The 260,596-nt window shown below is 38.5% G+C and overlaps 16 protein-coding genes, 1 long non-coding RNA gene and 1 pseudogene across 26 annotated transcripts; 11 read left to right on the forward strand and 7 right to left on the reverse strand.

Moving 5' to 3' along the window:
- Positions 1 to 18,820: 18,820 nt before the first annotated feature.
- On the forward strand, positions 18,821 to 25,825 carry dmac2 (distal membrane arm assembly component 2). The gene is made up of 6 exons (XM_058418218.1): positions 18,821 to 18,925; positions 19,248 to 19,432; positions 20,318 to 20,398; positions 21,476 to 21,615; positions 23,140 to 23,302; positions 24,220 to 25,825. The coding sequence occupies exons 1-6, from the start codon at positions 18,908 to 18,910 to the stop codon at positions 24,383 to 24,385; spliced, it is 753 nt and encodes a 250-aa protein (XP_058274201.1). The 5' UTR covers positions 18,821 to 18,907; the 3' UTR covers positions 24,386 to 25,825.
- sirt2 (sirtuin 2 (silent mating type information regulation 2, homolog) 2 (S. cerevisiae)) lies at positions 25,822 to 40,668 on the forward strand. 2 transcript variants are annotated; one of them, XM_058418215.1, is made up of 16 exons: positions 25,822 to 25,987; positions 26,144 to 26,190; positions 31,257 to 31,308; positions 31,444 to 31,554; positions 31,685 to 31,726; positions 31,832 to 31,938; positions 32,482 to 32,538; positions 32,655 to 32,723; positions 32,809 to 32,938; positions 33,064 to 33,123; positions 34,940 to 34,995; positions 35,073 to 35,149; positions 36,963 to 37,014; positions 37,119 to 37,186; positions 38,486 to 38,552; positions 39,160 to 40,667. In XM_058418215.1, the coding sequence occupies exons 1-16, from the start codon at positions 25,972 to 25,974 to the stop codon at positions 39,298 to 39,300; spliced, it is 1,152 nt and encodes a 383-aa protein (XP_058274198.1). In that variant the 5' UTR covers positions 25,822 to 25,971; the 3' UTR covers positions 39,301 to 40,667. The 2 variants fall into 2 exon arrangements, with proteins under 2 accessions (XP_058274198.1, XP_058274199.1); XM_058418216.1 differs by having other exon boundaries at positions 25,833 to 25,959; positions 39,160 to 40,668.
- A 5,137-nt stretch (positions 40,669 to 45,805) lies between these two features.
- Positions 45,806 to 65,212, forward strand: rinl (Ras and Rab interactor-like). 2 transcript variants are annotated; one of them, XM_058419048.1, is made up of 12 exons: positions 45,806 to 46,096; positions 48,442 to 48,601; positions 51,778 to 51,937; positions 54,835 to 54,943; positions 58,113 to 58,185; positions 58,442 to 58,530; positions 59,118 to 59,209; positions 59,372 to 59,594; positions 60,957 to 61,574; positions 62,227 to 62,544; positions 63,170 to 63,301; positions 64,537 to 65,212. In XM_058419048.1, the coding sequence occupies exons 2-12, from the start codon at positions 48,561 to 48,563 to the stop codon at positions 64,872 to 64,874; spliced, it is 2,193 nt and encodes a 730-aa protein (XP_058275031.1). In that variant the 5' UTR covers positions 45,806 to 46,096; positions 48,442 to 48,560; the 3' UTR covers positions 64,875 to 65,212. The 2 variants fall into 2 exon arrangements, with proteins under 2 accessions (XP_058275031.1, XP_058275032.1); XM_058419049.1 differs by having other exon boundaries at positions 45,808 to 46,096; positions 60,960 to 61,574; positions 64,537 to 65,211.
- A 5,112-nt stretch (positions 65,213 to 70,324) lies between these two features.
- Positions 70,325 to 81,886, reverse strand: meis3 (myeloid ecotropic viral integration site 3). Its single transcript, XM_058372762.1, has 13 exons — positions 81,453 to 81,886; positions 80,906 to 80,999; positions 77,505 to 77,644; positions 77,228 to 77,402; positions 77,076 to 77,126; positions 76,376 to 76,426; positions 76,101 to 76,250; positions 75,876 to 75,984; positions 75,033 to 75,175; positions 74,278 to 74,354; positions 73,590 to 73,648; positions 73,407 to 73,493; positions 70,325 to 72,553 (listed from the first exon to the last, which is right to left on the reverse strand). Exons 2-13 carry the CDS (start codon positions 80,915 to 80,917, stop codon positions 72,363 to 72,365), a joined length of 1,245 nt encoding a protein of 414 aa, XP_058228745.1. The 5' UTR covers positions 80,918 to 80,999; positions 81,453 to 81,886; the 3' UTR covers positions 70,325 to 72,362.
- A 12,135-nt stretch (positions 81,887 to 94,021) lies between these two features.
- Positions 94,022 to 103,797, reverse strand: LOC131371122 (thymus-specific serine protease). The gene is made up of 12 exons (XM_058418906.1): positions 103,737 to 103,797; positions 102,341 to 102,498; positions 102,167 to 102,266; positions 101,077 to 101,206; positions 100,846 to 100,969; positions 99,648 to 99,725; positions 99,461 to 99,508; positions 99,035 to 99,304; positions 97,379 to 97,514; positions 96,165 to 96,344; positions 94,568 to 94,719; positions 94,022 to 94,314 (listed from the first exon to the last, which is right to left on the reverse strand). Exons 1-12 carry the CDS (start codon positions 103,795 to 103,797, stop codon positions 94,255 to 94,257), a joined length of 1,497 nt encoding a protein of 498 aa, XP_058274889.1. The 3' UTR covers positions 94,022 to 94,254.
- Positions 103,798 to 104,892: 1,095 nt separating this feature from the next.
- On the reverse strand, positions 104,893 to 112,009 carry ech1 (enoyl CoA hydratase 1, peroxisomal). Its single transcript, XM_058418290.1, has 10 exons — positions 111,806 to 112,009; positions 110,576 to 110,744; positions 109,874 to 109,962; positions 108,500 to 108,624; positions 107,493 to 107,541; positions 107,233 to 107,297; positions 106,640 to 106,710; positions 106,478 to 106,549; positions 105,718 to 105,868; positions 104,893 to 105,400 (listed from the first exon to the last, which is right to left on the reverse strand). Exons 1-10 carry the CDS (start codon positions 111,837 to 111,839, stop codon positions 105,296 to 105,298), a joined length of 930 nt encoding a protein of 309 aa, XP_058274273.1. The 5' UTR covers positions 111,840 to 112,009; the 3' UTR covers positions 104,893 to 105,295.
- A 1,793-nt stretch (positions 112,010 to 113,802) lies between these two features.
- Positions 113,803 to 124,758, reverse strand: hnrnpl2 (heterogeneous nuclear ribonucleoprotein L2). Of its 3 annotated transcripts, XM_058418287.1 has the most exons (14): positions 124,601 to 124,758; positions 122,177 to 122,295; positions 120,694 to 120,931; positions 120,471 to 120,558; positions 119,992 to 120,086; positions 119,123 to 119,195; positions 116,682 to 116,714; positions 116,203 to 116,271; positions 115,768 to 116,021; positions 115,557 to 115,678; positions 114,980 to 115,181; positions 114,824 to 114,881; positions 114,421 to 114,528; positions 113,803 to 114,301 (listed from the first exon to the last, which is right to left on the reverse strand). In XM_058418287.1, the coding sequence occupies exons 1-14, from the start codon at positions 124,685 to 124,687 to the stop codon at positions 114,243 to 114,245; spliced, it is 1,605 nt and encodes a 534-aa protein (XP_058274270.1). In that variant the 5' UTR covers positions 124,688 to 124,758; the 3' UTR covers positions 113,803 to 114,242. The 3 variants fall into 3 exon arrangements, with proteins under 3 accessions (XP_058274270.1, XP_058274271.1, XP_058274272.1); XM_058418288.1 differs by lacking the exon at positions 116,203 to 116,271; XM_058418289.1 differs by lacking the exons at positions 116,203 to 116,271; positions 116,682 to 116,714.
- A 519-nt stretch (positions 124,759 to 125,277) lies between these two features.
- On the reverse strand, positions 125,278 to 132,703 carry LOC131370980 (serine/arginine-rich splicing factor 7-like). Of its 6 annotated transcripts, XR_009207485.1 has the most exons (9): positions 132,532 to 132,703; positions 130,238 to 130,479; positions 129,939 to 130,115; positions 129,713 to 129,787; positions 129,158 to 129,196; positions 128,996 to 129,040; positions 128,818 to 128,904; positions 127,629 to 128,025; positions 125,515 to 125,653 (listed from the first exon to the last, which is right to left on the reverse strand). XR_009207485.1 is itself a non-coding variant. In XM_058418654.1 (8 exons), the coding sequence occupies exons 2-8, from the start codon at positions 130,465 to 130,467 to the stop codon at positions 125,581 to 125,583; spliced, it is 726 nt and encodes a 241-aa protein (XP_058274637.1). In that variant the 5' UTR covers positions 130,468 to 130,482; positions 132,532 to 132,703; the 3' UTR covers positions 125,278 to 125,580. The 6 variants fall into 6 exon arrangements, 5 of the variants coding, with proteins under 5 accessions (XP_058274637.1, XP_058274636.1, XP_058274639.1 ...); XM_058418654.1 differs by lacking the exon at positions 127,629 to 128,025 and having other exon boundaries at positions 125,278 to 125,653; positions 130,238 to 130,482; XM_058418653.1 differs by lacking the exon at positions 127,629 to 128,025 and having other exon boundaries at positions 125,278 to 125,653; positions 132,532 to 132,699.
- Positions 132,704 to 135,273: 2,570 nt separating this feature from the next.
- chchd2 (coiled-coil-helix-coiled-coil-helix domain containing 2) lies at positions 135,274 to 138,235 on the forward strand. Its single transcript, XM_058417896.1, has 4 exons — positions 135,274 to 135,475; positions 136,114 to 136,363; positions 136,795 to 136,966; positions 137,944 to 138,235. Exons 1-4 carry the CDS (start codon positions 135,429 to 135,431, stop codon positions 137,952 to 137,954), a joined length of 480 nt encoding a protein of 159 aa, XP_058273879.1. The 5' UTR covers positions 135,274 to 135,428; the 3' UTR covers positions 137,955 to 138,235.
- A 1,416-nt stretch (positions 138,236 to 139,651) lies between these two features.
- On the forward strand, positions 139,652 to 149,258 carry phkg1a (phosphorylase kinase, gamma 1a (muscle)). The gene is made up of 10 exons (XM_058418674.1): positions 139,652 to 139,818; positions 141,153 to 141,277; positions 141,951 to 142,129; positions 143,607 to 143,661; positions 143,774 to 143,839; positions 144,187 to 144,350; positions 144,916 to 145,006; positions 145,230 to 145,383; positions 146,060 to 146,185; positions 147,455 to 149,258. The coding sequence occupies exons 2-10, from the start codon at positions 141,195 to 141,197 to the stop codon at positions 147,719 to 147,721; spliced, it is 1,185 nt and encodes a 394-aa protein (XP_058274657.1). The 5' UTR covers positions 139,652 to 139,818; positions 141,153 to 141,194; the 3' UTR covers positions 147,722 to 149,258.
- Positions 149,259 to 149,408: 150 nt separating this feature from the next.
- On the forward strand, positions 149,409 to 162,213 carry psph (phosphoserine phosphatase). Its single transcript, XM_058418676.1, has 6 exons — positions 149,409 to 149,556; positions 149,978 to 150,131; positions 152,741 to 152,875; positions 153,006 to 153,151; positions 154,384 to 154,532; positions 161,763 to 162,213. Exons 2-6 carry the CDS (start codon positions 149,992 to 149,994, stop codon positions 161,871 to 161,873), a joined length of 681 nt encoding a protein of 226 aa, XP_058274659.1. The 5' UTR covers positions 149,409 to 149,556; positions 149,978 to 149,991; the 3' UTR covers positions 161,874 to 162,213.
- Positions 162,214 to 162,323: 110 nt separating this feature from the next.
- Positions 162,324 to 169,874, reverse strand: nipsnap2 (nipsnap homolog 2). The gene is made up of 10 exons (XM_058418675.1): positions 169,721 to 169,874; positions 168,146 to 168,285; positions 167,566 to 167,611; positions 167,067 to 167,161; positions 166,056 to 166,126; positions 165,700 to 165,840; positions 163,877 to 163,908; positions 163,573 to 163,667; positions 163,409 to 163,492; positions 162,324 to 163,288 (listed from the first exon to the last, which is right to left on the reverse strand). The coding sequence occupies exons 1-10, from the start codon at positions 169,810 to 169,812 to the stop codon at positions 163,224 to 163,226; spliced, it is 861 nt and encodes a 286-aa protein (XP_058274658.1). The 5' UTR covers positions 169,813 to 169,874; the 3' UTR covers positions 162,324 to 163,223.
- Positions 169,875 to 171,663: 1,789 nt separating this feature from the next.
- LOC131371066 (succinate receptor 1-like) lies at positions 171,664 to 174,363 on the forward strand. The gene is made up of 2 exons (XM_058418815.1): positions 171,664 to 171,773; positions 172,719 to 174,363. Exons 1-2 carry the CDS (start codon positions 171,771 to 171,773, stop codon positions 173,652 to 173,654), a joined length of 939 nt encoding a protein of 312 aa, XP_058274798.1. The 5' UTR covers positions 171,664 to 171,770; the 3' UTR covers positions 173,655 to 174,363.
- A 9,440-nt stretch (positions 174,364 to 183,803) lies between these two features.
- Positions 183,804 to 184,727, forward strand: LOC131341994 (succinate receptor 1-like). The gene has a single exon (XM_058372702.1). The coding sequence runs from the start codon at positions 183,849 to 183,851 to the stop codon at positions 184,725 to 184,727; it is 879 nt and encodes a 292-aa protein (XP_058228685.1). The 5' UTR covers positions 183,804 to 183,848.
- Positions 184,728 to 191,995: 7,268 nt separating this feature from the next.
- Positions 191,996 to 192,857, forward strand: LOC131341995 (succinate receptor 1-like; annotated as a pseudogene).
- An 11,150-nt stretch (positions 192,858 to 204,007) lies between these two features.
- On the forward strand, positions 204,008 to 208,905 carry LOC131371072 (succinate receptor 1-like). Its single transcript, XM_058418822.1, has 2 exons — positions 204,008 to 204,393; positions 206,810 to 208,905. Exons 1-2 carry the CDS (start codon positions 204,391 to 204,393, stop codon positions 207,740 to 207,742), a joined length of 936 nt encoding a protein of 311 aa, XP_058274805.1. The 5' UTR covers positions 204,008 to 204,390; the 3' UTR covers positions 207,743 to 208,905.
- Positions 208,906 to 212,027: 3,122 nt separating this feature from the next.
- LOC131371205 (uncharacterized) lies at positions 212,028 to 213,512 on the reverse strand. The gene is made up of 3 exons (XR_009207514.1): positions 213,053 to 213,512; positions 212,574 to 212,619; positions 212,028 to 212,444 (listed from the first exon to the last, which is right to left on the reverse strand). It is a non-coding gene; the product is annotated as an uncharacterized LOC131371205 (long non-coding RNA).
- A 3,582-nt stretch (positions 213,513 to 217,094) lies between these two features.
- Positions 217,095 to 218,001, forward strand: LOC131341996 (succinate receptor 1-like). The gene has a single exon (XM_058372703.1). It carries the CDS (start codon positions 217,123 to 217,125, stop codon positions 217,999 to 218,001), a length of 879 nt encoding a protein of 292 aa, XP_058228686.1. The 5' UTR covers positions 217,095 to 217,122.
- Positions 218,002 to 260,596: the final 42,595 nt, after the last annotated feature.

Here is a 260,596-nt window from a genome sequence, read left to right on the forward strand (position 1 = left end):
TATATATATATATATATAAATATATATATACACTATATTGCCAAAAGTATTCGCTCTCCTGCCTTTACTCGCATATGAACTTAAGTGACATCCCATTCCTAATCCATAGGGTTCAAAATGACGTCGGTCCACCCTTTGCAGCTATAACAGCTTCAACTCTTCTGGGAAGGCTGTCCACAAGGTTTAGGAGTGTGTTTATGGGAATTTTTGACCATTCTTCCAGAAGCGCATTTGTGAGGTCACACACTGATGTTGGACGAGAAGGCCTGGCTCTCAGTCTCCGCTCTAATTCATCCCAAAGGTGTTCTATCGGGTTGAGGTCAGGACTCTGTGCAGGCCAGTCAAGTTCATCCACACCAGACTCTGTCATCCATGTCTTTATGGACCTTGCTTTGTGCGCTGGTGCACAGTCATGTTGGAAGAGGAAGGGGCCAGCTCCAAACTGTTCCCACAAAATTGGGAGCATGGAATTGTCCAAAATGTCTTGGTATGCTGAAGCATTCAGAGTTCCTTTCACTGGAACTAAGGGGTCAAGCCCAGCTCCTGAAAAACAACCCCACACCATAATCCCCCCTCCACCAAACTTTACACTTGGCACAATGCAGTCAGACAAGTACCGTTCTCCTGGCAACCGCCAAACCCAGACTCGTCCATCAGATTGCCAGATGGAGAAGCGCGATTCGTCACTCCAGAGAACGCGTCTCCACTGCTCTAGAGTCCAGTGGCAGCGTGCTTTACACCACTGCATCCGACGCTTTGCATTGCACTTGGTGATGTATGGCTTGGATGCAGCTGCTCGGCCATGGAAACCCATTCCATGAAGCTCTCTGCGCACTGTTCTTGAGCTAATCTGAAGGCCACATGAAGTTTGGAGGTCTGTAGCGATTGACTCTGCAGAAAGTTGGCGACCTCTTCGCACTATGCGCCTCAGCATCCGCTGACCCCGCTCCGTCAGTTTACGTGGCCTACCACTTCGTGGCTGAGTTGCTGTCATTCCCAAACACTTCCACGTTCTTATAATACAGCTGACAGTTGACTGTGGAATATTTAGGAGCGAGGAAATTTCACGACTGGATTTGTTGCACAGGTGGCATCCTATCACAGTTCCACGCTGGAATTCACTGAGCTCCTGAGAGCGACCCATTCTTTCACAAATGTTTGTAAAAACAGTCTGCATGCCTAGGTGCTTGATTTTATACACCTGTGGCCATGGAAGTGATTGGAACACCTGATTCTGATTATTTGGATGGGTGAGCGAATACTTTTGGCAATATAGTGTATATATATATATATATATATATATATATATATATATATATATATATATATATATATATATATATATATATATACATATACATGACACCTCTGACAAAAGAAAATGGAAAGAAACAAAGGATAGCTATTTAAACATATGACTTCTCCAATGCACATTATATGCTTATATGTGTGTGTGTGTGTGAGAGAGAGAGAGAGAGGCAAAGACCTTGCATCAGTGCTAGAGTGTGCTGAGGAGTTTATGTGTGTGATGGGTGTTTCCATGGCAATGTGTGTTCATGATAATGATTCATTTGAATATGGATTATAATTATGGAACAGAATATAATATCAACATCAGGGTGGTATTTTCACATACCGGCGTGTCCCTGTGAGCGGATTCTATTCCGCTTACACCACAGCACTATTCCAATAAACTGCAATTTCTTTCAATTAAAGAAGAATACAAGTGATTAGTATATTTGCCTCTGACCTTCAGAGTTAGGGATATTTGTATGTTCTCTTTGTACTCTGGTTTCCTTTCCCAGTCCAAAGAGATGTTTTTTTGTATGGTGTGAGTGTGTGTGTGTGTGTGTGTGTGTGTGTGTGATGGTGCCCTGTGATGGGTTGGCACCTCACGGAGTCCCCTGAGGTAAGCTCAAGTTTCCAGTTTACTTCTTGTCTCAGAAGAACACAGCTTGTCATGTTAAAGTGCAAACTGCTGACTTTTTCGTAGTGGAAAATGCTCAATTCAAGCATTCAGCGATTTAATCTCTGTAAATTACCATCATGAAATCATCAGTAGTTATCAGAAATCCGTAATCTAATGATCTACTGCTTATCCAGTAGTCAACAACCAATCAGTGGATAATCTCTTCATTTATTCATGGAAAATATCCCAACTTGGTCCCCAAGTCATGTTCTTTACAGTGAATGCAAGGTTTCATTCATAGATTTGTATATAGAATGAATCAATTGTATACAAACATCATTGTACGGATTAGGTTGCATACCTGGCAACCCTGAGCTCGGAAATGAAATATCCGTTTGTCCCTCCTGTAATCATCTGGTGTTATCAGAATGATGAATGGTGTGTGTGTGTGTGTGTGTGTGTATGCTTCACACACACACACGTGCCTCTTCCCATTTCCATCTCTAACCCCGTCCCCCCCGTCCCCCAGTCACATGATTGTAGCACAGAGTTAGGATTGAAGGCTTGTTGCCAGGGCGATAAGCCAGGCAGTAATATGTGAAAGCGCTGCAGGGATTAGTGTGTAGACAGATGGCCAGAGAAACGCGTCACTTCCTGAGAGCAGGGCAGGATCACGGGCCTCGTCCCTAATATGACCGTGATCACTACTGTCACCACCTGCAGTTCTGTACACGCCACCTCACGTTCATCAGTCCCCTTATAACAATGTAACTCATTAGCTCTCAGCTCTTCCCACTGATTCTATTACCACGTTAGGATTTGCAGCCGATATGTTCAGGGACTAACACTATCCCGTCCTGTGTGCGAGTCTTGAATGATATCTATTACCAAGACATAATTTTAATTACACCACAGTGCTGTTGAAGTCTCCATTCTGATTAATCAATCTACAAAGAGTAAGATTATACAGTTCTCCCATCCTGACCCCTGTGCACCGCTGAAAGTGGCAACAATGCACACGTTAGCATTAGAACTCGACCACAGAGCAATGGAAGAAGGTGGTCTGATGAATCACATTTTCTTTTAAATCACGTGGATGGCCAGGTGCATGTGCATCGCTTACCTGGGGAACACATGGCACCAGGAAGCAGCACCTACTACCACCTACCTAAGCATTGTTGCAGACCATGTACACCATTTCATGGAAACGGTATTCCCTGATGTCTGTGGCCTCTTTCAGCAGGATAATGCGCCATGCCACATGGTTCAGGAATGGTTTGATGAGCACAACAACGAATCTGAGGTGTTGGCTTGGCCTCCAAATTCCCCAGATCTCAATCCAATTGAGCAACTGTGGGACAAAAAAAAGTCTGGTCCATGGAGGCCCCACCTCGCAACTTACAGGACTTAAAGGATCTGCTGCTTTGGAACAGCTTGGTGCCAGATACCACAGCACACCTTCGGGGATCTAGTGCGGTCCATGCCTCGACGGGTCAGGGCTTTTTCGGGAGGAAAACGGGGACCAACACAATTAGCCAGGTGGTCATAATGTTATAGTGCATAGTGCGAAGAGGTCGCCAACTTTCTGCAGAGTCAATCGCTACAGACCTCCAAACTTCATGTGGCCTTCAGATTAGCTCAAGAACAGTGCGCAGAGAGCTTCATGGAATGGGTTTCCATGGCCGAGCAGCTGCATCCAAGCCATACATCACCAAGTGCTATCGGTGTATAGTCGTATAAGAGAATTTTTTCAATTGATCCTTAAACAGTTCAGTCCTTGAGATACATTATGTCTCAAGATTAAGATGCTGTCTGCTCTGTACATAAAAAAATTTAATAAAATCCACAGAGTATAATAGATTGATGCTATGAATGAAAGAATGAATGAATAAAATAATAAAGTAATTTCATGTTTTTAAAGTGTATTTACAGCCTAAAACATACATTTTAGCACGCAAACTGTGATCAGATGAAACTGTCAACAATGGGCATTGTCTCAAAGCAGCTTTACAGAAGGAGTGAGACATAGAATAAAAATGATAAAGTTCATAATTAAGTTACTGTTTATCCCTAATGATCAAGCCTGGGGCGCTGGTGGCAAGGAAAAACACCCTGTGATGATATGAGGAAGAAACCTTGAGAGGAACCAGGCTCAGAAGCGAACCTCAGCCTCATGTGGATGACACTGGACAGTAAATAAAGTAAATGTCCTTTTTCCAACAGTTTAAAGTCAAGTGGAATTGTGCAACCAAGATGCACAAGAAAAATGCTTTAACATCTGACATCTATGGAGATATGTTTCTGTTTTGCTCAAACTCCATGCCACGTCTTGTATCTCTTTATTCTGAACAGTTTTTATGTCTGTACTTTCATCTGAGGTCTGAATATAGATGAGTGAAATCTCAGTATTAAAGTGTGTGTGACTCAGCTCAGCCCATAGTGTAGTTTCTACACCATGCTATGTAGTGAGTATGAAGGTATTTAGGATTTCGCCTAACTGTGTGTTAAAGGCTAGAAATAATAACAAAAAAATGTTTCCTATTGTGAATGCAGTAGAAAGTTTAATAAGGTGATACTTAAGAATTACTTTCTGTTCCATATAAGAAAACATTAATGTTCAGGTTTGGGATGAAATTATGACCTTGCCCTCATCAATACTTATATTTCAAGTAAGAAAAATTCACAGAATTTTTTCCCCAAACGTATTTTATAAATTCCTCCATCAGAGAAACATCTCCTTGATTAGTGCTGCTGCTGCTTCAGCCTGCATTTCCTCTGCCTCGTCTTTTATCTTCAGGACTTTACCCTACACCGCTAACTAATCCATCACTGAGACAGAGAGATAAACAGAGAACGAGAAAGAAAGATGGAGAGAACGATGAAAAGAGACAGAGAGTCAAAGAACCCTGAGAAAGAAGAAGCCAGGAATGAATTCGATTATATAAAAAAAAAAGATGGATGAATAATAGCAGTGGAGCGAGAAAGAGTGATAGAGAGACTGGAGAGAATGGAGATAACAACTTTAGTAGTAGTAGCTGTATTGAGCTGATTGAGACTAAAGGAAGGAGCAGAACGTCAGTATTCACCAATCAGCCACCAGCCAGCCGTGATAATGACGCCCTCCATTCCTCACGCCGGGCGTTTGGCAGCACTCGGGCGGCACGGCACCACATACAGCAGCGTTTGGCTGGCTCTCACGGCGCGCACTAGCATCCACACACACGGCGGCATGCTTGGAGCAGGGCCACAGCTCATTCACACACGTCCCTGTCCTCCTCAAGCCTCGACAGAAATAATCCTGCCAATTAGACACGAAACACAAGATCTCCTAAAGGGAGACCTTTACACACACACACACACACACATAAGGGTGCATTATGTAACACTTCCAGTCGCAGCATGTACTTTAAGTAGGACCGGAGTCTAAGCCATAGAACTCCATGTTAGAGACCTAAATAACCAATGACGTCATTCTATCCATAGTAACGTGAAGACGTTTGCCCCCATTCTAGTGCTCCCTTTGAGCACTGTTCAGAACGATTGTTTGCCTCGGCACATAATTCGTACGAGTGTAAAAGTTGATTTTATTTGAACAATCAAAGATTGGAAATCACCTCGTCTCGATTTCTGCAGCAGATGGTAGGGTCAGGATTTGGCACCACCTGAATGAACCCATGGACCTGACCTCCCTTGTGGAGTGGAGGATGTTTCCTAAGGGCTCTTAATACCAGTCAGGCATCATTTGAAGTATCGCAGTTTGGGTAGATGACCACATGCTTCCACAAATGATCTTATAATTGCTATTCGCTTCATTTCCCAAAGCACGAATCATCTCAAACTGGCTCAGTGAACATGACAATGAGGTCAGTGTGTCTTATTGTCCTTCCCAGTCACTGTTTCTGAATCCAGTAGATCACTTCCAGTAAACGGATGATTCACAGCATGAAAGTGCTGCTGACAAATCTGCAGCTTTTCTGTCATGGACCAGAATCACCTGTTTACACACACACACACACACAGAATCAATCCTTCTCTCTCTCTCTCTCTCTCTCTCTCACACACACACACACACACACACACAGAGTCAATCCTCCTCTCTCTCTCTCTCTCTCTCTCTCTCTCTCTCTCACACACACACACACGCACACATACACACAGAGTCAATCCTCCTCTCTCTCTCTCTCTCTCTCTCTCTCTCTCTCTCTCACACACACATACACACACGCACACATACACACAGAGTCAATCCTCCTCTCTCTCTCTCTCTCTCTCTCTCTCTCTCTCACACACACACACACACACACAGAATCAATCCTTCTCTCTCTCTCTCTCTCTCTCTCTCTCACACACACACACACACACGCACACACACACAGAGTCAATCCTCCTCTCTCTCTCTCTCTCTCTCTCTCTCTCTCTCTCTCTCTCACACACACACACACACACGCACACATACACACAGAGTCAAACCTCCTCTCTCTCTCTCTCTCTCTCTCTCTCTCACACACACACACACAGAATCAATCCTTCTCTCTCTCTCTCTCTCTCTCTCTCTCTCACACACACACACACACACACACACACAGAGAGAGTCAATCCTTTTGAGATTCACTCTCTCTCTCTCTCTCTCTCTCTCTCTCTCTCACACACACACACACACACACACACACAGAGAGTCAATCCTTTTGAGATTCACTCTCTCTCTCTCTCTCTCTCTCTCTCTCTCTCTCTCTCTCTCTCTCTCTCTCTCTCTCACATACACACACACACACACACAGAGAGAGTCAATCCTTTTGAGATTCACTCTCTCTCTCTCTCTCTCTCTCTCTCTCTCTCTCTCTCTCACATACACACACACACACACACACACACAGAGAGTCAATCCTTTTGAGATTCACTCTCTCTCTCTCTCTCTCTCTCTCTCTCTCTCCCTCTCTCTCTCTCTCTCTCACATACACACACACACACACACACAGAGAGAGTCAATCCTTTTGAGATTCACTCTCTCTCTCTCTCTCTCTCTCTCTCTCACATACACACACACACACACAGAGTGTCAATCCTTTTGAGATTCACTCTCTCTCTCTCTCTCTCTCTCTCTCTCTCTCTCTCTCCCTCTCTCTCTCTCTCTCTCTCTCTCACACACACACACACATTCTCTCTCTCACACGTGTCTTTTCTTGCAAAGTACATGCTCAGCTTACTTGTGTTTTCTGACATTAGTCTCTCACAGACATCCTGATTTTACACTATTTTGTTTGCCAAGCCCAGTTTGTCCAGTTTTGCTGACCGAAGCCGATCATTCGACTGTAGGTTTGCTGAGTGTTTTGGGTTATTACCTAGGGCTTTAATTAAAGCTGCTCTTTCCTGCATTTGCACCAGTCTCAGCCCACTCCCAGTGTCTGGTTTTTTGTCAGGTGTAAAATACACTTTACCTACTTAATTACAAGTTACTTGTGACCACTACACCTTTATTTCTTAGCTGTCTTACAAAATAAAATACATTTCAGTACTACATTCAAGTAAAATGTTCGTTCCTTAATAACCTGCAATATTTTTGATCAAACTGTGGCTTCTGTTTCTGTTTTTTTTTTGTACTACAAGGATTTAACATATTGTCCATCTAACATCCGTTTTAAATGAATAAATCACCAAAAAAAGAATCTCCCTTGTGTTCTAAAAATATATGACTGCCCTCTAAAATCCAAGCATTGTCCATCTCATTTTTTTTTTGTTAGAATACTCAAAAAGATTGCATTATATTAAGAGAAAATTCCTACCTTTGATTTTTGTTACATATTTTAACGTAAAATGCCTTTTAAAAAAATCGGTGAAATCCATGTACCACTACAGTCTGTGACTGATCTGCGGGTGTAACGGTGTGTAAAATTCTGAGATTTATTTTCTCGGAGATGTATTGTGAGCGGTATCATCAGTCACTTCCTTGGTTCGATGATTAGTCTGGTAATCAGTTTGGGAGTAAACAGTTTTTTAACAGTTTTTCTGTTTCAGTATATGGCAAAATGTCCAAATTATCCTTCTTGCTCATCACAAATGCGGCGGATGGAAATACATTATATTATAATGTGACAAACTGCAAGATTTGGACCCAAATGGATTTAGTAGAACACTGTGGATTGTAGACACAAAACATAAAGACTTTCCAGCCAATAACTTCATAGAAATGCGCCCCCCCCCAAAAAAAAAGGTTATTAACCCCCCACAAATGTTAGTTGAAAAGAGTTATGATCGTATAGAGTGACATCAAACCCATTTCTGCTCTCTGAGCTTCCCCAAGTGCTTGTTCATAAGCATCTAAAATTTGAAGGCTTTATCTTCAACCACTAAAATTCAGTGTATGGTTATCTAACAGAAGGAAACACATCTCACACTGAAAGCCAACAAAATCCTGATTCGTTTTATATCAGACTTGCGGCCATAAAATAACTCAGTAAACTCAATAAACACCAGTGTACTGGTAAAAGGCTTAATCCATTCCTCATTCAGTTCTGAACCTTTATTTGTATGCAAAAGTCAAAATATCTGAAAGTGTCCTTATTTTACTGTGGAATAAAGGGTTATGTTTCACCTTACTGCAAGTCAGCATTCACTTTTTCTACAATGCTCACAGCCCAAGCTTAGACCACATCAAACACACACTATATTGCCAAAAGTATTCGCTCACCCATCCAATTAATCAGAATCAGGTGTTCCAATCACTTCCATGGCCACAGGTGTATAAAATCAAGCACCTAGGCATGCAGACTGTTTTTACAAACATTTGTGAAAGAATGGGTCGCTCTCAGGAGCTCAGTGAATTCCAGCGTGGAACTGTGATAGGATGCCACCTGTGCAACAAATCCAGTCGTGAAATTTCCTCGCTCCTAAATATTCCACAGTCAACTGTCAGCTGTATTATAAGAACGTGGAAGTGTTTGGGAACGACAGCAACTCAGCCACGAAGTGGTAGGCCACGTAAACTGACGGAGCGGGGTCAGCGGATGCTGAGGCGCATAGTGCGAAGAGGTCGCCAACTTTCTGCAGAGTCAATCGCTACAGACCTCCAAACTTCATGTGGCCTTCAGATTAGCTCAAGAACAGTGCGCAGAGAGCTTCATGGAATGGGTTTCCATGGCCGAGCAGCTGCATCCAAGCCATACATCACCAAGTGCAATGCAAAGCGTCGGATGCAGTGGTGTAAAGCACGCCGCCACTGGACTCTAGAGCAGTGGAGATGCGTTCTCTGGAGTGACGAATCGCGCTTCTCCATCTGGCAATCTGATGGACGAGTCTGGGTTTGGCGGTTGCCAGGAGAACGGTACTTGTCTGACTGCATTGTGCCAAGTGTAAAGTTTGGTGGAGGGGGGATTATGGTGTGGGGTTGTTTTTCAGGAGCTGGGCTTGGCCCCTTAGTTCCAGTGAAAGGAACTCTGAATGCTTCAGCATACCAAGACATTTTGGACAATTCCATGCTCCCAACTTTGTGGGAACAGTTTGGAGCTGGCCCCTTCCTCTTCCAACATGACTGTGCACCAGCGCACAAAGCAAGGTCCATAAAGACATGGATGACAGAGTCTGGTGTGGATGAACTTGACTGGCCTGCACAGAGTCCTGACCTCAACCCGATAGAACACCTTTGGGATGAATTAGAGCGGAGACTGAGAGCCAGGCCTTCTCGTCCAACATCAGTGTGTGACCTCACAAATGCGCTTCTGGAAGAATGGTCAAAAATTCCCATAAACACACTCCTAAACCTTGTGGACAGCCTTCCCAGAAGAGTTGAAGCTGTTATAGCTGCAAAGGGTGGACCGACTTCATTTTGAACCCTATGGATTAGGAATGGGATGTCACTTAAGTTCATATGCGAGTCAAGGCAGGTGAGCGAATACTTTTGGCAATATAGTGTATCTCACGATTGTGGAAAAAATCTGTTATTGATATATCATTTGTCGCTTTCCCGTGAACATTACTGTCCATCACAGCTCTCTTTCACTGACAGAGCCAACGCTATTATTAGCTGATTCACAATCATTTGTGAACGAACCCATAGCACATGAAGTGGACCTAATGGAAGATTTCTTTATCGAGGATGAGTCAGGAGAAGTAGGCAGTGAAGTGCAGTGAGCGTGATGTGATAATTAGTCTAAAGGTGTTGTTTTTTTTCTTTCTTCAGCATGTCCTAGAAATAGAAAAAGAAGTAGCACTTAAGACTGAAGGACTTTCAGACTGGTTACTGGGATTCAAATGCAACTCCAAATAAAACAAATTCCATTTACATTCCAGCACAAAGACAGAGATGAGTCGAGGAAGAAATCAAGTCTAGTGTTTTGAAACGTTTGCTCATGTAAAGTTAATGCTTTTATATACACTACATTGACAAGTTTTGGGACACCCCTCCAAATCATTGAACTCAGGTGTTTTGTTTCAGGGGTTGGGCTCGGCCCCTTAGTTCCAGTGAAAGGAACTCTTAATGCTTCAGCTTCATTCCAAGACATTTTGGACAATTTCATGCCACCAACTTTGTGGGAACAGTTTGGGGATGACCCCTTCCTGTTCCAACATGACTGTACACCAGTGCACAAAGCAAGGTCCATAAAGAGTCCTGACCTCAACCTGATAGAACACCTTTGGGATGAATTAGAGCGGAGACTTCGAGTCAGGCCTTCTTGTCCAACATCAGTGCCTGACCTCACAAATGCACTTCTAGAGGAATGGTCAAAATTTCCCATGAACACACTCCTAAACCTTGTGGAAAGCCTTCCTAGAAGAGTTGGAGCTGTTATAGCTGCAAAGGGCGGACCAACTCCATATTACCTTCATGTGCATGTAAAAGCAGATGTCCCAAAACTTTTGGCAATATAGTGTATATCGAGCAACAAACACAAATTTTATTCATTTGTCATTTTAATTCAAGACGATCTGCTTATTATTACATGCTTTCATACTGCTATGTTGTTTTGTTTAGGCTACACGGATTTGGTTTTGGGCCATTTAACAGCCTTCCCCTAGTGAACCCTTCATCATTCACTAAATATCTGGACCGCATGACAGATTTTTCCCAACTTGGAAGTGGCCACTGTTAGAGGCAAGAATACTTTGGCTTAGAGCTTGTAATTCTTCATACGTTACTTAATGAAGATGTAATTAAAATGAAAAAATCCTGGTCTTTGGCAGATGGTCCCTTAAAAGGCATTAAAACTAGGGCAGAGCTTCTAACAATACTCAGCACTCAAAATCCTAAAACTTTTTGGACATGGTTTCTAACACGAGTAAAAAAAGGATCTAGAATAATGTCTAGATGTTGCACAGTCATGAGGGAGCACACACACTGCCCCATTTAGCTTCCGTAGAGTTATTATTGGGCCTACTGTTCAAAAATAGGAACTGCAACAAGCTCTAATGGAGCAGCAGACAGAACAATTAATGTGGTTGCCAGATTGGGCTAGTTTGAATACATTCTACAGAAAGCAAGATGTTGAATAATCAGAATGATATGTGAAAAAATTGCAGCCATAAATTGCATATTGAGATTGAGTGAAGGAAAGGGGGATTATGGGATGGATAGCCTAATTAAGAACTGTGTGTGCACCATAATGATCTTCTTTTCAAGTCATATATATAGCTGATGCAGTACATACTGAAATGGAACAACGTTCTTCCAGGACTATGGTGCTACTTCAAAAAAAAAAATCCATGAAAATACTGTGGAAATTTCTTTTTTCATAAAAATACTGTGAAAAAAAGAAGAAAGATATGTCTCCTTCTTTGTCAGTGCCTCAGGCTTTACCCTGCTCCATTATTTCACACTACAGATGCGTTAATATATTTTTTCCGTCTTTCCATATCATCTTTCACACTGTCAAGAAGCAGACATTCAGACGCAAAGCAAAGTGCAAAGCAAATTCTCTTCAACACGATCAAGGCGAAAGGTCAGGCCGATCAGCAAACAGGCATAAACTAGACCAGACGATCTCAGTAAACATTAAACGGAATAAGGTCAAAACATTAAATCAAGACAGGTAGAGAAAATAAAGCTTGGATGCATCATGGACACTCTGCTGGAGACTCCACAAAGTAACACTTAACCCTTAGTCTTGTACATAAACTGTGTCTACACATTCATATAATTCAAGTTGCGCATATATTTTTTTAAACACACTCCTATGCTAAAACCCCTAGAGGTAGAAAAGTGTAATCACAGATAAACTGATTACAAGCACCTCCCGTGGCACTCATCGTCAATCAAATCGGTGTAACTGACAGTAATTGCTGAGTGTTGACACAGACCACTGGTTCCTAACCGTAAAAGGAATTACCATCGTCCTGTTCACGCTGGCAACCCTGCACGGATTATAGAGTAGTACGGGGAATTGCCAGGTTTAATAAATCGGCCATCCATCCATGTGTGTATAGTTTTAAAGCACAGCTGTTAAAGAACAGTTAATGCACTGTTACATCAGGCTTTCCAATGAATTCGCATCATTTCTTGCCACATCTTATGCTATAGGTTTACATTTGATAATAAAACCGTCTGTCATTCATAGCCGTCATACTGTTCTACCACCATATACTTGTACAGTAAATTCAATTTTAATGAAATTCTTGGTATTCTTAATTTTATTCTTATTGATAAAACATTTCACTACGTCGTGTCCTACTCTATATTGTGTATGTGGTATGTTCAATTCACTTCAGTTTTATTTGTATAGAGCTTTTGACAATGGACATTTTCCCAAAGCATCTTTACAGAAATCTAAAAATTCAGAATAAAATATGAAATTAAATTAATATTCACCCATAATGAGCAAGTCTGAGGAACAAGGAAAAACTCCCTGAGACGATATGAGGAAGAAACATGTGGTAGATGTTTAATAAGGTGATACTTAGGGGTTTACTACTGTTACTGTTACTACTCCTTGAGACATAACCTCGAGAGGAACCAGATTCAAACGAGAACTTCATCCTCATTTGAGTGACACCAGAGAGGGAGATTATAATACTGTCCATTTTTACAACTGTCTATAGTCAAGTGTAACCTGGAACGTTTGAGCAACATCATTTCTGAATTAATTATAGATTTAAACACTAACTCCTTCCTGCCGAAGTGTTCAATCTATAATGAATTAGAAATTATTACAAATTATTGTAATCATTTATTGATAACATGCTTTTCCATCAGCTATATTTCAATTCACTAAACCTTTTTGTCCCCAAAATTCCTCGGAATGGATGGAAACGTAACTATTGTGATGTTATTTTGCGACTAAGATTCACCAGCCGGCACCATAGGGGTTTTTATTTCAAATGCAACAGAATAAAACAAGAATTAAAAACCCAAGAATAAAATGAATGTCATGGGAAATCAGATATAAAGGCAAAACACTGGGCCAAAGTAAAATGTCAGAACTATATTAAATGTATAAAATGTATATATATATATATATATACATATATATACATACATATATATATATATATATATATATATATATATATACATATATATACATATATATATATATATATATATATATATATATATGTCCATCGTCTTTTACATGGTAATACAGCAGTATTGGATTCCTGCCCATTGGAAGCTTTTATTTAATGCACATGAAATCTCATTTACATAAAACATGCTAATGCTGTCTTGCAATAAACTGTAACGATACACAACAGGCACAGCTGTTCTTTCTGAATGAAACCCATATGCACATGTTATATACACATTATATACATCATCTGTATAAAATCTTTAATGAACAAGAAATGCCTCCGTCCCAAACAGGGTTTTATTTCTACGAACGTTTCAGATGCATAGAAGAAATTACAGTCAAGCATAAAAGTTTGTTGCTTTAAGAGTCGAATGAAATGAACATATGCATGTAATCCAAGAAGCTAAATACAACTAAAAGACAAATATTTTAAAATACTCCATGTCTGTGACTTGATCTACCACAGAACAAAACCAGATTAGAAGACACTATTATCGTTTTCATTCTCTGTTCCTGTAATATCATGCAGTCTGTGTCAACTTGATATCTTCTTTTCTGATCTGCCAAAGCATTTTGCATTTCTTTGTTTCCATAGGGACGTCGGTCTGGTTTTCAGCTGGAGGTCAGGCACACTTGGTTGGATATGAATCAAGAAATTAATTGTACTTTGGGTGCAGATGGTACCTGTACCCTGGAGGATTTTGATTACTTCAGCTGGAGTTAAATTAAGCTTTTCCTCTTTTTTCCCCCCTTCTTGTGTCCGGTCATTTTGTTCCGCCGCCATGCACTTGAACAATTTTTGATATTGTTTCAATTAAATAATCTTATTACTTCATAGTATTTTTGGACAGACACAAAGACCGATGCTAGAAATGCATATTGTGGAAAGATGCACTGCAAGAAACCTTGGTTTGTGGGTTCAGGACATAAAGTGAATAAATCCAACCTGTTCAGTGTCTTTTTAGTTTTTATTCTTATACATGCATTCACAGAAAAGGCTTACAATGAACAATGAACACACAGTGTGCACTGTGAATGTAATAGTACGGCATTTACTTTGTGTGAGACATTATATAAGGATCTCCTCATGCTGTTGCTCCTGTATCTGTGCAACTAGAGATTGGACAAGATCTGGGCAAGAGAATTGGTCTCCAAGTCCTTGTGTCACCTTTCTAGATCCTGACACCCAGGTTTTGGTGACAGTGTGACAAAAATCACAACGGACACAACTCGAGAACATGGTGAAAACATCCACAGTACAGGAGACATCGAAAAAGAAACTCAGGAAAACTGAGGCTTGGATGCTTTTCAGTGACTTCACTGACAGGAGAGAGAGAGAGAGAGAGAGAGAGAGAGAGCGTAATCCGTCTTCAACAAACAAAAGTCTTCAACAGATTTGCCATCTTAATTGGCCATTCCACCTCACTAAAATAAGTGAACTCTGGCAACCTAGCATTTATTCACCATTTAGGCCCATTTCAATTCGCTATATTTCCTTGCCAATCTCTACAAAAGTGTCCATATCAATTCTAGTATACCTTCAGAGGTATAATTCCTGATATACACAAAAATGCCTTTAACATCTGTCGTAAAGATAGAGACAATTTTTATACCCCACCAAAAACCATACACATAGCCACAGATCTCACTACCCCGAGCTTCTCAAGTGCACTCCATACAAAGGCCCACACGACACAACACTAACAGCCGTCTGCATGTTTTATTTAATCATTACTATCTAATCTAACCTACTTCCTTATGTCCCTCCCTACACTATCCTCCATTACTCTTCTCAGTCTCCAGTCCCTATTTGTACATGTGCATCTCTGTCTCCTCATAGGGTCAAATCTTATCAGCCCTGTCTGCATACTATGTATGACAATGATAACTTCTCCCAAGTAACAATAATCTACTGACACGCTATGAAATGCAATGAATCACTTCATACCTTAAAAGAAAAAAACAAAACACATAACCTCTGTAACTTGATCTGCTGTTTTCTAGACAAGTAAGAAGATTACAGTTAAAAGTTCAGGATAGACCTGACACATCACGCAGACTTTATCACACTCTTACAATACAATAATTACAGATCCGGATGGTTTTTATGTTATAATCAATACACCACTGGCAAGAATACAATAAAACCAGCCTACAGTAGTCTACATACTCTATATGGACAAAGGTTTGTGTGGACACCTGACCATCACAGACATATTTGGGCTTTTATAAACAAAATATCACTACAAAATACACTCGAACTGGAGCAGACAGCAAAAGACCCTGACCTCAAACCCACTAAACACCAATGGGATAAATTGGCGCACCTGACATCAGTCCCTAACTTCTCTAATGATCCGTGGCTGAAGGGCCACATGAAAATCCCCAGAACTACAAAACAGAACTTTCTGGAAGACACATTGGAAGTCCCATTACATCTGACATAAATCTAGCACAGCATTCCACAATAAGAACATTAAAAGAAAACATTGCTGAAACATGGTTGTGGTAGTGTAATAGTGTGGGGATGCTTTACTTGCCATAACTGACCAATAATTCTGAGCAAGTCCACCTCTGAATGGCCAGAAAGAAACAAGGTTTTGAGTGGTCTTGACAAGGGACTGATATGAACCCCACTGACATGCTGTGGCGGTTATAATATCTTTGACACAATGCAAAGAAGCAATGAAGAGTGGGCCAAAATTCCTCCTGAGTGAATTAAAGACTGGTATCCAGTTAGCAGTAGCATTTGTTGGTAGCACAACCTGTTATTAAGCTTAGGGGGAAATTTACATATAGCTGAAATAGGCAGTAATTTATATTCGTGTGGGAAATATTAGACAGTAAGCTACAAATTCTTGTAGCCAATGAGAAATGGGTAGATGTGAAAACCTGAGTGAATTGTTTCATGGGCCAAATCATTAAGGCCAAACCACTTGGTCAGAGAATCTCCAAAATGGCAAAGCTTGTGTAGTGAGTACTTAGCACCAATGGCCTGAGGAGGAATAAACCATTAACTGGTGCAAGGGTTTTGGATGCTTTGGACATCTTGGGGCAACAAAGCCTTCATATCTTATCTGGTCTGAACTACAAGAAGGACGACTGTGGCACAAGAAACTATAACTTGTTCAGAGTGCTGGTGCTAACTCCTGTCTATCACTGAAAGCACTTACAATGGACTCAAAATCAACAGAACTGGACTTTGGAGCAATTAAAGAATGGAAAGGTACTGGAGGGGGATCAATGAAAGTCTTTGATGGTGCATGAGTAAATAATAGAGATCTGATAAATGATTTTAAATGATTATTAAAAAATTCCAACATGGATATAATACTACAGAAATCGGTAGAGGTATTTTATGCAAAAAAAAATAAAATAAAGAGAAGCTTTTCATGTGAGGATGACAGGCGCCCTCTATGAAGTGGAAAACAGCACTGGGGTCTGATGCCCTAAAGGCACCATGTGAACGATCCATCTGGCATGGCTGGCTCTCTCGTTCCGAAACCTGATGATTTCCATGTTCTTTAAAGCAGCTAAGGAAATGCTGGTATTAGTAATGCTCCACAAAACAGAAGTGTTAGCATTTAAACTGGTATAAACATCTGTCAAGTTTATTTGCGGCATTTAAGACATTTTCACTTATTTTTAGTTCACATCAAGCATTTCTGCTTGCGCTGCATTACCACCCTAGCCGAGCGGCAGTAGTACATCTGGAATCAAACCTTACTGTACAAGACGCTCTCAAAAGCTCTTTCAGACTGACAAAAATGATCACTCCTCCGTTTTCACTCTAACACACATCCCAGAAATAACAAAAAGCAAATAAACAGAAGTGAAAGACAGACATAGAGGCAGAGACAGAAAGAAGACAAGCGGCTGTGATCGTTGCATCAGATTGCATCAGTTTGTCCTTGCATCAGATCTCTGGTTAGAAAAATACCAAATAAATACAGTGTACACTTTACACTTAATGATGAGGGTGGTGCTGAGATTTTTGGAATAAGGAGCCCTGAAAAGCTGACTTCATACTTCCAAAGCCAACAGACCAAACATACACAAATATATATTTATATATCAAATATACACACCCAAAGATAACGAATGTGTATTAGATAACGTGTATACATATAGTATGTATTAATGAGGCTCACTACTCGTTGTTATTTTTCTTTTTCTATCAAATTATTTAATATTTAGGAAGATTAATGCTAACTGTACAAACTCTTTACTACTAAACATAAAAGACTTAGTATTAGTATTAAAAATCTAAGCCATATATGAATTATATATCTATATATAATGTTACATTTATTACCATAATGCATTCGTTTGGTTTTATCCATCATGTTAACACCAGAATAAAACCTAAAAATGTATCTTCTATGGACTATACCATCTTACAGATTACACAAACGTGCACAATCACAGGCTCACAATATATAAGGACTGTCAGTACACACTCCTCTTGTGAAGTATACACTCCGTGTTTCTCACTGGTTGTTCCCGAGGCCTGAGAATTGTCTTCCTGATCAAACTCCTCCACCTGTGATTTACTGATACCCCCCACCCCCGATTAAGGTCAGAGCTAAACTCTGCAGGAAAGTGGATCTCGTGGGCGAGATTTGAGGATCCCTGCTATATACTATACAAATCTCTAAAACCATACTGGAGACCTAAACCTCATTCTTCATAAAGATATTGACTAAACCGGTGGTTTGATGATTATTTCACTTGAAGTCTATAGAGAGATACTTTGTGGTCCGATACAAACAACTTCTTCCCAATCAGTGTGAAATCACGGGTGTTTAATATTCTTAAATATTGTTTAATTTTTGAGAATTGTTGAGAACAAAATGGTGAATTGATTTGTTTTATGACTTTGATCTGTCATTTGATAACAACTGTGATACTACACACACACACACACACACACACACACACACCAATTTAAGATCCATTCCAGTCCAGAGTACAGTATATTTACCTGGATATGAACCACCATGCACTCTACAGAGGAGGATTGTTTTTGTTTATCTCATCAAGCCATGTGAATAGGACAGGTGGTTGTTTTCTTTCTGCCTGAGCTATAACACATCGCTCTCACCGAGTACACACAAATACACACATGAGTAACACTTCAACTGGGACATGATATGCTATCTTACTATGACACTTTAACGATGCCCCACCATTTACAATGATATTGGTACTGACTGTCACTTGGGATAGCTATCTATCTCTCTATCTCTCTCTATCTATAGTCCTACATGGTCCCTTATGATTAGACACAAAAGATTTCTCATTGCATTATGTGTTTTACATGAAGGGTGCCAATACATCTACACTACAAAAATGCATTTCTCAATATATTCTTAATATTACTTTGAGTTTGTAATTTTATTCCACTTTATGTTTGCGCCCTCTGCTGTTTAGTTTCATAAACATACAGAAATTAAAAACATCGTTTGGCCTTCTGTGCTCGCCGTAGCAGTAGATTTTCAACATGGCGGCCTCCATGTTGGTGAGTAAAACCTTCATGTTGACATGTTTTCTAGGACTGCGTGTCATTTCAGTCCACATATTTGCGTATTTTTTTTTGTAAAATTAAGCATTTGGTTTTATTGGCTGAGTTATTGACAATTTATTCATTAGAAATTAATTGGATTGAACGCCTCTCGCGCTTTGGAGTGCATTAAAATGAATACACATGGATAGTACAGTTAGGATGGTTGTTCGATCTAAGATACACACGTGTAATGAATTTTGTATGCAATGAAATAATATTGATTCAGTGAGCTTTCTGATCTTCTTTTCTCTTTCTTTTCCCCCTCTCTTCTTATTAGATTCAGGTGAGGAGGCATTGCGCCCTGGTGCCAAGTCTCATTGTGGCTAGAAGGCATTATGCTTCTAGTCCTCCATCTCTGTTCAGCAAGTTCCTCCTTCAGTTAAATCACCGCTTTGTTGAGGTGGAATATCTCATAAGATTGAGCAGCTGGTTCAGAAATCGGGATATGCGGCGTAAAAATTTGTGAGTTCTAATGTTTAGTCAGTTTTCATCCAAAGCAACATAATAAGTGAGTCACAATTATAATCCAGGCAACAGAGGAAGAGTGCTTCTTGTGTATTTAATAGTGCTTCCTTGTTTCCCTTTCTCACTTCTTAATTGTTCCTTCAGAGGAAGCACAGAAAGGGTGTAATGATGCCTCCCATAACTCGATTGATTCATTAATTAATACACGGTAGGAATTTTATCCTTGGTGGATCTTCCCAGGAACTCTGTGCCTGAGGCAGGAATTCATCCTCGGATGAAATGCCAGAACATCATGCACTCACATTCGTATTAACTTACTTTCATCCTAGGATTTTAGTCATATACATTATTTATCTAATTAAGTTCATTAAACCTAGCTTTGTGGTTCTTATTATTGTAGCATTTATCATTTACACGTAGTATTTATGCTGCAGGCTTCACAGCATCGCACACCAACTTATCTTTCAGTCAAAAGCCCCCTTTATCATTGCTACTTGAAACTTCTAGGCTGAAGAACGTAGTATGGGAGGCTGCAGCAATTTTTGGAGTAGTCTTAAGTTTCCACAATGTGATAAGGCACAATCACACACATTTACAGTCCTGCAATGGAGTGTAAAGAGTGTGTGAGGCACTGACACATTTATACACACTCTCACGAAAGATGCTGTGGGCGGTTTGGTACCGTATGCAGGTTTTTGAGTTCCTAGTCTTTGAATACAAAACATTTTGCTCTTTTGTCTTCTCTGTTTTCTATATCTCTATACTGAGATAAAAAACAAAATAATGATAAATGAATAATAACCTCAGTGTGTAAATGTTTGCGAGAGTTCAAAGTACTTTTGAATAGACCGTGAGACATTATAGACTGTGCGTCTTATGCAGGTTCTACGAGTCCGCACAGAAGAAATACGGCGCAAATGTGGCAGCAGCGTACTCCATTCTGAAGCTGGGAGGAGGCTTCAGGTACAGTACTTCTCTTTTACAGAAAATCCCAGAACAAAAGTAAAATATCACATAAAACATACACTGGATCATACACTTACCGTTATCTAATAGGGCCGATCATGTCCCAGCAGCACAATGCATAAAATCAGTCGGATTCAGGTCAAGATCATATTCGTTAAAAGTCTGATTTCTGTGACTTTGATTGTAGCATGAATGTTGGTACCAGAAGGGCTGAGTTGAGTATTTCAGATAGTGCTGCTAATCTCCTGGGAATTTCACCCACAGCAGTCTCTAAAGTTTACACAGAATGGTGTGGGTGGAAACACATTGTTGAGAATATATATGTGGTAGCTTAGTGGCTAAGGCATTGAGACTACTTATCGGAAGGTTGTGAGTTAAAATCCCAGGTCCACAAAGCTGCCACTGCTGGCTCCCTGAGCAAGGGCCTTAACCCTCAATTGCTCAGGTGTATAAATTAGATAAAATGTGAGTTGCTCCGGATAAGGACGTCTACCATATGCCCGAAATGTAGAGGTCAGGTTGGTTAAAGGCAAAGACCAGGTGATTTTTTTTTTTTCCCTAATCATCTCAGATCTGTCTAGTTTGGGTGAATCTGTTCCCAGGGTAGTCTTAAATTCCTCTTCTTGCCTAACAGAAGTGGAACCTGATAGTCGAAACTTATCTGCTACTTAAAGTTTTTGAGGTTTTGAGATGCTTTTCTGCTCACCACAGATGCAAAGAGTGATTATATAAGTGACTATAGACTTCCTGTCATATATAATATATAAGGACTTTCAGTACACACTCCTCTTGTGAAGTATACACTCCGTGTTTCTCACTGGTTGTTCCTGAGGCCTGAGAATTGTCTTCCTGATCAAACTCCTCCACCTGTGATTTACTGATACCCCCCACCCCCCGATTAAGGTTAGAGCTAAATTCTGCAGGAAAGTGGATCTTGTGCCCCCCCCCCCCCACACACACACACCATTCTGTGTAAACTCTAGAGAATTATCTCCTTTAAGTCCCAGAAGTTTTGCAAAGCACTGTGCTTGCAAACAGAGAGTAGTGTTAACAGGAAAGGCTTTTTGTTCACAGGTTTGCCGGACAGACCGAGTGGTTTCGCGTCAATTCGAAGGGGAAGTTTAGCTTTGACTTTGTAAACACACCAGGTGCAACTATAGAGGAGATTGACTTGAGCAGGACGCTGATAAACCACGATGGACTGCACAACGTCGGTAATCTTCTCTCCTTACACTCGCACACGGAGTAGATTAGCAAATGAAATGAAGTGGCATTAGGTGTACATTGGAAAAATAAATAGACAAACGTTACAGTTCATGATGAAGTTCACTGGTATGAATAAAGATGAATCATTAGAAGAGGTCCCAAAAAAACAGCATAATAGTATAGGTAGACTGTTTAGGGTGTTGGACCACTTGCCATGCAAATACAGGACACACTACTCTTTCAGGTGAAGCAGCATTCACATAAAAACACACACATATATATATATATATATATATTTATATATATATATATATATATATATATATATATATATATATATATATATATATATATATATATATATTATTACGCATTGCTCACACAGGAATGTTTACTTGGCGCAGATCTGAAAAGAATTAAAATTAGCCGTGCTGTAAACTTCAGGGTTTTTTCCTCCCTGACTATTGGCCCCTTGACAGGTGGATGAAGTTAATTTCATTCTAACCCTTTTTTTTAATGCAATAAAAGAGTTTACTCGGAATCGGTGTATGTACATAGTAGTGCAGTAAATATACAGATCATATCTTATGTGTGTAATTTATGACTTATATATGCTAGCAAAACAGCCCTCCTTCTTCCTGCATTTGGTGAAATTTGAGAGCTTCCTGTGTCGGAAATCTAAATCTGATACAAGTTTCAGCCCAGTTTGAAACATGACTCTGCAACATTTGTTCTGTTTAAAGAAGTTTCACTACCATGTGTACAAATGTCTTATCGCTATTTGCACTATACTGTTGTGGTATATTATTTGTTGCAGCAGTAGGTACCGCAGTCAATGATGTAGCCTATAGGCCATGGGTGTATGTGTTGGTTATCAGGAGTGCTTTGCATTATTATGAATTCTTATAAATAGGGATTGTTTCAACAGCTAATTCGAGAGACTTTACATCGCCATAGATGTACTTTGTTTTAACAAAGAAAAATGATTGCTCTGGTTAAACCTTCCGTGAAGAAATTTCTATTTTTAGAAGGGGGCTGCTGTGTTAGTTCTTTGGAACCGCAAGAGGTAATGACTTCAAGGCGAATTTCTCAGTAACTTATTTTGCCCTTAGTATTAATAGGAATTTTATTTGACTCATGCAACATTTATATGCCATATAAACTACAAATGGATTTGAAAAAGTTTTTAAAATATAACTTTTTTTAATAAATAAAAAAATTAATTATTGATTATTAGCGGTAATTATTATTATTATCGACAATTCCTAAAAATTCTTTAAAAATTATTGTGGAAATTATAAGAGGAATATGCTGTTGAAGGGAAATAATCAATGACCTGTGCAGATATGTATATTTATTAAATAAATCCCGTTCTGCCTCTTTTTTTTTTTTTTTTAAATTAACATAACTTTTTGCAATAACATAAATAGCATTTCTGTTGCCATGGTCAGGCTTAAGTGCTTTGTCTCAGCTGACACCATTTCCATGACCTTTTGAACTATAACTCTTTCGCAATATGTTTCTCTCCACAGCGAGTCAGCGAAACCTGCGCTCCCTCTCGGTGCAGGGCTGTCCGGAGGTCGATGACTGGTTTCTTGCTCGCCTGCATATTTTCCGTGAGACCCTTCAGGAGTTAAACATTTCCCACTGCCCTCGTATTACTGTGGGAGGTTTAGCTGCACTGCAACACCTCAGGTATATCAGTTTGGTGTAAATTTGCTAAACAAAATGGTGTTGGGAGTATTACAATTCAACATACTAGTAGCATTGAAGTAGCGTTTAATGTTATCGAAGTTGACTGAAAGTTAATACTGCATGTAGAGAATCATTATAGAGTCCTCTTGAACTTTCCTACATTGTGTTCTTAAAACCTGTAACTGAAATGTACTTAGGAGTGTATGTAGTACATCTGCATGTTCCACAAAGCTGGACTTTATGGAATAGTGCTGAGAAGAAAGACTTATTGTGAGAGGGGAAAAAGGCAAGTGAAACGGTTGACAGAGTGCATAATGGTCTGATGAGACCATATTTGAAATTTTTTTGACTTTAAAACAAAGTGCTATGTCTACTTTAAAGCATGGTGGTGGTAGTATCATGCTGTGGGAATGGCTTTTCATCTGTGGGGACTGAGGAACCGGTCAAGTTTGATGGTGTAATGAATGGAGCTACTTTATATACAGGGCAATCTCAGAAGGAAGTCTGTTCCAGTCTACAAGAGAATTATAACTATAGCTGAGGTTTACATTCTAACAGGACAGTCACCCTGAAAATAGCATCAAAGATACACCAAGAATGTGTAAGAACGGCCCAATCGAATCCCAGACCTCTGAGACTTGAAAATTGCTGTTTAGCAGCAATCTTCATCTAGTCTTTCAGAGCTTGAGTTTACAAACAGGAATGGGTAAAAATATCAGGATCCAGATGTGCAAAGCTGATAGACATTTCCCAGAAGAACTGAGCTATAATTGCAGCCAAAAGGTGACTGTGTGAAGTACAAGCCCGGGGGTAAATAGTTATGCAATCAACAAATGTCTGCTTTTTTTTTTAGGTTTAATTAACCTTTTTGTGTGTGTGTGTGTATATATATATATCTTTTCTCTTTCTGCTTCCAGGAAGCTGCAGCAGCTGGATATATCTTCACTCCCACAGCTGCAGAGTCCAGGCCTGGTGCGCATCCTCATTGAGGAGATGTTGCCTCATTGTAAGGTCATCGGTGCCGAATATGATCAGGGACTCGAGCCCACAGATGCAGACTCTCTGAGAAATGCTCAGACGTAACAGGACTGACGACCGATGATGTTTAGCGATCTGATGGCAGCAAGCTTAATGACGCTTAAGTAGTTCAAGTGAGTGAGGAATACACCGACCAGGCATAACATTATGACCACCTGCCGAATATTGTGTTGGTCCCACTTTCGCTGCCAAAACAGCCCTGACACGTCACACAGACGTGTATTCTGAGACCTTTCTATAAGAACCATAATTAACCATATCATTAATTTCTTCAGCAATTTGAGCAACAGTAGCTCGTCTGTTGGATCGGATCACACGGACCAGCCTTGACTGTCCATGACCCTGTCGCTGGTTCACCACTGTTCCTTCCTTGGACCACTTTTGATAGTTACTGACCACTGCAGACTGGAAACACTCCACAAGAGCTGCAGTTTTGGAGATGCTCTGATCTTGTCCTCTAGCCATCACACTTTGGCCCTTGTCAAACTCGCTCAAATCTTTATTTCCTGCTTCTAACACATCAACTTTGAGGACAAAATGTTCACTTGCTGCCTAATATATCCCACCCACTAACAGGTGCCTTGATGAGGTGATCACTTATAATGTTATTCAGTTCACCCGTCAGTGCTCATAATGTTATGCCTGATCGGTGTATTTGTGCAGGAAATGCTTATACACGGAAAAAAAAAGATTATATGTAAGTCTTTAGTTAACGGACCCAAGACGTGAGTGTACCTTTTAAACTTATCGTTGTATTTCGGCCTGGTTTGTATGTTGTACGGTCAATTTTCCTGACTTTTTCCACAACTGTAACCAGCTAGAAAGTGTCAAAGCACATATGAAGAGAAACTGCTAACACTGTACATTTTAGAAATGCTCAAAGACATTTGCTTCAGTTAAATAAAGTAATAAGAAAGCTGGAAAATAATCTACAAGCTGGAAAAAAATCCATCAAAGACTGTGTTACGGTAGCTGGAACCTGTATTTTTTTCCATGTAAAGTTGAATGTAAATGTTGTGTTCGACTGTCAAGAAATAATAATTTATATAAAGTGCTTCGGATTGTACTTTATCTGTTCAACACGTGTTCAGGGGATAAGTCTGTTAAGAGAGTGGTCAATCCAATAAGCCTTATTACAGAGGTGTGGGAATGTAAGGGGATCTCCATAAGGGAGTCCAAGACGAAAACAGCCTTTTGGGAGAGGTATATTCTTTTCAACCAAGCCATTTCACCTACTTTACATTGTGTAAGTTACAGAGTTTACCAAATGCAACAGCTGAATGAAATGTTAACATTTCATAAGTAGCCTATGTGGATTTTACTCTGCATTACCATACTGAACCTCAAGGGTACTGTTTTTCTTATACCACTAAGTTGAGATTCTGTATTTGCTTCTAAAATTAATGGTTGCTTAAGTGTCTAAATCTTCTGGTCTGTAAACCTGATTTTTTTGATCGTGACGGGGAAATAAACCAATTTTATTTATTTCATTATTTTTTTAACGAGGTTTCTGTTTCCAGTCGGACCACTTTTCTCGACGCACAACAACAAGCACTTCTCCCTTTAAACGAATAGCTGGGGTTTTAAACACTTTGTTCAAATATACGATTTATTTACAGGTAAACGGATAGATGTCTGACTCCCAAGGTAATAGTCTAATTAAGCTGCAGCTCCGTGACATTTAATAAGCGTGTCACTTAAACTAACCTATTTCCTATGCTTGATTACCGAGACAGTTTAGAAGCTAGCCAGCTAACAAGTTAGCACCGGATCTTTGTAATGTTGCTTTGTTTTGTTTTATAGAACATACTAAAACAGCTGAGGAGGAGCCTGATACACCTGAACACGAGGTAACATCTTATTAACCACAAACATTTGGTCTTAGTGCGTTGGCACTTAATTTTTTAGGATGAGCCCGGAAATTTCGATTAAACACGAGTGCGCATGCGCAGAGCCTTGAACTTTAATGTCCTGCTTAACACCTTAAGTAATTTGCTTTGGGGAGCAAGGGTGCAACCAGGGGTGGCTGGTATAATGAGATAGCAGGGATTCTGTCTTCAGGCAGATTATTGTGGAATTAAGCTGCACCTGAGCTTCACAACTGATGTATGTAAAGAAAAACAAAAAACAGAATGGTATGAGAAAACATGACTGGGGCTGATTTCTTTGTAGCCTGCACTATAGACTGCCAAATGCAGCTGTAAGTGGCAGTCATGTCCGGTGATTTGCACAAAATGAAACAATCACTTGGCTTAATATTTTTCAAAGCATATTGCCGACACATGACATTGTGAAGGTGTATGCGAAATAGTTAGTTAGATAGATAGATAGATAGATAGATATACTTTATTGATCCTATGAAAGAAATTCTTGAAAAGGAGCATACAAACAGGAAAAACTTGTATATGGACCATGATGATTGTTTTCTAAAACAAAGAAAATAATAATAATAAAAGACAGAAAGACGTGATGTACATGCATGAGACCACCAACTTCTCTCTCTCTCTCTCTCTCTCTCTCTCTCTCTCTCTCTCTCTCTCTCTCTCTCTATATATATATATATATATATATATATATATATATATATATATATATATATATATAACAAACAGAAGACAGAATTGTAGGTTTGGTGGGGGTTTTTTTCCATTTAAAGAAAAGGTTACAACTTTGTTGTAGCTATATTTCTTTAACATATTTAGTATTTTGAGGAAAGACAGTCTGCCTCTAGGTGTGTGTTGGTGTATAATTCCACCGATAAGACAATGAAATTGTGCTTATCTTTAACAGTTTCACTGTCAAGTGACATACACTTACCAGGAATAACATTATGACCACCTGCCTAATATTGTGTTGTTTCCCCTTTTGCTGCCAAAACAGCCCTGACCCGTCATGCACTGTGTATTCTGACACCTTTCTATCAGAACCAGCATTAACCTCTTCAGCAGTTTGAGCAACAGTAGCTCGTCTGTTGGATCGGATCACACGGGCCAGCCTTCACTCCCCATGTGCATCAGTGAGCCTTGACCGCCCATGACCCTGTCGCCGGTTCACCACTGTTCCTTCCTTGGACCACTTTTAATAGATACTGACCACTGCAGACCGGGAACACCCCACAAGAGCTGCAGTCGTCTAGCCATCACAATCCGGCCCTTGTCAAATTCGCTCAAATCCTTACGCTTGTCCATTTTTCCTGCTTCTAACACATCAACTTTGAGGACAAAATGTTCATTGTTGTCTAATATATCCCACCCACTAACAGGTGCCATGATGAAGTGAATAACACTAATTATTTCCTCATCTGTCAGTGGTCATAATGTTATTGCTGACTGGTGTATTCAAGATTCAAAAAACTTCCCAGGGGGAAATTCCCTTGCCATGTTACAGTTGCTGTAACAAAAATATAAGAGAGAAGAAAGAAATATATACTCCGTTATATGAACCGTAAAATGGAATAAATAAATTACAAATAATAATGTAGAGCTGTAATATTGCATGCAATGATTGTAAATTGGTGATAATTTTAATAAGTGATAATAGTAAAGTTGTATTGTACATGATAGATGATGGTGAAATTGTAATGTGCATGAAAGACCCAAAATTACTATAATATTGATTATTGCACATGAAAATGTCCCAACACTTAAAGAGAGGAATTGTACAGTTTAATTGCCACGGGGATGAAAAATCTCCTAAAGTGCTCAGTAGTGATCAGTCTCTGGCTGAATTTGCTCTTCTGATCAACCAGCACACTGTGTAGTGGATGAGAAGGGTTGTCCAGGATTGAATGGAGTTTTGACAGCATCCTTCTCTCAACAACAACGTGAACTGGGTCCAGCTCCATGCCAAGTACAGAGCCAGCCCTCCTGATTAGTTTGTCCAGTTTATTTCTCTCTGCCACTTTCATGTTCCTTCCCCAACAGACTGCTGCATAGAAAATGACACTAGACACCATGCAGTATGGTGTTGAAGGACCTGAGCCTCCTCAGAAAGTACAACCTGCTCTGACCTTTCTTGTAGAGTGCTGTTGAATTTAGTGTCCAGTCCAGTTTGTTGTCAGTATGGACTCCCAGGTACACTACCAGTCAAAAGTTTGGACACACCTTCTAATTCAATGTTTTTTGTTTAGGGATTTATTTTCTACATTCTAGAACAATACTGGAGATTTCAAAACTATGAAATAACACACATGGACTTCAGTAATCCATATGTAATGACAACAAAAAAACAGTCAGTTGTTATTTTAAGACACGAAGGTCAGGTGTTCTGGAATAGTTCTTTGCAAGAACAGTATTGTCAAGTGCATTTTGCAAAACCCATCAAGCACCATGATGAAACTGGTTCACATGAAGACCATCCCAGGAAAGCAAGACCAAAACTGACCTCTGCTGCAGAGGAGAAGTTCATTTAGAGTGACCAGCCTCAGAAATCACCAATTAACAGCACCTCAGATTAGAGCCGTTATGAAGGCTTTACAGAGCATCAGTAGCAGACATATCTCAATATCAACTGTTCAAAGGACATTATTGTGTATTTCGGCCGCCTTCAGCATTGTTTTACACTGTAGAAAGAAATAAACATCATGAAAGACCGTGGAATTAGAAAGTGTGTCCAAACTTTTGACTGGTAGTGTATATGTAGGTGTATATTTTAGCCTTCCCTTTTATATTATGTCTCATGTAGTACTGCTTGAAATTTTTACCTAAAAAAAACCCTAGCTAAACTGCAGACATGCTTACTGTACCGGATCTGACCTTTTAATATCTTAACAGTCTACTGGCATAACCTGACAACATGCACTTACAGTATTTGTCATCAACAGTCAAGAAAATTCGCTCAAAAAGCTACTCTGATTAACCACAACAGTCGCATCTAAACCCAGCTCCATATATGCTATATTCAACGCAAATACAACTTACTTGAAATAAACCAATGCGCTGTTTTTAATATCCGTTTATTTGAAGCATCTGCCATGCAAGTTGAGTTTTTGCTGTAGAAGTAATAATAATGTATTAGACCAAGTGCAGTAATATAAACCTGTGTTTATGTGACCATCAGAAGCTCTCGTATATCACGCACAGTATCACATTTTGTTATGAAGGCATTAATCAAAAACAGTACGATTGACCTTCATGCAATAGCTAGCTATATAAAATTCTCACACACAGACCTGTGAGAAAATATCTTCCGATGCACAGTTTAAATAGACCACAGTCATGTGTTCTGTGATGTGGTTCGCGCCTGTTACTAGCTAGGTTAAACTGTTTAGTAAAACCAAAACTTGTGATGTGTGACGTTTTTTTCCAGACCTTTCCTCAAGACTTTAAGACTTTAAAAGTGAAACTATTAAATACAAGACTAAGCTGGAGCTCTTGTCATGACTGTAAGTCAGGGTATAAAAGTTTTAAGGTAGAATTATGAACTAAAAACTTTTGGCTCAGATCAAAATTTATACCATTGCAGATTTTGACCCCTAGGCTTCTTTAACTGTCCTATTGTATTCTTGCATCGTATTGTTACTCAACCATCTTTCTTGTTAGTTCACCTTATAGGTTAGGGACAAGAACTCATCTATTCCATATAAAGTGTGTAAACCAGGGCCTTCATAATGGCAGATATTTTTGGTTTGCTTGTTTTGACATATCGGTCCACATAATATCTGGTCAGTGGTGGTTTTATTGTGGTTTCCAACCGATTCCAGTTACATTCATTAAGTGGATGATTGTATACCTTCTACACCTGTTATTTGGGCAGTTTTCCGATCATTCGGCAGCGGCCCAATGCACAGAATCATACAGATACTGATCAAAAGTATCAGGTAATGTTCCTGTCAAATATTAAAATAGGGTAATTGTGATGTCTGTGATTTTAACCGTTGCATAGATAGAAAAGATCAGAGCAGTTCTTTGGGTGGAAACATTGTTGATGAGAGAGGTCAGAGGAGAATGGACAGACTGGTTTGAGGTTCAAAAGCTATGATAACTTACATACATATACACTATATTGGCAAAAGTTTTGGGATACTCCTCCAAATCATTGAGTTCAGGTGTTGTTGTTCAAGGGCCTTGGGCTTGGCCCCTTAGTTCCAGTGAAAGGAACTCTTAATGTTTCAGCATACCAAGACATTTTGGACTTGACTGGCCTGCACAGAGTCCTGACCTCAACCTGATGGAACATCTTTGGGATGAATTAGAACGGAGACAGTACCTGACCTCACAAATGCGCTATTTGAGGAATCGTCAAAAATTCCCATAAACACACTCCTAAACCTTGTGGAAAGCCTTCCCAGAAGAGTTGAAGCTGTTACAGCTGCAAAGGGCAGGCCAACTCCATATTAAATTCATGTGCATGTAAAGGCAGACGTCCCAGTTTTGGTCTGGCTCACAGTCTCCGCTCTAATTCATCCCAAAGGTGTTCTATCGAGTTGAGGTCAGGACTCTGTGCAGGCCAGTCAAGTTCCTCCACACCAAACTCACTCATCCATGTCTTTATGGACTTTGCTTTGTGCGCAGTCATGTTGGAACAGGAAGTGGTCATCCCCAAACTGTCAAATCTAGGGGGCCAAGTTCAACCCCTGAAAAATAACACCTGAACTCAATGATTTGGAAGGTGTCCCAAAACTTTTGGCAATGTAGTGCAAGTAGAATGTATAGGAGATCTATGTATGCTGTAACAGTACAATTTCCTTTCACTATAAGTAAGGTAGAGGAATAAATCCCCTCAGCCTCACTCCAAAATCTAATGGAAAGCCTTCATGGAAGAGTGGAGGTTGTTATAACAGCACAGGGAAACTGAGTGAGAGTGTTGTGTATTTTTAAGCATGCGGAGGTTGACTGTCTAACAAATATGAACATTTTTTTGCAGCCCATATTTGTTTTACATTATTATTTCTTTAAATGCTTTTCTGATGTTCTAGGTCGAGTCTGACGACAGCAGTGAGGAGGGAGACGCTTCTGGAGACACTGAAAGTAAATAGCAGTTTTTTCCTTGTTCAGTACGTCAGTAACTGTAGTATAGACTATTACATTACACTACTATGTTCGGCTTCATACATCAACGATGGAAATTAAGTTTTAACTTCATTATTATTATTTTTTTTGAAGTGGATTTCTTGCGCAGTCTCTTCTCTCGGACACTTGGCCTGAGCCCCGGAGAGAAAGTGCTTGATGAACTGAGCCTTGACGGAGTTGCTCGTTATATACTGAGTGGTAAATGTAAGTATAAATGTTACATCGAGATCTGTAATCTTTTTCAGGGGTTTTCGCTCTCACATAATGTAGATAAATGCTGTAACTGTTTAGCAACTTGTTCAACTGCAGTATATTGTCTTATTGTGTTCTTTAGGCAAGAATATTATCTGTATGGTGGGTGCGGGAATATCAACCTGTAAGTGCACTGCTATTATTATTTATTTCTTGGCATAATCTAATGACTAGAAACAAATCAGCATATTATTAACATCTCTCTCTCTCTCTCTCTCTTTTGATGCAGCGGCCGGCATCCCTGACTTCCGCTCTCCCGGAACTGGCCTCTATTCCAATCTGCAGAAGTACAACCTTCCGTACCCAGAGGCCATCTTCCAGATCGACTACTTCAAGGTCTGTGTCTCTATTTGTCATTTATTTGGTGTAAATGGTGTTAACTAAATCTCTGTGACTTGTTCTTTGGAGGTGAGACCTTAGGTGCACCTTAGGCAAAATGTTTCCAGCTATTTTTAGCTGTATAATCATCAGCTGAGTTTTGGTGTTGCAGACAAAAATTGTAAGATCAAGCTGAGATTAAAGATATAGAGACCAGAGACAACTGTTGACAGTTCTGGCAGTGTTAGATATGTTTTTTTATTTTTAGAATGCTGCCAAGACGCCAATGGGACGACAGTATGATATAATTACAAATTCAGTAGTGGAAATGGACAATAAACTTATCTCACTACCCCAAGGCCACTTTTATGCAGTCTGTTATTAAAGAATCTTTAATGTATAATCTACGTATAAAGAGAAATAGACAGGATTTTATTGGGAACCTGTACAGTGTGACAAGAAATGATCTGAAAATACAAACCAGGCTTTAGTTTACATTTTGTAGATTAACACTAAGTGATGTGACTAGATGTTAAACAACATACCATCATGTCCCATCAGAAACATCCAGAACCTTTCTTTGCTTTGGCCAGAGAGCTGTATCCAGGACAGTTCAAGGTAGGAATTCCATAATTCCCCAAAATATCAGATATATGCTGAAGTGGAAGAGAGTCTTTTTCTCAGCATTGTGCTTGTCTTAACTTCTAACACTGTCTCCGATTTGTCTTATCTAGCCCACCGTGTGTCATTACTTCATGAGGATGCTAAAGGATAGAGGCCTTCTCAAACGCTGCTATTCACAGGTCAGGTCAGGTCAGGTTCGTGTGTGTTTGTGTATTGTCACATTAATGGTCAGTTTTAGACAATCCAGGTTTCTGTATCTCTTAGAACATTGATACGTTAGAGAGAGTGGCAGGACTGGAAGGAGAGGACCTGATCGAAGCCCATGGAACCTTTCACACGTCACACTGTGTGAGTTTTCTCTGCCGGAAGGAGTACAGCATGGAGTGGATGAAAGGTGAGGTACACTTTCTCACATACACCTGAGGCTTCAGTCCATTGCTTGTTTCAGGGCAGATCAGAAGTGATTCATGTGAGGTGATTTGAATGCTTTTGATTTTTATTCATATATCCAATTGATAGACAAGATCTTCGCTGAAGACATTCCTAAGTGTGAAGCCTGCAACAGTCTGGTCAAACCTGGTGAGTTCAGAATAATGATCATTTCAATTATGATAACTAAATTGAACATTTGCATTATTTTTATTCATATAATTTATCAGTTGTAGAAGTTTTGTAGGTATTATACTAAAGAGGGATTATTTGGAAAACATTTTAACACATGACTCACAAAAACAATACATGTCCACATTTTCTTTGTCTAGACCTTTCTTAAGCCGACATGTTCACAAAATATACAATACATACACAACGATCAGGCATAACATTATGACCGTGCCTTATATGACAGGTGCCTTGAATAACACTGATGATCTCCTCATCATGGCACCTGTTAGTGGGTGGGATATATTAGGCAGCAAGTGAACATTTTGTCCTCAAAGTTGATGTGTTAGAAGCAGGAAAAATGGACAAGCGTAAGGATTTGAGCGAGTTTGATGAAGGGCCAACTTGTGTTGTCTAGACCACTGGATCAGAGCATCTCCAAAACTGCAGCTCTTGTGGGGTGTTCCCGGTCTGCAGTGGTCAGTATCTAGCAAAAGTGGTCCAAGGAAGGAACAGTGGTGAACCGGCGACAGGGTCATGGACGACCAAGGCTCATTGATGGGGATCGAAGGCTGGCCCGTGTGATCCGATCCAACAGACGAGCTACTGTTGCTCAAACTGCTGAAGAAGTTAATGCTGGTTCTGATAGAAAAGTGTCAGAATACACAGTGCATGACGGGTCAGGGCTGTTTTGGCAGCAAAAAGGGGACCAACACAATATTAGGCAGGTGGTCATAATGTTATGCCTGGTCATATGTATTAAAATATATCTAAACATGTTCTCTTGCTAAATAAATAAGAAGTAGGACCTTTTTTTTAAACTGTATTTACGATTAATACATACGGTTAAGGAGTTTGCTCATATACTACCATATAAACCAGCTGCTACTACTAACAATAATAAAAGCAATAAAAGGATTTATGTAGCACTTTCCAAATCACATTTAAAGCAAAACACATGACAATGGCTATAACAATAACAGTAGAGATGACAGATTAACAACAAGCTGGTAAAGAGTGGAGAGTGTTGATGAAGAGAAGTCTGCAGGTCCTTGTGGAGCAGGCATTAATCTTACTTTTATAGTGCATTTTACAATGCATATGATCTAAAAGCAACACGACAGATGTCAGTGGCTTAACGCCCGGCGTTAACCCCAAGCCGAAGGCAGACGAGGCATAGAAAACTCCTTAAAATGACCATAAGGGGGAAGAATCCTTATAAGGGAAACTCGACTCAGCATGAGGTAGGTGATCATCCTCCTCCAGCTGGTGCTGTGAATCATGTCAGAGAATTAAAGTTTATATGATGAGCGATAACGAAACTCTCATGTTGGTTATAAGTGGAATCAGCATAGTGTCGAGTATGAGGAGATGACATGGTGGGGAAGGAGAAGGGGGGAAAAGCATGTGGGCTGTCTCATATTTTCAGAAATGATGCCCTCCTATACAATCAATTAGCAGCTATTTAAAAACATTCATTAAAGCTTTCTGCTGCAAGTGAGGTTAATTGTAATTGTAATGTAAGCTGTGCATGAGTTACCATTTAAGGAAAAGAGGGTGAAGCTCAACAGCTGTGATCCAGCTGTTTCAGAGCAGGGTTCATTTCCACGCTGGAAGAAATGTAAACTAATGCCAGAAACAAAGAAATTACACGAGAATTTGGTCTGAGACGGTCTTCCTGAGATATCCGTGTATAATTATTACAAGTCCATAAAACATTAAGCACTAAGTTGTGAAACTTTCTTCGTGTGTGTTTCAATAATCAGCATGTAAATCACCTACATTTAATCATCAGATATCGTGTTCTTTGGTGAGAATCTGCCAGCTCGATTCTTCAGCTCAATGAAAAAGGTGAGCAAGCAGTTTCATTTCTACTGAACAGCATCGCTCATTCTGCTGTTCCACTCACATGTTCTCTGTGTGTACAGGATTTTCCTCAGTGCGATCTTCTTATCATCATGGGCACGTCTCTGCAGGTTCAACCTTTTGCGTCTCTCGTCAGCAGGTGAGAAAATGTAAAAGTCATTACAGATATACTGCAATGTTTCTAGGTTTTTATGATGGAAAGTATTTCTGCACGCTAAATCCTGTCTACTTCACTAAGTACTGTGTACTTCAATATCTCAAATAACATTTGCCGGACTATGCGGTCAGCACAGCATAAACATAAATTTCAGTGGACACTTTTAGTCAACATATTGTAGTTTCCTCCTAAAGTATTGGAACAGTAAGGCCATAAAAAGTGTTTATAAATGAGCTCGTTCTCATAGGAAAGAATATGTTACCAACCTTTTTGGGTACAATAAAGCTTGGATATCATAAAACAAAGCACAAGAAACTGTACGGTGATTCCATTATAAGGAAGCCATTTGTGTCTATTACATTTGCTTGCACAATATGTATAGTTGCCTCCAAAAGTATTGGAATGGCGAGGCACATTCTTTTTTCTTTTTTTCTCTCCTTTTTTTTTTGGGTGGGGCTATACACTATAAATTTGGGTTTGACATTAAACGATCAATATGAGATGATAGATCAGAGTTTCAGATTTCATTTAATAATATTTACATCTACATGTGTGAACATAGAACATGACACCTTTTGTTTAATTGCACACATTTTCTAATGATCAAAACAACTAGAACAGTGACTGACAGGTATTTCTTGTTGCCCAGGTATGCCCTGTTAGATCGATTGTTTAAACGATGAGTAAGACCAAACGTTTACTTTTGGTTCGAGTCCAGGGTTTGCCCTGTGAAGACTGCATTAGTTGCGAAAAAGGCTAAACCGACATGAATGAGCAGGGAGCTGTATATGGTGGAGAAAAGAGAGCCATTTTAAAGCTGAGAAAAGATGGACAATCAGTCAGAGCCACTGCACAAGCATTGGACAAAGCCATTACGGCAATTTGGAATGTCCTGAAATAGAAAGAAACCACAGGTGTACTAACAATCAGACATCAAACAGGAACCAAAGCAGCTCATGGCAGAAACCTTGTGAGAACTGTAAAGACAAACCCTAAAACAAGTGACATCACCAACAACCTCCACATGGCAGGGTGAAGATATCACAGTCCACCATCTGAGAACGACTTCAAAAGCAGCAGAAATGTAGAGGCCATACCACAAGATGCAAACCATTCATCAGCAGTAAGAATCAGAAGACCAGTCTCTCAAAGAAATACAGAGATGAGCCAGAAAAGCCTTGGAACTAAGATCAACCTCTACCAAAGTGATGGAAAGGCCCGACTGTGGAGAAAGAAAGGATCTGCTCATGATCCAAAATCCAAAAGCTCGTCGTTTAAGCAGGGTGGAGGTAATGCTAGCATGGCTGTTTCTAGGACAGATTCACTAACCTTTATTATTGATGGTAGCAGCAGAATGAATTCAGAAGTCTACAGAAACATTCGGTCTGCCAATTTACAGAGAAATGCATCCAGTCTGATTAGATTAGATTAGATTCAACTTTGTAATTGGGAGGAACTTCATCATGCAGCAAGACAATGAGCCAAATCACACTGACGAGACAACTAAAATGGCAGGTTTTAGATTGGCCAGTCACAGTCAGTCACCAGACCTTGACTCATTTGAGCATGTATTTCACCTCTGCAGAAGTGGGAGAATGAAGAATAATTAACTTTTGCTCACCTAATAACTGGGTGGCCTGCCACCAAAGGTGCAACTCTAACACATTTAGTAAGCTAGATGTGAGTGTGTATATACTGGTACCGAGTCCACGTGGTATTAAAAGCCAAGACCACTGATTAATCCTTCGTATATTCTTCATTAATCTGACTCTTCATTAATCTGCTCTCTCAACAGAGTTCCCAACAGCTGTCCTCGACTCCTCATCAACATGGAGAAGACAGGACAGGTACTGATAATTTGTGTGCCTATAAAGTCTCATACTCGTTCCATTTGAAACATTTCCCACTGACTATTGCGAATCATGTTTTAATCGCCGTTCATCTCTGACAGTCGGATTTCGCACTGGGCTTGCTGGGATTCGGAGGAGGAATGGATTTCGATTCGGATAAAGCCTACAGGTTAGTGCTGATTGCTGTCCAGTGGATGTTTTTAAAAATAAATCAAGTTCAACTTGTGATCTATTCTAATGAGGTTCTTGTTGCTCTTGTGGCCACAGTAACCTGAATGACTATGTGACTTTTTTTGCACTCAGTCATATGGCTGTCACTCACCCGTGCTCATTGAGCTGTTACGCAATACAGTTTTCAGATCAGTTTGTTGTCAGCGTATGTATATAAAGACTGGGTTTCCACCATACACTTATATTGCCAAAAGTTTTGGGACACCCCTCCAAATCATTGAATTCAGGGGTTGGGCTTTAAATTAGAGCGGAGACTGCAAGCCAGAGTAATATGAGAAGATCTGGCTCACAGTCTCTGCTTTAATTCATCCCAAAGGTGTTCTATCAGGTTGAGGTCAGGACTCTGTGAAGTTCCTCCACACCAAACTCTCTCATCCATGTCTTTATGGACCTTGCTTTGTGCACTGGTGTACAGTCATGTTGGACCAGGAAGGGGTCATCCTCAAACTGTGCCCACAAAGTTGGGAGCAGGAAATTGTCCAAAATGTCTTGGTATGAAGCTGAAGCACTAAGAGTTCCTTTCAATGGAAATTAGGGGCCGAGCCCAACCCCTGAAAAACAACACCTGAATTCAGTTATTTGCAGGGGTGTCCCAAAACTTTTGGCACGATAGTTTATTTCTTTTAAATTTTGTTAAATTTTTAAAACTTTAAAATTTGTGTGGATTAAAATGTTTAAAAAATGAAATGTAACCTCTTTCAGAATTAATTTACATATTTGGACACTTTATTTTCCCCTCGTTCATCTTCAATGACTGTCAAGATTGTAGTGGGACCGGAGTCTAGTCCAGGAAAACTTGCTGCGTGAGAATGCATACTTAATGAAACACCAATCCAGCGTTGCTTTTATTATTTAAAAGTATTTGATTGGCTTATGAACAACAGTTGTTCCAAAGCAAACATGGAGTCTATAAGCTAACCCCCAGACATAAGTGGAAGACTGCTTGCTTGAATGAATAAGTGGGCAAAATCCTACTACTGAAGAATAACTAAAGAACATTTCCTGCCAGGAGTGAGGCCATATGTATTACCTTAATGCCATTGCCAACGCTCGTGCTTAGCTCCTTGAATATCTTTTCATAATTTTGCTAATTGCAAACCACCCATTTACTTTTATTGATCTAGTCAGAGGTTGCTTTAAAGTCAGCAAAAAATCATGCAAACAGAGTGAACTCAGAAAGATCAGGTTGTCTTTAAAGATGATGATTATTTTAACCGCTGTTTCATGTTGATCACAGGGATGTTGCACATTTGAGTACGTGTGATGACGGTTGCTTGGCTCTAGCAGAGCTGCTGGGATGGAAGGTACAATGTCACACACAAGCATGTCGACTAATAACTTTATTCATCTGCAGTATACAAAAACCAGCCATGTCATCTAATCAGCCAATCATGTGGCGCATAAAATCATGCAGATACAGATCAAGTGTTTTAGTTAATGTTTACATTTAAATGGAAGGGAAAATGTCACTTTGACCATGGAGTCAGAAACTATGTCCCAAATGATGTACTACACACTATGTGCTTGGACGATGCCCTATTTACTCTACCGTCTAGTGTAGAAGGGTAGTATCGTCTCAAATGGAACGCTAACTATTTTTACTAACCAAAAATATAAGGCTTTTTTTTTTCAGCTACCCAGTTTGGTTGAGCTTGTACCCAAGTGGTTTGGCAACCACTGTAGTCTCGGCTTCCTGTAAATGGCAGAAAGGAGCAGCTCAAAAGTGCAACATATTATGGGACGCTAAGATGCTTTGATGCTCACTATGACTGCCGTAGCCTTCCTGACCCGCATCAGCATGATATTATACACCACAGATTCAATAACTGTACAAATGCTCAAGTGTTCCGAGTATAAATAAGCCACATTTTGATCATTCTGTTCCTTTTATTCCACCTTCTTTCATTTCAGGGTGATCTCGAGGAGCTGGTGAAGCGTGAGCATGCTCTCATTGACAGCAAAGATGCGAAAAAGAAAGGCGCGCAGACGAATCAGAGCTCTGCGGCCTCGGAGAAAGGCGTCAAAAACACAGACACTGAGAATGCAAAGTAATCACTCTGAGTGGGAAGTTAAACGCCGGTCCATTTACGATAGTTTCTCAAAGACTCTCTGTACCTCGTCTTTCTGTCTCTGAAATTTTTTGTCATACTAGATATACACCAATCAGGCATAACATTATGAGCACTGCCAGGTGAAGTGAATAACACTGATGATCTCCTCATCATGGCACCTGTTAGTGGGTGGGATATATTAGGCAGCAAGTGAACATTTTGTCCTCAAAGTTGAAGCAGGAAAAATGGACAAGGGTAAGGATTTGAGCGAGTTTGACAAGAGCCACATTGTGATGGCTAGACCACTGGATCAGAGCATCTCCAAAACTGCAACTGCAGCTCCGGGTGTTCCGGTCTGCTTTGGTCAAAGTATCCTTTAAGTCCTGTAAGTTGAGAGGTGGGGCACATGGAGACCCCACCTCGCAACTTACAGGACTTAAAGGATCTGCTGCTATCATCTTGGTGCCAGATACCACAGCACACCTTCAGGCCTCCATGCCTCGATGGGTCAGGACTGTTTTGGCAGCACAAGGGGAAATAGCAGGTGGTCATAATGTTATGCCTGATCGGTGTACAACGGGCTTAAAACTTCACTCCTCCATGGATATTTATATCATGGCAAATTAAGAACACTAGAGGCCCAGAGCAGCAATATTCATCACGTAAGCTATTAATCGTACTGTACGCACTGAGGCGAGACAGACGCAGGTGACAGAGAAGCCGACATGACCGGTTCACCATAATCCTGACTTGCATAAGGCTTTTAACAACCATATGTCTTTTTTTTTTTCTTTTTTTTTTTTTTTAAATTAAGGATTAGTTATGCATAACCTTCTGTGATGGAAATGGTATTATATTTACAGAAGGTTGTTTACTTCGGTATCTTGACAGATGAGCTGCATGTTTTATTTGCAGAAGGTGCCAGAGGGATTTATTAATGCTTATGGAAATCTGTATACAGCCCTTACTAAGGCAAAAAGCTGTAACTGATTGATTATAGAGTGGGGAAAAAAATCATTAAATAAGTTCACTCGATGTCCTGCCAAATAAATAGTAGCTGGATGATATGATAGAGCCGGTTTAATGGTAATCTGATCAAGTTGACGGATTTCTTTTGCCTTAGTAGGGCATTGTATTAGAATCTGATATGTTTAACTTAATTTGCTTTTTCTTTTCTTTTTTCTTTCATTCTTTCTTTTTAATAATGTTTTTTTTTTTTTTTTTTGGAAATGTTGGTGTGTTTCCTCTCTGTGCCATGATTATGCAAGCAAATTTTCAGCTTATTTAACAAAAAATAGTGCTGTCATGTTTCATGAATCATTTGTTGGAGAACCAGCAAGAAATGGAAATAAACACTGCATAAATGATTGAATGGAGTTTTGTCCTTAAAAGAGATTTGCCTTTATTGTTGAGTTCTCACTTCTGATTGGTTAAAAGGTGATGATGACGACAGTAGTTCTGGCTGGATGGCATGTTACAGGTTTATATCATTTTATTTTAACCAATCATTTGTGTGGTGAATGCTTAGCATCCAGGATTTGAACAGCAATGTAATAATAATGTAATTGATATTTTTCTGTGAGATGTTTTGTTTAGGGCAGCATGGTTAGAACTGTTGCCTCACAGTAAGAAGGTCCTGGGTTCGAATCCCGGGTTCGAACAGGCAGGCCTTTGTGTGGCGTTTGCATGTTCGTGGGTTTACTCTGGGTACTCCGGTTTCATCCCACAATCCAAAAACATGTACATTAGGTTGATTGGTAATTCTAAATTGCCCATAGGAGTGTGGTTGTCTGTCTATATGTGGCCCTGTGATGGACTGGTGACCTGTCCAGGGTGTACCCCTGCCTTTTGCCCTGTGTGTGCTGGGATAGGCTCCAGCAGACCCCCGTGACCCTAATTAGGAATAAAGCCGGTATGGATGGATGTTTTGTTTAGTATTTATTTTAAAGGAGTCTCCAGGGTCAGTACTTTGTAACACGAAATATAAAATCCATCCAGGACTGATATTAGACTCATTAGACACAATCACGGAGAAAAGGATGGTAGCAAAAGTCATGAACATTCTTTTTTTTATGGCACACTTACTGGACACATGAGCATCATCTTTTTCTCATGAAGCTAATACTAAGAAAACCTCATAAAGATAATAACCTTCCATCAAGAAGACTTACCTTATTATCTTTGTTGTTTTTTTTCTTAAGACAAACACTAACAAGTCTAACATTTGTGTCTAACATTGACCACGCCCAAATTATGATGGCTGGACAGCTGCATCACAAAACGTCCAAAACAGCAGGACTTTGGGTGTGTTCATGGTATGCTGTGGTTAGTACCTACCAAAAGTGATCCATGGAAGGACAACCAGTGAACCGGTGACCAGTTCATGATCCCCCAGTGCTCAACGATACGCATGTGGAGTGAAGGCTACCACCCTGCATCACTAAACAGTTCAGGAATAGTTCAAGATGTTGACTGTGGGACATGCTGGAAAAAATTAGAGGCCCCACCTCAAAACTTACAGAGCTACTAGTAACATGACTACACCTTCAGAAGCGTCAATGCCTCAATCTGTTTTGGTGGCACAAGGTGGAGCTATACAATATCAGACAGGTGGTTTTAATATTATGTCTGACCGGTGTACAGACCGGCCTTCAGTTTAAACCCCATCAAGTTTTATTCCTTTAACAAATCCTTTTTTTTTTTTTTAGAATAGACACTGACCTACAGAAAGGTCATTAATAAACAGATCATGGCTGGCAGAGGTAAAGAAAAACTTTGACATGCTATGAGCAAGACCTAAGTAGGTCAACTCACCACTAGTATAGTAATTCAGTGTTTTCTAATGGTGTTGGGGATGATTTACTTGGTTTGTAACTGTAGTATAATATATTGTCTGTTATTAGACTCATGTTTGCTGTAAGTAGCCTCTTTCTTAAAAGCATTAAGGTTGATTGTGAAATAAGCCGTCGGCTATTAAGAAAACTGTTATGGTTGTTACCTAACTAGCTTTCAGGAGGAGCCAGTAGCCAGTTCAGTTAATTGCAAAACAGGATGCTTAGCTTATCATGATTTTACGTAGAAAAAGAGCTAACGGCTTCAGCCAGTGATGCAATGACGATTTCTTCAGGTACAACGTGTTTTAGGATTGTCTGAACTCTTGATATCATATTTCCTCAGACAGGAAAGCTAAAGTGTAACTCTGCTTATCTATTCATTACATTCAGCAAAAAAATAGTGAAACAAAGACCATTTTCAGCTGCAATCAACAGGTTAATCTACTCTTAGCATAGCTAGCTAATGTTAGCCTTGCAGCTCAGGAAGCTAGGTAAGCTGTGAATCATCATTACATTTTATTTATATTTCGTTTCTTCTTTTTAAATAAATAATGAAAGTGTTATGATAGCAATATTTCAAATCAGCTAAAGATTGTTATGAACTTAAATGCAGAAGTACTTTGTGTATTTTGAGGACGTTTTTTAAATGGGTTTAGCTAGCATTAGCTAACTACATATATACAAACTGATAAGAGATTATATGTATGCTTGAAGGATTGGTTGATGACAACAATAAATGTTTAGGGTTTAAACATTTTTTAACAAATATGCAATTGATAATAGTTATGTGATATCAGATAAATGCCATTATAAGGCATAAAATTTCTAATGTCAGTCTTCCCAGCTTTCCTAAAAAATAAAGTTTGGGCAGCTGAGGCTGTTCTCTCAGTCGTTTTCTATACTGTGTTCTCCTGGGCAGGCAGCATCATTATACAAGACACCAAGCACCTCTCAGAAATCTGATTAACTCCATCACAGGGCTGATATGAGACTCATTAGAAACAATCACATAGAAAAGAACGGTAGCAGAAGTTGTGAACAGTTCTGCACATCCTCTCCATGGCACTCTTTCTGGGCAGTGGTGACAGCTCTCTGACCAGAAGGTTGTGGATTGAAGCCCCAGCATCAGGACCAGCAACACCAAGCTGCCATTGTTGGGCCCTTGAGCACGGCCCTTAACCCTTCATCATGGTTGACCCTGTGCTCTGACCCCCACTTGCAAACAAGCTCAAAACTTCACTGTGCTATATGTGTATATGTGGCAAATAAGGGCTTCTTCTTTTTTATTTATATATTCAAGCTATCACTGTTGGGGGGCAATTCTATCAGCTCAAACATCTCAAAGCATCTTAGTATGAAGAACAACTGAACTCATACACACACACACAGTACATAGACATACAATGCAGACATGGATAACCACCACTCAGCTATAATGAATGAATAAATGAATGAATGATTTTTTATTATTATTACTCTGATGCTGTCCTTCACTCAGACTCTGTCTCTGGATATCCTTCTACTGTAGGTACATTAGCTTCCATAATATGGTAATAATTTAAAGTATTGAGTAAGGGCAATATTTTAATATTTTAATGACTAAACACTTTTTCTGCCTTGGTAGAAGTGTACAAATGTAAGATGAGAATTTCAAGCCCCAACACTACCAAGCTGCCACAGTTGAGCCCTTGAGCTGCCCCAACTTCCAAAAAGCTGGGATATGCAAAGAAAAGAATTTTAGTGTGCTGTAATGCATATGTGACAAAAATAAAGGCTTCATCATCATCATCACTGTATATTAATGCTTATGCATTCTTTTTTTTATCAAGATTGTATGTATTTAGTTCACATCAGGAACATGTATCATGGTCCAATGAACTATATGCAAATAGATGCCTTGTAAAAAAGAAAAAGAGGAAAATAAAAATGAAAATGAAGGCAGTGAAGCATAGTAGGTTTTTTTTTTTTTTTTTTTTTTTTACCTATCTAGCTATATCACAGAAATGTTTGACCAGCTATGAATAGTGTTGTCCTTTGCACCATTGAGCCTGGCAGTGGTGCTTCCAGCAAGATAATGTCTTTGAAATAAGATAGCCGGAGTGGATGGCTTGCTCCATAACTTCAAAATAGTCTTTTTGGCAGCAGTACCTGCTGCTCATAAGGTCCTTTTGTTGATGAGCATTCAGCTGGAGAGTGGAATCATCCAACAGGAGAAGTTGAGGATCTTGTGGTATATCCAAACATTAGAAATCCAATACGTACATATTTCCAAAAATGAACCACCAATGGGCATTCCCAAATCATGTGTAAGTAGGATCCTACTGTGAATTTATTAAATAAATAAGAATCAGATCTAACCTTCATCTTATACAGCACACTAGGAGGGATATAGGCCCTATTAATATATTTACAATCTGATTCTTAGATGCAGTAAAACCTCTGGACCATACCACATCTCAGTCAGGTTGAGTGAGCCCTTCCCTATCCCAGGAGTGGTTAGCTGGAATGGAAGTGTACTTCAATGAAAGGATTGAATCATAAATCTAAGAAAACTAAACCACTTAAGGGAGTGTTAGAGTCTTACCACTCCCACAGGGGGTTTGGGGGCATGCATTCTTTATATAGATAACAATAAGCCTGAAACTTGGGTTTCTGCACCTTATTACATGACACTGATTGTTAAAGTCTTTTGCTGCTATAGCACCCACAATTCCCTTTGGGGACTGATGAAATCTCTCTCACTCTCTCTCTCTCTCTCTCTCTCTCTCTCTCACTCTCTCTCTCTCACTTACTGTAAGAAACCACAAAGTGGAAAGCCCTCTAAAGTCTTTTCCAGTCACAAACTTTAAAGATACAGCCTTACCTCTGAGAGTTACAACAGAAAACATCCCAGTCATTCGAAAGAAAATTCACCATATGAATATTTGTATATATATAATATATATAATATATTAGTTGTTCTTTTAAAATTTGTTACTATACAGAAACGATAACATTATATTCCTTCCTATCTATCTATCTATCTATCTATCTATCTATCTATCTATCTATCTATCTATCTATCTATCTATCTATCTATCTATCTATCTATCTATCTAGAAACAAGTGCATTAAGATCTGTGAACCTTGCAACAGGAACTATTGTCAAAGATACTGGTAAAGAAGACGAATCAACTCCTAAAGCTGTGCTCCGGATCAGGAACCCAGAGCCTTAACCACTGAGCAACCACTGCCACTTTCTGACCAATAGGAACAGAGAATTCAACTGCACTCTGTGTAAATGTAAAATATACTGTAAAACCTAGCTGGATGCACTTGTACTGTGAGATATAATAAATGTTTATTTGTGATCTGGGATCAGCAACTGCTTCAGATTCGGAACAGTCTGGCCGCTTCAAAATATGGCTCTCATAGAAATCATATTAGAAATCACACTAGAGCTGATTTGAATATTTACTTAAGGTTTTGATTGAAACCGAAACGATACAACTGACCAGTCAAACATTGAGAAGCGTCACCTGAAGCCGAGCAGCAGTTGCTCCAGGGTACAGCGTGTTTCATCATTGACTGAGTGTAAAAATGCATGTGGGGTGTGTGTGTGTGTGTCTGAGAGGGTGTCAGAGAGACTGAGAGGTTTACCACAGTCTTCAAAAGAAGGAGGGAAAGGAAGCATACGCAAAAAAAAAAAAGAAGACACAGGGTTAAAAGCAAGATAGAAAGATAGACAGAAACAAAGTGTTGTGAAATGTCGCAACAGCAGAAGTGATAAACTTATAGGGTCCAGCCGTAGAAACACCTGAGTCTTGTGACATAGTCTGAAACTTTTTTATTTTACAATGTAGTGGCGGAGCACAGTTTCACAACAGGACAGAAACCGAGATGAGCTGTGCAATGAGGAGGTTCAGGCGTGACACTCTCTAAACTACGAGGCCTAGAGGAACCAGCGGACGAGTCAATTAATGAGTGAGTTTCGTTTTGTGATCCATCATCATTCTTGTTTTCTTTTTTAGTTTGAGCTATGCTAGATTTAAACTGGTTGCTGGATTTCATCCTCTGCTCAAAGCATTCTGGAGCACATGAGATCAGTGATGAACTGTTATTATTACCGTTTAAGTCAAATCAACATCTCTGCTTTAAGTGAACAAGTGTCCAGTACAAAGAAGCTGGGGAATGGACATTACTTAAACATTTCTAAGCACTATCGCTCCACTGCGATAGAGTTCTTTGGTGAGATAACGCCATGCCATGACATGCCACGCCACACCACTAGAGAGGCGTCAGCTGTTCGTGCTGTATAAACTTTGCGGGTGGTTAATATCTAAGATGATTAGGATTTCGATTCAGCAAATCGATGTGTATTGACTGATCTAAAACGCAGTAAGACACATTTCCATAGCAGACATCTTTGCATTTGTGCAGCTTGCTTACGTTATCAAGGCGGCTCCATCTACCAGTCTGAATTTCTCGGTTTTTTTTGGGAGATTTCTAGTGTGAATTAACTTCAGCATAGCAGGAAATAGAATGAAACCTAGGATAAGAACAGATAAAGTAGAAAAGGATGCAACCTTTGGTGTCAGAGTGTTGCTTCATTTCCTATTTTGTCTAAATCATTTGGTAACAATGTCATTTTCTACTGATAAAGAGGTAGTACACAGTCGCACTGTAGACAGACACAAAAAAAATAACCAAAAAGACTTGTTAGCATCACTAATGATAAAGTAAGGTAAAGTAATTTTCTATTAGGTATATTAGATGAACTAACAAGAAAGTGCAAAGAAAGCAATAATTCTGGGCTCTTCTGCGTTCCTCTACAGAATCCTAAACTTCTCAAGTGTTGTTACATTTATAACTTCATCCAGAATTAATCCTAATGCTTTCAACAGTTAATCATTTTGAATAGCAATTCAGCTGATAGACGGAATTGGAAACTTTGACACGCAACACTTTACATACATAAAGTCGATATACAGTATATAACTTCAATATACATAGCTGGGATGGAGGACCGAAAAAGTCCTGAGTCCTGAAAATATAAGATAACGCGTCAAAATGATCTGTCATCGCATTCGTATTTGGGTCTTCTCTAAACTGAGAGCCACAATTTTTAAAGCACACAGCTGTAGAAAATGCCTCTGTATGATGTAGCGTTAGAATTTACCTTCAATCGAATGAGCATGTCGATATCACTGCACACGAGAGCTCCTCGTCCGACATCAGAGCCTGACCGCTCTAATGCATTGCTCTTATTGCTGGATGGGCAAATCCCCACATCCACACTCTAGGTAAAAGCCTTACTGGAGGAGTGGATTATATAACAGGAAAGTGGGGACTTAATCTGGAAGGGATCACATAGGGGTGTGATGATCAGGCGTCTAAATATTTTTGACCAGAGAGTGTATCTGACCAAAAATGTGTACAAAGTCAAAAGCGCATTAGTTGAAATTACGTTACTATTTAATTATTACTTATTACTTTATTACTATTACTTTGCCTGTAAAAATTGTTCAATTTCTGTAGGCACCAGCGTACCTAACACTACATAGTTTGCTGATGAATTCATCCGAAGTAAAGCGTCACAAAAATTTTCAACATATCTATAAGCTAGACTTTGACTTAGCCTTATGGTCTTATGCTAGGTACTGGACTTGGATGTTAGTCTAACCTGGCATTAGCAAAAACAAACCGTTAATCAATAGGCTTTTTGACATGGCAAATTAAATAGCCCATAGTGTTAGTAAGAGTTCTTTTACTCAAGCATATTGAATCGTTTTACCTCAGGCTATACACTGTAGTGTGATTAAATAGATACAACTTTAATTACGTTGTGTAGCATGAGAAGGTCATCGCAGATAAATGACAAACTGGAACTATTTTCGCTAGGTTTTTTTTTTTGGAAGTGGATTGTATGCTAAACTGGAATGACCGAATGTTGATTTAATTCAATTCATTGGGTAGATGAGAGAAGACAAGATCTTTGAAAGTTTAAATGAAAATTAACATGACATTTTATTTCTTAAAAAACAAACAAATATTAGTGAATACACAAGTGAAGTTTAAACTCAACTCGGTATTTTTCCACTCTTCGATACATAGTAATACAAAGTAATACCCATACGTTGCAATTTCCAGAAAATCAAGATGATTCATCTAAACATCCTTCCTTAGCTAATCATGTGCTTCAGGTATGGAAAGACTGAGGCACTGTTTGCTGATGTAGGACTTGTCATGTCGTGTTTTGTCTGGAAACTTTGTGTGCATGATATGTGAGTTTGGTTTCTATGCTTTTTTATTTTGTCTCTAATCATCAGAGGGAAGCGAATGCTTCCTCTACTGATGAAACGCCACAGGTGGAGCTGCATTAGTGCACAGAAAGGGGCTTGGTAAGACTTCCTGACACATTCATGGCTTCACCCAATGATCAGATACAATGAAGAGACTGGATGATGAGCCCACAAAGAGTGGGAAGAGGTGAGAAACATGATATTTGCATTGTTTTGTGGAAATAGCACTGATCCACCTACAATGGGAATTTACGGGCAATTACATTTATAGAAAGTTTAATTCATTCTGCTTTATTTGTAGAGCGCCTGTTCATAGACATAGTCAGAAAGGTGTTTTGGAGAAATTTGGGTGTAGAGTTATATTTTGATCCAGAATGAACAATCCAGTGGTGAGGAATAACTCCCTGAGAGGGCATGAGGAACAAACACAGAGAGGAAACATATGTAAAAGGAAATTCATCCAGTTCTGGGGGACACCTGATAATAGTGGAACTATAAATATAAAATTACACGTCTACAATGATATACTGTATAGTCAAACAGTAATATATATATATATATATATATATATATATATATATATATATATGTTGAACGTTTGTTGAGACTTTATGAATCTTACAGCAGCAGTTCTTAGATACAAATCCATAGTAATTATCCATTGGATCATCCACTAAAGAAAGAATTAAATTTAGGCAATAACTTTAGAGAGATGCTGTGTATATTGATTTACTGTATAAAAATATGAAATAATAGAAAGACCTCCCAAAATATTAGTATCTCATAAGTTGTAGTAAGATTACAGGGTGAAGAGGTAAAGAAGGTACAGGAGTTTAAGTACTTGGGGTCAACAGTCTGGTGTAAGGGAGAGTGTGGGAAAGAGGTAAAGAAGCGAGTGCAGGCAGGTTGGAATGTGTGGAGAAAGGTGTCGGGAGTTCTGTGTGATAGAAAAATATCGGCAAGAATCAAGGGAAAGGTGTACAAGACAGTGGTGAGACCGGCCATGCTGTATGGTTTAGAGACAGTGTCACTGAGGAAGAGACAGGAGTCAGAGCTGAAGATGTTGAGGTTCTCTTTGGGAGTGACACGGTTGGACAGGATTAGGAACGAGTACATCAGAGGGACAGCTCATGATGGACATTTGGGGGACAGAGTTAGGGAGGCCAGACATGTCCAGAGGAGGGAGAGTGAGTATATTGGTAGGAGAATGTTGGACATGGAGCTGCCATGTTTGTGATATTTATACAATTATGCTGATTAAATAAAAAATTAGGATAGTGAAAGTTATTTTGAAGTTAACAGTGGAACCTCTTGTTCTATTCTCTTCATTTTGATCATGCGGATCCCAGTTCATTAATAGTTTTGCTGTGTTAAGCAAGTCTGCTCTCAGATGTTCCTCTTTGCAAACTGGTTTGTTCATGTTTGGCATGCGTTGTCACGACTGGTCAGCTCATAGCTGGTTCCAAGCTAGAGGTCATTTCAAATCACAGAATGACCACTATTGCACCCATAACCCACCAAACCACAACTGCTCAGCTTGCACTGTGGTCTCAGATTTAAAAAACAAAATAAAAATGTAATTATTTTTTTGCTTTATGCTATTAGGACTGATCTGGCACCACTATGTTCTGTTCACTAAACATGGCTATACCTTCCTCCCATTCTAAAATACTAAAATTTGTTGAGTTCATATGCTTACATCAGTTCCATGTGACATTAACACAATTCGTTTTCGTATATATCTAACATTTCAGTTCAATTTATTTGTTTAGCGCTTTTAACATTGACATTGACATTGTCTTGAAGCAGCTTTACAGAAGTACAGAAACATAGAAAAGAAAATTTAAGTTACTATTTTATACCTAATGAACAAGCCTGAGGCGACGGTCGTGAGGAAAAACTCCCTGGGATGATATGAGTAAGAAACCTTGAGAGGAACCAGGCTCAGAAGAGAACCAGACCCTGTTTGGTTGACATTGGACAGTAAATGATGTCAGTGTAAATAATCAAAGTCAAAAGTCAAAGTCAAAGAAGCTTTATTGTCACTTCAACCATATATAGCTGATGCAGTACACAGTGAAGTGAAACAACGTTCCTCCTAGACCAGAGGTGCTACACAGAACACAGACAAAGTACAGTGAAGCAGACAAACATAGAGCTAAACACAGAGATAAAAAAAATGAAACTATAATTTAATAATTAAATTAAACTAAAAAAAATTAAACTATACTTAAGATGCATTCTTTAAGAACTAGACATACAACAGAAGTGCACAGGAAGACAAGACAAGACAGTGCAGACAAACAACATATAGGCCCACTGTCCTTTCTGCAACAGAGCTCTTGAGTAACAAGTAGTACTAACACGATCTGATCACGTATTTTCAAAGCCCTAAATAAAATGTTTTAAATGCCGAAATTTAATATTATAGATATAGTTCCAATCAGTGCCAATACCCTCAATGTAATTAATTTACATTAATAATAAGTGATCATGCTCAATCTACATCATTCAATCTAGTAATCAGCAACTTTCTGAAATTTTGATTTTATTGAGAAATGTTATATTTTGATATAAACTATACGTAAATCTGACCAACTGAATTTTCTTCAGTGCAGATATTCAGTCCTTAACTGATCAATTAATTCATTAATAAGATCGGAACTAATCTGCAGTTTTTTAAAACAGTTATTTTTATCACAATTGGAACCGGTGTCACCCAGCAGAGGATACCGTTTTTACCTCATATTGTCTCAGCAAGTTTTTCCTTGCCATCTATAGGCTTCTGGACTATATATATATATATATATTATTATTTTTTTTTCATTTCAGTATTAGTAATCCTGTAAAGCTGCTTTGCTTTTGTCCACTGTTAAAAGTGTTATAGAAATAAAAATGAATTGAATTGAATGAAATTCTCAGAAGGGGAACAGATTTGCGACAGATATTCAAAACACATTTAATCAACACGTTTGCTTAAAGAATTAAAAGAAAGACAGTAGGCCATTGACTTGTGTTGTGTACCGGAAAAGATCACTAGGGCTAGCTAGTAATAGACCCATGCATAGACACTAATACAAATTTTTGTGTAATTGTTAGCACTGGCCTGCTGGACCATATCATTTTTAAAGCAAAAATAATTTGGGAATCCTTAAAGTAAAAAACGCTGGAAAAATTTGGCTGCAAAACATAACCCAATACATTTTTCATATTGGAAAAACATTTAAACAGATATATATGGGTTAACCGTGCACTGTTAATAAAGTCTCTCATCACATGTTTTGAATATTTATATCTGTTTAACTGCAATCATTTCCCACGCTTTATTTTTACATTTCTATAAATGTCAATCATTTCCTGCAGGACAAGCTTTTCTGACAACCTCACCAATGGTGACTCGGTGACTCAGAGAAACCCTGTGGCTTTACTGCAGAGGTTACGTCTGTGTCAGGAGGCTTGGAACCCAGGAAGCCCGTGGGACAGAGATGGAGCCCACGCTGCTCTGTGGGGGAGGCTACCAGGGGTAACGTCTCAGTTACCATATTTATACTCTTTTTTTGTGTGGTTCTGACCTGTCTGAGGTGTTTGTCTCGTATGTGCAGTTCTAAGCACTTTTTAGTTTCGTTGGTTTCTGTAGTCTCCTGCAGTAGTTTCCCAGTTACAGTATTTCCTCTTTTCATAAGTTCCCACTCATGCTCTTAGTTTCTGGTTTGGTCCTTGGTCTGTCTGCTTGGATGATGATAATGTAAATAAAGGCAGTGCTGATGATTACGTATTGCTTTCTATGATACTTCTGAAAAGGTGGTAAAATCGTGACTTCATTTCCTCAGATTAGCTTTTGTTCTTATAAAACCCTTTATAAGATCCTACATTATTCCGTTCGTATTGAGCAATAGAGATTGTATCTTAAGATATGAGAAGATATTACACGTAACTCACTGTTTGAAAACGAATTTCTTACACCTCCAGTCAGTGGCACTGGTGTGTGGTTTCCCGGTTGAATTCAAGTAACTTCAGAAACTACAGTTTCTGTTTAATACTGTTATTGCGTGCCGTTTCCCTAAAGTGACACTCATATATACTTCCGTGTACTCATTCATAACTCCGTATTCATACATCGTTATAACTCTGCATATAATTTAGGTAACTGACAGTTAATTGTAAGTATGTTAGTCACTAGATCTTGTGCTCTTGAATATTTGCTGTACGTTAAAGTTGAAAATTATGTTTAGAATACTTTAGAACAAATAAAATGATTAAATAGAGAAACGTTTGTGGTCGCCTGACCATCCCATTCCAGATTTATTCCCCTTTGCTGTTCCATTCTTCTGGGATTTCCACTACATTGTGGGATTTTTGTTGATTCGGCTACAAGAGCATTAATGAGGTCAGGCAGTGATGTCAGGTGAGGAGGTCTGGGGTGCATTCGCTGTTCTAGTTCATCCCAAAGGTGTTCAGTGGGGTTAAGGTCAGGGATCTGTGTAGGAATCTCAAGTTCTTTTACTCTAACGTGGTAAAACCGTGTCTTCATGGAGCACGATTTGTGCACATCGTCATGCTAGAACAATTTTGGGCCTCTCAGTTCCAGTAAGGCTAAATTGTAACGCTACAGCGTACAGTACATCCTGTATGATAATTTGCACAAGGTAAATTAGTTTCTGTTAATACTTTAAAGTGGTTTTTATAAACAGTCGTTTCCTCCCGAGCCTCTTTTCTTTTCCTCTCTCTCTCTCTCTCTCTCTCTCTCTCACTCTCTCTCTTAAAGTTAATAAAATTAGAGAGTTAAGAATAAGTCACGCTGCTGAGAAACCGCAAAACTCATAGCCTTCCATGCTGAAGAATTTTCTGTGTCAGACAGCTTAAAGTTAAAGTTGTTTGTCTGATGGAGACAGTTTCCGAAAATTGCTTAAATAAAAAAAAAAATAAAATAAAAATAAAAATCTCCTCACAGTAAATTTCATCATATTGACAAGTCCACGATTTTTCAAGCACCGAACCAGCCCTGTGGAAGCTGTTACTACAGAAACAGTGAAATATTAAAGAATATCACATTAATCTTTTCTTTTTTAACAGTACACTGGCTATGTAGAAATTGTGGCAAATGAAATAAATGTACTTATGGGCCATTTTCAATCAGTAGAAACAAATGAATATGAAAACTATTGAAAATGAAAACTAATGACCGTTTCATTAGTTGTTGTACTATTTTACGTGCTATAAATATTTTTAACTCGGAGGAAACTGTTTGCAATAAAGGTGCTAAAAGATAGCAGTCGTTTGTGCTTAGGGGGCTGGCGGTGTGCTATTTACATTGTTCCTTTTCTTTCTGCTTCCCTTTGAATCGCAAAATAATTGCAGAAGTAGTGAGAGCTAAGCATTATTCAGGACAAGCGTAGCAATCATCGGGTGGTAAGGACCTACAGCTTCCATTTCCTAATTTCATTTTTGAATTGGTGTGAATAATTGTGATGGATTTAAAAACACGAACTGCTTTTGGAAATGTTATTTTCTCACTTTAAGAGGAGAGCAGAGAGAGTTTCTATATCTTTCTTTAAAAGGTAAGCTGGGTTTAAGCAGCCCAAACAGATATGTAGGATTATGTAGAATTGCTCAAAGTTTTTTCCTCCTGGATCATCCTTTGTTCAAAATGAAATTTGCAAGTCTGTGTGATGGTCAAAAGGTGGTCTTCATTTCCCATAACGAGACACGCGCATGCACTCCAGGAAGGGAAGACTAAACAACAGCAGATTAGCGTCTTTAGAGTCTTTATAAGGTCCTGCGTGTTGTAGAATTTATGTTAAATAACAGACACTGAACCTATGAGAAATTGTCAGACACAACTCCCTTTTTGAAAATGAATTTCTTTCACCTCCTGTGTGAGTGCAGTCAGAGGCAGTGGTGTGTGGTTTTCCGTTTGAATTCAAGTAACTTCTACAGCGTTGCTCTCTCTTTCTCTCTCTCTCTCTCTCTCTCTCTCTCTCTCTGTGTGTCAGTGGGACTTTTTTGGCTTTGCTTTTCGTGCCGTTCTTTACGGTGCATCAACTTCCTTTTTGTGTGAGGCAAATCTACGCACCTATGTATAGACTGTACCTTCTTGCATACCTCTATGTGCGTGCGTGTGTGTGTGTGTGTGTGTGTGTGTATTTTTAGACACTTTTGCATCCAGACATAGATAGGCCTACAACTTCAGAAGCATGTTTTTAAGAAGAGCATAGAATCAACTCAGATATTTAATAACATCAAACATCAATTCATATGCATTTTGTAACTTTATAACAAATCGATAAGTAATTATTCCATCCTATATTTATGCAAATATACTGTAGTACTTTCCAAAATACTGAAACCCCAGATGTGTCGTTAGGGCAGATCATTAAATAGCGTACATCTTTAGTGACCCGGACATTTTACTCCATACAGAGTTTCCTGGTGGTGACTGATTCTTCTTCTCAGAATAAACTCCTGTGTGTGTCGGTCGATGACCAAAATAAAAAAGTACAAGACTTTCCCATCATACAAACCGGCTCAGGTAAGTAAAACACACACGAGCATTATTCATTCCATTCTAGTTCACTTTCACGCGACTTTACACATATCTCTTAGTACACACAGATTGAAACAAAAGTCCAAAATGTACTGAAACTGAAAAAAAATCAAATGGAACACAAAATCATCACTGGTGTCCTTAGTAGTAGATATTTTATACCAGGTAGTATATATTTTTCTCTCTAGTTTATACTTTACTGTATCTGAAGAACAGCGGTGTAAAATAGCAAGAAGCAAAAAATGCTTCTTTACTCATTTAATCAATATCATCATAACCACATCCATCCATCCATCCATCCATAAAGATACCCAAAGGATAAAATTAGACATTTGGTATTTTGAATAAGGTTAGATTTTATTACATATTTTAGGTTTCTGCTACTTTCTGCTACTAAGGATTGCTGTCCATTGAGTTTCATTTAAAAAATAAATCTAATAAAGAAAATTTGTATTCACTAAATGCATTTCTGTAGAAAAGAAATCTGCTTTAGAGTTTTAAAAAGTGAACTTATCACGACAAAAATGCTTGTTAGCAACGCTTTGGAGTAACAGTACATGAACAATACCTGGATTAATGCTTACTTAAATATGAACTAATGGTTATTTAAGGCATGCGCTAATCACGCTAATGTTAACTATGACATGAGGAGTTTGAGTCATTTTAAGGGTTACTAACAGCCACCTTAAGTACATATTAGAGCATGTATGCTAGTTAATGCTCTATGGCACGGTGTTGCATTAGGGTCACGGACACTTTTTATCACACGTGCAAAAAAAACACACACACAATTAAAAATACCCTGTGTAGAAGGGAGGAAGTAAAGGTAACCAGTAGCGTGCTTCTATTTGACTGACATTTCCCAACATTTTTTTTTTTTAATACCACATTTGGGGCAAGTGTATTTTTGTTCTCTCCAAAATGTAAAAACGGCACCTTTTTCATGCTCGAATTACCAATGTTTTTTAATTTAATGGTGTTATTGTGTGCTGTTGCCCTAAAGTAACATACTCACATGTGCTTCCTCAATCTAAACAATTAAAAAAATCGCTTATTGTGCACTATGATCAGTCACAAAGTGTTGCCAAATAGTTTGTAATCCGTTATTTTATAATGCATGCAGTAGAGGGTTACTATATCGATTAACACATAGGCTCTATAAGAAAGAATGGGAATGAAACCTGCATCATTTCAAATTGTTCTTCCTTGTGGGTCAAGGGAGCAGAACCCCAGGGCCCGAGCAACCCAGGGCATGTCCTAGTACTGCAGCAGTATTGGAAGAGAAATGGATGGAAAAGGATACACTATAGGTTGAGATGGTGTGTGTTTTTGCAAATATTAAGGAGGATCAGTGTAAATTATAGAAGTAATGATGCTTGTTTTAATATGAAATTCTGCATGTTTATATCATATTCTTTATTATAGAGAAGGTTTGATTCGTGTACTTAAGGTGGTCGTTATTCACACATGAATTCAAGACTGGGTTAAGTTTAGCTTTTCATTTGTTTTTGTGATTAGTGCACGGTTTATCATTCTTTCACAATGAATTGAGGTCTTAATACAGGATTGTTCATGTAGTGTTATCGTAAAGTGTAATAGGCATACAAAGCAGTTCAGTCCGTCGCTGTCTGCTAAGACACTGTGTGTCGTCTTTCTACAGCCTTAATAGTATTATACATTCCCTTTAAATGTCACTTTAATAGGAACACCTGTGCAGTGCAGCTACTTTGCTCTTATAAGGATCCAGTGTTCACGTGCAGGGGGAATGTGATCTCAGTGACAGACATTGGTGCTTGAGAAAATCTTGAAGCTGCTGATCTTCTTACATATAAGTTGAGAAAAGCATAAAACTTTCAGTAAAGCAGATGTTCTGCCTTGTTGATGAGATCAGAGGAGAAAGGTCAGGCAGAGTGACCTTTTTTAACATCCCAGAATGCACACCATTCAGGCTCAAGACCACATCGAGTTTCACTCATGCCAAACCTTCAGGCTGAAGACCACATCAAGTTTCACTTATGTCAGTCAAAAAAAAAAAGGAACAGAGGGCACAGGCTCACCCAGTTGTATGTGAACGTTCTGTATCTGCATGGTTTCATATACTGTGCTGCTGCCAAATGTTTGCGGCAGGAAATCAGTGAGTGTTTATACGCTCGTTGTCCACTTTATTAGGAACACCCAAACACCTGCACCTTCATGCAGTTTTCTAATCAATTCAGTTGAATTGAATTCATCAGCTGATTACATGATGGTATGATCTTAGCATGGATGTTGGTACCAGAAGGGCTTGTGTAAATATTTGGCAATTTCACACCCAGCAACCTCTAGTGTTTGCACGATAGATTTAATGACACCCTTGATTAAAAAATATTGCATAGAAAATTATTGCCTTTATAAAAATAAATATATTATTTTATAAAATAAATAAATTCGAACATAAATATTTATAAATGAAACATAGAAATGAACACAGAAACAGACTCAGGGTGCAACAGTGTGCTCAGTGTTTGAATTTGAGCCTAGTGACAGACTCAGTGTTCTTATTTGGTGCTTTACCTTAACTGCTGTATGTCACACTTTCATAAATTACTTAAACATACTACAAACATAATAACTGAAAGGGATATCTATCTATCTATCTATCTATCTATCTATCTATCTATCTATCTATCTATCTATCTATCTATCTATCTATCTATCTGTCTGTCTGTCTGTCTGTCTGTCTATCTACTGAAAGGGATATCTATCTATCTATCTATCTATCTATCTATCTATCTATCTATCTATCTATCTATCTATCTGTCTGTCTGTCTGTCTGTCTGTCTGTTTGTCTGTCTGTCTGCGTTTTGGTTCTACATTAAACTTAAACCTGAGAAAACAAGAAACAGAAGTATCTTTGTCAGCATGTTTGCAAAAGTGAAATTGAAATATAAAGTAATTTCTCAAAAAGCCATTACAGTTCAGTGCAAGCTATACCAGTTTCCTGTTAGTTAAAAACAAAACAGTGGCGTTAATTATTTCTTAAGACCGCTAGAAACCCTTCCTACTTCCTTGTGCATGAGTCTCTACTGAGCACCAGTCTGTCCGGTTCCTTTATTTGTTGCTCTGCCTTTCGCATGCAAGCTTGGTTTTTTAAAAAATATTTTCTCTTTCTCAGCACAACGTCTGGATACGTCTCACCTTGCCTTCTCGGACCTGCTGCAGCTGGTGATCTTCTACAGTTTAAGCAGGTAATACATATCCATATCATTTCCTTTATTATGAATCAGGGAGCTTCAGTTTCAGTAGAGTTAAGCATGTACAGGCGTGTAATTATTGTGTGCTCAAAGTGTAAAGAGAAAAAAAGTGCTCAAGCTCAAATGTTGTTATTATTATTAGTAGTAGTAGTAGTAATAGTAGTAGCAGTAGTATTGGAACATGTGTGTTTATTAATAGTAATGTATTGCTAATTTCTCTACTACCACATTATTTCGGTTTCTCCCACAGGGATGTGTTGCCTTTGTGTTTGTTGATTCCTTCATGGGTGTGTGGCTTAACCGAACAGCCAGAGCATCTTGTTTCACACCTGGGTCCAAGTTAGTCCTCTCAGATTATCATCCAATCATATTTCACTTACTGTTTGTCTTTTCAAGGGTGTGGTGTGAAAGGTTTAATGATGATGTGACACACAGGATAAAAGTGTTTCCAGACTTGTAGTAATCATATGGTTTTAAAGAATGCTTGGGAAAAAAAATTAATTAAATCTTTATGTTAGAGGCCTTTTTTACATTTTCATATCTTTATTTTCTGATCTTGTTATTTATAGACCATGACAAATAGCTTCAAAAAGCCAAGGATGATTTTTTTATTTACATTATACAATTTCTTTGTTTGTGTGTGTGTGTGTGTGTGTGTGTACTGTCATGTTTTTATCCTTTGATGGGAACCAAAATTAGGAATAACTTACTGTTTTACCCTTAAGCCCTAAAAGAAAGTTTTTTTTAAATATTATTTTTAATAGTTTTAATTGAAATGGAAGCCTAAATGTTTCCTTTTTATTTCTGAGCTGAAGTGTGGGTTTAGATTTAGGTACAGGCATAGTATTAATCAGCTGCAGTAATAATTATGTCAATGGTAAATCCTCACACGGATTTTAATACAAAGGAATGTGTGTTATTTTCAGAGGCCTGGGTTTGTCCCTCAGCAGATCTGTTGCCAGGCACAATGAGTCCAGGAACACCAGAGGCTCCGGACAATGTAATGTGCACCATACAGGTGAGCATACTACTGTCATCTTGTGTCATTTAACACATTCGTTGTATTAGCTTATGCAGGCATGCTAAATATAGGTTGTTATCTGTCTTTAGTTAGCGCAATATTAAGAGAGAGTTCTTCATTCATGTATTTACTCATAAATTCTATTTTGTTTTAATGCAGTTAACAGCAGACAATGGTGCACTCTGTTTCATCAACCCCCTGTATCTCCAAGAGCATGGAGATGATTGGCTGACGCATTCCCCGGTTAGCACAAACCTCATCAATCGCCCCTTCACTTCCAAGCGTGACAGAAGGCTGAGCACAGCAAGACCTTGGGCAGGGGCGGGGCTTAAGAAGCGAACCGAATCGGTGGAAGAGTCGCCTGTCGTTACGGACAGCTCAGGTAACACAAAATGTTTTTAGATATTCTTATATACCACATTATTCTAATATACCATTAATAATCTTAATAGTATATGAGCAGATATATTCTGTTAAAGGATCTTTGTACGACGTCCCACGTAAATATTAACAAAATGAATTTTGTGGCCCAAATCACCGTGTACCATGTGTTATCAAGTCATCAGTCAACTGGAGTGAAAATATTTCACAAAGGTTCCAGCCGTTTTACTGATTAAAGGGGGAATTCCCTGGTATTTCAGTTCTGTGAATGATTCACACCTCTGACATCATCAATATTTCCCTGAAGTTGCCATTTGGTTTTTTGTGAATTGATGTATTATAACAGGCAGAGATGAAACTCTTAACTATGAGTACGATTACACAATTTCCTTGAATATTGCTAGAAAGTGGCTTTAACTTTTTAAGAGTTCCCCCTTACCAAATAAATTAGAAACTTCCACAAAAAGTAGGAATTATCACTAATCAGAAATGTGTCACATAGGCTGTCGCATAATGAATGAGATTCGAAACTATGAAAAAAATCGATATTGAAACAACAAAATAGAAAATTTCCAAATTGCAAACTTATGTGCATCTGCCCACATCTGGTTTGCGTATTTTTTTGTTTTTTTTACAGCACTATGTACAGACCTAAAAGTAAGACCTGGAAACTGTGATAATTCTGTCAACAAACAGTTTGGACCATGAGTGTTTAACTATTAACTAAAAAGGAAAGAAGTTTTTATACAGGGATACCACAGGCTACTTGCTAATAATAGGCAAAAAAAGAATATTGAACAAGACTTTATTTGTCACATATATGTTACAGCACAGTGAAAAACCTTTCTTCACATATCCCAACTCATTAGGAAGTTGAGGTCAGGGCACTAGGATGTAATGCCTTTGGAACAGAGAGCGTCAAGTGCCTTGCTCAAGGGCCCAACAGTGGCAGCTTGGTGGTGCTGGGACTTGAACCCCAACCTTTTGATCAACAACCCAGAGCCTTAATTGTTTGAGAATACCGTAGGAATGAGCCGAAATCTCTCAACGATACCAACAGCCATTCTTCTTGCTGTCAAAAAAGTTGGAAACCGCTCTTTGTAATCATGAAAGTAGAAAACAGATTGCCCTTACTGTAGCATAGTAACACAGTAAGTAGAGTACCAGGAAATATGAAGGTCAGAGCACAGGTTTAGCCAGGCTAGGGCTTCCATGGAGCAGAGATGGTTAAGGTTCTTAGGGTTGGCCCCAGATTACCCCTAACTCCTACCCTACAAGCCCTAAATATAGCTTTTAAAGGTATTACTGCTTTTAAGATGGTACTGCCATAAACCACTATCACTGATGGACTTTATCTCTCCAGCAGGTTCTCTTGTTCAGTCCCCAGTTTCCCCAGTGACTACAACTGGAGTGATTTTGCGCAGAGCAAGCAATCCCGATACCTCAGATCTTCAAAAAAGGGTGAGCGTGGATTCGATCAGCAGCCCCATCCCTCAGTCGCCGCACCGAGTTTCTTGGGTCGAGGACAAACTATGGAACCCACCTGCTCCCTCCTCCCTGCTCCACCCTCCATGCCTGGAATTTGATTCTCTGTCAATGAGCAGCATAGAAGAGGAGCCCGATCCTGAGCAAGCCGCAAGCCCTTGCCAGGTCCAAAACTCCCCACGCCTCCCGCTGGCTGACAAGGTTAAGAACAGGCTTTCAGCAGTTGGCCAGGTTTTCGGTGGTTTCATTAACCCACAGAAACGCCTGAGTAAGCGTGTGCAGGAAATGAGCGAGCGTAAGGGCAGTCCTTTCGCAGAGGCCCTAAAGGGATTTCTGGAGCAAACACTGAAAATGAGAGCTGCTTGTGGTGTGACGAGTACAGAGATATTACAGGAAGTGCGCTCCTCCCTCACGGCTTTGAGAGAAACACTGTATGACTCTGTCGAAATCCAGAGCATCATAGACACCCTGGGAGATGTGCCTGATTTTGAGTTGGGTAAGAATACAAATCGCAGAATTAGTTTAAATGGTCCTCTTTTACAAACAGGCAAACCTGATACAATATGAAAACCATACAATCAAAATATTGTGGTTTTTAGTACATCCTGATACAAACCTCGTCAAACCATGCAGCTCAGCTGTGCCAAACCCACTGAGTATGGGCAGAGTGCCTCAGACTGGATGTTAGATGTTGGCAAGTGATTGGAGTTTGGTTCAAATTTATGCATCAATTTACTACACTGCATTTACTGAATACAGTCAACTAAATTGAGGCATGAGGTGTGAATTGGGTAGCCACAGCCACTGCACTAGACTTCTGTGGCAGTGGATCCTACACACACACACACACACACACACACACACACACCCCAATATGGGTTGCATTCATGAAGCATATAGATATAACTTTTTTCACAGGTAGAACACATTACGTTAGGGTGCTTGGACCCCTAAATATCATAACCTTGATAAAAACCAGTGTAAAAATTTTTAAAGAAATCATAGCTATGCTTTAGAGACCCCACTTTAAGAAACACTGTTCAAGACCATTGTTGTCCACTCTTCTGGTTCCTTAAAAAAATACAGAATATCCTGTTTCATGCAGTTGCACTTCTATTTCATCTTCTTTCATCTTCTGTTCACACCAGATACCATGATGGAGCAAGCTTTACATAAAGTGGCGCTAAAGCCGCTGTTTTCCCATTTGAACGAGTGTATGAAGACGGCACGGCAGCAGGACGGCAGCCTGCATCGGCTGCAAGCGAACCAGAAAACACTGATGAGTCGAAGCCTAGAGGAGCTGGAGGGGACGGCAGGTGCAGGCGTGCCTGATGCGGCAATGCTGGAGAAGATCCAGCAGCGCTGGGCTTCCATGCACCAGCAGTATTCACCACAAAAGAAGGTGGAAATGCTGCTCAAAGTGTGCAAAAACATTTACCACAGCATGACTGTCAACGCCAAACCTGGTGAGTGCATCAGAAATCAATGTCCATATTCAGACATAACTACAAACTTTTCAGAAGGTATGCACAGGCAGGAGTTTGCCTAAAACAGAGACATGCAGCGTGTTTCAATTGTGTACAATTCTGACCATTGACCTTGGACTTAAAGGTCCAATCGTTTGCTGTCTTCCTGTTAATATATAAAATGATGCAGCATTCTTTAAAATGCTACATCATTCTTATCTTATTTGCTATCTCTGATTATTTTTCTAGCTTAAAGGCAAATTGATGATTTTCTAGACACTATTGCAAAACTCAGCAAAAATGTAGTTGAGTTAGTTGTAAACTAAAAAGCAGAAAATTGACATAATCTGAATGGCACACCCAAAAAAAATTGATTTTAGTATTCTGTGCATAACACACATCTGAATATGTGTAACATTCCCACGTAAATATTAACAACACCTTTGGAAATAATTCTCCATTTCTAATTACCATCCAAAGTAATTACACTGATCTGGCAGCTTATTACATGCACCTGCCTTGTATCTACACTTATTGCCTGTTTTATTAATTGGCACCAGACCAGATGAGTATCTGCTTGCATGTGGGTGTGTTTGTGTCCACTGATGTCGTTGTTTTCCGACAGGGGTGGTATTCGGAGCGGATGACTTCCTGCCCTGTCTGACATGGGTGTTACTGCGCAGCGATGTTGTCACTCTGCAGATAGATACAGACTACATGATGGAGCTGCTAGACCCCTCTCAGTTACAGGGCGAAGGTAGGAGGGCATACTATTGCTTTGTTTCCGTAGCAGTTTTAAACAGACCTCCTGTTGAGTATCTCTTGGGGGAAGTCCCTGTCACCATCTTAGAAAATATTTATAAACAGAATATAGAATAAAACAGAATAAACTGTATAAATATGTAATGAATGTAGCACGATAACTTGTAGCTAAAGTGTGAAGTTTGCAGAAAGAAAGAAAGAAAGAAAGAAAGAAAGAAAGAAAGAAAGAAAGAAAGAAAGAAAGAAAGAAAGAAAGAAAGAAAGAAAGAAAGAAAGAAAGAAAGAAAGAAAGAAAGATTATTAGTGTTTTGGGTCCAAATTTAAAAAGAATTTTTGCCCAAAACATGAAACTAGAATGCTTTTAATTAGGTTCAGGATTGCCAGTTGTGTTGTTTTTTTTACACCAGTTGGTGTTTGTTTTGGAACAAAGTTGGGAATGGAAAAAAGGAAGTCTGCAGATGGCCCACGGCTGCCTATCTTGCTTTAAAGTAAATAGTCGAAATTAAATCTGATCAATTCTGCAAAACATTAACTAAAGGAAACAGAGGGAACCTGTAAGTGCAGTCTATCTATGGTAGAAGTGTTCAGTCTTATCCGGAAAGGACCGTTCTGGGTGCATGTTTTCATTCTAAACAAGCAGAAGCCACACCGGAGTCTATCTGACTAAACCTGTTTGATTGCGGATAAGATCAGACACCGTGATCTATGATGTTTCTGTTGTCAGATATATTGCAAATATGGGGAATACACCTCAAAGGTATGAGTGCACATCAAAAAAAAAAAAAAGAGAGAGAGAGAAGATGAAAGCATGTCACAATGCCTGAAGGTTTGGTGATTAGTCGAAGGTTTTTTGTGTGGTTTTTGAGATGAAGATGGGACTTTTGCTGAGTAACCCTGGCAACCCTGGTCAGATTTCTGGCCTCCATTTGAACCACTGATTTCTACTCTAGACTATTGCACATTATGACATTTTAGGCATGTTATATTTTCTTTAAATTACTGTACTAGCTTCTAAATGTAATAATAAGTCACTACACGTGATGAAGACTAAATAAACTAAAAGTTTATTATGATAACTGTGATGTTAACTGGATCTCCAGCAACATCTAAACCGTATATTATATCAAAATTAACACCTACTGTATATCTGCTGTTACCCTCGCCCCATAATGAGTAATGAGTCAGAAGTGACCATTGAATCTTTCCTGCTCTGTTTAAATCCGTCTCCAGGTGGATATTACCTGACGTCCCTCTACGCCTCATTGTACTACATTAGCAGCTTCCGGTCTCGTTTGGCGGCAAGGCAGCTGAGTGCCGAAGCCCAGAAGTCACTCAGCCAATGGCATCGCAGACGCACGCTCCACTGCAACCAATCACGGCGCAGCAGGAACCGAAGGACCTTCAGGAGGCACCGAAGTAATGAAAAATCAGATGAGGAATCAGAAGAGGTGAACGCAAGTGATGCATCCAAAGACAACGACCAGACTCACACTGCTGATGTGACAGAGACACTGCAGAGTGTGACCGAGAACTTTGGAGAGGAAAAGGAAGAAGAACAAAATGGATGATCAGAGGACTGATTCTGGGTAACAGAAGAGTAATGTTAACATTAAAACTGCCCTGCACTTTTGCCTAAACTGTGTGTAAAAAAAAAAAACAGAATTGTGGACAATCCCCGTGTCCAAAACTACACAATACCTAGGCTTAGGGTTCTGATTTTGTGTGTCCTAATAGCACCATTTATGAAGCCTTATTGCACCTTTTGTTGAAGTCTATAGTCTGTATCAACTGTGTAATATATTCATTTTAAAGTGTTTTAATTTAAATTGTTGCAGCATTTTAATTAAAAATGCTGATTAAAAGAGCTGAATAAACCAAGCAACTGATTTCCATCTACAGTCTATATTTACATTTACAGCATTTTGGCAGACATCCTTATCCATAGTGACTTAAAATTTATCTCATTTTATACAACTGAGCAAATGAAGGTTAAGGGGCCGTTTAGCAGGGGCAATTTAGTGGACCTGGGACTTAAGCTCACAAACATTGCATCAGTAGTCCAACACCTTAACCAGTAAACAACCGCATCCCCTATATCATTTGTTGTGGAGCTGCAGCAACGGATACAGGGAGTTGATTTTGCCATGACGCATGCTAATGTTTACACCAATGCTCCAATGCTCTACAGAGTAGCACGTCTTGACAAAAATTACCAAGTATTTCAGTTTACACCTTTAAAACCACACTTAAGGTAATTTCCTGTGTAAGTGAGCACATATTCTGAATTAGATGCAACAACGAATTGCTTTACCTTCCTTTAAGGCATGCACTTCACTAGTGGGGGTTATTTTAGAAGCTGGCAATACAAAGAAAGAAGATGTATGAAAAGTAATGACGTAGGAAAGGAAACAGTAACTATTTAATGGCCTTCTTTTAATATTTCAGTTCCTTGAAGATAAGATAAGATAAGATAAGATAAGATAAGATAAGATAAGATAAGATAAGATAAGATAAGATAAGATAAGATAAGATAAGGTTTCTGATAGCAATTTATTTAGCAGGTTAGACTTTTCTTGTTATAAATACATGTATATTCAATCCATTGAGCCTTGCATTTTCAGTACCACTTATCCTGCACAGGTTAAGGCTTCAGAGGCAACCTAGCGCCAGGGGACTCGGGACACCTTGAATGGGGTGCCAACCCATTATAGGGAATAGTCCAGCACACACTCGGACACCCATTCACACACACTACGGACAATTTATATATATCAGACAGTGAAGACACATGAGCATCCCTGGTCCGATTATGTTAAATGCGTCAACGGAAAGAGCGTGATTATGATCAAACGATGCAAAACCTCACATTTTCATTCCACAGGTCAGCCATTAGCTAGCAGAGAGAGAGAGAGAGAGAGAGAGAGAGAGAGAGAGAGAGAGACTAGCTAGCCAAGTCTTTTAAAGTTTACAGTGTGAAACTCTGAAATAAACTTAGGATATTGCTTAAAATATCAAGTGCTGCTACAGCCTAAAATATATATGAATCAGCTTGTGAATTAGCTAATGAGTCTAGCAAGATACTGAAAGCCCAACAGCATTCGGCAACGTTAGCTTGCCAGCTAGCATTAATGATAAGCTGTGCTATCCTGAAGTGATGGTTTTCACTTCAGGTTTTGTTGCTTAGTTAGCCTAAAAAACAGAATAGAAAATGACACATTTTTTCAGTTCTGTGGAAAATAGACATATAAAACGTACTTTGTAAAAAAAAAAAGTCGATTTTTACCACATGACTTATTAACTCTTACTTGAGAAAATGTGTACTTTTACTTTTACTCAAGTGAATTACGAATGCAGTAGCAGTATATTTGCTCAAGTCATTGTGTTCTGTGATATTTCTATCCCTGAACACACTTTGTCTTCTTGTTTTTTTACCTTTAAAAATTGAACACGACTCTTAATTTAATCCACCAGGTGGCGCTGTTGCATCGGTTTCAGATATTTGGGGGCGATACTAATCAAATATCTAGGAGGAAAACATCAAATTCAATCTGGTGAAGTTTCCACAGCTAGTATTTTCTAAGAAAAACTAATTTGGTGCATTTATGTTTTATTGAAAGCAAAATCATTTTGATCGTTTTGTGTTCATTCTGTTCCTTGAAATAAAGCTGGGTCGTCAGTAAAAAACAAAACAAAACAGTACCTATGCTTTAAATAAGTCTCTCCTGTAGCTGTGGCTAGTAAATACATTCAGCATGACATACAAGTGTGTACACAGAAATGTACACATGCTACTGCTCATGCACGCTACCTCATACGCTTATACATGCATAGACATGCTTGATCATGTGCACACGGTAATCCATCGTCCTTAATCACAAACACACACGTTCACGGGGTACATATGGAAGTCAAAAGTCAAAATTGCAAACCTAATCACATTTGCCTAATGAGGCATCTGGCATTCAGCCTGCATTTATGATCATAGCGTTGCTAATAAAACATCTGGGCTGGCTTTTTTCCCGAATGCCGAAAACCGACTGGAGTCAGAAAGCCTCGATGAACCACCCGGTTAACAACACGGCATTTCTTTTTAACATACATGATTGTGCATTTTAACACGTGATTTCAAGTATGAAACAATATTATGCATTCAGCTGGGCTGTAAATTGGATATATGGCCTTCGTGTGTGAGTTAGTGAATACACAGATGGTGGAGGCCTGAGGCGTTTGAAACATAGGGACAGTGTTCCTACAGGGAGGGAAAAGAGAAGAGGCCGTGAGCACACACTGATCCCGCCTGCACACACTCTTCTGTTTGCTTGGATCAGGAAAGACCACTGTGTATTCCTCTGCTGGGGGAAAGTTCTGACTGACAGCTCGCTAATGAGTGTCAGCTCTAATGACTGTGCCGCCATTAATGGAGATAAATAAACCAGCACTGGTGGCTAAACCTTCTCCAACCAATTTACTCCCTGAGTTAATCTAGTGGACGCATTATAACAATCCACTTTCTAAAGTCTTTGTTTTCTTGCCTTATCTTTTATAACAGATGAATTCCATTGCCTTTCGGCTAAATCAGATTCATTTTCCATGTGATTTTCGCACGTTTTACATGCTAGGATCAAAAATATGTAAAGGTGCATTTCAACAATGCTGTGCCCTGAAATTGCCGGGAAATAACGTGTACAAGATGTGATCAAATGTGAAAAAGAGGGAGAAATCCTGATCAAACAATGAAACCGCATGGAGTGCATGTGAAAAACGGAATGACAAAAAAAAACAAAAAAAAACGTGTGATGATAGGAAAAAAAAATTGTGAATGATGAAGCAGTGAAAAGCTGTAGGTGTAAAATACACACAAAATGTTCTTATTTGTTTTTCTTGTGTGATCACAATTTATTCACATAATCACATGTGACAAATATGGCACCAAAATGTCAAAAAAAAAAAAATTAATTATTCATTTGGGGGAAGTCAAATCAATTTTGTAGGTAGGGGGAAGAAAGAGCGTCAACAAGCCGCATGTATACATTTCACATGTGAATGAATCGTGTCGTTTTATCATAAAATACGCCATGTTTACACTGAACACGGGGAAATCTTCATGTTTTTGTTGTAGATTTGATTTGAGACCAAACCTGAGAACACTTTGGACCCTTCACTATCCACCTTCAATCTCTAATTTTACTTCTTACTCACTGCTTTTTCGTTTCATTAATGTTCTGTAAACAAAACCCCAGCTCTTTTCAGTTTAGCATATTTTATTCTCTCTCTCTCTCTCTCTCTCTCTCTCTCTCTCTGTCTCTTACTCTCTCTTTTTTTCACTTTCCCTCTCTCTCTCTCACTCCCTCCTCAGCTCCCTTGTCTAGATTCTGACAGGTGTGTAATTGGATGATTAATGTCCGTTCGCAGTCCTCCCACTCCCCCTTCCTCTCACACAAAGCTACACACACACACACACACACACACACACACGATCACATACACATTGTACAAGTGTAATGACGCTGGAGCTATTATAAAGGAGAATTTGTGTAGATTTGTATGGGTTTCCTCCCTGCTGCAGGAAGTTACTACGTCCACATACACCAGTGAATATTCAGCACTCCCTTGCAGTTGAACGATGGATTCGATACAACCTAAGCTACCCCAAGCCTTTATTTTCTCTTTTTCTTTTTCCGCATATCTCTTCTACATCTTTCTTCATTTTAATTCAGGCAAATTCAAAGACGTTTGAATGCCTCTCTTCTTTTCCCCCTCTAAACCTTTGTATCCAACATGGAGCAAGTCCACAATGTCCATTAAAATGCCTTGCACCCAGAGTAAACATCCATTATTATACAAGAAGAAAACAGTGCAAAACACTGAAAGCAACCAAGATCTAAAGTGGCTCAGGGTTAGCTGCAGGGGTCAAAGAGAGATGCCACTTCCTGTTAACCCCTGGACGAACTCTAACCCCTGCTGCAAGCTGCATTCATCACATTAGCATGGTTAGGGGTCGCAATGCATGAAAGTGCAGAAGTGAGTGGATGAAAGAAAGAGTGGGAAGGTCGCTAGGCATGAATAGTCTCAGTTTTAACCAGGATTGCAAGATGTAGAGCGAATGCAGAAGCTCATGGGATATATTCCTGATCCTTTAAAGCTGCTGTATGAAATTGGATTTAACAACCTACTCAGAACAACACGGCACATTACACCGCTGAATAACAAATCTAGCAACTTTGCTCAGTTTATTCTGTGCTCCGATTCGAATACAGCAGGGTCCAAGAAGACTACCAGTAATGATAATACTTTTATTTGACACTCTTTTCAAATGTAATACAAAATTTCCTCATTACAAATCATCTCATCAACACTGAATAGAGTGAGATATGCACTCTCAGACGTATTTACATGCGCTTTATCGTTTCCTTTTGCTTTAACAACAGCATGCGCTCGAGACTCCACAGGTTTGTGTAAAAACTGTGATCATGTTAGATCAGATCCCTTCAACGATTTATCTGAACACAGAAATCTAAATTTGCTGGACCGTTTTAGAGTTTGTTTGTTTTTAAAAATCAGAATCGTGAGGAGTGAATTTCTTGTTAAAATTTTCTGCTGATTCTCAATTTTACATTTAATGTGATCTCCATTCTTTAAGTTAAATAGCATTTTTTTTATGTATTTAGAGAAAATTCAGACTGTGTTTTGTACTGAATTATAATGTGAATTCACAATATAATTTAGTATAAATATACTGCAGAATATTATTATTATTAATAATAATAATAATAATAATAATAATAATAATAATAATAATAATGTGGTTTCTTATGTAATTCAGTACAAACAAACATTCTGTTTTTATCCAAATTTTCTCTGAATACATTAAAAAAGCTATTGTGATATAACAAGTATATCTAATATATTCCTTGTATATAATTTTTAAATATTATTCATATATTTTTTGTGCTTTATTGATTTTTTGTGTGGTTAATATATATATATATATATATATATATATATATATATATAAATAATATTATATTAATTATCTTCCGGTCAAAGTGGCTTTTGTTAGTTTTCTCTGTATGCATATGGAATAAAAACTATATTTAATAGGACTAGATGTGACACATTATCAATATTAACCATTCCAATATTATAATTAGGATTATTGTCATTTCTACCACTGGGTTTAGATTTGTTTTATTATTACAGAGATGAGGGACAAGATCTTTATAGAATCCAAATATCAGTCAAGTTACTTAAAAACAGGCAGGAACATATCCCTCTGTATAAGAAACGAAACGGACCCGACATCGGTACTTGCAGAACTCCTCACAGAATTTACTCTGTTCGAAACAGTTTACCAAAAATGTTAACACAGAATACACGTGGAAAAACAAAGACGCTGTGCTAGTTCGATCGTTTACAGCAAACGTAACAATATGCTATATGTTAGGACATGGTGAATGCTACCTTTAAAGACAAACTTCAAAAAAACTGAAGATTAACGTCGACTCAAAGTTTGGTGATCCCGAGTCTTCGACAGACATAAATACAAAAATAGATTCAACATTAAAGCAAAATTAAATTAAATATGGTGTACAAATGACAAGAGTGCCATTAATGACAAGGGGTTAAAACTGCCCTCTTTATGGGAAGACTAGGATTGGTCCGTAGCATATGGGACTGCTTGAGGAACCCAGCTATAATTCACAGTTCAAACTCTCGTTTCGTCCAACAGATCCAGCAATTAAGTCTTTGGGTTTGTGGCAAGGCTTGAATACATCGGTTCAAGGAGACAGTTACAGGATTTTTTTTTTTTTTTTTGGTAGAGTTGTGAAGGCACCAGACTGCAGGAATCTGGTGTGCTCCTCTGTTCACGTTCCTGACGAGCAGTCTCTGGGCAAGGCAGAGAGGCTCCAAAAAGCCTCGAATTTCAGTTCAGGAAGCAGAAAGGCCATAGGAAGACATGAGTCTAACCAGACATACCGTGCAAAATTAGTTGTGTACATTAATGTGTGAGAAACTTTAGACAACATACAGATAGTGTGGCTGTATGGGGATTTTTCCACTGCACACTCTAGAAACAAGGACAAGCCAAACCAGGAACTAATGGAACTTGGGGTTCTGGGACATTTTCTTCTAATTTTGTAGGCAAAACATATCCTTTATGTATCTCTCACCTGGACGTATGAATGTAATGTAGCTTTTAAAATGACTTAAGCTACATAAAAAGGAGCATACCGTATTAAAGACACACCTTTCTAGGTAAATGATACATACACCACCCTAACAGCAACATGTAGTACCCTGAGAGTGAACACCACCACGGTCACATCCAACATTGAATACGTGATCAAATGAATGAGCCTGAAAATGCTTGTTGATGGATCGTTACATTTCATCAACAGTAAAAACGAATCCATAAATCTGCATGATAAATTTCAATAGATTTTTTTGCCAGAAAAATATATGTAAAAATGGACATCTGAAATACAAATTAAAGTTCAATTGCACCCCATATAATCAACAAATATCATTTGAAAAAAATAATAAAAAATAACAATAATAATCATTTGTTGTGCTTATAAATGTTTTTAAAGCAACTTAAACGTTGGCACAGGATAAGAAATAGCACAACACGATGTTGACAAATCTACAAACTATCCTCCGTGGCGTGAACATCTCGTCCCTGAGTACCATCAGTTCTTGGTTGGTGCTTATGTATATGAACATAAAGCTGGAAACTTTCGGCTCAACACTTTGCTGACGAAGCAAAACCCATATCCAGATCTAGTTTTACGGTGCCAGAATTTCCATTACTTTATACAGTAGGAAAAAGCCTATACCGGAACCTTACCGCTGTGTTGCCTCTGATATCAGTTTGTAATGTAAGAAAAAACAGACATAAGAGGTTTCGTGTCAGTTTTTAAGACGGTGATTATAAAGGGTTAGTGTCATAACATGACAAGGTGTCGAAGTTTATGAAATCGTGCCGTCATGTTTACTGAGGTGAAACTAGTGCACTCGGGAGTGTGTGAGCCCGGTTTCATTCCCCTCCCCCGCTCTCAGTGGGCATGGATGTCCAGGCCTTGTCCAATTAGAGGCTCTGCCGAGTGCGGATGGGGGGGTGGGTGCAGGAGCATGGCAGGGTGGGGGCCGGGGTAAGGGTGCAGCGACGGAGCCGCATGGGTGTAACCCGGCTGGGGCAAGAGTGCACCGGGGTAGTCTCCAGGCAGAGACGGCATTCCCTGAAGACCTGCAGAATGGAATGAGGGTAAGATTATTTACAGTTATTTCGAGTCTGGTCTTAAATTTACTATCTGTTCTCTTTAACTGATTTGTATTTACTACAGAATTAATAATCAGTATTAATTTACCATTAATAAATCTACAAAAAACAATGGCTGCAAAACATTTTAATTAAACATGGATGTTGAAATGCATCATAAATTGAGGGTAAGTGCAGCACGACTCCCAACGTTTCTCTTTAAACTAATTGAAAGATAAAAATTTAGGCCACTTTTTGTGACACTTTTCAGTCATGTGGTTCACCTATTCAGGGGGGTCTGTGATATATGTTTTTTGGGGTTTTTTTGCCGTGACGGAAATCACAGCCATTATCAGACCTATTATATGTCTTATTAGATTTGTTATGATTATCTGACTGTCACTTAAAATTAATGCGTTTAATCCAAGCGTCAGTATACGAAATCATTTAATAAATAATGTGAAAATTCAATAAACAGCCAAAATACTATGGTGCACATTTGATAAATGTGCTGAATTTCTGATTTTCTGGATTATGTTCATAAAATAAATCTTTACTGAGGGCTTCACTGCCTCTGAAATGTTTAAAAAATCTTTTATTTAGCAGCACTACACTGATGTAATTATAGATCTAGCCTAAATCATTATTCAGTCTCATTGTCAAAGTTATGCCCAAGAGCATAGATTCATAGTTGTGCTTAAATTCATTTTGCATCCCAACATAAGTAAATGGGACTCAGCCAATCAGAACACAGTATGAACCTTGGCTTATGTACTGTATTGCATTGCATAGGAATGTTTTTCTCCTGGCTGCTGTACACAGTATATGTGGTTGTGTTTACCTGCTGTCCGAAGGCCTAAATGAGGCTGACTGTCTAATCCATAACCTCCTATCGCTCCTCCCTCTGGGCTGTATGGGGCACCTTGACCTGTGTGGTCACATATACATATGATTCAGAGCACTTAAACACCAAGCTAGAAATAAAATGGAAGATACTGCATTGGTTTTGTTTGTTTGTTTTTACCTGAGCGATTCGACTGGTCAATCATGGGCTGGACTATTCGGCGTCGGGCGTTTATAAACCTGATCAAGATGAGAGTGCAGACATCACACGTTACAAACAAGTATATAGTGTACAAATGTTGCATAAGAGGTCTATTAGTGATATACAATAGTTGGTTGCTAGCAAGACTTTACACTTAGTCTTAACATGGCTAAGCACTGATATTGACTGACAAGAATTCAAAAATTCAGATATATTACTCAAATTTTAACCCTAATAGATGTTTTTGTATAAGAACCAAAATGGCCCCATTACCGATACTTGCAGAACTCCTCACTTCTATCTGTACTATTACAGTTTAGCAGAAAAAAAATATTACATAATACATTCTGTACATACATAACTGTATAATAATGAATAAGGATCCCAGCTATTATAATGTATATTATGCTTGTAATGTAATACACAGGCTCAGACTCAAAGGGAATTAAGCCTTAACTGATGCTCAGTAAAAGAACAGTGTTACATACACAAAGCCTGAACAGATAAACAGATACGCAGGTAAGAATGAGCTTTATTAACGTTTCTTGCATCTAGCATATATCCTCATTAAAAAGCGAGTATTGATCATGGTGCAGTAGATGGTTCATCAGCTGCCATTCATCAGAAGGAAGGTCAGCGTGAACGAGGAAATTAGAGGTGTACTCACCAGTTGTTGACCTGAAGGATGGTGAGTCCTGTATCTTGAGAGAGTTGTTTTTTCTGTTCTTCGGAAGGGTATGGATGCTGGACAAAAGAAAAAAGATGCATTTTACTCAACAAGTATTTATGACATCATGGCATCATGGTCAGTTGTAGGGAGCTTGTTATTTTTGGAATTAAACATGCCATAAGCATGTAAAGGCAGCATCAAAACACAAAGCAATAAATGCTACAAAGCTACCACTTGCCAGTCTCACTCATGTCTTTTTCGTATACTCATGCACTAGCACGTTTTTATCTTTTTCCCAATGGCAAATGTTCAAAAAAAAAGTGCATGTGAAGTCACTGTATAACAAAGTACACTGCAGTAATTGAGCAGGCACGAATCTTCGATCGAGACAGAGCCGATGCCGTCTGCACAGTGCCTCTCCTGTCTTTATTTATAGTCAATGTGCCGGAGTTCAATTATGTGCGTAATTACAGCAGCTTCATTAGCGGCTAATTACCATATGCTCGTTACTGTACTGCGCCGGCACCTCTCATTTCAACTCCATTCAGCTGTGCAATAATTCCCCGGCTGCGAGTTCATAAAATTCAGATTTCACACCGACTGGTTCGAGACGCCATGACTTCATCTCCGGAATCTTCTATTAGATCCCCCAGTATCTCTTCTTGTCAGCTCATATACTTCTCTTATTTGCATTACTAATACAACACTATTACACAATTCTGTTTTTTTTAGTGCCTCTGTGTCTGACTTACTGATAGGTGCTGGAAGAGCCAAGCTCTCATGATGTTGGTTGCCACTTTGGGAAAGATCCCTCGTTTCTTGTTGTTTCGTCTGTCTCGGTCCGTCTCGTCCTCTTCTCCCGTGCTAGGAGACGCTACAGCGTCCAGTCCATCTCCTGTAAGATGCAACAACAATGCAATTACATAGTTACAAACTTTTTTATAACTATGTATTTCTGTGTGTGTGTGTTATTATGCGCTCGCAATCCCATGCAGGTGAACATGATTTCAGCAGGTGGAACATTTCCGTTCCTGGAGCTATATTGCTTTTGCTTAATGCCAATCTAATTTCAGCAGTGTGCGTCTGTTCCTCTCATTCCTGAAAATCTCCTCATCTACCAGCCTAATTCCATAAATGAAATCTGTTGTTAAATCTTAATTCCTGTTCATCATTCCACTAGTTCTTAATTCTTAGAAATATTGAATCTCTTACTTTGAATTAATTGTGGATTCTCATAATTCTTTCTGCAATAATAATAAAAATAAAAATAAAAATAATAATAATAACATTTATGTTAATTGTCGCATGAACTAAAAACAAGCAGAATTAATAAAAAGACATTTTAAAAAATCTAAATGTAAAATAAGCAAATAAATAACAGCAGGGACAGAAAGTAGAAAATTTTCATAATAACTATATAATAAAGAGTTATATAAATATATATATATATAGAGTAACCCAATTATAAGGCATGGCAGGATTTGAAGGTGCATATTGATGACATTAGATAGACTTCAGAAAGAGTCTCTACATTCGAAATGTATATGTGTGTGTGTGTGTGTGTGTGTGTGTGTGTGTGTGCGCGTTGTAAGTACCAGCGTCGCTGCAAGCGTCCACACTGTGCGAGGCGAGTCCACAGGAGGCGCTCGGAGTACCTGACGGCGTTGACAAACAGTCATCTGTGTCTCTCAACCAAGACTGATTCTAGATTACACAAAAGAAACCCAGTTAAACATATACACAGTGAGAGCCATCTTCACTTATCACCTATAGAGGATATCTAAAGATTCGGTTTTTCCTACTGAATCTGAATCACTCACCTGCTCTGAAAGACTTGTACAAGATCCAGTGAAATCCTCCATGTCAGATTTGGATCCGGACTCGCGATCCTCTAGCACCAAATCAGTGGGCATTTTGCCCTTAAGACAGGTGATGTAGCGATGGCAGAAATTATCACACAGATCATGAACCTGTCATTTTAGAAAGAGAAAATGAGGTTCTTTCTAAATAAAAATGTCTACCAGAGAAACCCGTCATAAAATAGACAACAGTCAGTGGTTAAAAACAAACAATGAATGTTGAAATTTTACTATACCTTTTCTAGCTCTAGTAGGTGAAAGCGTAGTACTTGGATGGCCTGGATCATCTGTATCAGAAAATAAAAAATATATATATAAGTACTAATTTGACAAAAAAAAAACATTCTAGCTTTCTAATGTGATTAATCACATTAATGTCAATCATTTTCTCCCCAATTTGGAAATTTACCAATTTCCACCCACACAAGCTGAGGGTCAATGCTAGTACATACTTCCTCTGAGATGCCGTATCTTTTCATACTGCTGTTCATGCCGTCAAAAAGCAGCGTCACACACTCAGAGGAAAGCCTTACACAAATTCTTCCACAAACATGAGCTCACAGAAGCCCACAATTGGCTAGTGTTGCACTGACTGACAGGAGGAAAAAGAGTAATGCTGTCACTACCACCGATTTCACTCTCTAGTCTACCGACCATGGCTTCAGCATCTTCGGGATTCTAAATCATGAGATGCGGCTAATAGTGTAACTGCTAAGCTATTGGGCCACTCAGGAACCAAAAAAAAAATCGACAATTACTAAAACATTGTGCACTAAAACATGAGAACTAGAACCACTGCCTCTGAAAGCAATAAAATAAGCCAACATGGAGTATATAAAAAGTAGACTAGAAATATCTCTAACAAACTAACAGAAAAATGTAAACATATATGAACCTCAGGTTTGGGTTTGTGTGTGTAAAGGCAGTACATCTTACCAGATTATCCAGTTCTGGATTTGATGAGAAGATGGGTTTCTCTGACCGGATCTTAAAACAAAAACAAATCCATTATCTAATGCCTTAATATCAAATCTCTTACATATTGAAGTGCAAGGAGTCAAGGATTGTCTGCCAGTGCTGCCACTAACCTGTTTGGCGAAGGCCGCGATGTCTTCGTTGAATGATTCGGAAGAGCAGACATCGCTGTGACCCGTCATGCTGGGATGATGGGACGCATTCGACAGTGAGCTGGAGTCACGCGGTGAACACGTAGCCAACTCACACTTCTCAAACACCAAGGCCAAGAGAGGAAACAGAGGGTGGCTGCGCAGATATTACGAAGATTTAGAGTACACACTAACATCCCAGTGTATAAACAGAGAACGGTCATGTGACATTGACATATGTGTTTATGTCGCGCCTTACCCGTAGATCTGATCACGGTAGTGTTTGAGAGAGTCAGGGACACTGTGGCCATAGTGAGACGGTGGTAGTGACCTCATCGCCTCCCCGTACCCCCCCACGGGCATGACCTCTGACCCTGGGTACTGCACCAGCTCTTCATACTGAGGAAAAACAGAGATTGTAGAGAGAGACGTATTGAACTGCACCTTTCGATTTACATTGATCGTCAGTAAAGGAGGACTTACAACATTATGGGACCTTTTATTTAAACGCAGAACATAATATAAGACATCTTGGTGAAAAACGACGTGCAGCTTTTATCCGTCAGAGCTTGGCTAGATACTGAAAGGGAAATTAGATCCATGTTTTTCTTATATAATTGGTTAATATATATTTTTTCCCCAGTCTAAATGTGCATCATGACGTGTTTGATTTTGACGTAAATTTACAGCAAAAAAAAATGTACCTGTAAAATGACCGACATTGGACAACTATGAAAAATGAAGACAAAAAATGATTTGATTAGATTTTTTCTATTACACAACTGAACCTGAACAACCACCATAGCTCCCTAATGGGTAAAATGACATTGTTTGTACCACGGAAAATATATATGTATACTTATATATATATATGTATATTTATATGTATATTTATAAAATATATATGTATATTTTACGCCATTAGACAAGTACGTTAAAACGCATCATATTACTCGTCATTGACTGCAAAATTGTGATAAACACAGGCCAATGCAGTCACAACAAGTGTTTAGATGAAATTATAATACAAATGATATGAAATAAAACCAACTGGACCGTATAAAAATATGTTTGGAAAGGTTCTACCAAACAATGCCATATATCTAATATTTTAGTTATCTAAAGAAGCTCTTGATTGGTGGTAAATGTTACAGGTCCAGTTACCACACATCTTTTTTTCTGCAATAAATGTTTACATTATCGTCATTTTTTATTATTTTAAAAATACTAAAGCATCAATGCATGTGTGAAACTGTCAAAATTTCGGTAAGGATGGTGCGATTTTGCACGGACCTTTACGTGGAAACGACATGATCGCATAGTAAACATGCAAATCTGCGCATGCGCTGTATCGTCTCACCTCATTAAGGCGCTTTAATTCATTTTAAAAGCGTTTGGTGTAAACGTGCGTTAGCTGATTTATTTTGTCACAGGCTATATTGGAGTGTGTGCATTTCTGAAAAGTCTCTATAAAAAAAAATAACCGTTTGTAGGATTGTTTATAGGATAGTTTATTAGAAAAAAAAAACCGCCTAATTAGGTTAGAAATCTGATTAACTATAAAGAGGATCGCTGTTGCAGAATATTCTGTAATGACAAAAGCCTCCTCATCTGATGATCTGACAAATACCCTGCTCAGAAACTGCGCGCTTTTATTATAACTTGATCAAAGGTAACAGATCAGCTATAGCAGAGATAAAATACTCAGCCTGATCAAGATACAATTATTGATAATCATTACGACTTCTTCTGGGCTTCTGCTTGTTACCAGTCTGCAATCTGAAGGCTGACAAATTGAAATAATTAGGCTGCAGCAATCACATTAATACGCAGCAGCCTGTATTATGCACGACAAACAATAATCAGAGTTAAAGTGACAAGTACGCAGAAATAACCGCGGTGCTAATAAGTATTAAATGCACTTTAACTGCCTTTGATTGAACTCCTTTCAGACTTTAAGTACAGCTTGCACGGGTTTTTCCTTCCCGTTTATTGAACGGTTTCGCAGAATGCACGTGAGCTTTCACTCCGTTCGCCTTAAATAAAACTGTAATAAGTGCATTGCTGCTTTAATGACTTCACTGCGTTTGCGGATAAAAAGTTGGTTTTGTCTAAAGGTTTTTGAGCATAAATGTTATTGTTTCATGCTATAGATCTAAACACGTACTTAGTCCTATTATACAGCTGCAAAGTCAATAGAGCAAAAAAGCGGGCTTTCTATGAGATTGTACACTACAGCATAGAATCAAGTTATAGTTTTATTATTATTATTATTATTATTATTATTATTATTATTATTACAATTATTATTATTATTATTATTATTATTATTATTATTATTATTATTATTAAGGAATTACATGCACCATAGGTCTTTATTACACACAAAAATTATCATAAATTATGCTTGATGGTTTACTGTGCAGAAAGCAGAAAAATTAATTTTTTTTTTTTTTTGCTAACTTTTAGGATGCAGTCTATTTAACAGTTGATTCAGACTCTCTTCCTATTTTCAACAAAAATAATTTCCTAGGCAAGTTCAGTTTATACGAGCTGTATAAGCACCTATCTGATCTAATGTTAACTTGTAAATGTACAGGTCTTCCAAGTTTAAGGCAACTAAACTTCTGCAAGTAAACACTCGGATTAAAAGAACAGAAATTTGTAGAAAGTTTTTTTTTTTTTTTTACTGACCTGGAAATGAATTAGCTGCCTGCTGAGTAGTGATTATCATATCATAAACATAATTATACTTTTAGGCAATAGATATACAGCAGATCCAGAGCTGTTTTTATGCATGGATGATAAGGGTAACATGCCAGAATTATTCTGCATTAAGGTCTGAGCCAATTCGCCTTTATAGCCGCTTAACTCGCCAGCTCAGTCTAGCAAAAAAGTTGACCTACTTACTGACTTCCCCTGCTCTTCTTTCGGCCCTGTCTATTATTTTCTTCCGCTGTTTGCGCCTATTATTTCTAATCCTGATGTTTAGGTTTAAACTATAAATTGTTAAGAGATGTATGGAGTTTTTTTTTTTTTTTTTGAGAAAGCTGTGCACTTCATTTTCCCCTTTGCTTATGGTTTAATAATGCGGTTTTATAAGGAAAGCAATTTACCGGGCGACCTGAATGCTCATATTACCATATTGTCATGTGCAATAATATTTTTAAATGCCTGTGCCGCATTATAAGATTTCTTTAACAACGCACTGAAATCATTTTGTGCTTCTATTTACTTAAAAAAATAATTCAAGTGTTTTTTTTTTTGTTTTTTTTTGGAAAGCTATTTACAGTCCGATCTGAACATGTCACAATATAGTATATTTTACACAACTCTTTTTTGTGGCATTCTGTGGCCCCTTAGAACCACCGTACAGTACAAGATTGATATCAAAATAACACGCCCCTACTATTCTGGTATAGTGTAGTATACGGAAATATGTGATTTGGGATGTGGCCCTATGGTCCGCGTGAGCGCGCGCTGAGAAAGCAGGAAGGATGCTGAACAAAACTGGGAGAGAGAGAGAGAGATCCGGGATCTCTCTCTCTCTCTCTCCCACCCAAACACCGCCTGCTTCCGAGATCCACAGTCGTGCTTCAAGTGAGGATATTAATGACTAAAAGATTGTTTTAAAGCAAGCATGCATGAGCAGAGACGTACCCTTTTCTCCATGCGCCACGGAAAGCCGCGCTCTTCTCGCGGAAGACAACACACACCGATCCGGCAGTCCGGGACAGAACACCAGTCACAATCACTAACAGAGATTTTTTTAAAAAAAGGAAAAAGAAAGAAAGAAAGAAGAAAGAAAGAAAAAAAAAGAATGCATATCAAAATACAAGCATGCAACGCGAAATGTCTGATCATCAGTAGATGAAAGATGGAAGCGCAATGAAGCGCGGGATGATTCACAAAATCAGATCGCTCATGTTGGCCTGTAATCTACAAAAACACAACTGCCAACACGTGTGTGTGTGCGCGCGCGTGTGTGTGTATGTGTGCAAAATCCGTATTTTAAAGCACTGAATGTAATGAAGTTTTGAAGTGATCTGTTAATACTGGATACGCATAACTCTGATCATAACGTTTAATGGTAAGCTTTGCGAGAAGAGCATAATCCTCAGTGTTTTTGAATTCCCATCTGGACTCACTGTACGCTACTGTACGTGTTAATTCGACCCTGTGCTGTAACCTATAGATCGCACCAAACCTTGAGACGCGGGGATCCCCTCTCTGTGTGTGTGTGTGTGTGTGTCTCTCGCGCTCTCTCGCTCCTTCTCTCTCTTCGTCTCAATCTCGAGCTGTTCCGCGGTGAATCGGTGCTGCTTGGCGGGCTGGAGAGACGTAGATCGCGGCGGCAGTGTGGCGATCTGCTCGGTGTATCACCACATCCATGGACCGAGACAACAAGCTGTAAAAGGATACGCGCGCTCGCGTGTGTGTGAGTGTGAGTTTGTGTGTGTGTATGCGAAGCAAGCAATGGGCCCGGTTTAAAAAGCCGAATGGAGGCGGGAGCGATGCTGGAGATCGGGAGTCGTTTCGGGGGTCAAAACGCGACGGGGTCTCTCGCGCCCCCCTTCTTATCACACACACACGCTCGCGCATTACAAACGCAAGACCCCTGCGTTTTATCTTGAACGGCACGCTCTCGCGCAACCCCCCCCCCCCTTCTTCCCCCAACACACACACACACACACACTGACACATAGCAAGCATCCTTATGTCTTTGAGTTCCTGAAATATTCATATGGACGTTTTAAAGAGCTACACACACCATCTTCTGAACACATATACACTGGTATGATCTTTAAGCCGTTTGGGCTACATAGACTTTTGGGTTTTTAATCTAAATAGCTTGCAACTTTTGTTTGTAAACATGTAAACAGACCACTCCATTTGTTATAACTGCACCACTCCATTAGGCTCGGTTGTGTGTCAGGGTCAGTGACGGTAACATATGGCCTCTCATTCACTTCCACATTTGCTGGCGAACTCCTCCTCTCTCTACTACCATTCGCAATTGTCTCTAAATAGCCATAAATGACGTTTGGGGTTTGTTTTTATTAGGTTGTTTGTGTAGGGGTATTTTAGCTAGACCCACTCAGACATTGGCTTTTTGCCTTAATTGTGACTATTAATATTTAGGTGTGTATATATATATAAGTTATTGGAACTATTTCTAAATAGCAAAGTGTGCTTTATGTGAAGAGTCCTGATTGTTGCAAACTATATATACAAAGTTGACCCAATCCGACATAATAAAAAAAAGAAAGAGATATAGCTAAAGGAACACGTTTGGCAGCGTCGTAGCAAACCTGAAGCTTGGCCTTGTGTTGTAAATTACCCTTAACTAACGCAACAATTATTCAAAACGTTTCCTTTATTGGCCTCCCGCCGGTAAACACCAGCAGGCAGTCGGAACTTCAATGAGCATGAAGCGGCAGGCGCGCACAATCACACGCATTTCACACACCAGGGGAACATGAGCGACTGTCACTAACCGCGCGGGTCGGCGCGCACCGCGCATGCGCGTCGCGCTCACGCATGCGCAGTAACGGCGGAGCGAGATCAAGCGACCTGCTCTCCTTTAACTCCTCGGGAGGCGCCTTCCCGATGGAGATGATCATAGCTAAAAAAGGTTCTTTAACAGCCAAACAACGGCGATTTAACAAGGGCGTGAATGGAGCAACGCCCTTTGAATGTCCGGATTAACGCCATTGTTTCCAAGTGTACCTATTCACTCTGGGTGCAAACGTTGAAGATCCCCAGAAAAACCTGGAACGAACACAAACCTCTCTATACATTATGCCCAGTTTGAACAGAAGCATTTGTCCACCAGGATCATGTTTATGCTGTTGAATTGACCCAGTTTAATGTGTGTGTGTGTGTGTGTGTCCACAGCTGAAGGTGGAGGCCACTAATGTGAGTGAATAAACCCATTTAGGACGTGGGTGTGAAAGGGGACTGAGAAATGGAGAATGCTTTTATTTTTATGTGCCAGTTTGTCAGCCACTGTGAATGTTTGCTTTGGACAGAGTGTTCAGTACTGGCCCGAGCAACCCCTTTCTCTCTCTGCGTTCACTGTCCAGTCAGTTTTGTTGTTGTTGTTGTTTATAACATCAGGATATATGCAAAGGTACCCTAACGAAGGACACTGAGGCAGCAATGCAAAAATAATAATAATAATAATATTGAATCCTCCATCTTAAATTTTCACATCTTCTTTATCTGTTTAGGTATTCTGGGTCTTCTCTTAAACACAGATAAACACAGCGCTAGTCTTTGAGTACGTCTATAAGTCTAATGCGTGTGTCCTGTTGAACAGTCTGTTCCTGGAGAGCTTTCCTCATTTCAGCTCCAACCACAATCCGTCTAATCGGTCTTGTAGGATAGTCGAATCAGCCGTGTTGGATTTTCCGACCAGTAGATGGGCCCGAAACAGGGTTTGAAATATTAAGAAATCATTTTAGTGCTGTTATCTTAAGACTTTTTATACAGGTCAATGGATAGTGTGTCTGAATTAGCTGAGGAGTACTATGATTTATGATATATGTAAATAAAAATAAACATTAAAAAAAAAGAACATCCAGATCATGTGCCGTTCTGCGGGTTCTTCGTGTCCCAGCTTGGCTAACCTTGGCCACCCAGGCTACTTGACACTGTTGACTCGGCTGTAAACTCTAATGGCTGCCATGACCCCCACATGCCCCAGCACACTGTAGGACATCAAAGACGAGCAGGCCGCCCATGAACTGCTGCTGTGTTCAACAAAGAGCCAGGGTTAATACTGACTCAGAGAAGTAGAGTGCTTTTTTATGAGTGTAATGCACTACACCTCTCTGATTAGGAAGAAATATTTTCCAGCAACTCACTACCTGTCTACATGAATTAAGTTTGGTGTTTTGATTCATTTGAATTCATTTCGAGTGGCAACTCATCACTAAGCACATTCCACTGACAACCACTTACCCTATAATATATGTGCTCACAGCCTACATTTCACACAAATCCAGTTTATATAAGGATTAAAACATGATAGGACGTTTAAGGAACCCACCCTGTTGTTGGTTATTTTACTATAACAGTTCAAGCCGTATTTCAGTCACCGGCTGTTGTGTTTCTGGATTTCACTCACAATGATGAATCGTACGATGCGCACCAAGTTGATTATTTTCCTATAACAGCACATCCCAAAGGACCTTAGTCTTCTTACACCGCAGAAATTACATTCTTTATTCTTTAAGTAAAATGACATGTCATGCACTTGAACATAGGTCATAGTTCCATTAAATGTTGTGGAACGTCCATGAAGCAAGTTCATGTTATCATTTACCTTATAACAGGTATGAGCAGTCATTTTCTCACCAGCCGTTTCTCTTCTCTCTCTTAAAGTTAATAAGACAAAAAGCAGCTTGACATATGACCAAGAATGTCCCAAGGTCTTTGGAATTTTCCATGCCGGCAAAACCTACTGACTTTTACCAAGCTGACGCTGTTATGTTAAATAAATGCAGTAACAGTTGTTTTTCTCTGTTAAATAACAAAAAAATCCGCTCTATGTGTAGCACTTGTCATAACATTCCCTGCGAATCATCAGTTACTACAAATAATAGCGTATTAGAAGGAGCATATTAATAAAAACCTGTGATTTGCTTTGCAGCTGGTGCTACTGTCAGACTGCTGTTGTAGAAAATGGATCACTTTCTGAACAATCCGATGTGACGTTTCATCAGTATGGTGGTATAACGTCCTAATAAACTAATTTTCGATAGTCAGTGCTGTACAAGGCAAACTGAACAACCTAATAAAATAAAGATACAATACAAACGACTGAGATTTACAAGATAGCTGTTTCAGTTTTTGGCAATGCAATCAGTGTCATGAATAAGAGATTTCACTAAGCAATAGACAATGTAAAATTAATGTTATGGTAACAATCTACTGTAGAAAAAATAACGAAGAAATAAAAGTTAATCATTTGTGACCTTTCCAATTTTTCCATTTAAAATCTCTCACTGTAAAACTTGCATGGGTTTGACCCTCACCAATCACCCTCTTGATTCTCCTGTCTCACCCACAAACCTTTCATGCTCGAACACTCTCTTTGAGTCTGAGTAAACTAGTGAGTGAGGGGTAATTAGTGACCCAAGACTAACCCAGCGACCGTAATTTAACCTAGCGGGCGAAAACCACGCTACTGTTAACTCTATAATTGTGTTGTTACATCATGTTGGGTTGAACAAACCCGATTGTGTCTGCTTGTCACGTACTAATTATTTCTACTTTTAACAGACTGGAGTGATAGAAGGGATGAGAGTTCTCAGATTGGCCTGATAAGCGAGCTGCTGTTTAAGCAGTGCTTTATCACATTGCTAACATTCAGACTTGCAACATGTTTTATATAATGCTCCATTTTTTAATATCGTGTTTCTATGTTTTATTGGACTTGAATGAGAACCATTTATGCCGCATGGACATTATGACTCACTTCAATAAGGCGAGTCTTTCAAATTTGCAGTATTTAATGATAAACATGCCAATCCCAACCGAATAAAAATTGTTTTCAAATCACCCCAGATGTTGTGGCTTCATTTCAAGAACAAAAATGAAGCAACAAAAAGTGTTTGTCAGTTCCGCATGCATATGACAATTCTTAGTTAAAAATACCGATCTGATGATGCATGCACAGTACCAGAGTGGGGTTGTGATGAGAAAACCAAAGGCAGATAGGGAACAGTATGTTGATCACCACTATGTCAGTGGTAGGAAATGTTGGTGCTCGATGTTTAGCTGTTGTTGTTCCTGATCGCGATGAAAAAATAACAAATGACGTCATGCCAGTGAGTTGTTTTTTTATTCCACTTTGCATCTAAGAGTTGTTCGAAAAGAATAAATCATTCACAGATCACCCATCGGTTCCTGAGTGTCAGATGATTGCATGCTTTACCTTACCCTTGCATCAACTTATCCCTTAAACACTTTAAGAAACTTCTTTTTCTCGTCTGACTCGCCTTGTGTTTGGAGTTCCTTTTTTCATTTGGAAAGATTAGGACAGGCAAGGTTTCCTACGCTGTCATATTCGAGTCGTTCCCTGTCTCTCCGTATCTGCCTCCATCCTTCTCTCTTCCTCCATCCCTCCCTCACTGCCTCCCTCGCCTGGTCCCCTTACAGATGGAGATTAACTTGGAGCCTGAGCCCCATCCGTTTTCCTGACTGTTTGTTATTAAGGAGATGGATGGCAGCTCGCAGTGCCAGGCCGACGCAGCCACAATTACACCAGGCCTTGTGATAGATAGAGGGAGAGAGAGAGAGAGGGAGAAAGAGAGGGAGGGAGAGTGGGAGGGAGTGAGGGAGGAGATGGAGAAGGGGAGACAGCGAGAGGTGCATCTATCACACCCCTTAATCTACCTGTCACTCTGGGCGCATGGCAGGGGGAAAAAAAAGAAGGCTGAGAAAGGAGAGTAGGAGAAACAGAGAGAATTGTAATGTGAAAGAGAGCGTGGTGTTAAAGTCATTTTCCTCTTACTGCTAAAGAAATTAGTATGTTTACTAAGTAGCTTGTATATGATTAAAATAGTTTAATATAGTTCTACATTTATTAATACAGCATAACATACATACCCATTTGCATTATTTCTAGAATTCTTAATAAGTCTGCTTAAGGGTGATTTATAAACATGTCATTACTCGAGGATGTCACGTGGCATTATGATAAATTATGAACATTAATCGAGTCTAGCCTGAAACACATGAAATATGTTTTCATTGAAATATGTGCCTGCTAATTTGTTGGTTGGAGCTGTGTATTTGTTATTCCTGTAAGAAATTGTGTGAGTTGGGGATTTGTGTTCATTCAGCTTCAAGAGTATCAGTCAGGTCAGGCAGTGATATCAGACGAGGAGGCCTGGGGCACAGTCGGTGTTGCAGTTCAGCTCAAAAGGTGTTCAGTAGGATTGAGGTCAGGGGCCACTCGAGTTCTTCTACATCAAACGTGCCAAACCATGGCTTGTTTTGTGCACATGGAACAGGTTTGGGACTTTTAGTTCCAGTCACGATAGACAGAAAAGCATGCTATAACCTTGTATGCCTCCAGCTTTAGGTCAGGTGTCCACAAACTTTTGGCAACAGTGCATTCATTCTCATAAAAAGTCCATTGTCCATCAATTTTTGCATATTGTTTTTACAGAAAAGTCGAAGCTTTGATCGGGTGTAAAGGTGAGGAGGTGAGAGAGCTGGACAGACTAAAAGACTAAAGTGCCGCTGCATTGTGTTCTTTAGGTAGCCAGCTGGAAATCGAACGGCATTATGGGCAATATAGCCATTATCCAATGTGGAAATAGTTTAACTTCAAGGAGATAATTACAGCACTTAAATGTAGAGTTTATTTACTTGTAATTAAAACCATACTTTTCAAAAGGAAAAAAATTATAACTAAACAAGGATAAAATACGGTGAGTGTTACATATATAAATGCTATACAAGTATATACTAAGCGCAATAGTAGAGTAGGCTAACTGAAGAGTATGGTAATTGTTGTAATTACAGTATGCTTGGGGCTGTGGCTTCACACCAGGGCTAAACATTTGACTTTCTCTTTAATGTCCTCCATTGGCATTTACCTCCCAGGATGTCTGAAAGCTCCTCACATGTCAGACTCATTTGAGTCAAACCAGCTCAGCAAGAGCATGACACGAACTCTGTTTGACCCAGTCACCTCATCACTGGACAGTTTGTCCACATGAAGTAATTATCTCACTAGCATTTGTAATATTATTGTGTTTTTGTGAGTTTGAGGTGATGTTTCATGATTTCTGCAGTTGTCAATCGGAAGCTTTCACGCCTTCGGAGGTCCAGGTTTGCATTAAGATGTGGGATCAAGAGAAGCTTGGAGATGACAAGATATCACCACACCCACACATGATCTGCAAAAGGGAATCCTGCACCTAGAAACAGTGGTGTAATGAGTGAAAGCATGGGCTGGTATCATATGTGCGTTGATTGTGATACAGTCTTAGTGCAATGTTATGAAAAAGTAATTCCAGGTTCTCCCTTCTTCTCCTCTCTCTCCCTACCCCTCCTTCTCACTTGCTGTCCAAGAGAGTGAGGGATGGGATGAGGGGAGATTAATGCTCTTCCGCTGGCCATGGGGATGATAGATGGACAGATGTGGGGAAGGACAGAAGGAGGGGAGGAGTAAGGAGCAGGGCAAAGGAGAAACGCTAAGTCAAGTGGTTCATAAATCTGACCCAAGGTCTGGTTTGCATCACATGTATGCTGAGTTTTGGCGAGGTGTTATGATCAGCAAGTGGATTATTGCAAACTGCAGTAACAGAGCAAGATTGAATTTTTTTTCTTTTTTTTCCCCCCATCGACGAGAGCTGTGACCAGTTGTGTTCAAAAGTGTCAGATGTATAAACAATGAATGCTGAACTACCTGAACTGACCGGACATTTGTATTCGGCGGGAGCCTCGAATAACCTTGTGAATATGAATATGGAAAAAAAAAACACTAACACAAGCACAGTCTATCATTTGAACATTACTTTGCATACAGATCCCATCGTAAAAAAAACAAACAAAAAAACACGTCTACTGATTTAATTAACAGATCATGTTTTTGTAATATCACAGTTTAATGAGCTGCGCCATTGGAATCTTGTAAGCCAATTAATTCTATAGGCTAGTACTTTATTTACATTTACTATGAATACATTTGTCCCTGTCTTTTAAATATATGGAGCTTCAAATGCATCATTTTGTTCATCTATATGTGTTTGCTGCTGCTGTGTGTGTGTGTGTGTGAGTGTGTGTGTGTGTGTGTGTTTTTAATCAGCATCTGGAGTCATCTGTAAGTGCCGTTGTCTGCAGCCTGGTGAGGATCAGATAAAATGCACCCCCAACCAACACACACACACACACACACACACTTACACACACACACACACACACCAACCCACACACCAACCCATTCCATCCCTCCTCTATCCATTTGTCATGGGGCAGCTGTCGGGCTGCTGTGATTGGTTGTTGTGGGAGACAGATCGCCGATAGGCTCTGATTAATAGTCGTAGCTCTAGCTCTTGCTCATTGATCAAGGGAATGGGAGAGAGAGAGAGAGAGAGAGAAAGAGAGAGAGAGAGGAGAGAGAGTAAGGGATGGGGAGTGGGAGTGGAGTGGGAGGGTGAGTGAAATAAGAGAGAATCATGCTATTTTCAAGCTTCCAGACTCGCCTGATGATCAGATTGTGATGATGAAATAAAATCCTGTGTTTTTTTCAAGGTTTCACAATTAGATTCTTTAATGTAGATCCAAACTGGCTAATAAGCATGCATGACAATGATGTAGCTCATGACGGATTATTGTGCATGTTGCATGTAGTGGAGGTTTGAGTTTAAAAGCTAAATCCTTGTCTCACCTTTCTGTATTTTTTCCTTAAATCCATATCACTTCCTTAGCGTATATAACATATACCTTATATGGGAAAGATACAGACGAATTACAGATGTATTATGAAAAGATGTGGATTGTGTCAAAACTTTAAACGTAAAAAAATATATGTGAGTAATCTGTAACCATGTCTTAAAAAATCTGTCATACTTTTACAATAAAAGAATTACTGTGAAATAAAAATCAGTGAAATAAAACCAGATGGATCTGGAAAATAAAAATAAAATAAAATAAAATAAAAAACTCCTGCCATACAAGTGGAAATCCATTATTTGTAAAATAAAAAAATGCAAATAAATAAATGAATAAATAGATAGATAAATAAATAAATAAATAAATAAATAAATAAATAAATAAAGTGTAAATTTGACATTAATATTTAGTTATTGTTACTTTTCTGTAATGGTGGTTATAGCCAGGTTTAAGGGTTTTAGTGCTTGTACTACATCTTTTACTTCATATAAATTGAACCAAAATCCAGCAGCACTGATATCGTATGCCGTAATGTTTTGTTACATCACATTTATTTCAAAATAATGTACCTTGAAGCAAGAGAAAGCAAGATCAATAAATAAGCAGTCCTGGCACAGACACGAGTGGTTGTAGGGTCTGTATAAATTGGTAATCGGTTGTGTGTTGGATATAGTTAATATTAATAAATACAGTTAAAATGCATAACTGAATGCACTGGGAGCCGGGCTCCTGTAAGATCTGTAATTAAGACTGTAGCGTTTCATTTTAATTTGTAATTAAGGAGAGTAGTAGCTTTCACCTTGCCATCACAGATCTGCCCCTACCTCGCAGCTAAAAATAGACTAACCTATTAATCACATTTATACAGAGCTTGCTCTTATTTTTCAGAATGCTTTTGGGGGCAAATTGAAACAAAAACCCGGTCCAGTGATCAGTCCTGAGATCTGTCATTCATTTAAAAGTAGGTGGGATCAACGTATCTGAACAGACTAACACATTTGTTAATTTGACTAAAATGTTAATTAGCTAGCTTACAGTAATTCGATATACAACAGGAACTCCCCATGCTGAGGAAGCTAATTCTGTCATTAGTGTGAACCCTTTATAGGGGAAAGAGTCACAAGAGTCAAATATGCTGGCTAGTAAACCTGATCTGAAAGTTAACTTCTTAATTAAACAGCATTAGTTTAGTTCCTACTGAAGGAACTCACTATAGGAGTCTCGATGCCACTGCTCCTGCGCTTCTGCCTAGAAATGAAACACTTGCTATGGACGGAGCTGTTACGGTGAAACGGTCCAGGATGCATTGCATTTTCGACTAATTTACAACCAGTGCTACACATTTCACCGCAGTGCCCGGTGTTTAAACATATAATATTGTAGCAAGGTTGTAGTAATGAGAATGACATAGCTTTTACACTCAATGTGCATATGAGTTGGAGGAGCGCTAAACTGATTTATTTTTCAGCATTTTTTGTTTTGTTTAAATAGTCGTATTGGCTTCTGACAGCTCAGCAGTCTTTTAGAGGTTTATAGAGGCTAGCAGACTAGCATAAGTGCAAAAACGTATGATTTAGAGCTCTACTTCAAGTATGATTACTACAGTGTAGAAGAAAGTAAAAGAGTATTTTACCAAAAGAGTCATTTTACATGACAAGAATTAAATGTAAATATGCTAGGATGTAATACAGTTTAAGGTCATATATTTCATTAAAAATAAAATATCTTTTATGTTCATCTCCTCAGGTTCATTCAATAAATGGAATAAATTGTATTTTCTTTTAAAAACTGAAACATCAACCAAAAATCTGGCTGGTTTTGGCAAAAATGTTTTCTTATTGGAAGAAAATATGTTCCCAAAAAAGACTGTTATTATTATTATTATTATTATTATTATTATTATTAATAATAATAATAATAATAATAATAATAATAATAATAATAATAATAATAATATTTAATTATATTTGTTATGGATATGCAATATGTATGTATGTATAATATATTCTCTTCTTAAATTCTTCTTCTTCTTTAGAATTTGAAAAACGTAATTTATAAAAATTATTCTAAGAGGGAAAGAGGGACCATATTTTACCCCAAATCAAACTATTTCAATTATTTAAAAAAATAATAATATGTATTTATTATATAATTCTATTACAATGTATTATTTAATATTGTTTACTTTTATTTCAGATTATTTATTCTAATTTAATTATTAATTACTACAAAAGTCTTTTTTTTTTAGAATTATTTTCGGAGACTCTCGTCCATCATGCTCCATCGTGTTCTGCACAGTGAAGGCTCATTTTTAAAAGCCTGTAAAATGTAATGTGTAACTGTAAATATGAATGATCTGATTTCTGTAACCTGACCCTGTGACAGTAAATAAAAATCAGAGGGTCTCATTAAATGTTTGAGTTGATTTGGCTTCTGCATGGTATACCTCAAGCATCGGGTAGGGTGGGGGTGGGGGTGGGGGGGTCCAGTGGTGAATCACTGTTACAAGATGTCTTCACGAGCTCAGACCTTTGATGATTGGCACTGGTAGGTGGCATGATCTGATAAGGTTGGTAGATAGGGCTTAGGCCAGTAGATAAATGGCTCACGGTTATCCCAGTGACCCTATAACCTCTGATATCATAACAAGCAGGACATAAAGAATAGACTGGGAAAGGAGAAATGAGAGGGCCATGAGTTTTTAAAGTGATTAGCAGCAGCTCCCGATGTACATATAACCTGACTGTAATTATTTTATAGACGGTTATGAATATATATGCTGAATGTTGGCATTAGTGAGTCTGCAGCTGTCTGTATAAAGATTATAGACTGTGGAAAAAGTATAAATATGACTTTTAAGCATATTGTAAATGTTTTATGAAGTCCTAATGTCTTACCGATGGATGCATGTGCCAGAGAGAGAGACTAATAATCTAGATGAGTGAGTGTATTTGTGTTGAAAGACTGTGTATGCTTGCAAGTGAGAGAGTGTGTATGCTTGCAAGTGTATGTATGTGTGTGTGTGTGTGTGTGTGTGGACCCTGGGTGCTCTCTCTCTCTCTGTAGGGGGGGTCAGTGATGGGAGGTCGTGACCTGGTCGACCCTGGGGGAGTGGAGATCATCAATCAGCAAGAGGCAGGACTGAGCAGCAGGAGCAGTACACACCCCCTGGCCCCCAAACCACCCCCAGCACACACACACAAACACACCAAACACACACACAGACCAACCCCCTCCCACCCACAGCCAAACAGATGGCCATGGGGCAACTGGCTGTTCCTCACCTTACACTCAATCAGTCGCAAATAGATTTGCAGATTCTGCTAACATTGATTTTCTGTTTCTGATTATGTTCGTGTAGTATTTCATACAGCCCAATTTGTAGCCACTTTGCATGAATCCATTAGCCTAAATCCTGCTCGCTGAACGCTACGGTATAGAGATATCACAGTGAAATCCCTTGTGCATAGTAACATTATGCAGAATTGACCTATTCACAAGAAGATGACATAAAGTTTGGACCGCTGATATGACCTTGTAGAGCTTTGACATATAAACACATAAACGTCTCATACAAATTAAAACCGCTTTATAGCTGAGTGACTTAAGATTTATAAGTGCTGACACAGTGGCCTGGGTGAAATGAATGGAAAAACATACTCTGATACTTATTCATTGCATTTTTCTCTCGTTTCTCTCGTCGACAAGGATCCCTTTATTTTTTGTATTTTTGTATTGCTTGTAATATTTACGGAGAACAACGTATACATTTCTAACTTGGTCTCTCAGTCTCGTTCTAAAACGAATACACTCATACACTATACATATTAAGTAAGAAATTAAATTTTAAAGTGCAGAGCTACTATTAAGAATAATGGCCCTCATTAGACTTCCAATATTAAGTAGTTTAAAGATAATTAAGTCACAAAATGTCTTTTTAGATATTAAGAATACCACTTTTTTTTGCTGCTTTCAAAACTATTTAGAATGACCACTACATTAAAAATTGCTAAATAAATAAAATCTAATAAAGCTATAATAAAATAAAGCTAAAATATTAATTATTTTAAGGCACGTAATGATTAATGAAATGATCTGTCATCTGATTTGTTTCCAGCTAGCAGTTTGACCGTAGTTATGCGTATTTTTTTAATAGTTAAATTGTTAAAGAATGTGAAAGAAATGGAAAGATCCAATCATCACACCATAATTAATAACTTTATTGCTTATTTGATTCAAAATGTATGAGGCAGTGCCGCCTAATGTTATACTACTGGTATATATTAATATACTAAGGGTAGTATCATGCAAGAACTAATACTAATAGCTGTAATTGTCTTTTTATTGTTAACACACACACACACACACACACACTACAAAACCACAGCTTGAAACGTTCCGGGTAATGACCAACTGATAGACATACAAACCCACACACACTTAGCAACTTTCTACCCCAACACATACACTCATACACACTCTCACATCACACATGCAGTCCGATAAGATAATTTGACAGAAGGCAGAAGAGAAGGGTCACGGCGGAGCAAAGTGGTTCAGTCAGGTGACCAACTTTCAAGCGTGCCGATTGGTCAGAGCGTGTGCTCCCATGCTGCACTCTTCAGCCACATGACAACATGCCTTTCAATTTCCTGCGCAGAGAGGAAAAATATGAGAAGTGTGTGTTTGTGTGTTTTTGTGTGGGTGTGTGGAAAGATGGAGAGGGAGAGATAGAGTGTGTGTGTGTGTGTGTTTGGGGGTGGATTACGTCAGGGTGGCTTTTCACCCGAAGTATTACCGTAATCAATCTTTGTTCTCACACATGCCACTACTGTTTCCCTACAGAATCCATTTCAGTTTTTCTGCTCCCATCACTCTCTCTCTCTCTCTCTCTCTCTCTCTCACCTTCCTGGCCAGACGCAGTGAGGGCTTGTCCCCAGATCGTGCAGGGTTCATATCCGCGCAGTGAGCAGCGCCGTGAATCACAATGGCTCTGTCCTTATCCACCCTGGTCCCATTACGCACAATACTTAGCTCCATCCAAGGGTCAATGTCACCTAAGGTGGACAAAAACCCAGCTTGATCAGCCATTATAGCCCACATCACTGACAAAAATCTTCACTTAACTCCGAAGGCCATGTTTTAAAACTAGTCATTCAGAAAGCACTGGATTAGTCAGATGTCATGTGTTGCACTTAACCATCATGTTCAATTTACTCTTTAATAAAAGGACACCACCTCTTGAGGAATGAAACATGACCGGGCATCAGGGTGGTGCAATTAATTTCCTATAACAATGTGGTTTTTAATTTCTTAAAATCTCTTATGGATGCTTTTTATCCATTATGAGTCGATGTCATGGAACACTTTTGAGACAAAACAGTTTCTGTTACATTTTAAAAACTATACAGAATAATTACTTCATCAACCTTTGGTCCTCCATACAATAATCCACAATATCTGAGCAATTCAACAGTAGTGTGGTATAACACAACAAAACCTTTATTTAAAGTATTATCTATGAACTCTTAATAAATATTAAATAAATAAATATTTATGGAAATACTTGGAATTTTATTTTATTTTATTTTATTTATACTCCTAAATTGAATGTGTAAGGAAATCTTGATTATTTATTTTATTTTATTTTATTTTATTTTATTTTATTTATACTCCTAAATTGAATGTGTAAGGCAATCTTGATTATTTTATTTTATTTTATTTTATTTTATTTTATTTTATTTTATTTTATTTTATTTTATTTTATTTTATTTTATTTTATACTCCTACACTGAATGTGTATGGTCTTGATTGGTGTCTTGATTACAGGCATAACACAGAAAAAAAATAAATTTTTGGTTCCCTAAGTCAAAGATTCTCACATTTTTTAAATGGAGACCGAAAATATTATTGTGATAATTTACTGGATCCGTAGAGCATTTTTTGCTGAATTTTCCACATATAGAAAACGTTCCCATACATTATTGAGAGGTTACTCGTTTTGGGGTGATTGAGGTTCGAGTTACACTCATTCAATACAACTGAACAGTGAAACAGACTGATAATGATTAAAATACAGAAATAGAAATAAACAAATATAGAAATAGTAAAGCTTTAAATAATGCTGGATTTCCATCTTTATAATAAAATTTAAAAAACAAACAAACTAAATAAATAAATAAATAAATAAATCACACACCCCCTGCCTATGCATCATGGACCCCTGTGGTTCCTCGGACCCCACTTTGAGAACCAGTGCCCTGGGGAACCTTTTGTAGGACTCTTCTTTTTATCATTTATCCTTTCCCATTATGAATGGCCTTCATGTCAAAGGTTCTTTGTGATGGGAAATGATTCACTTGTTCATCCAAATGTTTTTGAAGCAACCAAAAAATCAAAAAGGTTTAACTTTTCTTGCACCGTTATTTATTTAGAACATAATAGTAAGAGACACCTTATTCGCTGTTACTGTGTTGTGTAAGAAGTGACACTTCACTCTTACCATTGATGTAGAGCACACGCTGGGTTTGGGCCTGATCTCCTCCGTAGTACTGGTTGGTGAAGGCGATGTTCATGGGGAGTGTGTGTTCAGGAATCTCAAAAAGCTGAGGGCAGAGTTGAGTATGGTCCTGCAGTGTCAGTGTTCGTACGAATGGGCAGCTGGTGTCTTCACAGGTCTGATCTGCATACATAGCCACATGTTTATGCACATTTACATATGTAGAAACTTTAATAAGAAAGAAAGAAAGAAAGAAAGAGCCCAACATGCAGTATCTTCATAAAAGCATACCTTTTGCAGTAGTTGCAACCTGGTAACCTGGTAACCTGGTATTTACTCATTACTGGAGGTTAAGGTATATGCATTTAGGTGCTTTTTTAAATATTTGTGTGTGTGTGTGTGTGTGTTGTATTTTGTAATTGAATAAGCTGCTGTAACACAAGAGTTTCCCGCATGGGATCAGTAAAGTCTATCTATCTATCTATCTATCTATCTATCTATCTATCTATCTATCTATCTATCTATCTATCTATCTATCTATCTATCTATCTATCTATCTATCTATCTATCTATCTATCTATCTATCTATCTATGCCAGCTCATCAGAAATCTGCCAGGTTTGTTGTTAGTTTGGACCAACCAACAAAATAACTTCCATATCTAATTACTGTTTATTTCCATTATTTCCACAAGCCTGAGTTTTGTTCATCATTGGCTGATTTGTTTTCTTCCTTTCTGCGATTCCCGTCTATTTTTTGGCCGCACTTCTTTTCACTGATTTCCTGATCAGGAAATCTCTGCTCGATTTGTGAGAGAGTGGATTTTTCTTCTAGAAAGACAAATTCTCTCTGCAATCAGATAAGGACAAAGAGGTTCACACGTCTGAGCTAAACCACTAGGTGAGGAAACAAGCAGCTCTGACGATGCTTCTGGCTTTAAGGTTTATATGAATGCACTCGGGTTAATAGCTACATACATGTGATGAGTAGGAGTATTTGGGATTTTTTTTGGAAGGAGTCTTCAGTGTCAGCGTTTTGTACCACTGACAGATAAAGCTGTAACTTTAAGTCTTTAGACTTGGAAAGACTATGGCATCATTCTACACAGTCGTTGATTATTTTCCTTTTACGGCTGGCTGTATGTCATGTTTTATTCCTTACGTTTTGTTCCAAAGTGTTAAACAGAATGCTTAACAGTGTGTGTGTGTGTACTCATACAGAAGCCAAACTCTCTGCAGGTCTGGTAGTACCACTGTCTGTACCCGAAGCTTCCACTGCTGCTTGTGTTCAGCTTCAGGATGGTGCGTTGGTGAGAGATATCCAGACATGGCTCCTTTACCATAGCACGATACATCTAACCAAATGAATAAGAAAAACATTAAGAAAATACAAGACTATAAACTTTTAAAACATGCGGCATTTTCAAAGTGAATATATTAAAAAAGTATCCCAATGTCCAGCAACTCAGCTGCAAGCGATACACAAGCATTTAGAGTTCAGCAGCACCACCTTCTGTTCATAACGCCACTTTCTGTCCATTTCTTGAGACTCCCAGCAGTCTTCACTGTGTATTTAGAGACCTCATTTATTACATTGCTTACACTAATGAATAAATCCCATTAGTGACTGAAAATGAGCACTACAGAATTGTGCCAGACCTAACAAACTCTTAATTACAGATTTAATTCATTGCTGCTTGTTCCAATTAATTACACAGAATAAGCCTCAGTGGGAAACTGTGCTGCATAACTAAAAGTCAATAGCATAATTTTCTTCTATCAACATTATTGATGAGCCTAGCAAATTTCAACCCCCCAAAAATAACTTATAGAGTTAGTTATATATACACATATATATATACACATATATATATGTATCATTTATTATACTGTAACTGTAGAGTTGCTCGGGAGAGTTACTGTAGACATATGTCTCTTTAGATTATTATTTACATAATTTATTATTTAAAGAATTCACATTTTTACCTCTGACCATCACTAAATATATTATTTATAGGAAAAAACTGGTGACAAGGACATGACTTAATTTATGACCTGATAAATAGTTGAAAATAAATAAATAAATAAATAAATATGACTTATATTTATAGAATAAATGATGATTACATGGCGTAATTTATGGCCTGATAAATATTTGAAAATAAATAAATAAATAAATAAATAAATAAATAAATAAATAAATAAATAAATAAATATGACTTATATTTATAGAATAAATGGTGACAAGGACATGATGTAATTTATGACCTGATAAATAGTTGAAAATAAATAAATAAATAAATAAATATAAAAAGAAGAAGTGAAGTTTGTTATTTATTTATATGTATATATAACTACTGCATAAAGTAATAATAATAATTTTCCTTAAATATTTTATTATAGTCGTTGTTGTTCTTATTAATATTAGTAACAGTAGAAAAAAAAATAAATGATTAAATATTTAGAATAAAATAAATTTATTTTGAGAAATAAATATTTATGCTGTGTATACACCTGTTATTTAATCATTTTTAAAACTGCTGATTATTCATAAAAAAATTAGAATAATTACTTTATACACAAATACTAGCTACATTTAGAACTTTCTCATTTAAATATTTAAAAAAAAGTGTTTAAAAGGTTATTATTATTATGATTACCAGCTAATTAATTAACAAGGTATCTAACAGACCGATTACCAATCAAATTGGTTTACAAAATGTACAAATGTTGCACTATAAACGCTCTTTTGCTTTGTAAACCCATTGTTCTGCTTGGGAGTGTATTTGTCTTTCAGTGTCAGTGTATTTTAATAGTAATATTAATTCAGTCTCAGCTTATAGTGTATACTAATAAAGAAAGGAACATTTCACACCGCTGCAAGCTGGACCAGCCTCTCATAGGCTTGCCCTTGGCTCTGATTGGTCATGATGTCACAGATTTGAGCGATGGTCAGCATCACTCCTTCCTCATTGTACTGCACGCTTCCCATGAAGATATCAGCCACGTTCTGCACAAGCTCAGTGAAATCCTCCGGGCTCCTTGGCACATCACAACATCTGAAATCCTTCACCACCATCATCTCTCTCCCCCCGAGCAAAGCTGCCTCCAGAGCCACAAATGCCTTCCTAACACTGTTTAAACACTGACCGAGACAGGCAATAGACACTTAAATACTCACAAAGGTACAGAGGAAAAAGTGCAAACACAAAGTCCACATGGTTTGAGATAATCCAGTACACAAATAAGGAAAAACGTACAGTAAAAGCCTTTAAGACACACAAAGAGATCAAATTCTCACCTCATAAGAGCCGCCTACACTCTCCTCTGTAAGACTATGCCCCACCACCTGGGTTGCCATACAATCAGAAGGCCACAAGAAATGCAAAAATATTACACATTCTCAGTATTCTAGCAAATCAAAAGGCAAAAACTTTGCATTGTTGACAAACATATTGAAAACAGTGGTATATTGTGTAGGATTTTACCTTGTTATATGCAGAAAAATCCAGCTTGGCCTGAACAGGGGCCGAGGATGCTACAGCCCCATAGACGAGGTGAGGAAACTATAAAACACAAATAAAAAACGTTAGTGATAGCTTCACTAATGAGGAATAATGTCTCCCGAACATGGTTCAATCCATCCAACTATTCATTTTCTGTACCACTTATCCTACACAGGGTCAACAGGAGACTGGAGTCTATCCCAGAGGACTCAGTGCACAAGGCAGTGGACACCCTGGACAGATGCAAACCCATCGCAGGACGCAATCACACACAAACTCACACTGCCTTTCAGACACAATAGGCAATTTAGCTAAAAGAGCAACTTTCAGTGATATAAAAGTAATAAAACACTTCAGAACGTATTGTTAGTGGAAAGCATCCCAACATCCCACCATTCATCCTTTTACTATTCTTTAACAGCACGCCTATTTGTATTTTATTCTTTAGAAAATATAATTTTACAATTCTTGGCAACTCAAATTGTCTAGTCAGTGCCTCAAATTGTCACAGAACACAGCACTCAGTGGCCAGTTTATTAGATACACATGTGCATGGGAAGATTAATAGATATTTCTAATCAGCCAGTTGTCTGGCAGTAACTGAGATCAGCAAATGTGATCTATGAAGTACATTTTGAACCATAACCAAGTCTCATACACTGGTAAGCTCATGTACAACACTCTTTTACAACACATATTAGAAAAGAGATATACACAAATGGGCTACAGTAACAGAAAAATCAGTTAAGAACAGGTAACTGAGGTCATAGGCTCATCGAAGTAAGAGAGATAGAGATAATATTTCTTGGTCTAATGAATCATTATTTCTGCTGTGAGATGTCAGATATTGGTGTATTTTTTATTTCATTTGGGTCTGTCCTGCATTGTGTCAATAGTTCAGGTCAAAGGTGATAGGGTAATGAAGTGGGGAATGTTTTCTTGGCACATATTTGGCACCTTGAGGCCGATGGAGTCACATTTTAATGCCGTTAAATAAACTGCCTCGTTGATGATCATGTAGAAGGTCATTTGTTCATACATACAAGGATACACGGCAGAAAGTATGTTTCAGCTTATCATCCATCATCGCTGCACTTGTATAATTCTGTAGATGAATAAAAACCTTTAAATCACCTTTCACCTGAAAAAAAAATCAATCACTTTGTGACTCATTTATCACCTTTCCCCTGAACCAGGCGGAGAGAGCGCCGGCATACGAGCCACCGAAACTGATCCAGATGTTCTTGTCAGTAAGGCCATATTTCTGAGTGATAAAGCTGTGGAAAGCAGCCAGATCGGCAAGGCTGAGCAAAAGAAAAAGATACACATGAGAAATTGTTGGAGTTTTGGAGTTTTGGAGTAATGATCAAAGTATGTTATTTGTAATCTTCATCCAAAGGTGGTCACTCACGCCTGCTGACTGGAAAGGTACTGCAGATTAGAAAGCTCCAAGCCACCTGCATTGATGCTTGAACCGTAGAAACGGTGCTCGAGTGCCACCAGCAGAGCTCCATGCTTCTCAGCCATGGTCACATAGTGACCTGATGGACAAATGAACGATAAGATTGAGTTTGGATTCCAGGTGGAAAGAATAACAGACATGTGGGATGTGGTTTTAACACATTTACTCTGCTTCTGATTCATCAGACAATCTGAATGAATTACCAGAGCACTTAAGTCATTAAATCCCACTCCACACCATTTCATCTTATCTGTATTTTCATTTCATTTGGCTTGATCAAATTATTACAAACCCAGAGACACTATTAACAGACCATATATATATACACTATATTGCAAAACACCCCTCCAAATCATTGAATTCAGGTGTTGTTTTTCATGGATTGGGCTGACACTTAACGCTTCAGTATACCAAGACATTTTTAGACAATTTCATGCATAACTTTGTGGTTATGGCCCCTTCCTGTTCCAACACACCAGTGCACAAAGCAAGGTCCATAAAGACATGGATGACAGAGTTTGGTGTGGAGGAACTTGACCTGCACAGAGTCCTGACCTCAACCCGATAGAACACCTTTGGCATGAATTAGAGCGAGCCAGGCCTTCTCGTCCAACATCAGTGCCTCAGAAATGCGCTTCTAGAGGTCAAAAATTCCCAGAAATGTTGTGGAAAGCCTTCGCAGAAGAGTTGAAGCTGTTATAGCTGCAAATGGCGGGCCAACTCCGTATTACATTTATTTGCATGTAAAGGCAGACGTCCTAGTTTTGGCCTGGCTCGCAGTCTCTGAGCAATGTCTTTCTTGACCAGTGTCTTGACCAATGTCTGACCAATAAAATTGTGCAAAATGTCTTGGTAAGCTGAAGCATTAAGAGTTTTCACTAGAACTAAGGGGCCAAGTCCAACCCCTGAATAACAACACCTAAATTCAATGATTTGGTGTCTAAAAAGCAATTTAGTGTACAGACCATACATACATTCCAGCTCTGTCTATAATCTTCAATCTATAATCTCTATATAAAACAATAAAAAGATAAAGTACCAGCCAACACGCTGTATTTAGACAGAGGGCCTTCACCACTAATGTAGAGAAACACAGGACCATCAGGCTTTTTCCAGAAAGCTTCATTCACAATGAATTTCTGTGAAAAGAGAATAAAATAAGAGTCTTAACATGCTTTAGGTATATAAACATTAGTCAAACATGTCTTTGTACCTGAATGAGGGTGTCCGTGTTTTTGCCATTATAATGGTCAAGTCTCTGGTGAATCTGACCCTCAATGACATGAGATTTGTGCGCTAACAGCAAGCGTCGTTCAGCTCTTTGTTCATAGATTGAACGCACATGTTCCTTCAACTTCCAGAGTACTCGCCCTATAAGGAAACAATACAGACATAACTAAATATTCTCTAGAAAATCTGACCAGTTAGCTCATATAGCAGTGAATATTACTAAAATAAAAAGTAATCACAGAAATTCTGTAAGGGAAGCTTATGTTATCTAATGTTTTAAAATTAGTAGTAGACCTTAAACATTTAGCTCAGTTTAGCTTAATGTAGCTAGCTGATATGATGATTGAAATTCTTTAGAATATCTGTGTAGTGAGCAAATAACAGCTAGCTGGCTAGTATTAGCAGTAGATATATATTTAGAAAAATCAAAATAAAATTCTATCCTCATAGCTTATGTTATCTATATAGCTAGCATTAGCAGTTCAAATTATGAAATCAAATCAGTTTAGCTTAATGAACTAGCTGATAAGATTTAGAATCCTCTATACTAAAATCACATGTCAGCTTACCTTATGTTATCTAAAAAGCTAGCATTAGCAATACAGATTCTTAGTATGTTGTTTATATTATGATCATATCATGTCAGGTTGTTTAGCTGTGAAAAACCAAGCACCTGAATCAAAGCATATTTTGTTATATTATATGGAAGTTTTATTTTAAAATGGATAAAAAATTTTTTTATTATAGATAATAAATATTCTGAGAAGAATCTATTTCTATTTCTGAATGATTAATGTTTTATGTTTTTTTTTTCAAGCAAGTGCTTTGTTATATGATTAGCGCCTCAAGAAGGGCTTAGGTTGCAAAAAATAAATTGTCTAAGTGTTGTTGCTGGCTAAACGTTATGTGAGATGAGTCTAAGTTGTTTCTAAGAAATGTTTCACTTTCAGTGATATTCAATATATAAACACCATGATCTCATTAGGTTCAGGCTTCATTTAAAATAAAACAAATTAATATATATATATATATATATATATATCTTTTTTTTTAAAAACCATGGCAAACAAACAAGCATCGTTTCCCTGTTAGATAATCACACATCTCCTGGTAGTAAAGTGGTAAATAAGCACCAGTTTCACCTTTTTATAAATACAATCAATATTTCATGTGGTTCAGGGTGGAGTTTAATTTGAAATTCTGGACATTACATGAGATACATCTTTTCCTTTCATCGAATTTTTCTTATTAGCTCAAAAGCGATGGTATTTAATACAGCACATCACTCTCAGCTATGGCAATTTTATTAAGAAATCTTTTTCCAATTGCTTAGATTTTTCAGGTAATAAACACATGTCAAGTTAAAGAATTAGTCTTACCTGAGGAAGCAAAATGAAAGACAAGGATCATCACCCCCCACTGAATCATGGATGAAGCCATAATGGGAGAGTTTTCACTATAGGCTTTAATCTACTAGATACCACTCTGTTCTCTGTATGTGAACCCTGCTCAGACGCGACTGAAGAACTTAAGAAGAAGACTTAAGTACCAGTACTGAGCTTTATGTTGTCTACACATCCACATTAACATCTTTAAATGGAGCAGGCAGTAATGCTAACTTAAAACCAGGACGCTCAAATAACCATATGATACCCCTGCTATAGCCTCCTATCATATTACTTCGAATTATTGGCACCCTTCAGATAAATGAGCCAGCATTAATATATATTTAAGACGAAGTGAGTGATATTTGGAGGTGGATCATGCCAAATTCTTGCTTTCAGAATGATCAACACACCAACAATTATTACTCGGGTAAGTCTGCCTTGGGGGAGCTTGTATTGTAAGGTTCAGAGGGAACCAGGTTTTAGGCTAAAATATGATGTTTGAGGTCATCAAAACAGCCCCCCAACCCCATATGATTCATTACATTCAGTTTTTCTCCCCTGGTCTACTTTGCTTGGTCAAACATTCTGATGGAGTTCATGGGTATAAAGTTTTTATTAGTCTCATATGTGTACATACAATACAATAAAATCATTGTTCCAATGGGGGTGTGTGCTTTGCCCTGTCAGGATTGGGGGTTTAATTCCTGCCTTTGCCCTGTGTGTGTTCTACGTCTACTTCAGGGGTTTCCTTGAGGTACTTCAGTTTCCTCCCCTAGTCAAAAGACATGCATTGTAAGATGATTGGCATCTCTAAATTATCCGTAATGTATGAATGTGCTCTGTGATAGGTTGGCAACCCACCTAGAGTTCCCCTGGGATAGACTCCTGACTCGTGTAGGATAAGTTGTACAGAAAATGGATGGATGGAAGGATGGATTGCACTAATAATGCTTGGCAAGTAGATGACTGACTTTCATTTAAGGCCCTGATTGTGCTAATGGTATTTTTAACAGTGTGAAATTACACCATTTGGTGGACACTCTTACCCAAAGTGACTTATATATATGTATATATTTATACACACATTACTTGTTTTGTGCAGGTCAACAATCTTTTCATATAGTTGTAATAATGAGTTGACTCTATATTATTTACTTTAGTTATAATATTTTTATTCACAAACAAAAACAAAAAGGCAATGAGACCTTTAGGTGTTCAGCGATAAATCACACGTGGAAGACAAAACAAATTGAGTCTGTTATTTGCACTGAATTCTCCAGTCATACAGAAACAGCAGAAAATCTACATCATCTAAATGTACATGTTAACATACGAAACAAGCTTTGGAGCATTTGTTACACTGTCCCAGGCACCTACGAATAATAAACCACCTCATTAACAAATAATCTCGATAATTAGTTCTTTAATCAGTAATAAAAAGACTTGACTTAGCAGGAAGAACTAGAAATATGTGGAGGATGAAGTCTCCATTTCACAGCTGAGTCGACTGGGCAGCTTCCACCAGCCCTGAATAATCTTCTCCTTCTACTTTAAAGCTTAGAGAAGGTCACATCTTTAGGGCTCTTCTTCTCCAGAGCTGCCTGTGCGGATTTCATGAGGTCCTGTGTCTGCAACATGCTCATGTTCCATGTAGCCTGGAGATGGAGAGAAGAAATCTCAGACGTAGGCATATGCCAAGATTTATATAAGACTACAGTAATATTGACCAAGAAACACACTTTATATCCATTTATAGTTACATTTCTTATTCCCTTTAGCAGTTTGATTTTTCTCTCTCTCTCGATTAATAATATATAAAAATGGCTCCTACTGACTGACAAAGAGCCTGAAAACTTCACCCAAAGAACAATGTGAATCTGTTCTACCAGATCTGTTTTGTGGCCACACTGTGTGTCTGGGAATTATTCACTGATCCCTCATAATGCTGCACATGTCTGAAGCAGATTTTTACCATGTAGTCCAGGCCTTCAGACACACTGTGGTCTCTGGAGTACAGGAGGTTGATTTTGGTTCCCTGGACAGCGACAGGACTCCGGCAGGCGATCTCGCCTGCTATTTCCAGAGCTCCAGCTATCATAGAGTCTTTATCAGGGAACACACGACTGCAGGGATGAAGAACAGAACACACACTTACTTTCTTTTATACTAAATAATCGAGATACCTGGAAAAACAAACTGTACATTACAACCCAAAGTCACAGCTTTCAGTCACCATGAGTTCTGTTAATGTGTTTCTTGAATTATGCTTTATTTTTAAAATTAACATTGAATTCAGTACACTAATATTTTACTGTAGGCATGTTTGTTTCTAGCTGCGTCGTCAACGATAGAGTTCCGGGTATATTTAGGTAGACTGTACAGAAAATGAAAACATCCATGTAGTGGAACCCTATCTAAACCTTTTTTACAGTTTTGTCTTTGTCTTCAATGTTTTAGCATGTACATGTTATAATGAAAAATGAAAAAATAAACAACAAAAAACAAACACATTTTAATATTAGCAATAAATATACATATATACACATACACTCTTACTCTACTACTTACTCCACTACCATCTCGTAACCAACTTCTTTCTGTTCACCATTGTCATACAAAGATAAAGCCCGTGCTCCTTATCTCCCCTTTCAGTTTGAGGTCCGTTCCGTCTTCAGCCACCCCCCCCCCTTCAGTTCATTTATATAGCTTTCCAAATTCTGGAGTCACAATACCTGACTAGTCCAGAGCTCTTGGCTTCATCAGAATACATTTTCCTTGCAGTAAGTGCTAACTCATTCACCAAGCTGAAAGGAAGAAAAAAAAACATTAGAGAAAATTGTCCTATCCCATTAGATTTGTACATTACCGATGCATTACATTTGGATCATTTTTACCTTCGGCTGCCGATCACTTTAGGGAGACGCTGCAGGGTTCCAACATCTGCTGCCAAGCCAATGTCCAGTTCCTGAACAACACACAGCGGCAGTGCAATATTTAAAAAACAATTTACATAAATAAACACAGCAGGATCTGATGGTATGAATCCGTTTCATATCACTTTAATTCTCCATGCATGATTGAGGTACTACTTTAGCTGTTTGTTTATCTACAGATGTTTACGGCTACACAGCAATTCTAAAACTGCGACATTTTCCTCTTATAAAATGCACCATCTTGATACAAAAAGGTGTAAACTTTGGAGTTTTTCCTTTGAAAACTGACAAAATAGCAATATAAAATGGAGGTAGAATCAGATTTCATAAACAATGTGGTTTATTTTTACATTGCGAATGTAATTAATTGTTCACGGAGCGCCCCCTTGTGGTCAACTCTTTCCCTGGGACTGATCATACGAGTCACAGCAATTTATTCTGATCACTTACTGCCTAGATATGCAAATGAGTATGATCGTACAGATAAAAATAACTTGTTTACAGATGGTGTGAAAGTGTAAGCAAGCGATATATGACTTTAATATTCCTCATACCTTCACCTGAAACCAGGCGTCCTGCGTGCACAGACGAATATCACAGGCTGTGATTAGATCCACTCCTGCCAAAGAGGAAATCAGATACACACAAAACTGTCGGTAATTCACTCTTATGAAGCTAAATATAGCGTGCCAGCACCAGCAAAAGCAAACTGTCTGATGGTTAAAAAGCTTTGCAGGAAAAGTGACACCACAACTCTGGAAAGTTCTTGTTTGCTGTGTGTATGAGGTGTTTGTACTCAGCACTCCCAACAGACCTGCTCCCACACACGCGCCATGAACCGCCACCACCACAGGCTTCGGACACTGCAGACACATCAAGCGTAAAAATTCAATTAATACATGACAATCGATCTATTACTTCAAACCTATATCACTATCAATAGGTTATTAATTGTATAACAAGTGCGTTTTTGTAAAAACAAAATCACAAATTGCATGCATTTATAGTTAAGCTTATTGCTCAGTGAACAAATCTATCCATCCTGATGGCATTAGAGAAAACTTGGAGACACTAAATAAACGTCTCCTCATAGATAATTTCACCAAATTAACAATTGCAAGGGATTATTTTAATCTTTTTACAAGGTGCATCCATCATCCTATGGATAAGTTGTTACTATGGAAACGATATAGCATTAAAACTACATTAATATGAACCCGTGAGCTGAGTTGCAGATGGACCTAGCATCAGAGCTGATATAGAAAATGAATCAATTTAATAACTTCTGACGAATGAGAATCAAGTATTTAACAGAGCTGTGGTATAAAAGGCAAGACTAACTTAAAAATATATACTTATATACTATATATATATATTATATATATATATATATATTATGTATATAGTGTATATATATATATATATATACACTATACTTTAAAAAAATAAATAAAGTAATACTTTAATGACCAACCAGCAACTGTTTAGAGTGAGGAACAATGGAACAGCCAGCACTAGAAGTGACAAGATAAGTGATTTAATGGCTATGTCTATTTTTATAGAAGCTCCTCATATTCTATTTTTATTCTATTTATGACACGGACACTTGAAAACATTTCACTACATGTTGTATTGTGTATGGGACAAAAACAAAAGTAAATAAATAAAAATATTTTATTTATTTATTTATTTTTTTTACATTTTTGATATATTTTATTACACACTAAGCCTTGACTGCTCCAGATTAAGCATGCTATATAAAAATGATTATTTTTTACATTTTAATTCATGCAGTGCAACAAAAAATATAACGAAGGCTACCTTTTCAATGACTGAGAACGTTTTCTGGTATTTGGAAACAATGGCACGGAGATACCAAGCTATCCTGGCTGCATCGTCTCCCTTGGGCTGCAGCAAATCACCAGCGATGTCCATAAGGTCAAGACCTACCCAGAAGGAAACGGGGTTCTTTCAACAAAGGCAGAAAAATGTTCTATGACATGCTGGTTTATTAGTCATGTGGTGTATTGTGTGGTGTGACGCACTGAAACACACAGAAAGCTGTCTGAGTCTAGGAAGCTGGTATGAAGTAGATGATTTCTGTCTGATGAAATTATCCAGATGTCTGTTATTGAGTTGTTAACTGCTTGGAGATGACGGAAAGGCGTATTTAATGTGCCAAAAGTAATGGAATTTTCCAGGAATTTTCAAGAATTATTAACATTTGTGCTTGACAGACGTAATACAGAATCCTGTTGAACAGCATGCACAAGAAATAAATGCACAGGAGTTATATAGAGTGTCAACTCAATATTTCTTGCATGTAGCTCTGCTGTAGCAGCTTGTGCTCGATTATATGGTGTAAAATGAACTTAATCTGGCAACCCAAGTTGCGTGAATTGTTGTTTCATATTTTTCATGCAGCTGTACTGAAAGTTACTGTCTGTCCATCAGACCTCATAGTTGAACATTTATATAAAAATACTTCTTTTTTTGTTTTGTTTTTGAGTTGATGAACACCTACAACTCCTAGAATGCTACACCTGACATTGACTCCATAGCAATAAAGGCCATAATAAATACCCAAACACCTGAACATTCTCAGATTACTCTGGATGGTACCATCTCATGACTACAATTTCAATCACTATGAACATCCATCGTTTCCGTCAGTTGATAACTTCAACAAAACACTTCATATAAAAAAATAGAATGAATTTCCTGGTTATATGATCAAACTTTTGGACCATACAGTACACAGCCACCGAGATTCCCTTCTGAGTCAGGTGCAAGATTTCTTCATAATATCATCTCAGATGGTTTATTAGTGTAAAATTTAGATCCTGATTTTATATATTCCTATAAAGCTGCTTTGTGTCAATGTCCATTCATAAAAAGCACTTCATGAATAAAAGTGAACTGAATTCAATCTGAATTAAATTGAATACTGAAATAATGGCACCTTAATTAACTGTGTAACTGTGAATACCCAGGCACATCAATAATTAGAAAGACTTATAACTTAAAACTTAATTCTATGTTTAATAAGTTCTAAAGCAGAAAAACATTAAATATTTCAAATTCACTTGCTCACTTAGTGCTGTAGTTGCGGCACATGGAGATATTGCTCAAATAATCAACGACAATGAGAGTGAGAGTAATGGACATCTGCACAAAAATTCTGTATTTCTGTACCTGCAGTGAAAACTTTCCCAGCACCTGAGAACACCACTACACGGCACTCTGAGTCTTCAGCAATCTGATTAAAGCAATCGACCATTTCACTGTGAAAACACACACACACACACACACGGAAAAACAGCATTATTGATGTTGTTATGAAATTTTGACTATGACGGGGTATGAAGCTTACAACATACACTGATCAGGCATAACATTATGACCACCTGCCTAATCTTGTGTTGGTCCCTGACACCTTTCTATCAGAACCAGCATTAACTTCTTTAATTAGAACCAGCATTAACTTCTTCAGCAGTTTGAGCAACAGTAGCTCGTCTGTTGGATCAGATCACACGGGCCAGCCTTCCTTGGACCACTTTTCATAGATACTGACCACTGCAGACCGGGAACACCCCACAAGAGCTGCAGTTTTGGAGATGCTCTGATCCAGTGGTCTAGCCATCACAATTTGGCCCTTCGTCAAACTCGCTCAAATCCTTACGCTTGTCCATTTCTCCTGCTTCTAACACATCAACCTTGAGGACAAAATGTTCACTTGCTGCCTAATATATCCCACCCACTAACAGGTGCCATGATGAGATCATCAGTCTTATTCGTTTCACCTCTCAGTGCTCATAATGTTATGCCTGATCAGTATAAATAACCAGAATGCACCAGAATCATAGCTATTGTCCAGTTATTTTAAAATGTTGATACCTCCAGTACGCCTTGTTCATGGAGTTGCGTTTCTCAGGTCGGTGCAACTCTACATGAGTGATGTGGTTAGCTGGGTGGGTGATTGACAGGGTGGTGAAGGGTGGCGTCGGGCCTCCTGAAGACGACATGGCTCGAACAGTGTTCAGAGTTGGAAACCACAGATCCCTGCCTGATTGATACAATAAATATTTACATAGATCAATTAAAGGACACTCGTCTATGGCCCCCATACATGTCTACTTACAGCCAGATGTTGTCATCTGTTAGGAGACATTATTTTAGTATTTCGGAAAAGATTCTCTATTGTCAGTGAAAAAGATATCACTTTTTAGAGACTATCAGTTTTTGGGCACTGGTGGCTCAGTGGTAGGTTTCTCGCCTACCATGCGGAAGGCCCGGGTTCAATTCCCAGCCAGTGCCCAAACCCCAGCCACTGGATGCAGTGCCGGTGCCAAGCCCGGATAAAATGGGAGGGTTGCGTCAGGTAGGGCATCCGGCATTAAACCTGTGCCAAGTTGTTGTGCAGACCAGTTGGTCTGCTGTGGCGACCCCTCACACACGTAGGGAGCAGCCGAAAGATCATCATCAGACACAGGTCAGTTTTCGGGACAGCTGGAAGACTGTCTTTGTGGCTTTTCAGTAAAAGCATTTTTGTCTTTTGTCTTATGGTGAAGGAACGACACAAGTGACAACATGAACTTCTTTGCATTCCCCCAACATGAACTGTAACTATGAACAGAATAAAAAAATAATATCTACATCAGAGTGCTAACAGTAACTTTACTTTTTGTTTACATAATCTAACAACAGTCTCGTCATTTATTATTGACTTTGTTTATTGCTTAATTAAGCAAAACAATACACACACACACACACAATTTTCATCATTTTTAAAACGTGGGCAATCTTTAGATCCTGAACATTACAAATAAACATATCTCGTGTCTCTTGTAAAGGACACTTGTGACACATCACTAGCCCTTAGATTTGAAACACAACCCAAAAGTAGGCTGTGACCTTTCACCTAGTTTCACTCACTCGTGTCCAATGTCCTGTTACCTACTAGTTTAATGCTGTCCACTGCGAATGTAAGGAATGGACATGTCGAAGGCATAACAATTACACAAACACTATAGATTTTATGCTGAATGATGAACAAGTTAAAAGGTTTGAATGAAGATCGCTTAAAAGCAAAAAGGTAACCCTAGTCTCGTGCCAGGACACACTTACTTCCCAAAACAGCAGCTCTCACACCGCAGTACATTGCTCTTTGTACAGATATTCAGATGCAAAGTCCAAATGCCTTCCTGTGTGTCTGAACGCACTGTGTAGGGTATGACACGATGACTTTCACACTTTACGTAGTTTGCTTCATATCCAATAAGGACTCCGCCTGATTTGGTACGCAGTATAAATATTTATAATGGACGCCATGTTGGTACGGTGGCTGAGAAGGGACAGAAAACTCTGTAGCGGTTTATAGACCATTTGGTCGCATGGTTAAATGATATTTAACAAAAACATCATGAAAGTGGTAGAAAACTCAATCCTTATCTTCTGCTCTGTCGTACGCCTCACACCTCCAACGTCCTGGGTTCGAGTCTCGCCCTCAAGGGCCAAATTGTAACGACTAGATCACTGTGCCAAAGCATCTCCAAAACTGCAGGTCTTGTGGGGTGATCCCAGTCCCTCAGAGCCTTACGCTTGCCCATTTTTCCAGCCTCCAACACATCAACTTTGAGAACTGAGTGTTCACATGCTGCCTAATATACCCCACCACTTGAAAGGCGCCACTAACAAAATAACGTTATTCACTTCTCCTTACAGTTGTTTTAAATCTTATAACAGACCTGTTTAGAACATCTTCATCTGACACCAGTTAGAGTACAGTGTTTACACATGTGTGATCTATACACCAGCACTCTATTGTGAAATAAGAACCAAAGACTTTGTAAAACTGACATCAGGCTCATCTTAGGTCTTTTGTGTTGTTATAACATTTATTTAGGCTAGAAATGGTACTGAGACTTGTGAATAAGACTGATGATCTCCTCATCATGGCACCTGTTAGTGGGTGGGATATATTAGGCAGCAAGTGAGCATTTTGTCCTCAGAGTTGATGTGTTAGAAGCAGGAAAAATGGGCAAGTGTAAGGATTTGAGTGAGTTTGATAAGGGACAGATTGTGATGGCTAGACCACTGGATCAGAGCATCTCCAAAACTGCAGCTCTTGTGGGGTGTTCCCGGTCTGCAGTGGTCAGTATCTATCAAAAGTGGTCCAAGGAAGGAACAGTGGTGAACCGCCAACAGGGTCATGGGCGGCCAAGGCTCACTGATGCACGTGTTGGTTGAAGGCTGACCCGTGTGATCCGATCCAACAGACGAGCTACTGTTGCTCAAACTGCTGAAGTGAAATTCAACGCTTTGAAAGCATATGCTGCAAAACACGGATGCATGTGTGACTGGTGTTGTGTCGCTGTCAGACATAAACTATCAAATACTCGTATCCCTAAGTGCCTTTAGAAATCTAGATCTATAGCTAAATTTCTATAATGGGCTACTCAAAAGAAAGAGTGGCAAGGAAAAACGTCCCAAGAAAACATGAGGATTAAAACGTTCAGGTGCAGAGTGCTTAGGTACCAAGTCTATTACATAGCTATAGCCATATCAACAAATTATCATTTCTGGAAATGAAAAAATTGCATTTATGAATAATTGATCCACAAAATAGTCTTGCTACATATTAAATGATGTGTAATGGTTAGTTGGATGGAGGGTGCAGCAAGGTCCTTGTGTTTAAGATGAAAGGAACAGGAAAAAAAAAATACACTGAGTAAGGGGCATCATTAGAAGCTGAACTAGTCTTCAGCTTAGGCTTCGTCTTAATGATCCTTTCTTTTATTTTTAAATGAAATCAGTGGCATTATTTCGCTCTTACACCACATAAAATGGTACACAACACATCAGGACATGCTGTTATTAGAAAATAATCAACTTCAGGGTGGCAACAGCAACTTTCCTTACACCACCCATTTTCATGTAAATGTATTGCTTCACAGCTTCCTGTCTCACTGGTCATTTTGGTCTGTATTTCTGTACCATTTCTTGGTTAGAAATATTGTTATTCAGATTTTTAGTGCTGAGTAAATTATATATTTAATTATATTTTAAAAATGATTAAAAACGTGTCACCCAGAGCCTCGTGAATGGAATACATGACTTCTATGGATATTTCTCAATTTATTAAAATTCAGCAAAGTCACTGAAAACAGATTCTCACACTAAATAGCTGCTATATTAAATAGCCATGACAAAGAACTAATCATCACTAATTTTATTTTACAATTAGAGAAAAATGCAGGCTTTCCTTTACAGGCTGCCGCTTCGAAAAGTCAGGCGCTGAGCACACAGCTAACAGTCAATAATGGAAAGCAATTTAAAAAAAAAAAATACAATAATCAAAACAAGAAAAAAACTGGTACAAAAGCATTTCACCTTTCTCCTCTTCTATAAAAACAAGATTTTAACAGTTCTGCCAAGCTGATTCTCAGCGCACGCTGTGGCTCACTCAATAGAAAGACTTTCGATATTAACTGCACACATGAAGGACGATGAACATAGGACAGTGAAGTTGTGGCGGTGCCGAGCTTGTGATGATGGCCGTTTTTCAATTTGCGTGCTGCGCAGTGGAGAAGCACAGCTTTAGTGTGTAGGGGTATGGGCCATCTAGAGTAGGAAAAACAGGAACACAAAAGTATAGTAGGTCAGAAAAGTAACTAGAGCAATCAGATTTATCTGTTCGATTATTTCACCCTCATTACAGTAAACAACTCTCCAACACTCACTAGGGTTCTTCATTTGGTAATGGTTCATCATGGCAAGGGCTTCCATGGCATCATTAACAGATTCCCACTCTAGAAGCCCTGAAGAGCTTCTCTCAGATGAAGCACCACCTGCAGTAAGAAAGGATTCATTAGCACTAACACACAAAACTATTACGCTGCTATCCTCACCCACACAATTCAGGTCAGTCTCAATGCTAAACACGCGATATTTCTTCTTAAATTAGACTTCGAATTTTTCTCCTAATCACCACCACTTCACTTTGCATATTTCTTTGATACACATTTTTGTATCACGTCGCAATGCATCGTTGCACCCCTAACAGTCACAAAATCTAAATCATATATTTTTCTCTCAACCACCACCACCACCACAAACAAATATAGCCCTCAAGGAGTCTCTCACCTTTTGCTGCAAACAATTTTATATTAGATGGACTCTTCAAACCAAGTTCCTCACAGATCTGCCAACAGAAGAAACAGATGCTTATGAATGACAGGTCAATTAAACCCTATAAAAAAAAACAAAAAAACAATCTGCAACTCAGGCTGCTGAACTGACCTCAGAGAAGATTTCAACTGAGGCTTCTGGGGCGGCATTAAAGAAGTGCAGGACGTTGCTCGGATGCTGGATGCGGTTCTTGGCCGCCTGTTCTGGGGAGGAAAAGCGGTTGTTCCGACTGCCGTGGAAGTCTTTAAAGCTGCTGCTGCCGTCCTCTAGCTCATATGACTGACCTGGCATGATGGCCTGCTGCTTGGACACACTACAAGGATGAAGAGAGTCTGATGATGTTTCATGAAGCTGCAAATGCCAATTCTGTCCTTATCTAAGGTTGTTTGTAGCCTCTTGCCAGTAAGATACTACAAATCCTAGGACAGCAACTATAAAAGTCAATAAAACCAAACTATACCAAAAAAAGGCTGCTTTCGTTGATCCAAACATGTTGACGAAAATTTGCAAAAAAGATTTCAGAGGTTTTACTCTCACTGGTTCCTGACTTTTCAGACACCCCATAGTTAATAGCAGTGATGTTTTGCAATATAGAATGTAAAAGTGTTTTAAAAGCATTATTTACATAGACCATATCGGAAACATCGACTTTGATTTCTTGAGAGACGTGAACAATCACAATACTTGCCAGACATTAAGCTTCTGGTTGAATAGGAAATAGTTGTTTAGATGACAAATGGCCCGGTCGACGGCATAGCAGTCTCCCATTTCCACCATGGCAGCACCTGGTTTGCTCTTCATGAATTTCACCTGGAAATATCATCAAATAAATAAAATAATCTTTTTACACCTTAAAGAGATCTTCAAAAGTATATGTTGTTTAAGCCTTCTCTGCTTACCCTCTCGACATTGCCATAGAGGCAGAAGATGTTGAACACCCTGTCTGCATTTATTTTGGATGGCTCCAGACCATAGACCATCATGACAGGTGACTCTGCATGAGCACTGTATTCCCCTGGAGGTGGTGGTGGTGGGGCTCCGTACTGGCCACCGTAACGCTGACTAGCGCCGCCCCTGCGTGGACCTCCCATAGATGGACCAACGCGGCGTCCGTCATAACCGCCGTAACTCTCGTCCTGGTACCCATATCCACCTGGCAAGCAGACACACGAACGACGATGGCTTAAATTTAACCTCCACATATCGTTGCAAATCTGAATGACTCAACACAGCACCGTCTTACTGCCACTGTGGATCTATGCACCCGAATTAAACAAGCACAATCACTCCCCGTTTTGTGAGCGAATGTGTTGGGTGTCCACCAGGAGCCTTACCGTACTCTGTAGGGTGGTGTCCCAGCAGAGCCGGCTGCCTCTGGCGCTTGTTGGAGTGGCCATTCATATCTGAGAGGCAAGAGAGGGAAGGAGGCCATGAAAGGGAAAAGAAGAATACAGTGACAGGGAGAAAGGGTGGAAGATGAATTTGCCAAAAAAAAAAAAAATGTGTAGCTTAATATATAAAATTATACGTAGCTTAAAAACCAATTGGATAGGAAAGAGTGGAGACCAGAAATAGACGGCAGAAAAAGAGCTACACCAAAAATGAATATGCAATTGGTAGATGAGCCCTAGACAATGTGAACCAGCACCAATATGTGTGGAAAAGGAATGCAATGGAGACAAGTATGAGCAACTAGCTCAAATCATCAATTGCCAAATAAACAATTAAATCAGTGATTACATGATGTATATTGAGAGAAGAAAAAAAACAAAAACAGGAAGGATAAAAATAAAAGCCTGGGATGCACACACACCTTGTTCGCCCTCATCGCCATCAGCGTCTGCACCTGTTCAGGTACAAACATTGCAAACATGAATCTCAAACTCGTTTTGTGGCATTTTCTTCAACGCAAGACAACAGTTCTTAAAGCAAGGGGCTTAAACTAAGGGGCTTAAGTGTCACATGCCCTGAACATAGTACAAGAAAAATATAGCAGTACTACTGATGCAGCACAGCAACACGAAACTGGAGTCCACTGGATAAACAGGCAAATGGAGATTGGAGAGGGAAAGCGATAGCAAGTTAGGTACATATCAATTTGTCAGAAAAAAAAAACCATCAAAGCATCACTCCAAGACAACACAAGCTTGGGGATACTTACAGCTCCAACTCAAGGGGAGGGGTAGAGGGTGATGCGGGTGGCACAGGTGGTCAATTAGCCAAAGGTGAGATCCTCTTCCTCTCTGTCACTTGAAAGTTAAAAAAACACGTTTCCATTTTTTTCCTCCCAACTCAGTTTAGTTTTAAAGACTCCGTCCTCTTTGTCCGAGACCAAAGTGCCGCCGTGGCTCATCCATATTCTTCCAGGAGTCCATATTTTTTCTTTTATTTAAACATACTGTCCATGTCATCACACACAGCTTGCAGCGTGGTGGATTTTTGCTCATTTCAGAGTCCCACTAGAGACAATGCCAAACCTGCATCATATTGGAAGGTGTTACAAAGTAGGTCATAAGACTAAAAATAGAAAGGGAAAAAAAAAAAAACACACATTGAGAGGTAAAATAGTTAGGGAGATCTAGAGATGGGAGGTATGCTGGATAATTAGTATTCTGTAATCAAAGGTGTCAGCATGTGGTCTGTGTGGGTGACCTCTTCCTCATACGGGTGGTGTATCAGTTCTTGCAGAAATCAGAGCTATTGTCAGTAGGTCATCGCGGATGCTTTTTGTGTGGTATGTGGGCACATTTTGTTCAAGGAGTCGAGAGTGAGGAACAGGGAGCAAAATACACAACCATAGATGAGTAGGGTTCAGAGGTGGTGTTTTTTGTTTCTTGAATGACTTGTCCTCTGTGTGCATGGGCTGGATTTTTTTTTTTTTTTTTGTCTGTTTGGAACATGTGTTTTTCCCCCCCTGAAGATTCCTTTATCAGCAGTTGGTGGTGTTGGTGCTGTGTCACAGTGGGGTGGTGATGGTATTCTTTCAGTGGCATGTGTATTATTTTTCTAACACAAATAATCAGAATGTGTGTCATGCCGTAGGGTGGCGCGTCTTCGTGGCTGTGGTGGTTCAGTGGTGGTTCAGGAGATGAGGAGTGTAAAATGTGTTGTATCTCTTGTGTAGAGTGTCGGAATGGCATGGCTTCTCTATCATGCTTATGCTTTCCTTCTGGTTGTTGAAGGAGAGAGTGCTCTTGCAGATGTGGAGCTGAGAAAACTGACATGTCTTCCGTGTATGCAAAAAGTGCACTCTTCATTGTCCAAGTGTGTTGTTGCAGCTGATGTTTTGAAGCAGTTTACATTATTTGTACAGTGTAGAGGAGCAACTGGCCCATAAGCAGGCAAATTAAAAATTGATAAATATATATATATTTTTTTTAGTGAGTGCAAAAGGCACTTCTCCAAATACCTTTTAAGTCACTAAATTGGTTAAAATACAACCTAAAAAACACAATAAGCACATTCACCTCAAGATTCCAGAACCTTTTAAGGAACTAAAACCTGAAACCATCCACAATGAGCTCTACGCAGTTCCTGGACAAAACCCTGCTAGACATTTCTACTGCACTGCAGGGGTGGTGAACCTTGTGCAACACAACGGAAGTGAGATAAAGGGACTGACATTTCCAATAGCACTATACTAGTCTCCACAAAACCCCCTTACATACAGTTATATGATGTAAACAGACAGATGCTGAGTAACACAGAGTTTGAATAGTTTTGAATAAAGATGAGCCACTATATCATGAAATGATAAAGCACTAAAAGCTCTTAAGAAAGGTTTTTCTAACTATGGTTACACGAGGCACCTTTGTCCCCCCAAAACTAACTATCGGCCCTGATATCCCCTGTGGAAAGTTCCAGAGCTCCTGAAATGGTCTAGGTTTCCTCAAAATGGTCCTGGATTAGAAAAATGCTTTTTTTTTTTTTTTGTGAAATGGCCAAAACAGTAACACCTTAAAATATTTCCCTCAGTGATGCATACTTAGTGGTCCAGTTGCTCCGTTCAACCTTGCCTTGTTAAGAAAAAGAGCTCATAATATTCTGAAAATTTCAGAAACAAGGTCACAAAAAACCTCTCTGCTACCTGCCATGCCTCAATGACAGCAAGGACCTGTGCTAGGCTGCACAATTAAGCAACAGAGCTCCTGAAGTCTAACATGACCCACTCCCACCCACTTAGCTATTCTCCACAGTGGCAGTAAGAATGCTGAGTTGTGTCAGAATACAAAGATGTCCAGCTGCTCACGTTACCTTGGCTGCTCAGGTTTGGATTGGTATAGTCCCATGTGTCCTGGTCATTCTTGAACACGTTGAGGCGTGTTGGCTGTGAGGAGGAAAACTAATCATTAGGCTTGTTTCCAAAAGGTAATTCTGCCAATATCAGAATATCTCAGGTCCACATCCACTACTAATACTCTACCCTAATAGAATGAAGAGAGAATAAAACTGGATCCATAGAAGGAAAAAAATAAATAAAATCATACTGACTTTTGCAAAAAAGTTTTAATTTGGTATGTGTGCGTAATCTAAATGATGATCCTGTAACTATATTAAAGCTTCTAACCCATCTGATACAAACAGCAGACGATGTGCGAGCTGGTTAACTATAGAACAATCTAACTAAGCTAAATCATTAGAACAAAATGGTTGAGATTCTTTTCAGAATTCAAAAGGAAGATATAGGTATTTGGAAAATGTGTCCAAAATGTCAATATTAAATTGTATACAAGGTATTCAGCATAACCATACTCTTGCTTGTGTGATATTGCTTAATTTATATGGCTGATAGCATATTTAAGAAGGAGAATAAAATCAGTGTTGGTGGACCTATGCTAAGTAGATCACCATACATATTGCATTATTTTAAAGACCAACTTTTGAGCCTGGTTAAACGTTTTACAGGCAACCAGAAAGTGGGACTTAGCAGCATCCTGGCATTTCCACTTGCCCAGTGGACTAGCTAATAAATTAATCATTTGCCCATACCCGATATAGCGTAAAAGCATGTAAAAGCAGACGAATGGACACACTACCTACACTCCTGCTTTTAACAAATGGATACTACTGTGTTTGTGTGTGTGTTTTCTAAATATATCCCAACAACACAGAGCTCCACTTACCTTGGCATACTCAATCTTGAGTGTGCAGCAGCCTGAATATATATCAGCACCATTGAGAGAGGCTTTGGCCCGCTGTGCACTCTGGACTGAATCAAATGTGCGAATAATTAAGGAAAAGAAATACACATTCTAACATCACAGCCACTATTCAACAAGCTCTTACAAGGCAGGGTCATTCAATCATTCATCTGCAGTGACCACTCAGTGTTGTGATGAATCCAGAGGCAGTCCAAGGAACACCATGACACAAAAACACACTCTAGATGGGACACCAGTCCATTGCAGAGCACATATACACACATGCATAGAGTGAGGCTGTTCACTGAAGCCAATACATGCTATTCAGTGCATTAGGGAGGTGAGATGAAACCAGAGGAAAATTTTCAGGAGAACATGTGAAACTCTGCAGTGACAGAAACTCAAACCAGGGAATGCATGTTGTAGGCAGAATTGACACATTGTCTAAAGCAGTAAAGGATATTCCACCATGGCCTGGACACCATTCTTCCTGAAGATGACAATTCTTTGAACAGGACCACAATTGTTGCAGATGGTATACAGCACATCCTGCAGGATAAGAATAAAAATATTTAAAAAGTGTAAAAAAATTTGTGGCTGTGGTTCTATATGTAAATCACAGCCATGACTGTTCATGTACAAATAATAAAGTAAGGAAGTTGCAGAGTTGCTTGAGTGTATTACCGTGGTGATGGGATAAATGGGGTTCATGATTGTGAATAACAAAACATTATTAACACTGCGCGAGTCGTCGGAATCGCCGGGCCGGGAGATCTTCTGACTGGTGGAGTAATTCACATAAGCAGGATTTCCAGCAATGTAGATCTGGTTGTCGTTAGCGTATGTTACAGCGTTGCAAGAGCCGCTCATGTCCTCATATTCAACTAGGGCTTGGCGCTTTTTGGGCATCAGCACCACATAACTGTCGAGACAGGAAAGAATCTGTCTGAACCACAACCATTCATTTTCCAAATACCAAAGGTAATGCAGTTAAGGGGAAAAGAAAACAAAGGCAATCAAAGTATTTCCCCCCTAAAATAATGCCACAAAATTATCATTATCAGGTGTGTGAATGGAAGGATTTGAAAGTAGATGATGCTTTGAGTTGAACAGCCTTTATAACAATGGAGTGCTGGAGTTTTGCTGCATACTTTTGAACCACTGCCATGGAAACTTCTGCATTTTTAATGCGGTCTCATAAAATGTGTTACATGATGTTCCTTTAAACACGAAAAATCAGTTTCATTAACAGGCCTGCTGCTGGTCTTTAAAGAAGAAGGAATGAGTATAGGGCTCATTTTGGCAACACTGACAAATAATAAAAGCAGCAATTTTCAGCGGTGAGCGAGGCACAAACATAGTAGTGAGATGTCAGTTACTGTCTCGGTTCGTTTTGGCAAGCCAAACACTGATTAGAGATGGAGAAGGTGGCGGCATAATTGCTTTTTTCTATTTGCACACGAATGAGATGGTTCTGCAGCTCTCACAACCACAAGCTAACGAACAAACAACAAACCCGGACATGAAACCAGGACCGCATAATATTTGGAGCAGTTGCAGGTGAGGGGGTGCCCCAGAATAACAGATATAGTGGTTAGGAGTTTTGTTTGGAAGCTTGTGCACACAAATGTATAAACAGCAAGCATCTCTCTCATTCAACATGCAGCTTAAACACAGACATACTAAACAGGACTATTATGCAAGTGCAGTTCAGTCATTTGAGCTGCATTTAAAGTGGTAACTAAGATTTACTCTAAAAACGCCACCGGTTTGGCGATAGAAAATAGACGATGACACCAAAATACAAAAATCGTTCCAGAGAAAGCAGCAGGCTTTCATTTTAGAAAAGGGGCTAAGGCAAGGTTATAGATGCTGCACAGGCAGGTTTACAGTTTAAGACACACCTAGGTGATAAAATATCTACACACCCCTGTTAACATGGTAGGTTTTTATGATGCAAAAATAAAGAAAAATTAAACCAAGATAAATCATGTTGTGAAAACAGAAACATTTCAGGGAAAAATAGGGAGAAGAGAGTCACAATAACCTGGTTGCACAAGTTTGCACACCCTTTTATAATTGAATTAACATTCAAATGCTTACTCTGAAATGAGGTAGCAGTGCCAAGTTACATAAAGTAGTACAGCAGATTATGAGATGCACATACCTGATGGTTCCAAATTCCTGCAGAGCTTCAACAATGTCTGCTTCCAAAACTCCATCCACCAACCCTCTTATGTGGACCACAAGGGATGGGAGAGGTTTGCGAGGGTCATCATATCCCTCCTGTAATACACAGTGGTCATAGAGATTACACAAAATGACATTAAAAATATGAGTCAGAAAGCTCAACACAAATATTAACAATTCTGTGCAAACCCCCCCCTCCCTCAAAAGTACACAATTTACTACAGTTTGTGATCCACTGAAATATAACAATATACACAGATCAGGCATAACATTATGACCACCTGCCATCACAATTTTGCCCTTGTCAAACTCGCTCGAATCTTCGCACTTGCCCATTTTTTCCTGCTACTAACACATCAGCTTTGAGGACAAAATGTTCACTTCCTGCCTAATATATCCCACCCACTAACAGGTGCCATGATAAGGAGATATCCAGTGTTATTCACTTCCTGTCAGTGGTCATAATGTTATGCCTGCTCGGTTTAGGCTGACATTCAAACTCACCAGGCTATATAAAATTAAGATTATGCAAAATATGTCTGAAATCAAACTTGACACTGAAAAGATTCTCCTTGTGACAGAGTATAGGTGATAACTACATTAATGGCATCGCTCCAGTGCAAAATTACTTTAGTCAACACATCTGGAACCACAACCACATCTGGAACAAAGGGAAATTTTTTTTTGCAGAACTATTCTTTGATGTTCATCCTACCATGTCCAGTATTTTACTGTGGTTAAGCTCGAAACTAATCTGTACCTACCCATTACATAAGGAATAAAACGGCACATATTCTAATACAAGCATGCCTTTTTAACCATTTCAGTTATCTTCCATGTTATGTAATGTCTGTTAGACACCTTGTTTCCTTTTGTGACGTACATTACAGCAGCGATAAACAGCTGTTCCCTCACTTTTCTTTCTCACTCTCGAAAAAAATCTATGAAGTGCAAAATCCCGTCCTGCGGACATGCCATAGGAGGAAAGCCTACTGATAGTGAAGACTCCTTACATAAATGTTACATAACTGTCTCAGTAAAGAAATGATTATAATATTAATGATTATGTCTTCATGTGGCAAAACCATCATATAAGCTGTTACTATAGAAACGATGACATAAGAACAAATGCAGCCAGCAGGATTGTGTGTTGCCATTATAGATAATTAATCAACGCCTTCCGACCAATTATTCAGCAGTGTTGTGGTATAACGAACTGAGGGAAAGAAGTCCTTTATCACCACACATACATTACAGCACAGTGGAATTCTTTTCTTCGCATATCCCAGCTGAGGAAGTTGGGGTCAGAGCACAGGGGCAGCACCCCTGCAGCAGGGAGGGTTAAGAGCCTTGCTCAATTGCCCAACAGTGGAGCTTGGTGGTGTTGCTGTGGCTTGAACCCGGATTCTCTGATCAACAACCCAGAGCCTTAACCACTTGAGCCTTAATGTCACGAGACCTAACATGTAATCCGGAGCAATTAGGTGAGCTCTCAAGTTCACTTTCGTTCAGTTGTTGTTTAACCGGTTTCATCACACTGACTATTAGTTGTCAGGCAAAGCTGAAACCCAAACAGTTCCCAGATACCTTGATGAACTGTGTATGAACTTGAAGTCTTAACACTATTCATGCTTTAGGGCACATCCCCCCCCCCAACCCAACCCAACCCAACCCAATCCAACCCAACCCAACCCAACCCTGGTCCTGGAGTAGCCCTGTCCTGCACTTTTCAATTATTTAACTAGTTAACAATCCATCCTGGATCTAGGTGTGTGTGTTAATCTGGGGAAATCAGTTAGACATGTGCAGGGCAGGGCAACTTGTGCTTTACTGAGATATCTGGAATACTGCTTTATTTGCACCTAGAGCATTATGGGCGTGAATTATTGTAATGTAGTTAATACCTTCCCATCCAGTGATAAATGCTGAGCTAGATTTAAAAGGAATCTTAATTAGCTTTATCAAGCACCATCGCACTAAACAGGCCCTGTGGCCTCTTGGGGCGTTCTTCCACGCGACTTCTGCTAACTTGCTAGCTAACTACATTCATTCATGCTAGCTAGTCGTTAAAGCTCCACAAAGCTAACCAACTAGCAACGTAGTGGTGTCATGTTCCTGCACCATTATGACCACGAGTAAGTTTATATTTGTTAGGCAATGCCTCTAGAACGCATTTTACTTCACATAATCCCCGTGCAATAAAATGGAGTCCGCTGAGTTTTCGGCGGAAAAAAAGAAGAAGAAAAGAAACAAAGGCGTTCGGCTTAGCAAGCTAACAGGGCTGTGCGGCTAGCTCGCGCCACTTGCGCGCGAGGTCGCAAAAGCGTACTCGGCTTTCGAAAAAAACAAAAAATAAAGAACAGAAAGTGTAAGGTTTTCTCCAGACGCGCGTGTTACTCACAGTCGCCATTCCTCCGTCGTTATCGGTTTTTTGGCGCTTCGTTGCCCTGCCTCCCTCGCTGTAATACCGGGCCGTTTGCGTAGCCATGTTGTCCCGTTAGGTTTTTTTTTTCCCCCCACGTACCAAATGAAAATGGACGAGAAAAAAATACGAGAACGTGTGCCTGCCTTCTGCGCGCTCCTATTGGTCAGAAAATCACAGCGCTCAACCAATGAGAAATGTACAACAGCGTTCAAACGCTCTGTGATTGGACAACTATTATTATTATTATTATTATTATTAATATATTAAATGAATATAAATATTATTATAAACAATATTAATATTTAATATCAGTATAATTGCCCAATACTATTATTAATAATACTATTCTAATATATATATATATATATATGACTGAATAAAGACTATAAAACTTACAAGAGTTTATGACCAGCATTATCTACTTCTCTAAATGAATCAGCATTACTACATATTCTTAAAATTCCAAATGTGTAAATATTGACCTATGTTCAGAGCTTATTGTTGTCTTATTGTTACGTGAAGCAAAATGGCAAATTTCCACTTCACGCTAAATGTAATTGCAGAAAGATAAGTGGATTGTGTGTGCAAATAGGAAGCATTTACATAAGAAGGTTTCACAAGGTCTGTAAAGCCCTTCTGTAAACGTTCAGGTCTCGTGTCATGCTAGAACTCTTTATTTATTTTTGTTCATTTCCAGTGTAAACTTACAGGCAAACCAGAAAACTCAGTACAGTCATCTTATGGATACTATAATTTCTTTCTAATTAATATGTAAAGCAAAAATATACAATTTATAATTAAAAGGAGGGAAATAATATTTATGGTAACAATCATTTCAAGGTCAACAGACATTAGAGTTAATCAGTTTCAGACAAGCAGATTCTATAAGTTACTAAGATTAATGTGAGGAAAAACAGGGCAAAGAAAGCAAAATAAGGTGGATAAGTGATTTGGGTTTAGGGTTTCTTCTCCACTCGATCTTCATCTGGGGTTGTGGGGCTTTTTTTCGGGCTGGGGGACCTGGAATGGCTGGAACACAGAGAAAGAGGCTTTCAATGAGGAGTATATCCAAACACTTAAAAAAAAAAAAAAAATATCATCCATGAACTTTGCACAGCTTCAACCATATTCCTCCTGGATGGCTCTAAATCCACTGTTTGAGCATGATCTCTTTCAGTGCTGCTTGAGAAACTATAGAACACGTTAAATCTACACATAACAGGACTTAAAACAATCAAGAGCTACAAATACACTGGTACTGAAAGCTTAAAAAAAATAAAAGCTTCTAGCTTCTTGTTTAAATCTGTCACATAGTTGTGAATGTTAAAGACCTCCAAAGCAGCTGAGAACTACAAACAAAATTAAAGAAAACACTCCAGCATTTTTTTGCATCTGTAGTGTGTGTGTAGTAACCACTGATACTTTCGTGATAACTGATACATTTCTCTGTACTGAGAAAAGAATGAAAAAATTATTAATCAGAAATCACATAATGAAGGCAGAAGTTAAAATGCAATAAACATTGACTATATAATTAGGAAAGGATAAATCCTGGGTGCTTGAAATATGCAGAATCTGTCTTAGTAAATTATTTGTTTTTATTATAATTATTTGTACTTGTCCAGCAGACAAGCAGGTTCGACACAAAGAATTATTTTTTAATTTTTATTTAAAGTTATATTTCTCAACTTATATTACACTCATGTTTCATTTTACTTTTAAATGTTAACCTGTATTTTTTTTGGTTGCTTTCTGCAATTAAAAACTTCAATCTATTCTATTGCAAAAGACTATATCTATACATGGCACATGCAAAGAAATACTATAAAGCAATGATGGCTTCAAAAAATAATAACTAAACGGTGAGAAATGAAGTGTAACAACACTTTTGCTGTTTAAAAATACATCGGTCATCTCAGGAACACTGTGTACAATTTCATAAGCAAATCAGCTTGCAAGATTGTCTGAGCATCATGGAGTATCTGCCAGAGTTTTTCTGGAGAGTCTGACGGTCATAATTGTTTCTGTTTTTACAGATAAAACTGGACAGACTTCATTATATTTTTCTGAGAAAAGTAATGTTATTGGAAATATTCTTTTTATTTTTTCTTAATTTTTAATTAATTAATATTTTTAATATATTAATATAATATTGAAATATATATATATATATATGAGAAAAAAAGACCCTTTTAATAAAAAAGGTTTATTACCTTTTCATTTCCTTTTGTTTGCAAGTTTTATACTATACACATTATTTTTTAGCCTAGTTAGTTAGGTTTCCAGGCAAACAAATACGGATTTGGGCTTTTACTTGTGACAGTCAACGACAGAATATTTACCCGAGTTCCCCTCATGGTATTAATCAAACACTACGATAATAAAAAGTCAATTTTCTTACTTTTTTGTGGTGTCAGCGTGTGATCAGAACCCTATGGCATGAAGAACTAAATGATACAACTGTCTTTATTATAAGCAAATTTTGTGAAATGCAGGTTTCTGTTCTTTTTCTTAGTTGCAGGGAAATGTGTTAGACACATACACTACAAATGAGGTGTATAGCTAAACGCTGGAGTATTTCTTTAAAGTGATGAGTAGCTTGAAGCAAACTGCTGCTGACTGCAACAGGGTCGAGACTGCTTCACCTAATGATGGACCATTTTAGAACCCAAGAGTGCCACCATCTCACATGAGCCATCTACATATATTTCTAAATCCCTTATGTATAACAGTAACACAGTATCCAGAAAATCTCACCTAATGAATTTATCTAATCCAGGGTTAGACTGAAAACACACACACAAACAAACACACTCACTCAACCATGTGTGTTTCCCTTTCACTTGCACTCATTCACTAACACGTGCACACACTCACTCTCACAGGGGTGTTAATAATCACATGCGCTGCACATGTTCAGCATTAAGTACAGGTTTACAGAGAATCTGGCTTTATTAGAACCAGGGCTCATATCAAGAAGGACAGTAACTCTTGGGTTGGTTACCTTTGCAGACAGTGGCGGAAACAACATACAGAGAAGCGACGGATGCTAGAACTCGAAGACACACGCGCAGAGGTCTTGAAGACTGATCTCTCGTCTCTCTCTTTCTCTCACACACCCTTCTCAGAAGCTAAGCATGAAGCCAGAGCTTTGAAGGAAAAAAAGGGAAAGGGGGGAGCCCAAAACTCTCAGCCCAGCATTTCTGGTCTGCAGTAGTAGTGCATGGGATGGGAGTGGGGAGGGTGGAACAACTGTTTGAGTACGCGCAGGATGCCCTTGGACGATCTCTTTAAAGCAGCGCGGCAGGAGGCTGATCTCGGGTAAGCTCTTTTGTCACCCTCCTGGAGGACGTTTAACATGGCAAGGACGAGCCCTGGTCAGTGCCATCCACTCCCGCACTCTTTAAGAAAAGACAAGAACAGCCTGCAGCAATTGGTCACCGGAGTCTGATCAAGACAGATTTGTGCTTGCGTTCTTTTTTTTTGGCGGGTGATCTCGTTCACTCTCTGTAGCTAATCAACTGGATCTGAGGGAGAAGAGAGATGAGAAGATTCCTAAAACCGTAACCCCCCCGTCCCTCCCTCCCTTAAACAAAATCCTGACTCTTGGAGTCTTTCATAAAATGTGTGTGTGTGTGCGATTTTCTTCTAATAGCTTAACAAGACCATCTAGACTAGGTGACCTTCAAAATACCAGATATTTCAGACAATGTTAGGAATTTAAATACGGAGTGGGACTGGAGGGCTGGGCTGATGCCCCCTCATTCATTTTTGGAGTGATTTAGATAAGAATCCCTCTCTACTGCATCTAATTTATCTGCTCCTGCTTCATCCTGGTATCCATCTCCGTCACCTGCCCGTCCATCCGTGGCTGGATCTGCGTCGTCAGACTAACGGTCTTACCTCTGGTGGAAGCTGTGCTTACAGGACAAACTATGTAATATATAGTAGACTATTTTTAACTAAACTAAAATGCTATGATTTCTGACTATCAACAGGTTTATCTAAGCTGACTTAATTCAGAAACATGGCATTTTGCAGTTAGGTGGGACCTTGAAGATATTTTATTTCACATAATTTCACATAACATCCTAAACAAAAAAACATGCTTTTAGAAATTTGATCAGAAAAATGACAAGGTTAGAGCAGTTTTAGAAAAGCAGATATGATATGATTGGAAACCAGGAACTTACCTGCGCCTCTTAAGGCTGCGAGAGCGGGACCTGGATCTGGAGCGAGAGCGCGAGGCAGATCTAGATCGAGAGCGAGACCAAGAGCGACTGAAAAAGCATAAAATCACAGCATTCTTGGGTCAGGGCTAGGCTCACTAAAAGCAGAAAGAGAAATAACAATTAAAGACTGGTGCTATACCTCCGAACAGGAGTCTTTGATTTTGAGCGGGCTGGAGTGCCAGACCTGGATTGTTTTAAAAGAAAATATATATATATTACTAATTTATTTGGTTATAATGTCCAGCAAAAAAAATGGAAACCTTTAATGGGAGTTACAGCCACTGTGATTGAACAAAGTTACCTGCTCCTGCGCTTTCCATAAGATGGAGATCGGCGCCTCCTAAGGAGACAGGGAAAGAAAGTGTACATTTAGTGAGGAAAAAGTGACAATGCTTATATATTGGATTTCTATAAGCACTTTGCCTTACTTCACCCACTAATGTACCATCCTAACACAGCCTGGAGCAACAAGGCTGGGCAAATTTTGCTTCTGTTGCTTTTTTTTTAACCTAATTAAAAAGTACATAATGTCTAAATCAATCACAGTGACTCCCCATGTCTACATAGGTTTCCTTCAAGTGTTCTCCTAACTTTCAATAACTGGTAGTGTAGATGTGATGTGGATGTGAGTGTAGATGGTCCCCTGTGGTGTACTAGTGTCTGAATCAAAGGGTGTATTCCCACATCATGCCCAGCATTCCTGGGACGGGGTCTGGTTCCACCATTACCCTGACCAGAATAAAACGCTTACTCAAGATGAATGAATTTAATAATTGAATTAAATTCACAGCCCCCAATCTGTGTGAGCACCTCAGTTTAAATGCTATGGATAATAATAGAATTAAAAAATTCCAACCGGTTATAGCTGCGGCTTCGGGATCGTGAGCGATGGCGGCGACTCCTTGACCTGGAGCGAGATCGAGACCGGGATCTGTAAAGGATAACAAGGATAATGCACTTCCCGGCTCGCACTTAATTCACCTCATTAAATCTGAATAGCATTAATTGGCAAAGGAAAAGGTTAGGTTAAAGACACATCAGCCTTTGATATCAGGGGGCCTGGGTGTTGAATCACTTTGCACCTGCTTCGACGTCCTCGCTTGCTGAAGCGGTAGCAGTCGTAGGCGTAGTGTCCCCTGTCGCCACACTGATAGCATCTATCATTTGGATCAAATGGACGGCGACTGGCTCGGCCATATCGGCTCTTCCTAGACATGCCCGTTGACAGCTCCACACGAATCCGAGATCCACACAGTAGTCTGAAGTGCAATGAGAAATCTCTAAGACACCGCAATAGAAATTCTCCAGGCAGATTTCCTCTAAATGCTTACAGAATACCTACTCATACATTTCCAAAATGCTCATGTTTAAATATACTTACTTTCCATCCATTCCTTTCACCGCATCCTCTGCATCTCGGGCATCTTCAAATTCCACAAATGCGAAACCAGGAGGGTTCCTGGCCACCCAAACGCTGCGCAAAGGGCCGTAGTACTCGAAAGCCCTCTCAATTTCTCCCTTAGCAGCACCTTCTCCCAGATCACCAACATACACCTTACACTCCAAGTTTCTGGAGGAACTGCGGGATGATGAAGATGAGTAGTACGACATCTCTCTCCTTACCTGCTGAGAAAGAAAATACTCAGATCTGCAAAGACTAATAATGAATTCTTAGTACAGGATTCCCCAGGTCCGGAACTGAAGGTACGGAGTACGGCTCAGTGCTTATTGAGCTTCTGGGCTCTCAATGACTACCAGCAAAATGGTCAGGACTGTCACAGGATGCATACCAAACAGTTCCTTAATTCCCCAGAAATCATCTAATCACAGGCTAATCATCAGAAAGGTACTTCTGGAGTACATTTTAAAGTTTGTACAAAGACACCTGTTAAACCTGCAGAAGATTTTGTGGTCAGATGAAACCAAAGTGAAACGTTCTGGCATGAATAGTGAAAATTTCCAAAACAACTCTATCCAGCTGTGAAGCATGGTGGTGGAAGCATGGTGTTTGTGGGGGTGTTTCTCAACTTGTGGGTGGATGCACATAGCCATGTATGAGAAGAGTTTTGATGTTGAAATGTAATCTGCAAAATCTCTGTAAATGGGGTGGAAACTTGTATTCCAACAGAGGACACTCTCCCCTGTGGCATAAGGCCACAGAACGAGGTCCACGGTCAATTTAATGCTCATGAGCTACAATACATTTGGCAATGTTTTGGGACACCCCTCCAAATTATTGAATTCAGGTGTTGTTTTTCAGGGGTTGGGCTCGGCCACTTAGTTCCAGTGAAAGGAACTCTTAATGCTTCAGCTTCATACCAAGACATTTTGGACAATTTCATGCTCCAAACTTTGTGGGAACAGCTTGGGGATGACCGCTTCCTGTTCCAACATGACTGCACACCAGTGCACAAAGCAAGGTCCATAAAGACATGGATGAGCGAGTTTGTTGTGGAGGAACTTCACAGAGTCCTAACCTCAAAACCTTTGGGATGAATTAGAGCGGAGACTGCGAGTCAGTCCTTCTCATCCAGACCTCACAAATGCTTCTAGAGCAATGGTCAAAAATTCCCATACACACACCTTGTGGAAAGCCTTCCCAGAAGAGCTGGAGCCGTTATAGCTGCAAAGGGCGGGCCAACTCCATATTACATTCACGTGCATGTAAAGGCAGACGTCCCAGTTTTGGAATGGCTCGCAGTCTCCGCTCTAATTCATCCCAAAGGTGTTCTATCAGGTTAAGGTCAGGACTCCACACCAAACTCCATGTCTTTATGGACCTTGCTTTGTGCACTGGTGTGCAGTCATGTTGGAACAGGAAGGGGTCATCCCCAAACTGTCCCCACAAAGTTGGGAACATGAAATTGTCTGAAATGTCTTCGTATGAAGCTGAAGCATGAAGAGTTCCTTTCACTGAAACTAAAGGGGCCAAGCCTCAATGATCTGGAGGGGTGTCCCAAAACTTTTGCCAATATAGTGCATGTTGTGTCGTGTTGTTCGGAACAAATCCCATTTACACCCATGATGTTTTCTAACCACTCGAGGAACTTTAATATAAGTACCACCTTTAATACAAGTAACATTTAAATGAGTCTCACGCCATGACAATGGAGTCGTGTTTATGCACGTTCATTATGCCCAGGGCAACATGTTTATAGTAAACAAAGTCAGCAGGTTTGCAAAATGAAGTCGAGAAGAAGCAGCCCAGAACAGGACCTGCGCAATGTTTTATATCATGTCTAATCTAAATAATAATAATAATAATAAGCTGTTGAAAAACTCACGTAATAAACAGACGATTAAATACCCAGCTTCACATCAGCTGTTTCTCTAAATCAGCCGCGGGTATTAGCGAGCTGGTTAAATTACCTAGCAAAGCATTTTTTGCTACGCAACAGCCTAAAATATAACCATATACTTTAATTTAAAAAAGGTCGTTAGCTAGATAATTAGCTACGTTAATATGTTACTACTTATACTTACTATAGCCAGATATTTCTTTCTAATCAGATATTTCAGTTTCCTAGTTAGCGCTTCCTAGGTGGTTAAAGGTTAAAGCGTCTATGCAACGCTAGCTAGCTAGCTAATGCGCAATGTAGGCTACAGCTAAGGGGACGGGAAATGCGCTAAATTAGCAGGTTAGCTACCACGACGCTGGTTATAAATGACTCTTACCTCTTTGCGATAATTACTAAGTCCAGATTTCGAAGATGAACATTAAAAAGTGCACAGCGGAAACGAAGACGACTTTCGTTTTCAACGCTAATGAGTAGCATTAGCTAGACGTGAGGAGGAAATGAGCTGGTTGTAGCTGCAGTGGGAGGAACAACAACAATCCAGCTGCTTTTGGCTTCCCAACAAGAAGAAGGCATGGAGAGCCATTACTGCACATAAAACTGACCTATTTCTTTTGAAATGAGGTTTCAGCGATGCTTGAAATCAGCAATGAGTAGAGTCGGTGAAGGATAACATACAGGATTATATTTATGTGCAAAATAATCTTTTAGTGTTTAGGTTATATATACACACACATCTGCACTATAGATATTTGCACCGACCAGGCATAACATTATAACCACCTGCCTAATATTGTGTTGGTCCGCCAAGTTGCCACTGTTGGGCCCTTGAGCAAGGCCCTTAACCCTCTCTGCTCCAGGGGCGCTGTATCATGGCTGACCCTGCACTCTGACCCCGACCTCCAAGGCTGGGATATGTGAAGAAAGAATTTCACTGTGCTGTAATGTATGTGTGACAAATAAAGGCGATTTCTATTTCTATATTTCTAAGATGTTAGCAGCAGATCCTTTAAGTCCTTTAAGGATCATCCATGGATTGTCCAGCACATCCCACAGATGCTAAGTTGGATTGAGATCTGGGGAATTTCGAGGCCAAGGCAACACCTCAAACTCGTTGTGCTCATCAAACCATTCCTGAACCTTTTTTGCTTTGTGGAACGGCACAATATCCTGCTGAAAGAGGCCACAGATATCAGGGAATACCGTTTCCATGAAAGGGTGTACATGGTCTGTAATAATGCTTAGGTAGGTGGTATGTGTCAAAGTAACATCCATATGGATGGCAGGACCCAAGGTTTCCCAGCAGAACATTGCCCAAAGCATGACACTGCCTCAGCCAGCTTGCCTTCTTCCCACCTTCTTCTATTGCTCCATGGTCCTGATGCTCATGTGCCCATTGTTGGTGCTGACTGGTCTCCGGCTATGCAGCCACATATGCAACAAACTGCGATGCACAGTGTATTCTGACACCTTTCTATCAGAACCAGCATTAACTTTTTTTAGCAATTTGAGCAACAGTAGCTAATCTGCCAGCTCGGACCACTCACGCCAGCCTTCACTTCCCATGTGCATCAGTGAGCCTTGGCTGCCCATTACCCTGTCGCTGGTTCACCACTGTTCCTTCCTTGGACCAATTTTGATAGATCCTGACCACTGCATACTAGGAACACCCCATAAGAGCTGCAGTTTTGGAGCTGCTCTGAGCCAGTCGTATAGCTATCTCTATTTGGTGTATGTCAGACTCATCAACTTTGAGGACAAAATGTTCACTTGCTGCCTAATATATCCCACCCACTAACAGGTGCCATTAGGAGAAAATAATTAGTGTTATTCACTTCACCTGTCACTGCTCAAAACGTTATGCCTGATTGGTGTATTTTCTGTGTGGTGAAATATTTACTTCCCACTGAAACAGCTTGCTCAGTGGTGTCTCTTTTTATAGTCTTTATTTCAGATATTTAAACATTTTTATGGTAGTTCAGTTGGTGGTGAATGTAGGGCCTGTCTCAGGAACACTGGAGCTGAAAATGATATATATCCTGGATGTGACGCTAATCTATTCCAGGGCATCATGCATACACTCACTCACATTTTGGGGCAATTTAGTATCCACTAACTACTAGGTTTTTGGTATGTGAGAAGAAACCAGAAAATCCAGAGGAAACTCTTGGAGAGAATGTCCAAAACTCAACACAGCCAGTAAACCAAGCTCAGGATCAAACCAGTATCCCATGAATACTGAATGTGATCATTCAGCCACAGTATGGTTGAGGTCAGTCCACTTCATCCATGTCTTCACAGGGCTGGAACAAATTTGGGCCTTTTAGTTCCAGTAAAGGTAAATTGTAATGCCACAGCATAAATGGCCATCCTATACAGTTGTGTTCTCTTAGCTTTGTGGCAACAGTGAGAAAGAACAACACATCGATATGAAGGTCATGTGTCCATATACTTTTGAAACATAGGTCATAGCCATTATCTTATATATAAAGTTCAGTAAGTATAAATAATGTAAACCTGAATATGGAATATAAGCTTATGAAAAGTGCTTAATAACTAAATTGTACTACTACTAGTACTACTACTACTAATAATAATTATTATTATAATAGGATAATCTTAAAACGCATTTTATCTGCGTTACTACTAATACGTTAATAAAATAAAACAAAATTGATGAGGGGAATGATGTAACAGTCTGGAAAGTTCCCCGGATGACCTGTCATATCAGCTGACCAGAAAGAGCCGACTCTTTCGCCTCCCAAACGATTCATCGACAAAAACAGATGGATGCGCTACACATGTTCATACGTATTTTTGCATTAATCGTATCTGTGGTGTCTGTGTTTCATTAAACACGATTTATTTTTCAATTATACTGATAACCACGTCCTCATACACCTACACACTTAACCACACGCAATACAAACAAGTATAATTTTATTTTAGCAAACAGCAGTGATCATAATGAAGATCCTCATAATTAATTACCATATACTAAAAAGAGGTTTTCCTTGAAGCAGTTTGATTAAACTCTTCAGAGTAACAGCATTGCTTCATCAATGAAGAAGGACCCATATGTAAGTTGCACATGTTCATCTAAAAGAGTCGACTCGAAGAATCGACTCATTCACTAACGACACATTACTACTAGCGCACAAGGTTGAAGGTCGGACAGACAGAAGCTGTCTACAGCTAAACGGGTAGCGGAGGATACCTACCATAGCCTTACTTTAAAGCTTTCAGCATTGATTGTAATTATTTATAACATATAAAATGCCAAGAGGAAGTCGTAGCCGAACTTCAAGGATGGCTCCCCCAAGGTAAGATAGCTATGCTAACTCTCAACTAACCAAACTAGCTAGCTTGCTAGCTTAGCAAGACCTACGTTAAGTTAATGCGTGAACTGTCGCACTATTTTAGCTATCTTGCTCGTCAACAAACTCCTACTGAGATTTTATTTAGTTTGTAGATGTAAACGGATACGTGATTAGCAAACAAAATCTTGAATGTAGTAATATTTTAAGACTGAGTGCCTACCACATGTAATTTGACGTTATTATGCTATTTGTGAATGTGAGTATAGTACCAGGGGTTCATCAGACTTTTTTGTAGGCAGTATAAATTTTTTTAAAGAACATAATCCAGCTGTTAAAACATTAGGCACTTTATTTGGATGTATAAAATAGTATAGTGTCAGGAATAAAAGGCCTTTTTTAAAGATGGTCATCCCTCATCTGAATATATTAAGCTGTGATTGATCAGAAACAGCCTCGATGTAACAGCAGAACACCTAAAAGTGATGACCTTCAAGAGAAACATGAATGACTGAAATCTCCACAGTTACTCAAATTATCTAAACCAGTAGGTTACACTGTCGTAACAATTACTGGCAGCCATAAATGCAGTTATTACACCTGTTGCATCAGTTTGTGTTTCTTGTTGATGTTTACAATCACAGCTATTCCTCCCGTCCGGCACCACCGCCAGTGGCCAGAGCAGCACCTCCACCAGTTCCTGCACCTGCTCCTGCATCTGCTGTGACTACACCTGCTACAGCTCCCAGACAGCCAGGTCTGTTTGCCCAGATGGCCAGCACTGCAGCGGGCGTTGCTGTTGGATCCGCTGTGGGGCACACGATCGGCCATGCCATGACGGGCGGCTTCAGTGGCAGCCACTCTGAGGCTGCCAGGCCTGATGTCACCTATCAGGTAAATGTATAACATGAAGATCTGATCAGACGTAACATTATGAGCAGTGTCAGGTGAAGTAAACACCTGTTTAGTGGATGGGATATATTAGGCAGCAAGTGAACGTTTTGTCCTCAAAGTTGATGTGTTAGAAGCAGGAAAAATGGGCAAGCGTAACAGACGAGCAACTGTTGCTCAAATTGCTGAAAAAGTTAGTGCTGGTTCTGATAGAGAAGTGTCAGAACACACAGTGCATGGTGGGTCAGGGCTGTTTTCACAGCAAAAGGGGGACCAACACAATATTAACCAAGTAATGCTCATAATGTTATGTCTGATAAATATATATATATATATAAATAAATAAATATAATTTCCCCTATAAGTGTCTTTCTCTTCTACAATATGCATGCTTGTGTATGCTAAAAAAAACATGCACTGAATAAATCTTTCAGGAGCCTTATCAGCCTCAGTACCAGCAGCAGCCCGTGTATCAGCAGGAGCCATTGCAGCAGAATCCCTGTGCCTATGAGATGAAACAGTTCCTCGAATGTGCACAGTCACAGAGCGACCTCAAACTGTGTGAAGGATTCAGTGAGGTGCTCAAACAATGCAAATTCTCCAACGGTACGTATTGGTGACAGGTGTATGATTTTTGGCATTGCTTAGACACAATTTAACTGGATGCTAAAGTTCTTCAAAAGTTATGTAGTGTGTGCAGTTTTGTCTTCACTTTGTAGGCTGAGTCTAGGTCTAGGCTTTGTAGGTCACCTAGTCTAGGTCATCGAGTGGAAAAATGGCAACTGTGTCTTACATGTTTATATGACTTTCTGATTTCACTGCATAAACAGTTTGACAACATTTTTAGACTGAGGTAATTGTTGGCATGATTAGGATTTAACTTTAAATGGCTATATGGTGTAAGCACCTGTGATGTGATGTGATGTGATTTTCACCAGTGCATTGAGAAATAGGATATGAGGTTGAGATTAAAGGTGTTTTCAGTGTCTTTAATTTTCTACAAAACGGTATAACATTTCAGAAGGCCATTTATTCATATGTCAGTTTCTTTGGATAGTTAGAAGAGGAAATAGACATTTTGAACCTGTTTAAAAACCTGACATAGACGTAAATTGGATATTAATGTTGTTATTTAGTGTATGTCGTTAAAGGTTTAATATGAGACACTGTAATAGCTCTATATACACCATCTAAAGTCAACTAAAACACAAATAATGCACTAATGCGCATGAAAATCGGTTTGTTTGTTAGGCTTCAGACTAGCTTTCTTTGGCAAAATTGCAAGGCAAGCTTACCATAATGGCTACATGGATTCACCAAAGGTCCAACAATTTATATACAGATTTACTGTTGTAAGATTATTGCAACTTTCCTATCTGCAGTAACACTAAACCACATGGCTTCTTCTGTCTCCACTGTGGTATAAAGTGTATACACTTATTGTGTATTGGTTTTATTATAGTTTGATCACAAATTCCTTATTTAAAAGAATAGTAGTGTATTCCAGCCATGAGTGCATGCAAACCTGTTGGCATGTATAACTGCAGAACTGTACACTAATACAATGTCATTTTCTTGTGTAGGTATGCCCTGAGACCAGAATGGAGACATCACTTAGGACTCTTTTTAATTTACACACATTCAGAACAAGGAATACTTTAGAAACGCAGTTTAGGAGCTGTATGCATTTCTTAAGAAGAATCGTGGCATAATTGTTCAAGACTTATTTTTGATTTATATATATATTGGTTAATTTACTGAAAATTTCAGAATTGCATATTGTACGTAGTTTCAGAAGATTGCTGTACATGTGTCTGAACAAAAACACAATAAAGCTTAACCACTGTTTCATCATTGACATGGTGAATTATGGAATTATGACTGAGCCTATCTTTTTTTTTTTCCAAAATGAATGGCATCATTACAGGCTTTCTGATGCAAAACGCACACATGATATTCTGTTCAATCTGTACTCCAATTATTAAAGACGTGTGATTCATGCAGAAAAACCAGTTATAAGTATAAATAAATATAACAAGATCATTTCTGATAGGTTATTTCTAGTCAGTGGTTTTGCAATTCTTTCTGTTTTGCTGTAATTTTCTTCCTCTTTCTCTCCGACACACAGACTTAGGCTTCTACCTCTTTTTATAGTATCATACACTATATTGCCAATAGTTTTGGGACACCCCTCCAAATCATTGAATTCAGGGGTTGAGCTTGACCCCTTAGTTCCAGTGAAAGGAACTCTTAATGCTTCAGCTTCATACCAAGACATTTCAAACAATTTGATGCTCCCAACTTTGTGGGAACAGTTTGGCCATGACCCCCTATCTGTTCCAACATGGCTGTACACCAGTGCACAAAGCAAGGTCCATAAAGACATGGATGAGGGAGTTTGGTGTGGAGTCCTGTCCACAACCCGATAGAACACCTTTGGGATGAATTAAAGCAGAGACTATGATCCAGGTCAAAAGTGGGACGTCTGCCTTTACATGCACATGAATTGAATGAAGTTGTCCCGCCCTTTGCAGCTATAACAGCTTCAGCTCTTCTGGGAAGGCTTTCCACATGGTTTAGGAGTGTGTTTATAGGAATTTTTGACCATTCCTCTATAAGCGCATTTCTGAGGTCAGGCACTGATGCTGGACGAGAAGGTCTGTCCCACAGTCCCAGCTCTAATTCATCCTAAGGGTGTTCAATCGGGTTAAGATCAGGACTCTGTGACGTTCCTCCACACCAAACTCACTCACCCATGTCTTTACGGACCTTGCTTTGTGCACTGGTGTGCAGTCATGTTGGAACAAGAAGCGGTCATCCCCAAACATCCACAAAGTTGGGAGCTTGAAATTGTCCAAAATGTCTTGGTATGAAGCTGAAGCATTAAGAGTTCCTTTCACTGGAACTAAGGGGCCGAGCCCAACCCCGGAATTCAATGATTTGGAGGGGTGTCCCAAAACATTTGGCCTGTGCATTATTAATTCATTACAGTCAAGTTTTAGTTACAATTAACGATATACAATTGCCTAGACAGGCTTTATAAAATGCCTGCTGAATTATGAAATGCCTATAAAATTTATGCTGATTGAAATTCTAGTGATTATTAGAAAGTGCAAATGAAGAAGTCGCTTATTGTACAATCAAATGATCTAGCAGATTTTGTTATCAAAGTCAGAAGTGCTTCTCAATCAATCAGTGTGAGGAATGTGTGTGTGTGTGTGTGTGTGTGTGTGTGTGAGATCAGTTCTAGCTGTATAAACCGCTTGGACTGCTTTATTTTTGGAGCGTGACATTCTCGCTGCCCTTTCGCGTGCTGCAGCTTGCGCTCGCGCCGCGCACCGGAACACAGCGTTATTGCATCATGGACTGATTTGGACATCTAGAAAAGCGAGAAATCGGACGACACTGTAAAAAAAAAAGCCACACACACACACAGCAGGGAAGACTGATGCATCAAGGTATGCGCTTTGTTTTTTTCGCAGATTCGTCGGTGACGGCGTACTGTCATGGTCAACCCTTACGTAAATCGCCGGTTCGTCGGCGTAGAGCACGATGGAGAATAGCGGCCGCGGAGGACTAATGTTATTGGCATTGCACACTGTTGTGGGGCTCAGTAGTAACTGTAATACAGATTCCATACAGCCGGTATTATCATCACGCTTGCTAGCTATTCACGAGACTTTGTTTTTTGTCCTTTTAGGGTTTTATTAGCTGCACTGGGTTTCAGTCGTTCCGCTGGACACCGGGTATTACCGGAATTAATGTCAAACCTGTGACAGCTGAGAATGTCATCATGGCCTAAGTCATCAGTGTCACTGTCTGTAGTCTGCTGTATCACTTAATACTATGTCATTTAGTTGCTCTTCAGCTATAGCGAGTTAGAAAGGCTACCTATGGTCTATTTGTAAAGCATTATTAACAATAGCCATTGTCGCAAAAAAACAGCTTTCCAGAAAACATGATCCTTATTGAGCAATCCAGAGGTGACACTGGCAAGGAAAAGCTCACGAGGAAGAAACCTGATAGGAACCAATCACAAATGAAGACCCATCTTATTCTGGGTGACACCGATCAGGCATAACATTATGAGCAGTGACAGGTGACGTGAGTAACACTGATTATCTCCTCATCATGGCACCTGTTATTGGGTGGGATATATTAGGCAGCAAGTGAACATTTTGTCCTCGAAGTTGATGTGTTAGAAGCAGGAAAAATGGGCAAGAGTAAGGATTTGAGAAGGGCCAAATGGTGATGGTTAGACAACTGGATCAGAGCATCTCCAAAACTGCAGCTTATGGTCTGCAGTGGTCAGTATCTATCAAAAGTATCTCTTAAGTCCTGTATGTTGCAAGGGGGGCACATTGAGGTCCCGCCTCACACCTTAAAGGACTTGCTAAGATCTTCGTGCCAGATACCAGAGCATACCTTCAGGGTGTCATCTCCATTGCCTCGACAGGTCAGGGCTGTTTTGGCAGCAAAAGGGGATCAACATAATAATTGGCAGGTGGTCATCAGGTTATTCCTGGTCGGTCTAAATCTCTTCTACATGATTATACCATTTAGTCAAATAGTACCGAGTGTGTTAAAAGAAGGTTTAGTATCAGTATAATGTGAATAACTCGCTTTCAGATTAAGCCATTGAAAGAGAACCGATTCAGTTTCACCACCAAGACTGTTGTACTTCAAAAGCTGGCCAAGCTGGCAGACCATCTTAATAATTAATAACATTTCCATAATGACAGTAACACTGGAGTAACGTCTGTATATGTTGCCGTTGTCTGCTCTCATTAAGGTTGCACCCGAGTTTCCTTGGATAATCTGTGAAACCATCATCATGACCAAAGACGACGAGATCCCCGACTGGGTGGGAGCTCAGGAGTTCTATGAAAAATATGATCCCAAGGAGATCCTTGGAAGGTAGCAGTGATGTGCTTGATCTAAACAAGTCCACAGATGTAGTTTTCTATTGTGAAATATTTGTAAATATACACTGCCAGTTTATGGAAAAGTAGATCATTTCAAAGCTATTGGGGGTCAATATTTCTTATATAATGTCTTGTCATGTCCATGAGAACTTTAATTATGTATAACAAGCCTGTATAACAAGGCAGTGCAGATTGCTCATCAGGGCCATATGATTGACCAGTGCCAAACATGTAAATACTCTTATACCTCCAGCATAGCCAGACCTCTTAGAATGATGTGGACCCAGTTATTTTATTGTGGTGGCAATCTAGATTGGAAAAAAATACAAACACAAGTCTATAAGAAATGCTCTGTTTACCTGAAAGGCTTCAAAATTAGGGGAAAAAAATGAAAGAAAACTATTATTTATTAATTTACATTTTGCATTTTGTTTCAGTCTACTTGTAACCTTTTTATTCACTGATGCATAACAAATTAGTTTAATTTGTTTGAACCATTTGGATAAATTACAGTGCATAAACTTTCACCTAAACTATAAACTATATTAACTTAAGAAATCATTTTATTCATTGAGTCTGTATGCATTTAAGATGTTTTATGTTCTCTGGGAATACATTTTGGGCAAGATGTCCTAAATTTTCTGAATTTCTAATTTCTTGTACAGGGGAGTTAGCAGTGTGGTGCGACGCTGTGTAAATAAACGTACAGCTCAGGAATATGCGGTCAAAATCATTGACATAACACCGTCTGATAAAATGTCACCTCAGGAGATTGAGGAGATCAGGGAAGCCACAGTGAAAGAGATCGAGATCCTGAGGAAAGTGTGTGGGCAAGAGAACATAAGTAAGTATTCAGTCTTTTCACATCAGATAGTAGACAACCAAAATCCAAGAACAGTCACGACGTAATCATAAAATCAAGACACAGATATCGTTCTGGCATTATCACAAAAAACAATAAATGGTCGAAAGTTTCAGTTTTAGTTGTGATTAAAGTGAAATCACATTTGGCCTGCTAAAGCCTTGCATATCTCCTTTGGATATTTTGTACATAGATGGTAAAATAGTGGTACATTTCCTTTTTTTTTTAAATACAAGCAGGAAGCAAAACTTTTCTCTGTTATGTTATTATCTGATTCTGAATAGATGCCTTGTCTGTAGTAGACTGATAAATCGGAACATATATTTTTTGCAACATCACTGACATAAGTTATAGTAGAAAAATGGAAAAATAGAACTTGTTGGGGCCTGGTCTAATGTCAGGCCATAACATGCGAAGAAGCAAAAGACAGACAGATGAGCAAAACAAAGGGAGTGTTGCAACAGAAATGCATTTGCCCTGTTGTCCAGAGATTGTGGGTTGAATTCTGATGATGCCACACCCATCTGTGGCAGGGAGTCAATATTGGCTGTGTTCACTGGGTGGGAGTGGCGTAATCTCTGGCGAGTCAAAATATTTCTTTGCCTAAGCCTCAGATCCAAGATGCATAGCAGGAACCTGCATCAGAAGCCAAAGTCCCCTTTTTTCTCATTGTAGACTTCTTCCTAGGTCACCCCTATCCCTAGTTGAGTAATAAAATTGTTTGTCTGTAATTGATGAGAGGGAAACAAATGCACTGCTTGAGGGAAGAGGAGCATTCACTTTCACAAAACAGATAAAATAAAGTCGAACTTGATGCCAACAACATTGACGGGGATGCCTCTACCACCAAGTTTAATCCTTCTTGTCAATAATTTGTGTGCTAGAAATATCCTTACAATTGACTGAAAACATAAAGGAAGCTAAACTACCTAGTTGTGACCTTGACACCCAATGATAATTCAATATAAATCCTACAAACGTTCAAATTCAACTCATTATTCTTGCTTCTCACTAACAAGAATCTTAGACAGGCACACAGACTGATACAAGGACAGGCAGATGGTCGCTAGCCAAAATTTGAGACTTGAGTTCCTGATTGCTGGATCTTGGGCTTTTCTGGTGCACTTGCATCATACTCCAGAGACTATATACGGGCGGGCCTTTTTTTTGGACACCCAATCCGGGCCTGCCAAAAGTCTATAATCTCACAATGACCATGTAAATAACATTTCTACAATACATGGCAAGCTTGAAAGCTTTCTTCTATTGAAGAAAACAATTTTAGGCATTTGACCTTGCTGAGACCTCGATCTTTTGGGTATCCATATAAATCCTACAAACATTCAACCAGTTGAAAGTTTTAGTATTATACCACTAGGCGTGTGTAAAGTGCATGACTAATATTTATATACTGTTTAATATCAATAATCTGTATATATGCCATCCTTTCTGTCTTTAGTTCAGCTGAAGGACTGCTATGAGACAAAATCCTTCTTCTTCTTGGTCTTTGACCTGTGAGTCTGACATTATAACTGCTACACAACTCAACAGACATAATCTCCAGCAAACTTATGCCCTGTAGAAGAACATATGAATGTGATATTTCTTCTTCTTTCTCACTAACAGAATGAGAAAAGGGGAGCTGTTTGATTATCTCACTGAGAAAGTTACACTGAGTGAGAAAGAGACAAGGTTGGTAAAGTTTATTAGTTCAATTAGGTCAATCACCTTGAGTGGGAACCACGAGTGGGAACACTGCATGATCTGGAGATAAGCTCAGCTTGAATGTGTTAGTTGGCAAATGACACCTGGGTGATATTAAGGGTACTGTAGCATATCACTCTTTCTGTAGTGTCTCCAAATCATAGGCATTAGGTTTATGCATAATGCTCCAGGAAGTTTGTCCTGGTACTACCTTGGCATCGCTTTCTCCAGGTCCTAAAGGTTACTGTTGCCTTCTTGTGGTCCAAACATTTTTCCAGTTAGTCCTAAGTGTGCTGATTCCTGTGGCATAACCGGTAACACTGGACTATTTGCAGAAAGATTATGCGTGCCCTGCTGGAAGTGGTGAGCTTCCTTCACTCCCAGAACATAGTTCACAGAGACCTGAAGCCTGAGAACATCCTCCTAGATGACAACATGAACATCAAACTGACCGATTTTGGCTTCGCCGTACAGATTGAGCAAGGGCAGAAGCTTAAAGGTAAGTCCATTATGTTTATCCATCTGAATGTGATTTTGTTATTTCATTTACCTAAGTCATGTGCCTCTCATGCCATGATTTCCTAGGAAATTTTTAGAAACATGGATACAGTCAGAAGCTTTTTCTGTAATTTATTACATTTTTGTAGTCCAGGCTAAATTCTCTGTCTTAAGATAATTCATACAAGTAACAGTTGATTGGAAGGTTTCAGTTCAAACCCAACACTTCCAATGCTACGTCCTTGAGCAAGATCCTTAACTCTCAACTGCGATAGATAGATAGATAGATAGATAGATAGATAGATAGATAGATAGATAGATACTTTATTGTACTTTGTTTCAACTATCAGTACTCTGACACACAAAGGCAAATGGAAAGGCAAAAGAAGCTGCAGTAAATATGCTAGAAATAGTCAAAATGGAGAGAGGTATATTTTTACATCATATTTTTCCAAAATAGAGCATGATCATACATTTTTACCCTCGTGCACACTTTTAAGAATCTGTTTTTTTACCTGCTGGTCATTTGTTTTTAATAAATGTATTATTGCTCATGTAATTCTCAGAGGTATGTGGAACACCAGGTTATTTGGCTCCAGAAATCATCGAGTGCTCCATGGATCCTCATCATCCAGGCTATGGCCCTGGAGTGGATATGTAAGTTAACACTACTGAACATTTATACAAAGCCCACAGAATATTTTAGTGCAATTTAGGCTCATACTGTATATTCATTTAAAGGTCATCTTTTCAAAACTTTCCTTTGTGAATAGAAATGATTATACTTTGTTCCATGTCTAGTTTTAAGTGAATTGATATTTGACTACACCTCTTGGATATTATAAGCTCTTTAATCTGAAATGACCTGTTGTTGTCATAGCTGGAGTGCTGGTGTGATCATGTACACACTGCTGGCTGGATCTCCTCCATTCTGGCACAGGAAACAGATGCTGATGCTCCGCATGATCCTGGCAGGAAACTATCAGTTCACATCGCCAGAGTGGGACGATCGCTCAGACACCATTAAAGATCTAGTATGTAATGAGTTTCTTTAAAGGAGAACAGGATGCTACACACATGACATACTTGGGTATTGTGCTGTGAATTTCTTTTAATTAAATATACTAAAAATGCAGTTGGAATGGGAGTTTCACAGCCTGACTTTACACTTATTAGGAGTCATAAGTAAGCATAAAGTCAGTCTCCAACAAGCCACAGTTTTTTCCCTTCATGTGATGTAAATAAGACATCCTCCTGGTGGTCCAGTTTCAGGATCCCTTGCTCTTATTGCCGCGACCCGGGTTCGATTCCTGAGCAGCGAGCTAACCCAGCCACTGAAGAGTTAACTCTCAGTGCCGGTCCCAAGCCTGGATTAAATGGGAGGGTTGCATCAGGAAAGACATCCAGCGTAAAACCCGTGCCAAATCGAAACAAGCAGACCAAATGATCTGCCATGGCGACCCTGAACAGGGAGCAGCCGAAGGAACATGTGAAGTAAATAAGACAAAAATCAAATGCAGCTTGTCATGTTACAGAGAACGTGCAAAGCCCACTGGCCTGAAGGCTCCCTCGTTTGTTTAATATTTGTTTCGATTATGTAGATCGTCTTCCATACAGTTCACTGTGAATTAGCTGTTACTATATAAATGATGTTATTAATTACACTGAAAATCAACAAAACACAAAAATGTATAGCATTATCGTTTTCAGATCTCCAAAATGTTGGTGGTGAATCCAGAGCAGCGCTACACAGCCAACGACGCCTTAAATCACCCATTCTTTCAGCAGTATGTGGTGGAGGAGGTGCGGCATTTCAGCCCATACAGGAAGTTTAAAGTGAGTAAATGTAAATTAAGTAAAGCACACCCAAATCTTTCAGTCTGTTTGGTGCATGAAAAAAATTGACAGATTTGTGATTATCCTCATTAATTAATTAATTTATACACGCTTAGACTAACAATGAATTTGTCTAAATTCGTTCTTTAGATAGTTGACGGTCAATTTCTTGATGTCCAAAAAGGATTACACATGGAACCTTTTCTAATAAGGAAACTGTCATTTTTAATCATCTTTAATAACTTAAATTGATTATTGTATTGTTACTTGCCAACAATATATAATTCTACCAGGAAATGGTGGACAAAGTACATTAGAATATATGTATATAATTAATGTAAATATGTGTGGATATTGGGTTTGTGTCAAAATATTAATTAAAAGTGAAAATAGCTAGTCAAAATTTGTACGGTAAAAGTTCCAAATTCCTAGATTTACATATCCAAGTAAAAATACAAGATGTTAATCTTTCTCAAACACAAATTTGCAACAACTAGTGTAAACGCAAAAGGTACAGGATATGCACACCTGCTTGCTGTAAATCCCGTTCCAGATTTATTCCCCCTTTTCTGTTATAATAACCTCCACTCCTCTAGTACAATTTCAGATGTGGCAGTGGAGATTTAGGTTCATTCATCCACAAAAGCATTAGTGAGGTCAGGCACTGATGTCAGGTGAGGAGGTCTGGGGTGCAGTCAGTGTTGAGGTCAGGGGTCTGTGCAGGACACTTGAGTTCTTCCTCTCCAACTTTGTCAAACCTTATCTTCATGGAGAGTGCTTTGTGCACAGTGGCATTGTCGTGCTGGAACAGGTTTGAGGAAATTTTAATACCACAGCTACATCCTGTACAATCGCATGCTTCCAACACTGTGGCAACAGTTTGGGGGAAAAATCACAGTGCTAGTCATGTCATGTGTTTTTTTTTTTTTGTTTTTTTTACAACTTTTATAATTTATATCACATCTAATAAAAAGGAATTTGTACAAATTGTCAGGTTTGAAGAGACTGTAAGTCTAAGAATCTTTACACATATATGATGTTATAGGGTGCTGTGATATGGTTGTGGGCCAAACAAGTTAAGTAAAAGTTAATATCCACAGAAACCTGGTGGATTTATGACTTTAGAGATTTGTACTGTAAGTAATTTTAAAGGTCTGAATAAAAATCTATGAATTTAAAAGGATAGGATTTCGGAGTATTGCGTTTTAATGAATTTTTATATATAAAAGTATATAATAAAGAAGAAGTGTTTTCCATTTCTGTTCACAGGTGATCTGTATGACCGTCCTCGCTTCAGTGCGCATTTACTGCAATTATCGTCGTGCTAAACCTGTCACTAAGGACGTGATCAAGAGTGACCCCTATGCAGTGAAACCAATTCGCAAACTCATCGATGCCTGTGCATTCAAGATCTACGGACACTGGGTGAAGAAGGGCCAGACGCAGAACAGAGCGGCCTTATTCGAGAACAGCCCAAAGGCCATTTTACTCTCTATAGCAGCTGAGGCTGAAAATTCCTCATTGCGTACATGGTAGATGAAATCGAGACATCTGAATTGACGGAAACTGGGAAAGTGTCTTGATCGAGAATGTTAATGTTATTTTAAATTCAGGAAACTGACTTCTGATCTTATTTCATAATGGTAAATGTGCACATTTTATCTATAATTTATTTGAAAATACAGAGAGCAGCTCTAAAATGTACTGTAAAAGAGAAATGCTCTAAATGAATTAATTTTGTTTGACATTATGGAAGCTGAAATATTTGCATATCTCCAGGGGGTCAGCAATACGTGTATGTTAAAACCTTATTAATAAGCTTTCACATACCTCATATATGTACAGTGTAGCTAGAAATGGGGTTTTAACTATGTACACTAAACTATTTAGCTTGTTAGATGCTAAGTAAAATGTAAGCTGCATTATTAAAAGATGAGTTCTATTTTACCCCTTTTAAGAGGCTGAGAATCAACTGAATATCTTCTTGTGCACATGCAAGTGAGCATAGATTTATTTGTGGATAAGTAAAAGCATAGCACAGCACAGTGGTCAGCACTTCTCTGGGTTTTAAAGGGACAAAGAATGCCTGTGCCAAAGAGACTGGTGTCAGCTCCAACCATTGTGCTGGAGTACATTACGAGTCTACACAAGAAGCCAAACTAAAATCCACAAAAAACTGCCTTTACTATAGCAATCACATCATCAATAAGGGAGAGGGAACACTGCATGCGCTGTTGATAAGCCGAACTTTAAAGTACTGGTGTCCAGATAACTCTACAGGGAGTGTATCCTAATCATGGGCATTAGTTAGATGCATGCTGCTGCTACCAGGGCATCATGATGCACTTACTCAAGGTTTAGTCTATAGTTTCAGTCTAAGTCTATAGGTCCGAACACCTTTCTACTTAGTCCTAAAATTGTGTCTGTTCCTCTTGACATTGTGGCATAGGTTATCAAGGTAAATCTCCTCAATTCTCCCTGCAAGTTAAGATATTTAACATACACATCTAAAACATTTAATACATGTTATACACCCATATTGACATCATTACAATGACACATTCTGTCTCAAAAAACTTTCACAGTACAGTCTGATCACACCAAAATGTGTTAATCTCTAACCAAAAAATAAATAAATAAATAAACGTTTTCTCAGTACATTCACGACAGAAGCAAGAACTTTCAATGTTTATACTATATACAATATCGGGATTCAGATCTATATATGCATTGTAGAGATCTGAATGTAGTGGCACGTGATTGGATGCGATGGCTCCTGTCGCCTGTCTATCAGCAGAAGGTCCCGCCCCTAACCTTTACGCCCATACACACCCACACCCTGTGTGTAGTACCGATGCTGACACGGTTACAGCGAGGCGAAGACGTTTATTCATCTGGCTATTAAAAGATGAACTGAGGAATGTGGGTCTGAGATAATAAAATCCGCTACAACTCGTTTTAATATATATTTATTGTTTGGCGCTTCTTAAAAAAACAACACTGCTATCTAACCATATCAAACAACTCTATAACCGGCTTTCGCTAGGAATTCTGGGAAACTTTATGCGTCAGGAAAAAAAACGTGGCTCATGACAACCTAAGAAACGTCATGAACCCAGAGAGACCGACCAACCGTTATGATCTACCCGTTATTTGATTGGCTAGCGCAGATGAAGGTCGTCGCAGAAGGGGCGGAGCTTTTGAATCCGGGCTCCTCCCTCCGAATGAGTATGGAAAAAGCCCTGTGTTAGCGACAGTGCCGGTTGCCTCGGTGCTTCGTATGTTGGCGCAGGTACCGGGTTTTTTTTTTCCAGCGTAGTGTACGATATATCGTAGTTGATCCCTCGACGTCTGTAAAACGGAGTGAACAGGTAAGCAATATGCACCTAGAACGTTTATAAACCGTTTGCAATTATGTTGATTTGTGTTGCAGGATTTATTAGAAGTCTTTGCCAAATTGCCGGTTTAGATAAGTTGTCAGAGACAGCCCCCCACCCCCACCCCCTACCCCTACATTTCAGGGTGATGCAATAATCTGATCAGAGGCGATCTACTTCAGACCTGAGAAATCATTCATCATTATTCATCAGGGAAGACTTGATAGCATTACGATCTGTGCAGCTGCCCGGTGTGGACGCCAATTAGTATCTGTCTCACGTGCAGAAAGGAAGTTCTTCTTCTTTCCATGCGAATGAGTTTAGTATGTGCCATCAAACTTGCCCTTCATGATCAGCTCGCTCGATAGAAACCATGTGGGGTTTTTATTTTTTTATTTTTTTTGTGCTTTGTAAGCATTTTGCAGGACGATGACAACATTAGCGCAGACCAAGGAGACGTTCCGCCTGGCCGAGGCGGTGTGCTTTGATGTGGACAGCACTGTGATCCGGGAGGAGGGCATCGATGAGCTCGCCAAGTTCTGCGGCGTTGGAGACGCTGTCACTGAAATGTGAGTGTCTTCTACACACAAAACCTTCACAGGAGAAATCTGAGAAGTGATGGAGACACTCTATGTAGCACACACGGATGGGCATAGAATCATCTCTAAGGGCAGCTGGAGAAATCCAGGTATGAGTTTATGCTGCAAAAGACAACCACTGGTAGAATATTTAGAGAGGCGAACATGTCAGAAGACTCCACTAAATTTCACGAAACATTATCCTAAGCTGTATTACCTCGTAACGTTATATTTTAACCACATGTAATGGTCCGTTATGTAGGTGAAGGACAGTGACATCAGGGAGAAGAGTTTCATCTACCTAACCCTAGTGAGAGAACAGAAAATCAGGTAGTTCTAGGTTGTTTTTAATCCAAAGGTGAGAAACCTAGAGCTCTTGTAAGGATGAATCAGTTACTTGTCTTTATACAAAATTTACTGCACTGTGCTGACATCTAGACCCGAGTCCAAAACACATCAAGGATTTTTTTATCCCAATATTTTTTGTGAACGTGAAATAATTGAGTAAGGTGCAAAACTTATTTTTTTTTTGCTTTGTTTGTGTTAGTAATCAAAATGAAGAAGAAACAAGGCTTAAACAACTTGCCCGCAACTCATTAATCAAATTATGGACATAAAGTAAACAAATTGTGCGAAATATCTAAATTGGATTGTCAGATTAATTTAAACAGACATTACCATTATACACAATCATATAATCTTTATAAGCGCAAGAAAACATAGTGTAAACAGTTCAGTTTAAAGTAAAAGTGAAGCTAGTTTCATTGGGCTTTTACTCTATTTCCAGCACTACTTGGATATAAAAATGCAGTGAATAGATTTGAGAGACAACACAGTCTTTGTTATAAAACCGTCAAGGACTTTAAGGCCTTTGAGTTTTGTTGAGTGCATGAAAACAACAGGCTGTGTAGAGTCCTGATCAGCTCCTGGGAATTTAACAGATCCTCCCATTTTGCCTTAAACTTTGAAAATGACCAAACTACACACCACTTTATAGTTTCTACTGGCAGATATATAACATGTCTTTCTGTCAATCCTTGCTCACAACTGCTTGTAGCGTCTGGGGACACCTATAGTGTTAGAATCCTGGGCTGGATAAAAGTTACAGCTTGAGATTACTTCATCGTACATTACTTTTAATGTAAAGTGGAAGCTCAGTAGTGAAGATGTTGGATCAGAAGGTCATGAGTTACAATCCCACCAATACCAAAAGTGCCACTGTTGGGACCTTGAGCAAGGCCTTTAACCCTCAACTGCTCAGTTGTATAAATGCTCTAGCACTCTGTCTGACAAAGATTTAAATAACTTGGGTGTGAAATATTGGCTGTGTCCTAAATGACATAATACACACTATGCACTATGTACTCTATAGCCATCTAGTGTATGAGTTTTGGAATGGTAGCTTCGTTTCAAACAGTTTACTAAGCAGTTATATAAGACCTGTAAGTCGTTTCCAGGCTGATGGCAAATGACATCAAAAGTGAAATTTAATGCGAAAATGCTAGCGACAGACAGACAGACAGACAGACAGACAGACAGACAGACAGACAGACAGACAGACAGACAGACAGACACTCACTCAATTCATCCCAAAGGGAAATTTACAGCTTCCAGCAGTATCCATAAACACAGGTAATAAATAAAAAAAAGAAGGAATATAACAAAAAAATACTAAATACCTGAATTTAAGGCTACAAATGTATAACAAAAAATATAAGAAATAACAAAATATAACACAACTATAACAAAATATAACAAAAAAATATGACAAATAACCAATAATAAAATAAATACAACAAAAATACTACTTATTATTATTATTATTATTATTATTATTTAATAATAGTTAAAAAAATATAGCAAAAAATACTAAATACAGAGATTTAAGGAATACAAGTTAAGTAATGTGCAAAAAAACAAGAATTTAAAGGTACAGACATAATGAGGTGATGTGGGTGAATTATGGATTAGGGTGAGTTTTTTCTCATCCACCGTCATTGTGGGCATAAAGTGTCCAACTTTTGCTTGAATAAATGCATGTCTTATTTAATAACTTACTCAGGGATGTGCTAGCTTAGTGGTTAAGGCATTGGACTAAGGACAAAGGTTTTGAGTTCAATTCCCAGGTTCACCAAGCTGCCTCTGCTAGGGCTCTGAGCAAGGCCTTTAACCCTCAGTTGCTTAGTTGTATAGAAAATGAAGTAAATTGCTCTGGATAAGGGCGTCTTCCAAATGCCAGAAATGTAAAGGCTTTACTGTTAGAATATTCAGTATGAGCACACTACTATACTACAAAATGCAGATATTCATGCACAAGTATGCAATTTGGGCTTATTTATTTTACACCTATTTATTTTGATCGCCACATCTGATGACCGGTAGTTAATCAATAATTAATAGTGAAATTATATGAAAGTTTGAAATGAAGTGGAAAGTGATAACCCATTTGTATTTATTTGTGTTGATGTGAAGTTCAGGCAGCATTTAATATGCTTTCTCCAGTGTGCATTTATTGTGGCAAAAGTGCATGTGAGTAATGTTCATTTTCAGACCATGTAGTCAGACATGTGAGTGCCTGTTTATATGACCTTTGTTCCCAGGACTCGGAAGGCCATGGGAGGATCAGTAACATTCAAAACGGCTCTGACGGAGCGCCTGTCCATTATCAAGTGTTCACGGGAGCAAGTTAACAAACTGATAACGGACCATCCTCCTCAGCTGACTCCAGGTATTAAGTAAGTTGGTGTTGATTCAGTTTCCTAACATGGCTCACCACTTTCGGTTTACACATCTAAACTGAAACACATCCGAATAACCGAATGATTTTAATCAGAAGATGCTGAAGTGTAAATCTTGTATGTACAGGGAACTTGTGGAGAGGCTACATCAGCGCAATGTGAAGGTCTTCCTGATTTCTGGAGGGTTTCGCTGCATTGTGGAGCATGTAGCCACTCAGCTTGGCATTCCTCTCGATCATGTCTATGCCAACCGCTTGAAATTTTACTTCAATGGTAAGAAAAGCACAGCACTTTCAGACACATCCATTACCATCCACTAAATTGCTAGTTTGTAGGTGTATAATTACTGACCATAGCTTCATGTCAGTCTTGGGGTAAGAAAACATCCAGCCAACAGTAGTTTTGTGGTCACTAATGAAAGAGTAGAGGATGATTAACACAGTGTGCAAGGGAAAATATGAGATGCAATCTCTGTATAAGCTGAACACCTTTAATTTGGAGCAGATGTGTCTAGTAAAATAGTCAGTAAAATGTTTAAAAACCTCAACAATGCTGACCCACTCATACCACACTACCACCACCTAGTCCACTACCCAGTGTATATAATATTTGATTTGTATTGGTCTCTTTCAGCAGATAAATAGGGTAGAGGGGACGGACATATCTTGCCTACATGTAACTAGTAATCATATACAGTAGGTTTACACGATAACATTGACATTAAAAACTGGACATATACTGATATATTAAATATTATTATTATTATATGATCAGCTTTTTGCCATGGATGCAGTGATGCTTCTCAAACCAAGTTTGATCAACACTTTTTCCTTCGGGCCTTTGGGCAAAAAAATATAACAACTCTGCTCAGTCCAGATAGTTCTGACCAGCTGATAAAACACAGATTGAGCCTGTCAACCTGTTTGCTTGGCCAGCTGTTATTTTTTCCAGACACTCTTATTTTGAGTCAATTCTGAATAATAGGCCAGATTTCCTAATTTCCTTTTTTATGAAACAACTAGTCTACCATGTTGAGGAAGCAGCAATAACACAGAAATTATTTACATCAGCTTGGCCTGCCTTCTGCATCTTTTTTCACCCGGAAAAGTATTAATTCATTATTGCATGACATTATAAAACACCCTTATACATAGAATAATGTGAAACTTTGTCCTGGTCAGAATCCCTTCTGATCTGAGCTTCTAAGAAAGTTGTGATGTCATGTATTTGCAATATCTCACTGACTTCCTGCCAGATTTGTGTTGGTTCTGAATACCAGTGTTGAATACCAGTAACCCGGTGTTTGCTTAACATTCTATTAAACCTCTCCTAACTATATGTATGACCACTGTTTCCTGTTTATGAATGCACTAAGCTCTTTCATATCCTCTAAATAGCACTTCCTCTTAGTTGTTAGTTCATGATCTGAACCATTTGTCTAAAACTGATGATGTGTTTTCAAATCTCGTTTTAACTAAATCAGTATTTATAATATATGTTTTTAGGAGAGTACGCAGGGTTTGATGAGACTCAGCCCACAGCGGAATCAGGAGGCAAAGGTAAAGTGATAAGTCTGCTAAAGGAGAAATACGGCTTCAAAACAATAGTGATGATTGGAGATGGAGCCACTGACTTAGAAGCCTGCCCTCCTGCTGTAAGTGTACCTTGTATCTTTCCAAGACTGTGGAATTATAATCCTATGACTTTTCTTTTTGACAACAATGAGCTCAGGGTACATTTTGTTATTTTCGCTGTTAATGTGTGGCATATGGAATTAAACACAAAATTCACTCTCATACTTTGAAAACGTCCTAGTGGCCGGTGTGTGTCTGTGTATCTCTTTGTGTCTGTGTCTGTCTCTGTGTTTGACTGTTTGTGTGTGTGTGTGACTGTCTGTGTGTGAGACTGTCTCTGTGTTTGTGACTGTGTCTGTGTTTGTCTGTGTGACTGTATCTGTGTGAGACTGTCTGTGTTTGTGTGTGTGTCTGTGTTAGACTGTGACTGTGTCTGTGCTTGTGTGTGTGTGTGAGACTGTCTCTGTGTTTGTGTATGTGTGTGAGACTGTCTCTGTGTTTGTGTATGTGTGTGTCTGTGTTAGACTGTGACTGTGTCTGTGTGAGACTCTGTGTTTGTGACTGTCTGTCTGTGTGTGTTTGTGTATGTGTGTGTCTGTGTTAGACTGTGACTGTGTCTGTGCTTGTGTGTGACTGTCTGTATGTGAGACTGTTTCTGTGTTTGTGTCTGTCTATCTCTGTGTTTGTGACTGTGTCTGACTGTGTGTCTGTGTTCGTGTGTGTGACTGTGTTTGTGTGTGTCTGTGTTAGACTGTGACTCTGTCTGTGCTTGTGTGTGACTGTGTGTGAGACTGTTTCTGTGTTTGTGTCTGTCTATCTCTGTGTTTGTGACTGTGTCTGACTGTGTGTCTGTCTGTCGGTGTGTCTGTGTGACTGTGTCTGTTTGACTGTCTGTGTCTGCCTGTGTGTGTGTGTGTGTGACTGTCTGTGTTTTACTGTGTATGTGTCTGCCTGTGTGTGTGTGAGACTGTCTGTGTTTTACTGTGTATGTGTCTGCCTGTGTGTGTGACTCTGTCTGTGTTTTACTGTGTATGTGTCTGCCTGTGTGTGTGACTCTGTCTGTGTTTTACTGTGTATGTGTCTGCCTGTGTGTGTGACTCTGTCTGTGTTTTACTGTGTATGTGTCTGCCTGTGTGTGTGACTCTGTCTGTGTTTTACTGTGTATGTGTCTGCCTGTGTGTGTGACTCTGTCTGTGTTTTACTGTGTATGTGTCTGCCTGTGTGTGTGACTCTGTCTGTGTTTTACTGTGTATGTGTCTGCCTGTGTGTGTGACTCTGTCTGTGTTTTACTGTGTATGTGTCTGCCTGTGTGTGTGAGACTGTGTTTTACTGTGTATGTGTCTGCCTGTGTGTGTGAGACTGTGTTTTACTGTGTATGTGTCTGCCTGTGTGTGTGACTGTCTGTGTTTTACTGTGTATGTGTCTGCCTGTGTGTGTGACTGTCTGTGTTTTACTGTGTATGTGTCTGCCTGTGTGTGTGACTCTGTCTGTGTTTTACTGTGTATGTGTCTGCCTGTGTGTGTGACTCTGTCTGTGTTTTACTGTGTATGTGTCTGCCTGTGTGTGTGAGACTGTGTTTTACTGTGTATGTGTCTGCCTGTGTGTGTGACTCTGTCTGTGTTTTACTGTGTATGTGTCTGCCTGTGTGTGTGACTCTGTCTGTGTTTTACTGTGTATGTGTCTGCCTGTGTGTGAGACTGTGTTTTACTGTGTATGTGTCTGCCTGTTTGTGTGAGACTGTGTTTTACTGTGTCTGTGTCTGCCTGTTTGTGTGACTCTGTCTGTGTTTTACTGTGTATGTGTCTGCCTGTGTGTGTGACTCTCTGTTTTACTGTGTATGTGTCTGCCTGTGTGTGTGAGACTGTGTTTTACTGTGTATGTGTCTGCCTGTGTGTGTGACTCTGTCTGTGTTTTACTGTGTATGTGTCTGCCTGTGTGTGTGACTGTTTGTGTTTTACTGTGTATGTGTCTGCCTGTGTGTGTGACTCTGTGTTTTACTGTGTATGTGTCTGCCTGTGTGTGTGAGACTGTGTTTTACTGTGTGTGAGACTGTTTTACTGTGTATGTGTCTGCCTGTGTGTGTGAGACTGTGTGTGTGACTGTGTTTTACTGTATGTGTCTGCCTGTGTGTGTGACTCTGTGTTTTACTGTGTATGTGTCTGCCTGTGTGTGTGACTCTGTGTTTTACTGTGTATGTGTCTGCCTGTGTGTGTGACTCTGTGTTTTACTGTGTATGTGTCTGCCTGTGTGTGTGACTCTGTCTGTGTTTTACTGTGTATGTGTCTTCCTGTGTGTGTGACTCTGTCTGTGTTTTACTGTGTATGTGTCTGCCTGTGTGTGTGAGACTGTGTTTTACTGTGTATGTGTCTGCCTGTGTGTGTGACTCTGTCTGTGTTTTACTGTGTATGTGTCTGCCTGTGTGTGTGACTCTCTGTTTTACTGTGTATGTGTCTGCCTGTGTGTGTGAGACTGTGTTTTACTGTGTATGTGTCTGCCTGTGTGTGTGACTCTGTCTGTGTTTTACTGTGTATGTGTCTGCCTGTGTGTGTGACTGTTTGTGTTTTACTGTGTATGTGTCTGCCTGTGTGTGTGACTCTGTGTTTTACTGTGTATGTGTCTGCCTGTGTGTGTGAGACTGTGTTTTACTGTGTGTGAGACTGTTTTACTGTGTATGTGTCTGCCTGTGTGTGTGAGACTGTGTGTGTGACTGTGTTTTACTGTATGTGTCTGCCTGTGTGTGTGACTCTGTGTTTTACTGTGTATGTGTCTGCCTGTGTGTGTGACTCTGTGTTTTACTGTGTATGTGTCTGCCTGTGTGTGTGACTCTGTGTTTTACTGTGTATGTGTCTGCCTGTGTGTGTGACTCTGTCTGTGTTTTACTGTGTATGTGTCTTCCTGTGTGTGTGACTCTGTCTGTGTTTTACTGTGTATGTGTCTGCCTGTGTGTGTGAGACTGTGTTTTACTGTGTATGTGTCTGCCTGTGTGTGTGACTCTGTCTGTGTTTTACTGTGTATGTGTCTGCCTGTGTGTGTGACTCTGTCTGTGTTTTACTGTGTATGTGTCTGCCTGTGTGTGAGACTGTGTTTTACTGTGTATGTGTCTGCCTGTTTGTGTGAGACTGTGTTTTACTGTGTCTGTGTCTGCCTGTTTGTGTGAGACTGTGTTTTACTGTGTATGTGTCTGCCTGTGTGTGTGACTCTGTCTGTGTTTTACTGTGTATGTGTCTGCCTGTGTGTGTGACTCTCTGTTTTACTGTGTATGTGTCTGCCTGTGTGTGTGACTCTCTGTTTTACTGTGTATGTGTCTGCCTGTGTGTGTGAGACTGTGTTTTACTGTGTATGTGTCTGCCTGTGTGTGTGACTCTGTCTGTGTTTTACTGTGTATGTGTCTGCCTGTGTGTGTGACTGTTTGTGTTTTACTGTGTATGTGTCTGCCTGTGTGTGTGACTCTGTGTTTTACTGTGTATGTGTCTGCCTGTGTGTGACTCTGTGTTTTACTGTGTATGTGTCTGCCTGTGTGTGTGACTCTGTGTTTTACTGTGTGTGTGAGACTGTGTTTTACTGTGTATGTGTCTGCCTGTGTGTGTGACTGTCTGTGTTTTACTGTGTATGTGTCTGCCTGTGTGTGTGAGACTGTGTTTTACTGTGTGTGTGAGACTGTTTTACTGTGTATATGTCTGCCTGTGTGTGTGAGACTGTGTGTGTGACTGTGTTTTACTGTATGTGTCTGCCTGTGTGTGTGACTCTGTGTTTTACTGTGTATATGTCTGCCTGTGTGTGTGAGACTGTGTGTGACTGTGTTTTACTGTATGTGTCTGCCTGTGTGTGTGACTCTGTGTTTTACTGTGTATGTGTCTGCCTGTGTGTGTGACTCTGTGTTTTACTGTGTGTGTGAGACTGTGTTTTACTGTGTATGTGTCTGCCTGTGTGTGTGACTCTGTCTGTGTTTTACTGTGTATGTGTCTGCCTGTGTGTGTGACTCTGTCTGTGTTTTACTGTGTATGTGTCTGCCTGTGTGTGTGACTGTGTTTTACTGTGTATGTGTCTGCCTGTGTGTGTGAGACTGTGTTTTACTGTGTGTGTGAGACTGTGTTTTACTGTGTGTGTGAGACTGTTTTACTGTGTATGTGTCTGCCTGTGTGTGTGACTCTGTCTGTGTTTTACTGTGTATGTGTCTGCCTGTGTGTGTGACTCTGTCTGTGTTTTACTGTGTATGTGTCTGCCTGTGTGTGTGAGACTGTGTTTTACTGTGTATGTGTCTGCCTGTGTGTGTGACTCTGTCTGTGTTTTACTGTGTATGTGTCTGCCTGTGTGTGACTCTGTCTGTGTTTTACTGTGTATGTGTCTGCCTGTGTGTGTGACTCTGTCTGTGTTTTACTGTGTATGTGTCTGCCTGTGTGTGTGACTCTCTGTTTTACTGTGTATGTGTCTGCCTGTGTGTGTGACTCTGTCTGTGTTTTACTGTGTATGTGTCTGCCTGTGTGTGTGAGACTGTGTTTTACTGTGTATGTGTCTTCCTGTGTGTGTGACTCTGTCTGTGTTTTACTGTGTCTGTGTCTGCCTGTGTGTGTGAGACTGTGTTTTACTGTGTATGTGTCTGCCTGTGTGTGTGACTGTCTGTGTTTTACTGTGTCTGTGTCTGCCTGTGTGTGTGAGACTGTGTTTTACTGTGTATGTGTCTGCCTGTGTGTGTGACTCTGTCTGTGTTTTACTGTGTCTGTGTCTGCCTGTGTGTGTGAGACTGTGTTTTACTGTGTATGTGTCTGCCTGTGTGTGTGAGACTGTGTTTTACTGTGTGTGTGAGACTGTGTTTTACTGTGTATGTGTCTGCCTGTGTGTGTGAGACTGTGTTTTACTGTGTATGTCTCTGCCTGTGTGTGTGAGACTGTGTTTTACTGTGTATGTGTCTGCCTGTGTGTGTGACTCTGTCTGTGTTTTACTGTGTCTGTGTCTGCCTGTGTGTGTGAGACTGTGTTTTACTGTGTCTGTGTCTGCCTGTGTGTGTGACTGTCTGTGTTTTACTGTGTATGTGTCTGCCTGTGTGTGTGACTGTGTTTTACTGTGTCTGTGTCTGCCTGTGTGTGTGAGACTGTGTTTTACTGTGTGTGTGAGACTGTGTTTTACTGTGTATGTGTCTGCCTGTGTGTGTGAGACTGTGTTTTACTGTGTATGTGTCTTCCTGTGTGTGTGACTCTGTCTGTGTTTTACTGTGTATGTGTCTGCCTGTGTGTGTGACTGTGTTTTACTGTGTCTGTGTCTGCCTGTGTGTGTGAGACTGTGTTTTACTGTGTGTGTGAGACTGTGTTTTACTGTGTATGTGTCTGCCTGTGTGTGTGAGACTGTGTTTTACTGTGTATGTGTCTTCCTGTGTGTGTGACTGTCTGTGTTTTACTGTGTATGTGTCTGCCTGTGTATGTGTCTGCCTGTGTGTGTGAGACTGTGTTTTACTGTGTGTGTGAGACTGTGTTTTACTGTGTCTGTGTCTGCCTGTGTGTGTGAGACTGTGTTTTACTGTGTCTGTGTCTGCCTGTGTGTGTGAGACTGTGTTTTACTGTGTCTGTGTCTGCCTGTGTGTGTGAGACTGTGTTTTACTGTGTGTGTGAGACTGTGTTTTACTGTGTCTGTGTCTGCCTGTGTGTGTGAGACTGTGTTTTACTGTGTCTGTGTCTGCCTGTGTGTGACTCTGTCTGTGTTTTACTGTGTATGTGTCTGCCTGTGTGTGTGAGACTGTGTTTTACTGTGTCTGTGTCTGCCTGTGTGTGTGAGACTGTGTTTTACTATGTATGTGTCTGCCTGTGTGTGTGAGACTGTGTTTTACTGTGTATGTCTCTGCCTGTGTGTGTGAGACTGTGTTTTACTGTGTCTGTGTCTGCCTGTGTGTGTGAGACTGTGTTTTACTGTGTATGTGTCTGCCTGTGTGTGTGACTCTGTCTGTGTTTTACTGTGTATGTGTCTGCATGTGTGGGTCTCTGTGTGTATATACAAATAAATACACTATATTGCCAAAAGTATTCGCTCACCCATCCAAATAATCAGAATCAGGTGTTCCAATCACTTCCATGGCCACAGGTGTATAAAATCAAGCACCTAGGCATGCAGACTGTTTTTACAAACATTTGTGAAAGAATGGGTCGCTCTCAGGAGCTCAGTGAATTCCAGCGTGGAACTGTGATAGGATGCCACCTGTGCAACAAATCCAGTCGTGGATTTCCTCACTCCTAAATATTCCACAGTCAACTGTCAGCTGTATTATAAGAACGTGGAAGTGTTTGGGAATGACAGCAACTTAGCCACGAAGTGGTAGGCCAAGTAAACTGACGGAGCGGGGTCAGCGGATGCTGAGGCGCATAGTGCGAAGAGGTCGCCAACTTTCTGCAGAGTCAATCGCTACAGACCTCCAAACTTCATGTGGCCTTCAGATTAGCTCAAGAACAGTGCGCAGAGAGCTTCATGGAATGGGTTTCCATGGCCGAGCAGCTGCATCCAAGCCATGCATCACCAAGTGCAATGCAAAGCGTCGGATGCAGTGGTGTAAAGCATGCCGCCACTGGACTCTAGAGCAGTGGAGACGCGTTCTCTGGAGTGACGAATCGCGCTTCTCCATCTGGCAATCTGATGGACGAGTCTGGGTTTGGCGGTTGCCAGGAGAACGGTACTTGTCTGACTGCATTGTGCCAAGTGTAAAGTTTGGTGGAGGGGGGATTATGGTGTGGGGTTGTTTTTCAGGAGCTGGGCTTGGCCCCTTAGTTCCAGTGAAAGGAACTCTGAATGCTTCAGCATACCAAGACATTTTGGACAATTCCATGCTCCCAACTTTGTGGGAACAGTTTGGAGCTGGCCCCTTGCTCTTCCAACATGACTGTGCACCAGTGCACAAAGCAAGGTCCATAAAGACATGGATGACAGAGTCTGGTGTGGATGAACTTGACTGGCCTGCACAGAGTCCTGACCTCAACCCGATAGAACACTTTTGGGATGAATTAGAGCGGAGACTGAGAGCCAGGCCTTCTCGTCCAACATCAGTGTGTGACCTCACAAATGCGCTTCTGGAAGAATGGTCAAAAATTCCCATAAACACACTCCTAAACCTTGTGGACAGCCTTCCCAGAAGAGTTGAAGCTGTTATAGCTGCAAAGGGTGGACCGACGTCATATTGAACCCTATGGATTAGGAATGGGATGTCACTTAAGTTCATATGCGAGTCAAGGCAGGTGAGCGAATACTTTTGGCAATATAGTGTATATTGCAATATATTTGTAGACTCTATTCATCATATGGGTGAATGACTTTGCACTGCTGTACTATTTCAGAGCGCGTTCATTGGATTCGGTGGCAACGTGGCGCGGCAGCAAGTCAAAGAGAAGTCGTCTTGGTACGTGACGAGCTTCGGGGAGCTGATAAAAGAGCTGGAGAAGATTTAGGGTTTCGCCGACGTGCCGCCTCACCGTTGCCTCGCTCGTGTGCCTTTGTGCTGCCTTTACATATTGCACAATTTTACTGACTTGCACAGATTTCTAATTTTAATGTTTTGAATTTTAACATTCCATCATATGAAGCTTTTTAATACACTACAGTGTTTACAAGGTGTAGCAGACGTGTTTAAATGTTAATCTAGTCAAAAACTGATCAAACCTATCGGGTAGTTCTAATTTCTTTTGATCGTGATTAGAGCGTTTTTATGACGGTGATGCTTTACTAGATCTTAAAATTATTGTTTTTTTTTTTTTACAATATATGCAATGTCTGTATCTTTTAAAGGAGACTTTTTCATTTTGGTACTTACCATAGAGATATTAAAATATATTCAAAAGGTAATTGTGTTTGTAATCACTGTCTCTCTCACCGATTTCTCATTAGAAAAATCCTATGAATTGGGGAACAGTGTATACTTTATTGTACAGGATCACTTGTATACATATTGACTGATACAGTACAGGTCATATGTAATTGTAATTTAAGAAATCGCAACTGGAAATAAAATAAGCAAAAAACAAAACACAAAGACATACTTTTGAGGTCAGAGCTCAATATCCAGTATCACAGTAGCCTGCAAAATATAAATAAATAACAATTGTTTGTTTATAACATTACAATACAACTAAAAAAAAATGGCTGTTAAAACTCAGCATGCAGGTTTACATTCTACATGCCATACAGTACAAGGATGTTTTCCAAACCCCACAAAATAGGAAGTAGTTTCGATATAGACGGAGTTTTCTGTTTTCTCTGAATGGACAGAATATTTATTATACTTTTATCATGTAAAATAAAAGTAAAAATAAAAAAATCCCTCTGTTACCATCTAGCACATTTTAAAGTGATTTTACAGTGCTGTGCAAAATGTAGATTTCTTTCTCCCACTTACATTGAACAGCCTTCTTTATTTACATGAACAAATGCAGCACCACAGCGAATTTAATAATAGAACATTTAAAGACCTTATAATACTTTTTCTCTTTTAAATACATGTATATATGAGTTGGGCCACAATGCTAAGATGTAATGCGTGTGAAGATGCCAGAACTTTAAGGTTTGCCAAGATGTATTTCTCAAAGACTTGTGACATCATAAATCCAATCATCTTTACTTCTCAAGGAGTACAAAGTTCATAATCTTTCAAATCCATTCACGATTTCTCAACTCTATTTGCTGGTACGGATTTGGAGTGCTTTTATTTATTTGATGACCAGAAAGGATAGTGAAATGGAATAATACATATACAGCCTTGGTTCCCATGTGAATGCATGTCTTAAGCTTGTGAAAGTTGAAAGTTACTTCAGGGGTGAGGCCTTCATTGGAATCATAACTCTGGACTCCATGTGTTGAATCAGGGGCACTTAGAACAAGACAGGAGAAAACAAAATATATAGATATGCAAGATTAGTTACCAAAAAACAACGACGACAACAAAAAACAAGATGATGTGATGTGAAATGTTGTAGGATGATAGACTTACCTGTGTAGTACACCACTTCATTCCAGCCCTCATGCTGCCACACTGCATTGCGAGTGTCCTCTCTGGACTGCAGGTCCTTATACGCTGACAGTACATAAATCGAAAATAAGCACTAAGCACAGAAGTTACAGGAGTAAAATATACTTACGATGAAGCTCGCTTACCCCATAGGTGATGGACCATGTAAAGACTTCCTATCTGAGAGAAAAAACCTCCGACGGCCTCCCGGTTGTGCTGGCGATAGCGAATGGCTCGAGCCCTGAACAAACCATGCGAGCATTTTAATAATGCGGAATCACATCCATAAATATATAAAAGATCTATTAGTATTAATATTGCATTAATAATATGAATGTCTCAGGAAACCTATTTGCATGATCGCTTTCTAATGAACGTTGATCTGACTCGATTAGAATCTTTACACTTAAAAATGAACGGGAACTGAGTATTATGATAAGGCTTTCTTACCAGTAATTCCCCCATTCAATCATGGTTCCTGGCTGCAAAAGATAGAGATTATGGTATGTTACATGCATCAATTGCACATTGCAAAACATGTCCACCTGCCTTTCCTGACTGCAATGTTGCATGTTAGCGACAGTAAAGGGGACTAGGTGACACACATGGAATGAAAACACATGCCATAGCCATCATATGTTTAGCAGTCCTTTAAGTTTAGCAAAAGCTTCCTGGGAATCAAGTAATGAACAGGGTCAAGCTGATGAAGTGAGCAACATTCACAGGAGAATGTCCACTTAAGGGCATGACCTAGCATACATGACTTGTGTTTACAAGCATTTCCATCCATTTGATACAGCAGATATGCTAAACATAGAAGCCACTAGGTTTTCCTGAGAAAGCAGTGAGTGTTGTTTTGTTACAGAAGCAAAGTCTTGTCAGCCATTTTAGAGCCATATGCCATCCTAGGACTCTCTCACTCGCACAGAATTTGTGACCTAGCTGCTGAACCTGGAAAAACCAGCAGCAGAGGAGGAAACGTACAAAACTGTCGCATATAATACAGGCATAATGGCCTGGCTGAAGTTGACTGGCAAATGTAATATCTGCCAAATGGGATGATGGAATGGCAGGCATTCTCAGTGTGGCTAGGACAACTTACTTTTCAGTCCTTAGCTCGTATTGTTTTATGTAACACCAGGGCCCTGGAGAAACGTTTTGTCATTTCACTATGTACTTGCATCAACTATGTATGGTTAAAATAACAAGAAAATCTTGACTTGACTTGAATCAACTCTCAGTTTAATTATGCCGACAAACTGTGTGATCTGCTTCAGGGTTAGGGAGCTCTTTTTGTAGTTTGCCATGAGCTCAAACACTGTAATGTGGGTGAGGAACGCGGACATGCTCCTGATGGCCTACTCCTTGGAGGGGACACAAAGCCACCGACATAGTACAAATACTACATTTGAAAACACATGTGATGCTAGGAAGAGGCCAAGGTGCATTTTGCTTTTCAGGACAAAACCTAAGAAGCATCAGTATTCCAGGAAATGGAAACATAAGCATCATTCAGGTCCATGGATATGACCTAGTCCTGTAGCTGCAAAACTTGAACTACATTCCATCTGTAGGATATGGAAATGAAAGCTCTTTTAGGAACCAGTTCCACCTTCTTCGATGTTGAACAAAACCCTAGAAGAAAATAAATGTTTTGGGATACAGTAACAACTTTGTTGGGGTCTGATATCAACAAGGGCTAGAACATTAAACAGGCTGAGAGTACAGGCCCCTGCAGTCTCTGTAAGGTGCTGTACAAGGCATACCTGGTGCACCCATACCTAACATAGGTGTGGCCCACCCAATAACAAAAGTAGTACAAGAAAAACAGGCTCTGTGTATGTTCGAACAGGGTGTGGTGTCCTTAAGGCAGGTCAAAAGAATGACCCCCACACACAAAGCAGATTCCTAACTGCATCAGGCAAAGCATATAAGACAAGATAGTAGAAAGTTGCCCCAATCCTGGCTCAGTTTTCCATATGCATGAGTGAGGTATTAGTCAGCCCGCTTACTGTCAGGTCAACACCTAGAGATGTTCATCTACACATGGAAGGCTTCAATGTTTGCAGCATAATATCTAATGTATTGCTATATCGCTACACACAGTGCAATATCAGAAGTCATCACCTGGGAGAAATCAAACTAGATCATATCTCAGATCATATCTAGACACAAAAACAGCCTGCAGCCTGCACCCTCAACCAGATGTATTGGACTATTCTTACAAACAAAATTAAATGATGAAATCTTTAAAACCGAGTTTTGTAACTCACTCTTAATTGGTATGATCGAAGTTCATATATATTTGGTCCCTCGCGTGGAACTGGCTCATTCCAGAAACTAAACTCCAGCAACAGCTGATTACGGCGAGAGAGCAGCATCTTCCCCCGTTCCTGTCTGTACTCCATAAATTCCTGTTAAGTACAAAAGGTAGCGGAAATTCAGGGTTTAATCAAGTGCACTGAATAAACTTGAGACATTATGTATCTGGAAATGAGCTTTAGAATTTAAGTTAATGGCTAGTAATGGCATGTCTTCTATTGCTTTACATTAAATAAAATGAACACAAACATTCAAGCATTAACTTTACCATTAATTAAACCAAAACATTACTTAAAGTGTTTTCTACCTTGTTATTTTTCAGCTTATTCATGACTTCGGTCAGGGCTGGGTAGCCTCCGCGGTATCTCCACAAATGGACTGTATACAAAGAAATATACAGATCAGTTTGTATCCCTTTAATAATGTGCAGGGGAATGTTCTGGGATATGTTTACATGATCACTTTCTGGTAATATTTCCACAAAAGTCACTGGTCTTAATATTATAACAGCTGAGAAATAGTACACAGGATCAGACAATATATTGTTTGTCAGTATCGATATAGGGAATTTACTTTTCTAATACAATCCCTCACAAAATATTGGCCTTCTGTCACACACTGAAGCTTTACGTTTTTTTTTCAAGTATGTGGCAAACTTATCGTTTTAATATGCAAATTAGATTTGTGGCCAATGGTTTATTTCTGGCTAGTTATATGGAAAGCATTTAGAATTTTTCAGCTGATCTGTTTAATGCAATTATAATTTAATGTTTAAAAAGAAAACAATTGATAAACTGCTGTAATTTGTGAGACTCACCAGAAAAGAAAACAAGCATCTGCTATCCTTAGGTAATGCAAAATATGACCACTAAAAGCTTAAATATTACCATTATATTCTATATATTATTTCACAGTAATGGCTAATAGTAAAGAGTTTACCTGGAATGTGACAAATAATATTAATGCCAGAAAAAACTAAGTGTAACAGCAGCCAACTAGTGAACATCAACCAATAGCAGAATCATAAGGTGAAGCCTAGACAAGTCATTAAATGCATCACTGACACTACACTATCAATTTGTCTGAAAAGTCTAGGATATTTAGCAAATCATCAAGATGTGGCCAAGCGTCTAGACGTCATCTAGTATGAAACACTGCTTTTCACTGAATACGCTGTTCTATTTGACAGGACTATGCAAATCAAATGACCAGGATGAATAAAAACCTAGCCCAGATGAACAGAAAACTCTAGTAAAATCACATCTTTCTGCCATTTCTGGGGCTTGAAAGAACGTGGTGCTTATCTGCAAGGTCCTACCAGCCTGGTCTTGTTCTCCATACCAGGTGTTCCATGTTCCCACCAGCTCGCAGGGGTAGTATTTATCCACATGGATCGAAGGCAACACATCCTCACTGTGGGACAAAATAGAGATCGTTAATTATTTATTGCATTAAAGCCTGGATATAGGATAATAGATGTTAAGAGTGACAGCAACACATAACAGCATTCAAAATTCCAAACCTGTTTTTAGATCGTTCATTCTGAGAAACAATACTATTTTTAAACGTATTTCCTCCAAGTCACTGTCCCTGGAATGTAGGTCAAGAATAGAGTGCAGAAGATTCCTGCTCCTGCCAATCATCTCACAGGAATAGAACTGAATACAATTCGGATGGAGTTACACTCCACAGGCGCAATATCAATTCAGTCTCAAGGGTTTCTGATAAGCAATTCGTGATTAAGACACCGAAAATAGTTCATCGGTTTGTAATTAATCCCCAGGAACCACTTGAGATTGGGAAGGGTTGGGACTTACCAAAGTTTGTTATAAGCATCCAGACATTCAGGCTTCACATTGTGAACTAAAATGAAGAAACCATAAGTCATTAATGGCACTGTTAAATGTTTCACTGCTTTCTATTTTTTTTATTAACAATAATTTACTATAATTAGTCCATCACACCAAGCTACTATAATGAAATAATTGTTACTCTTCGTCTCTTCTGGTAAATATGTATTTTATACTATTCTAGATGTGATGTTTTTTTTTTTACATGAAGAAAGACTGAGCTGTATTTTGCTAGCCATCATGCTATGGTTATGTTTAGCATCATATCATGTAAAAGAAATGCAAATGGTATCCTTGGTTGCTTTGCTATGTCGTACTGTGCTGTGCTACATTCAGAAATTAACTTGGTACCAGTGGTGAAGTGGACATTTCAGTAGGTATCTTTCACCTGGAAAACCTTTAAATATATTTTACGTACATAATTTGAACGTAAGGACTACTAACATATGTAAAGCTTTACTCGATTAGCTGATTCAAAGCGTCCTATATGCACATTTTAAAAGCAAAGTAAACATCAGCAATATCAAGCGCACAAACTATTACTTACATTGAATTTTATAAAGGTTACTTTCTTCTTTCTTTGCCAGCAGGTGAGAATGGGCGTCTTTTCTTGGGTCCACTTTACGCACAAACAGAGATTTAAACCAGCTCTCCTCTCGATTTCTGTGACCGGATGACGACAATCCCCTAGGATTAGATATTACAATTATGCGCTTGTGATGTATTGTATTGTAGGGTAACCCTAATTATATCCACCCTGGCTCGACTAGCTACCAGTTGTAGATACTACTACCGATACTACATTATAAGATTGGACCATTGTTGTTTTTTTTTCTTGGTAAATTACTAATACAATACATACTACAACAACTTTGATAGACTAGACGTCCTATCCAGGGTGTATCCTTTCTTGTGTCCAGTATCTCCTGGGATAGGCTCCAGGTTCCCCATTATCCAGCCTGTTGCTTAGTGTCTTCACACTAGACTAGTCTGTGTTCTCGTTTTGAAGTTTGGAGAAGGCGTTTAAGCTTGCTTGGGACCATGGCACTGTTGGATGGCTTTTTCCCCCCACAAGTTGTTGTAGTCAGATCCAAAGTAAAAGAACTTTACTGCCTCGAACTCACCATTTTTGCTTTCTTTTGACCACCACTCATACTAGGGACCTTCACCTGGGTCAGAATTCTGTCCAGGACCCGATTTTCCCTTTCAAGTATTTCTTCACTGTGCTTCATGCGCATCATTAATTCTACTGTCATGTATTAACAAGGTCATTATTGTGCTACCTTCTGACATGGTGGACTATTTCCACTACATCGCAGGCACAGGCGCTTAACACTGGCAAATTATTTCCAGTCACTAAATAATAACTTTTTTCTGACCAATTACTGTTGTAATCGTATAACGACGATCTCTCGCGGCACACTTGTGGTTGAAAATCACATCCTCTGTTTTAGAGAATGGGTGGATGAATAATAAGACCATTTGGATAGCTCAAACATATCTTGATCAATTTCGTCCACTAATAAGGGAGGTAGATATACCAGTTTCGCAACTGGTAGCTGGTCATTCATCCAAATAACCAGTCAAACGAATGAATAAATGAACTCATTAAAGATGCCAAAATCAAGGTAAACTCCTACTATTGCTTTATGCAGGCCTGAAAAAGGTTTTCACTTCTTAATAGGAGCTCTCAGAAACATTTTTCAATCTAAATAGGATATGTCAACAGCAGTAGTAGTAGTGTGTCTCAAAATAATTGCCCTTAATCATGGCCAGAATTTAAAACAATCAATCCTAGTGATCAATGTCACTAGATAGTGAATAAAAATCTAACAATACACTGAAATCTGTGTCCTTCAGAAGTCAAGAGTCTGATTTATCCATTAACAATATAAAATTGCACTGATCGTGTTTACACTGAACAGGATTTATTATAAAACAAAAATATAAAATGCATTCATGATACGGAAATATCCTTTTACTTTCAGCGGAACTTGTATGGAAACTGCATGTGCATTTGGGACACGGCCCGCTATCTGATTCATGCATGTGTCTCTCTCCGGTAAGAAAGCGCCGTGATTGCGTCCACAAAGCAAAGGAAATGCAGATAAAATGGTCAGACCTGATAAGATGGACGTGCACTTGCGTCCTGGCGTTGTATTTCGCCGAGCGAAGGCCGCTTAAGCAGCGCTGAAGGACTCCTCCGGTCGCCATCTTCACTTACCAGAACCCTGTCGGAAATAAAAGGGTGGAGTGCGCACTACGTCCACCAGGGGGCAGTGAGAGCTTTAAACCAGGTCCGAATTGTGGAGGCATACGGATTCCACAAGACCTCTGAAGGTGTGCTGGCTCCAAGACGTTAAAAATATAAAAAAGATAAAATATTTTGTTAAATTGTGTAATATTTTGTTATTTGATATATTTTTTGTTATATTTTTGTACCCTAATTTTTTATTTATTTATTTATTTATTTATTTATTTATTTATTTATTTATTAGTATTTTTGTTATATTCCTTCCTATTTTATCTATTACCTGTGTTTGTGGATACTGCTGGAAGCTGTGTGGAATTTCCCTTTGGGATGAATAAAGTATCTATCTATCTATCTATCTATCTATCTATCTATCTATCTATCTATCTATCTATCTATCTATCTATCTATCTATCTATCTATCTATCTATGGCATTTGTTTTCCAATACACAGTGTATTTTAAAACTTTGTGGTGTCTCATAAGCTTCCTCTGTTCCATTTGGTCGATTGCGTAAACAATTATGTGGTATTTCACACATAACTACTGAGCACTCTCATGCACTGACCTGTCAAAATAATATTTTTCAGTTAGACTGAGCAATACAAATGATTTTTTTTTATTCTTTATGATGTCCTTCAAGCCTTAAGCCTTATTTGGGAGGGCTAGCCCCCTCTGGAAACCCCCAGAAAATCGGTCAGAGCATCACACTACATTGCCTTGGGGATCGTTTTATATAGAAATGTATTTGTAAATGTGTTTGCCTATGACATCAGTGAAAGTAAGCAGGGATGTGTTTCAACAGGATTGGAAGAGTTTATTTTACGTTTATGTGTTTGGATGGAATAGATGAAGATAAAGGTATACGTTTAAGGATTCACTTACTGTTCTCCAATGAAATGTATAAAAGTTTTTCGTTCATGGGTGGAGCAGCGACATGTATCGTTCGATGCGTCGGTTTGGGAGGGGCTCTGCCTCACAACACGTCCCAGCACCTTCCTGAAAACGAATGGAAAAAATCTCCAAATGTGAATGGAGATATTGGTAGGGCAAATGTGATGAATATGCTGGACATTACAGCATTGAAAGAAAAGAAAAGGCCAAACTAAACATAAAATCAGTACAGACTACAATGCATAGACAAGCAACTCTCTTGACACAAAACACTTGAAAAGACAAAGTGCTGTTGTTGCAGTTTCCATTTAGCTGCAAGTTTCCATTCCAAGATGAGCTAGTTATTTATATTCTTATATAAGGCTCTGTGAGTCCAGTGAACCACAATCTGAGGAACTGCAGGTCTGAGGTCCCCATCTGAGGAACTGCAGGTCTTTTCTCAGATAGAGTCAGTGACAACACCTTGATAACCCCCAACAGTCATCGACTCATGGGTATTAGTCAAGCACAATTGTGCTATGCAACAGGACAATGATTTGAAGCGCACGATAAACTGGTGTAAATTGTGATCAAGTTTATTTGTGATATTTGAGACACTGAACACATTTTCAGTTGAATGCAGGTGTTTCTGTTTGCACTGCATTGCCACACTGACTGACCAACAGTAGTACAGCTGGAATCAAACCTCACTGTACAAAAGCTCCATCAAACTGAGTCAACAATGATGTGTCAACAAAACTTACCACCTTTCCATCTGCACCTCTACACATGTCACAGAAATGACAAAAAGCAAATCAACAGGGGTGAAAAACAGACACTGGGGCCGAAAGAGAAAGAAGAAGCAAAAAAACATTTGCTTGCGTCTGGGTGTGTCATTGCATCAGATCTCTGGTTAGATAAATACCAAATAAATTCAGTGAACTTTTGTACCAGTAATGATGATGTGCTACAAATGGGTGGATACATTTTTAGAAAAAGGAACGATAAAAAACTGACTCATTTCTAGAATAATTACCCCAAAGAGTGCAATGGTAAGAATGATTTCAATTCATTATTTTAGCAAGATAATGTGTACTAGTTAATGTCTACAAATGAATGATTATTAATGCTGCTAAAGGGTGTTATGTAATATACATAAACTAATATAGGGGTTGGAAAATTTTGTTATATTATGCTTAAACATTTTACTCATGCACTTAAAAAAGAGGTTAAACTTTAGCCTATTCTTAAAGACTTAAGCAAGGAATTAATCCACCTAATGCTTATAAATGATCTTATATATTGTTCATTACCTAATGATTATATCTAAAATTCTAACCTCAGCATTGTTTGGTTCTGAATGTCTTGTTAGTACTTAACCTTTACAGGGGTCCTTTAAGGGTTTTTTAAGGTTTTTATCTATTACATAAAATGTACTAATTAAAGCATTTTATTATAGGAAAATATTATGTTCTTGGTTTCACCCTGAAACTAAACCTCTAGAGGAGCTTGGGAAAATTTCTTGGAGTAGCCATTGTCAGTGTTTTATGCTTTATGTGTAAGTGCGTTAGATTATTTATGACATGACTAAGTATTTGCAGTTTATTCTGTTTATTCGGTCTTTGAAGTAATTAGGCATGAGATGCATTTTATAAATTTTTTTAATAAATAAACTGGAAACAAAATGTAAAATACAAAAAGTAATGTAAAATATATTGGCATGTTGGTTTTGCATAATTGTATAGTAGTATTGAATATGGTCTTAATAAATAATCCTGTACAGGATTAGGGTTAGAGAGATAGATCTGTAGCCTGTTAGGTAGATTCTAAATATTACATCCCCTTTGGCACCATTCTACAAATATTAGTGGAGCACATAAATTTCTTCAATCAAAAAACAACACATCATTGTTAGCTGGCTAATTACACTACATGAACTGGCATGGAAATAAAGCCCTTCAACTGTAGTAATTATATGTACAATAATCTTCATGCAGGACTCCAACTGTTCTGATGTCATCACTCTACTGTTAGAGAAATATTATCTCTCGCCAATGTATGGTCTGGAATTTGCCCTTGGCTTCATCGGGAACCTAGTGGTGGTCCTGGGCTATATCTTTTGCCTCCCTGCTTGGAAGTCCACTAATGTGTACCTGTTTAACCTGGCTATGTCCGACCTCATCTTCCTGTGCACTTTACCTGAGCTGTCCTACAACTATGCTCACAACCTGAAGAAATTCAATACTGCACTATGCATGATTAATCGCTACATCCTCCATGTCAACTTGTACTCCAGCATTCTTTTCATGATGTGGGTAAGTGTGGACCGGTTCTTGTTGCTGTGTCACCCACAGCGAGAACACGTCCTGTTGACTCTCAAGGCTTCACTGTGCATCACAGTCCTGAATTGGATCTGGGTGAACATTCAAATCACTCCTCTCATTGTCATTATTATCCAGGACTTGCAGCAAAATCGCCAGACAGTGTGTCGTGATTTTGCAAGCCTGGGAGTTCCCAAAGTTACTCTGATCTACAGCATAGTTCTCACCATAACTGGATATGTGATGCCACTGGTGGCTTTGTTTTGGGCATCACAAAAGATGGTTTCGGTACTCGTGCAAAGAGAGGAAGTGCTTGGGACATCTTTCCAAAGGCCAGTAAGAATTGTGAGGTCTGCAGCAATCATGTTCCTGGTGCTCTACACACCTTTCCATGTAATGAGGAATGTACGCATTGCATCACAGCTTCCTGAACTAAATTTGTCACAATGTATCATAGACCACATCAATGCAGTATATATTGTCACACGGCCAATTGCATTTGCTCATAGTGTCATCAACCCCGTGTTTTACTTCCTCATGACAGACAGCTTTAAAGAAGCTCTGCAAAACAAATGGAGGCAGCTTAAAAGGATGGTAATGAGTGCACCATAAGCTAGTCTGAACTAACAACCAAAGACAGCACTGACAAACCTATGTAAATTCATTGGCTATTATTAACTGGAAATTTGAGTTAAAGTTGTAAAGACTGGCCAGTGATTGTATATAAACATTGTTCCTTTGCCAAATGCATTCGATCAATAATAACACATTTGATGTTGGAAGGTTGGTTCTTTACTTTAGTTCCTGTGCTGTGTAAGTCAAATTGGGTACATTTTATTTATGGCAAAACTCTTTTCTTAATATGATAATGGCATTTCTTTTATTTCATATGTAATGAACATACATATTGCTTGTGACATTTGTAGAAGGTCTTTTGTCTTGTGATGATATTCCTGATTTTTTGTATTCATAATATTCTGTAACTTCACTACCTGGTTATACATTTTCCAAATTGTATCCAAAAAATATAGAAAGATAAAAAGAGTTATTTGTAGACATGTCTCTATTTTCTTGTTTCTGCAGTACAGCTATATTATTTCCCTATAATGTCAGTTGTTACTACTGAATAATTATGACTAAAAATAGGAACTTCTTGTTACTCTTTTACTTCTTTTGTTCCAATTAATTTAGCAAAAATATTTTCACAGTAAAATAATAAGCACTAATTACAAAGCGACACTGAAAGACATTAAACATTAAACATGATTGAAATGATCAAATTAAATTATAATCGAATTCTGTGGGATTGCATGTGTATTAAAACCTTGTTGACAATTAAGCCTACAAAATAAACAGACCTTCAGGAGCTGACCTTTTTGACAGACACATGAATTTTTAGTACACTTGTTCTTTATACATGAGAAAACAGTTCTTTGATGACTATCTCTAAACTACTTCTTTTTTCTTCTACTGCCCTCTCTTTCTGTGAAATGATCTTTTCTGTCTTTAATGGTCACAGCTTGAGGAACTGACACCAAAGCAGATCACTCTAGTGCAGGAATTCTGACCATTTTTAGACTGTGGAAACAGAGACTTCAATCATGGGCCAGGTCTCACACCTGAACTGGAGCAGGTGAAGTACCAAAGCGGGGCCATTCAGATCATCAGAGGGTTTGGCAAGAGCAAGACTATAGTAAAAACGCAAAATTACAAACAATATGCTTAATATACAATAATGCAGGAAAATCCCAGAATTTAATGAAGTTTTATTGGATGATTTAGGGGCAGCATGGTGCCAAGAAGGTCCTGGGTTCAAATCCTGGGTTTGAACAGGCAGGGGCCTTTCTGAGTGGAGTTTGCATGCGAGTTTGCTCCGTGCCTTTGTGGGTTTACTCCAGGTACTCCGGTTTCCTCCCACAGTCCATAAACATGCACATTAGGTTTATTGGTAATTCTAAAATGTCCATGTGATGGTCTGATCTGCATGGTTCGCATCAACTACTGGAATGGCTTAAAATATGCTTTTGCAGAAAGCAGTATCAAATATTGGTTTAATATAAATGAATGGAAGTTAAATGTGTGGATTATAGACTGGCACAATACCTATCAGGCAGCAGTAGCTCAATGATTAAGACTTTGGCCTACTCATCACAAGGTTGTGGGTTCAAAGCTGTGACTGTTGGGTCCTTGAACAGGCGCTTAATTGCATAAATAAGATATGTTGCAATGTAATGTTAATGAATAAAAGCTACCTTTTAAAAAAAAGCCATCAAAAAACACTTGTGGCAATTTGGATAACCGTCCTCCCTACAATGGAGAAAAAAAGGTGACCCATATCTACTGTGAAGAAAGCCATGAAAATCAATTTCACATCACCTTTTGTGGGATTGATCTACCATACTACTATTGCAGGCTCCATTATCTTCTCTGTATGTATACACTGAAAGTAAACAGTGTATTTTGCTTTTGTTGTACCAGATAAACCCTGCATACTGAAGGAGTGCTCCAACTATAAATAACTTTATATGGATAACCAAGCTGCTTTGAGGCTGCAAAAGTGTGATACTGAGACAATTAAAGATGTCAGTTACTATGAAACTGGACAAATTATGCATAAGCACTTCCTTCACAAATAAAAAATAAAGACATTTTTACAGATTAACACTGCCAAACTTTGGAAAAGAAACCTTTGACTTCAAGATATATGCAACTCCTAAACCAGCCAGTGGTTTAATTTTGTTGATCCAGACACATTATTGTTGCCTTCTCTTTTTGTGAAAACTTGAAAAGTCGTCTGAAAAGTCAAACTATGTCAAGAGCATATCCCTGTATTACAGCATTTTAAAGTAAGAGGTTTAATTCAGGAATAATATTTCATTATCTGAATTAAACCTGACAAATGAAACTTTATGAACTTTTTTCTAGCCATAGTGGCACACCCTCACTGGGCTGGGCTTGTGAAGGGATCGCATCCATTCCTTGCCAGAAATGCTCTTGACATATCACAGAACTAATATCAAATTATATGTGAAAGCATAAAGGCAAAATTCAATCACTTGTGTTCCTTGGTATGTAAAAGTCACACCTCTTTTCCCATCACAAAATTAAAAACATGACTCAAAAAACTTTGCAAAATTAAGTAAACGAACATAAGAATTACATATGACTAACCTACCATTTATATGTCTACCAGAAAAAAACACACTTTATTCTTTATTTGTTGTTGGACATAAAGTCCTCTGGTGCTCATTCTGAGATTGCATGTGAGCTCTATTTCTCCGTAATGCCACAGCATGGGATTAAAAGGGAAAAAAACAGGACAACTGAGCCTTGGCTGCTTATGACTTCATTTAGCTCACGCTCTGACACACACACACACACACACACACACACACACACACACACACACACACACACACACACACACACACCAGCCCAGTTCACTGAGGGGTGAGAACAACTTAATATAAGCTAACAAAAATAAGCAACAGGTGTGCCACATTAATTGCCCATTTCCCTATACTCCCAATCCACCAAACTACGCCCCCACCTGCCATAGTAACCCGAACGCCTGACGCAGGTTGGGGAACAGTCTGGAATGTGACTGCATTCTTTCCTATTGGAGATGGAAGTTAGCCCCTACCATCTTGGCCCCAGAATGCAGACCACGTTGGACTTAAATGGCTCTAATACAAGTGACTGATCACTCAGAGTTTCCCACTTGCACTGAACAGTTCTCTCTCTCTATCATGTGGGACAAAACTTCCCCCAGCCCTTTGTCTTACATGTCAGTCTGCAACATAAAAGAGAGAAAGAAATGTTAGAGAGTGAATCAGAGAGCCCCCAAAGATAGCTGCTTTAATCCTTACAAAGGCCAGTTGGCAATGTTCCAGCTACTGCTCAGTGTAACGTCTCGTCTGACGTAGGAGTGTTACAATCCATACGCAGATATATTAAAGGACGAAGAAACAGGGTCAAAACCAGAAAGCAACACTGTAGACCAAAACCAAAACACAAATCCAAAAATCGAAGTCAAAAGCAAACGGGCAGGGTCATGCAGGAGGTAACTAGACAATGACTAAATCAAGGCTTGGCAAGTAACGCTATAGGAAACAATGCTTCACAATGTGGCTGAGATAGCGTGCTGCTTATATACGCCTCTGGACCGGAAGTGGGCAGAAACGGTTAATATTCGGGCGATGGCTCCCTCTGGTGTTCAGGCCTCGTGACACTCAGACCACTAGAGTGGATCTCATTTAGTGAGCTCAGACCGTGTACTGGTGAAGTCACAACTAACCTGTGACAATATCTCACTATCCCCAGGAACAGTCTCCCCATATATTTTGTCTTGGGTTTTTGGCAGGCTGCATTTGCAACAGTTTATTTGGGTGTGCAACTGCATGCAAATGGAAGCCCAGATATCGTATATCAACCCACTCATTGTCACACTTTACTGGGTCCACCATATGGCCTAGCAATCTCTTTAGGACCACCGTCACATGCGGTGTTATAGGACCACCAATAGCACCCAATTCATCAATCTTCAATCTGGCACCTGAAAAAACCTCAGATGAAGTGTGACAAAGAAGAAACAGATAAAGGTATCTTTTACTTGGGGTCAAGGGAACATACCAATTGCATTTTTTCAAATCTAGGGTCAAATTAAGAGGGACTGTCTCCAACTGGGATCAAACTGGGATCCGCTGTTTTTGGATACCTCAACCCCAAGCTACTGTTGTTACCAGAGTTCAACCTCCCTCCATTGTTTAAGAAGGTCAAGGTGGTATATCTGCCATGCTTTTCCCCTGTCTATATGCAAAACCTTATAGTTGACTCCTTCCACTCGCTGCACATCTTAAAAAGTTTGCCACTTGGCAAGAAATTTCAAGCTAGTGGTAGGAAGCAACATGAGGTATTTATTTCCCAGTACAAGTTGTCTAAGATGAAAGTGGATTTTATAGATCCATCGTTGCCTTTCCTGTAGCACATAGGTGACAAACTGGATCCATAAAGGGCCAGTGTGGGTGCAGGTTTTCATTCCAACCAAGCAGAAACCACACTTGATTCCACCTGTTTAATCAACTGATCTTGGCTTTCAGTAGACTCAGGTGTGGCTTCTGCTTGGTTGGAATGAAAACCTGCACCCACACTGGCCCTTTGTGGATCCAGTTTGACACCCCTGGTGTAGCAGATTGTCCTGAAATAAGTGACTTACAAACATGAACTTACAATTTATGTTCTTAAGCATTTTTTAAACATCTATTAACTGACTATAAATGGTGGTTAGGATTGCTTTAGTTCCCAAAAAATTTATCGAATTGGTCAGTTTGGTCTCTTTGGAAGAAAACTTTGTCTCTGCTATACAGTTTTTTTTAGAGATCATTGACAGTGGCACCGCTTTCAGGATATCTGCTTCAAGATGGTCCACAAGAATTGATATGAAGTGACATCCTCATGCTGACAAGACCAATGGCCAGATGAGATGCAGGCCAATTCTTTTAAAGATGATCTCTATAAGAGGGAGAGGATGCAATAGTACATTTGGGGTGGCTGGGGTGTTCAGGATGCAAGATGCAACCTACAAACATTAACACAAATGCCCACACAATTAAAACAAGTTAATGAACCGGCCAATAATTTAGGGTCCTGACATTCCTAGAATATCCCAGCTAATTGGGCAATATACTCCTCTTCAAAATCACTCCTTTACATTAAACTAGTAGCTGTATGCTGATCAGCCATAACATTAAAACAAGCTATCTTTTAACATTAATATAGTGCTGCCAGTCCCTACAAGAAAACAGAGGACATGCCCACATCACCCATATATTATCTTTCCTAAAATCCTTTTGATCTATAAAGTACTAAATGAATCATAAGTTACTGGCTCTTTGTTGGTACCTTGAATAATGAGGGCAATAGTAGGGGCCAGTGCTTTTTCTTACAAACCCTGACAGTTTCCTACTCCTCCCTACCCCCAAAGTCTCTCTCTTCTCTTCCTCAACTTGGTGATACTGGGGCCACAGGTGTAGGAATAAGACCTGGGCCAGTGTGCTGCAGCTACAGTAAGCACAGGCATTTCCATGAGCAATGCCACATAATAGTGGTGGGGGTTTCTGGATCCCCAAAGTGATGTAGGCTGTCTCCAGTCGAGCTGGGATGTACACTACCAGTCAAAAGTTTGGACACACCTTCTAATTCCATGGTCTTTCCTGATGTTTATTTCTTTCTACATTGTAAAACAATGCTGAAGGTGAACGAAATACACAATAATGTCCTTTGAACAGTTGATATTGAGATATGTCTGCTACTGATGCTCTGTAAAGCCTTCATAACGCCTCTAATCTGAGGTGCTGTTAATTGGTGATTTCTGAGGCTGGTAACTCTAAATGAACTTCTCCTCTGCAGCAGGATCTCCAGTATTGTTCTAGAATGTAGAAAATAAATCCCTAAACAAAAAACACTGAATTAAAAGGTGTGTCCAAACTTTTGACTGGTAGTGTACCATATACTGGTGAGTATTCAAGGATGTACATACCATGCATTGTTTTGATCAGGCTGTAACCAAACCTCAATTCACCAATGTTTGGTTAAAGGCAAAGCATTAGGGAATGCACGATTGGTGAAGGTCGAGTGTGTGCAAGGAAATGTTCACAAGTACCTGGTAGTGCTTTCACAATCCAATTACAGGGGGAAAACCTTGGACACAGGTGGTCCCCGGGGCTTTGGTGACGTTTGAGAGGACAGAGGGGGTGATGGGAAGGACCCACAACAAACTGAACAATGCCAACAGGCTTATATCCAGGTAAAAGCTACATTTTGTGGCAGACCATTCTCTTATATTTTCTAGATTTCACTCTCTCCATTGTTTTTCAGACTGATGTATTGGACAGAGAGCTCGGGGGTCGTATTTTCCCAGGTGGTGGAAGGTGAGAAGTACTCTGTTCTGAACATCAGCTGCAAGCTCTCTGCATAAAAGAGTACAAAAAGACTGAGAAATAGTGTCTGGCCATCAAGTGGTCAGTCCTCACCCTCATATAAAGTTGGGATGAGTTTTCACCCTCTTTTTTGACCATGTCCCACTCCAAGGATGCCAATATGTGGATCACTCATTGGTATCTGGCACTTCATCCACTGAAGTTAAAGATAGTCCACAGGCCAGACCTGCAGATGGCGGGGTGGTGGGGGTATATGGATCTGAGGGTGGGGTTGAGCAACAGTTTGTAAAAGGAAGGCAGAGTCAGTAAAAGTGAGCGTTCAGGATCCCACACCTGTGTGAAATTTTGCTCATGAGTGTTCTGTTTCAGTGAGAGATGGCAATGGTAAAGAGGGGAGAGACGTGAGGCATGGGTGAGACAGCTAAGCAGCACAGGGCTGTGTTTGTGTGTGTGTGTGTGTGTCTGCATGTCAGAAATAAACTTGCTGAAAATCAAAGGGAAAAGAATGTAGTAAAAATAAGCAATACATTTGAGTTGTCCCAAGCCTGACTAAAATCTCCTTATTCCTGAACCCAGAAAAGTGTCACAAATGAGTACACAAATGATACTGATGCTCATAAGCTCAAAAGTTCCTGTTTACACAATTGCACTTTTTGACTATATAGTTATAGAAAGGAAGTTATTTGTCTGGGGTCATCCAGATGAGGATGGCTTTTCCTTTTTAGTCTGGTTCCTCTGAAGGTTTCTTCCTCATCATCACCACAGTTTTTCCATGCCACTGTTCCCTTTAATTTAGATGTGTCTAACAGAATTGAAAATATGAAAGCCATGGCTGCCAGAATTAAAAAATTATTTTTTTTTGCAATTAACCAGACAAAGTACTGAGACACTCAATGAGACACCATGATAAAAAATGGGCCAAAATTCCCCCACAGTGATGTGAAAGACTGGTCTCCAGTTACAGGAGGCATCTGCTTGCAGTTGTTAAGTTATTAAGTTTAGAGGGTACTTTCTCATATAGGTGAAATATTTGATCATTTATAGATTTACTGATACATAGAGATGAGCCAAAGCATTATGACTATTCAAAGATGAAGTGAATAACATTGATTATGAAGGTATTCTGTTAAATGCATAAGATGTGTTCATGCATGAAGACCTAAGGGACTCTGACAAATTATTATTGGCCAGATCACTGGGTCAGAGCATCTATGAAATGCCAAGGCTTGTGTGGTTAGTACCGGCAGTTGTCTGAGGAGGAATAAACCATGATCCGGTGACAGGATTTGGAGCCCCAAGACTCACTGATGAGTGAGGGCAACAAAGCTTATCTTACTTATCTGCTTTGAACCTAAAGAAGGGCTTCTGTGGCACAAGTGACAGAAAATTTTAATGATGGTTACTCCACACCAGTCCGAGTGCCCATGCTAATGATCCATCTGGTGATTGCTGGCTCTGTGATACTGAAACCTGATTTATTTTCAAGAATCTATGCAGTACACACAAAACAGCTTTGCACTTAAGAAATGCCGGTTCCTTTGTTAATATGCTAAACCACTTGAGCTGAAAAGAAGTGTTGACAATTAAACAATTAAGGTTATTTGTGACATTGAACTCATTTTTAGTCTACTTCAAGTGATTCTTCTTGACTGCCTTACCACCCTAACCAAGCAACAATAGCTGGATTCAAACAGCTGGAATCGAACCTTACTGTACAAGACGTTCACGAAAGCTTCGTCAAACTGAGTCAACTGAGTCGTGTTGTGTTAAAAAAACATATCATCCCATTATTTGCACATTTACAAACGTTACAGAAACGACAATAAGCAAATCAACAGGAGTGAAAGACAGATATAGACGCAGAGAAAGAAAGAAGAAAAGCAGCAAAGTGATCGTTGCATCAGATTGCATCAGTGTGTCCTTGCATCAGATCTCTGGTTAGAAAAATACCAAATAAATACAGTGTACACTTTACACTTAATGATGATGTGCTACAAATGGGTGGTGCTGAGATTTTTCAAATAAAGACCCCTGATAAGCTGACTTCACCCTCCCAAAGTCGTCAGACCAAACAGCGCAATGGTAAGAATGCTTCAAATATACATACTTTGAGAGAGGGAAATTGTACTGGATAAAGTGTATATATATATTTATTAATGAGTAACACTCACTATTCAAAAGGCTATTGATAAGGTTTTTACATTTTTTCATTACGTTTTTTCCCTAATATGTAGGAAGAAAAATGCACAAGTGGTTAAGCGCAACTGCCATACTTCTCCTGTAAGAGATTAAAGTTTAGTTCATTCTTAAAAATTGTAACTTGGTATGAATTATGAAGAAATCTAACCTAATGCGTTAGTTTGATTTTGTATAAACTTACTATCAACATTGGTTGGTTGCAAACTTATTTTAAATACTTACCCTTTTCCACAGTCCAAGGTTTTATTGGATAATTAAAGGTTCTGATTTTCCACAAAAAGGACGGAAAAGACTTCCGATATGGAAAAAAAGTATTTTATATGATTTGACCTAGAACTTTTAAAGGTCCACCAAGAAGGACAACAATAGAGAATAAGGTTTCTCAGTTTTCTTGGAGTGTAGCCACAAACAAATTATGTTTTAGGTGTCAGTTTCTAAGTACTTGAAAATGAAGTGTAAGCAAATTGGTTTATTCAGTCTTTGAAGTAATTTTGCATATATTGGACTGGAATCTCTCTCTGTCTTTTTATTTTTTACGTCATATACATTATTATTATTATTATTATTATTATTATTATTATTATTATTATTAAAAAGTAGTGTGGCACAATTATTATATATAAAAACTAAAAATAACACAAATACATAGGTTTTAAAACATTTATACTGCGTACAGTCTGTAAGGTAAAATACAGAGAAAGTAAATGCACTGATATTTCAGCAGTAATAAACCTGGTCTTTAAAACCTTCGCTTTATAAACAACCATAATACGCTTTGGCCAATAGGCTTTAAGCAAAAAAAAAAAATTGCTTTAAATAAATCTCATTAATGTGATGAGAAATCCCCTGTGTGAAATTAGCTCCTGCATAAGTATAATCTCAGTCTTCTCAATCTTCATACCGCAGAGAATTTTGGTCTCTATTTTCACGGCTATGGTGCATACACAAAAACAAGTTTGTATTTTCATGAGAATTGGCGCAGGTGTTAACATGGTGCAAATGTAAACAGGAGCCGGGTTTCAGTGACTACATTACTAAAAGGTGTCCAATTAAATGAGTTCCTTTTATATTCTTTAATATCTGAGTACAGCACAGCAGTAATAACATTACGAAAGTTCTTCTTTTCTTATAATAATCGTGTTATATTTAGAGTTATATTTATATTGATGACTCCTGGTGGTCCAATGGCAGGATCCCGTGCTTTCATTGTCGTGGCCCGGGTTCGATGCCCGGGCAGGGATCTAACCCAGCCACTGAAGAGTTAACTCTCAGTGCCGGTCCCAAGCACGGATTAAATGGGAGGATTGCATCAGGAAGGGCGTCTGGCGTAAAACCTTAGCCAAATCAAAACACGCAGACTAAATGATCCGCTGTGGCGACCCCAAACCGGGAGCAGCCGAAAGAACAACAACAGTCTATCTATACTGATACACAAATTGAGATAATTTAATATCTATAATAATAATTTATGATGACAAATATAGAAAGAAAGTTCAAGGCTGAACATACTTAATTGCACCCAATGTTATCCTGTAAATTATGCTTGCATTTGCATGAAAATAGAGAATACATTCATGTGCAGTAATTATATGTACAATAATCTTTATGGCCGCAGGACAACTGTTCCAGTGTCATCACACCAATTTTGGAGAAATATTACCTCTCGCCAATGTATGGTCTGGAATTTGCCCTTGGCTTCATCGGAAACCTAGTGGTGGTTCTGGGCTATATCTTTTGCCTCCCTGCTTGGAAGTCCACTAATGTGTACCTGTTTAACCTGTCTTTATCTGACCTCATCTTCTTCTGCACTTTACCTGAGCTGTCCTACAACTACACTTACAACCTAAAGAGATTCAATTCTGCACTATGCATGATTAATCGCTACATCCTCAACGTGAACATGTACTCCAGCATTCTTTTCATGATGTGGGTAAGTGTGGACCGGTACTTGTTGCTGTGTCACCCACAGCGAGAACACGTCCTGTTGACTCTTAAGGCTTCACTGTGCATCACAGTCTTGAACTGGATCTGGGTGACTGTTCAAATCGCTCCTCTCATTGTCTTTATTATCCAGGACTTGGATCAAAATGGCTGGACAGTGTGTCGTGATTTTGGGAGCCTGGGAGTTCCCAAAGTTATTTTGATCTACAGCATAGTTCTCACCATAACTGGATATGTGATGCCACTGACGGCTTTGTTTCAGGCATCGAACAGGATGGTTTCTGTACTCGTGAAAAGAGAGGAATTGCGTGGGAAGTCCTTCCAAAGGCCAGTAAGAATTGTGCGGATTGCAACAATCTTGTTTCTAGTGCTCTACACACCCATCCATGTAATGAGGATTATGCGTTTTGCATCACGGCTTCCTGATTTAAATTTGTCACGGTGCGCCGTAGACTACATCAATTCGGTTTACATAGTGTCAAGGCCAATTGCTTATTTTCACAGTGTCATCAACCCTGTGTTTTACTTCCTCATGACAGATAGCTTTAAAGAAGCACTGCAGGACAAGTGGAAGCAGATTAAAAGGGTGATAACGAATGCATTATAAATCAGTCTGACCTGATCTCACAAAGACATCACAAATAATTTTGCCTTGCATTTAACTCTTACATTTATGTACACGTGAGTGACAAAATGAAGCCAAATTCAACATAAGGTGACTTAGTAAAGTGCGTAAAACATTTTCAGTAATTTTACAAGTGTCTAGTGGAGAGATCATCATCATTCTCCCAAAGAAAGACACATACACAACTGTTTGTTTTTTTTTTTTATGATGGTGTTAGCAAAGTTCTCAAAGAGACCACTCCCATCAGGATAGAAATGTTTAATCAATTTAATCAATTAATTTGCAGACATATGCAATGATACACTACAGCAGAAATCATTTTTTACAAATTTCTTGTCTCTCATAAAACTAAGAAAAGATTTGACATCACTGTCCGAATATAATTCCCATTAAAACTATTTTTAAAAGGGCATTTTGAAACTTCATTGTATGCCAATATGATGTTTTTGGTCTAAAGTTAAATACGGTTAAAGGATCATTTAAATATTTAGGTACTTTTGATAGTTTTCTTCTCACCTTACTTTGTCCCACACTTTAAATATCTCTGCACGAAGGGAATAAATGGAGCCAAACCATTCCCACAAGACGCACCCAACAGCACAACCAAAGCACTAGTTAATCTAGTTGTTATTCTAGTTGTTAATCCCTGCAGTTTCAATGAAACTCTAACCTTAAAATCCCCATGTGGTCTTTTGCTGTTGTAGCCCATCTGCCCCAGGGTTCAATGTGTTGTAGGTTATTATCTGTACACTTGTAAAATGTGGCTATTTGTGTTAGCCTTTAGCTCAAACCCTCACATCAACAACGTCTTTCTGCATCACAATAAATGCTCGCTATGTGTGATGTGTTTCATTCATTTGCACCATTCTGTATACATTGTTGTGAGTAAAACTCCCAAAATATCAGCAGTTTCTGAAACCAGCCTCATGTAGTGTTTCTTGACACAGACAAACACACTGAGATCACATTTTCCCCCAGTTGTACATGAACATAATTGAAGCTTCTGACCTGTAGCTGCATGATTGTTAGGACTGTGCTGCTGCCACATGAGCCAATTATGAGCCAGTTATCATATTGGATAAATGCATAAAGGAACAAGTGTACAGGTTTTCCTATTAAAGTGACTAGTGAGTGTATATACACATTTTCCCTTGTATGCCAAAATGTATGTAATGAGTCATAACACATTTGTTGTATGAAGGTCCCTGAGCTGTGTTTTCATTTTAAGCCAAAATATTAGTGGTTTCTGATATTAGGTGAAAACTTTTTGTCTTGTGATTCTATTCACTATATATCATTATATACTATAAACTTTAACTTGGTTACTTGGTAAATGTAAATATTTTCCAAATGGCCAAACATAAATGTAGAAATGTAAAATAGAGTTATTTGCAGGAATGGTCCTGCAGGGGGAGCTATTGTTTTAGCAGTAAAATACTTTTTTATTATTCTGCCAATTAATAATAATCATTCTGAATAAAAATTGGAGCTTTTTGAACATGACTGTGTTTTAATACTGTTATTGTATTGATTTTGTTTTGTTTTAGTTGTTAAGACTTTAATAAGCATTAATAATAACTAAAAATTGCAATAGGCAAACATTAAATTTAGTTTATAATACAATTATTGGTATTAAATAAATATTATGTATATATAAACATGCTCTGGTGTTGACTTTAATCAACCCTGCTGGCAGTCACATGACATTTCATACATTAAATGGAGAAAAAAAGCACAAAAGATAACAGGTAATGTATTCAATACCCTACTTAGCATTGTAAAAGTAATGTAAAACAGTGTAGTATATAAAGTAAGCAGTCAAGGTTTGCAAACCTTCTGGCACTGATCGACTGGCCCCACTATCTCTCAGGTTAAAAGGTAGGTATACATCAAGACTGTTTTCTGTTTTGGCACTGAGGTGGTAGAATAAAGTTCCCTTAGATGTCTTAATAGCTAAGTCACTGGCTATCGTCAAACAAAAGGTGAAGACCTACCTCTTCCTGAAAAACTTAAACTAGCCCTGTTTGTTTTACTTATTTAAATAAAAATCGTGCTATAATTCCTCACAATAGGCTGATGATATCCTAAGCCTGTAACCTTGTGAACCAACGTTGGTGTATTCACTGATAGAGGCTGTAAAGCCCTTTTGTACATCGCTCTGGATAAGGGTGTCTTCCAAATGAAATAAATGTAAATGTCAATGCAATTCGCCTCACAGTGGTTTAATCCATTGCCTACCTCTGATTTTGTGAGAATGCCAGTGTTGCCTGATGTGCAGTAAGTGATGTGCATTTTATTTTACTTTATTTATTTATTTATTGTTGGTGAGAGGAGACACAAATAGACAGATGCAGCTGAATCCCTGGACATTCATTCATGAGCTGAGGATGTTATGGAGATGGATAACAATGTAAATCAATGTAAATCTCTGAAACTAAATGTGCAAGTGTGCAAGGCTGAGGAGCCCAAGGTGGAGGCACACCCAAGTTCCCAACACCAGGGCAATAAAAAATATATCAAGAAGCTCGACCACACCATCAACAGAAAGTGCCTGTGTAGTGTCCTACCGAAACTGTACACTGTCCCACCAAAACTGCGCCAACCAGTGCTGCCTCCCTGGTTCAAGAGGAGCACCCCGGCTGTTGAGACACCTAGTGCAAACGGACACTGTCCAAACTGTCGAGGCATTTGCCTCAGAGGACGTCACCCAGATTGTCAACACTGCTGCCTCACAGAAGGTCCAAGCTGCTGAGTCCCCTGCCCTAGAAGCCAATGTGAAAGCTGTTGAAACAGCTGGCCCAGAGGACTATGTAGAAGCGGTGGAGACAGCTGCCTCAGAGGGAACTGTGGAAGCTGTGGAGTCAGTTGCCTCAGAGGGAACTGTAGAAGCAGTGGAGACAACGGCCTCAGACGGACGTGTGGAAGCAGTGGAGACAACAGCATCAGGAGACAGGGTGGAAGCAGTAGAGGCAACTGCACCGGAAGATGAAGTGGAAGCTACTGAGACAGCTGTCCCTGGGGTCACAGTTCCGGCTACACATGGGCGCACACACACACACACACAGTCAAGAGATATACATTCAAGCAACATAGCAAGTGTTTCCTATCAGATTCGTATATATCTTTGACATGATGTATTAGCTTTGGTCATTTGGAAACAAAGCCACTAATCCCTCAGTCCTCATGTGTGTGTGTATGTGTGTGTATATTAGTAGGTGGATAAAATGGATGCCTTACTGCGGGCAAGAGAAGCTGGTGTCAAGCCGGTGAGGATCTCTAATTAAAAATTTCTGACATTGATTCATATTTAAATGGATCATAACATAATACACAGGAAAAAAACAAATTCTGACTTCTGCATTTCTCTTTCAGGAAGTCCTGAAGAGGATTTTTAAAGATGGCACCAAGTAGAGACAGAAGAACAAGAAGAACAAGAGAAAAAAATGAATAAACCCCATTATCATTTATTGTAAATATAAGACCTGATTTTTATTTGAATTTGTATTCAGTTTTAAAAATCAACTCTGTGTATGTTTATTTATTTCCACCTTAAGAGCATTTAAATCTACTAATTTAATCATCTAATAAATCTTAGAATCTAATAGAAATAAAATAAAAAATATAGCAACAATGTAAAAAAAATCTTATCTTAAATATAATATAATATGTATGTATTAAATATATTTTTTAAAGATTATAATGATATTAACAGTAGTATTTTTTGAAGAGAATGCCAAATTAATACCACAGAGTGAAAACTTAATAACATTCTGTATGAAGATTAAAATGAGTTAAATGGCTAAGTTTCTCCTTCATCCAGACACAATCTCACTGGCGTTGTTTTGACTCATTTGCTCTCTGTGATTGCTGAGGCTTTGGGAAATATTCTTCACATAATGTCTTGACAAATTTGGCATAAACACTTGGACAGATTTTGCTCAATTTGTCATGCTTTTTTGGTGAAAAACTCTTGAATTGGCACAGGATTCTTCTTTTAAACTCCAACCAATGAGGCCATATACTGTATGTCATTACTTCCTATGATAGGTAAATTAAAGATGGCTTTGGCTTTCGTTTAGTTTGCTCTTTTCTATTTCTCTCTGCTTTCTTTTAGATTTTCTCTGGAATAAAAGATTATTTTTAAAAAACAAAAACAAAACAAAACTCAATTTCCACAAGATATTTAGTTCACAGTTTCTAAATACATTTGATTTGGTGGATTTGTGACCATGACACTCCTGGTTTGAATAATAAACGTCAAAATGTAATCTAATACAGTGAAAAGAATGAAAATCATAGCTGTAAAGGATGTGATTCGTTGTAGCAGATGTAAAAACTGCCATAGATGTAAAAAGCCAGAGAAATGCGATTACAAATGGAAATACTGTATATACTGATGTAGACAGTAATTCAGTTTTTCCTAAAGTTTCTAAGCTAATTACAATCATTTGCTGTCAATCAAATATATGTATGTAACTTTATTAGGAACACTAATACTAGCTCCCTTTGCTCTCAAAACATTTTTTTTTGTGGCATGGCTTCCACAAGATGTTGAAAACATGCCTGGTTCATGTTGTTATGATTGCATCCTGCAGTTCATGCAGGTTTTCCTTCTGTGAATATCCCATTCCACCACATCCCATAGGTGTTCTAGTTGATTCAGATCTGCTGAAGATCTACCGGCCCTTTACATCACTCTGGATGTATACAGTTCTTGAAGGGTGGGCAGGGGAGCACCAATAATCCTTTCAGCAGTCCAAACCGTTCTCTGTAGTCTTCTGATGTCTGATATTGTAGCTGAGCCAAACCAGGCAGTTATAGAAGTGCACAGAACAGACTGACGGCTGAGTAGAACTGTGTTAGCAGCTCCTGTGGCAGGTTGAACTTCCTCAGCTGCCGAAGGAAGTACAATCTTTGTTGGGCCTTTTTGACAATGGAGTCTATGTGAGTGTCCCAGTTCATTTCCTGAGAGATGGTGGTGCCCAGGAACCTGAATGACTCCAATGAAGTCCACTATCATCTCCACTACGTGTTGAGCTCCAGGTTGTTAAGACTACACCAGACAGCTCAACCTGTTGTCTGTAAGCAGACTCATCACCGTCCTGGATGAGGCCGATGACTGTAGTGTCATCCACAAACTTCAGGAGCTTTACAGATGGATCAGTAGAGATCCTGTCACTGGTGTAAAGGAAGAAGACCAGAGGAAGAGGACACAACCCTGGGGGGGTGCCAGTGCTGGTGGTGCGGCTTTTTGACGTGAATTTCCCCAGTTTCACTAGCTGTTGCCTATCTGTCAGAAAGCTGGTGATCCACTGACAGATAGAGCTAGGAACAGGGAGCTGAATTAGTTTGGTGGGTAGTATGATGGTGTTGAAGACTGAACTGAAGTCTACAAACAGGAGCCTCACACAAGTCCCTGATTTATCCAGATGTGGGGACAAATACACACTAAAGAGTGGCAAAGCAAAACTACTCTGAAAAGCTGAAAAAAACAACTTTCAAGTAATGATTCTTCATTAGTGTGGAAAGGCCTGAAAGCCATCACCAGTTACAGGACCCCATGCCCCAGCACTGAGGCCAATCAACAACTAACTAAAGACCTGAATGAGTTCTACTGCCTGGTCTGACACCTCACACCCGCTCTGATGCCAGAGGGCAGGGCAACATTCTCTGCGAACCAAGAGAACGGAGTAACAACTGCTGTAAAGCAAGAAGGGGGAGGAGCATACACTATGAAGCAAGAGGGGGGAGCAACATCCTCAGTGGAAAAAGGAGGTACAGCAACACCCTCAGCCAAGCAAGGAGGTAGAGCGACGTCCTCAGCAGATTAGCAACAAACAAATACAATCCCAAGTGAAGGTCACTGAAATACAGGAACTTGTGAAACAGGACACATGTGAGAGTGACTGAGATTTACGTTGGCACTATTATGACACAGTCAAGCAGGTAATTACAACTCACACTCACTGTATATAGCAAGTTGTCTTACCTGCTGTCAAATTAGGGGCAGTGGTGGCTCAAGTGGTTAAGGTTTTTGTTGGCAGGAAGGCCAGGGTTCAAACCCTAGCACTGCCAAACTGCAAGCTGACAACGCTTTGCTATCTTCTTGTAGCCTTCTCCTGCATTGTGGGCATCAATAACTTTCATTTTCAGAGTCTTACACAGCTGCTTAGAGGAACCCATGGTTGTTGAGTGTCACAACAAGTGTGTGCACAAGGTTTGAAGAGTCAAAGTATTTGTAAAGCTTTGAAATTGGCATTTACTAATGACAGCTGTTGCCATGCATCAGATCTAACGAGCTGATTAAGGTCTGAAAACTTGTAAAAAGAATCTGAGACTCTGGAACTCTTAGAGTGCCCAAACTTTTGCACAGTGCCATAATAATGTTTTTATTTTTTATTTTTGTTCAATTTATGGCATAAGAAGTAACTATGCATCAATGTTTGCTGAAAATATTGTGCATTTTTTCCATTTCCAAGAGAGACTGTGTTAACATCTTTTCAATTAAAAAATCACCAAAATCTGTTATTTATCAAGGGGTGCCTAAACTTTTGCATAAGACTGTATGTCTCTGCAGATAAAGCTAAATCTGTTTATTAAGAATTTCAAGTAATTATGCATAATATGGATGATATATTTCTTTATATTTTCTATTTTCCTATATTTATAAAAAAGAATAAAATCAATAATAAAAAACAAGTATTCAGATCCTTACAGTCTGTATCCCTAATTTCATTTGTAAAAATTCATAAATTCAGAATATAAATTATAAAATTGTCAATTTAAATGTAATTATTTTGATTATTTTGAGATGATCACGGCAGAACAAACTATATTTAAACAATGCCTCTACAGGAGGTCTTGATAAAGTATATATGGAAGCATATGGCGCATCTCAGCTGGTGTGGATTTAAATATCGGTAAAACCTAGCATGTGATCTTCTATATGAATTGCTATTTAGTAGTTTTTTGTTTTTATTTGCAGTTATAATAATTAAGTGTGTTGCATTTAATTACTATTTGGACGAAGGAGCCTATTTATATTGAAATACATTTAAAATATGAACAGCCACAAGGTTGCACTTTAACAGAGAAATATTGTCTTTTTACCCTTACCCATTTTTGGCCCAACATGAATATGAAAATCAGACTGAGTAGGTGGATTCACCAGCATTTACCATTAAATTACACGTGTATTGGCCTAAAAATAGAGCAGTAATTATTTGTACAAATAATTTTTATTGCTGCAGGACAACTGTTCCAGTTTCATCACTCCAGTTTTAGAGAGAGATTACCTCTCGCCAATGTATGGTCTGGAATTTGCCATTGGCTTCATCGGAAACCTAGTGGTGGTCCTGGGCTATATCTTTTGCCTCCCTGCTTGGAAGTCCACTAATGTGTACCTGTTTAACCTGGCTATGTCCAACCTCATCTTCCTGTGCACTTTACCTGAGCTGTCCTACAACTATGCTCACAACCTGAAGAAATTCAGTTCTTCACTATGCATGATTAATCGCTACATCCTCCATGTCAACTTGTACTCCAGCATTCTTTTCATGATGCTCGTTGTACCTCACCATCCTGAAGTGGATGTGGGTGAACATTCAAATCGCTCCTCTCATTGTCTTCATTATCCAGGACTTGGAGGAAAATGGCTGGACAGTGTGTCAGGATTTTGCAAGCCTGGGTGTGGCCAAAGTTACTCTGATCTACAGCATAATTCTCACCATAACTGGATATGTGATGCCATTGGTGGCTTTGTTTCTAGCATCACAAAAGATGGTTTCTGTACTCGTGCAAAGAGAGGAAGTGCTTGGGAGATCTTTTCAAAGGCCAGTAAGAATCGTGAGGTCTGCAGCAATCATGTTTCTGGTGCTCTACACACCTCTCCATGTAATGAGGAACGTGAGACTCGCATCACGGCTTCCTGAATTAAAATTGTCACGGTGTATCGTGGACTATATCAAAGCAGCTTACACGGTGACAAGACCAATTGGATTTGCTCAGAGTGTTATCAACCCCTTGTTTTACTTCTTCATGACAGACAGCTTTAAAGAAGCACTGCAGAACAAGTGGAAGCAGATTAAAAGGATGATAATGACTTCACCATAAGCAAGTCTATCCTATCAAACAAAGGCAGCACTGATAACAATTGCTTTGCTTTCATATCTGACTGTGGTGTATGATTATATACAGCTTTAAGCCAAAGTAAAGTGTCTAGAGCATCTTCAGTATGTCTGGGTATAGGATTATAGTAGAGACCTCAAAAACATCATTCTTTCAAAAGATATTTACTTAGTTTGGTTTGATGATGGTGGTAAATATCAGGAAACATAACAGCAGGCCTATTGTTTGTATTTCATGAAACCATGAAAAGTTTCTGACCATCATAGGAGAGTAAAGCAAACAAAAAGCATGTTAAATCATTGTTCACATATAATTGTCATTATACAACAATTAATTCCGGTCCATTAATTTGATTAGACAAAGAGTGTTTAATATAAGTAAAAACTGCAGTGTGATGTTTGCGTCCTGTTTAACAGACTGAAAATATTCTAAATGCACTGTGACAGAGACTGAAGTTTATATAAAAGCATATTCATATTGTTAAAATATGAATGTGTGTCGTGGCATTTGTGATAGGAATGATGTGTAATATTTAACAACAAATATCAATGTTTGTTGTGTGAACATTGCTTCTGCAATTTTAGCCAATCAGTTCCTTTAATATAATAGTTCTACCAATGTATAGTTTACAATTTCGGCAACTAGTAATAAATATACATGTATTTTCTGATTTTGTAGAATGCACAAAGTGTTTTTTTCTTGTGATTGTATTCAGTATGTCATTATATACTACAACTTATTTGTATGCAGACATGTGCCAGTAGAGGGAGCTATTGTATCAGCAGTAAAGAACTGAGGGTATGGGCATGAAGCCTTTATTATCGCCACACATACATTAAGCACAGTGGAATTCTTTTCTTTGTGTATCCCAGCTGAGGAAGTTGGGGTCAGAGCACAGGGGCAGTTATGATACAGCACCCCTGGAGCAGAGAGGGTTAAGGACCTTGGTCAATTGCCCAACAGTGGAGCTTGGTGGTGCTGGGGCTCGAACCCTGATCCTCAACCCAGAGCCTTATTTCACTTAATATTTTTTATTAAGCAATTCTTAGTAAGTATATGCATATACAAAGTAATATGATAATATAAACCAATAAATAAAAACTCTAAACAAATAAATAAGGAGGAAAATGTATTAGGATTAAATAAATCTTGCTGTAAAAAAATGTATAATTATGTAATTATATGATAGATATATATATATATATGTACAGCAGGTAAAATATTGAACATCTCACCATTTTTCTCAGTAAATATATTTTTAAAGGTGCTATTGACATGAAAATTTCACCAGATGTTGGTAAAAACCCATGCAAAGAGGTCAAACCATAGATGTCCATAAATAAAGTTATGTGCAATAATGTGAAATGACACAGGGAAAAAGTATCAAACACATAAAGAAGGGAGGTGCAAGGACATGGAAAGCCAAGACGCCAGCTGAAATCAATCAGTAATTAGAACGTAATCCTGCCCCTGGTCAGAGCAAAGACCTCTTAAGACCTTTGCAATTTTATTGTTGCAAAACATACTGATGGCATTGGTTACAGAAGGATTTCAAAACTTCTCAATGTTCCACACAGCACTGTTGGGGCCATAATTTGGAAGTGGAAAGAACATCATTTCACCAGGATTTCTGACCGAGGAGAGAAAAGAATTAGTTGTCCAAGAGAAAGAAAGAGAAAGAAAAATAAAGCTGGTAGAATGGCTCCACTCGAATCCAATTGAAAGTTTATGAAAAGAACCTAAAGATCAGAGTTCATGAAAGAGGCCCACGGATTTGTGTGGAAGAATGGGCCAAAATCACTCTTGAGTTTAGTAAAAAGGTCATTTTCCTTTTGCTACAATATAGGAAATTATGTTAATGTATGGTCCCTGCTGAAAGTATTGTAATGGCAAGGTCAGTTCTTTTGTTTTTATTGTATAAGACCATTTGGGTTGAGATAAAAAAAAAGGTGAATATTAGGATGGGAAAAATGTCAGCTTCCATTTTCTGGCTGTTTATATCTAGGTGTGTTAAACAACATTATACTTTCAGTGGCAGAACACACACTTTTTAGGTAAGCGATAGTATAGGAACAGATCATTTTAAAGTAAATCACACAATATTTATCTCAGCTATTCATGTTTATTATTTCCTTTAAACAAATACATTCTTCACAGGTCAAACTCAGGGCTTACACCAAGAGTAATTATTTAGAGCTTTCAAGTGTTTATCTATTTGTCACTTCTAGATAACCTGTCACGTGTTCCAGTATTTTTGATCACTTATATACTAGATATATGTGGGTTTATAAAAGAAAGTTGTTTAACATATCTAGAATTAAATATCAAGAAATGAAATCTAATGTTCATTTTTTGATCTTAAACCCAAATGTTTTCAGCATTTAGCAAAAACAAACAAAAAAAATGGCCTTGCCATTACAATATTTAATTATTTCTATGCATTTTTATTTAGTTATTTGTATTTCTAAATAATAATAATTTTTCACAGCTTGTCTCAGATTAAAATCTAACTCTTACCTTAACTTACCTAACTACTCAAAAGTTGCTTCTTGTCATTCACAGCTTCTTGCCTGAAAACCTCATGTGATGCTCAAGTAGATTGCTAAATAAATGGAATAAATAAATAATTAAACAAAAATAGATAGTGTGTTTTACATTTCTCTTTTCTCTGGAGGAGGCTGCACTAAATCAGATATTGATGGCAGATGTAAGGATGAATTAGCTCTGTGTGGTAAGACTCGCGGTGGTGGTGTGTGTGTTTACATCAACAAGGAATGGTGCAAGAACTCTGTGCTTGTTTCTAGTTACTGTTCATCACTTGTGGAGTTTGTGACTGTTAGATGCAGGCCATTTTATTTACCACGTGAATTCACCACCGCTTTCATTTTCGGAGTGTACATTCCTCCCAGCGCTAATGCTAAGGAGGCTCTATGTGAACTCTATGGGGCTATTAGTGACCTACAGAATAGACAGACCGTCACCCCGACGGACAGTTTATTATCACCAGAGGTTTCAATCATGCAAATCTCAAAACAGTGCTCCCTAAATTTCATTAGCATGTGGACTTTGCGACGAGGGGGCAACTCTGACCACATCTTTGTTATTTCAGCAAACTGACCACTCGTCAGATGCTCTAAACGGTTCTAAAACAGGTTAAAACCTGGCCAGTAGAAGCCACCTCTGCTCTTCAGGACTATTTTAAGTGCACTGACTGGAATATGTTCAGGCAGGCTGCAACCAATGGTGACTCAATAAACTTGGAAGAGTACATGGCATCAGTGTCCGGCTACATCGGCAAGTGCATCGATGACGTGACTGCCTCCAACACCAACACCACATGCTCTTCTGAAGTCGAGAGACTCTGCCTTCAGAGCAGGGGACAAGGCGGCCTTAAAAACAGCAAGGGACAAACTGTCCCGAGCCATCAGAGAGGCGAAGCGCACACATGCCCAGAGAATCCACAGCCACTTTCAGGACAGCGGAGACTCCCGGCACATGTGGCAGGGCATTCAGGCGATCACGAACTACAAGACAACATCACCTGCCTGTGACAGTGACGCCTCCCTCCCAGACATGCTGAACGATTTCTAAACTCGGTTCGAGGCACATGTAACTTTGAGGAAGACCATCCCTCCTCCTAACGACCAGGTGCTCTGTCTTTGCACAGCTGACATGAAAAGTACTCTATGCAGATTTAACCCACAGAAGTCTGCTGGACCAGACAACATTCCTGGCAGAATGCTTAGGAAATGTGCAGAACAGCTAGCAGATGTATTCACTGACATCTTCAACATTTCCCTGAGCAGTGCCATTGTTCCTACATGCCTCAAGACAACAACCATCGTCCCTGTGCCAAAGAAGTCTACAGTTTTCTGCCTCAATGACTATTGTCCCGTCACACTCACACTAATCGTGAATGAAATGCTTCAAGAGGCTTGTCATGAGGCACATCAAGACACAGCTACCACCCTCTCTGGACCCCTTGCAGTTTGCGTATCACCCTAACTGCTCCACGGATGGTGCCATCACCACAACCCTCCATCTGGCCCTCACACACCTGCACAATAAGGACTCAGATGTACAAATGCTGTTCATAGACTTCATTTCAGCATTCAACACAATCATGCCTCAGCACCTGATTGAGAAGCTGAGCCTGCTGGGCCTGAACCTCACTCTGCAACTGGATCTTGGATTTCCTGACTGGGAGACCCCAGTCAGTCCGGATCGGGAACAGCATCTCCAGCACCACCACACTGAGCACTGGAGCTCCTCAGGGCTGTGTGCTCAGCCCACTGCTGTTCACTCTGCTTACTCATGACTGTGCAGCAATGCACAGCTCCAACCACATCATCAAGTTCGCCGATGACACGACCGTAGTGGGTCTCTTTAGCAAGAACGACAAGTCAGTGGCCATTCTCCACTGTTCATCGAGGGATCCTCTGTGGAGATCGTCAAGAGCACCAAATTTCTTGGTGTCCATCTGGCAGATAACTTCACCTGGTTACTCAACACCATCTCCATCAGCAAGAAAGCCCAACAGCGCCTCTAATTCCTGCAGAGGCTGAGGAAAGCCCATCTCCCTCCCCCTATCCTGACTGTGTTCTACAGAGAGACCATGGAGAGTGTCCTGAGCAGCTGCATTACTGCCTAGTTTGGGAATTGTGACCCTGCAGCAGATAGTGAGGACAGCTGAAATGGTCATTGGAGTCTCTCTCCCCTCTATCACGAACATTTACACCACGCGCTGCATCCACAAAGCCAACAGCATTGTGGATGACCCCACACACACACACTCTGTGCCCTCCTGCCGTCTGGAAAAAGGTACCAAAGCATTCAGGCCCTCACAACCAGACTGTTGAGCTATCAGGCTCCTCAACACCCAGAACTGAACTGTACAAAACTCTCTCTCTCTCTCTCTCTCTCTCTCTCTCACACACACACACACACACACACACACACGTACACCTGTGTGAACAGACTCACAATATAAAGTTCACTACTTATTGCAGGACCTCAACCACCGTTATGATATTTCATCCGCTGCTATAATGTAAAGTTCTGTATTGAGTAGACACACCTGCCCAGACTGTAACACCACCACAACAGTGGCTGATGCATAGCGCTCTCCTTGACGTCTCCAACATCGTTGGCAGCCATCATTTCTGCTCAATGTGAATCGACTTTCATCAGAGAACAGCACTGAGGCCCACTGGTCCCTCATCCAGCGTAAATGCTCCCTGGCCCGACGCCTGTGCCTGGTGGTGTGGTCAGGTACCCTTGCAGGTCGTCTAGCACGCAGACCACGCTGATGTAAATGGTTTCGAATGGTCTGACGTGACACTTGGGTGCCTCTCAACTCCCTTAAATCTGCCTGGAGTTGAGTGGCATTCATCATCCGGTTCCGCAGGGCACTGTTCACAATGAAGCGGTCATCAACATGGGATGTGGCCAAAGGATGTCCACTTCTATGCCTTTCTGTGACTCTTCCAGTCTCTCTGTATCTCTTTCGCAACCTGCTGATGACACTTTGTGACACTCTAAGCTCAGTGGCCACTTCCCTCTGAGAACATCCTGTTTGAAGCCTCACAATGGCGAGGTACTGTTGATCAGTTGTTAGGTGTGGTCTTGGTCTCATGATGTCAAAATGTGAACAGCATGATGAAGAGGACTGTTTAAATACCAATTCTAATTGAACCAGAAAATTTATTGGTCGATTCATGGATCAAACACCAGTTGTGAATTTTGCCGTTAAGCACCTTGTTAGAGAACAGCAAGTTACGCAAAAAGTACTGAAACACTGAACAGTTGGACATGTGCATTCTAAAGTGTAGAGAAGGTCAAATTAAGTTCACCTGTAAAGGTTATAGTGCATTTTAGGTGCATCCTGGAATTTCACCCGAAAGCCGAATATCCTTAACTTTTTGTGAGTAGTGTATATATATATATATATATATATATATATATATATATATATATATATATATATATTTTTTTTTTTTTTTTTCTATAGTGACAGTATATATGACAGTGGACACAGCAAACTGAAAGCAAAGTGAAATTGCTTGTGAGCTTTTATGTATTTCAAGCTACAGCATTGGATTAAAAATGGGGAAAAAAGGGGAAACTGAGACTTGGCTGGCTCTGACTATTCAGGTCATGCCCTGACACACACACACCTGCTCAACCCTCTGAAAGAGAAAGAGAGAGAGAGAGAGAGAACAAAACAACTTAAAATAAGCCAACAAACATATGCAACAGGTGTGCCATATTAATTGCCCATTTCCCCATACTCCCTCTGCTGAATACCTCCTAAACCACACCCCCACTGCCACATGCAGGATAGGGGGCCGCCCAGTCAGCAATGGACTCCTCCCTGATGTGAGAGAAAGTCAGCTTTTACCATCTGATGTCTACCTCCTTGAGAACAAGTCCAACTCTGGAAAAACAAGAGCATCTGATTCACATTCATCTGTGTATACACTTTTGGAAAAGACCTTGTTCTCCACAGCTTGAACAAACTTGGGAGGGCCCCATTCCAGCATCTGGATCTCCATGGCACTGTGCCCACAGTGAACGGTAATGTCAGGTACCGACAAGTGATCCGAATTAAAATTAAAATCTTATTTATCACATACAAAATCATACACAGTACGACATGTAGTGAAATGCTTTTTTACGACTGTCATTATTTCAAGAGAAGAATAAATTTAAAGTTTTATGGATATTAATAAAATAAAGATTTAAGGAAAATAGAAATATAAAACTAACAGAGAAATAGAAATATTGAAAAATATCATAAGATATTATATATACAGCTCTGGAAAAAAAATAAGAGACCACTGCCCAATCTCCAGATTTGAACCCTACTGAAAACCTCTGGAATGTCATCAAGAGGAAGATGGATGGTCACAAACCTTCAAGCAAAGCTGAGCTGTGAAAAACTGGTGGAGAGCATGGAGCCAAAACGCATGCAGATTAGGGTTATTGCACCAAATACTGATTTCTTAATGTTATTTAGCCAACTCATTAACACAATTTGTTTACAAATTATTATGTTTATTTATTAGTTATATGAGTTATTAAAGCTCTGCAAATACTGCATGATCTTAGGTTATTTTGATGTGTTGTCATTTCCTTTAAGTATACACTTGAAATAACAATAGTTATATTTTGAATTTAGGAGAAATATTGTCAGCAGTTCACAAAAAGTGAAACAAAACTGTTCATCTCACCAATACATGAACCTGGAAGAAAAAACATAAGAAACTGATTATTTTGCAGTGGTCTCTTATTTTTTTCCAGAGCTGTATATATACAATATATACATAAATGTAAGATAAATATATCGATATAAAAGACATAAATATGAATATCCAGGTTTATCAGGAATGTCAGGGGGTAAAGTGACATTGCAAGTATGCATATAAAAAGATGCTCAGTGAGTGTGACCTGTGCAGAGAAGTGCAGTTATTGTACACTACCAGTCAAAAGTATGGACACACCTTTTAATTCAATGTTTTTTGTTTAGGGATTTATTTTCTACATTCTAGAACAATACTGGAGATTTCAAAACTATGAAATAACACACATGGACTTCAGTAATCCATATGTAATGACAACAAAAAACAGTCAGTTGTTATTTTAAGACACGAAGGTCAGGTGTTCTGGAATAGTTCTTTGCAAGAACAGTATTGTCAAGTGCATTTTGCAAAACCCATCAAGCACCATGATGAAACTGGCTCACATGAAGACCATCCCAGGAAAGCAAGACCAAAACTTACCTCTGCTGCAGAGGAGAAGTTCATTTAGAGTGACCAGCCTCAGAAATCACCAATTAACAGCACCTCAGATTAGAGGCGTTATGAAGGCTTTACAGAGCATCAGTAGCAGACATATCTCAATATCAACTGTTCAAAGGACATTATTGTGTATTTTGGCCGCCTTCAGCATTGTTTTACAATGTAGAAAGAAATAAACATCAGGAAAGACCATGGAATTAGAAAGTGTGTCCAAACTTTTGACTGGTAGTGTATGTGCAACAGTCTGAGGTAGAATGTGCTGAGGTAGAATGTCAGGAAGTCCGGAGAAAAAGTCCAAAAAGTCCAGGTTCTAGGTGTTCTGGTTAAGGGCCTGAATGGCCTGCTGGAGGAAGCTCCTCCTTATTCTCTCTATGTTTGTCTTCAAGGAGCGGAAACGTTTTTGTATAACTACAAGTAGGTCAGGGTAGTGGTACAGGACATACAGTGTTTTGGCTGGCAGTTGGGACATGCCACTCTATGACCTCTAGATATTTTCATTTTTTAGCACTGTCAATGTGCGTTTTGTTTTGATTCGTTGTAGCCAATAATGTGTCATTACTAGATCTACTTGCTTTTATTAACTATCTACAAGTTAATCTATTTAAACCTGTCTGATTCTTTGACCAACTGTGGAAGCTTGTTAATACTGAGCCATTTTTTTTTGTGTGATTCTTTATTACATGATCTTTGACTGTTTGTGTGTTTAAGGATTATGTATTTTCCTGTAGTGACCTTGTCTGCCTGTGATTTAAATGTTCTCTAACAAACATGCTGATCTCACACTATTGCATCCTGAGAGAGAACAGCTTGTTAATATAAGCCAACAAAAATAAGCAACAGGTGTGCCATGCTAATTGCCCATTCTACCATAGTCCCACTGCAGACTCCCTCTAAACCTCATCCATGTTGACATGCTGAAAGATGAAATTCCACTTCATTAAGTATTTTAGATTAAGTCTAAATTTTTTTTCACCAAAATTGACTGGTATTTGGAACTATTCATTTCCTTCACTTAGATTAAACTCCTGATTGAAACTGAAGAAAAGCAGTCCCAAAGCATGATACTTCCATGCTTCACTGTGGGGATGTGTCCGTTTGGTGAAGTGCTCTGGTTTCTTTGTGGCAAACATATATTTGTATTTTGGCCAAAAAGTTCAAATTTGGTCTCATCAGACCATAACAAAATATTCCACTTGGTTTTGCGAATTTTGGATGCAAACCTTGGAGGTTTTTTTAATTTGCAATGAAGAATACATGTGAAGAATTCAGAAGATGAATTGTTTGTCCAATACTTCCAAAAAAAATGCTGCAATGTAGCTGTAGACCAGTTTTCATCACTTTTAGACTGACACTGTACTTAGTCTTTCATGTGCTTTTTTATGGCTTTTCCAGTTGAATGTTACAAAGATGTTAAGAAAATCCTTTGGGAACCCCAAAGTACTTTCTTTGGGGTTAATCAGTCACTTTAAATGATGGCAGATGTATACTAATTAGTATTTAACGTGAGTTTGAATGCGATTGGTTGATTCTGAGCACTGCCACTCACTTATGTATTTCCAGGCTGTGTATTGGAATGTTTGGGTTTTCCTTTTTAATCCCTTAAACATTTTTGGTTGTTTTTCACTTGATTTTTAATTATGGAGCAACTTCACAATAAAGATGCAAAGGTTCTGACATGGTTAAACTTAATTTTTTACATCTCAGAAACATAGAGTATAGACTTTTTAAATCTCTTCCAATTACATCTGAACTCATCAATAACTTCATATGATATTGATGGTTTCATGACTAGTTATAATGTTAATAGTAATTCTAGAAATACAATGTATTTCTTGTCCTAATCTTATATGTAAGAGTAAAAAATGGATTCATAGGTATTAGCAATTAAATGTATTACAAAATTTATATATAGACACCAAAATGTAACACCAAAATGTTTCAGACCATCAAATTATTTTTATATAAGGCAAAGACAATCTGAATAAACTGAATTTTACTGATTTTTTTCATTTCAACCATAGTCTTGTTTTTACTGATAATTTCATTTATAGAAGGCATTCTAATGGCAATCCGACTCCAACACCAATAATCAACCAATTAATCCAATTGAACTGATAAATGGAAACGTCAGTGTGAAGTGGGTAAGAAAGTCTTAACACTAAGCAGCAAACTATATCACACCCAGATGGAATTGAGGGCCATTGTCTCTAAAACTCTACTTAAAATCAGTGGAATGGAAATCTTTGTTAGTAGCCAGGCTACCAAAATATCTCCAAGAATGTACTGACAATATAAAAGCAGGCGTATAAGAACCGAGATGAACATCTAAGCGACTGCAGGCCAGTGTAAGGTCAGTGTTCATGATTCCTTCTTGTGAAAGAGACTGGGCAAATATGACATCCATGGAAGAGTTGCCAGAATAAAACCTGAAAATGGAACATAAAGTATTGTCTCATATTTGCTAAATAATGTTGAATTTTTACTAGTCAATATTTCAGAATGTGAATATCTGACTTTTCTCATGAAAAGTCAATTGTAATATATGACTAGACATAACTGATTTATAGATACTTTCTATATGGATAATGTAAAATAGAATTACATCTAGTCGAATCTAATCACGATATATTTACTGTGAAATAAAAATAGGTAATTAGCGTGCAGATATCTGAGATTAATCTGAGATACTATAACTAGTAACAATTAATAGTAATGCTAGAACTAGTTTATGCACAGTTATGACATATAAAGCTGGTGGACATTCTAGTTGGAAGACATGTGAATGATGCATCTGCCAGTGCTGGCTACTAATTTGAAAATCTGATAGTCCATCTGTCCATACATCTGTCCAAGATAAATTTTTGTGTCTCAAGAACAAATGATTGAATACTTGTAACATTTATATGGAATTCTAATTGTAACCAGCAGATGAACTTAGTTTTTAGAACTTGGACTGAGCCAAGGTCATAGTAAGGTCAAAGGTCTAAAATAGATTTTCTTTAAGAACCTCCTTCCTGTTATGAAATATCTTTTAAGGGCATTTAAGGTGTACAAAATTGCAACAATAAGCACAAAACTTGTTGACGGTGAAGGCATCATCACTGATGTTTTCAGTATTTAGTTCTACTTGTTTTTAAATGCTGGTTTTAATATTCTTCTTTGTTTAGTAAAAACAAAAGAAATCCTAATAGTTAACATATATAATGTGCTAGCATGTAGAAACAACCAGCAAGGTCATTTGTAACATTTAAAGATGCTGAACTCATTATCAGGTCACTTCAGGCATTTCTGCTTACACTGCATCGCTACGCTGATCGATCAGTTATAGCTTAGCTGGACGTGAACCTTACAGTTCGACACACATTTGCAAAAGCTCCATCAAACAGTCAGCAATTTTGAGTTAACAAAACTTAACACCTCTCCACTTACACCACTACAAGTCTCAGAAATGATAACGCAAGCAAATCAACAAGGACTGAAAGTCAGAGATAGAGGCAGAGAAAGAAAGAAAGAAGAAAAGCAACAAAGTGATCGTTGCATCAGATTGCATCAGTGTGTCATTGCATCAGATCTCTGGATTGAAAAATACCAAATAAATACAGTGTACACTTTACACTTAATGATGTTGTGCTACAAATGGGTGGTGTCTGGGATTTTTCAAATAAAGACCCCTGAAAAGCTGACTTCACCCTCCCAAAGCCGTCAGACCAAACAGCGCAATGGTAAGAATGCTTTTAATATTATACACACTTTGAGCAAGACAATGCATACTAGATCATTTCTATAAAAATGCATTAATGAGTACCAGTATTGCTAAAGATTGACATTGTCAAAGAATGTTATTTACTATTTAGAAAGAAAATGCTAGCTGTGTTAAGCACAAGCACCTTAATATTTACAATAAGAGCTAAAAGTTTAGTTTTATTGTTATAAATGCAAGATAGTTCTGTATTATACACCATTCTTATGTGTATTACCTAATGCATTAGTTTGATTTTATGCAAATCCTTCCTCATTATTGGTTAATCATGAATGTATTTTTAATGCTGACTCTTTTCATATGTGCTTTACGGGTTCTTAGGTTTCATTTGCTGATTAAGGGTTTTGATAAAACAAAAAGAGGCTTACTTGAAACATTCTATTGTAGATGTTGACAGAGAAGCTTTAAGAGCTCACTCACAGGGTGATTTAGACGTCTTAAGATTTCTAAATCTTCTACTAGTATAACCAAATAGTCAAATTATTGTTTTGTGTTAGATTATTTACAAAGGACTCACAAATGAGTTTATTCCATTTATTTTATTTTAAGATGAATCCTAGTCATTTTTAAAATCATATTTATTGTAAATAAAAAGTTAACATATCGCATTTACACAAGTATTCAGATCCCATACAATCTGTAAAGTAAAATAATTAAGGAGTAAAGCGCATTTTGGTTTTGCCTGATTGTTTACTGGTATAGAATTTAGTCTAACAACTTCTGAAAGTTGAACTTGAGAAATTCTGCATGCTTTTACATATTATTATTGTGATAAGTAATCTGTGGGAAATTAGCTCTTGCATGGGTATAATCTTAGTGTACAACCTCATGCTACACAGAATATGGGCTCTATTTTCATGGTCTTGTTTTTATATCTCAATAAGCTCTGGTACAGGTGTTATAATGGTGCACTTGTGAAAAGGAGGCAAGATTTAATGAATACTTTAGTAAGTGGTGTCTAATTAAAAACAGTTCATTTTGTTTCCTGTAAGATTTTAGAGTGTACTTTGCAGCACAGTGGTGTTTTGTGTGTTGACATGATCCATATTTCTCATACAGAATTCATGTTGATTTTAGTTACTGAAAAGCAATATAGCAATTTTAGTATAAATTCTGGGGTCCAAAAGTCTGAGACCACTAGAGAAAATGCTTCTTTTTTGAATTCTTTTCTAATTTATGACCATGATTTGTATTCCAAATGATATTACTGACAACAACTTGAGTGAAAGGTCGAATCTTTGATATAGTTACACAGTATTTATTTTGTATGTCCCCTTTTTTGCTTTATTGACACCATGCACTTGAGCTGGCATGGACAGGTTTGTGCAAAATTTTATGATGATGATCATTTTAGATCACATCTATGAGCATGCCATCTTGACACATGCTTCAATAGATGAAATGAGTTAAAGCATTTAACATGGTCGATATCCCAACTTTGCTAAAACATGATAATAAGGACCTAGAAATAGTGCAGAATCTTAAACATTCAAGATTTTCTTTGTCTGAATATATGAAAACTCTAAAACTCTTGTTTATCTCCAATTTGAAATGAAACAAAACAACATAAAATAAAACAGAAAAAGCTGTCTCAGAATTTTGGACCCCACTGTGAAAGACGATGGTGTAAAACATGAGAACGTTTAGATGCAAGTGCACATTTTTACCCTTAATGTCAGTGAACTTAGTGAGTTCAGGGAGCAACTATAAACACTGCCAAATACAACATTAATTCTAATTTGGGTCGTTTTGCTCAACAATTTATGGAACAAATTCTCACTTGTGTTTTTAGTAGTGGAATGGATGAATTGTGGGTCGCTGCATACAGTATATTTAGCTGACTAGATTTGGTATATCATATTGCAAGATTAAGACCTTAAAAAAATTAAAACCTCACAGATTATCTTAATAATCTGCTCTACAACAACTTCATTATTTTGAAATCATCGTTCCAGAGCAGATCAAATTAAAAACAAAGCATCTAAGCACATGTGACACTACTGACTGTGAATTTTATAAGAGACGTTTATGCTTCACTTAGGTGTGTTGGTACAGTATGTGTGTGTTTATACAAAGTAGGATGGATGGATAGATTTAGAAGCCACAACAAGTTTCTTATTCAGTTATTATTTAGTATTATGAAGTAGCCTGGGGTTAGTTATTGCAATGCTGTTATATAAATTAGAAACATCCACTAAACTATGGCTAAGTCTTTACTTTTTTCCACACATTGGACCAGAGCATTGCATTAATTTACAAAAATAGCAAAAGCTCACTGGTGAAATTTTTCTGAATGCAACCAACCTAAAAAACCTGACATGAAAATGGAGCCCTTTATGTACAGTATTTATATATACACTATTTTTTTATGTCTACAGGACAACTGCTCCAGTGTCTTTACTCCATTATTGGAGAAATATTACCTCTCGCCAATGTATGGTCTGGAATTTGCCATTGGCTTCATCGGAAACCTAGTGGTGGTCCTGGGCTATATCTTTTGCCTCCCTGCTTGGAAGTCCACTAATGTGTACCTGTTTAACCTGTCTGTGTCTGACCTCATCTTCCTGTGCACTTTACCTGAGCTGTCCTACAACTACGCTTACAACCAGAAGAAATTCAATTCTTCACTATGTGTGGTTAATCGCTACATCCTCCATGTCAACTTGTACTCCAGCATCCTTTTCATGATGTGGGTAAGTGTGGACCGGTTCTTGCTGATGTGTCACCCACAGCGGGAACACATCCTGTTGACTCTCAAGGCTGCAGTATGCATTACCATCCTGAACTGGATCTGGGTGAACATTCAAATCGCTCCGCTCATTGTCTTCATTATCCAGGACTTGGAGGAAAATGGCTGGACGGTGTGTCGTGATTTTGCAAGCCTGGGAGTTCCCCGAGTTATTATGATCTACAGCATAGTTCTCACCATAACTGGATATGTGATTCCTCTTATGGGTTTGTTTCTATCATCACAAAAGATGGTTTCTGTACTCGTTAAAAGAGAAGAAACGCGAGGGAAATCCTTCCAGAGGCCAGTAAGAATCGTGAGGTCTGCAGCAGTCATGTTTCTGGTGCTCTACACACCCCTTCACGTAATGAGGATTGTCCGTATCGTGTCTCGGATTCCTGAATTAAAATTGTCAAGCTGTGTGGTAGACTACATCAATTCAGTTTTCATAGTGTCAAGGCCAATTGCCTATTTGCACAGTGCCATTAATCCTGTCTTTTACTTCCTAATGACAGATAGCTTTAAAGAAGCACTGCAGGATAAGTGGAAGCAGATTAAAAGGATGCTAATGAGTGCAATATAAGCAAGTCTGCCTTACAGATGGGTGACAAAGCAAACAAAAAGAGTCTAGAACTGTACTGGGAAGATAAGCATCATTTATCCAAAATATATTTACTCAGTTTGTTTTGATGATAGCAAGTATTGTGTAACACATGGAATTACACTGAAATCTGGTGACTGTTAAGACCATAATATATAAACTCATTGAACCGTACAGTAAGCTTTGTGCCCTGTGGACAGGCTGCCCTCATCCTGAAAGAAGCCATTCCCAGCAGGATAGATATGTTAGCTCATACAATGAAGGTAATCAGTTATAAGAACTCTGTATTGAATGCAGTGATTCTTTTCTCCAAGGTAGACAAATTCAGACTTACACTACAGCAGAACGGAGCAGTAAAAGCAGTGAACAGTTAGAAACATAACATTAGGCCTCTGATTTCACTGTCAAATGATAAATACCAATAAAACTCTTTTTAGTTATATGATTTAAAACTTTGTTGTAGGCTATTTTCTCAAGTCTGTACTGCTTTAATGATAGTCAAGTTGGACATACACTGAAAATATTTACAGTGACGGAAATTTGCTTCATCTGCACATCGGATCATCTGAAAAAGAAGACATCATTTAATACGATGTTCCAATGTTAAAAAGGGTTAGCCAGGTCTGAAATGTTTTTAAGACATTTAAATATTTCTTTCTTTGTTATTTTCCACGAAATGGAGCCAAATCTTGACATCACCCTGCATAAAAGAGATAACTGATTTTCCTTTTCATTTTTCACCCCTCTGTATATGCGTATTTAAGAGAGAAGGACAGATATTGGTAGTGAAATTTCAACGCAGCTCAAAGTTCCTAGCGAAATGTGATGTTTTAGACAAAAGTTCTTCGTCGTTGTTTATCCGTCTGAGTGCTATCTGTACATTTATTAGTGAAGTACACTGCAGTTACATTATTCTCTGTTTTATGTCTTGTTATTATATGTACTATATATATATCGCTGTTTCCTGTAACATATTAAAACAATTTGTAGTACTTGGTAAATGTAAATGTTACAAACAACCAGAAAAATAGACTTTTTGCAGACGTGTGCCTCTAGGGGGAGCTATTGTCTTAGCGGTAAAACATTATTATTCCACAAGAACACATGTTGTTACTACTGAACAATTATGAATAAAATTGGAGCTTCTTCCCTGCGATTGTGTTTACTGCATTTAAAAAATATATCTTTCTATTATTCTATTTGTTTTTATTTGAATCCCGCACAACAATAGCAATAATAATGAATAACTATAAATTAAAAAAGCAGTAATAATGAATAAAATCTGCAATAAAGACTAAATTTATAGCACATTTTAGTGGGATTAATAAAGCTTGCATACGTTCAATAAAGAACAGAAGTTCAGGAGTGGAACAATGTGGAAGTGCCTGATTTTCCATGACCTTTAAACTGCTCCTGCCTTTCGCTCTTTCTGTTATATCCATTATCGGATTAGCATTAAGGCTTGTTCCAATGCAAACATTCAGACCATTTGTAATTCTTGATGTGGGGAAGCAGAGTCATTAGTCATTGCAATGGAAGGGTCAGAAGAGCAGGCCAGGGCATTCAAGTCCTCCGAGGGTTGGTCAAGAACACAATCACAGTAATAATCTTTTAGGTTTTCCCAGTAAACAGGGACTTTCCTATATTTTCCATTTACACTCTCAGGTAAGAATGAAAGTAGAAAATGGGACACAGAATATGTTTAATATAAAATAATAAAAAAAAGATGCATTTTTGTTATATTGTTTTAGACCATGATCATGCTTAACATCTTATCCATCAGAACAATAGAAAATTTACTTGCATTGTGCCAAAAATTTACTCATGATATATTAATTAAACAAACAAAAAAAATCAGTATGTGTGTTTCACATGAACTATTTTAATGGATTGGTTTAAATTATGGTGTTGCAGAAAGCAGCATGTGGTTTATCCCAAATGTGTGGCTGGCTTCCATTATAGTTTCACAAACGGTTCACACTGCCAGATATTAATGCTGGCTTCTGAAGCCTTTAGAAGTTCAAAAAACACTGCATTTTAAAGGAGAACCATCCTCCCTGCAAAAGAGGAAAGGAGAAACAAGCTATCCACCTCTACAGAATCAATATTACAACATGCATCATTGGATTAATCTATCAAACAGTGGTTTGGTTGTAATTGTTAAACGGTGCAAGCTGAGGGTGAATGGCAAATATATATATATATATATATATATATATATATATATATATATATATATATATATATATATATATAAATTGTATGACATCACTAAGTTTGAGGCTGTTATGAGCAGGCATGATTCCCAGGAGATTAATATATCCTGTGCCCATGGGCAGGAACCTACACTGTAAGTGTGTGTGCACACAAAAACAAGGAAATGCACACACACACACACACACACACAGCCTTGCATATGCTTATTCTTATGCCATTTATGTTTTATAAATCACAGGTTTCTTGCAAACGTGCACAGGTAAACCAGTCTCTTTTCCCACCCTGTTACTGCCCACAAATATCCTTAACTGGTTGATGCAAAATTGCCTCATATCTATTTAACTTATTTTTTGTCCTATTTGCAGTAAAAATAGCAGAGAAAAAAATTCTTTTTTTTGGATGTGGACAAAAAGGCACAGGTGAAAACTAGAACTAAAAAGGGAAAAGTGTGTAAAATACCAGTAACAAATGAGCCTGTCAAAAATATACTCAGCTATTTGCTTTAATTTTTTTCTTAAAGAAATTAAATTATGCTTCACTGAGATAGGTTAATCAGGGTTAATGGGGTTGTTGGATAAAGGAGATGAAGAATGGAGCCCATTCTGCAATGGCATGTTGTGCAATAGAACACATACCCTCTCTATCCTGCAGGTTTTTTCCGGTTGGTGTAACAGACTCCCACCTGTCGCATCAAGACAAATCCATAAAACCAGGCCAATGGTGCATTACACAACCGAATGTGAGAGTGCATGGCATTGTAAAGCCTCTCCTGTGCACCGTGTGGGTCAGAGATGGAAAAGTACTTCATTTATAAAATTAAATTGGTTTCACTTGTTGAAAACAGATTCATTTTGACTAGCTGCCCTTATAGCAACAAGACTGCAGTCATTTGCTTTAGACTTAAAAAATGAAGCTTTGATCTTGGCCTGTTCTTCAACCGTGTAAAGAAATCTAATGTACTGACTTGTCAATTTTGCCGACCAGTAAGGCTGGAGCTTAAGGATGGCTGGGATATTCATGACCCATCTACTAATTCTGCCTTGAAGCAGCGATTTTTGTGTTAAGATGTCCAAGTGGTTTAAATCTGAGCCACCTCAGTATATAGTTCTAAGACACTGGCTCTTGGAAATCTGTTTTGACTCATTAGCCAGTTATCATCATTAGCAAGGAAATCTTTGTGATATCTAAAAATATATTCATACTTTATTCGTTATATGATATTTGTGTGATCTGTGAATGTGTGAAATTATTGCACACCCTGTAATTACTGACAATATATAGAAACCCAAAATAAGCTATCATTAAATTTATAGAGGGCAAATTAAGTAAGCTGTAAGTAGTTACATGGAGCAATACATTTGAATGCAACAAATAATTAGTCACATGAATAAATAAAGAAATAAAACCATAAGATAATAAGATAATATTTTCTGAGGCTTTATTGTTAGCTGTAATTTTCTGCAAATCAACAGGTTGCATTCAGTTCCAGCTGTTACAGTGAAGAACAACTGGAAACCATACTGGTATGACATAAAGGCCTGAGCAGGACAGAGCTAGACCTGCCCCTCACCCTCCTCTTGTGGCTTTCACAAGTATAATAAAGCATGTCTGGAAATATTTGTATAGAGCTCAGTGGTGATACAGAGCATTTAGCCAGAACATTTGCCATGGCAGTGGATTTTCCTGTGGCATGGTATGTGGACTCCATACAATGCACAAGGCACTGTTTATAGCCATGCCTTGTTGTCCTTGACCACAATGATTTTGCCACTAAAGGTATTGGGTATCTGATTAAAAAATGCAAGATGTACCACTAAATGCAATGACCTTGATGCCTTGGTAAGTTGCAACCTAATTAAGGGCATGACACTGAGGCAGGCCTCACTATCAACTATTGCAGTGTTTGTGTCTTAAAAACTTAAGTCAAGTCAAGAAGCTTTTATTATCACTTCAACCATATATAGCAGCAGCAGTACACAGTGAACTTAAACAACATTTCTCCAGGACCATGGTGCTACATAAAACAAAACAGAGCCAAAGTCGTCCTGGCCATATAAAGTGCATCATGTGCAACCTAGTGCAAACAGTCGAGACAAAAGCACAGATACACAAAATACACAAACTAGCGCTGACCTGTATACATACACACTTCAGTAATATCAGCAGTTGTCCTTTAATCCAAGATAGCGGTGTGCACGCAGCGGCCACTCTGAATCCAAAATAGTGCTATTCCTGAGTTTACCCTGACTTTTCAAAGTACATGGACACCAGAGACAGTGGCTTTATTGATGTATACAACCGCCAGGTGCTCTTACAGTGCAGTAATCATGCAACTACCAACCTGCATGATGATGTGCTTGAGAAGCTTCGTGACTTTGGCTTGCTGCAAAGACCACGCCTCCAGTCCTCATAACTCTGAGAATATTCCCAGCTTCTTTGCTCTTTTACAACTATCATCTTTATTGATCTTAAACGAAAAGAAACAAAAATCAATAAAGGATTGATGTACAAAAAGCAGCTTTATGGGTGTATAACCACGTACAAACAGAGATTGTAAACATAGCTTTATAAAAATGTTATTAAGGGCTATATTCACCTTTGATAGCTTTAGATGCCTAGTCTGTGACCTCAGGGGCATTGGTCTACAACAAAACCAAGAAGATGCGACTGTAAAAGTATTTTGACAGATGCTACCTTGAATAATGCAGACGGATACCAAAAGTCCAATAATTATTCCATAGCAAAAGATAAAACAAAACAATAAGTAAACAAACTTAGTATTAACTTTCAATAAACAGCTGTCATTTACAGCAGATAGAGACTTTCACACGGCAAACCTATTCAGGCCCTTCGAAAATGTTGCATTGCCGTAAATATACTTCATTAGTATCCTGATATTCTCTCTGGATGGTTATCTTTATCTACAGCCACCTCTACCTCACTTTTATTGTCCTCTCACACACACACAGATTTATCAATCTCAGCTCACTGTTAGAATAAGACAGAGAGAGTACACAAGAGACAGAAATCTAAGCTAAAATAAGCTAAAACTAAATAGATTAAAATTCCACCTACCTCCGGAGTCTTCCTCCCCATATTGGGGTTCTACAGAGATTCTGAAACTCAGCTATGGGTAGCTGTTGTATGAGGGGGAGAGCTGGCTGATGGATATGGAAACAAATCACAAACATGGGCCACTATGATTACTTGGTAATGCCATATGGGTTTCTGAATGCTCCTTCGAGTTTAGCAGGTGTTGGTGAAAGCAATCTCCAGAAAGTTCTTGAAGCACTGTGTCATCATTTATATAGAATAAATAAGACAGGTACCAAAAGCACACTACTGAACTAAAATACGATAAAGACGCTTGTCACAAGGATTTGTTTGAGGGACTGGGTCGTCTTATAAGTGGAGCTTTGCTGACTTGCACAGAAAATCCAGATACAATTACGTACAATTGCAGAATTCAATATTCCTGTCACACAGTCATATACACTTTAATCAAGTCCAGACTTAAAATGTCATCTTACCCAGTCAGATATTAGTTGAGACAGAGAAATACCTGCACATTGTCACTGTACAACTGCACAGTGCACAAGACCTCTATCCAACCCAATGGTCTGCAACAAAGAAAGGAGAGAAAAGTTAAGAGAGTGAAGCAAAAGGTCTCCACAGATCTCCACTGCAACCATTTCAAACATTTGTGAATGTAATAGCACAGGGTTCATGTTAACTGCCTGAGGATCTCTGGTCTCCTGTTCTTAGTCTTCCTCCATTCTGGTTGTGTAGCTTTTTCTACTGTATGTCGGTTTTCTGAATAGAAGAGTATTAATCTGAACAAGGTGTTCTGACTCTATTAACTGTAGATCAGTTTATATTTACATTTACTTTACATTTGAGAAGTAGTATCTTCTGAAACGCTTAATATAAAAATAAAGTTATCCATTATAAAAATGTTTCACAATCAGATCTTCGAACAAAGTGAAATATAAGACAAAGCATTCAAATGATCATTTCAACTATTGTAGGAAACTTATCCAACATCAACTAGCACTGTGTGAAGAAGTATTTGCCCTCCTTAGTTAAACAGTCAAAAATGAACCAAATTTAATTGACGATTGGGCTAAATTCGAGACCGACTCAACTTTCATTACTGCCAGCTATGTTGAATCTAAATGTTAAGTAGAACCTTCTTTGTAGTGGGATGTCGAAGAAAGTTTTTGAAATATTTCAATGGCTGAGCCAATTCTAAGGCTCCAAGGTATTTATGATTCCATCATCAGAAGCTTTAGAGACAGAAATAGTATCAATGGGAGGGTTGCAAGGCAAAAACATTGCTAACCACCTGGAACATAATGTCTCATTTCATATATTACAATTGGAATGATAAGAGGTTTGAAGGAATGGTTCATACTGCATGGTATAAGGCTAACACAACATTAAACAAGAAGTAACAACAGTAATTGTACCAACAGTCAAACATCGTATTGGTAGTGTTATGGTATGGGGATGCTCCTTGCTATAATTGATGGAACTATTAATTCTGCTTTCTACCAGAAAGGAGAATATCTGGACATCAATCCCTGATCTTAAGCTCAATGAGCAATTGGGTTTTGAAGCAAGACAATGATTTGAAACACAAGAACAAGTCATTTCTAATGATTCAAAGTAAAACAAAAATTTAGATTAGTTCAAGTCCTGACATGGACACCATTGAGATGTTGTTGCATGACCTTAATCTATCTGAAATAAAGCAATGAATCAAAGCAATGCTACAAAAAAGAGTGGAACAAGATTCTCACCAGTAATGTAAAAGACTCATCTCCAGTTACTGGATACATTAGGTTGCATTAATTGCTACTAAAGGTGCCACATACAGTATATTTCACATAGAGTAGGTAAAATTGGGGGTGATATTAACCCATTTCTTTCATCAAATGAAATTACTAGTGGTTCTAGAGATATTCTATGCAAAAATAGGCTTGCCACTGAGGCTTGTTAGTACACTCTAGGAGCTGAAAAACAGCAGAAGGGTCTGGTGTCCTAAAGGGGCCGTATGAACGACTATTTAGCAATGCTTGCTTCATGAATAGTAAAGACGATATCAAGTTTTATTGTACGATTGCAATAAAATAATGTTGAGTCATCAAAACTTAGCACCTCTCCGTCTGTACCTCTACGAATGTCTCAGAATTGACAATAATTGAATAAACACGGACGAAAGTCAGATATAGAGGCAGAGAAAGAAAGAAAGAAGAAAAGCAACAAAGTGATCGTTGCATCAGATTGCATCAGTGTGTCATTGCATCAGATCTCTGGTTAGAAAAATACCAAATAAATACAGTGTACACTTTACACTTAATGATGATGCGCTACAAATGGGTGTTGCAGTGATTTTTGGAATAAAGAACCCTGATAAGCTGACTTCACACTCCCAAAGCCAACAGACCAACGAGCAAAATGGTAAGAATGCTTCAAATATACTTTGAGTAAGATAACGTGTATTAGATCATATGTATAAATATGTATCATTGAGTATCATTGATGACAAAGGATATTTATCCACCTGATGCGTCAGTTTGATTTTATATTAATGAACTTTTAGCACTGTGATAAATCTACTATCAGAGAGTATTATTAATATCTCTTGTATTATTTTAAGGGTTCTTTAAGGTTTCATTGGATCATGTAAATTGATCTTAAAGCCCTTTCTGAAGGGAATAATTTTTGCTGCTGGATTCAGCACTCAACCTTCAAGGCTTCATCTAGAGGAACAACTATATATTTCTTATATCTTTCCAAATTTCCTAAGAGTGTAGCTTTAGGCAAATTAGATTTTAATTGTCAGATTATTTACAAGATATTTCTGTATTTATAAATAACAATAATCAAATTTATTTATTTGTTTTTTTCAAGATATCATGCATAAACTAAATTATAGTCTTTTTAGACTGAGAAAAATGAGAAAGAGAGAGAGAGAGATAGACAGAGAGAGAGAGAGAGAATTCACATGTTTATAATAAATAAAACTAAAATTTTCTCAGGTATTATTATACAGGTACAGATCAGTCATGTCCTGATTGTCTGTAATCTAAAATAAGGAGAAAATTAGCTTTTTTGCTTTGTGCTATTAATCCTGGTCTTTTAAACATGTTCTTTATACAGACACATCATAGGCTGAAGCCTAATAGTTTTTATACAAAGAAATTTGGAATGCTTTACATAAATCTCATCATTACCATGAGAAATCCCCTGTGTAAAATTAAATCTTGCATGGTTATAGGTTCTGTCTACAACCTCATGCCACAGTGAATATGAGCTCTATTTTCATGGCCATGGCACAAGCACAAGATGAATTTGTATATATCTTAGTGTCAGTGAAGGTGTTATCTTTCCACAAATATAACAGGGGGTTGGGTTTCAGGTAATACATTACAATAACTAAGTAACATGTGTCCAATAACGAAGATGTCTTCAAATAACCAAAAAAAAAAAAATTACAGCAACTACATTGTCTTAGGTATACACACACACATACACACACAATAATAATAATAATAATAATAATAATAATAATAATAATAATAATACATTACTTATATTATTTATGAACCAAACCAAGGTTAAAAGATTCTTCTTCTTCTTCTTCTTCTTCTTCTTATTATTATTATTATTATTATTATTATTATTGATAAATTTTAAAGAGAAGTATCTAAATGATCTGATTGTTTGTTTCGATTCCATAGCAGGCATAATTAAAAATCTGGGAAGTCATGAGATTGAACAGGGAAGCAAATGTAGCCTCAACTTAACAAGTTGTTTTAGTTTGCTATATATGGTTAATATTTGGATTATATGGACAATTGATATTGAAATGCACAAAACCCTTTCGCACAGTTCCATACACATTAGCACAGGATGAAATTCTGACCATAAAAACAGCTACAGAACTCAATGGTGGAAGACATTAGATTGTGTCTCAACCAAGAAACAAAATGACAGCATTAACTAGCAAATTATGATTAGAGTGGCATGAAAATAGAGCTCTTTATGTGCAGTAATTATATGTACAATCATTTTTATTGCTGCAGGACAACTGTTCCAGTTTCATCACTCCAATTTTAGAGAGAGATTACCTCTCGCCAATGTATGGGCTGGAATTTACCGTTGGCTTCATCGGGAACCTAGTGGTGGTCCTGGGCTATATCTTTTGCCTCCCTGCTTGGAAGTCCACTAATGTGTACCTGTTTAACCTGTCTGTGTCTGACCTCATCTTCCTGTGCACTTTACCTGAGCTGTCCTACAACTATGCTCACAACCTGAAGAAATTCAATACTGCACTATGCATGATTAATCGCTACATCCTCCATGTCAACTTGTACTCCAGCATTCTTTTCATGATGTGGGTAAGTGTGGACCGGTTCTTGCTGCTGTGTCACCCACAGCGAGAACACATCCTGTTGACTCTCAAGGCTGCAGTATGCATCACCATCCTGAACTGGATCTGGGTGAATGCTCAAATCGCTCCTCTCATTGTCTTCATTATCCAGGACTTGGAGGAAAATGGCTGGACAGTGTGTCGTGATTTCGCAAGCCTGGGTGTGGCCAAAGTTACTCTGATCTACAGCATAGTTCTCACCGTAACTGGATATGTGATGCCATTGGTGGCTTTGTTTCTAGCATCACAAAAGATGGTTTCTGTACTAGTGAAAAGACAGGAAGTGCTTGGGACTTCCTTCCAAAGGCCAGTAAAAATCGTGAGGTCTGCAGCAATCATGTTTCTGCTGCTCTACACACCCATCCATGTAATGAGGAACGTGCGACTCGCATCACGGCTTCCTGAACTAAATTTGTCACGGTGTATGGTGGACTACATCAATGCGGCTTACATAGTGACACGGCCGATTGGATTTGCTCACAGTGCCATCAACCCTGTGTTTTACTTCCTCATGACAGACAGCTTTAAAGAAGCACTGCAGGACAAGTGGATGCAGATTAAAAGGGTGATAATGAAAGCGTTTTAAGCGAGTCTACCCTGTGAAGCAACGTGCTTAGAAAAGTTTCAGCATGCCTTTGAATAGATTTTACTTTAGAACTGTAATGGAGAGAGAAGATATTTACTTAGTTCGTGATGATGGTGGCAGCAAGCAATGTCTAACAGATCACTCTGAAATCCAGGGACTATTATAGCTATAGCATATAATTTGGATTTTTACACTCATTAAACCATTTAGTAAACCATTCATGTTCAGAGTCATGGGGTGGGGTCGTCCTGCAAGAGATCATTCCCAGCAAAGTAGAAATGTTTAGTCATAGGATAAAGGTGATCAGCTGGACAAATACATGTTTCGATAACTTAAATTAAAAATGTGCTACCTTTTACCACGGACCTCGAGAGACAGGGAGGTTGTAACATCAGAGCAAGTTTCAAGCGGAGAATTTGTAACTACAATCTGCACCACTGCCAGTCATTCACGAATTCCTGTGCCTCATCTGCTGTTTTTTTGGGTGGAATAAAAAAGACTGCTCTCTCTGTATAATTGTGTTCTGATGTTTAAAGGGGTTAGGCAGGTCTAAAATACTTCTTTAAATATTTATTCTTTGGCATTTTCCATCTCGTTTTCAGCCCCACCTGCAGCTCCTCTCTAAGGGAACACATAACCGTGCCAGCATACTACTGCATAACATTTACATGTTTTAGCACTCTGTATAAATACATGGAGATATAAAAGATGCATTCATAAAGATAGACAAGTTTACAGTGAAGTACAATGTTTTAGATATAAGCCCTTATCAGTTGTGCAAGTAAAACGTGTGCTATCACTGCTTTTATTTGTTAAAGTACACTGCAGTCTGTTCTCTCGATCATCTCTCTCTCTCTCTCTCTCTCTCATATTTTATATATAACATTTTAACTATGGAATATGAAACACTGTAATATACTCAGGCCACTTTCTCAGTGTTTTCCAATCTTCATGTTCATCTAGTTTCAAGGATCCTGTAATGTAGAACCTGCTATGGTCTTCTTCTGTAGTAGCCCATTATCCTCTTAGGTTCAATGCATTGTGAATTCTTACATAGAAATTCAGTTATCCTGAACATTAACTGAAGCTTTTGACCGCATGATTGGCAGGTTGAACAACTGCATGATTGAGAAAGTACAGGAGTTTGTAGTGACATAGCCAGTGAGTGTACAAAGACATTATATTATTGTAATCCAAATGGCGTCATAACACCTTTGTGGTGTGAAGGTTGCTTCTTTAATTTAATTAGTTCCTGAGATCCATGCCCAAATTTGGTGTGATTTATTTTATTTTGTCCAAATCATTCATCAATAATAATGGCATTAATGGAAAGTTTACAATTCACACTAACACGGTTTCTGTTTGCAGAATGTTATTTTGTCTTGTGATTATTTTCATTATAGTCTGGAACGTATGCGAAATGAATCCCTGTACCTGGTAAATGTAAATATTTTTCAAATAGCCAAAAAGTGGAATTTTGAAATGTAAAAAATTTATTTGCAGACTTTATGTGCCTTTAGGGGGCGCTATTGTATTAGCGGTAAAATACTTATTATTCCAGTAGAATGCCTGTTGTTAATACTGAATAATTCTAAATAAAAATCTGAGTTTCTGGAATATTATTGTATGTTTCAATGCAGTATTTTTTATTTATTTTATTATATTTATTTGATTGATTTTCAAGCAATATATTAAAATATTACTATAAGCGCTTGTAATAAGAAAGCTCCCTCCACTCCAAACTCTACAATGAGAATAATACCTGGATGGACAAACATTAATCAGTACAATGATAATACATTAATTGGGGTTATATTTTGCAATTGATCCTACAAAATGAACAGAAGTTGAAGCAACTGACCTTGTTAAACTTTCTGAGAGTCAGATGACATTTGACATATTTTACCCTTTTGTTCCTTCCTTATTGAGTTTGTAGTTCTTAATGTAATCTAATTTTTCCTCTATACTTGAGAAAACACTGTGGAAGTGCTTGTTCTTCGATGACTGGCTCTAAACCACTTCTTCTTTGCTGCCCTCCCTTTCTGCAAAAATTTTCTTTTTCGACCTTTTATGGTCACTACGTGAGGATCTGGCTCTAAAGCAACTCATTCCAGTTCAGGCATTCTGGCCATTTGTAATTCTTGGAGTGTGGAAGCAGAGACTTCAATCACAGCACTGGAGCAGGTGAAGTTTCCAAAAACAGGGCATTTGGATTCTCAGAGGTTTTGTCAAGAGCAAAACCACAGGAAAAATCTATTACATTTTACTGGCCATGCACACAGTTCATAGGGCCTATTGGTTTTTCCGTTAAATTGTCCGCTAAGGTAAAAAAAAGTCCATAAGTGGTAAGTACATAACTTTCAAACAAACCAAGAACCGTCCAAAATGAAAAAAATAATTAAAATGCTACACTAAATTAAAATCCTATTGATTTTTAGTGACTTTTAATTATTTGTTTAAGTTTAAGCTGTGATGCCTTACACAGCTTATCTCTGAATTCTTGTAAACATCTGTATGCTGCAAAATGTGCTTCCATTTTACCATTTTACTATATTAAATTATTAAAAGTACAGTGCTATGTTAAATTGACTAAATAAATAAACAGAAATATACATGACATACAGATAGATAGATAGATAGATAGATAGATAGATAGATAGATAGATAGATAGATAGATAGATAGATAGATTTGAACAGCATTTGTTGAATAAAGGCATCTCATATCTCATAACCATCAGCTCAAAGCCGCCCCCCACTGTTCACTGTAAACCACTGCAGACTGTTTCCGTATTTGTTTGCTACTACACATAAACGGTTTTTGTTTTGTTTGTGATTTGAAGCTCACCAGTGTTGTTGTAGATGAAAATACAAACCCACTTTGAAACAAAGGCTAAGCAGATGGCTTGGCAACGGAGTGCATGAATGTGTGTTATGTGCACATTCCTGTGTGTGTCTCTCTGTGTGGTCTGCCCTAGCCTGTTTTAGGCGTAACCCTGACAATTTTGTTATGAGTGGGTGAGCAGAGATTATGTCAGCAGGCTTTAAGTCGAGGAAAGCCGGAGATCATTTTAATAAAGAAACATGTTAAATGATTTCTGAGTGCATGGAAAGTGGTGCTGTGATTCACATCAACTATCTTAATGACCTGGAATGGCTTAAACTGTGGTCTTACAGAAAGCAATATGTGGTTTAGCTTAAATGTGTGGAAGTGTTCCACTATAGCTTGACACAGTATCTATCAGGACTAAAAGTTGGCTCCTGAAGCTTTCGGAAGATCAGAAAAAAACAGACCACCCACCTCTACGTTGAAGATGGTCTTGAGAATCAACCTCACATCACGTTCTTCTTTGGGATTGATCTACCATACTGTCGGTATAGGCTCAGCATTATCCGCTTCATGTTTAGTAAGCGTTTTGGTTTTCCTGAGACTGAATGAACAGTGTATGTGTAGTAAGGGCTCAACGTTTTAAACTTTTAATGCTCCAAATTTATATGGACAGCATTCATCCTCATTCAGTGTGACACTGACAAAAGTCAAAGAATAAACCTAACTCATACCAAAACTTACATTTTACCCTTTCATTTTAGATTTTGTGTGGCTTGAATATTTATTCTTTTATAGTCTTAAAGTAAAATGACTATAATTCACAAATAAATAATTTACATATTAACTTGGCCAAGTTTAGTGAGGTTTAGGAATGTTTAAAACATTGTCTATGTTTTTTGGTTATAGATGTTTCTTCCTATTTGGATGGATGAATGGACCAGAGACTGAAAGGATGGATGAATGGAAAGGATGAGTTAGATGTTCTATCTACTCTAGTGTTTCTATAACATAGTAACAAAGTGCTAACAGGTAAACCATCGTGAGTAGTGCTGTGAGGAGAAGTTCCTTTACATGGGCAGGGATACGTGAAATTTTACACACCTTTACATCTTTGAGTCCCAGGGGATTAGTAAATCCTGGGTTCCAGGGCAGGAGCTTACACAGGGACCAGCTCCTCACTCTGTCACACATGAGCCAGTGCAGCCATATTTATACTCCACCATGCAAGAAAAATAAATAAAAAGGAATACATTTCAACATTACATATCCATTATAAGTATTTAAATTGCCTTGATGCTATGCCCATTATGCATCTGTCTTCTTTCTTGCCTTACACCTTGACAACGTATTTAGCAAATCTCCAAAATCCTGCTGTTTAACAAGCTCAAACATAATGGCTAGGACTGACAGGAAATTGGGTCTTCTTTGCACCGTTTTCGTTCAGAGTTTGTTTAATTCAAACCATTATGGGGTCTTCAGTCTTGTCCAAAAAGGGCTGCTGAGGCTGCAGGCTTTCACTCCAAGCAGGCTGGAGTCACACCTGTTTCTACTTGTTTAATAGCTCATCTTGGGTGCCAATCAGCTATCAAGTGTACCTCCTATTTGTCTGGAATGAAAACCTGCAGCCACAAAGAGCCTTTGCGGATAAAATTAAAGAGCCCTACATCTTTCAGTTTCATGCTTATTGTGCATTTAAGGATGTCCATGTTTTTCATCCGCTTGTCTAGCTCCAGTTAAAAACTATTAAGTCTTAGCTGACTGCTCATTGGTTATACACATTCAGACCCACACACAAATAATGTTACTTGGATTCTGTGACTTGCTTGTTTTGTAAATTTTGTAAATTAGATGTTGATGTAGGTGTTGTGTGTGACTTAACATAATGAGTGTAATCATTTATTTAAAATCTATGATTGTGAAGGGCATATTAATTTAATTATTTTTTTTATTTCTTAAATTATAACATTAAATTTCAAACAAAACTGTAAGTGGATATGTAGTAGGAAATAGCTTACTAGCTAACTAACAGTTTGTAGCCCAGTTCTATAGGGGATCACTGCAGCTCTTGCTATGATGAGGCATCTGAGGCTATAGTTGCAAAGATGCCATGGTGAGTGGTAGTATTGGTTAAAGAAGATGCGTGTGCATCTATCCATCCGTTCATCCATCCATCCATGCATCCATCCATCCATCCATCCTCTACACCGTTCGTCCTACCGGTCAAGGGGAACCTGGAAGCTGTCCCAGGAGACTCGGGGCACAAGGCAGGGTACATTATTGACTGGATCACAGTCTATCACAGTAGAATTGCACACATTATAGACAATTTAGAGATGCCAGTCAGCCTACAATGCATGTCTTTGGACTGGATTAGGATTATTGGAGTACCCAGAGAAAACTGCTGAGGCTTAAGGGAGAAAAGTTGTGTATTAAAATTTATTTTCAAACTGAAAGGGGGTTAATGTTGTTCATTTTAAAATCTATTAATTAGTTAAACTATTTTAGAAGCTGTAATGTCTGGTGATGCTGATAAATGCACCATTATTTCTCTTTCCCAAATAACCTACACAATATTTACAGAACTTTTAAGGTGAGTTTTTTAGTGTAAACTTTTACAAAACACTAAATGACTGTTGGTTCTCAGAAGCGCTACTGATAAAGCCGAAACAAAGCTTATTCGGTTGAGTGCCTAACATGGGACGAGATATCTATAATGACAAAATATATACTCTTCTGTGTGTAATAAAAGGTGGCAAAGTGTGTCACTGCCACAAAACGTGTCTCAGTCTGATGACTAAAGAGTATTAAAGGTGGTTTGGCACGTAGGGTGAATATGACATTACAGTATGAGTAGCTCTGAGTGGGTGTGTGTTCAAGTTAATTGATGGGAATGTCCATCCATTCATCCATCCATCCGTCCATCCATTCATCCATCCATCCATCCATCCATCCATCCATCCATCCATCATACTTTGTATTACTGGAAAGTCATTAACTAAGTCAATCAAGCTAATATATCCTCTGTAAAATTAACATTTACTTGAAAGCTAAAAAAGAAGTCAGTGCAGACAGAATGATGGAATGAAACAAAGAGAGAACAAGAAAGAACATTTTTCATTTTTTTTCTTCGGAAGAATATGTTTTACATTTGACTGTAGAAAAATGCTCACCACTCTTGGAATTCAGCAAGAATTTTTATGGGGTTTTATTCTAATCCTAAAACATAAATCTGAACTGAATGCATCAAAGAGGCACTGCTGGCCATAATATGCTTCTCTGGAGCAAAAACATGGAAATGTCTAGCCTTACATATGAGGACTATACACACTATTACTGTTTACATGAAAATGATTGGCTTGGAGTTAACCCCTTGAACTTTGAAATATTGAAATATTATCTGAAACATTCTTAGTATTTAGTGTGATAAGATGAATAACTAAGCAATAAGCATAATGTAAGGTATTTTAAGTGGTTGAAAAATAAACAAGAGTAATATTTCTGTGATCATAATGCAGAAGTAAAAATTTGGAATATATATGACCAGCACAAACAGTTTTACCCGGCAAAGGGTTTCGCAGTTGTAAAAGGAATTTGGGGTTAAAATAAGTACATTTTTATGAGTTGCGGTCAGGCCTGCTGCTTTGATATGAAACCAGTTCAGTTTCTTTCACTCATTATAAAAACCAAGTGCCTGCTTGTGACTCATAGTGATTATAATGACGATACAATTTCACATTAAAATAACAGACATCGGTGTTTAACAAATGCATTTTTTCCTCATGCACTTTTGTGGGTTTTTCTCTCATGTGAGCCTCAATTCTCCGAAATTCTCCAATTCTAGGTAAATAAAACGATTGACTCTTAGGTAATTACTTTTGTTAGACACTTTATTGCCTCAAAACGTCCTACATCCTACTGATTCTAAACTGGGGTGGAGTTTTCATGTTCCCCTCTATGTCTCTATGGGTTTCTTCTGGGCTCTTCCACTGTCCCTTCCATGTTAGGTGAACTGACTACTCCAAATTTCCCATAAATGTAAATGAATGTGTCTGCAAAGTTCCTTCCGGAGTGCTTCATCTTCAGTAACTTCCATTTCGGCAGCTAATGAAAATGAATAACAGGATGATCATGTGTTACTATGAGTTAACTCTATGATTCAGATTTAGTAAGTAAGTAGTAGTAGTAGTAGCAACAACTGATTTGGTATTAAGTTAGCAACTGGGTAAATCAAATTGCACAGGGTGCTGGTCATTTTGGTACAAAGATATAGAAGTCTCTATTGCTTTAAAGCATGCAGAATTATGTTGGGATCATGGAAGTTAGATTGAACCCCAAACATTCAAAAACCAAACCATTAAATACAGTTTGAATCATGTCGTTTAGCTTAAATGAGGTTATGAATGTTTGAAACTCCTTTTATCTGTGATGGTTTTGATGGCAAACTACGGTTTCCATACTATAATCAATCATTGCTGATCCTAGGTGATAAACCACTAGGTCTGAAGCACTGGTCTGAGAATAGCTGGTCTGAAACAGCTATATTTTGCTCTGTTAATTAAAACACTTAGGGATGTGGTTGCTAGGCTTGGGGCAGGGGCACATGAACAATTATTTGGGAGTCATTGCACAGGACCCCTGAAGCAGAGGTGGATATGGGTCTTGCTTAAAGGCCCAACAATGGCATCTTCATCTAGCCAGTGACCTTCTAATAACTAACCCAGAGCTCTTAACCACTGAGCCATCACTAATGCTAAAGCATACCCAATGCATTGCAACAATTCAAAACATTCAGCATTTGGCACATTTCAGAGATCCCCTCTCTCAGGAAGATGTTACATGTTCTGGCCTGTTCAAACACATTTGCTGGTATATTTTGAACTCTGAGACATCTGTCCTGGCACCACTGACTTGTATTGGGAAAGATGTTGGCCTGTAATATGTGTTGAAGTGTGAATATTCACTAGATAGATAGATGTGCACACTTTGTCCTCCTGCACTGATGAAAAGGGATTTCATGATGAAGTGACTAGGCATCATACCAGCCAGACTAAATCATCTGTGAACTCAGGCACACTGAGAATTCTGTTGGTTTTTCACACAAAGTTTTTTCTTCCCTTTTGTGGATCGGAATCTCTTTACGTCAGCCATTAATTCCACAGACAGGGGGAGGAATCTCTAATTGGATACTTCAGCTCTGAGTTGGGCTTGGCCACATTCTCTTGGGAATGAAAAAACAGGTCTAATCCCCGTTTGATACTGTTATCCTAAAGTGAAATATAAATATGAAAATATGAAATTCCATAAAGTCTGTATTCAACTTGTGCCAGCGTTCTTTTTTCAGATGACAGGCTCTTAACAGGATGATTTTGTTTCAAACTGCACCAGGATTTTATCACTGATTTCCTCAACCGGGCATAATTCACGTTCACCTGGAAGCAGTTCTGTCAGCTATTTGTTTTTTTTTTCTAATGAATTGTTTCTGTAAATCTGCATATACATCTGGTTCATGGACTGTTTACGTGACCTATATCATTGTTATTGGATTTCTGACTTGCAAGTGACTCAGTATTTCACCTGTATGAGATCTGGACTGAGGGACAAAATCACATATAATGTGAACTCTAGCCAATCTTTTTTACATAAATAATCAATCTTATTACAATCTTATTACATAAATAATATTTTGGGAAAATTCACATGTGAAAACATATTTTGAAGATCACTTGTTGAACAGATGTGGCCTTGTACAGTTAATAGCATTACAAACAACTGTCAAATACTTTTCAAACAAAAATAAATCCCTCTAAGATCATGACACAGTTGTGCTTTGAAAAGGGCTGAATATTTAATTTGTGGATTTTCAGTTTTTATGCAACAAAAGCGGAAAATTCTAGACGTGAGAAACGAATATATCAGTAGGTAATTTGGCACGTCGATGAAGACTTGATTTAGTGTGAATGATATCACTGAGCTCAGCTTTGCACATATCATTACATCTGATTGTATAATTTGACCTCGAATGACCGTGGATTTGAACAAATAAATCTTGAATATAAATTAATTTTAGAGTTACATAATCAACATCAATAGTAATAGGAATGCATATTTCTCAAAATCAGGCTTATAGGAACTTGCCGATTAAGCTATGATGTCAATTATTCCAAGAAAACTCCTTGTTTGCTTCATTCCAAATCAGAGCGATAATATGCCTGATATGTGTCAAGGAGGAAAGTGAGCTGTAGACAGAAGTGTCTCACATTTCATAAAAACCTGATGGTGTATCTAATTGGTTTTATTCCAGCCCTTCCCTTTTTTTATGCACTGTAACTAAAAAGGAGCACTCCAGACTGTACCTCCGAAGGCCACAGCTGTGCAAACATCTGCTCTAATAAGTCTTTTTTGGATTCAGGCAGTGGAAAAAAACCCCAAGAAGACCATTTATTAGTAAGCGTGAGCTGTGGGTCATTTTTAAAAGAGGGGTCACTTGCCCTCTTGTGCATTCTAGATGGATCTTTGGCAAGTCTTCCAAACCCAAAACATACATTGGTGGTTGGCTTGAGTTATCTCACTGTTGCTTGGCTTGGCATAAACTGTTCCTGATGGCCATTATCAACTCTTAAAGCAACAGTGTTGTGGGAAAATTCCAGAAGTGCTGAGGGACTGTCATCCATCTTATCAGATAGGAACCTAGTGTTGACTCTGCTGATGTTTTGCATGATGATCTGAGTGATTTAAATAGAGCTAGACTGGGTTGATTTTTGCCTCTTAGGCTCTCCAACTGTTCCAAGACTATCAGCAAAACATCACTAAAACAAAACAATGTTATATAGCACACTAAAAGGCGTATTTGATGTTCGTTTCCACCCCTCAGGCTGTACAGGCCAGAAAATTATGGGCTTCAATCCTCTTAACCTTTAAACTTTCATTATTAATGATTAAGTCTTCTTGTCAGTTCTTATGTAGATTATCTGAAAAAGCCTAAGGTGAAACAATTTTGTTATGATTTTAGTCATTTTCACAGACTTTCCTAGTTCTTCAACATGTTATATTGGAATTGATGGATCTGTTCTCACAGCAAATTCCGTGAGTTGTAGCAAAGCTCTCTGGAGGTGAAGACTGATTAGAATTAATAAACAACCAAAATATGCAAGATGGTCTCATGCTTGCAAATTTATAAGAATTCACACTACTCACTTACAAAGGGTAGGTTTAACGGCAGGTAAAAGTAAAAGGAAAGTAAAGTGTTGGGGGAATGATTCTCACTTCCTCTTTGTGTGTATGGAATTGTGTATGTTCTCCCTGTTCTTCAGAGGTTTCCTTACCCTAGTCCAAAGACTTAGCTTTCTTTTAAGCTTTGTAGGCTGATTGGCATCTTTAAATTGTCTTTACTGTGTGTGAAATTGTACCCTGCAATGGTTTGGCACCCCATCCAGGATCCACTTCAGGCTCACTGTGAGCCTGTATAGGATAAGCGGTATAAAAATGGGTGGATAGATGGCTATACTATACTGTATCTTTTATTCCAGTGTCATTTGTTTGGTAATTTATTGGTCAAGATTAATTTGATGTTGATATTAATGTAAAGCATGATCATGATTTTGTCTAGGTTTTAGTAGAATGCCTAACATAAATAATAAACAATAACAGGTAGTTAGAAAAAGGGCTGAGACCTACTGCATATATTAATGACCTCGTTCCGAATTTAGCTTAAGACCCATAGTTGCCTTCATGAGAAAGTTACAACAAATATGAGAACTAGGACCTCAGTTGATTTTTCCAGTCACATAGTTTCACACTGGTGGGAACTGCCAGTACATGGCATGTAGAGTCATTAAGTGCCATGTCTGTGGAAGAATTCTGAGATCATTTGACAGCTTGAAAACAGATTGAAATCTAAATATATGGTGAATGGAAGTGTGTTAGGAACAATGACTAAAAGGAATGCCTAATAGGCATCTACTCTGTGTGAAAATGTTGGGCCACTGATCACATCCATATAACATAACATCGATATGAATGTCAGAATCCACTGTCATTAATCACTTTTGAACTGTCACATTGCATTATAGGAAAGATTTCTTAAATAATTTTGTACATAAATGAACTATGTTGTTGGTAATCGGTAGTGACTGTCATTTTTGTGATGCCAGAAAACTATAATAAAAATCAGGGAACCAATTGACAGCTGGATAAAATAATATGTCATTTGGAGTATGAAGTCGACAGTATCTGCTCAGCATTAAGGGGTGAAAGATACAGAATCCATCATTTCCCTTTCATTTTTAATCATTTTCCATCAGGCGTAATGGAAACCTGATTGCAAGCACCATGGAACTGAGTGGTGGCTTTGGAGAAAACATGATTGAAAAGAATTCAGACATGTTTAAATTTTTTTGCCATTTACTGTAATGAGTTCAAATCAGACCAGGAGATATCAGGAGGTGCTGGAAAGACTTCCACATGTGACACTAATTAGTTCACAATAGGCCACAGAACATTGTTCTTGATTACTTATGTTGTCTTGTCTGAATCCCAACATGCTAAAAATGTTATCAAAAGATGCCACAGGCTGTCAGATGTATTTGCATGTCATCAGGGTGTTTATTAGAATATCTCTAGCCCACATATCTGCCAGGGGTTTCCACTGTCAAACAGAATCTACTGATCTCAGGGAGTGGTGCCAAAATCCTTTTGAAAGTAAAACGAATAAGTAATAAAAAAGTGCAAATAGTACAGAAAACAGCAAGGTAATGCGTGATATGGACTTCTTCCAAATGAGATGGTGCCTTGGGATGGTTGGGAAAGCAACAACTAAAGATGAGTGCCAACTTTAAGCCATGAGTCTGTAGGTAACATTAACATATGTGTTATTTTCCTGAAAAATGACATTTTATTTTAAACATAAAGCAAGTTTACAGATGGAGCCGGTCTTCTAAAACCTATTCATTCTTTGACCCTTGCTCTAAATTGCCATTAGAATGAAGCTATATAGCTGTGACTACTGCTACATTTAAAATGTTTCCATCTGTTAAATGTTAGCGTTTCCTCCTGTTGTGGCAGGTGGAAAGGGTTTTGCTAGTATAGTGAAGGGAATCCCCTGCAGGGAGCACTTTTGGTGATGAAGTAACACAAGAAGGCACTGAACAAAAACAAGAGAATTTAATGGTACACAAGACCAAATATGGTCAAAGACCAGTTCATAGAGCAATGTTACACGAAAGATATCTTGATTAAATGTGATTTGGTTTTTACCCCCAATCTCTGGCACATTGGAATTAAAACCTTTGACAAAATTTCAATGTTCATAAAACTAAGTTGGTTTCAAATGAACATTGAATTTTCTTCTTGTTATTGTATTAAGAGTTGTTCTTGGTGGACCACAAAGTATTCATATATTTGGGTCAATTATCCAGCGTTCTGATTACAGTTCTGTTAAAGATCCCGTCATATTGGTTTTGCTCCAGAACAATTTTACAAATTCTATTATAGAGAAAAATTATGCATTGGGCAATAAAAAACCCCCTAAAATTCCGTCTGTATGTGGTAAAACTACAGTTCGATCTTGTGCCAGTATTATATTATACAATACAATATTATTACCATGATTTTTCTGCCACAGAAGATACCACACTCAAAACTTCCATTTTGAGTCTCAGGAAAAAGTCTAGCATAAGGATCTTTGTTTACATTTTTCTCATATTAAATAGTTATACATAGCTATACATATTATTTTCTTCATACTGATATCTGATTGTTCAGCTTTTCCACGTACTATTCCAAAAGTAGATACGGTTGCAGATTTTTTTGCTGAGGAATACCTCATAGGCCTGGCTTTTAACTCACTCTCTTGCCTACTCACTCACTCACAGGCAAAAACAGAACCAACTGTGCAAAAATAAAAAAAATAATAAAAATAAATCAACAGATGAACAATAAACAAATAACTAACAAACACTGCATGACATTGCATGTCAGGAAGGAAGTCCTAATGAAAAACATACTTGTGGGGTTTACTCTGGAGTTCCCACAGGAGACAGACCTCAGGTGAGTGTGGGTATATTTACCAGTCCCCAGATGAGCGCCTAGCAGTTTGGCTTTTCCCAGTGTACAGGAGGACTGCCTTCATGAGAGTTCGAGTCTCAGGATGGAAAACTCTGCTTGTTGTTGCACCAAATAGCAGATTACAGTATTCAGGTGAGGACTTGGTGAGAATTTCTACTTTAAGAAGGTGGAGTGGATGCCAGAGAAAGGACATCCAACTATCTCCTGGACAGCTTCAATGATAAGGTTGGGAATGATGGCCTTATATCTAATTCGGGGAGCTAGATATTAAATCCCTGTTCTTTGCAGACAGTCTTATTCTTTTGGAACCATCTGAACAGGACCTTTGATATGCACTCAGTTGATTCACTGCAGATTGTAGGACCTCCAAGACCAAGGCCATGGATCTTTTCCAGAAAAAGGTGTAAATGCTACATTTAGCTGAACTCCTAGCAGAGGAGTTTTAGTACCTCAGGAATTTATTCATCAACAATGGAACAGCACAAGATATATTGTATATCAGTTAAATTCTTTTAGCTGCTTCCTTTAATTCATTTTAATTGTTTTGCGTGAATATTTGATATATAATTAGTCTATGATTCCACAGCTATGAACCTTATGTAAGCAATGTGTTTTTAACTCAAGTGGGATTACACGATTGTTTTAAACCACGCTAAAACAAAGTCTGTGATAAAATACACCAGGAAAAGAAAAGATATCCTGCTATCCTGACATCCATGCAGAAACAGACCTCCCCACACACTGTAGAGGTGCATCTTGAATCTTGCTTGGACAGAGTGTTTAAGGGCATGAGCTGGAAACCTGACTGATAAGAAGTCAGTCATGTTCTTTTGTCTTTTCCTGCCAGACAGGAAATACTAATGAAATCATTCTCACTAGTGTAATGAAGACATTTAGGTGTGATGTTTTGCTAATTCATGAATCACAGGAGGGAAGCGCTTTGAACCTACTGCCATTAAATATTAGGACTGCATATTTAGTATTGCATATAAAAAGAACTAAAGAGCTATGTATATTAAACCTCTATGGAATATTTACACGAGCAAAACTAATATAAAATAAAATTAATTCTTAGGAGGCTGTGAGATACTTATTACTTGTATCATGTAAAATCCTGGATCATGAGTTTCAAAAAAACTTTTTTGACTATTGTTTTTTTTTTCCGTAATAACAAAAAAACATCTCTTTTATTTATAGCATCTTGTATTCAATTTGTCCACATTTTATCGTTCCATTCTAATATATGGAGCACAATTGTCACAATAATGACCAAAAGTCAGGTTGTGGTCAGGAGGGTATTAGTCACATAACAAACCATAAAGCCAAGAGTAACTTGATGGAATAACACCATCACCACCACCACCACCATGATTCTCAGGGTGATCTCAGGGTCATGACCAGTATAGTATGCAGCCCAGATTTTTAGCAGTTTCTTGGCTATAGTCCTATAGCTTCTGTGAACTGCGGTTGCTTCTCTGACTAATGTCCTCCTTACCTGGTCTTTGACTTTTGGTGGTTGGCTTCCATTCTGCAGCTGTGCAACATTCTTCTATTTAACAATGCATTTAATTTTGCTCTGTGGGCTGCTCAAAGCTTGGGATATTTTTTAAATATCCAAACCTTGATTGATACTTTTCCAATAATAGGTCCAAATCCTGGGGTTGATTATTAGTACAGTGCTATATTACACATTCTTAGGTCTGTTTTCTACTATGGTTCTTTCAGGAACTCATGTCACAATACATTACATTTCAAAACTTTCATCACAGTCAAAAATTTGATCAAATCTAAATTTTACTAGGGCAGTTAAAACGAAATCACATTCATTTATTAGACAAACCAGTTGTTAAGGTAAATAAACTATTTTTTGTTTACTTTGTGCCTTGTTAATTGTTGTTGAAGTTCTTCTTCTTAGACTTTTTGACATGCTCCATGTCACCCATAACTGCCAGCACCACAGCCAGGTTACTGGACTGGACTAAAGGGACATTGTGTACCATACAGTATATGGTGATTTACAGGTGTTTCTTTAGGCGAATGAGTGTGGCAATGCATGAGCACATTGATTTAAAATGTGTGGGATTTGTCATTGTTCATTGTGTACAGCTATGCATATGCAGATGAAATAAATACCAAATTTTTTCTGCATACTGGTAGTTCTTTTGCACAAATCTAAAACTTGTTGTATGTACACGTTGATAAATATAAAGACCCTGGGTCATAATACTACAAGATATGTAATAATTCCCATATTTGTGGATTATGCCTGATATATTATCATTGTGAATGCAATGATATAAGCAGCAAAAGCAAGATGTGTAGGCATAGTGCATAAGTGCAACAAAGAAGTATATTAACAGCTTCAGACACTAACTTATTTTACCTCAGACCAATTCTCTAAACGATTCTTTAGTGAATAAACAGCTAGAACTAGCCCAAAGTTAGCATGTTCAGATGGAGTTAGCACAGTCGATGTTGATGTTGAACTAATTACCAACAAATAATCACCTGGAAATTGAGTTAATTTGATATCACCTTGCTAAACATGAATACTGACCAAGTAAAATACATGATCTATACCAAACCTGAAAAACAAGCATTTGTAAAGTCTTTCTAATTTGCTTTCACACACAAACTAATTGGAGAATGGTTTCAGTTTTATAAAAAGAAGGGTATTTTGATGATTAGGCCTAGCTGAGGCCAACAGGCCTCACTAAAGAGTGTCTGTGTGTTTCGTGTCTATGGATTTTAAAATGGAATATTTTCACATGTAGTAAAGCTACAAATGTTGAAGTAAGAGTCATCCAGTCAGAGCTGATTTTGGCATTTGTCTCAGATATGGAAGTTTTCAGCCACTTAGTTTAGCCTTACCTTGGCTTTGATGATCAATTAGCGACATTCGGATTATTTATTTTAGAGGCCGGTTACATCGCTCAGCAATTACGTGGAGACTTTAGTGGACCAAAAAAGAATTTGTCTAATGTCTTGTTCAAGTTGAAAACACAAATACATGTATTGATTGTTTGCGGAAGGGCTGACACATTGCTCCCCAGAAAGCAAAGCGCAGAACAGTCATACTGTGAGTGTCTACTGGAAAGGAATGGTGGCTAATAAATCATGAGAGGTTTGCTCATGACACGGTATGCTTGTGCTGCTAATGTTCAGTCATAGCTGAAACGTGCCAAGGACAATAATTAGCCTTCGTTTCAGGGCACTGTATGATTCCGTTTGTTTGCATAGTACTACTCTGGTTGTGATGCCGTAAACGGTGACACAAAACCGATGACTATAATACAGCTAGTAACTCCTTAAGCCAAAGAAATAAAGGCATATGTGTAAAAGTTTTACGCTCACTCTGAGACAACTCTTTATTGTGCTCTCCTTAAATGTGACTCAGCATTTATTTTATGACAATGGACTCCTTCAGCTGTGTGTAATCAACTGATTTCCCAACTGCGAAAAGCTGAAAGATTTCAAATATTTATTCTGTTCGTTTTGTAAATGTTTACCTGTAATTAGCGTTTACATATTTTGCGCTGTCCGCTCGGACACATTAACAATGTTGCTAAAAAATAATGCCATTACTATTACAGAACAATGAAAACACCCCTAATCATGGGTCATAAACATGTTACATCTCCCCATTTGAGCAATTCATCTGGTTTGGAATGTTAGAAGTGATTTGCCAGTAATGTCTAAATCGGTAAACTTACTTTCACCTACTATAATTTATTTTTGTTAAATAAAAACAACAACAACAACAACAAAACAAATGGACTTAAACCAATGCAGAAACTACATCAAAGCCTGCAGGTTTTCACCTATTTTTTTTTTTGCTAAACAATATTTTAAAAGAATGACTCATTTCTTTGGATAAATATTTTTTTCCAACCACATTTCAGTGGAAAGTAAAAGGGAGGTAACATTGGGCTTTAGAGCTGGCACAGGGATTCACTCTTTCTACCGGCTTCTTTTATAAGCATATCTACTGTCCAAGATCTACAGATATGGCTCAAATTCACAATCAAAATGAACAAAGCCTCGTCCACCCAGAAATGAGATTAGGTAAAAACAAAGCTGAACTGGAAACAACGGAAAACGACAAGATGTTGAAACGTCTGCAAGATTTGAGAATTATGGCTCTGACAGCTCCTAATTGGTCTTAAACCAACAAACGATCTGGGTCAATTTCCCAAAATATAAACAAACTAGTAGTCTAATTTAAACTACTGCAACCTTGACCAGGCAGTTACTAAATACCACATTGGTTTTGTTATTTTTCCATGAGATTTAAATGCAAGCAAAAAAGCTTGACTTTTTTTGTTGTGTCCTGATGGGTTCTAGTCTAGTCAAACTGATGGCTATTATTTTTGTTATTTTGACAAAAAGCACGCAGCCCTTAATATATAACAGTTAGTAAAAGCATATACCATCACTGACCTTTGACAGAAACCATGACACAAGGAAATGTAGACAATTATTGCTTACATCACTTCCATATTAAATGAGAAAGCTGACATTTTCATACATATCTGTGTTCCTGAAACTATCCATATGCCTCACAAGTACAAACAACTGCACACTGCTTTTTAGACAGCCAGCTCACAAAACAAAGTTCTGGAGAAAATGTAATCGGAGTCATTATGGCTGCTGGTTAGACACTGAGAGCAAACATTAATGACTTGGCAGCAGACCAAACTGCTCATATGGATGGTTAATGTGAAGAATTTCGCAGTTTGCACTTCTGTAATTCAGGATAGGCGAGCGTGACATGGTGCTGGCTGGTGACTTGTTGCTCCGTTTGACCTCATTTTTCCCATGTTCTGTGAGGTACCTCCCCTCAGACACCCTCAGAGACACATTAATCTGTTACACTGAAAAGAGGTCAGATGTTTGGAATTGTGAGGAAATGGTTTTGTCATTCTTTTTTTCAGTGGGGGGTTTCAATGATGCATGGAAAAGCTCTTCTGCCCTGCTTTCTAGAGAGGCCTATTAGTAATACTCTTCAGCAATAAAGAAAGACAGGTTCAGCCCCTCACTTTTGCTTAAAAAAAAAAAAAAAAAAAACAGACATTGTTGTGCGAAGGATGGTCGTCATTTAGGATTTACAGAATACAGAATTTCCTGACCTAAAGCTGTATGCTTAAAGACAAAGCCGTAGAAATTAAGAAAAATAACAGAAAAGTTTAAACCGTTTATATCCAAGTAGCTAGTATTCAGATGACATAAGAGAATAAAGCGCTGCTACTACATCCATCACTATCAGCAGTAAATTGAATGACATTGTGGGTAATGTAGGAAGCCTAAGAGAAAATAGACTTAGTCTAAAACAGATTGCTGAAGAGGTTTAAACTAAAATTATGACAAAATAATCCAGGATGCCATTGACGTTAAGTCTAAATGTTCATAAGCAAGTTGTTCTGGTTAATTTTTTTCTGTTAAGAGGCAAAGTAAATCTAAAGTTCAGTTAACAAGTTCCACCAGATGCAGTCGAACTGTGTTTTAACAAGCATGCTGATGATGTGTGGCTTCAAATTCATATCCTTTCTTTTCCCTGTTCAAAGGTTGCACAGAGATCCATGCCTTCTTAATCAACTCACAGCCTATAAAAACTTTGCTGTGTAACAGGAAATATATAAACTCTTGATCACTTCTTGCTCTCTGGTTGCCAGGTTTTAGTTTTTTTGTTTCAGACCTGCATTTGATATATATATACAGTTACAGAGTTTGTCTTGCCCGGACTCATGCACTTTCCGTCACATTTGCCTTCATGACAAATTTTTCAAAAAAGAAAAAAACAAAACAACCCACTGAGTTTTTGTTTTAAAACACATGAAGTTTCTGATCCAATGTCTTTGCAACATTTCCACGCTCTTTTATAGTACAGACACACCCCATTACCTACAGTGATGTCAGTGATTACTGTAGGCACCACTCAGGACCAATAAATCTCTAATGATGAGAAATACACCATAATTAATCTAAGCATAAAAGCTCTCTGGCCTGCCAAGGAAAAGCTCAGTGCTAAATTAACCGTTAAGAAGGATTTTGTTTTGAGCTTAAGGCAATTGTTAGAACGTTTGTATGTTAGATTCTGGCTCAAGTTTTGGTGACTCACAACAGCATTTAGCTTCTGTCCAGAAAATGATGACAATGTAATGTAATATGCAAAGTCCTGTATAAAATATGACATGTTATATTGTTATATTCCTATTATTATCTTTGGTTTGAAATCCATCCACAAGTGTGATTTATGACCTAGGTTCAGCAATCCATCCTAATAGTCTATTTTGGTACTGTATAAATTTTTTCAACTAAAAATAAGGAAACACAAGTAGCATTGATCTCACCGCTATGGCCTGAGGTTTGGTTCCCGGGCAACTGAGGGGTTAACTCTCAGATGAAATGGAAGGGTTATGTCAGGAAGGGCATCCGGTATAAAACCTGTGCCTAAATCAATTAAGCAGCTGGGATGATCTGCTGCGGATGGGTCAGTTGTAGCTCAAATGTTTAAGGGTCTGGGTTGTTCATTGAAAGGTTGGGTTTCAAGCCCCGAGCACAGCGAAGCTGCCACTGCTGGGCAACTGAGCAAAGCCCTTATCCCTCTCTGATCCAAGGGGCTCTGAAACATAGCTGCCCCTGTACTCTGACCCCAACTTCCTAAGCTTCCTAAGGGATTTGTGAAGAAAAGAATTCCACTGTGCTGTAATGTATGTGTGGCGATAATAAAGATAAAAGCTTCTTTAGTGATGACCCAGAATAGGGAGCAGAACAATAACTCAAATACACTTGCTGCCACTCTATATATACAGTATAAGTGTGAAAGCGTATAGTTGGCTGGTTTTAGGTGCCTCAAAGGAAGCACTTATTAGCCTTCACCCTGCCTAGTAAGTAGTTATTCTATGATAAGGTAGAGCTGGCACTACACAGAAACACATTGTACTGTACAAACACATAAACAGAGCTTCCACTTGTGTTGAGGAATCCTCAGGCTTTGGCTCAACTGACTATGAAACACAAAACCAAGGATTTAAGATTTCCGGTGTGACATACAGTCTGTTATGGTGATTGCATTTTTGGATGAGAACTACTGATAACATGACTTCTTTTTATCCATATATCTGTCTACACTCACTTCACACTTCCTCACTCTAATCCCTGCCTTCCCCAGTCCACTTAATATCCTTCAGCTAATGAAAAAAAAAGACTATTATCAAAGTCCAACATGCCAAAAAGGGTGTAATTACTGTAATATTGTAGAACAGATAACCTTGATGAAGGAAAATGCACCAGTAACTAAATTACTTTATCCTTTTTGTTCTTCATTTTGTTCTCATTTCCATGTGTTAGATTGGTTAGAAGTGTCGTTTGTAATAAGGCAAACTCTGAAAAGTCTCAGTGGCACAGGAGGTAGCATTGGTGCTTTCTTGGGATACTAGGGTTCTTTGTTTGCTTGGGTTACCGTCTGTGGGTTTTTACCAGATTGCCTTGCAATGGACTGGTGTCCCATCCAGTGTGTGTGCTTGCCTTATGGCCAGTGGCTCTGATCAAGATGCAGAGGCTGCTGAAGATGATTGACTGATTGACAAACTCTATTTTAGTCTTATTACCTGAGAGGAAAAAAGAGAAGATCTGGTAAGTGAGAGCTAGTATATACACTGTTGTTGTTGCTGTTGTTCTTTTGGCTGCTCCCCGTTCAGGGTCGCAACAGCAGATCATCTGGTTTGCACACTTCATTTGGCACAGGTTTTTTGCCAGATGCCCTCCCTGACGCAACCCTCCCATTTTATCTGGGCTTGTGACCGGCACTGAGAGTTAACTCTTCAGTGGCTGGGTTAGCTCTCTGCCTGGGAATTGAACCAGAGATGATATTGTGGGATCCTGCTGCTGGACCACCAGGGGACAGCTAGTATACACATTAATGTATGTAAACATAATTCTATGAATAAGATAACCAGTGAGAACCACTGTGTTCAACTTCCGACAATGTCACAACATATGACAACGCATACCACTTGCAGCCATCTTTCTTTGGAATATTGGTGGTTATGCAATGTTCATAGGATCACAACTACATATGTAATTGGCATAATCACCATTCTGACTATGAGGAGTGGTGATCATTTTCTGGATCTGGAGTAACCAACACAACCTAGGACTGTTTGGAAATGACACATACACACACCCCTGGGTGAACTGGTTAGTCATGTTAGTCAATCCACTTATATGCCAGGGTGATGACTTCTACTACCCAGTTGAACAGTTTATGAACTGGAGAAACCCCAGGTTTAACCACAATATCATTACAGAGCCATCTGGAATGCTCCGCAGGTTTGTTTTCATGAAATGCTGCAACATCAAGTGATTGCTTTACAAAATTGGATAATATGACATTGGGCAGAAACTCTGGATTTAAACCACAATATCACTCTAGAGCCATCTGGCCAACAATAAATTTTAAGCAAACTTATTGCCAATGTGTCAGTTCTCCCACTCTTTAACTAAAGTGATAGCTAGCAAAAAGTTTCTAAAAAGAAAGCCTTTAGAAACACCAATTTCAGTTTGAAATCTTATATAGGTTTGAAAAAAGAGGCTAGATGGCTCTTGGGGAATCACAGTGGATGGAGTCACCTCACACCTTTTATAAAGGTTGCAATACATTTATAAGGCCCTAGAGAGATACTTTTCATAGTGTTGTGATGTACCACAATGACCACCACATATACCCTGTAGATGACCTCTCACTGACTAGCAGTCCCTGAAGAAAGGTTAATATTTTAAATTTAATAGGGCTGTGCACCATATATAGTCAATGTGATCCACACCATTCATGGAACAGTTTTGACCTAAGGACATACAAAACCATGTACTAGGGCTTCTGGCATTCAGGAGTCATTCCTAGACTACGTGGTAGACCATCCTTAGACCATGTTTTGTCTTGAGGAGCCAAGATTGCACATGTGACCTGGTTGGGGGTGCCAAAACTTTCTGTGCATTTGGGATTGTTTAATCTCTCTCCAAATGGTCACCACATATGCTAGCAGTATGTGAACACTACAGACTACCGGTCTGCTAGAGTTTAGAGGCTGGGAAAGCAGAACGATAATGGTCCAGAAGTGAGTATAAAAGTGGTGATAGAGGGTAATCAACTTCAGCCCCAGCGTTATTACATTAGCAGTGCATCTCATGCAGTGGACTAGATTGACAGAAACTCGACTATGCTTGTCACACAGGCCTTATAGTCAGCCAGATGGCAAGGCATGTGGAAAACTCTAAGCAGTACACTAAGGGATAACCCAAAGCTGGCAGAAGCAATGAGCATGAGCATTAAAATTAGATAAAACTTATGTTTGTATGAAAAATGTATTGGACTAACAAAAAACAGTGCCATGACTACACAAGTGGCACTAAACAATCCACTGTCAGCATCTGACCAACTAATTTGGCAGGCTCCATAATGAAATGCATGTGATGTAACATGGAAGACCCACCCAGTGCATTAGCCACTCTTAGCGACAGCCATGGATGCTGTGGGACTGAGCTGATGGAACAAAGGGAGACCCGGGCCATTGGAGATACAACGAATGTTATCTAGCTACTTCACAAGCTTAGTGCTGTTGTGAATTCACCAACGCAGACCAGGGGACTCGGAAGTTGTGTTCAGAAGGGAAGTTTTATTGTAGATCAGAACAGACTGCAATGGTACTGTAGTCACCAAGTCCAGTGAAAAGGAACATGCGTTACAGTTTTAAAGGCCTTGAGTGGGCAGGCCTTGAAGGTGTGACAATACGAAAGCCTAGAGGTGATACTCTTAAACAAAAACCCCCAAGGGGAGTTAGACTTCACAGGTAGAACTCCCCGGTATGACAATGCAAAAGCTTAAAGGTGATACTCTTAAACAAAGCACTGAATGGGAGAAAGGTCCCCAGAGTTGGCCCCCAAACCCGTCAGCTAATTCACAGTTCCTGATCACCTTCTGATCTGATCAACATTTGGTGGTGAGAGCTAGGACATATAAATGTTATTCAAAGAGAAATGTATGTTGCAGTACATTCTAGAGTGACCTCAAAATATGTTTTCCCACAGTGCTAAAGAGTTAAAGCTCAAGTTGTTGCTCAGTTAGTGCCCAGAGATAATGTACATGTACAGGTGGTCCTACATTTGTCAGGGGAGAAGAAGAACAGCAAAGATGGCTGTATGATTGTGGTATTTATTGTAAATATTCTCTCGTACTTATTATTTATTTTTTGGAGGAAGGTGTTAGCATGCATTTTGCCGTACTTTTTAAGGGCCCAAACAACCTGGCCTACTTCACCACCAGGAGAGGCAGAAATATCAATTCAGATCAGTACTTAGCTCCGCTTCTCCAATGTTCATGTGATATTGGTCCCAGTAGGAATATGTGCAGAGTTCAATGTGGATGGCTTGGCTTCATGAATCTTACACATACTACCACAATATATGCTACCTCTGCATGAACTCTTGCTGTCACTTATAGTACATTCATACCAAAGAAACAGGACCCCAAATGTCCCATTAAACTAACCAAGCACTGCATAGACACAGACATGTAAGGTAAATCACAGTCACTACTCAATGTCCCAATAAAATGTGTCATACAGTACTTCCTGTGTTGCTCTCTTGTCTTTAGTTTGAGTTTCAGTAAAACCAAGGCTGAATTCCTGTCCCCTCAAATACGTGATCCATCACAGTAAAGCTCGGAAATAAGAAAGGAGATGGAGCTATGCTCCTAAGGAATTTGTAAGGTGGTCATGATCTCTTCAGCTGCATAAAATTCCTGAAATATTTTATAATGGACCCGAAGTTAAGGAGCAAAATGTTGTCAAAAGAGTTCAGGTTCAACAATTCCAAAATGTGTTATCATGATGTACTGCTTACAGTGAGGTAAAAGGACTGATTTGTTTAATCTCTTTGCGCAATCTCTCTTCAGAGTGGGAGAGAGGTTTCTCATTAGGTCAGATCACAAGTTGATGAAGCTGGTACGAATGTGCAAAAGTACAGAAGTGTTCCAAGGCAGCAAGATACGTAATAAATTCCTAATAAATTCCACCCCTTATTAAAAACACCCCATTAGCCCCACTAATTCATTCCCTGGCTGATAATACTCTTCTGACTTTTTAATCTATTGAATCAATTAGTTCATGATTTTTTTTATTAGACACAGCCCATGATTTCAAAATAATAAAACCATTGCCACATTCCTACACCACCCGTGGTTCCTATTATCTAGGTTACATAAATTATTGTTTACTGCTTTTCTGTTCTCTACTCCAAGAAATGAAATACATTGCATTTTTGTTCTATGGTATAAAACATTTTGTTGTAGTTAGACATACACACTGTATTTCTAGTGCTTGTTTTTAATTAATTAAGCCCTTTTTGTGGCTAGCTTAAATTTATTTGGCCAATGTCTTTATTACAGACGTATCTTTGAGATATTAGTCCCAAATTATGTCTCTAATGCCAAGTAATGTCTGAACTTCTACAGACTATGTGTTTCTGCATCTGGAAAGATTATTCCTACCTTTTAATATCCATAAAACATCTGTTGTAATAACCCCAGGTAGTATATGTCTTCCCAATTGACTTGTTGGTAGAGATTTTGTAATATCCCATGAGATTTTTTTTTTTTTTTCAGTATAGAGACACTCCAGAAAGCAGTCAGTTTCCATTAAAAATATGAGGTGTATGTAGTATGCATGGGTCTTTTGGTGTGATGGCTATTCATTCATTGCAACATCCCAGTGACTGCAAATTATATAGAGAGCCCTGTAATATATATGTACTATATAGAGATGATTTATCCCATGTGAATCAGGCAGAATTACTACAGACTTTTCCCAGCAACATTACTTGTATCTGGAAAAAGTATTCTGTCCAAAGAGTAGTTCAGATTGACGGCAAAACTGATAACAACCAAAGCTCCTTTAATCAATTCCGTGTTCTTCTTCAGGAATTTATTTATTGCAGTAGGTTTTGATTTGTTGTGTGTAAAAAGGCAGAAATAAATAAGTCCAAATTTGAATGATGTATAATAGGGGATGTTTTAAAAACTTGGTACACTATTATGTACATACATAAACCTTAACATTTAACATTTGCTTCGTTTTATTGTAGTCTGCATGTGTTAAACATTTTTCAATTGGACTTGTACAGTAATAATTTCTGCACCAGACTTTGTCTGAGAATTTAATCAGCATATACTTGGAAGCAGTAGCAGGGATTTATTCTTTATTACAACCTAGGGATTTGGAACTGCATCAAGGACAGCCATTTAACTAGAGCAGGTTGCAAGAAGATGATGGATGTGGGTAGAGCCAGTTTAGCTACTAGTTTAGCAGGCCATCATTATAGCTGAGATACTGTGATTGGAAAGGTGGTGACATCTGTTGCAAAAAGATCCAAGATTCACACAAATACAGAAGGGTTAGGTTTTTTTTTTGGTCTAAACATTGGTGCCAGTATACTCTGGATTAAAAAAAAGCAAATTGGACCAAAGTGTGTGGGCACCTGACCATCACACCCATATGTTGGCCTTCCCTAAATTGTTACCACAATTATGGAATCACCCGGTTGTCAAGAATTTCTTTGTATTCTGTAGCATTAAGATTTCCCTCTTTGCAGATTTTTGGGTGTCACTACATGCAAATAATTTGCTCTTTACACATTATTGGCTCTTTACACATTACTGCCAGCCTTTATGTCAGCCTTTCAAAATATTTTAGTTTTGTTTGACTTATGCAATTACACAGTTACACTTATTCAATATACAATTACACATAACTTCAGTAAAAGATCATCTGATCTTAGTTTTGTAGTGGTAATTGACCAAACGTTTTAACAGTGTCATTGCTTTCGCAGGAATCATTTCTTTGTTACGGGATTTTTTTGGAACAACCGACTGCTTTCTAAATCAAGTATGGAATTTGAGATGGCAATTAAGTTGAATGTTGAACAAGTCACCCCTCACTCGGTATATTTTACGTCTGCAACCCAATATAACACTGGGACGAAACTGGATGTACTTGGCCTCTACATCCTGTAAGGGTGTAAGGATTATTTCAAGAATGTATAAGTGATCCGGGAATTCTATATTCGTGGAGAAGCCGTGTTACCCCGAGGCTTTCTTAAGGGGTACAAAGTAATCTCCAAATGGGCAGCGCAACATCTTTTAAGTCATCAGAGCAGCTGTTGGCTGGTGGACAAAAGGCCTTTATTGATTCTGGAATTAAAGGGTAGTAAAGTATGGTCTAAAATGGAAAGAAAATGCAGAAGAAAAGCACATCTACAGAGTAAAGAAAAATGTGTTTTATATTAGAGAGCAGTCAGAGCACTGCAACTTCACTGACAAAAATATGTGCAGTATGAAACGTTTCTAAAAGATAACAACAGGTGATGGAAAAAGTGACTGCTTTCAAATGATTGTTCATATGTGGAATGCATAAACACATATGGTAAAAAATGCTGCATGATTGATTTGCTGTTTGGGGATGTATCTTGCATCCTAATGTAGAATAGGGCTGTATCCTAAATTTACTGGTCAGGAGGTTGCTGCAGGTTGTTTTGAGGTTTTCTTTCCCCATTAGTCAATAACAACAGCTATTGGGTGAAAAATAACACAGAAACTTTGGCAGTTACTAGTTCTAGACTTAAGAGTCTTAATTCTGGGCCACTAGATTGGTTTCCTGCAGAACTACTGGAGTAGTCCCATGTGACACATGCTCCTTTTCCAGTTACAATAGTCCCCACTATGTCGTATGTGCCCCCTGTCCCATTTTTGTCTTAGTCCAAGGGCTAATAAAATGGATTCAAGATGCAATATAAAATATTTCAATACTCTTAAGTTTACTGCTAATTTTGTTAATGCTAACTCTGAACTGATTGATCATTGACGTACTGTACTCCTAGTGACTTGCTACAGTTTGCAAACTACTGACCCAAAATACGACATGTGGCCTGTCTTCAACAGTGGCAACTCTACTACACCGTGACACAAACAAGTATCACAGTGTACTAGAGTTGCCACTGTTGAAGACAGAGTAACTAATTTCATCCATCCATTCCTCTACACCGCTTATTATACAGGATCGTGGGGAACTTGAGTCTATCCCAGGAGAGGAGCAAGGCAGGGTACACCCTTGACAAGATGCCAATGTATTGCAGGGCACAATCACACCAATACTTACACACCACAGACAATTTAGAGATGCCAGTCAACCTACGATGCATGTCTTTTATCTGAGTACCGGGAGGAAGCCCCAGAGGCACGAGCAGAATAAAAACTCCACACACAGAGTAAGGCAGCAATGAAACCCCCAACCTTGGAGGTGTGTGTGAGGCAAATGTGATAACCAACCAAGCCAGGATGCACCCCTCATAACTACTTTCATGACTGTAAAAATACATTAAATGTTGTTTGTTGAACTTTTCCAACCACATGTATTTACACTGTATAAATAACATGCCAGCAGGTGAAAATATCTTGAATATAATTATATATTATTATTATTTTTGTGAAATTATTGTTATCTTCTGTATTTATATAAATTCCTTATTTTTCTGTTTCATATTTGCACTTTTTTTTTTTTACTTTGCTGCTGCTGTAACGTGGAAATTTCCCCACTGTGGGACGAATAAAGGTTTATCTTATCTTATCTTATCAAACTTGCATTTCCTTTTTTATAAATTACAATAAACCTGAATATAGATGTTATAATTACACTTATTTCTAGACTTTTATACTAAATTTAACTTGTTACATTGTATTTGCAAATAATTTTGCATCTTTTTAGAAATAAATTGGATCATCTGGTGTTTGGGTCTTTCAACATCTGACACCCTCGTTCAAGAGTCCCAGCCGTGGATGATCAGGGCCTAGGTTGTGTCTAAATTATTAAAACTTCTATACCAGTCGATGCTCGCAGCATAATGAGGAAATGCAGCTCAGCAAAAAGGGGCAAATGTGTTACAAATTTATGTTAATTCTGTCCCATTGAAACGCAAGTTGGATCCATTTGAGAGAATGCATAACCCAATTTGTGGTGTAGCTTGTGGCATGCAAGCAAGTGTCTGAGATATTCACAATGAATCAGTTTAGCAATTTGGGCATGCTATTTAAAAAACAAACAAACAATTTTGATCTCTTGGTATCCTAGCCACAGAATGACTGTCAGGATTTCCGCTGGCAATCTACAGAAAAAGTGAGAGCATTTTTACGTCAAAACAGGAAGTGTTGAGGTACCTAGGCATTATATACATATACAAGGTCACTTACAGTTTTATTGTTGACCACCACAAAATACAGGTGTCCCTCCACAAAGCTTATGCCAGATAAGTATAATTACTGTTCTTGATTTAAAAAGGCCAAATCAGTCATGCATTGGGAAATCAACGAAAGGAATACATGGTAAGAAAATAGACATTAAACATACAAATAGAAGAAAAACAAAAAAGGAAGTGACTTAAATGTCATGGACCCCATTTCTGTGCTGGTTCATTGGGAGCAAGTGGAAAATTTTCTCAATGTAGTGTAACACACTGAGCATAAATCTTGCACTTTAAAGATTTTATTTTGCACTGTTAGCTAGAAGATCTACCCTACAGGTGCACCATATCTGTGCACCAATGACTGGCTGAAGGTTTGCACCATAAACTAGTCAAACAAGACATGGAACATCCCAGATTTCCAGCCAAAGTAATAATCTGGCATTGAGATCTAGATTTGGCGCTAAGTAATGTGTGCAATTTGCCAGAATGTGCAGATATAAAGCGCCTTTTATTTAAGACAGCTTTCTTGCTGGCCTGGGTCATTTGGTTGACGAAGATGTGGGGAAAAAGTGGGGTTAGTCATATAACAAGGGCTACATACATATTCTTCTGTTCTACCTCTGTATGTTTCTAGGGAGATCCTTCAAAACTAGTGGAGACTATATATCAAAGTTATCTTCTTTCATTCATCCATCACCTGGATGGAAACCAGAGTACCCAGAGAATTCCCATGCAAACACATGGACCCTTGCGTTGTAACCAACTCTATCAGCCGCCACAAAATGCCCATTGATTGAAGATTTAATTCAAGTGACTCAAGTTAGGGTACTTGCTAACACTTACATTCTAGTGAGAAATCATGCCAGCCAAGTTTATGCACATTTTGATTAACCATAAACAGTATTACCTGCATGTATTCTATTCTTAAAATTTGAGAGAACACTAAATAAACTACAGATTTCTGTTTATTTCTCCAAAGACAGTTTTAATATCTTTCATTATAATTCATTTACTCAACAATGACCATAACCAGAGACATATGAAATAAGTGGACACGTAATGTCTCAACAATGGTAGAGCCTGAAAGGAAATCTTTTTGACCCGGAGAACTGCAACCCTGGACACTGTTATGCATCAAAAGTAAGAGAATTGTGTACAGTATATTGCCAGTGCAAGATCTGCATATTGCCTGACATAATATCCAAGTAGAGCCAAGAGTAAAGCAATGGACTGGCTGTTCAACAAAGCATATTAAATCGTAATTTATTTGTTCAGACTACAAGGCCTCACAGTATGTAATGTGAAACAACTTTTTCTATATGCCATTGTTAGCTGACGGAAAGCCTTTAGATCTGTAACCGGAATGTCACGTTGCAAGTTATGACTTCCACTGTTTGATACAAAACTGGAAAGAATTTTGGCCTGCTAGAATCCACTGGCACATTTTCGGCTTTCCACTGAATTTCACTTCCTTAAGTTCACTTAAGGTAACCATCTGGCCATCTTAAAAAAAAAAAAGCAAATAAAAACTTGTTTCTTGAAGAAGTTCCTGTTCCTAATTAACACAATTAACAAATATGTTACAAAAACGTGATGAATAAATGGTTAAATACCGACAGTTACCTGTTTTTTTGATTCTATAGCTAGGAATTGTGGCTGAAAGGTTTACGGCTCTTAGTTACTGATCAGAAGGTCAGGGGTTCGAGCCCTAGCACTACCAATCTGACACTGTGGGGCTGTTGAACAAGTCCCTTAATGCTGTCTGCTCTGGGAGTGACCCTGTTCTATGACACTCTAAACCAACGTCCTATCAAACTGGCATATGTAATAAAGAACTGAACTGTGCTGTAACCAATAAAGGCTGCTTTTTCTTCTAGTCATGTGGGTAAAAAGACAAAGCCCAAAATACTGTTCAGTGAAAACAGATTTCTTTCTCAGTACTAATGTATAAATTGATTTGAAAAATGTAGTGGTCAGTTTGAGATCCGCCAAAATTGAGGATCTGAGCACAGTTTCTCAACCATGTTCCTGGGGTACCCCCGTTCCTGTATATTTTAGTGTTTTCATTAATTTGGTCCATTATAAAACTCTTCTCTGTATGGTCATTATTCATTCTAAAAACATGCTGAAACTTTGGTCCATGTTTTTCACTACATCTCCTGACAACTGAGATTTCCTTTGCATTGGTCTCCCAATAAAATCATACAGCAACATAAAATCTCCTCACCTCTCTCCTGTACTGCATAAGCTACACTGGAATCCAGTTTCCGACTACATCCAATACAAAATCTTGCCTATAACATAAATCCTTGCATGGCCTCGCTCCATCGTACACCCCTCCGTCCTTATACTCCTGTACAAAACTCCTACTTGTCCCTAGGTTTAGCTTGACATATTTATTCTTTAGTTGTGCATTACTGAAATTTAATTCTTATCCTCTTAATTACTTCCAGGAAAACTTACACTTTTATTATACTTATACATTTTTCCACTTTTCCAAGAAAAAAGAAAACATTTTACTCCTTACATTTTTATTAGCATTTCAAAGTTCTACAAATCTTTTAAAGGCCTCTTTTTCTTCCATCCAGCTAATGGATGCATGTTGGACAATCAAATGGGCTCAGTTTAGTATCCAGTCATTCTACATTCAGTTATTTCACTTTAGCAACCAATAAAGAAAAAAACTATAAAGAAGCTAGCATCTGTGGTGACCTTATCATGCTACACAATGTTGTTAAGCCTTCAGGTATTTTGAAAAACAAGGTCTATTTCTAAAAAATTGAAGTATTTAACTAAGTTAACCCATTTTCGTTGCTAATGATAGGTTAGATTATCTTCAGTTCCAGCAGCCTACATAAACTGGCATAAAAACTCAAATTCTAGCCAACGGAAATTTTAGAAGAAAAAAATTCCTTCTGATAAAATAAATCAACAAAGTGTAACGTCTGGGACCCCCGCCCTATGTGGGGCTCGACCCCAGACGCCCGTGGTGTGTGTGCGCGCGCCAGCACACGGTGTAATGAGACCCATGCGCAAGATTCAGCGAAGCACTGCTTTTATTACATTTAAGACGCGACATAGGGAAACAAACGTAACACTAGACATGGCGTGGTTAACTAAACTAAACTAAACTAAACTAAACCTAGACCTTAGCTTGGACATGGAACCTAGCAAACAAAACCCCAACAGAAACCACAGTGCAGATAACAATCATGGACAAGGACACAAACACAAGGATCCCTATTTATAGGGGTAGACATTAGGGCTAATGGGATCCAGGTGACACAATCAGGATAGGAACAATAGGAAGGGCGTAACAAAAGACACAAAGAAGCAGGCTTCCAAGGTTCACCTGCCAGCGCCCTCTCTGGGCCTGGCAGGGAACTGTCCAGCTGTTCCTGACACAAAGTATATAGCAGTAGTGCTGCAAATCTCAAGCAAACTACAAGAGACTGAATGAGGATTTTAGGCAAAATTGTGTATTTGCTTTAGAACAAAAATATTTATTGTCGGAAAACATGGCATTTTTGTCACAGTTCTGTGAGTTAAATAAATACATTTAGATTAACAAATAGATTTTTTACTTCCACATTTACTTGTGTAAGATACTTTTATTTATAGTATATTTTATTTCTATACATTACACCAGACAGTTCATTTATTATTTCATATTTTAAAATGTAAATTGTGACAAAATTGCTAGCAGTTAAATAGCCTACTAATAAAAAGTACAATAAAAGTCCTCCTAATATTCAGGGAGTTTGATGCTTCTATAGTGGCGCTGAGAAACATCTGACTGCAAATCTTTATTGAAAAATGCTTTTTAATTTGCATGTTGACATGTACGAAAATTAAACTCAACACTGCGACTTAAGAGCTCTTCCCTGATGATTTTCCAGTTTGAAATTTTCCTTCAGAGTCACAAAATATTCTGATTAAAAACATTCAGCAAAGGCAGAAATGCACAGGGTGGTCCCAAATTATAGCATAGACCAGGTGACCCTCTTCAAGAAAGTGTTGAGTGCCCTAATGGACCAAAGATGAGGACAATGTCACAGCTAAACCAACATACGCTCACTGTCCGTTTTATTAAGTGCAGCTGAACCTTTCTGCAATTATTTAATCGGCCATTCGCGTGGCAACAGTTCAACAGCTTTCAACAGCGTTTACTTCATTTTTTTTTTACTTTTTAAAACATCAGCGAGAGGGAAAATGTCAGTGATTCTGACTATGGCATGGTTGTTGGTGTCAGACAGTCTGTTTTAAACATTTCAGAGACAATGCTGATCTTCTGGGATTTTTATTCACAAGACAAGAGTTAATTCAGAATGGTCAGAGAGAGAGTAACCACATCCATGGTGAGCAGAACAACATCAGAAAATGTATAAGCAAAAGGCCACATCAGGTTCTACTCCTGTCAAAGAAATACAGGAATCTGAACCTGGACAACCTGCGAGCAAATTAGGTGAACCTGTTTTTTAAAGACATTTTTCACAGCATAATATTGAAGACAAAAAAACCATTGAGGTTTGTTGACCATAACGAGTTTGATTTTTGACAGACCTTTCTCCTGTTTGCCAGATGATCATCTACACTTATTCAACACACTCTTATGTCATTAAACAAATATTAGTGGTTATTTGCTGAACACTTCCCACAGTGTTTGATGAGCTGGCGTTTAACAGGGTGTAATTCATGTCATAAAGGCTTAACAGTTCATCATGTTTTTCCCCCCTTCAGATTGAATGTCCTCAATGAATACACAAACCAACATTAACACCTATTAGAGGTTTCACCACTGTTTGTTGAAAATAAAGCTAAAGCCTGTTCACTTTTTGGATGGAAAGAAATGGATGGTGCTGTTTTTTTGGACCTGTGTTTATAGAACCTCAGGAGAATTGGTGATTAGTATTTTACCACACATTGAATAGCTAGAGGAATGTTCTATCACAAAGCAGCATTCTGGTGCAAATATGGTGACATTTGATTAGCCTAACCACTTTAATAATCTATCTAAATACATGCTTTATTGCTCTATGGCTATCTGATATGATTCCATGTGAGTTCTTAGTACTTTATTATATGATTAGATTCATCATTCAACTGTTATAGTAATTACGTTTGGTTTTGAAACGTACACGTACATGACATTTTTCACAAATTGTGCGAAATGGATGAAAGTAATAGTTGACTTTTTTACAAAATAATTACCAAATACAGAAAATGTAAGCTAACTACCGTCCTCGAGATGTCAAGAGAACAGTAAGGAATATATATTTTTATTATTTGTGTTTTTAATAATTACTACATTACTTTAAATCTAGCCTCTGGGTAACAGGAGCATGTAAATTATAGTTGTTTTTAAATATAACAGGTAACAGGGCTGAGTAAAAATCTAAAACGTAAAATATAATAATATGATGGGGAAAGGATGCGTCGAGCATGAGATTCACATATTAATGCTAGATTCATTTAAATTAGGTTGAAATAATGTTATATAAATCGATGGATCTGAAAATTTGCTTTCATTTCAATTGCACCTACTTACCTTCTGGTGTATTTATCATATACACAGCCAGATAATAGTATCAATAATTTTGTGCTTTCATCATCAGATCATATTTTCACCCAAACCTCGAAGCAAAGCAAACTTCAAAGCGAACGAGTCAATCAGGAATCTGGATTTTAAACTGATGATAGGTGCAGGCCAAAGGGAGGAGGAATTTAATTACCTTCACAGAAAGTTTATAAAGACACAGTGACCTTCTCTACCCCATCTATCATTTCCCTGGAAGGAATATTAACATTGAGGAGTTGTGGCTGAGAATTAGACAAGGTATGCGTGCAGTATCCCAACGTAGGCTTTGAAACAAGCCATAGATCATCGGGGGACATATACAGTTTGCCAGGGGCTACAGGTTTAAAACTTGTGAGAAGGGGTTATTTTAGGGGTGCCATTAATATCAGCAGAAAAGTTCAGTAAATAGACACTGGGATAAGCAGGAATGTAGGGACCATATTCCGAACCATCAGATCTCACACAGCTGACACGAACATCTCAGTTCAAGGTCTACAAGGTAACAGTGTAAGTAATTGCCACTGGGAGAGCAATTATTCTGGAGGAGGACAGCACTTTTTAGACTTATCATGAGTATAAATGATAAGGCCTTGTATTTGTGCATTTTCTTTCATTTCTTTGCACAGTGGTTTGATCAAGCCAATTCCCCTTCGGAACAAAACCATGACATATATGAAGAAGTATTTTATATGTAATATTTAATATTCCGGTTTGGAAATGACAACTATTCCCTGTTTCATCATAGCAAGTTTTATAACTCGATGAATTTTATTCTTTTTTTTGTCTTTAACTTAGGACAATCAAGATACCAAAATTTAAGAGAATGTAAAAAGCAGAACAGGTGAAAAAAAAAAAAAAATCTCTGGAACCCTGGCTTCTCTTTATACTGAGATATAAGAGAAGCCAGTAGTGTCCCATGATAGCCCCTAACCTGAATTTTGTGGATGTCATGGAAGGCCAGAGAACTGATTAAGATTGGCCTGAGAAATAGCATACTTGCTGCATGAGAGACTAAGGGAAAAAAACAGTACGGAGAAGACAGTGGTGATGACCAAAGCTCCCTGGAGAAAGTAAAATGATTAGTTAAGCCTCTCTGTTGATAGTACTGCAAAAAAAACAACAACTAACTAGTGTGTTTACATCTTAGATTACATAAAAATAAAAGATCACATAGAGCATAGTCAAAAAGGTCTCCTAGATGAAAACGATGAAGTAACATCTTACACTGACGCCAGTGGATGATACTTTGCCTGTTCATGCCTTTCTTGAGAGACTCTGTTTCTTTCATTTTGTTTGTACTTACAGTTCCTTTCCCCACTCTTAGTGAAAAACATTAGATCACTATGTTTTATGTTGAAATATCTCGCATGTTGTTTCAGTTCTTCTAAGAGTTGGCTTGGGAATATGGAAACATAGAACGTCTGAGAAACTGGGGATTTAAAATGGATCGAATTAAATTCACTGAAAAAAAAAATAAAACACAATAGAGGCATTGAAATGATGAGATATTGTGGTTTCCTTGTGGTCTCAAGCTTGGCAAGCAGCCTGGGCTGAATGAATTGGCATGGCAATGACAATGTACACCAGTTTGACGAACCTTTAGTGTTTCAGTGAAGGGATAGTGTTTGATGAAAGGATTCTTTACTTCCTAAAGGGGCTCTACTTGGAATGTTCTCTGACAGGGAAACCCCTTCTGCATAGAACCTTCAAGGTTTCCACAGCAAGACAAACCAAAGAGACATGAGTAAGTTTTCCATCCCTGGAGGACAACTGTTACTTGTCCTCATCTCTATAATGGCTCTTTTGTTTTGTCAGAATTACACAAACAAGTCCCAGACATCTTTGTTGAGTCGATCTATCCTATTGTAGTGTACTCAAGAGCTGCCCTGAAGTATTACATCTTCCATTCATGATATTTCTTGTCACAGCTTCTTAAAAATCAAAATGTAGGCACACAGAAGATCTTCCACTGATACAGATCCTTTGTCAGATTCAACTGTCCTAGCCAAGTCTACTAAAGCATTGGCACTGGATATTACTCTATCCTTTTCTTTTTCTTAATCACCTTCTTTCTTTCATATCTTGGTTCTAGTCCATGTGGTCATTATGGCCACAGCCCTTACATCACCAGCTCAGTCAATAGAGCTCAAAGATGATTTTTACCCTTAGATCTGAAGAACAGTAGAGTGGGTGATACATAACAAGTGCACATGCAAGGGGTAGCTTCTTGTTGTGTGAGAACGGCCTGTCTTTACCTGAGAACCTCTTTTACACTATAGTCACTGCAGGTTTTTCTTCCCCAGATGTTGCCCGTGATCTCTTAGAGGGTGTAGTGACTGTTCAATTGGCAGGGTGTGTTTCAATAATAAGAAGAAGTATTTCACTTCAACAAGCTGATACAAGATTTTTTCATTCAAGTAGGGAGATAAGACCAATTGCTGTCACATATACTTCCAGACATTTTTTGCTAGAAAGAAAACACTAAGTGGAAACACACACAAGAATTGGTGTTTTTTACGACTGATAGTCAGAAAATCTATAAAATATATAGGTTAACTTGTTTGTTGTGTACATATTAATGAGTTCATTGCATTTTTAAAATATCTGAACACCAGAATTGATACCAAGCAAAGAAAGCTATTGTCAAAAGATCACTTTCTAGACAATTATCCAACAATGAACCATCTCTTTGGTCCACTTTGACTGTGGACAATGAGATATAAGACCAAGCACAACTTTTTGAAACAAGTGTCTAGGCACACAATCTGCTTTAAAAATATCAAAGGCCTTGGCCAGAAAACATCAGGGTTAGTCAGTGTATGCAGTCACCAAGCTGTAACAAATCCTCTCTTTATGCTACTCAAGGATCTATCATTGTAAACTGACTTTCCAACCACAGAACCCACCAACAGACCCTTTTTCTTTTAGGCATGGATGATTTGCAATCACTGCTTTTGCAACATCTTTATACTCCTCACTCCTTGGGTAAACTTTGCACTTCAGTATTTCTGTAACCAAGCGTTTCAGAATGTCTGTGTTCATTTCACGCATAGAATCCAGATTCAATGGAGTATCATTATACAGAACTATTGGTGGGCCCTCTGTAGCTCCAGTTCTACCTCATACATTGTGTAGATTCATCTACAGCTACAGAGATCTCACTTTTTCTCATTCTGATGTTTGATGTGAACCTTAACTGAACCTCGTGACCTGTATCTGCATGATTTTATACACTGTGCTGCTGTCATGTGATTGGCTGATTCGATAACTGCATGAATGGGCAGGCAAGTGGACAGTGATTGTATCTGAGAGTAAATTCTCATATACTCTATCTCGACAATTTTAGCTTTGAGTGCATTTTCTCCGTGCTGTGCGTTATTTTCAACGTTTGTAAAAGGGTTCTTAAGTTGTTTAAGAGCCTGGATTAATTCTTAGGATCTTAGGCAATGGCTAGATAAATATGTCTGTCATATAACTCAATGTATGTGCAGACAAAAGTGACCTCAGCTCTCAAACCTCCGTATGTTATACTAAAATTGCAGTGGCCAGTGGAAGAGACAGCTATTTTTTGTTCTTTGTTTTATGATGTGGATTTGGAGAAAAATGGCTCACACAGTCATTGGAATTGTCAAAGCCAAATGTGCAGGAGTCACTGACCCACTGTGGGATATCAGGATCATAGTCGGATTGAGAGTGATCAAGGAGCTTGCCGTTGTCTCCAAAGCCTGCGCTCTGAGGTTGAGTGTCTTGAGCAGCTTGAACCTGAACTATCCATGTGAGCCTTGAATTTTTTCAGAAGGGACTTGATCCAGACACTGAAAAAGAAACTGATGTGTTTTGGTATTATTGTATTTTGAATGTATTTGAAAATACTAGTTCATAGACGTTCTGAAGGCTAAAAAAGTTAAAAAGGAAAATAGCACATTTGGGGTATGCTGTCTTTCTCCTTTTATACAGTACACACACACACACACACCTATTTTTACTGATTTAGTTTTTCATTTTCAAAAAAAAAAAGCAATTTTTTCTTAACTTATTGATCAGCAGACATTTTGCTTAAAAAAAGAGACTTTAACCTATAGACTTTCACTTTAATTTTTAATGTAAATTTAATGGAAGTTTAAGGAAGAAGTAATATGTTCGTAATATGTTAATATGATAAATTTAACTTTTTAAAAATCATGTAATTAATTACTAGCTTTCTGGATAAAGTCAGTTAATGTTAAAGTTATGGAAATATGGTTTTGGTTTTGCTATTACGTAATACGTTCTCTTAAGTTAAGTTCTCTTAGCATAACATTATCTATTAAAATGGACAGATGCATCATACAAAAACAGATAACAAGTACAAATGGTTTGCATCTTTTCAAATAACATTTGTTCTATTTACTTGTATTTGCATTATATAATTGACTTGAGGATTCCAGCAATCACTCACCACAGTCTTTTTTAAAAGTAAATGTTTTTTTGTTGAGTGTATTGGACCGTAAATCTTTGTTTTACGACACTGCTGGTCCATTTGTTCTGCTGATGACTGCCATCTGACCAAGAATACACTACTGGATCACATCTTATCTTAATCTCTTGGACTGAATACTCCAATGTACTGCCATATACTGTATTTTGGTGATGTAAATTCTTTGTCAGTTCTTTGTACTGAGCATCTTTGTTGGAATTCTTGTTTCAGTCAAGTTCGGTTTTTGACCTTTTTCTGGGTTTTTTTTTTTTTTTTTGGTATGCATGGCTGTTTTATTTTTACCCATTTTGCTGTTTTCTATACAATGTATGCATCCTGCAGGCCATATATAACACCAAATAAGGACAGACCTCAAAACTAAAAGTTCACACTGAATGTGTTTATATTGAAATATTTGTAAGTGTTTAATGGTTCTGGTGCTAAATGGTTAATTGGTGCTGCATTTTTATGGCACCTGTGAGAAATTAGTGGTTTCGTGCTGTCCTGTTGCTTTTTCAGCAATCCCAAACACCAGTTTCTCTATGGGGAAAAAATTGAACTGAAATAAATGTTTAGCAAAACTAAAGATCACAAATGGGTTGGTCATTCAGGATAGATTTTTTCCTTCAAGTGCCTTGAAATTGAATGATTTCACAGGAAAAAAAAAAAACTTTTACATTTGCTTGTTATTTTTGTTCCAATAACAGTATTTTGGTAAAAATAAATAAATAAATAAAATATACAGTTGTACGTTTTGGTAAATCTCTTCAGAAGAAAAGGCACATTACAGAAAATAACCCATTCATGTGGTATACAGTCATTTTTTTTTTAACAGACACTGTCACTGTTATTTATTTGTATAATTGTATCTGAATATAGGAATTGGTCTGGCTTGAATTTCCATTCTAACATTTGCATGTCATATAACCAGATGCTAGATAGGCTATGCTAGATAGCCCATTAACGAGATTTGATGCAAACCACCTGCTCCTTTTTTTAGATGCCATCAATGTCATCTTTGGACATCAACCAAAATGTTACTAAATGTTCCACTTCATTCTGTAAGGGAGCTTTGATGCTCAAGTAAACACAGTATACACAGCAGAACATGACCAGCTAAGAGCCTGCTTAACCCCAGGCATTTAGGTTTGGATGCTCAAAACAAATAGGACTGTTCTTGATTATAAAAATGAATTGAAAGTAACAGATAATGACTTTTGCTGGACTGCGGAAATGCTGCTGGAATTAAAAAAAAAACAACAAAAAAAAAAGCTATAAAAATAATGTCTTATGATCACTCTTGACCTGACAAGTAAAATGCACTAAAAATATTTTAGCAAAAAAACCTCTAAAAATCATTTGTTATGACCCCTCTTGAAAAATGAAATGCACTAAAAAAGCTAAAATATTTTAGCTAAAGATAATAAAAAATATTTTCATTAAAATCAAATGTTACATAAAGACGAAATTTGTCAATATTAACGTGAATGTAGTTGATTCAGCTGAAATATTGGGTGTTGAAATGCATCGTCTGGTTAGCCAAAAGCTCTGGCAGTGGAACGTTAGTGACACTGTGCTGTTTATAGCTGATCTCAAGCTCTTAATTTATGGCCCTCATTGTTTTCCTCCAGACTTTTAAAGACTTCCCATGAGCTTTTGCAATTGTCCGTGAATTTTATTCACTTTCCTCCACTGTCTGTTTGTGGGTTTAGCCCACAGTCCATGTTTACATTGAGTGCTTGGCAGCTCATGTACTAAATAAGACAATAAACATAGTTTATGGGATGTGACTTGATTCTGCAAACTAAACACTTGTGGTTACAGTCTATTATTTATGAGAACTTTAGTTTATGTTCTGTAGCATGCACATGCTGAAAATGATCATATAAAATGCATTTGTATATGAAAGACTTTGCCAATCATCAACAGCTGGTTGCACCAGTGTGTCACGGTTATGCTGAAATTGGCAGTGAACTACATTACCCAACACCCCCTCCGCACATCACATCAAGACCCAGCGTCCCACTGATCACACACCTGTTCTGTGTTACCGCTAATGAGCAACCCTATTTAACTTCTGGTTTCTGTGTGTGTGTGTCTAGTGTTTTTGCCTTATATCAATCTATATTTATGGTTCCTGTTTTACTGATTTGGTTATTTGTGATGCACCTTTAACAATAATCTACACTGCCTCTACAATTTGTAACACAGTGGAACTTACGTTCTCTCTCTATAACCTAGTTTAAATGTAAACTTCTCACTATAGTTTACAAATACAAAAAGGAAGACGTTTCATAGTCACGTCTTTCCACTTTTTGAAATATAGTATTCATGTTTGCAGAATCTGTTGTTGATACGGTTTATTTAAAAAAAAAAAAAAAAAAAAGACCAACAATAGAACTTCCTTGAAGGAAATACACAGAAGAAGATAAGCTCTAATCTCTACCATGTGTTTCATTTTCAGTGGATGTAGAATTTCCTGTTTATGTCTGCTTATGTTCCCAATCAGCTGATGATGGCAAAACACATTCAGGTTCTGATCCAGGATCACTTTATGCCGTGAACGTTTCAAATTCAGATCTTATTTGTCACATACAGTACATAACCGTACACATTATGGCATGTAGTGAAAGGCTTGACATTCTAATTGGTGGGAGAGGGAATGAGCACATGAGAGACACAGGGATTTTCACTTAAATGCAAACACTCACTCGTTACCTGCTCATTCTTGATGACTTCTCCCCTCGTTCACATCCGACACTTGTTCATGGACCTGCTGCCACAGACACACTACTTGACCTTAATTCTCTTCGGTGCAAATGAAATTTTTTTTACACATCTTTAGTTTTAATGTAACAGCTCTTAACACATGCTTTTACGCCGACTTCATACGCTGATTTACGATCAAACTTACATTCACCCTAAATGCATCAGGCTGCACTAGAAGTGATTCAGATGAAGACGAGCCCATATTTTAAGCCTCAAGGATGAATGGATGCGATGGATCACCTTTGAACTCCTTTAAATTCTAGTTTAGTACTTTTCTACACATATCTTAAAGCAGTGATTGTTAGATGGGGTCATTTGGAAAGTAGAGGTACTACAGAGTGTAGAAAATGGTACTGTTAATGAAAATAATACTGACGTTTCCAAAATAATATTCAGTTAATGTGATTAGAAATGTAAATATGATTAAAATGAATTTAATAAGAAACCATCTAAACACCAGAGCTGGCTTTATAATTGACTTACAGTGAACCCCCCCTCATGTCAATTTTTAGAAGACATAGAAATTTGTTTATTCCAAATTAATTAGGTAAATATAAATTGCTAAATACTTTCTCTATCTAGCCAATATACACTATACAATATATACCAAAATGTCAGTTTAAATGCCTTTTAGAGCATCAAATTATTTGCTGTGTGTTCTTTCCCAAAACAGGTTTCTAAAAAACCTTCGCTTTTAAGACCATTGAAGAGAGTAAGTGAAATTATTGCTAAAGGAATGTAACTAAGAGTGAAGAATGCACAGGACCTATTCCATTATGTTTGGACCTATACCATATTAGCCTCCTTGTGTTATGTTCTAGGCAGGCTTTAAAATCTCTTAGTGTCAAATAAAAATCTAGATATTTAACAAGCACTTTGCTGGAAGCTATGATTATGTTCAGCAAGCCCATTCAGCCTAGCTTTATATTTACCTTTGAGGTCCAACCTCTTTGATAGTGTGCACAGTATTTAGGTCTTACTTTGCAAATTCACTTCATTGCTCTAAATATTGAGCTGAATTGCTGTTTGTTGTTTCATCGACGGTATTAGTTTAGTCTGCAGTCATGCTGGGGATTACACTGTTTCCCAGGGCTGGACTCATACCCCTTCAGCTTCCACTTCATGCTGTCAATGCAAATGCCAACACACGCAATATTACACAGAGCTTCCACCACATGGCCGTCCTGACAAATATCAACAATCAGTTGAGAACTGCTGAACAACAAGAGCTTTTTATGTTATTGCCAGGTGGAGCAAATCCAGCTCTTTGGAAACACATTTCTTCCTTTCCGTGTCTGCTCTTAAAGAGCTTTTTTGCTTCTCTTTCTGGGTTTTAAAATTTAATTTTAATATATAATTACTCCCAGGGCTTAAATATTAGTAAAGGTCTGAACCTCACTGAATGGCATTGCAATTCACTCCATTGGCATGTCGTATTTAATCTGGGAAGGAAAATTGCATATGTATGTTTTTTGTCAGTGACCATGTCACATGCCCTACTGATCACACACCTGTTCTGTGTTACCCCTAATAAGCACCCCTATTTAAGCTCTGGTTTCTGTGCGTATCATTGTCAAGCTTGTGTGTATAAGCGAGTTGTACATCAGCCTTGCA

Source organism: Hemibagrus wyckioides, linkage group LG20 (genome assembly GCF_019097595.1).
Source record: "Hemibagrus wyckioides isolate EC202008001 linkage group LG20, SWU_Hwy_1.0, whole genome shotgun sequence".
Classification (NCBI taxonomy): domain Eukaryota; kingdom Metazoa; phylum Chordata; class Actinopteri; order Siluriformes; family Bagridae; genus Hemibagrus; species Hemibagrus wyckioides.

Bases quoted from the DNA above. Each gene is read 5' to 3' on its own strand.
- ech1 (XM_058418290.1), bottom strand. From the start codon at position 111,839: ATGTACTGCGGTGTGAGAGCTGCTGTTTTGGGAA. The intron at 105,869-106,477 runs GTATTGTGACTC...TCATCCCTGCAG, and splicing joins AAGAGCTCTGGACTAGTCAG to TCGTGTGTTCCCTGATAAAG. The intron at 105,401-105,717 runs GTAAAAATCTGC...CTCCATCTCCAG, and splicing joins CTGAAGGCCTGGACTACATG to GCTACATGGAACATGAGCAT.
- LOC131371122 (XM_058418906.1), bottom strand. From the start codon at position 103,797: ATGGCTTCATCCATGATTCAGTGGGGGGTGATGATCCTTGTCTTTCAT. The intron at 102,267-102,340 runs GTACAAAGACAT...CTCTTTTCACAG, and splicing joins ACACGGACACCCTCATTCAG to AAATTCATTGTGAATGAAGC. The intron at 94,720-96,164 runs GTAAGAGTGAAG...TGTCCACCTTAG, and splicing joins GCGTGTGCTCTACATCAATG to GTGACATTGACCCTTGGATG.
- LOC131370980 (XM_058418654.1), bottom strand. From the start codon at position 130,467: ATGTCGTACTACTCATCTTCATCATCCCGCAGTTCCTCCAGAAACTTG. The intron at 130,116-130,237 runs GTAAGTATATTT...ATTGCACTTCAG, and splicing joins GTGAAAGGAATGGATGGAAA to ACTACTGTGTGGATCTCGGA. The intron at 129,788-129,938 runs GTGCAAAGTGAT...TATCCTTTACAG, and splicing joins AAGCGAGGACGTCGAAGCAG to ATCCCGGTCTCGATCTCGCT.
- nipsnap2 (XM_058418675.1), bottom strand. From the start codon at position 169,812: ATGGCGACCGGAGGAGTCCTTCAGCGCTGCTTAAGCGGCCTTCGCTCG. The intron at 168,286-169,720 runs GTCTGACCATTT...ATCTAATCCTAG, and splicing joins GTGCACGTCCATCTTATCAG to GGGATTGTCGTCATCCGGTC. The intron at 165,841-166,055 runs GTAGAAAACACT...TGTACTTAACAG, and splicing joins ATAAGCTGAAAAATAACAAG to GAATTTATGGAGTACAGACA.
- phkg1a (XM_058418674.1), top strand. From the start codon at position 141,195: ATGACCAAAGACGACGAGATCCCCGACTGGGTGGGAGCTCAGGAGTTC. The intron at 143,840-144,186 runs GTTGGTAAAGTT...GACTATTTGCAG, and splicing joins CTGAGTGAGAAAGAGACAAG to AAAGATTATGCGTGCCCTGC. The intron at 144,351-144,915 runs GTAAGTCCATTA...TGTAATTCTCAG, and splicing joins GCAAGGGCAGAAGCTTAAAG to AGGTATGTGGAACACCAGGT.
- chchd2 (XM_058417896.1), top strand. From the start codon at position 135,429: ATGCCAAGAGGAAGTCGTAGCCGAACTTCAAGGATGGCTCCCCCAAG. The intron at 135,476-136,113 runs GTAAGATAGCTA...TTACAATCACAG, and splicing joins TCAAGGATGGCTCCCCCAAG to CTATTCCTCCCGTCCGGCAC. The intron at 136,364-136,794 runs GTAAATGTATAA...TAAATCTTTCAG, and splicing joins GGCCTGATGTCACCTATCAG to GAGCCTTATCAGCCTCAGTA.
- hnrnpl2 (XM_058418287.1), bottom strand. From the start codon at position 124,687: ATGGCTACGCAAACGGCCCGGTATTACAGCGAGGGAGGCAGGGCAACG. The intron at 122,296-124,600 runs GTGAGTAACACG...TGTGTATTACAG, and splicing joins ACGACGGAGGAATGGCGACT to GAGGGATATGATGACCCTCG. The intron at 116,272-116,681 runs GTGTGTGTGCAT...CTTGCCTCTCAG, and splicing joins TGGCGATGAGGGCGAACAAG to ATATGAATGGCCACTCCAAC.
- psph (XM_058418676.1), top strand. From the start codon at position 149,992: ATGACAACATTAGCGCAGACCAAGGAGACGTTCCGCCTGGCCGAGGCG. The intron at 153,152-154,383 runs GTAAGAAAAGCA...ATATGTTTTTAG, and splicing joins CTTGAAATTTTACTTCAATG to GAGAGTACGCAGGGTTTGAT. The intron at 154,533-161,762 runs GTAAGTGTACCT...GTACTATTTCAG, and splicing joins TAGAAGCCTGCCCTCCTGCT to AGCGCGTTCATTGGATTCGG.
- LOC131341996 (XM_058372703.1), top strand. From the start codon at position 217,123: ATGTATGGGCTGGAATTTACCGTTGGCTTCATCGGGAACCTAGTGGTG.
- dmac2 (XM_058418218.1), top strand. The intron at 20,399-21,475 runs GTACAGTACTTC...TTTTGTTCACAG, and splicing joins AAGCTGGGAGGAGGCTTCAG to GTTTGCCGGACAGACCGAGT. The intron at 23,303-24,219 runs GTATATCAGTTT...TTCTGCTTCCAG, and splicing joins GCTGCACTGCAACACCTCAG to GAAGCTGCAGCAGCTGGATA.
- meis3 (XM_058372762.1), bottom strand. The intron at 74,355-75,032 runs GTAAGTCAGACA...TCTTTTGTCCAG, and splicing joins GGCTCTTCCAGCACCTATCA to CATCCATACCCTTCCGAAGA. The intron at 73,494-73,589 runs GTAAAAACAAAC...GTGACCACACAG, and splicing joins TGACCAGTCGAATCGCTCAG to GTCAAGGTGCCCCATACAGC.
- sirt2 (XM_058418215.1), top strand. The intron at 26,191-31,256 runs GTAACATCTTAT...CTGATGTTCTAG, and splicing joins CTGATACACCTGAACACGAG to GTCGAGTCTGACGACAGCAG. The intron at 31,555-31,684 runs GTAAGTATAAAT...TGTGTTCTTTAG, and splicing joins TTATATACTGAGTGGTAAAT to GCAAGAATATTATCTGTATG.
- rinl (XM_058419048.1), top strand. From the start codon at position 48,561: ATGAAGAGACTGGATGATGAGCCCACAAAGAGTGGGAAGAG. The intron at 58,186-58,441 runs GTAATACATATC...TTTCTCCCACAG, and splicing joins ATCTTCTACAGTTTAAGCAG to GGATGTGTTGCCTTTGTGTT. The intron at 58,531-59,117 runs GTTAGTCCTCTC...TGTTATTTTCAG, and splicing joins TGTTTCACACCTGGGTCCAA to AGGCCTGGGTTTGTCCCTCA.
- LOC131341994 (XM_058372702.1), top strand. From the start codon at position 183,849: ATGTATGGTCTGGAATTTGCCCTTGGCTTCATCGGAAACCTAGTGGTG.